Source organism: Hemitrygon akajei, chromosome 4, assembly GCF_048418815.1.
Source record: "Hemitrygon akajei chromosome 4, sHemAka1.3, whole genome shotgun sequence".
In the NCBI taxonomy this organism is placed as follows: domain Eukaryota; kingdom Metazoa; phylum Chordata; class Chondrichthyes; order Myliobatiformes; family Dasyatidae; genus Hemitrygon; species Hemitrygon akajei.
The window spans coordinates 144,120,407-144,373,045 of record NC_133127.1 but is presented as its reverse complement, the minus strand read 5'-3'; the positions used below and the strand labels follow the sequence as shown (position 1 = coordinate 144,373,045).

General features: G+C 41.5%; 4 protein-coding genes across 5 annotated transcripts in view; 3 read left to right on the top strand and 1 right to left on the bottom strand.

Moving 5' to 3' along the window:
* The first annotated feature begins 11,505 nt into the window (after positions 1 to 11,505).
* On the top strand, positions 11,506 to 57,056 carry creg2 (cellular repressor of E1A-stimulated genes 2). The gene is made up of 4 exons (XM_073043504.1): positions 11,506 to 12,052; positions 41,490 to 41,659; positions 53,049 to 53,162; positions 56,864 to 57,056. Exons 1-4 carry the CDS (start codon positions 11,582 to 11,584, stop codon positions 57,012 to 57,014), a joined length of 906 nt encoding a protein of 301 aa, XP_072899605.1. The 5' UTR covers positions 11,506 to 11,581; the 3' UTR covers positions 57,015 to 57,056.
* A 7,637-nt stretch (positions 57,057 to 64,693) lies between these two features.
* LOC140726731 (E3 ubiquitin-protein ligase RNF149-like) lies at positions 64,694 to 119,520 on the top strand. Its single transcript, XM_073043503.1, has 8 exons — positions 64,694 to 65,281; positions 66,973 to 67,229; positions 96,900 to 97,150; positions 107,661 to 107,744; positions 112,517 to 112,599; positions 113,779 to 113,875; positions 114,357 to 114,549; positions 116,832 to 119,520. Exons 1-8 carry the CDS (start codon positions 64,914 to 64,916, stop codon positions 116,900 to 116,902), a joined length of 1,404 nt encoding a protein of 467 aa, XP_072899604.1. The 5' UTR covers positions 64,694 to 64,913; the 3' UTR covers positions 116,903 to 119,520.
* A 4,914-nt stretch (positions 119,521 to 124,434) lies between these two features.
* On the bottom strand, positions 124,435 to 141,331 carry cnot11 (CCR4-NOT transcription complex, subunit 11). The gene is made up of 7 exons (XM_073043502.1): positions 140,883 to 141,331; positions 137,486 to 137,650; positions 136,552 to 136,704; positions 135,419 to 135,621; positions 126,917 to 127,119; positions 126,328 to 126,424; positions 124,435 to 125,090 (listed from the first exon to the last, which is right to left on the bottom strand). Exons 1-7 carry the CDS (start codon positions 141,199 to 141,201, stop codon positions 124,893 to 124,895), a joined length of 1,338 nt encoding a protein of 445 aa, XP_072899603.1. The 5' UTR covers positions 141,202 to 141,331; the 3' UTR covers positions 124,435 to 124,892.
* A 49,976-nt stretch (positions 141,332 to 191,307) lies between these two features.
* The window catches only part of LOC140726723 (TBC1 domain family member 8-like), a 104,916-nt gene continuing 43,584 nt past the window's right edge, over positions 191,308 to 252,639 (top strand). Inside the window, exons 1-6 of one of the 2 annotated variants that reach the window (XM_073043491.1) lie at positions 191,308 to 191,633; positions 231,108 to 231,218; positions 232,095 to 232,213; positions 234,160 to 234,388; positions 241,689 to 241,929; positions 251,473 to 251,680. In XM_073043491.1, the coding sequence (XP_072899592.1) occupies positions 191,507 to 191,633; positions 231,108 to 231,218; positions 232,095 to 232,213; positions 234,160 to 234,388; positions 241,689 to 241,929; positions 251,473 to 251,680 (1,035 nt within the window). In that variant the 5' untranslated portion in view covers positions 191,308 to 191,506. The remainder of the gene's footprint in view (positions 191,634 to 231,107; positions 231,219 to 232,094; positions 232,214 to 234,159; positions 234,389 to 241,688; positions 241,930 to 251,472; positions 251,681 to 252,639) is intronic. The other variant, XM_073043492.1, reaches the window with a different exon arrangement.

Sequence of the window (252,639 nt, the reverse complement as noted above, 5' to 3'; positions counted from 1 at the left end):
AACTACTTCATTCTCCCTTCTGTACATTTTAGATCATCCAAGTAACCTGCTTCTTTTGTCCCAACAATGTCAGATCCCTATTCAGGAATTGCCTTTGTCGTATTGACCGACACAGGAACATACGTAGTCCCTGTGTAGGTCAATATCTCAAGCTTTGAAACTATCATTCCTGTTTTGAAATCCTTACATGGACTCAATCCTTTATAATCTTCTCCCCCATTAGTATCCTCTATCTGTGTTCTGCCAAACTGGATTCATGATCATTCCTAAATGTAATTAGTCTAATGGAAAACTTAATCTGTTTCCAAGCTTCTAACCTCTAGAATATCCTTCCTGGAGTTTTTCCTCTCTTCCCTTCCTTTTATTTGTATGTCGAAGCTAACAACTTCAGTAAAGCTTTTGGCCAGTTACCCTAATATTTCCACAAGTGCTGTTAGAAACCACTGGGTTTTTTTTAAATAATGCTTTTATAAGATATGTACTTTTTAAACACACTCATATATTTTTTACATTCACTGGCAGTAAGCAGTGTAGCAGTTTTCTCATTTTTCATCAGTTAAGTATCAGCACATTACCCACAAGATGTAATTAATTTAATTAAGCAGCATATTAATTAATACATCACTATCAAGGAATTTTCTTTATCTCACCTATAAAAGTAATAGATTTTTCAGAAGTGCCATCCTTTATTGTTTTATTCCTTTGTCTCGCACCCTTTAGCATTAATTTCCCTCTTTTCTCAGCTCGTTTATTTGTATTTGTATGCTTGTTTGTACTCTGAAATAAACTAAAATCTTGGAATTAAGACTGCTCGTCATTCTTGACTCCTGGAGGAACCCTAATCATCAGAAATTAAACAGAGATGCAACAGTGCCTTTATTTTAGATTTGATTGACCTCACCCAGAATTGTAGGATTCTTTTAATATTAAATACACTACATGTATTAAAAACATTTAATTGTTGCTTGATCTTTGAATTGTATCTTTGCATTAATTTTTGATTTGTACTTGTCACATTTCTGTATTTTTGATTGGCTTTCCACAGAAAGAAGGGCATTTTTAAGTTGTGTGCTTGAAAACAATGTGTCCACAAGTCCAAACAGTTGTTAATAATAAATCTAGATATGGATAGTGCTCCCCAACAATATGTGGTAAGTTAGTTAATTCTGTAAATGTTGTTCTGTTTCTCGCTCCACTGCTATTCACTGACCCACTAACTATAGGATAGATTGAACAAAAAACACAAATGGCAGGTTTAGACAACATTCTTTCATCCCTGAGTTATTGTGCAACCAAGCGTTGGACAACGCAAATTAACTACCTTTAAAAATGATGCTCAGACTACAAAGAACTGTGGTAGAGACTTATTTGTGTAAAGAGTTGGACTTGCCATCTGATTCACTTTGATAACCTATCCTGTGAAGCATATTATATTTTTGTTATGTGTGTGGACATATTGTGATCGTGTTGGACAAGGCAGTCATGTGATGTGCCTGCTTTGTAATACTGAAGAAACACACAGTCCAAGGGGGAAAAAATTGAAGGTAAAGGCTGGAAAGAGTATCCTTTGTGGCTTGTTTTTATTCACATTTTCTATGTAGAAGTGATTGATTTAACCTGGACGAGGTTGTGGTACTGGCCACTTACAGATGAAATCACAGCAGTCAGGAAACTGGCCCAGACACTTTCGCGCACAGCTGATGCATTTCCAGTATCAATTGTGCAGCTAATCATATCACAGCGAATGCCCCATACATTCTCCCCACACCTTCCCAGCATAAATTGAAGTGTTTAAGTGCAATCGATGGCTTTTGTTGAGCATTCACACAGCACAAAGTGCAACTTTATTTCATTATTGTCCATTCTAAAAGAACACCCTGCAGAATTTGAGAGAACCACCCACAGCAGGCTGCTCAAACTCCTTCCAAAATTCATAAAAATGCTAATATGTAATTTGTACATTAAAACAACTCTGAAGGCTTTTCTTTCGTCTTTTTCTTTTTTTTTCTTTTCCGGCCGATTGAGTGTTCCTTCTGTGTTACAAAGCAAACACACTGCATGACCTTGCTGTTCAACAGGATGGCAATGCGTCCACACACACGGATACAAAACACAAAGAAAGTAATCACAAGAGAGGCCCTCAAAGTGATCCAGACTGTCAATCCAACTCTTTACACAAGTATGTCTGTACCATTGCTTTTAACAGTCTGCGCATCAGGCTTCAAAGTAAATTTATTATCAAAGTACATATATGGCAATTCTAGACAACGTTTCTCACCCTTTCCATGCCTCCTTGGCTGAACAGAGGAGCACTTTTAGTAATAGACTAAGACAACTGTGTTGCTCCAAAGAGTGCTATGTGAGGTCACTCTTACCCTCGGCCATTAGGCTCTATAATGAGTCAACCTGTAGCTGGGGAAGTGGTGACCCCCTCCTGTTAGACTGCTTGAGGTAACTTACTTTTTATTCTTTTTACTTCTCTTATAATATTTTTATATCTGTGCATTCGTAATACTACTGTGACACTGTAATTTACTATGGGATCGGTACAGTATCTATGTATTTCTATCTATGTCACCAGATACAACCCAGAGATTCATTTTCTTGCTGGCATACTCAGTAAATCCATAGTAAATTGAATTTCTGACTCCTCGCTGTTCCAGTCACTGACCTCTCCATCGTTCCTTCCTAGCTTCAGGCTGTGACCTCTAGCTACATGGAAGTAGTCAGACCATGCGATTTCCATCTGTATTTTCAGAAAAGTCTCCAAGTGAAACAGAACACGTTGTGTGATGAAAGAGTTGCCAATGCTTAGGTTGCGGGTTTTGGTCTCCTTGCCCCCATACTACCTCCTGCAACATCTTGCAGTAGAGCCTCAGACCTCCTCACTGCCCCCGCGCTTACTCAGGTCTTTCTGGTCTACTCTCCGGACCTCGGATACTCCTTTCGAATTACCCATAAAAGCAGTGAATCATGGAAATCATCAACAGGTTAGGCAGCGTGTGGACTGAGAAACATAGTTACCGTTTCAGGTTGATTGCCTTACATCCCTCCATTAGTGAAATTATTGCACTTTCAACCTGATATAAATAAAAACAAACCGATAGTTTTACCGCATGTATATTAAAGAACAAATACTGTTTACTTGCAATCCTGTTTCTGGTTACAGTAGAATTTGATACCAAACAACAGTAAGAGATGAATGTTTTTTTTTTGCATGAAATACAGAGAATTATAATGTAGTTTTATGTGCCTTATGGAATAATTCACCTGAAATGCTTTTGCAATCATATCTATCTTGGAAATTCAATAACAGGTTTACTCAGAGAATTTTCCATTATAAGATAACTGTCTGTTGTTAATTATAATCACTGCATCAGACTGAGTCTTGCTGCTATAAGGCCATGCATGGATTACATGTTGTTGTTGCTGTTCCTTTTCATGCCTTGTGGCGCATTGGGTGCCATTTTTGCCGTTTCCGTCGCATTTGACTTTTTTTATTAGGCCAAGTTGCTAGCTCGACACTCAACCCAGCACAGATGGAAAGCGGGCAAGGAAATGGTCAGATTCAAATTTGGGACCACTACACCACCGGCCAGCATGGATCGCATGATTCCAAAAAACGACAATGTGAAGTTCTCACTGAACAAGTGAGTAACTTTCAGGTGATGTACGTTAAGATGATTGCTGGTCAGCTACTCTGTAACACAAATGAGAATTCTCGATAAGGAAATTATTATCATTAGCAGCAGAGAGACAACAGAGAATTTGACCATTACCTAAAAGCAGCAGTTGGGGAAATTCAAGACTTTGTGATAGATTATGTTTAAGGGTTTCGTGCATCAAAATAGGTTACAATTTTGGAACAGCTTACATTTTCTTGACCCTGAGTCAGAAGGTTGTAAGTTCAAGTACTGCACAAAATGTTGCTGCTAGACATATTTTTTCACTAACGTCTGAGCAATATATCAATATCACTGTGGAGTACCAGAGGATGTTGAGATACAGTTTAAGTGTGTTTTTAGTTTTACCAGGAAGCTATCTTCTAGTAGCTTAATGCAGAGTGTTGTGTAGATCTGTGGCCTAACCTTTAAAGGACTTTGCAATGCAGAGCTTCATACTCTGAGTGAGAAACAGTGGAGATAATTGATGTCCTGGGCTGTGCAGAATTTTGTTATGAAAAGAATATTTGAATTATCATGAGTGTGGCTGAGGGGAAGTTCTGAAAGAAATAGCTACGATACATGGCCTGCAAGCAGTGTGTTTTGCACCAAAGGAAACATTTTCTGTGCAGAACCAGAGAAAGTAGCCATGGTGAACTAATTTTTAAAATATGATTTATAACATATATAGTCATATGAACGCAGTCAAGGATTTCAATATACAGTACTTGCAACAGTATTTCAAACCACAATTTATCTAAATTTGATTTTTACTTCATCTGTTTCTGAAGTAATTCTTCTCCAAACACCAAACCACCGATGTGACCACCTGCCAATAATCTTTCTGTTTGAGATGGAAATGAATGTTAACTTATTAATAATGGGCCTGAAAAACCCTTCAACTTGCTGCAGCACTGCAAGTGAAGTGGACCAAGGGTTTTGTTCTGCTTTCTTTACTGCATTTGACATTGCTGAGGAATTTGGGCAATCAAATTTATATTTTACCATGAATCAGGGGAGAGCTGGCACACTGCATTCATAGTTGGCTTGATGGGAGAAAGCAGAGGGTGATGGTAGAAAGTCATTTCTTGGATAGGAGGCCCATCACTAGTGATATGTCCCAGTGGTCAATGCCAGCTTATTATTGTTTGTCATCTATGTAAATGATTTGGATAAGTTTGCAGATGACACTGAACAGTGGAGAAGGATATCAAAGATTACAGGGGAGTCATAAGTAGGCAGGGTGATTTAGAGGGCCTTTTGGCACATGGCCTTCAGCATTCATGGCCTTGAATATGAAAGTTGGGAAGTAATGATGCAGTTGGACAAGACGTTGGTGAGGCCACAATTGGAGTATTGTGTTCACCCTGCTATAGGAAAGATTGCATTTACAGTAATTGGAAAGAGTGCAGAAAAGATTTAAATGCATATTGCTAAATGGGACAAGCTTGGTGGGCATCTTGGTTTGCATGGACCTGTTTGCCTTCTGTATGACTCTATGAGAGCCCACTCTATATATTTTCTCAGCTGGAAGTTGGATTGTGTTGATGCTCATTTTTATATGCAATATAATTAATTTTTTTAAAAATCAGTTTTCAGTAGAAAATATGAATTTTCAGGCATTCATGAGGTCTGTGTCCTGCATCCCTGATTCTTTGTACATGCAACGTGCTAATTCATAGAACAACTCAAACTTGCTTGATAGGCTGATGGCTCGTCATTCATGTAGAGAGAGGCTTTCACAAATCTTGCGAGGGATTTTTTTGAAGTAGTTAAAAGGGTCCTGTCTCTATAGGCACTTCCATGTGCCCTCCATCTTTAACCCCAATTCCAGCCAATGACTCTGGCCCAATGCCTCCACAACATGGCATCTTTACCTATTCCAGTACCCAGCCCCTGCTGATTCTCAGCCGTTGATCTTCCTTCCCACTCTATTTTCCTCAACATCACGTTCGACATGTGACTACGCCCACACCTATCTGATTTTCTTTATCTGTAAGACCACCTTGCATGCATTGCGTTTGGATGTCAAAAAATATATTTTTCAAGAGTGTACCCTCAAGAATCTATCAACATCTGCCTGAAATACACCAAACGAGCTGGCCTCCACAGCCCCCTGTGGCAGCAAACAGAAAGGTTGCTGGGCCACTGCACACTTCCCCAGCCAACCACCTGTGGTAAACTATGTATACCTGTCTGGACCTGTCTGGACACACCCCTCTGCTGACTGCTCCTGTGGCTCCTCCCACAGACCCCTGTATAAAGGTGATTGGAGCACTGCTCCTCCCTCAGTCTTCGAGATGTCGTGCTCCCTTTTGCTGTTAATAAATGCCTGTCGTTCTCTTCCAGTCTCCGAGAGTTATTGATGGTGCATCAATTTTATTGATGAACCTGCCGTACTCCCTTGAGGAAATCAGGACAATGACCAGGGACTGCCAAGACTGCGCTGAGTGCAAACTGCACTTCTACCGTCCTGAAAAGGCACAACTTATCAAGGCTACCCGCCCCTTTGAGCAACTGAATGTCGACTTCAAGGGCCCCCTTCCCTCCACCGACCGCAATGTGTACTTTCTTAACATAATCGACGAGTACTCGCGGTTCCCCTTTGCCATCCTCAACCCGATACCACTGCCACGTCCGTCATAAAAGCCCTGCGCCAGCTCTTCACTCTGTTCAGATATCCCTGCTATATCCACAGTGACAGAGGGTCCTCGTTTATGAGTGACGAGCTGCGCCAATACCAGCTGGCTAGGGGTATTGTTACTAGTCGGACCACGAGCTATAATCCCCAGGGGAATGGACAGGTGGAGAGGGAGAATGCCACGGTGTGGAAGGCCACACTCTTAGTCCTTAAGTCAAAGGGATTGCCAGTCTCTCGCTGGCAGGAGGTCCTCCCCGAGGCACTCCACTCCATCCGCTCCCTGTTATGTACGTCCACCAATGCCACCCCTCAAGAGCGCCTCTTTTCTTTTCCCAGGAAGTCTGCCACTGGGACCACCCTACCAGCTTGGCTGACGTCCCCAGGGCCAGTGCTGCTCCGGAAACATGCGAGGAGCAATAAATACTCCCCGCTGGTCGAGAGGGTTCACCTACTTCATGCAAACCCACATTACGCCTACGTGGTCTTACCTGATGGGCAGGAGGACACGGTCTCCGTCCGCGACCTGGCGCCCGCAGGAGCACCAGACCCCTACCCCGAACACTCCACAGTGACTATAAACCCTGTACCCGCCGACAGATATACCCACGAGACACCGTGCACACCAAGCCCTACACAGACTCCTCACGACACTCCCATGCCGGGCACCACGCACACGCACGAGGGGTTACTGATGCCTAACGGGCTGACACTCAGGTCAGGCTGGAGCCAACACAACCACTGTCACCGGTGCAATCACCACCGGTGCTACGTAGATCGCAGTGACAGACTCGACCGCCTGATAGACTTGACCTGTAAATATACTTGTAAGAAACTTCACCCTGTGGGGACTCTCTTTTAAAACAAAGGAGGGGTGAATGTGGTAAACTATGTGTATACCTGTCTGGACACGCCCCTCTGCTGACTGCTCCTGTGGCTCCTCCCACAGACCCCTGTATAAAGGTGATTGGGGCACTGCTCCTCCCTCAGTCTTCGAGATGTTGTGCTCCCTTTTGCTGTTAATAAAAGTCTATCGTTCACTTCCAGTCTCCGAGAGTTATTGATGGTGCATCACCACCAGAACAGACAGCTTCAATTTCTTTGCAAGTGGAACTAAAAATAATTAAAGTGCAAAACTTAATATCAAGTCCAATCTTCCTCAATTTTTATTGACATTAATTAAGGAAAGTAGGTTAATTGATCACGTGTGTAATTCAGTGGCACAGCTCATTGATCTAGAAGGGCCTATTACCATACTGAGTCTCCAAATAAATAAAGTTGCAATTTCAGAACTATAAACAAATTCAATGCCATCAACAACATTTTGTCCGTTTTCCTTTTGTATATTTTGTGTGCTGCAACAGATCCAGTTTACTGTCTATAATAAACTTCAAAACATATACATGGTTTTAATATCTGCTATGGTTTATGGAATGGATAATGTGTAAGCTGAAAATCATTTGTTGAGAAGCACTTACTTTCACCTCAGAAAACAAAAAGCAGATAAAAATTAGCAGCTTCTTATTACAGGTTTTGATAGTTTATTAGCTTTAATGGATAGTGCAGGAGCAATTAGAGTTTACATCCAGTGTGCATCATTTTGTAATTCAGGATAATTATTTAGACCATCAGTCTATAAGACATAGGAGCATAATTAGGCTATTCAGCCCATTGAGTCTGCTCTGTCATTTCATCATGGCTGATCTATTTCCCTTTCTACCCTATTCTCCTGCCTTCTCTCCATAAGTTTCTTGCCCTGAATTATCAAGAATCTATCAACCTCCACCTTAAATAGACCCAATGAGCTGGTCTTCACAGTCACCTGTAGGAACAAATTCCACAGAATCACCACCCCCTAGCTAAAGAAATTCCTCATCATTTTTCTGTTCCAGTTGGATGTCCTGCTATTCAACAGTTGTGCCCTCTGGACCTAGACTCCCCCCAATATAGGAAACTCCACATCCACTCTATTTAGGCCTTTCAACATTTGATCCCACCTCATTCTTCTAAATTCTAGCAAGTACAGGCCCGGAGCCATCAAATGTTCCTCATGTGTTAAGCCTTTCATTCCTGGAATCATTTTTGTGAACCTCCTTTGAACCCTCTCTAATGTCAACACATTCTTTCTTTGATAAAGGACACAAAATTGCTCACAATACTCCAAGTGAGGCTACAGTGACACTTTATAAAGCCTCAACATTATATCCTTGCTTTTATATTCTAGTCCTCTCAAAACGAATGCTAACATTTCATTTTCCTTCCTCAGCACTGACACAACCTGCAAGTTAACCTTCAGGGAACCCTGCAAGAAGGCTCCCAAGTCCCCTTGCACCATGGATTTATAAATATTTGCCCCATTTAAAAAATAGTCCTTATATAAATAAGCCTTTTTTTCATTCCACCGAAGTGCATGACCATATACTTTCCAACACTGTATTCTGTCACTTCTTCGCCCATTCTCCGAATCTGTCTAAATCCTTCTGCAGCTCTCTACTTCCTCAACAGAATCTACTCCTCCACCTATCTTCGCATTGTCTGCAAACGTGGCCACAAAGTCATCAATTCCACCATCCAAATCATTGACATACAATATAAAAAGGACTGACCCCTATGGATCACCACAAGTCAACAACAGGCAATCAGAAAAGGCTCTCTTCATTCCCACTCTTTGCTTCCTGCCAAACCGGCAATACTCTATCCATGCTAGTATCTTTCCTGAAATACCATGGGCTCTTATCTCATGTGCAACACTTTGTCAAAGGCCCTCTGAAAATCCAAGTACATAACATCCACCAATTCTCCTCTGTATATCCTGATTGTTATTTCTTCTAACAGATTTGTCAGGCAAGATTTTCCCTTAAGGAAGCCATGCCTTTAGAATATTCCTCTTCTTTGGGATGTATCTATCCTGTGCTTTCCGAATTGCTCCCAGTAACTCCAGCCATTGCTACTCTGCCATCATCCTAGCTAGAGTCTCCTTCCAACCAACTTTGGCCAACTCCTCGCTCATGCCTCTGTAATTCCCTTTACACTACTGTAATACGGATACATTTGATTTTAGCTTCTCCCTCTCAAATTGCAGGGTGAATTCTATCAAATTATGATCACTGCCTCTAAAAGGTTCCTTTACTTTAAACTCCCAATTCAGAATAGTGGATCCCCTCGTGTGTTCAACCACAAGCAGCTCTAAAAAAAGCCACCTCATAAGTATTCTGCAAATTCTCTCTCAGGATCCAAAATCAGCACCAACCTGATTTTCCCAATCTATCTGCATATTGAAATCCCCCATGACGATCATAACATTGCCCTTTTGAAATGCTTTTTCTATCTCCCATTGTAATTTGTAGCCCACATCTTGGCTACTGTATATAACTCCCATCAGGGTCTTTTTAACCTTGCAATTTCTTAACTCTACTCACAAGGATTCCACATCTTCCAATCCTATGTCACTTCTTTCTAAGGATTTGATTTCATTTTTTACACCATCCCCATGCCTACCTCCTGTCCTTTTGATACATTAAGCTCCTAACCATAATTTGCTCAGTGTTTCCCACAACGTCATACCTGCCAATCTCTACATGCACTACAAGCTCACCTACCTTATTCTGTATACTGTGTGCATTGAAATTGAACACCTTCATTCCTGTATTCATCATGCTTTTCGACTTTGTACCCCCGTTACACAGCGACACATCCCACTGACTGCAATTTTACCCTATCATCTGCCTGTCCTTCATAACAGTCTCACTACACACTGCCTCTGCTCGTATACCAACTGCTCCATCCTTCACCCTATCACCTCAGTTCCCACCCCTCTGCCAAATTAGTTTAAACCATCCCCAGCAGTTCTAGCAAACAGATATCAGATAAACCATTGCCCCTATTCTATTCCTTTAGTGATGCTTTATACTGATCTCTTAAATTTGTTTTAGTCCCTTATATCTGAGCATGAGGGTGTAAATGTTGCATGGTTTGCCACCAATTCCATTAATTTATTTTTCAATTAGCTTGGTCCAAGATTGTAGTGCTACACAAATATCTTCAATCTTGTAGATTTCCTTTCATTTTTCAGTGTCACTTTTGATATTTCTCCCCAAGATTTGGAGTTACGCCTGCTTACAGTGGATTGTAATGATTACTAACTCACAGTACACCAAAGTCATCCTGGCACACTGCCAGCAATATCTGAATAGACCATACTCTGATGATTCTTTTATTGTCACTTTTGAATTTTCTTGTCCTTAGGACAAGACGTATCATGAAATTGTTAGCTCCCAGTTATATTCAGCTTGTAACCATGTCTCTATGGTTACGTTATCCTTTTTTAAGCTCACCGTTTTACCTCACTTCTTATGCAATCCATTCCACTCTCTCATACAGTGGGACAAAGAGTAACTTCCTCTGCAATCTCCACCTTGATCGATTTTGCTCTTATAATCTTGCTATCCAACAGTGGTATAAATCTTCTCCATAGAAAATGAGAAAGCTATCAAGCTGTATCAGTTTTTCACATCACCAAACTAAGATGATAATTGATACAGCTAACTTATAATTTTGAACAAAATTAGTCAGGAAAGCTATTTAGATAATATGCTATTTTGTTGATCAATTGTTTATTTACCTTCATACAGGACAGAAATAGAGTAATACTCGTCAATGTGAGCCTTGTGGCACAGACAAATTTATAGCATTTAATGCATTGGAAACAGACCATATGGATAGTAGCACCTTCAGATCTTAACCAATCTTGGCAACAATCATTTTAACATGAAGAACATTAAGTATAAGATTATGCGAGACATAGACAGAGTGGACAAGTTAATATCAAATAGTAAACATAAGAGACACTGTGTATGCAGACCCCCCCCCCACCCCGCCTTTTATTCTGGCATCTTCCCCCCTTCCTTTTCAGTCCTGTAGAAGGGTCTCGGTCCAAAATGTCAACTGTTCATTAACATTGAAGCTGACTGACCTGCTTAAGTTCCTGTAGCATTTTGTGTGTGTTACTCTTGATATCAGATGGAATGTTTGCCAATGAATGTAACAGAAAAAGAAAAAAGTTGGCGAGAACTTTTTCCATTACAAAAATTCTCTAATTGTATTTCTTTCCGGTTTTGAGCCGCTGACAACGTTAAGACTCCAGGCTGGAATAAAGGAGAGTGCGCCTCTCATTCGCCACCAGATGGTGGTGCTTTCAAGTGGAGCGGTTCTGGAAGAAGCGGTAGTGTACTGTATTTTTTTTGGTGTTTACTGAGGGGCTGTTTACCAGCAGACGGGAGCCATGGCCGTATGGCATCTGTTTACAATGGTCTTGCTAGCTTGGATGGTGCACCGCAGCCGCTGCTACGTGATCGTCAACTCCGTGTCCTGGGCTGTCACGAACCAGGAGGAGACGGTGTCCACCGAGGACGAGGAGGAGGAGGAGGGGGAGGTCCTGCCCAACCGCCTGTTCCAGAGCAGCAGCAACGGCGGCAGCATCTGGAAAGCCCCCTACCCCGCCGCGGTCTACCAGCCGCAGCCACAGCAGCAGGGTGACAGCGGAGAGCCCAGAACCGTGGCAAAACTGCAGAGTCACAAAGAAGCGCACGGCTTCCCCTCCAGGATGTTCTCCTACCGCAGAGATGCGCTGAGTGTGAAGGGGTTCGGACAGACACCCTCCGAGTCGCCTCATCGGCGGAGAGCACGGGTCGCACGCCACCTGCTTCAGTCCAGTAACTGGGGCTTCCTGGCCACCCTCTCCAGCCTGGAAAAGGTAGAGGCAGCTCCCCGTTCCCCTCGCACCCTTTCATGCCGAACAGATACAGGTACATTGCGTTGCTTTTCAAAGTTATTTGACAATGCTGATAGACACAGCCACGACCACGCTGCGGCAGAGTTCGATAACTTTGAAAGATTATTCCCCTTGAATGATACAAAATGCAGATAGTTTGAGTATTGTACCCAGCTTGAAATAAAAACTACAGGTTTCTAACACTGTGCAGTTCCCAGCAGATTTCTGCACGGTTGGAAGAATTGTTTTAGCAATGTTGTTAAGTGTGGAGGAATGAATCATATCAATGAGAGGCAGATACAGAGCCAATCATCTATCTCTAGTACAACTGCTGTATATTATGTTAGTAAAAAGGTGCAAGTACTCACGGGGGAGAGAGATTTCAGCACCTTGTTTCAGGGAAAAAACATTTCCACATACAGATAGTTTGGTGTATAGGAAAGACTATTGGCCATCTCATTTGTTTAATTTGTGGAGTAATGGTTTTCATAAACAGAATAAGGCCAAGTACAACGTTAGCCTGTATAACATTCAATGCAGCCTTTAAACATGCATTTCAGACAAATTGGTCCAATCCTACTAATGTATAACCTCTTGGTTCCAAGAACATTTTCATCCTCAGTAACAGTGGGGTCCAATATTTGTGTTCTGAAGATCAGGCTGAAACATTCAACCAGAACTGAGCCATCTCAGATCCCCATCATCACAAGTTGATCTTCAGTCAACTTTAGCTCATTCCACACAACTCTGAGAAAGCAGTCCTGACACTACAGTGTACATCAAAGACCATGGGACCAGACAACATCCTGGCTGTCATACTGAAAATTTGTATCTATGAATTAGCTTTGCTCTGGCCAAGTTGTTCCAGTACCATCACAACACTGGCTTCTCTGACAATGTGGAAAATTGCCCAGGCTCGATCTGTTTCCAAAAAGCAAGACAGTTCCAATCCAACTAGTTATCACCCAATCAACATTAACAAAGTTATGAGAGTTATCACTAATAGTGCTGTGAAGCAGTGCTTATACACCAAGTAACTGCTCAATCATGCCCTTTCTGGGTATTGCCAGGGCTCACCCAGACCGCAAGCCTTGATCTACACATAAACTATTGATCTGAATTCCAGAGTTGATATGAGAATGACTAACTTTGACATCCAGGCAATGTTTGACTATGGTAAAACAGAAGTCAAGGGGCATCAGAAAGAAAGTAGTACAGTAATTGGAGTCATAGTTCGCACAAGGGAAGATGATGTGGTTGTTAGAGGTCATCATCCCAGTCCAATATATCACAGCAGGAACTTCTCATAACAATGTCCTCGTCCCAACCATCTTCAACTGCATCATCAATTATCTTCCTTTAGTCATATGGGCAGAAATGTATATGTTTGATAACAATTGCAAAATATTTAATTCCATTTGCAGCAGCTCAACAAATGAATAGGTCTCTGCCTGCATACATCAAGATGAGACAACATTTATGAATAAGTCCACAACTGTCTACAACAAATGAGTCTTATCACTTACTCATGGCATTTAGTGGCATTACACTGCTGAGTCATTTATCATGAACATCCCAAGAGTAACCACTTACCAGAAACTCAAATTGGGCCAGTAAAACTTGAGCAGGCAGAAGCTTGGCACATTGTAGTGAGGATCTCACCTCCTACTGACCCAAACCCTATGCACTATCTACATGTCATGAATCAGAAGTTTGATGGAATCATCTCCACTTGCCTTGTTGAGAGGGAGGCTCACAGTTGGTCAGGGTTGACCATGGATGTTATGCCCCAGCTGTCTGCATGATGCACAAGCCAGGGCAGTATGATATGGAGAGCAATGAACAGACTCCCTCTCTCCACCCAGCTGATGAATCCAAATGAACAGTGGAGACTGATAGAGTTTGGCACCAGCAGGAGTTTCCAGTCAGCATTGAACTCAACATGGACTGCCTTAGGGACTCCAGCTTTTGATTTTTCTTGGAGTTTGCTCCCAAACCCTTCTCCCTGATTGGGGTTAACCGCAGGGCAGCAAAGGGATCTGAGTTTTCCTTCTCCTAGATGAACTACCAACCACGGCTGACGAGCCCATTCTGCCCAAAGCAACTGGATTTCAGGTATCAGTAACCCGTCTTTTCCTTTCATTTGTCAGTAGAAATGGTTCCGCCTGGCTTAGTAGCTAAGCCACACGTGAAGGCCAGGAGCTGGACTTGGCCTTCAGAGACTATTTGATGCAATTGGGAGCATTTAATAGTTAGTGGGAGCTTATCCCCAGTACCACCCCGGCTATAACAACCTTGAGGAATTCTGTTGAGAACACCGGCAAAAATGCATAAAACTCAATGCCATTCTTAGACAAGTGAGCCTGCCTGAGTAGCTCCCCATCCATCATCAGAATCATTAATTCCCCCCTCTACCATTGCACAGTAACTGCAACTTGTGTCAATTGAAAACTCTGACAACATCTCCCAAATTCTTGACCTCTATCATCATAGATGGCAGGACCTCTTAACACATCACCACCTGCAGATTCTCCTGTAAAACACTCCATCTTGCATTGGAAATATATGGCCAATCCTTCACTGAGACTTGACATAAATTCTGTTATTCTTCACCTAAAAGCAATATAGAATTATCTCTTCCTTACCTATCTCCTATGGTCCACTTTTCTGTCCTATCAGATTAATTCCTCTCCAGTGTTTTACCTTTCCTTCCCACCAGGTTTCACTTATCACCTTCTAGCTATCCTCCTTCCTCTCCCCCCACCTTTTCACTCTGGCATCTTCCCCCTTTCCAGTCCTGAAGAAAAGCGTCAGCCCAAAATGTCGACGTTTTTTTCATTTCCTTGGATGCTGCCTGACCTGCTGAGTTCGTCCAGCATTTTGTGTGTGTTACCTCATTTGAAGTCTACATAATTTCAAAAATCTCCCACCTCCTTCTCAATTGCTGGCCAATAATGTCCACCTTTTATTTATCCATTATTCATAAATAATCTCAGAAGCCAACAGTCTCATCCCAAGAATTAACTGAAGGAATCTATGCTGCACTAATTTCAAGACAAGTTTCTTAGCTAGAGACTGAAATTGAACAGAGTATTCCAAGTACAATTTCACTAAATCCTTGTATCATTATATCAAAGTGTTTTGTTCTCCAACTTCTTTGAAGAAGAGTCTACATACCATTAAAACCCTAAGTGTTTTGTGACCCACAACACCCAACATTTAACAGTTATTGTTACTTAAGAAATATTTTGTTCTTCTGTTCATTCTACTAAAGCGAGTAACCTTGTATTTTGTCATATTTTATTCCATCTAGCTCTTGCAGACTCCTTTAGCTGGTCCAAGGCCATTTGATAACCTTCACATCAGAATTTCTACCTAGTTTTATATCATCAACAATCTGAGATATATTATCATTTGCCTTTTATTTAAGTCCTTGATTGTAAGTAGCTGAAGACTATTCCCTGTGCCACTCTAGAAACAACTTGCCAACTTAATAAAGAAACAAATTATTCTGACATTATGTTGTCAATTAACCATTCTTCTATCCATTATGATAGCTAACAAACATTCATGTCATTATTGATCAAATATGTCTTACAAGCTACATACACCGTATCTCTGTTAATTATCATAAATAGTTTTTAGATTTGTAATAGGTAATTTGCCTTTCATAAAACTACTTTAATTCTGCTTAATTGTAGTGCGGATTTGTTAAATGCTGTATAGAAAAGTTCTTAAAAATGGAATATAGCATGTATATGGAAACTGATGACAAAGTAATTGGCCTGTACTTCCATTTTTCTCTGTCCATTCATAAGACCATAAGGTATGGGAGCAGAATTAGGCCATTTGGCCCATTGAGCCTGCTCTCCCATTTCATCATAGCTGACCCATTTTTCCTCTCAGCCTCAATCTTCTGCCTTCTTTCTGTATCCCTTCGTGCCCTGACCAATCAAGAGTCTGTCAACCTCTGCCTTAAATATAAATAAGGACTTGGCCTTTTCAGCTGCCTGTTGCAAAGAATTCCACAGAGTCACCACGCTCTGGCTAAATAAATTCCTCCACATTTCTGTTCTAAAAGGATTCCTCTATGTTCTTAACCTCTGTCCTCTGGTCTTAGACTCTCCCACCATAGGAAACATCTTCTCCACATCAGCTGTATCAAAACCTTTCACCATTCAATAGGTTTCAGTGAGGTCACCCCATATTCTTCTGAATTCCAGTGAATACAGACCTAGAGACATCAAATGCTCTTCATTAGACAAGCCGTTCAAACCTGGAATTCTTTTCGTGAACCTCCTTTGAACCCTCTCCAGTTTCAGCACATCCTTTCTAAGACTGGAGAGAGTCTGGAGGAGGTTCACAAGGATGATTCTAGGAATCCTTGTTACCATATGAGGAGATTTGGCAGCTTTGGGCCTATATTCACTGGAATTTAGAAGAGGGGATCTCATTGAAACCTAACAAATGATGAAAGCACTAGATAAGATGTTTCCAATAGTAGTGGTGTCCTGAACTAGAGGGTACAGACACAAGATTGAGGGGCGACCTTTTAAAACTGAAGTAAGGAGGAAATTTTTAGCTAGAGAGTAGTGAAACTGTGGAAAGCTTTGCTGCAGACAGCTGTGAAGGCCAAGTCCATGGGAATATTTAAAGTGAAAGTTGATAGTTTCCTGATCGGTCAGGGCATCAAAGGATATGGCAAGAAGGCAGGTGTATGGGGTTGAGTGGGATTCAGGATCAGCCATGATGGAATGCTGGAGCAGAATCGAAAGGGCTGAGTGGCCTAATTCTGCTCCTATGTCTTAACGTTTTACAAGGTGTCCATTGTTTGCATCCTGCCAGTCAGCCACTGCTTTATCCATGCTGGAATCTTTCCTGTAATACCATGGGCTCATAGCTTCTTAAGTAGTCTCATGTGTGGCACCTTGTCAAAGGCCTTCTGAAAATCCAAGTACACAATGTCCATTGATTATTCTTTGTCTCTCCTGCTTGTTTTTTCTTCAAAGAATTCCAACAGATTTGCCAGACAAGATTTTTCCTTGAGGAAATTATTCTGACTACAGCCTGTTTTATCATGTGCCTCCAAGTATCCCCAAATCACATCCTTAACAATTGACTCCAACATCTTCCCAACCACCGAGGTCAGACTAACCAACCTATAATTTCCTTTCTTCTGTCTCTCTCTCTTCTTAAAGAGTGGACTGGCATTTACAAATTTCCAGTCTTTTGGAACCATTCCAGAATTTTGTAATTCTTGAAAGATCATTACTAATGCCTCCATAATCTCTTTAGCCACCTCTTTCAGAAACCTGAGCTGTACACCATCTGGTCCAGGTGGCTTATCTACCTTCAGACCTTTCAGTTTCCTAAGAACTTTCACCCTAGTAATGGTAACTTCATGCCTCCTGACACCTGGAACTTCTACCACTCTCCTCATGTCTTCCACAGTGAAGACTGATCCAAAATACTTATTCAGTTCATCTGCCATTTCCTCATCCCCCATTACTACCTCTTCAGCATCATTTTTCAGCTGTTTGTTATCAACTCTTGCCTCATTTTTACACTTCTTGTATCTGAAGAAACATCTGGTATCCTCTTTAATATTATTGGCTAGCTTACTTTCGTATTCCATCTTTACCTTCTTAATTACTTTTTTAGTTGTCTTCTGTTAGTATTTAAAAGCTTTCCAATCTGCTAACTTCCCACTAACTTTTGCTCTATTATATGCCCTTGCTTTGGCTTTTATGTTGGCTTTGACTTCTCCAGGTAGCCACGTTTATGTCATCTTGCCTTTAGAATACTTCTTCCTCTATGTGATGTAAATATCCTGTGCCTTCCGAATTCCTTCCAGAAATTCCGGCTGTTGCTGTCTGCCATCATCCTTGCCAGTGTTCTTTTCCAATCGGTTGTGGCCAACTCCTGTGTTGTGCCTCTATAATTCCCTTTACTGCACTGTAATACTGATACTCTGACTTTAGCTTCTCCTCCTCAAATTTCAGGGTGAATCAATCATATAATGATCACTTTCCCCTAAGGGTTCTTTTGCCTTAAGCTCTCTAATCAATTCCAGTTCATCGCACAACACCCATTCCATAATAGCTGATCCCCTTGTGGGCCCAACCATGAGATGCTCTGAAAAGCCATCTTGTAGGCATTCTAGAAATTCCCCCTCTTGGGATCCAGCACCAACCTAATTTTCCCAATCGATCTGAGTATTGAAATCCCCCGTAACTATTGTAGCATTCCCCTTTCGCTAGGCATTTTCTATCCTCCATTGTAATTTGTAGCCAACATCTTTACTACTGTTTGGCGATCTATATATAACTCCCATTAGGGTCTTTTTACCCTTGGAGTTCTTTAGCTCTATCCACAGTGGTTCAGTAACTTCTGATCCTATGTCATCACTTTCTAATGATCTGATTTAATTTTTACCAACAGAGCAATGCCACCCCCTCTGCCTTCTTGTCTGCCCTTATGATACAATGTGTATCCTTGGACATTAAGCTCCCAGCTATAGTCTTCTTTCAGCCATGTCAATGATGCATACATGCCAATCTCTAACTGTTTCACAAGTTCATCTACCGTATTCCATACACTGCGCACATTCAAATATAACACCTTCAGTCCTGTATTCACCTTTTCGATTTTGTCCACCTTTTACATTGCAACTCATCCTGTTGACTGTAATTTTGCCCTATCATCAGCTTCTCCTTGCTAGGAGTCTCACTATGACCTGCATCTGTTTGTAAACCAACTACCTCATCCTCAGCAGTATCACTCTGCTTCCCATTCCCCTGCCCAATTTTTTTAAACCCTCCCAAACAACCCTTGCAAACTGCCTGCAAGGATAGTGGACTGTCTTGGATTCAGGTGTACCTATCCTTTTTGTACAGGTCATACCTTCCGTAGCAGAGATCCCAAAGATCCATAAATCTGAATCCCTGCAGCATCCACTCATTCATCTGCCAAATCATCCTATTATACCCTCAATGGCGCTTTGCAAGGGCAGCAATCCAGAGATTACTACCCCAGAGATCTTGCTTTTCAGGTTTCTACTGGGCACCCTAAAATCTCTCTCTTTAGAACCTCCTCACCTTGTCTACCTATGTCATTGGCTCCAATATGTACCAAGACTTCTAGCTGCTCACCCTTGCCCTTGAAAATGCCATGAACATGATCAGAGACATCCCTGATCCTGGCACCAAGGAGGCAACGTACCATCTGGTTGTCTCTATCGCGCCTACAGAACCTTGTCTCTGTTCCTCTGAATATGGAAACTCCTATCATCACTGCAGTCCTCTTCACCTCTCTGCTCTTCTGAGCCACAGCGCCAGACTCAGTGACTGAGACCCAGTCACAATGGCTCCCCTTGGTAGGCCATCCCTCTCAGTAGTGTCTAAAGTTGTGTACTTATTATTAAGGGGAATGGCCACAGGTGTACTCTGCATTGGCTGTACATTTCCCCTCCTTCTCCTGACAGTCACCCAGTTACCTGTCTCCTGCAACCTAAGGGTGATTATCTCCCTGTTGCTCCTGTCTATCACCTCCTCATTTTCCTGTAGGAGTCGAAGGTCATTAAGCTGTAGCTCCAGCTCCAGTTCCTTAATATAGTACATTCTCTCAGGAGCTGCAACTCTGTGCACCTGGTGCAGATCTGTTTATGTGGGAGACCTCCAGTCTCCCAGACTTCCCACATCCCACACACAGTGCAAAATACTGTCCCTAGAGCCATTCTCCCTAATCTACTCTGCCCTAACAGGTGAGGAATGAACAAGTAAGGACAGGAAGAGGGAGAGAGAGAGAGTAACTTACAAGACACTTTATCTCCCCCAAGCATGATGAGCCACAGCCATTCTAAACACCGGCACACTCCAAAACAATGGCTGCTCCACTTGCATTTGAATTATTTTTATTGGCCCTTTCTCATGAATCTCTCTTGCTGACTGTTCGCTCCTCAACTCAGAGAAATTGCAGTGAAACTCTGCCTTCAAAATCACGATTGCCCTCCTGAATAAATGGTATTTCTTTTGACACACCCCTTACATGGATTGTCCAACTCAGAGAAAACTGGCGTGAAGATTTGCTTTTAAATCTTGATCGCGGACCTGACTGAAAGGTAATTCTTTTCATGAGGGTACTCATGAAGTAGCAGAGAGAGTTACAGAAGGTAGTTCTATTCGTGAGTAGTAGGGTTACATTTACTAACTTCCAATCACTGGGAAGATTATAGAAAATGAAGAACTCTGATGCAATGTTACTAACACATTCACTTTCCAAGTAGGCATCTTCATTGGAACATCAGGTCAGATCCATAGATTTGTTGGATTTTAATCCTTTTAATTTGCTCAGGACATTTTCTTTAGTAGCTTTAGTTACTTCAAATTCTTCACTATCACTATCAGAATGGTCATAGTGTCGCTAAACTGGAGTGGTACTACCAAATGAAGGGAGAGATGTACCCATGATACATTAGGCAGGGTCCACCAATCTCTGTAATTTCTTCATTCTTGCGCTTTGGAAGTGCTGCACCTGACCATCCCAGTCAGGATATTTTCAGCAGCATATTGGTTGCATTTTTTTAGAGTGTTCAGTTTCCATAACCTCCTGAGGAAGTAAAGGCCCTGGTGGACCCTTCTTGTAATCACATCTATGTGCTGGGCCCAGGAGAAGTCATCTAGTAAGTTAACACCCAAAAATTTAAAGCTGCTGACTCCCTCCATCACTAATCCCCTGATATCGACTGGCAAATGTTCAACCCCCCCCCCCCCGCCCCTCCCCTACCTAAAGTCAACTGTTTGCTCTTTAGTTTTGCTGATGTTAAACGAGAAGCTGTTGTTGTTGCAGGACCACTCAAACAGGTGACTTTGTTGCTCCTGTACTCATTGCCACCTGTGATTCACTCCGGCAACAAATAATGTCATCAGCAATTGTAAAGATAACTTTGCATTTATGCTTGCCACACAGTCCAGTGTGTATAGAGAATAGAGCAGGGGGCTAAGGATGCGGCCTTAAGGTGCACCTGTGTCAGTAGAGAAGAGATTTTGTTACCATTCTTCACTGACTGAGGTTTGCCAATGAGAAACTGAAGTATGAAGTTGCAGACAGAAGTCCAGGTCTTGAAGTTTGATGATGAGATTGGATGGGATCATTGTGTTGAGCTGTAGTCGATGAACAGGTTCATCTGATGTCTGAGTTCCTGTTGGCCTGATAGTCCCGAGCAGAGTGAAGAGCGAGAGGAATCACGTGTGCTCTTGACCCGTTGTGTGGTGGGCAAACTGGAGTGGACCAAGGCCACCTCTGAGGCAAGAATTGATTCATTCGATAACTAACCTCTTGAAGCACTTCATTATAATTCATTACCTGATGGTAGTCATCCAGGCAAGTCACCATGCTCTGCTTGGTTGCCTGCCACTTCAGACATTTTTGTGCATTTTGCATTGTGCATACCAACTATTAGTTTGGTATTTTAAATGATTTCTTTATCTCCTACTATAGATGACCTTAAAAGGCCATAAATTATAGGAGTAGAATTATGCCATTTGGCCCATGGGATATGCTCCCCCATTTCATCATGGCTGATCCGTTTTCCCTCTCAGCACCAATCTCCTGCCTTCTCCCTGTATCCCTTCATACATTTGGGCTACCCACTACCCATCAAGAATCTATCAACCGTCCGCCTTAAATATATGTAAAGACATGGCTTCCATAGCCACCTATGGCACAAATTCCCAGATTCACCACTCTCTAGCTAAAGAAATTCCTCCTCACCTATGTTCTAAAAGAACACCCCTCTATTCTGAGGCTGTGTCCTCAGGTTCTAGACTCTCCCACCATAGGAAACATCCTCCCCATCTCCACTCTATCGAGGCCTTTCAACGTTCGGTAGGTTTCAATGAGGTCACCCCTCATTCTTCTGAATTTTAGTGAATACAGGCCCAGAGCCATCAAATGCTTTTCATATATTAAACCAATCCTGGAATCTTTTTAGTGAATGTCCTTTGAACCCTCTCCAGTGTCAGCATATTCTTTCTAAGATGAGAGGCCCAAAACTGCTGACAATACTCCAAGTGAGGCCTCACCAGTGCTTTATGAATACTCCACATTACATCCTTGTTTTTATATTCGAGTCCTCTTGAGATGGATGCTAACATCGCATTTGCCTTCCTCACCACTACTCAACTTGCAAATTAACCTTACGAAAAGAAAAGCTTACAAACGGTTCAGAGAGCTAAGTAATGTTAGAGATCCAGAAGATTATAAGGCTAACAGGAAGGAGCTTAAGAAGGAAATAAGGAGAGCCAGAAGGGGCCATGAAAAAGCCTTGGACTTTTCTCCTTGTAGCGACGGAAGATGAGAGGTGACCTGATAAAGGTGTATAAGATGATGAGAGGCATTAATTGTGTGGATAGTCAGAGGCTTTTTCCCAGGGCTGAAATGGTTGCCAGAAGAGGACACAGGTTTAAGGTGCTGGGGAGCAGGTACAGAGGAGATGTCAGGGGTAAGTTCTTTACTAAGAGAGTGGTGTGTGCATGGAATGGGCTGCCAGCAACGGTGGTGAAGGCGGATACGATAGGGTCTTTTAAGAGACTTTTGGATAGGTACATGGAGCTTAGAAAAATAGAGGGCTGTGGGTAAGCCTAGTAATTTCTAAGGTAGGGACATGTTTGGCACAACTTTGTGGGCCGAAGGGCCTGTATTGTGCTGCAATTTCTATGTTTCTGAGTTTAGGGAATGCTGCACAAAGACCCTTTGTACCTCAGAGTTTTGAATTTACTCACCATTTAGAAAATAGTCTACCCTTTTATTTCTTCTGCCAAATTGCATGTCATACACTTCCTGACACTTTATTCTGTCTGCCAGCTCTTTGTCCATTTTCCCAATCTGTCTCAGTCCTTCTGTAGCCTCTCTAATTTCTCACAACTACCTTCCCTCCATCCATCTATCTTTGTACCGTCCATAAACTTTGTAACAAAGCTGTCAATTCTGTCATTCAAGTCATTGACCTATAACATAAAAATAATCGGTCCCAACACAGACCCCTTGTGGAACACTACTAGTCACCGGAAGCCAATCAGAAAAGGCTCCCTTTATTCCCACTCTTTGCCTCCAACCAATCAGACTCTGTTTTATCAATGTTAGTATCTTTCCCTTAATACCATGGGCTTGTTAAACAGCCTCATGTGTGGTACCTTATCGAAGGCCTTCTGAAAATCCAAGTAAACATCATCCACCAATTCTCCTTTGTGTATCCTGCTTATTATTTCTTCACAGAATTTCAACAGATTTGTCAGGTAAGATTTTCCCTTGAGGAAACCATGCTGACTATGGCCTATTTTGTCATCTTCCCAACCACTGAGGTCAAACTAACTGGCATACCATACCAGCCACTTTCTCTAACTGCCTGTACAATATGGACATTAAGTTCCCAGCTATAATCGTATCTCAGCCATGATTCAATGATGCCTACAACACCATACATGCCAATCTGTAACTGTGCTACAGCACCTCATCCTATTGACTGCTGTTCTATCCTGCCATCACTTCTCCTTGCTAGGAGTCTCACTACACACTGCCTCATCTTCAGCACTAACACTCTGCTTCCCATCTCCCTGCCAAATCTGTTTAAACCCTCCCGAACAACTCTAGCAAACCTACCCACGGGATATTGAACCCTCCCAGGTTCAGGTGTAACCTGACCCTTTTGTACGGGTTGTAACTTCCCCAGAAATGACCTAATGATCCATAAATCTGAACCACTGCCCCCTGCACCAGTTCCTCAGCTACACATTCACCTGCCATATTATCCTATTCTTACCCTCACTGGCACGTGGCACAGGCAGCAATCCAGAGATTACTACCCTCGAGATCCTGTTTCTCAGCCTTCTACCTAGCTCACTAAAATCTCTTCTCAGGACTTCCTCACCTTGTCTACCTACGTCATTGGTTATCTTCCACTTTACCCACTTTTAATCTTAATTCACTTCTCCGATAGGTATTTTTGATTGCTCAATGCTTGTTCTAAAATGCTGACCAACTCAAATGTACCAGGTTTCTTGGCAAAGATGGATATTGTTTTCTGATTCGCTTTTTAAATTCATTATTATATTTTTCTGTGCTTTGTGTCTCTCCATGGTGAAGGTCAGTCCAGACTTTACGACCTATGGTAATTGGTACACGCCATTGAAAAGGAGCACCCAGAGGTGGTGGTCTCCGTGAACGACTCCTTTTCCAACACTCACTGTTGCTTCAGTTCACAAGAATGTGCTGAATATGAAATTATGATCACACAGCAAAGCAGGCGAGAAAAGGATAGTTTACAACAAATGTTTTAATCATTTAAAAGGCCACTAACTGAGGATAGGAATATAAATATATAATTTAGGTAGATGCTGAAATATAAATCAGCAATGAATGAAACTGAGCTTCAAAATCCATTATTTTTATGTGGGTGGATTGTAAGTAGTGGTGTTGGTTTACTCAGTAGTAATTATGGATAATATTCCATTAACTGCTCACTTAAAGTATCAAAGCATTAGATTTTCATGATACTTTACAGTGAAATAAATTCTTAAATAGCTTAAGTCCACATCAGCTCAAGTGCTTTCTCTTGATTCTGTTGGAGATGACTTTCACAGTCCATCTATGCAGGAGAACTAACTTATAGATTGTGATTTCTGCATTGAACTATGTTTCTCAGTAAATACTGAGTTACCATCTGCTTAGTGATACAATCAGGACAAATACAAGGAGTTTTTGCCCATATAACAGTGCAAAATTCTGAGCTAGTGTACACTCAATGCAGAAAGTTGGGTACACAAGTCTAAGTTGGAGGTCCAGAGGAAGGTAAAAAGATACAATCAATAGAGCTGTACCTCCTGGGACCCAGCTTCAATTCTGAACTCCTCTATGTTCCCTCTGGGTGCTACTGCACCCCTAGAGTACTGTATGTGGGATTGTATGTTAACCTATAAGTTGCCTATAGTGTGTAAGTGAGAGGTAAAATTTGAAGGTAGCTAACGGGAACATGTGGAGACTAGACAAAGGAAAAAATGTAGGGGGGATTGGAACCCTTTGTGAGTTGGCATTGACTCGTTGGGCTGGAATGCCTTCTATCTACGTCGTAAGGAAATAGGGAGATATAAATGGAGAAGGCATCTTTCAGGTAAGATGTGCAACTAAGAGTTCACTGGCTGTCTTTGGTGCACGTATATTTAAGATCCATAATACACAAAAGTTCAACCCATGTTGAAGTTTTAAATTAGAGCATGGGTCTTATCCCTGGCATGCTTGTGAATATTCATCTGCAAGCAACAAGTAAGAAGGTAAGAACTGACTTGTCATCATAGTCTCTTTGTTGTTTGTGGAAGCTTGCTGTGTTTTTTTTAGCTGCCATTAGTAACTACATCTTAAAGTACTTTAGAACGTGCTAAAGTGGTAAAAGGAGTAGTTTGGACAAGACATTGCTGAATAAACCAAGCTGCTCAAGGGCCAGTCATTTGGTGTAGGGCCACAAGGAGGCACACAGGAGCGACAAAGCAAATCATTCTTTTCATGGGGAGTGTGAATAGAATGCTCGGTGCTTTGAACTCACAATGTGGAGTATCACAGCCATAAACGTACGTTCCATTACTTTGTGGTGGATCACCATGATATGTATAATAAATAATAATAATATGTAAACGAGGGCAATCAGATCTAATAAAACAGATTTCCAGCTTCATGCATATATTAGTCCCTAATAGTGCCTTGAAAAATATATCTTTTGAGTAGTTGGCAAACATTAAAATTAATGTATTGAGTAGCAGACAAACATTAAAATTGTAAAAGCATATTTAACAAAAAAGTCCTGATGTTTTACAGTGAAATGTGATGTTGTACTCTCCCCGTGACACTTGAATTGATTGCTGCTGCAAAGACTCGATGGGTGCTTTTATGGGCAGTGTTTATGTTTCAAGTTAAACATTACACAGAATAGAGCATGGTCTGTCCAGTTACATCTGAATTCATGATTAGGTGTTTGTTCAACCCTGGTTGCTATTTATTTTATTATGACCTTGAGCAGTTACCAGTGTGGTATATGATTAGGATAACAGTGGGATGTATTGTTTAGACATCTTAGAGACAACAATTTGAAGTTCATGCAGACTAAAACAATCCTTTAAAGAAATTTTTGATTTTAAGCATCCCTTCATGAAATATTGTAATTATTCCTTTAGATTTTTACCCTTCATTCCCAGTGTCACATACAGCTGGCAAACATCCATTTGAAATCAGATGCTATAAATAGCTTGTCAACAGTATGTCATTGTTTAAATTGATTCATGGCAGGTTAGCTGAGTCATTGAAAATAAATTTAACTGTCAAGTTGACCAAGTGAGTTTCACTTTACAGGACAAGTGGCTTGGAGCGAAAGTGGGAGAGTTTAAAAGAGTTGGGCCTAGGGGCTTGCTTGTGAATTTCACTTTATGAGACACAGGATGGAATGAGAGCAGTAGATTTTAAAAGAGGTAGTCTTGGGGCTTGCTTGTTGGTTTCACTTCTTCATTCTTTTAAATTCCAATGGACAGTGGCATAACCAACTCAAGCTTCTCTCATGTGATGACTTTTAGCAAAGGAAGCAAACTAATGGACCTGCTCTGCATTTCCTCCAATATCTTCAAGTCATTATCCAATCTTCTTTTGAAGTTCCTGCATTTGCCACCCAATCTATTCCAAATCCTGACCTCTCCCTTTGGAAAAACATGGTTCTTATGTCACCTGTTGTTCTTACACAAATTATTTTAAATCTGCTTCCTTCGCTCTCATTTCATGCCATCCCCCATAACTTGGGGAAGGGAAGGAAAAAATTGAACAATTGTTTTTTTTTGTTCTATTCATTCAGTCAGAGAGAAAATTCCTTCCAGTTATTAAAAGACAGGTACAGGTGTCCCCTGTTTTTTGAATGTTCGCTTTACGACACCTCACTGTTACGAACGACTTACATTAGTTACCTGTTTTCGCTAACAAAAAGTGTTTACATTGTTCCGATAAAAAGCAGCACGCAAAAAAGGCAGCGCACGATAAAAGGCAGCGCGCGTAAAAATTCCAGGGGATAAGAGTTCCAGGGAATCCCCTGGAACTGCATTCTAGCTGCCCTTGCTTAAACACGTGCTTATGCGCATCTGTGTTTATTTTGTGCATCCGTTAGCAAGATGAGTTCTAAGGTATCGAAAAAGCCTAAAAGAGTTCATAAGGGTGTTACACTTAGCATAAAACTAGACATAATTAAGTGTTTCGATCGTGGTGAATGAAGTAAGGACAAAGTGAGTTTGGTTTGTGGAGGTTGGTGAAGATGATGTTGAAGAGGTTTTGGCATCCCACGACCAAGAACTGATAGATGAAGAGCTGATGAAGAGGAAAGGATAACAATCAAAACCGAACACAGTAGCGAACGAACCGAAAGTGAAGTCGTCCAGGAACTGAACGGGAAGCAATTGTGTGAGATTTTTGTTGCGATTGACAATGCTGCAATGATTGCAGAAAAGTACGACTTTAATTTTGTAAGGGTATGTAGGTTTAGGGCATATTTGCAGGATGGTTTGAGTGCTTACAAGGAACTGTATGATAGAAAAATGCACGAGGTTAAGCAGTCAAGCATAATGTCGTTTTTCAAGCCTTCCACATTAGCCACAGCAGACGATGAACCTCGACCTTCGACATCGAGGCAGGCAGACATAGAAGACGTTAGTGACCTGCCTGCCCTGATGGAAACAGACGACGATGAGATGACACCCCAGTGTCCCACCACCCTAACCTCTGACAACTCAGCCTAACACACCATCATCAGCGTGGTCGCTGTCTTCCCGATTCAGTAAGTGATACTACACTGTACATACATTATTTCTACTTTATATAGGCTGTGTATTTTTATGTGTTATTTGGTATGATTTGGCAGCTTCGTAGTTTAAAGGTTACTGGAAAGAGTGTTTCTGCCGGGAGTGCTTGCGCCGTGTGTTTCTGCTGAGAGCGCTTCATTTGCGTGAGATTTTTGCACGGTGGACAGCGCTGCAATGATTGCAGAAAAGTATTCCTACTTTATATAGGCTGTGTATTTATCATATCAGTCCTGCTTTTACTATATGTTACTGTTATTTTAGGTTTTATGTGTTATTTGGCATGATTTGATAGGTTAATTTTTGGGTCAGCGAATGCTCACAAATTTTTCCCATATAAATTAATGGTAATTGCTTCTTCACTTTACGACGTTCCAGCTTACGAAACATTTCATTGGAACGCTGTACCTTTGGATAGTGGGGAAAACCTGTATTCCTACTTCACAACCTGTAGACAGGCAGTTCAAAGAATGACCTACACAATGTCACCTTGGTACTCTCTTCTCTCTTGATCAGTAAATTTGCTGCTGACGCAAAATAAAGAGTTGGATTTGATTGTGAGAAAGGTTATCCTAGATTACAGGAAGATCTTGATCAATTAAGGTAATGGGTCAAGGAGTGATGGTTGGGCACTGCTGAGTGTATTGGAACAGAGGGACCTGCATTGTTAGTTGAAAGCAATATCACAGTAGACAGGGTGGCGACAAAGGTATTTAGCATATTGGCATTCATCGGTCAGGGCATCAAGTATAGGAGTCGGGCATTACGTTGCAATTGTATAAGCCGTTGGTGACGCCACACTTGCAGTACTGTGTACAATTTTTTGTTGCTCTGTTGTAAGAAGGATGTGGTTAAACTGGTAAGAGTGCAGATAAGACTTACAAGGATGTTACTAGGACCTGCATTATAGGGAGAATTCGGCCAGGCTAGGTTTTGTTCGTTGAAGCATAGGAATATGAGAGTCGACCTTACACAGTTTTATAAAATCATGAGGTGGCATAGTTAAGGTAGCGGTCTTTTCATGGTAGGGGAGGGCATAGATTTAGGGTGGGGGGAAACAATTAAAAGGGCCCTGAGGGGCAACATTTTCCAGACAGTGGTGAATATATGGAACAAGCTGCCAAAAGAAGTGGTTGAGCCAGGTATAGTAGCATCATTTAAGAAGCATTTGGATAGGTACATGCTGGAGTGCAGGTTAGAGGGATATGGCGGGAACATGGGAAATTAGGACTAGATGAGAGGGCACCATGGTTGGTATGGACTCACGCACAAGGGCCTTTATCTGTGCTATACAATGATTGACGTCTATTATGTAACGGAGGTATTAAAATACTTGACAGTACCAAGAGCATTGTATGTCTGAACATTTAGTCAAAGCCTTGATATGCTGAACAAGTCCACATGTAGAAAGGAGCACTACCATTACCATGTTTGCAGAAAATGATGGCATTTTCTGCAAAATTATACCTTAGAGCACAAAATAATGATGCACAGCTCACTGGCACCATACAAAAGAAATGCTTTAAAAGGTCACATTAAGAAGCGCTGTCTGATGACTAACTCAGAGTTGTTAAATTTTACCAACAGGAGATTCAATGTCTGAGAAAATAGGGTTGATCCCCTAGGAATATAAAGGAAATCGTCTCCAATACAAACTTAAAAATAAGAGAAAATCTGCAGATGCTGAAAATCCAAGCAACACACACAAAATGCTGGAGGAACTCAGCAGGTCAGTCAGCATCTATGGGAACGAAGAAACAGTCAGTGTTTTGGGCCAAGACCTTCAACAGGACTGGAGAAAAAAAGATGAGGAGTTGGAGTTAAAAGGTGGGGAGAGAAGTACAAGGTGATAGGTGAAACTGGGAGGGGGAGAGATGGGAAGTTGGTGAAAGAGATACGGGGCTGGGGAAGGGGGAATCTGATAGCAGAGGACAGAAGGCCATGGAAGAAAGAAAAGGGGGAGGAGCACCAAAGGGAGGTGATGGGCAGGTGAGGTAAGATGAGAGAGGGGAAAGGGGATGGGGAATAGTGAAGGAAGGCAGGGGGCATTACCAGAAGTTCGAGAAATAGATGTTCATGCCATCAGGTTGGAGGCTACCCAGACGGAATATAAGGTGTTATTCCTCCAGTCTGAGTACGGCCTCATCGTGACAGTGCAGGAGGCCGTGTACTGACATGTCGGAATAGGAATGGGAAGTGGAATTAAAATGAGTGGCCACTGGGAGATCCCGCTTTTTCTGGCAGACAAGCTTGTGGGTGATACAAGCTTGGTCTGTTTTCAAAGTCGGAATGTATTACAACTCTTTCCTGATAACCACCGTATCCTGTAGGCTGGATGTTCACTTCTCTATTCTTTGTTTTTGTAAATATAAATTGCAGTTCCATTCCTCATTTTCCTATTTTCCCAGTTTCGTTGGGCCTGACTTCTTTCTTTATAAATTGCTTTGCGAGTGTTTTTACAGATCTGTATCCTGGCAAGAGATAGGGAGGTATTCCTGGTGATTTCAGGAGAGGATGGGAACCAGGACGGGAAAAGCTAAGTTATTCCTGCTTTTCCATGCCCACAACGATAACCTTAAAAAGATGAATTGTGTTAGCTGGCCGTTGTTCCAAATCACAACAGTTGACTTGGTTGTGGTTAGTTAACAACACTGAGCACCAATTTTGCAAACGCATAGGAGACACAAGAGAAATCTTGAGCAAGACATAATCTTCTATATGGCCCGTGCACCAAAGAGCATTTGTGGAAGCAAGGGGATAGTCGCTATTTTAAAGCAACACACACAAAATGCTGGAGGAACTCAGTAGGTCAGGCAGCATCTATGGAAATGAATAAACAGTTGATGCTTCGCGCCGAGACCCTTCATCAGGATGGGAAAGGAAAGGGGAAGATGCCAGAATAAGAAGGTGGGGGGAAGGGGAAGGAGGACAAGCTAGAAGGTGATAGGTGAAGTCAGGTAGGTTGGGGAAGAGGGATGAAGCAAGAAGCTGGGAGGTGATAGGAAGAAAAGGTAAAGGCCTGGAGAAAAAGAAATATGATAGGAGAGGAGAGGACCATGGGAGAAAGGGAAGGAGAATGGGACCAGAGGAGGTGATAGGCAGGTGAGTTAAAGAGATAAGAGGCCAGAATGGGGAATAGAAGAAGAGGGAAGAGAGAGGGGGAAAATTGATGTTCATGCTATCAGATTGGAGGCTACCTAGATGAAATATGAGGTGTTGCTCCTCCAACATAAGAGCAGACTCCTCATGGCTGAAGAGGAGGCCATTTATCGACATGTCAGAATGGGAAAGGGGATAGGAATTAAAATGGTTGGCCACAGGGAGATCCTGCTTTGTGAGGATGGAGCGGTGGTGCTCGACAAATCGGTCCCTCAGTCTACGTCAGGTCTCAGTAATGTAGAGGAGGCCACATCGGTAACACCAGATGCAGTAGACAGCCCCAGCAGATTTGCAGGTGAAGTGATGATTGGACACTTGGTGAAAGGAGAGAATGGGCAATGTCACCCACTCCTAAAAATATCCACCGAGAAGCATAAGAGCACAATTCCAGGGAGGGATTGGCCTCTGCGGAAAGTGGAGAGTTGGAGGGGGGGGAGGTAAAGATGTGTTTGGTGGTAGGATCCCACTGAAGATGGCGAAACTTGCAGAGAATAGTGTGCTGTCAATGTTTTAGGTTGGTCCTGTCGATTATTCAATGGCCTCCCCAGGTGCTGCTTGACCCACTAATTTCCTCCAGCGGTGTGTTTTTCTCATTTGTGTGTGAAGTCCTCGGGTGTGTATGAAGTTCCCGGGTGTGTATGAAGTTCCCAGGTGTGTATGGAGTTCTGAGGTGTGTATGGAGTTCTCGGGTGTTTACGGAGTTCTCGGGTGTTTACAAAGTTCTCGGGTGTGTACGAAGTTCTCTGGTGTTTACGGAGTTCTCGGGTGTGTACGAAGTTCTCGGGTGTGTATGAAGCTCTCAGGTGTGTATGAAGTTCTCAGGTGTGTATGAAGCTCTCAGGTGTGTATGAAGTTCTCGGGTGATGACTTCGCATGCTTCCTGAAACGTGAAAATAGAAGTGGGAATTGTCAATATGTGGGATTAAAATCAGGGCTCCTGATACATGGTGGCCTCTTTTTAATTCCCTTTTTCCTGAAGCTTTGTTGCCTTACCCTCACTTATAAGCTTTAGACAGAGTGACCAATTGGAGTCATGTAGGTTTTGAAAAAGCTATTTAATTTTTTTAATTATTTGTTTGCAAGGCGCCGTCCTGAGCAGAAGCATGTTTAAAGCAATTGCTTGGAATCTTTAGAAAGCACTGTTGTGTGGCCACGCTCCTTGTCAGACTGTGTTAGCAAAGAATTCCAGTGTAGATCAGTGATAAATGGTTAATCAAAATTGACATAACAAAACACACAAAATGCTGGTGGAACACAGCAGGCCAGGCAGCATCCATTGACATGTCCAAGTTCCCCTCTTGGACATGTCAACTTCAATTAGCCATTTAGCTATGATCTTCACTGCTTCATCATTACACTGGAATCCTTTGCTGACACCAGATTTTGTGCTTACAGCTCTGAAATGGCTGAACTGTGGTATCTATCATGATAGGGATCACAGTTTTGATACATCTGAATAAGAAACCAAGCAAAGATTTAAACTGTCCCTTACCCCCACTTTTTGCCCATATGATCCATGATCATACGGATATCACTGTGATATTTTGATTGTTAGATTGTTTATTTTTGCCTCTAATCACTATTACTGGCACATAACTTTGTTTTAGTGGCAGTGGAAGGAAGACCAATTAGTCACATTCTGTTTTTGGCACAATAATGTTGTGGGACTGTACAGGAGGACATTGTACGACTTGGCATGCTTTTGTACAATGCCCTGCTCTGATAAACCAGCATTGGATTGTTCAAAAATCCTGATGGTCAAGCAACTGGCTCACTCATCAGTGCAGAACGTGAGCCAGGAGCCCCAAGCATAATTCACTTACTGAATTCACAAGGCATGAACTCCATTCAAAGGTTCTGCTTCAAGAAGGTCCTTGTGCACCTCATGTTGAACCAGGCTTGGTCTCCAAGGTTAATGGTAAACAAGGACTGTGCTATGGAGATAAATGCTTATAGCGACATTAAACTTAACCACTAATAACGATACATACTTCTGTGATGATACTGGATTTGCTGACTGCAAAGTTCTAAAATCAAATGATGTTAAGCTCTATCCAATATAAATAACCACAAGTACCCTCACTAAAGGGAGATTGTACTGTAACTATCCAATCTTCAAAGACTAGCTCACTTCCCTGTTTATTCTCCATGGCAAGTTTAGCTACTATTTGAGTGGTGGGTCCCCTTCCCATTACTACCGAGGAGAAGATACTTCCAGCTAACAAAGTAAACACAGTTCATTTTATTTCAGTGATACACGATTAAATTCAAACCATATTCTTACAACACATTTTAAAAGTCACAGAGGATTTCTACCTTATAAAAGACTAACAGATTACAAACCATTTCGAACACACAAAGGATTTCCAAATCACAGCTACATTTTCTATAAACTAAAAGAACATGCCAATGATGTAGACAAACCAATCGTTTGTCACAGAAATCAAAGGCAGAGGAATGTTGTGTAGTTCACCCATGTTTCTTTCATGCTTCTTGATGTTCCTCAACCACTCCTAATAAGCCTGTGCTGCTGTCGACATTTATACAGTGTCTTTGCCACTTGGGTAACTTCACGCATATATGATACTGTTTCAAGTACCTTTTAACATAAACGGTCTAAAAACTTCATGGAGGCAGGGTTCCCAGGCACCCACAATTAATGCTGTGAAGATGACTCCATGGGTACAGAAATATAACTTATTAATACATCAGTTATTGATGTGTAAATGACTGTTGCTTCCTTGAATTAAACAACCTAGCCAGCGTTGTCTTTTGAAACAAGTCAAATTAAGTAACCCATTGTCTAATACTGTACTTCAATTCTTCAGCAATAGGACAGGTGCTGTGAGCCAGCAAGTATATTATGTACGGTGCTTCTGTTTGCAAAGCTGTTCGTTTCAACTTCAAGCTGATTACTGTCTTCTATTTACATTAAGAACTGGTTGGTTTATCAGAGTTTTAACATACAGCAAGCCAAGTTGTACAAATCCCTGCTGTACAATACCACAGAATTATAGAATCCAAAACAAAATGATCAAATTGGCCTCCTTTCCATTGTCTCTTAAACTAAGTTATGAGTGGAGCTGAATTTTAATTGAGAAACATCAAATTACTCAAAGCCATTGCTAAACCTACAGCCTTAAATGCTTCATGTGCACCATGACTGACTATTGGATTTTTAAATCTTTTCTGTAACATTTTTGCATTTGACCATAAAATTATAAGATATAGGAGCAGAATTAGGCAATTTGGCCCATCAAGTCTGCTTTACATTTGCTGATTTATTTTCCCTCTCAACTCTATTCCCCTATCTTCTCCCCATAACCTTCTTGTCCTCACTAATAAAGAAACTATCAAACTCCGCTTTAAACGTACCAAATTAATTCTGCAGATTCACCCCCTTATGGCTAAAGACATTTCTCTTCACCTCTTTTCTAAAAGGACACACCTCTTTTCTGAGGCTGTGCCCTCTGGTCCTCGACTCTCCCACTATTGAAAACATCCTCTCCATGCCTCCCATATTCTTCTAAACCCCAGCATGTATGGGCCAAGAGCATCAATCCTTTCATTCCCAGGATAATTTTCATGAACCTCCTCTGGACCCTCTCAAACACCAGCACATCCTTCCTTAGATATGGGGCCCAAAACCTTTCTCAATATTCCAAATGTGGTCTCATCAATGCATAATAAAACCTCAGCATTATATCCTTGTTTTTATATTTTAGTACTCTCAAAATGAACGCTAACATTGCATTTGCCTTCCTTACCACCAGATCAGCCGCAAGTTAATCTCTAGGGAATCCTGCATTAGGACTCCCAAGTCCCTTTGCACATCTGATTTCTGATTAGAAAATTGACTGTGCCTTTATTCCTTCTGTCAAAGTGCATGTCCACTCACTTCTTTACCCTGTTTTCCATCTGCCACTTCTTTGCCCATCTCCAATCTGTCCAAGCCCTTCTGCAGACTACCTTCTTTGTCAACACTACCACCTGTCTTTGTAGCACCAACTAACGTAGACACAAAGCCATCAATTCCTTCATCCAGATCATTAACATGTAAAGAGAAAAGTGGCAGGCCCAACTTCGAGCCCTGCAGAACACCACGAGTCACTGGCAGCCAACCAGAAAAGACTCCCTTTATTCACATTCTTTGCCTTCTGCTCGTCAGCCAATCTTCTATCTTGTAAAACCATGGGCCCTTAGCTTGTGAAGTAGCCTCACATGTGGCACCTTGTCAAATGCCTTCTGAAAATACAAGTACTTGTTGACTTATGAACTGCGAATCATAATTAGCTTATTTCTGTGGCTTGGCTCTGGAGAGAGCCATATGTTCTGTCCGGCTCAGTAACCACCTAAAGCTCTTGTTATTGGTACAAGGAAATGAAATGTTCACTCGTATCCTCTCACAATCTGTTCATAGTTGAAATTTGGAGTCAGTTTTAAAACCTTGATTATAATCTAGAGGTATGTATTCTGCAACGGTTGATTAGTTAAGCTCAGCCTAGACACCAATCAAAGTACAGCTGCAAAACATTGAGGTAGGTATTACTAGAGCAGAATTGCATATCAATATACCCAATTATGGTATTTTGCTCCAAATTTTCACCATTGCTGCTGTCCTGATTTGACGAGTTGTTTGACATGTATGTGGAGCGGGAGATGTCGGAATGAGTTCCTTGTGAACTTTAGACACCAGTTTTAAAAGGAGAGTGGGGCTTGTCAAGACTTGTCTGCAGAGTGGGAGATTGCTTGGGTTATTATTAACTTAGCAAGGACCAATAAAAACAAGTTGGGTTTTAAGTGGAGCGACCATTGTGGAAGTGGCCATTGTTAGAGTGGGCCAGGGATAGAGCAGAAGGCTTTGACTTAACCAGCTTCGGCGAGAGCAGGCAGAGGCAAGGGAGCTGAGTCATTTAGAATCATTTATTTGATTGTAGAACTTAAACATAAGCTAGAGACAAAGGTATAACAAGCTCAGCATGCAGAGGCTGAGTAAGTGACATAGGTGAGTGTGAAGTTCAAAGGTTTCAGAAGAAGGCACAGGTAAGAACAGGTAACTGTTTTTTTGTTGTCTGTAGACAACAATAGTCCCTAATTCAGTGTAGGCAGGGTGGTCATTAAGGCAGTGCAATATTCCTCCTGTATGACGTGGGTACCCTGATATCTCCCTGATGACTACATCTGTGGGAAGTGCACCCAACTTCAGCTCCTGATTGTACAGGTCAAGGAATTGGATTGAAGTGTTGCAGGAAGGCAGGGTTTCAGGTTCTTGGAGCTTTAGAATCTCTTTTGGAACAAGGATGACCTGTGCAAGAGAGATGGATTGTACCTAAATTGGTGAAGAAGCAATATCCTGGCTGGAAACCACCTCAGGGAGGTTTAAACTAGTTTTGCAGGGGAATGGGAACCGGGGCACCAGAGAATCTTGCTGAGTACCAGGACAGGAAGTGGAGGGATGGAGAGAAAAGTAGATATCAGAGCCAGTAAAAAAGTAATAGATACGATGGGATGGATGGTTTGAAGTGTGTGTATTTTAATGCTGTGAGTATTATGGGTAAAGATGATGAGCTTAGAGCATGGATCACTACATGGAATTGTCACGTTCTGGCCATTATAGAAAGTTGGTTGAGAGAGGGACAGGATTGGGTGCTTAATGTGCCAGGGTTTCAGTGTTTCAAAAAAGATAGAGAGGGAGGTTAAAGTGGAGGGGGGAAGTTGCACTATTATTCAGGGACAGTATCACAGCTGCACTTAGAGGGGACATAATAGTGGACTCATCCACTGAGTTTATGTGAATAGAACTCAAAAATAGGAAGGGTGCAATCACTCTGATGGGGTTGTATTACAGAACCCCCAATAGCCACCGTGATATTGAGGAACAGGTATGCAGGCCGATTAAGGAAAGTTGTAAAAACAATAAGGCTATTGTCATGGGGAATTCAACTTCCCTAAAATAAACTGAGACCTTCTTAGTGCAAGAGGTTTAGATGGGGCAGAATTTGTTAGGTGCATCTAATTTCTAAAATAAATATGTAGATAGTCCATCAAGAGGAGTGGTGTTGGGTAATCAGCCTGGCCGGGTAACAGACTTTTCACTGGGTGAGCAGTTAGGGAACAGTGACCACTACTCCTTAACTTTTAAGATAGTTGTAGATAGGCATAAGCATGGACCTTGGAGCAGAGCAAATTACGAGAGCATTCAGCAGGAACAAGGTAGAGTTAATTGGGAACAGCTGTTTTTGGACAGGTCTACATCCGACAAGTGGAGGGTGTGTGAAAGACCAGCTGCACAGAATTCAGGACAGGTACAGAACTGTGCAAAATACTCAAGCACATAAATACAGCTTGGGTGCCTAAGACTTTTGAATTACTGTAGTAATTTACTGTATTGCATTGTAATGCTGCTGCAAAAGAAAAACAAATGTGAGTGATGATAAACCTGACTCTGATATGGGTCTCTTGTGGAGTGAGAGTGGGAAGGGGCAAGGAGAGGGGAATCGTGTTTGGGAAAGGGGAAGGGAGATGGGAGAGAGAGGAAAGCACCAGAGAGACATTCTGTAATGATCAATAAACCAATTGTTTGGAACCAAGACCTTGCTTGGTGTGCCAGGACTGGGTGTGTTTGCACCTGTGCCACCTCCCCACCCCTGGCACTCCTTCACCACCTGTCCCACACCCCTCCTGCGGCACAGCCCCCTCGCCATTCTCAACAACCTTTGCTGCCACCAGAATTACAAACTTGCTCTCCACTCCACGTTGGCAAATACAGGCAGTCCTCGGGTTACGAACGTCCGACTTACGGACAACTTGAACTTACGAATGGACTGCCACAAAACCTATTATATTAAAAATTTGTCGGCTTGAGGAAGGAGAACGCCGTCCGCCATTTAAAATCAGATCATGTTGCCGTTAACACTGTGCTGAGTGTGTAACTTTGTATTTGGCTTAAATTTTTCTTAGCAAGATTCACCCTGACCCCCTTTTTCTAGTCAGCACCACCCCCACTTGTCCCATTTAACCTGTCTCAATGCAGGTGGACTGTAGGATCCGGGGGAGCTCAGGACCTGCCGCCCACGGCTGCTGCCCACGATGTTTCTGTTCCATTGACAGATGTGGTAAACGAGTTAAAATTATGGATCAATAATTCCCATCTTGTGTTTATTTCACTCTCCGCACAATTATATTTACTATGTGTGTGTAACCATGCCTCAAAAGCGTAAATCCACTGCAAGTGCTTGTGATGCATCAAAGAAAAAGAGAACGATCACAATTGAAAACAATTGGTTTAATTATTGAAATATATATGTTTCTTAAGTGTTTTACATGCATAGAAAGGTAAAATATATACCATATACTAAGACAAACGTTTGACTAACTGACACTAAATAAGACCGGATGTACCTGTTCTCACTTACGTACAAATCTGACTTAAAGACAGACTTAGGAACGGATCTCGTTCGTAACCTGGGGACTGCCTGTACAATTGAGTTCAAAAGTCATGAAGTTATGTTGCAGCTTTATAAAACTCTAGTAGGGCCGCATCTAGAATATTGCAATCTGTTCTGGTTATCCCAACATAGGAAGAATGTTGAGACTTTAGAGAGGCTGCAGAAGAGGGTTACCAGGCTGTTGCTGAGCTTAGAGGGCATATACTACAATGAGAGGTTGTAGAAACCTGGGCTGTTTTCTCTGGAGCAGTGGAAGCTGAGGGGTGAACTGACTGAAATTTATAAGAATGTGAGAGGCATAGTAATCTAGTAACCTAGGCTGAAGCGTCTGTTCCTATGCTGTACGATTCTGTGTGTTATGCTCTCAGGAAGGACAGCAAAAGCAGGATTTTTCTTTTTGGGAATATTACATCCTGGTGAGATTTTGCTTGTAAACTGCATTACTCAAACACATTTTCCAACCCGAATTCAATCTAAGTTCCTTTTCAATACTCCACTTCACACTCAATTTTCTCGATTCCCATACCAACCAGGAGCAAAATGCACAGGGTTTGTAGGGAGGTGTGGGGTTTAGTAATTACAGGAATCACTAATAACACACAATTAATAGAGCCTCTGTTTCCTTGAAGCTTTGGAAGAGCAGTGCTTTTGTGGGCTGAGAACATCATCCCAGATGGTGTGCGGTAGAAGCTAAATGGTGCTGGCTGCAGAGTTCTGTTGTCTTATCTGGCTGGTTTTCAGTTACTGGTGGTGAGTAAATGAATTTTGACAGTACTGAACACATCCACTATGCCACTTTTTCCTACTTGGAAATCACTCCATTCAATAATCTAAGAAAAGTGATTGCAGTCCAAAGTCTGCATGGCGACTTTGTAAACTTCTTCCAGGACCAGAGTGCAGGCATAACCGGCTGTTGTGAGAGTTTAGCCAACATGCTCCAGGAAGTGACTGATTCTCTGTTATGTTGCAGAATATTATTGCTATGTCAGATGATGCAAAACAAGGTTGCCCATGATGCCTGTATACCTTTAGTTAAGTTCAAGGTTCATTTATTAGTAAAGTATGTGTGCAGTGTACAATTCTGAAATTCTTCTCCTCTAGATAGCCAAAAAACAAAGAAAATCATGGAGGCCAGTTCAAAGAGCAAACCCACCATGCCCCCCCCCCACAAAAACAAAACAGCAAGATGTTCATCAAATCTCCAAACTCCCCCCACAGAAAACACGATAAGAACATCAGCCCCCAAATCCTCCTTCTCCACACAAAAAATGAACAAAAACACAACAAGAACATTGACCTCCAATCTCCCTGCCCCTGCACATAAAAAAATGAGGAAGAACTGCCAAAAAACACAGAATATAAAAACCATAAGACTGAAAAAGTCCGTTGTCCAAATCCATAAACACAGAATCTTGGTAACGTCATCGAAAGAACAAGGCCTACCCCTGGGTCACAGGGAGTTACCCCAAAGCGATAGGCCACTCACAGGCTCCTTCTCTGGCAATGATCAAAGGGCAGGTAGTCAATGCCGATTGCAAGTCTTGCAGTAGCTGGTTTACCACCAACAAAACAAATAGCTTCACTTCCTTACACAGGTTTGATCTGAATCTCAGTTTTACTTGTTTGGTACGAATGGAATACGCAACTGCTTTCTCCAAGAGACTGTCTTGCTCTGTCTTCTTCATTTTGTTCTACCTTCTTCAGCTGCTGCCTGACCTGCTGAGTGTTTCTACCTTCCTCTCAGTTACTTTCTTTAGGATTTGTCAGCTGCACTAGACACCTGCAGAAAAGAAGTGAAACAACAAGGCTTGGGCCGGAATTAGGAGACAGACGTACAGTATTTTGCAAAGTGAAGTAGTCAAGTTACGTAGCTGAATCTGTTCTTCTGATTAATCTAAGCATTACATAATTGTCAGAAATTCTGTTCTGTACTGCTTTTAGCTGCAAATGGATATTCCTGTCAATTCATGTAGGACCATACGTTTCCTCTGCTTGCTGGATGTAAATGGTTTCCCAACTGCTTCTCCTTTTATCTTGGACTTACCCTGCTTATTATTTTATTTGCTATCTTGACCTAAAATAGGTGAAAGTGAAAGGAAAATGTTGCCATGGGCTCATATAGAGCCTGTAAGTAAGATATTTAGTGTATGTGTGCGGTAAGAACAACAATTGGTGCAATTGCTCTATGGTGTGATGAAGAATGTGTTGGAGAGAAGGAAGTTGTAAAAGTGCCTGGGGTCTGCTGAAAAGCTGCTCTTTAACACCAACATTGCAAGTTAAGTGATTATTTTTATAGCTCATGTTCTGGAATCTATTTTGCATGGCAGATCTTCAAATCAAGAATCAACTTTATTCACCATATAAATGTATATATATTAGGAATTTGCTGGGATGTTTTAGCATGATGTGCAACAAAAATAACATTTAATGATTATAAGAATAAAGGATTATATAAAAAATAAAGTTAGAATTAAAGTACAGATATGTACATTCCACAAATGTAAAAAGGATTAATAAAAGTGATTTAAAATGTTTTCAAAGCAATGCGCTGCCTGACGTAATGTATAGAGGGGGCTGGGGTGGAAAACTAGAATGGTTCATCAGGTTAACTGCCTGAGGGGAGAAACTTTTAAGATGGTGTGAAGTTTTTGTTTTAATAGCCCTATAGCGCTTTCCTGAAGGGAGATTTTGGAAAAGGTCATCTCTGTTCCAAAAATACTATGTCATGAAATATTCTCAACAGCTTCCAATGGTTTTCCCTAAATCTCCATGAAGTGTTTTTTTCTATTAATGACATAGATGCAAGTTGCTATTGGTTATTTGTACTGGCGACCTACTGCATCAGGTGACAGGAACCTAACCAGAATGGTTGTTGCAGTGTTGACTTAAGAATAAATCTTTTCTCTGAATATAACACAGATGAAAATTTATTTCCAGATCAAAGGTCTGCCTTTTGGAAACATTTTTTTGATTAGCGATGGCTCCGCAGACAACAGTACTGGTATTCCATTCTTCTACGTCACTCAAGCAGACAGAACAGTTGCAGATCTGACGAATAATCCCAGTGCTTCTCTGACGTTGTCAGAAACTGAGCCAAATTACTGCAGGTATGTCCAACTCTTCCCCTGCTGAACAGATAAATTTCTATCTTAAGCTAATTAGATAAACTTGCCTTTCTCTGTATAAATCACAATTAAAGCATATCTATTCAGGGAAGAGAGTGAATTAACTTCCTACGACTTTTTGAGGGCCACAGCCAGAGCAAAACTGGAATGGTAATGAATGCAACTCAGTTACATTTTCAAAAGGCTTCAGAAGAAGAGAACCTGAAACCAAACTAATTTATTGTCTAAGTGATTCCAGTCAAGAAACTGTTCTGGTTGACTCTTAACTGCTTTCAGTTTTATTTGATGAAACAGAGTTGGGAAGTAAGTGACAGCATTCTCACAGACTTAGAGTGAGTTTAATAATTAAAATGTTGTTGTGGTTGCTGTGCAATTGTTTCCAATGTCTCTTCAGCTAGTATCAAGCAAGTTGGTTCAACTTGTCAGAGGAAGCCTGCAGTTAAACCAACTGGTTCTGGAGAGATTACAGTTAGAGTTCTGGATAATATTTTAATGCTAGCTGCTATGTGGGAGGGAGGGTCTGGGTGTGAGGGGTGAATCTTTCCCAGTGTCACTATCACCTGGGGTCATGCAGACCTGTAAATGGCAATTGCAGGCTCATTATGTTACTCCGACGTTTCTCATAAATGGTGGTCAAGTTCCTCAATAGATATAATTTTAAGGTAAAGCTGAGCAAAATGTTTGTCACTCTCCTAGTACAGGAAGTGTGGAAGCCTAATTAGTGGACTTTAAAAACACAGACATCCTTAAGGGAGATTTTTATGCTACTTGGAATTCCACCAGATTCCTCACCACTGGCCCACGGTTCGTCTCCTAGCCCAACCTGGAGGTCAGCTCGGCATGAGGGCTTCTTAAACACATCATGAACACAGAATAGTCTGGTTCGTCACATACAGTAGCAAAATACAAGATTCTCTGCTACCCACCCCAATCACTATCTTTTAATACAGCTCAGAGCTGGAACTAATTTAAATTTGCTTTTGAATTTTAAACAGCATGTTTTGAAGGATTTGCACTTACTCCCTCTTTCTTATTGAGAAATTAATCAAAGACTTTGTTTCACAATTCACCCCAGCAATGATGTTATCCTCCCCCCCCCCCATTGTTTGCCATCGAACTGCGTGGCCCCATTAATGACTTAAGGAGAGAAATTAAATCAACAGGGTATGACCCCTAATAAATAGCACACTGTATGAATTAAAAGAATATGGTTGAGATATTATTATATTATGAATTGCCATTGGTTCTTCTGTAAAATTTATTGCCTCACACACACCCCAACAGCCCCATTTCAGTGGAATCCTGAGGCCTATATCACCGCTCACCCAGCAGGAATACTGAATGTTTTCTAGTAAGTGGCAGTGTATATGAGTCCTGATGAGGGTTCTTAGCCTGAAATGTTGGCTGTTTAATCCTCTCCATAGATGTTGTTTGACTTGCTTGAGTGTGTTGCTCAAGATTTCTAGCATCAGTGTGTTGGAATGTATCTTTAAGGATCGTGACTTATTAAATAAGGATGTATCAATTTTGGTATTTTTGATGATGTCTGATCAATCTTCTACCGGAAGTTTAGCACCCGCACAGCAACCTTGTAATGGTGTGCATTCTCCTAAATGTCAAATAGCAAACTGGATACTAATTTCAGAAAGATGTTTTATTTTTAGTTTCATTTGGCAGGGATTTGGTAAGACAGTAATTTGTAAAACAGAACCCTGCATATTCTAGTTAAAGTATACAATATATCAGAATCGGTACATTCTCCTTTATGGTGCCTTTAACGTTTAAATATGTATTCATGGCTCTTCACAGATTATTTACAGTGGGTAGGGGGCAAAGGTCAGTCAGGAAGTGGAGGAGAGGGGAGAGCAGATCCCTGAGAACTGAAAACAGGCCAAACCATGGGGAGCACGTGAAGCCAGTCAGTGCAGTATCCAGAGATAGAGAACTGATGACATTGACGTAGTTAAACACATTGGATACAATTAAGATGTTGTTCTGTGAGCTAAGGTCCATCCATAGTATAAAACTGGTGGCAGTTAAGTTGTGAGAAACTTCAAAGGAATATAGATCAGCTGAGTGAATGGGAGCAGACACGAAAAATAGAAGATTATTTAGAAAAATGTGACATCATTCACATTGGTAGTAAAAATTGGAATGGCCTTTAACATTGAAATATATATCCTTGTCACTTCACAGGTTATTTTCAAACACTGAGAGTAGCTGGAGATCAGATGGACCTGGCTGTTGTACAGTTTTGATTGTATGGGTACAGCAAGCAGTCAGGAAGGCAAATGGCACAATGGCCATCTTTTTCGCAAGAGGACTTGAAAACTAGAGTGAAGCTATCTTCCTGAAGTGGCCACTTTATTAGGTGCACCTGCTCATTAATGCAACTATCTAATCAGCCAATCACGTGGCAACAACTCAATGCATAAAAGCACGCAGACATGGCCAAGGGGTTCAGTTGCTCAGACCAAACTTCAGAATGGGGAAGAAAGGTGATCTAAGTGACTTTGACTGTGAAATGATTGTTGGTACCAGATGGGGTCGGTTGAGTATCTCAGAAACTGCTGATCTCCTGGAATTTTCATACACAGCAGTCTCTAGAGTTTACAGAGAATGGTGTGAAAAACAAAAAAACATGCGGTTCTGTGGGCAAAACTGCCTTGTTAATGAGTGGTCAGACTGGTTCAAACCGACAGTGTGGTGGTAGTCAATAGGTTATTCCTCTGCCACTCAGTTAGCCACTCCCACATGGGAGGAGTTCACGTATTGTACAAGCAATATTATCAATAAGGTTGAGTTGAATAGCTTGCATGGTGCCATGCTGGTGTGCTCTGCACTCTCTCTTAATATCAGGAGTGGTTGGTCGTCAGTGAACTCGGGCTACAGACCAAAGGTGGTCCCCAACAACAAAAAAATTACAATAAGAATGTTCTTGTTTGTATACGTCTATGAAAAATATCCAAAGTCTTATCAAGCTAAACTGCCTATGCAATTGTATGCACTGCTAGGCAACACTTTCAAGCTACACCCAAAAGTGGATGCATTGTTACTTCCTGTGGGCCACTAGGCTGGGGAAGTACACAGACACAGACACAGCAGAGAGTCAATCAAACTCTCATGGAAAAGAAAGAAAAGCAGACTTGTGTAGTCCAAATCAATAAAATAATAAATAAACAAACAAACAGGTAAATGAAGCGATTACCTGCAGTGTCTATGTCTACTTACCTAATAAACCCCCTGAGACATTTGATTTCAGTCCAGGGGACTTTGAGAGATGGCTCACATGCTTTAAGAGATTTAGGGTTGCAAACAATCTCAGTCAGGCTTTAGAAGAGCATCAAGTAAGCACACTGATATACTGCATGGGTGACAAAGCCGAAGACATCATGGGTGGATTAGGACTGAGAGATGCTCAGAAGAGGGAGTACAAAACAGTGCAGGACAAATTCCAAGAAAATTTCACGGGAAAGCAAAAGGTAATGTATGAGAGGGCAAAGTTTTGCTTGGGGCTCTAGACTCAAATGGACAAGGCTGGTGTTGCTATGGTTCAGTTGCTAAGTGAGGCAGTGACATTGGGGCAGATGTCACAACCATCGTTGAATGTCTGTTCACAAAACTGTTGAAGAAAACAGGCATTGCGCTAAACCCAACAAAGAAAGTACTCATGGGGCCAGGGAAACATAAGCTCAGTGTGAAAGGAATGTTTACTACTTCCTCCCATAAAAATGAGCAACAGTTAAAAGAGGATGCCAATGTTGTTCAGAATATTTTATGACCACTACTGGGATGACATGCCATTGAGAAGCTGAACCTCTTTGCAAGATTGGATTTGCTAAACAATGTTCAGTGGTAGAAGAAGTACCTGGAGTTGTTCACAGGCCTGGGGGTTACTGAAAGAAGAGTATCCTATCCAGCTGAGGCCACAAGTGATGCCCTATTGTTTGACCACAGCCAGGCTTATACCAGTCCCATTGATGAGCAAAGTCAAAGTTGAACTTGAGAGAATTGAGGCATTTGACTTCATAACTGAGGTGAATGATGTATGGGCATTGTTTCTGTTCCCAAGCCAAATGACACAGTGAGAATCTGTATCAATCTAACAAAATTGAATAACGCAGTAAGCTGGGAGATGTCAATCCTGCCCTCTGTTGAGCACAAATTGGGTATACTGGGTGGAGCAAAGTTCTTCACCAAACTAGATGCAGACTCGAGTTCTGTCAGATCAATTTAACACCTGAGTCACAGAAGCTCATTACCCCTTTTCATGCCATGTGAATGCTATGCCTTCAAAAGAGTCCCTTTTGTCATCTTATCTGCCCCTCCCTAAACTCTTTCAGGTGAGGATGAACCAAATTTTGGAGGGACTGGAAGGAGTAGTCTGCCACGTTGATGATATACTCATCTTCGGAGCCTCAAGTGAGGAACATAACAAAAGAGTGAAAACTGCCTTGGAGAAGCTGAAGCAGGCTGAACACAAAGAAATGTGAATTTGCAAGGTTGGAGGTAAAGTTCTTGGGCCACCAACTGTCCTCAGAGTGCAACCAGATTCAGATAAACTGGCTGGAGTTAAGAACGTGGAACAATCTACGAATGTATCAAAGATCTGCTCTGTGCTTGGCATGGTAAACCAGCTGGGAAGGTTCATTCCAGATTTAGCCGAGAAAACAAAGCCATTATGTGCCCTGCTTTCTCAGAGAAATGTATGGATCTGGGACGCACCACGGGAGAAATCGGTCTCACGGCTTAAAGCAGAACTTATCTCACCACCAACATTGGTATTCTTCGATCCAAACAAAGCAACCAAGGCCTCAGCAAATGCCTGTTTCATTGGCTCATGCAGAACAGCAGTGGTGTATGGAAACCAGTGGCGTTTGCATCAAGAGTACTGACTCACTGAACAGCATTACGCCCAAATTGAAAAGGAAACATTTCCCCGGCAAATTTTTCACAACACCAGACACTCTGTTGAGGATGCTATGCAAAAGTGAGTGGACGGAAGCTGACTCCGCTGTCATGGAAGATCTAACATCTACTTAGCTCAGGTATGTGAAAGCTGGCCTGCATCACAGAGTAAACTGGATAAAATTCTCACTGAGTTGAGAAGTCTGCAGCAAGGTCATGCAGTACTGTGAATGTGGATGGGCAGCCGTTCGAAAGGGAACTCATGAACTCATGGCTTGATAGAGATACACTCACCACTCTTGATGGTTTGCTGCTAAAGGGCTCCAATCTCATCATTCCTGCTTCTATGCACGCTAAAATCCTGAGTCAAATCCACCAAGGACATCGAGGCATCGAAAAATGCCGCTTAGAAGCAAGGCAATCCATATGGTGGCCAGGTCTGAGCACATAGTTGGAGATTATGTAAGACAATGTGAAGCATGCAGGAAACTGTACAAAAATCGTGCTGAACCTCTCTGTCCCACAGAATTCCCAGATTTTCCATGGCAAGTTGCAGGCACAGACATTTTCAAGCTGATTGAGACACCACCACGTGTGAAAGTGAAGAGCATGCATGATCTCAGACACAGAGCAAAATCTTTGTTGCCGCTCAGGAGTGGTGAAGCTGTTTGGGTTTCAGACCAATTCACCAACGGAGCAATAGTCCAGCAGCATGCACCATGATCGTTTGTGATCAGAGCATCACAAAGTGAAATCGGGCAGAACAGGTGTGTGCTTATCAGCCCTCAAAGTCCACAAAAGGTAGAGGAAGAAATACAGTGATCTTTATGACAAGGCTCATTGATTTGAGGTGGACGTGTCTGTTCATCTCCATCTTCTCCAGAACTCTCAGGAACCTATACCAGCTATGGCTGTGTGGTGAACTACATATACCTGTCTGGACACGCCCCCTGATGACTGCTCCTGTGGCTCCTCCCACAGACCCCGGTATAAAGGTGATGGAGGTCTGAGCCCGGCCTCTCAGTCTCCAGGATGTAGTATGGTGGTCACTCACTGCTGGTTCCTTCTTCCAGTCAATAAAAGCCGATACCTCGCTTTTATGTCTCAGAGTGAGTTATTGATGGTGCATCAGGCTGTTCATCTGTCCCATCACAGGGATATACTCCATCGCCTAATAGTTTAGGGCAAGTGACTAAAGAGACAGAATAATCCTCTCACTTTGCTGGAGTGTTCAGATAATCTACCCTGACCTCCATTAGATTTAGTGTCTTTTAAAAAGAGTTCAAATGTTGAAAACATTTCATGAAATTAGAATGTTCTTAAAAAAAGGAGGAAAACAAAGAGAGAGACGGACCGTTAAAAACAAAGGGAAAAACAGTTACAATGTTGGCAATTCTTTTTTATGTTCATGTAAGGGGCATAGTTACGTGCTATTGGTAAAGTGAACCAAATCACTCAGATTTAGTGACCATAATTTCAATGCAGTTCTATAGACAGGAAGTTCATACCTAGTTCTTTTTTCCAAGGAGGGGAGATGCAGTGGTAGTTAGTAGTGTTATTCCAATGCTACTCCCACATGGGAGGAGTTCACATATTGTACAAACAGCACTATCAATAAAGTTGAGTCGAATAGCCTGCATGGTGCTATGCTGGTGTGTGTTCTGCACTCCCAAAATATCGACGGAAAGGTGACGTTTACTCAAATAACCATGTGTCACAACAGTGGTGTACAGAAGAGCATCTGAGGACACACAGCACATCAAACCCTGAAGTGGGTGGGTTATGGCTGTGAGTTCCACTCCTGTACCTGTTAAATTGGTCACTGAGTAAATGTGCCTGGTGAGATCACATCAGAAATATTGTGTTTAGAATTGTTCTCACTGGCTAAAGATAGACTTAGATAGATAGATAGATACTTTATTCATCCCCATGGGGAAATTCAACTTTTTTTTCCAATGTCCCATACACTTGTTGTAGCAAAACTAATTACATACAATACTTAACTCAGTAAAAAAAATATGATATGCATCTAAATCACCGTCTCAAAAAGCATTAATAATAGCTTTTAAAAAAGTTCTTAAGTCCTGGCGGTAGAATTGTAAAGCCTAATGGCATTGGGGAGTATTGACCTCTTCATCCTGTCTGAGGAGCATTGCATCGATAGTAACCTGTCACTGAAACTGCTTCTCTGTCTCTGGATGGTGCTATGTAGAGGATGTTCAGAGTTATCCATAATTGACCGTAGCCTACTCAGCGCCCTTCGCTCAGCTACCGATGTTAAACTCTCCAGTACTTTGCCCACGACAGAGCCCGCCTTCCTTACCAGCTTATTAAGACGTGAGGCGTCCCTCTTCTTAATGCTTCCTCCCCAACACGCCACCACAAAGAAGAGGGCGCTCTCCACAACTGACCTATAGAACATCTTCAGCATCTCGCTACAGACATTGAGTGACGCCAACCTTCTTAGGAAGTACATTCGACTCTGTGCCTTCCTGCACAAGGCATCTGTGTTGGCAGTCCAGTCAAGCTTCTCGTCTAACTGTACTCCCAGATACTTGTAGGTCTTAACCTGCTCCACACGTTCTCCATTAATGATCACTGGCTCCATATGGGGCCTAGATCTCCTAAAGTCCACCACCATCTCCTTGGTCTTGGTGATATTGAGCCGCAGGTAGTTTGAGTTGCACCATATCACAAAGTCCTGTATCAGTTTCCTATACTCCTCCTCCTGTCCATTCCTGACACACCCCACTATGGCCGTGTCATCAGCGAACTTCTGCATATGGCAGGACTCTGAGTTATATTGGAAGTCTGATGTGTACAGGGTGAACAGGACCGGAGAGAGTACGGTTCCCTGCGGCGCCCCTGTGCTGCTGACCACCGTGTCAGACCTACAGTCTCCCAACCGCACATACTGAGGTCTATCTGTCAAGTAGTCCACTATCCAATCCACACAATTCTACTCCCATCTCCGTTAGTTTGTGCCTTAAGATCTTGGGCTGGATGGTGTTAAAGGCACTAGAGAAGTCAAGGAATGTAATCCTCACAGCACAACTGACCCCCTCTAGGTGAGAGAGTGATTTGTGCAGCAAATACGTGATAGCATCCTCCACTCCCACCTTCTCCTTATATGCAAACTGAAGAGGATCCTGGGCGTGCCTGGTTTGTGGCCTCAGATTCTGTATTATCAGCCGCTCCATGGTCTTCATCACGTGTGACGTCAAGGCAACAGGTCTGAAGTCATTCAACTCCTTTGGTTGTGGTTTCTTCGGTACCGGGACAATACAGGATGTCTTCCACTGTCTGGGTACTCTTCTCTGCTCCAGGCTCATGTTGAAGATGCGCTGTAGTGGTTCTCCCAGCTCAGTAGCACAGGCCCTCAGTAATCGTGGGGAAACTCCATCCGGTCCCCGCCTTGCTGGTACAGATCTTCCTCAGTTGACCTTCCACCTATCAGAATCAGGTTTATTATTGTTGCCTTATATGAGGTGAAATTTGTTGTTTTATGCCAGCAGTACAATTCAAAGACATAAAATTACTATAGATTTCAGAATAAATAAACAGTGCAAAAAGGAGGAATCATGAGGAATAACAGAGGAAGTGCAACATGGTTTACTAGATTAATATTGGCATTAATTTATTATTGTCACATCTTGTACCAAGATATAGTGAAAAGCTTGTCCTGCATACTGACCGTACAGCTTAGTACATTGAACTAAATAAGGTAGAATAGTAACTATGCAGAATAACGTGTAAAAGCTACCAAAAATGTGCATTGTAGGTAAATGATAAAGAGTAATATCATAGCGAGGTAGATTGTGAGGCCAAGCGTCTTATTTTATCACACAAGAGGTCCATTCAAGAGCTGCTGGCCGGGCATTTGGATGCCCTTTGTCACCCATCCATGTTGCTGGACTTCGAATGTGGAGAGGAGGCCTAACTTGTTATTCTTCCATATCCGTGTCCCTAAACCCTAACCTGACCTCTAGCTAATCTACATCACTGTTTTGAAATCTTAACATGACCCCTAACTCGCCTCTATCTCCCCAAAACCACTCCTACAAATTTAACAAAACAAATAAGTCTGAGCCACAATTTCAAGAGACTGCAGCTTAGCACCATCTTGAATTCAGTGTGTCCTCTCTGTGATCAACTGTGACATTTCCCATTATCTCAAGTGTAGCCCCTCCACATCTTCACCCCCTCCCTTTCTATCATGTCTAAAACAACAAAATCTAGGAATGCTGGCCTCATGCAACCATGTCTCTGTAATGACAACAACATTGTAATTCTGTGTACTAATCCAAGCTCTTAAGTTCATTCTCCTTATCCATTATACTCCTTGTGTTGAAATAGACACATTTCACCCTCTTAGTCCCACCATCTATCTTTGTTTGCCCATTGCTGTGCCTCCATTCAGTCTTACTTGTCATGCCATCTTTCTTGTCCTCAACTTCACCACCTATTGCCCTCTCTGTGGTTCTCATCCACTTATTTGCCACTTTAGCAAATCTCCCAGCAAGGATATTGGTTCCCTTCCAGTTCAGATTGCAAACCATCTTGTTTGTACAGGTTCCACCTCCCTTGAAAGAGCCCCAGTGATCCAGAAAACTGAAGCTCTCCCTTCTGTACCAGTTCGTTTGCCAAGTATCAAACTGCACTATTTCTCACCCCGCAAGCAGTGGCATGGGTAATAATCCTGAGATTACAGTGATGGAAATCCGGCTTTTTAACTACCCACCCAGCTCCCTAAAATCCCTTGCAGGATCTCATCTCTGCTCATACCTATGTCATCGGTAACCTGTATTTTAGAGCTACAGCTCGGTGCCCAACGAGTCTGCACTGCCCTATCACAGCCATGTGACCAATTAACCTAAACCCTGCACATCTTTGCAATAGAACAGTACTGAACAGGAACAAGGCCTTTGGCCCACAAAATTGAACCAGCTAAAAAGTAAATCGAAAAACCCCAAAAACTAATCCCTCCTACCTACACACTGCCCATATTCCCCCATCTTCCTCATATTTATGTGCCCGTCTAAACATCTCTTCAAAACCTGTAATGTATTTGTCTCTGCCATCATACCAGGGAACTGGACCAGCCAGACGAAATCCATATGGTCACGGGAGAGAACATACAAACTCCCTGTAGACTCCGGCAGGAATTGAACCCGGGTCACTTGTGCTGTAATACTATTAACACTATCCGCCATACTACCATGTCAGCCCATTTGGACCGCTACCATTGGCTACTCACCCTTCCCTCTTAGAAAGTCCGATAGCGGTTGCGAGACATCCTTGACCGAGGCACCAGGGAGGCAACATTCCATCATGGAGTCATGATTACACACAGAGAAACCTACCTGCATCTCTTACTATCGAGTCCCCTATCGCTATCACTCTGCCAGAGCTCATCCTCCCCTTCTTTGCCTCATAGCTGGGCATGGTGCCACTAACCCAGCTACTGCTGCTGGCCTCTGATGTATCATCTCCCCCAACAACCTCCAAAGGGATGTGCCTGTTACTGAAGGGATTGCCCACACTGACTGTTTATTCCCTTGTTGCTCACCTATTAGTAGTCTACACCGGAGGTGTGATTTCTCACGATCACAATGCTCATCAATGATACCCTCAGCCTCCCAGATGATCCTGAATACATCCACCTGCACCTCCAGGACATTGACCTGGTCCGTCAACACTTCCTACAGATCTGGTTGTCAGGGAGACCATGAGCTGCTTTGACTTCCAATATCTCTCAGGAGAAGCATTCCACTGCTATTTTGTCAACTTTACCTAGGTCAAAGTTCAGATCAACAGGAAAATTAAAAACTAACCGATTCTTACCTTCTGCCCCTCTTTGACGAAGGTTCAGCTCCCCACTCTTACACTTCTCCCAATGGCTACTCCAAAGTGAACGATTTGACAATATTTCAAGGAGCAATATAGTGAACGTCAAAGGTTTGGAGCTGCAAATCTTTCATATTCTGAGGTTGCTGATGTTTATCTCTCCAAACAATTCCATTGCAAGGCGGCTGAGGCATCCTGGAGGATGAATGGCAATAGACTCTGAGCTGGAAGAAAACCAGCAGAACAGATCAAAAGCAATCCCAGATTCTGAAAAAAATCCAAGCTCATTGTGTTGCTTATGAAATACTTATGTGTTTTTAAAATAAAAAATGCCTGGATTACCTAGAATTCACTGAAACGGCTGAAGAGAAAAATGCAGGAAATCTAACTACTGTCAGGCTGGGTCTCCCATCAAAAAATAGAATTTGGACCATATATGAATTGGCATTTCTTTTGAAGACAATCAGGAATTCAGTATCTCTGGATCCATAATGCATCCGAATGATAATCTCATGAAGCAAAATGAGTTAGTCCCACACCGAATGTGTTAATCTTGGTTAATCTGCTAGTTATATTTTTCTTATATATTCTTTTCTATATCTTTATCTGTGCATAGACAAAATGCCATTAACAGCGAGGATCCGAGATGTAGCAAGCTGACTGTTACAGGCCAAATGGTGACTGTGTCCTCTGACGAAACTGAATTTGCAAAACAAGCCCTCTTTTCAAGGTTTGTCATTTAATCATACTGACCACTATAATTTATCTGTAAATTAATGTCTCTGACATGAACTTCATGCAATTAGGAAGTCAGAGTAATATGAATTGCACGTCTTCAAAGTCAGAATGTTTCAGCATTATTATATACTACTAAGAATAATTCAAAACTGATTCTGATGTGCCTTCTATGAAACATCTGTTCTGATACTTTTACACATCATGCCAGCTGAGTTAGTTTCTTTAAAAATTACAAATAAGTAAATGGCATGACTTGGTTTCTTCAGACAGAAAATCTTTCATGAGCCAAACTTTGTTGAATCTTAACACTTGATCTAGATCACAGTTCCATCTAGTTACTATTATAATCTATTAATTGGGAGAGATTTTTAAATATTGTTTTTCCATGATGGAAATGTCTGTTATATCAGTTTCATAATACAGCTGGGTCTTTTCCCAGGTGGAAGCTAAAAGGAATTAGACCATCAGACATAGGAGCAGAATTAGGCTATTTGGCCCATCGAGTCTGCTCCACCATTCAATCAGGGCTCCAATCACTAACAAGAGAAAATCTGCAGATGCTGGAAATGCAAGTAAAAATCAGGGCTGTTTTGTTTAACCTCATTCTCCTGCATTCTCCATGTAACTCTTAATCCCTTTACTAATCAAGAGCCTATCAATATTGGCTTTAAATACATGCAATGGCTTGGCCTTTACCACTCTCTGTGGCAATAATTCCACAGATTCACCACCCACCGGCTGAAGAAATTACTCCTCATCTCAATTTTAAAGGAAAAATCTCTTTATTCTTAGGCTGTGCCTTCGGATCCTAGATGCCCGCACTAATGGAAGAATCCTCTCCACATCCAGTCTCTCAAGGCCTTTTAGTATTTTAATGAAATCCCCCTCATTGTTCTAAACTCTTTCAAGTCAGGCTCATCAACCACTCCTCATATATTAAGTCTTTCATTCCTGTGATCATTCATCTTCAAATTTTACTTATTCTTCAATGTAGGTAAAATTCCTAATAAACTCTTCCAGCCTTACTGCTGATAGCAATGCTGATAAATATCATTGTATATGATTCCCTCGGGTTTGTGAGAAGAGGTTGAGGAATGTCTGTAGCAACATGGATGATAACAAAATTATATCAGAATCCTGAAACCAGTCTAGGATATGTAATACTCATTTTGCCTAGCGGCTTAATATAGGGGGTGATACTTAAAGAAATCTCTTTTGGGTGGATGCTGTGTGATGTATCCCCCTGTTACAAATGAGTACCCCGAAATAACAAACAGTACACAATATGTGATTAAACAATTAAGCTTTATAGCTCTTACTTTGACTATATGGTTAGTAGAGTAACAAAATATAAAAGAAAAAGGGCCCCAAATCTTATTAAACAGTCTGTGCACAAAGTTGGAGCTCACTCAGTAGTCCTTCTTCTACCATTGGTCTCCTCCGAGCGTTGCCGACCTTCGGACCCCCGCTCCGAGTCCACCCCATCCGGGAGTCTAACAAATCTCTCTATTCGCGTCTTCTCTCTTCATCTCTCTCTCTCCATCTCTGGCAAAAGCCCGCGAAATCAACTGCTTCCAGGATCACAAGACAGGGCAAGAAAATCCTGATTGGCTAACATGTGTCCACAGTCCTGTTATCTCCAGCCATAACCCAAACATTGCTGCTACAGAGAAACTGTTACTGCAGCAGTGAACATTACAAAAAAACCATTACATTAGCAGTGCACCCTTACAGCATGTTATAGATACAAATTTCCCTGGGTTCATTTGGATTTTGGCAGAACTCAATAGGGATAACCGAGTTCTGCTACATACACTATTGGGGCAAATATTTTATTTTTCTACCTGCCAATTTAAAAAAAAAAATCAACATTGAGTTAAAAATCCCTCCTGATGAAGAGAGTACTTGGCCATGAAAGGATGGTGACTGAAACCTGAAGTTGGGGCCTGAGTTAGGGATGGAATGAAAGCAGTGATGAATAAAATGGGCAATAATAATTAAGGGCATGTCCTAAGGAGATTCATAAAGGCAGGGATTGAAATGATAAGGAAGAAAATTACATTGGATGGAAACCCCAGTGAGGACTGCAAAAGTAAGTGAAAGAATGCAGACAAGAAAAAACACATGGTGTTGATGGAAGAAAATATTTATTACTATCAAGGGCAGCATTGATTGTCCATCCCTAATTTCCCTTGTGAAACATTGTGCTAAGGTGCTTAATTGAATCTGTAATGCTGGTTCCAAACTTCTTAGTCAAAGGAAACATCCTCACTGTATCTACTCTTTATTGCCTTCTAACAATTTTGTAAGTTTCATTGAGGTCACCTCTCATTCTTCTGAACGCTGGAGGACTCAGCCTGTTGGATCACTTCTCATTTGTCAGGACTGCCATTCCAGGAACTAGTCTGTTGAATTTTGTTGCACTCCGTTGAGAGCAAGTATGTCCCTTTTTAGGCAAGAAGACCAAAACTATAATCAGAACTCCAGGTGTGTTCTCACCAAGGCTCATTACAATTACAGAAAATGACTTGTTTCTGTATAGCACAAAGTTTGTCCGGGCTATTCCCAGGTAATGAACAATGTGTTTTACAGATGTCCGTAAGTTGATTTTGTCCAGGAACCAAAAAATACACAAAGATTACTCAATATGGTAGCTATACATCCGTGGTGTTTGTAATGAAAGGCATCAAAAGCATGTTTGACTGGTAAGAAAGAATATTACTAAAAATGGAGAGGGACAGGAAGCTAGTTTTTCCATTCGTTGGAATTAATGTGTGTACAGACATTGGACTTTTCAATATATTATGGGAACTCATTCATATAAACAGATGTCCATCAGTCAGACCTTCTAAATCCAGGAATAGAATGTATGTGAAAACCATTTTTAATAGTCTCATCCCCTGTTTTGCCCTTCTGTTCAATACTGCCTTCCTACAACAGATAACAACAAACTCCTATGGACTTTTATAGAACATAGAATAGTACAGCACATTACAGGCCCTTCGGCCCACAATGTTGTGCCGACCCTCAAACCCTGCCTCCCATATAACCCCCCAACTTAAATTCCTCCATATACCTGTCTAGTAGTCTCTTAAATTTCACTAGTGTATCTGCCTCCACCACTGACACAGGCAGTGCATTCCATGCACCAACCACTCTCTGAGTGAAAAACCTTCCTATAATATCCCCCTTGAACTTTCCTCCCCTTACCTTAAAGCCATGTCCTCTTGTACTGAGCAGTGCTACCCTGGGGAAGAGGCGCTGGCTGTCCACTCTGTCTTGTCCTATGGGATTTTACTTCTTGCTAAACCTCAAGGTCCTCCCCCTTCTCTGTGTTTTGACCCTTTCTGACATTGCTGCCTCAACCTAACATAAATTTGAGATATTACTTTCTATTTAATAAGCACTATAGAAGTATAAGGGCCCAGAAATATTTTTTTCATTGTTAGTTTATTCTCTATTTTCATTGTTCATAAAGTCCATGGGGAGTTTTGCTATCTGATTAAGAGCAAAACTGCAATTAACAACATGGTAAATTTAATCAACGAAGGCATCCTCTGAAGAAGTTTTGTTTTGGCAGATCTGCAAATACAATTATAAAATGTTTTAAACATAAGTAAAACTATGTATAAAAGCACAGTTGTACAGATGAACTTGGTATTTGTTGAAACATTTAACTGTTTGTACCAACAGACATCCAGTGATGAAGAAGTGGTCTCAAGAACATAATTGGTTCTTTATGAAAATGAATATTCAACAAGTATGGCTCCAGAACTGGTTTGGAGGGGTTATCATAATCCCAGTAGAAGATTATTTCAAAGCCAACCCAATGAGGATTGAATAGGTTTTAAAAGAGCACACAGAAGAGAATAAAATATTGTTTACAGTTTTTTGTGGGTATCCATTTTGTATCTTCAGGGTGGAAATCCTCTATTTCATTGTGGGCAAACTGGTTGGGTATCGAAGGAACAAGATATTTATTACTTTCAAGGGCAGCATTGATTGTCCATCCCTAATTTCCCTTTTGAAAATAGTAATGAACCTTCTTAAACCCCTGTGTAGTTCAGGTGGTAAAGGTACTACCATGGTCGTGTTGTTCAGAAATTCTGGGAACTGGGAGGAGATACAGCATCTTTGCATCTTCTCCTTGTAGTATTCATTGCTTACTCCGTTACTAATTGCATTGAAGTGCTGTCATATGCTGCAAAGAATGGGTAACTACATCTCAATTCTGTAGTTGATTTAGTCCATAAACCAAAAAATACACAAAAATTGTGTTAAGATGCTTTTAAGATGCTTTGAAAGTGCTTGCACAAAAAGATTGTGGTTTGGAACTTCTCATTATTTTAACAAAATCCTGCGAACTCCTATGGGATTTCAAGTTTGCTTTTCTGCCTTGAGATTAACCCATGACAGCATGCAGCTTCCAGAATTTAATTACAGAATACTATGGCTTGAGTTATTTATTCCGCATTAGTATATATTAGCTTGAAATATTTCAAATTTCAGGGAAATACATTAGTTTGTTGTAGCATTTTATGATTGTTTGTTATCAAATGACATGGATTTTGATATAATATTGTTACAGAATGGTATTTGATCCCAGCAATGTATTTACATGTCATATGTTGAAAAGCTATGATGTGTAGAACAGGTACAGACAAGAGAGTGTTTTGTAATGAGCTTGGTATTTGTTGAAACATATTAAGGTTTGTGCAAGCAGACATCCAGTGATGAAGAAGTGGCCTCCAGCGGTTTCTGTGTACTGCGTGGCCATGGTATGAAGCCCTCGCCTAAAATCATTTCAAATGTGCAGGGTGCTTTTGACTCAACTACCTTTTGGGTACAGCTGCTATGTTGAATAATCTGTGGTGATTCACATAATTTGTAATGGAACAAAATGTTGTACATTGGCATCTTACGTACAAAACTTTTCATGCAAAAACTTGCCCTATTTGATTTCTTGGAATATTTAAAAAGCACATGAAAGGCTTTCTGGGACTAAATAATGGTTAAAACATTATGAAATGAGTTGATTTCTTTTCCCTGTGTTTGTTAATAGTTAACTAAACCATATAAGTTAATTATTAATTATTATTGACATTTTCAAGTTACAACAGTGGAAGTTCATGAGAATGTTGCAGAGTCTTTTGTCTGTGGATCGATGACTCATTCTTCTGTGCTATGACTCTGTCTCTCCACCTAGAAGATTCTTTTTCAAAACCTCACCCTTTGACAAGCCACTTCCAGCCACGTTGCCTTCCAATTCCTTCATGTCTCTATGTAACACTTTAAAAGTTTTTATTTGATTAAAGGCACTGTAAAAATACATTGTTATAGCTCCTGTTGATACAGTTAGTATTGAAAAATTTAAAACTTTAAAGCACTTTCTTTAGAGATACAACTTGAAATGTTTGGCGATTTCCAAAGAGTAGATTCTTACGTGAATTTTAGTGAGAAATGAATGTTACGTACACATGAAATATGTTAGTGAAATGTTGCTAGGTGTTTATAAAACCAAATGGACTATATGGGCTACATTAACATATCTGAATCATTAAAAAAGGATATTGCCATCAATTAGTCATTGTAGACAGTAATTGATCTACTAATGAACTTAGTGGCAAAATAACCCAGAATATTATTGATTATGTGGCTAAGAAAGAGCTGTTTTTTAACGCATATTTATTGTACACTCCTCTATCCCCAAATATGGGGAAGCAATGTTTCTATCATCATTCTTAATACATAGCCTATATTTCTCAAACCCAGTTTCCCCACCCAGAACATAATGATCTAAATGCTCCCACTATAGGGATAGGGATTGAGAAATTAGTTTCATTGATACAAGTGGAAAGAACCAATGCACGACTATCTGTTACTTTTCATGGTCTCTCAGATTTTCAATGCACACTCCCAGAGTTCTACTTTTGTTACTTAACACTACCAATGGTATCCAATGCTTTCTTGTATTAACACTGTTCCTTTGAGTGGCATTGCTAGAGATCCAATTACCAGTACAGGCAAAGAAAAATTTCATGACACAACCAACCAGCTAAAGGCTACAGAAGAAACAAATGCTTCAACGTAGAAACATTATCTCTAAATTCATGGTGTTTCAAGAACACTGCATCTCCTGATACTGGGGGTTCAGCTAATTGCACTACTGTGCCACTGTGAAACAACAACAAAATACTTCAAGAGGACACTATGTAATTACTTGTTCTTAAACCAAATACAGTATATAACAAAAGGAGAAATTGTCCTTATCAGTTATGAATTCATGACTGAGTAAAAGTTAATTTCCTCTTACCCAACAGTCATTGCTTTCTTGTATAGAGATTTCAAGTCAAGTCAAGTCAGGTCACTTTTATTGTCATTTCGACCATAACTGCTGGTACAGTACACAGTAAAAACGAGACAACATTTTTCAGGACCATGGTGTTACATGACACAGTACATAAAGTAGACCGAACTACGTAAAAAAACAACACAGAGAAAGGTACGCTAGACTACAGACCTACACTGGACTGCATAAAGTGCACAAAACAGTGCAGGCATTACAATAAATAATAAACAGGACAATAGGGCAAAGTGTCAGTCCAGGCTTCGGGTATTGAGGAGTCTGATAGCTTGGGGGAAGAAACTGTTACATAGTCTGGTCATGAGAGCCCGAATGCTTTGGAGCCTTTTCCCAGATGGCAGGAGGGAGAAGAGATTGTATGAGGGGTGCATGGGGTCCTTCATAATCCTGTTTCCTTTGCGGATGGAGTGTGTAGTGTAAATGTCCGTGATGGCGGGAAGAGAGACCCCGATAATCTTCTCAGCTGACCTCACTATCCGCTGCAGGGTCTTGCGATCCGAGATTTCCGAACCAGGCAGTGATGCAGCTGCTCAGGATGCTCTCAATACAACCCCTGTAGAATGTAGATTTGGGTGGAAAACAATTATGAGTTAGTAGAGCACATGTAAAGCAGAATAAAAATGCAACTTAAGAAATGTTAAACTCAATAAATAAAAAAAGACACTAGTAGTGATTTCTTCATTTGAATAGAAGACAAAGAATTTAAAAATATATATACTTTCAGTTACTGGCCAAGTGCTAATTAACACATAGTTGTAATTTGGGAAATAGGGAGCCATTTATCAAACTTGCTCTATCAGGTGAGCATTCTGTAGTTGTAAAAGATACCACAGAAATTCAGATTTTTTCCTCAAAATCCTTTGCCTTTATAAAAGCACTGAAGTATTCTTTACTATTTTGAAAGCATTGCCAAACTGATTCTTCACTTGCTGCATTCACTGGAAAACAAAAACCTCGATAGCAAACTTATCATGGAAATCTGAAAAAAATATGAATTGTCCAAACACAAGATGATGAAGGGTCTTAGCCCGAAACGCTGACAGTTTCTCTTTTTCATAGATGCTACCTGGCCTGCTGAGTTCCTCCCAACATTTTTGTGTGTTAATCTAAGTCTTCTGACAAAGAGAGTGAGTGAAATTGTAAATAGTAAATTGTGATTTCATAGTTTCTCTCCTTTAAAGATGAGAATAGTTAAGATAGGGAATTAAGAGAGCAGGGTAATTAAACAAATAATAATGTCTATTCTTAAAGAAGATTCTTATAAAACCTCCAAGTACTGGAGAACCAAGAGACCAAGAAAAAATGACAATGACAAGATAAAATAAAAGACTGTAGAATCAGTTGAAAGAAACTTTACCTTTAAGAACTTAATGAGCCTGAACATTTTTAAAGTATCAAAGATCTGATGATTTACATCCCGGAGGTGTACGATGGAATTAGTGGATATGTTTGTGGTTGTGTTCCAATGCTCTATAGATTATGGAATCGTTTGTGCAAATTGATAGTAATGTGTATGATGCCATTATTTTAAAAAATAAGGGAAACTGAACATTTTTCAGAAGTAGGAAAGTGAAAGAAGAGGAAAAATCCTTTCCATTACTTCTTTGGAACCACATAGGCTTTCATAATTGTAACAAAAACTGCAGATGTTGTAAATCTGAGAAAAATAGGAAATATTGGGACCATTTAGCACACAGGCAACACCCACGAGGAGAGACAGAGTTGATATTTCCAATTAAGGACCCTTCATCAGAGTTGAAAAAGCAAACATGTTTTAATTTAAAAGCAATGGAGGTCTGGAAAGGGAATGTCAACCAAAATTGTCAAAATAGTAAACCAGTGGTTAGGGGCAGAAAATATTTTCAAAGATCTTTAAACAGAAAGGTACAGCCACTTCTGTACAGAGGAAAAAAAGAGGGTCATTAACTGAATTGTTTAAAATTAAGTCATCCCATGGGCTGTAATATGTAAGACAGAGGATAAGGATCTGTTCCTCAAACACGGGGCACTTTTAGAATCCGATGGGAGGCTGAGGACAGAGAGGTCAGAGTAAAAGGGGAACTAAGAATTAACATGATGGGAATGGTTATGGTTGGTGTCACAAATATTTAATGCCCATCACAACTGATCTTGAGAAACGATACTGCCATCTCAGTCAGTTGCAGTTCTTCGAGTAAAGGGTAAACTGAAGAGTCACATAAAAAATTAATGCCAACTCTTTTTAGTAAGGGCCATTTAGTGCTCAGTTTATTCTTGTAGGAACATGCATGACTTATTCAATTTTAATCACTCCTTCAGTAAAGGAAGCATGTTTGGACAGGGAAGACTTTTGAGTTCATGAATTTTTACTCCATGGCAACTTTGCAGTCCAATTCCAGGGTTGGGGAAAATTATAATAGCAATTTTGTCATTGGGTTGATCTTGTTTGTGAAAAAAGATAACTTAATTGCAGTGTCTTGGTTCCATGCCTGTTCTTTTAAAATAAGGAGAAGGGGATTGCGATTTTTCATAAAGTGCTGGATGGAATTTTGGCGATTTCAGAGTCAGTGTTGCTCTCTCAGAAGTCGTTATATTTCTTTCAGTGTATACTTAATGTACTTGTCTCATGCCATTTTGTCAGTTGTGTTTGCAAGTTTGTGAAACACTGTTACAAGCTGCTGCAGTGCATGTTGAAGGTGGTGCACAAAACAGCCATGGAGAGAATAAATATTTAGGGCAATAGCTGCAGTTCTGTAGGAGTTCTTCCCTTTACAGATACTGCCTGACCTGCTGAGTATCTCTCTTTAGCATCCTCTGTTTTGTTTAAGGTTTTGACCACTGGCTATTTTTAACTCTTAGAAATCTGCCTTCCTTACCCAATCTGTCTGACACGTGATGAATAGTCACAAACCCAAAACGTTGACTGTTTTTCGTTTTACAGATGCCAACCAACCTGCTGAGCTTTTCCAGCATTGTCTGTTTCTACATGATACTCCAGGCCCAGCAGTACAAATTGATTCTTCATTGGAACAAAAGATAAACTACTAGAGGAACTCAGGTGGTCAGGCAGAATCTGTGGAGGTAAAGGGATGGTCCATATTTTGGACTTGGAGATTGAGAATAGGAGGGAGATGATGGTGTGAGATAGAGGCTAGTATGTAATAAGTGGAAACAGGTAAGAGGGGTGGGGGGCACATGGAAACAAGTATGAAAGGAAGAGTGGTTAAAAATGGTTGAACCAAGTGAGAAAAAGCTCATGTGAATAGGCATATGGATGATGGAAGATGGAACCAGCGGGAGAAGGTTGCAAGTCCAGGTTATAAACGAGGAGGGATGGAAGAGGTCAGCAAATGGAGAAAGAATTTTGGTGGACTGGTGGGTGTGGGAATGGAGTACAGAGGATGTGAGTTACCTGAAATTGGTAAATGTAGTGGTATGCCATTGGGTTGTAGGCTACCCAAGCAAATTTGAGTTGTTTTTAATCTAGTTTGTGTTTGCTCCCACCCTGGCAGTGGAGAAGGCCAAGGACAGACAGGTTGAGGGATGAGAATGGATGAGCAAACCACAGGGTCATGGAGAGAGCAGTCCCTGTGGAAAGCAGAAGGTTGGGTGGACAGGGAAGAGGGGCAAATGTGGCTGACAGTGGGGTCCCTTTGTTTCCACAGGTGCTGTTTGATCTGTTGAATTCTTCCAGCAGTTCATTTTCACATCAGAATCTGCAGTCTTGCATGTCTCCTGATTCCTCACTGCCTCATTAATACAGGAGCAATTACAGATCTACAATAGATCTTCTTATTGCCAATTGCATCCACATCTGATGAATAAACAATTTTAAAAACTGTCATTGCACCCAATGCCGTTAAACAGAATAATTCAGTCAGTGTGTATTGAATAAAATACTTCAAGAATTTCTGTCCCAGTACATTAGAATGATTTCACATTCCTATTGATGTATACAAGGTATATAAAACATGTTGGAAATTGAAATAAAATATGACCACAAGAAGAGACTATTTGATTAGGGTAAATTGAACAATGGTTATTTCGCAGAAATTGCTAAAATTTAAAGTCTTTAAAGTAAGACCAGTATTCAAGAAAATCATATCAATGGCAAATAGGAGTACTTTAATATAGAGCACGGTATTGAAAGTGAGACATAAATTCAGAATGAATGCAAATGATCCCTGTTGATCCTTTCTCCCCACCCCCTCCCCAATCAGACACTCACAGCAAGGAATTTTGTCATAGTTAATGGGAAAACATTCAATGTAAAAGCAAGGAATATTCTTGTTTAAAAGGCAAATGCCAATCAGAGAAATGACTGAATAGGATTCCCGGGATCAACAGTACTGTATTTTTTTTTCATAGGTTACCAGTTAAAACCTTGTCTTTCTGTCCCAATAAGTTATCACAAACTGTCACATATTAGAGTTAATATAAAATATCACTGATGTCAAGTTATTCTTCATATAAAGTCTTAAATAACAAGTTTAGGTACTAATGGATAAAGTTTTCGTTAGGTATTATTATTTCTTTCCAAAGGGACACCAATAAAGAAATATGCACACAATTCCTCTGCCATGCAATCAACTTTGACATCAGTTACATTCCCTCACCTCAGATCAGAAAATTGTGCAAGCCATAATCATTGCTGTCATTGCACTAATTTGTTGTAAGTTGTATTACAATTCACGTCACTCCATCACATTTAATTATGAGCTTTTCACCATGTAGGAGTAATTCAGGTTTAGCCATCGTGACTTCTTGCGGTCTGTCCCAGATCTCAGATGGGCGGATACTGTATCTAACCTAGCAAGTGGAGGTCTGCCAGTTTTCCAAAGGAAAACGTGAAATCATCTGCTGTCGGCTTTGTACGTTCCATTAATTAATTTACACATCACAATTCCTAATCAGGAACGTGTCATCTTAAGGAAATGTGACTTTATTTCGTTGTTCCTCGAACTGGCCGCAAACCTGCTGTACAGTAAAATGAACTTCTTCAAATACTTAGTGATGTCATTTGTCTGTGCCCTGATTGCGTCTCGTTCTTACATCCTCATTGTGAAGGACTGGCCGCGCTATTTTAGATCGTGACGGCGTTCTTCTGATTATAAAAGGAACATGATATATTTCTGAATATTTCTTCCTTTATTCGTTTTGAGGACAGTGGGAAGAGCAATATCGCAGGCATGTGTTTCCTGACTAGTCTGAGAGCACAGGTTAGAGTTAACTTCTGGAGTCTCGTAGCACTTGGTTTCGGTACCTCCCATCGAGTGTCACCCCCCATCTGTTACTGACGTCAGGTCAGCGAGTGTCAACATCAACAGGCAGACAAATTGGAACAGGAAGAGTCAGCAGAAAGGAGAGGGGTTGCGACGAGCCAACCGACGAAAGTGGTGCATGCAGAGCGGGGACGCACGGACACCCTCGCAAACGGATCTATTGGGACGTAATGTAGTCGGACTCGTGTGTGCACACACACACACACACACACACCAGCACTTGTGCTCACACACGCGGGGCGGTTGTGCAGAGTCGCTCGGGCCCAGCTCGCTCTCTCCTCGGGGGGCTCGATTCACTTCTGCTGCCGCTGCGGGGAGGGAAGCGACGATGCGACGGCGGGCGGCCACCCTGTCCCCGTGGCTGATGCTGCTACTCCTGAGGCCCGCGCTGGGCGCCAAAGTCGAGTGGTTCACGGCCTTCGTCAGCACGGCTTACCTGGACCCCGACACCAACGTGACCGTATCGGCCAGCAGCGAGAGCGGCAGGTAGTGGCGGGGGGTCGGGGAGCTGGAGGGGGAGTGACACCCTGGAGGGGGAGTGACACCGGGTACGGGGAGAGTGACACCGGGTACGGGGAGCTGGAGGGGGAGTGACACCCTGGAGGGGGAGTGACACCGGGTACGGGGAGCTGGAGGGGGGAGTGACACCGGGTACGGGGAGCTGGAGGGGGAGTGACACCGGGTACGGGGAGCTGGAGGGGGGAGTGACACCCTGGAGGGGGGAGTGACACCCTGGAGGGGGAGTGACACCGGGTACGGGGAGCTGGAGGGGGGAGTGACACCGGGTACGGGGAGCTGGAGGGGGGGGAGTGACACCGGGTACGGGGAGCTGGAGGGGGGGGGAGTGACACCGGGTACGGGGAGCTGGAGGGGGGGAGTGACACCCTGGAGGGGGAGTGACACCGGGTACGGGGAGCTGGAGGGGGGAGTGACACCGGGTACGGGGAGCTGGAGGGGGGGGGGAGTGACACCGGGTACGGGGAGCTGGAGGGGGGGGAGTGACACCGGGTACGGGGAGCTGGAGGGGGAGTGACACCGGGTACGGGGAGCTGGAGGGGGGAGTGACACCGGGTACGGGGAGCTGGAGGGGGTGTGACACCCTGGAGAGGGAGTGACACCGGGTACGGGGAGCTGGAGGGGGAGTGACACCGGGTACGGGGAGAGTGACACCGGGTACGGGGAGCTGGAGGGGGAGTGACACCGGGTACGGGCAGCTGGAGGGGGGAGTGACACCGGGTACGGGGAGCTGGAGGGGGAGTGACACCCTGGAGAGGGAGTGACACCGGGTACGGGGAGCTGGAGAGAGGGAGTGACACCGGGTACGGGGAGCTGGAGGGGGGAGTGACACCGGGTACGGGGAGCTGGAATAGAGTCGGGGAAGGACACGGGGTGCTGGAGGAGGGAAGAGAGTCGGGGAAGGGACACCGGGGAGCTGAGAGAGGAGAACGACACGAGATGAGGGAGGAGGGGGGAGTGTCACCGGGATATGGGAGTCTGGAATAGAGTCAGGGAGGAGATACCGGGGGTCTTGAGAAGGGGATATGAGAATGACACGGGGTGAGGAAGTTGTTGGAAGAAGGGGAGTAACACCGGGGTGTGGGAAGCTGGAATAGAGTCGGGGAAGAGACATGGGGTCTGGAAAAGGAGAGAGTGGAATGACACGCTGGAGGGGGTGGGGAAGTGATACCAGATCGATGTTAGGGTGTTGAGGATACTTGGAGTGTAAACAAAGAGGGAAAAGGCTGGCATTGACATTTCAGGGGAAGATCAGTATGTAATGGGGAGATTTTCGGAGGGGGGAGTCAAGGTCATTTTGGGCTAATTTACCTGGACCTGTTCTTAAGTGCCAATGAGATAGAGGGCTTTTGTGAAAGAGGAAGTTGTCTGAACTTTAGGATTTAAAAAAAAGGGAATGTGGGAGCACAGCATAAAGCTGGATTGGGAAGAAGGTGTAAGAGAGGAAAGGGAATGGGGAGATAAGTGGCAGGTTTAGGCAGAATTGTGAGGGTAGAAAATTGAGAAGGTGATATGAGAATCTGAGAATTGTGTGGATTGATGTTGAAAAAATGGGAGATAGATTTTAAGAGGAACTAATTAATTTTCAATTAAGATGAAAATGACATCGAATTAAAGCAGCTTTGAGAGGTATTTGAAGAATGTTATACTTGTTCTTCTAGGTACGGTGACAGTTCTCCCAAGGATAGTGTTCAGGGAGTGATTGGGATTCCCAGGAACAATAGGGACCAGCTGGGATGTGATGCCAACACAGAATATTTTATCCCAAGAACAGGGGAACCCTGGATAGCTCTGGTGGCCAGAGGAAACTGTACATTCAAGGAAAAGATTTTAAATGCTGCAAAAAAAATGGCATCTGCTGTTGTGATTTATAATTTTCTTGGGACTGGGAATACAACCGTCACCATGAACCACATTGGTAAGTTCTGGCATGCAGAATCATATGTGGAAATGGTAAGGTATAAATGACTAATTATGATTTAAATTACAGATTAGTTCATTTATAAATCAGAAGCATATTATTACTGTTCATGCCATGCTGTGGATTTGTTACCAAAGCAATTTAGGTAATTGAACATCATGTTGCTATTGGAAATGATTTACTTTTGCTGGTAGCATGAGTAATTACATGGCAGCTACTGGAACTGTTAAAGCCTAATAATTAGGCTGTTGAAAATTGCTAGAATATTCATCACTGATGTTGAATAGGTGTAAACTGTTTGTATGATTTGCAGATCTTTTGTTCTATTTAAGCATCAGATGTTTTTTAACAAAAGTGCATGGGATCCAAAGTCCAAAATCCAAAGCTTGTTTAGATTCAGAATTGGCTTAGTCAGTGAAATCAGCAGGTAGTAGTCAATGGATTTATTCAAGCTGGAGGCCCATGAATTATGCTGTTCCACAGGGATCTCTATTGTTTGTGACTACGTATATATAAATGACCTGGATGGAAATATAGGTGGATGTAAATTTACAGACAATACAAAGATTGGTGGGATTGTGATAGTGTATAAGATTGCCAAAGGATACAGTGGGATATAGATCAGTTGCAGATATGGGTGCAGAAATGGCAGATGGAGCTTAATCTGGCCAAAATGTGAGGTGTTACACTTTGTTATTTTATATTGGATTTCCCAGTATGCTGTTAATGGCATGACCCTTAACAGTGTTGATGTACAGAGGGATATTGTTGTCCAAGTTCTTTGGTCTCTGAAAGTGGCTGCACAGGTTGGAAATAGCAAAGAAGATTTATGGCAGATTATTAGTCAAGGCAATGAGTTCAAGAGCCAGGAAATCGTGTTGGAGCTTTACAGAACTCTAGTTAAGCTACATTTGGAGTATTCCATTCAATTCTTGTCACTATTATAGGATGGATTTGGAGAGGGCACAGAAGAGGCTCATGAGGATGCAAGCTGGATTAAAAGGCATGTGCATTTTTGTGTCTTTCCAGAAAGACTGGAAAACTTGGGTTGTTTTCAAGTTCAATTTTAATTGCCATTCAACCATACACATGAATAATCAGCCAAACGAAACACCATTCCTCTTGGGGCTAAGATGCTAAACACAGCACCAACAGTCTCACACAGCACATATAATTGTGATGGCAGAAAAACATACTTACAAAAATATATAGTAATATAACCCAAGTCTGTGGATATCATGGCCTGTAGATTGAAGGTGCTTGGATGTTGTTCTGCAGCCAGGATTCTGCAAGAGCAGCCCATGGCAGTACTTCATGTCATGTAGTGCAGCCACAGATGGATGCAGTCCAACTTGTCCCCCACCAAGATAGCACTGGAGAGCAGCACCGAGAGGGACCAGCGCAGAATCCAGCGGCACCCAGCTAACTCCAGCATCTCCTTCCCGGGTGGGTGCAACAGGAGACTCCGAGGCATGAGTGAGGTCTGGTTCACACCACAACCAGAGCCCACACAGAATTGGACTCCTTGTATTGTATATTACCGGTTTCCAACTGGGTCTTGTGATCACAACAGTAGTGTCCAAGACAACCACCTTTGCTGTCAGTTGGATCGCGCACCGCTTTTGTGCATTGCCTCTAATGCCTTCTCCCCTGGGTGGCAGGAGCAAGCTGAAACACTTTGTACAACAAGTGCAGCTCTGCTACTTTCCAGCAACTCGCTAGTGGCGTAGGCCTGCAGTACTTGATGTTCTTGCTGACTAACAGTGTCCATTGATCATGAATAAGGCCTAAAGGATGAACAGTTGCACCTTTGGTTGGAGCCAGAGAGGTGTACCAGAAGCCAGTGTCTGTGGAGCTGCAGAGGTTATGAGAGACTTCAGAAGAGTCGTCAGCTGGTCTCTTTTTCCCAGGATTGAAATGACTAATATTGAAGGGCACGTATTTAAGGTGAGGGAAGTAAGTTCAAAAAAATTGTGTGGGGCAAGTTTTTTTTACTGAGAGCAATGGGTGACTGGAATCCACTACCAGAAGTGATGTTGGAGACAAATAAATAGAGGCGTTTGTGAGGCTCTTAAATAGGCACATGAATGTACAGAGAATGAAAATGTGGACTTTGTGTAGACAGTAAGGGTTAACTTAGTTAGGCATTTAATTACTAGTTAATTAGTTTTGCCACAGCATCATGGAAGGCCTGTTCCTGTGCTGTACTGTTCTATGTTCTATATTTTCCTTAAATTAAAAAAGGAACATTTTACTTTGGGGAAAATTAATTGATTCATGATATTTTGTAGCTTGTGGAGTGTACTTAAAATACTTTAAACTTTGTTCTGATGTTGGTTTCAATGGGTGGCAGAGTGGGACAGCTTCACCACAGGTTCGATCCCACACTCGGTACCATCTGTGTGGATTTTGCATGTTCTCTCTGTGACCACATTAGTTTCCCCAAGGCTTTCCAATTCTTTCTTTGTCCTAAAAGCATGCTGGAGAGTTTTTGGGTAATGGGGTAATTTGGGTAAGAGTAATGGGAGAATCGGGGAGGGAGCAAGCAGTGCGGGAGTCAATGAACATGTAACAGGGAAATAAGTGGGAATGCTCTGAAAGCTAGCATAGACTTGATGAGATGAATGGCATTCTCCTATGTTATAAGAAAAAAATGGAACCAACTTATTTTTTTTAAACACAAAGTACACTGCAGATGCTGGGGTTGCACGTGTTTTTTTAACTGTAAATCGTTTCCAAATAATCACTGTTTGTTGTGGTGTCTAATAAAAAGTAAGGAAACAAATAAAATTTGAATATATAGAATTACAAGCTACCTTTTGACTTGAATTGAGAATTGCAAGAAAGCAATGAAGATTGCATGAAAACAAAATGGGTGTTATGGGCAGGAGTCCAGGTCAAATACTATGAATTATTTCTTAGTCTTAATTTCTGAATAGGTGTAGTACAGTTTTTTTTATGAAATACCGGGGTACTATTCAGTACTTTTAGTTTTTAATTTTTGTTTAGAATCAGGTTTATTATCACTGACATTTGTGGTGAAATTTGTTGTTTGCACTACAGTGCAATTCATTATTATAAGTTACAATAAGAATATGTGTAAAATATATATACTGCAGAAATAGTGATGCAGTCTTTATGGGCTAAAGGATCTCTCCAAATTTTGATGGCGGCGAGGAAGAAGCTGTCCCAGAACCATTGAGTATGAGTTTTCAGGCACCTATGCCTCCTCCCTGATGGTAGTCATGAGCAGAGGGCATGTTCTGGGTGGTGAGGGTTTTTAATGATGGATGCCACCTTCTTGAGGCATCACCATTTGAAGCTGTTTTGAATGGTGGGGAAGCTTGTGCCCATGATGAAGTTGGCTGAGTTTTCAACCTTTTGTAGCTTTAACTGATCCTGTGCATTGGTGCCTCCATACCGGACAGTGATGCAACCAATCAGTATGCTCTCCATGACGCATCTGTAGAAAGTTGCTGAAGTCTTTGGTGACAAATGAAATCTCCTCAAGCTCCTAAGTAAATGTAGCCGTTGTCATGCTTTCATTATAATTGCTTCTATATGATGGGCCCAGGATAGATCTTCAGAGATTTTGACACCCAGGAATTTTAAGCTGCTCACCCTTTCCACTGCAGATCCCTCGATGAAACTGCTATGTGTTCTCCCAAATTCCCTTTCCTGGAGTCCACGATCTAGCCTTTGCATTTGCTGATTAGGTGCAAGGTGGTTGTTACAACATCATTCGACCAGCTGATTTATCTCACTCCCATGCATCTGCTCGTCACCATTTGAGATTCTGCCAAAAGCAGTTGTGTCATCATTGAATTTGTAGATACTGTTTGAGCTGTGCCTAGCCACAAAGTCATGAGTATAAAGAGAGTAGAGCAGTTGGCTAATCACGCATCCTTGAGCTGAGCCTGTTTTGATTGTCCGTGAGGAGGAGATACTATTTCTGATCTGTATTGACTGCGGTCTCACAATGCGCAAGTCAAGGATCCAGTTGCAGAGGATGGTACAGAGGCCCAGGTTTTGATGTTAATGCCACTGGGCGATGGTTATTGAGGTATATCACCACTCTGTACCTTGCACACCAGAGTAATTGCTGTCTTTTTGAAGCAGATGTCCTGGAACATACCAGTAAATTGGTTGGTTCAGGTTTTCAGTGCCGTGCCAGGTACACAATCAAGGTTCACCCTCTTGAAAAGTGTTCTGACATCGGCTTCTGGGACAGATATCTCAGGGTCACCAGATACTGCAGCGATTCATACAGATACAGTTTTATTCTCCCTTTCAAAATGTGCATAAAAGGTGGTCAGCTCTTCAGGGAGTGAAACAACATCACAGCATTTATGATGTTAGGTTTCACAGTTTTATTTACCAAAATGATTTTGAATAAGATCTCAGAGATAATTGCTTTATTCAGGTTAAGTTTCTATTGTGTGTAAAAACAGATGCAATGTGTGATAGTCTGTTTAAATATGAGGAAAAAAATGATAATTTATGATGTACTAGTTGAGGTTTTGACTTGGGTTCCAATAAACTTGGAGAAACAAAAGGTAATGTTCTATGTTTGAAATTTAATTCATGGAAGACCAGTTTTGAAAATGACTAATTAATTTGTTGCTAATTTGATCTGTGGGTTATATCAGAGAGTTTGCTGTTGCTTGTATCCCTGAACAAAGAGTGAAATGTAGTGGCACTTCCTTTTGCCATTTTTGTTACCTAAAGAACTGTACTGTAACTTCCAAGAGCAACAATGTGAGGATGCTACTACAGTATTGTGCAATTAGCCGGCTGGTGGTGTAGTGGCATCAGCACCAGACTTTGAGATGAATGATCATGAGTTTGAGTCCTGCTGGCTCCTTGCACACTTTCCATCTGTGTTGGGTTCAAGCATAAACTCAGCTTTGTAAAAAAAAAAAAGTCAAATGTGATGGAAATTATTGTAATTAGTGTATGAGATCAAAGTATTGGGGCATTGTTGTGAGAAATGAGCTCAATTATGAGGCTATAGGATTGGCATAAGTGATATTTGATTAACTAGCCATCATCCCAAATTCTGTTGTTTATGGGCTGTTACGCAACCCCAGCATACCTTTCACAGAAAAGAAGAAAGAAAAATAACCAAAGAAAAACATTATAGAAAAGAATATTACTGAGAGCATTGGTCGAAGACAGGAAAATATTCAGGCAACAGATAATTACTGTACATTTATATGGCATTTTAATGTGATAAAACATCATAAAGTGCTTCACAAAACGTGATTCTAAGCTGATTGGGAGATATAAGGTTGTATAAGTAAAAGCATAGCCAAGGGGTTAACTTTGAAAGTGGTGAGTATAGCCTAGTCCATCACAGGCAAAGCCCTCTCTACTATTCATATATTTATATGGAATACTGCCACAAGAAAGCAACTTTCGCCATAAAAAAAACAGTCCAGGCCATGCTTTCTTCTTGCTACCACCATTGAGCAGAAGGTACAGGCCCACTACTGTCAGGGTCATGAGCAGTTGAACAGAAGGTACAGGCCCACTACCAACAGGGTCGTGAACAGTTGAACAGAAGGTATAGGCCCACTACTGTCAGGGTCATGAACAGTTGAACAGAAGGTATAGACCCACTACCATTGGGCTCTGGATAACTAAATTCACCACTACACTACACTGATTCCACAACTTACAGACTCGATTTCAAGAACTCCTTACAGCTTATGTTCTCAGTATTGTTTACTTGAACAGTTTGCCTTCGTTTGCTCATTGGTTGTTTGCCAGTCTCTAAATATAATTTTGTTATATCTATTGTATTTCTTTTTTCCTGTAAACATCTGCAAGAAATTGAATCTCAAGGTAGTATATGATAAAATATATGTACTTTAATAATAAACTTACTTTGAACTTCGACCTTGAAGAATGTTTAGCGAGGAGGGTGAAGGTAGAGAATTCAAGAGGTAAGGGAGAGATTTTCAGTGCAAAGTGATTAAGGAATCCAGTAAAATAGTTGAGATATATAAATAAAAATTTGTCAAACTCTGTTGCATGAATTTGCATCTTCAAGTGACTAGCAGTACCTCACTGGAAACAAAGATATGAATAGCTACTAATCCTTTATTTGGCGAATTTCTTTGTTTGAGTGAATTTTTCATTCATATGCTAGGAAAATGCTTGCGTTTCTTAAATTTGTGGAATTAGATCTTTAATATGTTCCTGGATTTATGAAGTTTTAATTAACCAATTTTTGCTATAATGCTGTGAACTATTTGGAGTGCTTGGCTTTTATTTAGTTATCTATTTTTCATGATAGTAAATGCTCTCTACCCATAGTAATGCATTTGCAAGAAATATCACCTTATGAAAAATCTTCCAGGAATACAACTGTTTTGTAAATCAAACACTCCAAAGGATAGGTGAGAATATGTTTGGCATCTTGTTTAAAGAAAAAGATTAGTTTTATTTGTCACATGTACATCGAAACATCCAAGCATACAAAACCTTCTGCATCAGCAACCAACACAGTCCCTGGGTGTGCTGGGGGTAATCTGCAAGTGTCGCCCTGCTCCCTGTGTCAATATAGCACAGACACAACAGCCTTTACTAACCCATGTGTCTTTGGAATGTACGTCTTCCCAGAGGAAGCCCATGCAGTCAGTGGGAGAATGGGAAGGAAGGCATCTCTTGCAGTTGATCTGTATCTGGTACAATATTGGCCCCATTACATTGCCATAATTTATACTTTCAAGTCCAAGTACTGTATCAGAATTGATCTTAAACCTCTTGGGGTGTAGAGAGCACAGGATGGGAGACCTGTGACTAAACATGTCTTAACATCTGATAAAGCAAGCAGAGGGTTAGTTTATTTCTGGATAGGATGTGCATGTTGTAAGTCAGAAAAATGAAATGTTGGAATACACAGCAAAGTAACAAATTCAGGTATAAAATAACTTTCATCTTTAAAACAAAGTGTTTCACAGGTAATGAAGAACCTTTCCAAATGCAAATGTTGTTGTGATCTAAGGAATGCATCAGCCAATCTGCACACAACAAAGCTGCCCAAATTGCAGTATGATCATCAGATAAATTAGGTTTTTTTGGTAGTGCTTATTGTGAGACAAAGGAGTCCAGGATACTAAAATACCACACACACTCGGGTATCTCATTATACAGAGTAGTACCATTGGTACATTTTGCAGTTATGTGAGCTGACAAAGTGCCTCAGTATTTTTTCAATTTAAGCTTTCTTTTAACTGCAGCCTTTTAAGTACTGCTTTGGAATGTTCACTTGGATTTAAAAGGATGTTTATTGATAAGCAAAGGCAATCAATATATTTATTTTTCCTCATGATCTTGTATAACTTGGAATATAATGTTTCTTATAAGAACATTTGGCATAATGGATTCTGTTTTTTTTTTAAAGAAGGCTTTTGAGGTATTTTTTCCCCATTGGGTAGTCAAGCCAAACAGCTAAATCATTTCACACCAGCAGATCACACACGCTAACTTCATAAAGATGCATTCCACAATTACACATTTACCTAGTAACATTTGATCTTCAGTACTTATTCCTCTACATTTTATAACATTGACCTTCAGTTTCTAGAGGTGTTTATCACTTCAGAATCAGGTTTAATATCACTGGTATATATCGAGAAATTTGTTGTTTCGTAGCAGCAGTACATTGCAATGCCTAATAATAAAGATAGCTATAAGTTGCTGTGTGTGTGTGTGTATACACACACACACACACACACACACACACACACACACACACACACACACACACACACACACACACACACACACACACACACACACACACACACACACACACACACACATATATATATATAATCTGTATTTGTCTACATGAAGTGGTTTGTAAATTTGGTGGGAGTAAAGAATGTTGGGAATGGCGAGGGTGGAGCATCGCTGGATGGGTGTGGGACAGGTGGTGGAGAAATGCCAGGGGCAGAGGGTGGCGCGATTACAGATTCCAAGTAATGTAATTTGGTTCCAAACAATCTTTACAGAGTGTCTCTCTGGTGCTTCCTGTTCCCTCCCCTGTCCCTTCCCCTTATCCCAACCATGATACCCCTTTCCCTGTCTCCTTCCCACTCTCAGTCCACAATAGTGACCCATATCAGAATTGGGTTTATCATCACACACGTGTGCCATGAAATTTGCTTTTTTGCAGCAGTAGTATAGTACAATACGTAAAATTGCTAAGGTACTATGCAAAAGTCTTGGGCACCCTAACTATATACTGTAAATGCGTCTTTGCCTTTCTCCACAGTAGTGTGTGTGCATATGTGAGTGGGGGAAAAAAAAGAAAGGTGGCTGAGGAGAGGACAGACAGGTCAATATGGGAATGGAAAGGGGGATTAAAATAGCTTGCAACCAGGAGCTCCAGATGGTCATTGTGGACAAAGCACAGATGCTCCTCAAAGCAATCGCCTCGTGTACACTTGACATGAAACCTGGAACGTTGTTAATTGTGGAAAGGAGCCCAGGAAGTGTAAATATGGCAAAGACACATTAATGGGCATCTTGATGCCTAAAAAGTGAATTATTTTAAAGAATGTTAATAAGGGGCAAATGGACCTTTTGATCATTGAGGATAGATTATATTCACCACATGGCCCACTTGCTTGATTGCTAGCATAAGCTTAAAGGACCCTCAGTAGACAGTTGTACTCATTATAGTGGCACGGAGCTGATCTAATGCCCTGTCAGTGTGATCTAAAGCTGATGTAAGGGCATGCTACCAATTGTGGGGAAAATAAGGGCAGGAATCTGGTCCTCTTGCTCAAGCAAATTTGCTTTCAATCCATCATATTTCCATAGTGCACTGTTCCATCAGATGATAAGATTCAGTGTTTCTACACTATCAATGGGGTTTTAAAAGAAGAATGTCAGAAATAATATGAACACAGTTTCATCTGTAAGTTTTTTTTAATCCATTTTTTCTTAAGGTTAAATGTTTTTGATGAAGCCTCTGATTGCTTAGTAGGCTTTGTTGTGAGTTTCTGCTGACCAGCTTTATTTGGTGAATTGCTTGTAATCAATAGCTCTTTGAAATTTTTTTATAAATGGACTTTATGCATTGTGTGTGTATATACTTAGTTCACATGGAATGTGATCTTCTCTTTGTGTATTTAAAATCCATTTGACATTTTGTTGCCTAATAATAATCCAAATATCCAAATCATTACTTTAACTCTACTCAGCATCAATGTTTATATCATCTCATTAATAAAGTAGCTTGTGTTCTTCTTACACAATAACTGATAGTAGGAGAATTGGTGGAGGGGAGGAGGGTGGGAATTCACTGAATCGTAAGGACTTTAATGTATTTTAAAGACTGATAATTGATCCAGATGGTTTGAAGCTCTTTATGCTGACAGAAGAGCTATCGAGATATAGATGAATGGGAAGCTAAACTTGGATGCCATAGAGGGAAAAGGTAGAAAATTAGGATCCAAACTATTTTTTTTCAAGCTTTGTGGAGTGCTTAACGTCAAACAGATTTAGAGTCCTGAGATTTGTTTTCTTGCTGGCATTCACAGTAAATTCAAAGAAACACAATAGAATCAATGAAAAATCGCCCACAATAATATGGAACCAAGCAACAACATACCAATTACAGTGGGCAAAAGTGGTAAATTTCCTCACATGAAGGGCACTAGTGAACTAGAGCATCATTACAACAATCTAGTTTTTTTATATTGAATTCAAATTTCCTTGAGCTTTGGTTTCTGATTTGTTATTTCAGACTCTAGCTTAGTCATGCAATATTTTAAGAACTGCCCCATACCCAAAGTATCCATGATTAAGTAATGTATTTTAATGTCAATGTTGAAATAGAAAAGTATCTTATGATTTCTGGATGTTATCGATTAATATGTTCATGATGAAAAATTATTGGGTAGCTACTGAAACGTGAAATCTTTTATAGTGTTTATGGCAATATTTTGAAGATGGTTCAGATCTAGAGTGCTATTTTGATCATCTCAAGTATTGGCCCAGTAGAATAAAAGCAGAACAAAAATGTTTTGTTACTGTGATGGAAGTAAGTGTAGACATGCACCAGAGCTTTTTGCTCTTTGTAATGTATTTTTAATTAGGAGTCCATTGACTCCATTGTTTATGTACTAGTCAAGATCTACAACCAAGCAGTTTATTTTATAACAGCCAGTTTATTTAGTGAGCAAAAAGCACATCAGACAATATCAATTTTTCTGGTTTCACTTTAGTTTATAAAAAAAAGCTTCCCCAAACTAGTACAAGTCGAGTTCATGTCAAAACATCAAGCAGAAGCTCTCAATAAAAAGGTCAGTGATTTTTTCGCCCTCCCAGAAGCATGCAGTGGGTGGAGGTTAATTACAAAATACAAATGATATGGGTAAAATTAACTCACATCATTTCCACTTGAGATGTATTTAATGTGGAATTTATCTGATCATTTATATTCCTGCTGGGAATAATTATGTCACTATGAGCAAGCCTTTCTGTTTTGCTGCCTATTGCTTTGTCTTTCTCCAACCTGTCTTTGCTTTTACTATTTTAAAGGGTTTCCAGAAATAGCAGCTGCTTTTGAAAGGGACCCAGCAAATCAATTCCAATTTTGTCAGAAATGGCTAAGGTTTTAGAAGTAACAGATTTTGGACAGAGGAAATGGGGTAGTATGAAGAAAGAAAAGAATGAAACAGCAGTTCTGGTGAAATTGGGAGCAGGTGGGATTAAATGTTTTTTTAAAAAACCCTCTCCTGCTCAACTATATAATTAAAACAAGCCCAGGAGACGATCTTAACCTTAATCACCAATGGCATCATGTGATTTTTTTTTGGATTAGGAACAGATCTAGCTCTCACTTGAAGGAATTCAATTGTTCATCCAAACTGGAAACTTGTTTTGCAGGTTCTTGGTTCTCTGTGAAAGAAGACCCTGGTAACACCTAGTCTAATTCTGCCATTTCATAGGTGTAAATATGATTTCTGATTCTTTCCAACCACTTCAATTAAAACATTTAATTTACAAAAACAGAATCTTACCCCCATCATTAATTTTCTAAACTTGATCAGATCATTCCTAAAGCTGTGCTTCTCTCAAACCTGCATGTATAAATGATTTAAAATTAGGAAGTGCTCTTTTGGCAACAAGCATGGAGGAACTTGGGCTGAGTAGCATCTGTGGGAGGAAAGAAATTGTATCAGAAATGATCTTGTGGTCATGAACACATTCTGAGGCCTGACAATTTTTGTACTTCCCTAAATCAATGCAGTTTATCATAATGAATTATTCTACAAATACATTACAGAACCATATTTGCTGTAGTCAAGGCACTGTCATGACATCATGTATTTGAATGCTCATCTCATCTATAAACACTATATATTGCTTGCAGCTGACCTTGCAATATAAAGTCCTGATCTTAACACTTGCCTCTTCTACCTTCATAACTGTAAGTCAGTCTAGGAAAATAATTTCCCATGTTGGATTTTGGTTTTGGTACTTTGAATTGCTGTCTTTCTAATGAAATGCAGAGTTCCTCCCCACACCTTGTTTGGCAACCTTGCCATTTCTTTAGCATTTGTCTGTTTTATGAGGCTGAGTTCCTTGATGCTCAACCCAGCACGGATGGAAAGCATGCAAGAAGCCAGCTTGATTTGAACCTGCAAACTCTTGTTCCAATGAAATAATGAGAGGGGGAGATTACAAAAAACTCCTGATAGCTATGATTATTAACAGAACACAAGCAAAATACCATGGATACTGGAAATCTGAAAGAAAAAGAAACATAAAATTCACGAAATACCTGAAAATGTGGTATTTTGCTTTATTTATATTTCCAGATTTGTCTGCCGAGTAAATTTCTGAAATGGCCGAATAAAACTTTCTAGATGGATTATTTTGGCTTAAGTATATATGAGGTATTGTTTTGAGTTCAGAATAACTTTGAGTCTGAGAAACAGGAAGCTAATAGAGGGGTGGGGGGAAGGGAAATGGAAAAAAGTTTCAAAAGAACAAAACTGGAATAAAAAGCAAAACAAATCTAAATGAATCATTGTAAGAGGAAATGATAAAAATATTACTCTGTGTGGGTAAATGGTGTCTTTTTTTACAGTTTGTGTACAGAGTGAATATTAAAAATATACTATTGCAAGAAAAAGTTTGCGTACCCTTTGCAATTACCTAGTTTTCTGCATTCATTACTCGTACTTGCTTCACTCACCAGGGTACTCTCTGCAGTTGCCTGATGAGGTAACCATAGCCTTTGGCCAGGAGCAGATTCTATTTGACCCTTAACCACTACACTCTCCAGTTGGGGGTCAGCAGTAGTGGCCAAGTCACTGCCCATCTGCTCCTGACTTACAGCTCACTTCCTCTCTCCTGTTTCCTATCCAGCAAGAGGCTCTTTCTGCTTCCTCCCCCATCCTGCGAGCTGCTTGGTTCTTGCTCTTTTCATCAAGGCCCAGCACAGACAGCAACCTCCATGACCTTGCTGGGAACCCTCTACAGATGATCTCCATGGGAAATGGCCACATCTGCCATCCTTTGCCCTGCACTCCAGTACTTCAGGGTCTTCCTCCAGGGCTGGATTAAACTAGTAGCATGTGCTATGGGCCTCACATTTTTGAGGGCCCCGCCCACACTAAATGCTTGCAAGCTGCAGTCTGGTGAAATCGGCATCTCACCATATTCTCACGGCTGTTAGAGTGAGTTTTGGGTAGACGATTCATTTACACTTAAATAAATGACTTCAGCCATCAGTCTTCTGTTCTTTGACAAAGTACTGTGGATTGAGTTCATAACAGTGCATTTCCTAAAAGCTGTGGACCCAGTTTCATTTGGAACAATGCATCTCTGGCACCTCTGAGACAAGAATGCTAAGTTTACAGGTAGTTGCAAAGAAGCCGTATCTGCACGTAACATACCAAATAATGTATTATGGATTTTACCTTGCATTCCTAAAGGCAATGAATGCCAGTTTAGGCATACTGGTGTCGGTAAATTGAATGTAATCAAAAGATGTTAAAACTTCAAGGAATTGTCTATAGCTATGAACTGTCCTTTGTGTTTAGCAATTAATATCAAACTGCAATCACAAGGCGGTTAGACCTGTTCTACCAGGGGTCTCTGCCTGCTGTAACCTTTTTTTATCAGATAAAGAAACTGCCTTGTACCTACCGGTAACGCAACACTCTGTAATTTCATCCACACCACAACAACGACGATCTGGCAATGCTGTTGTTTTCATGTAGATAGCAATGAGCAATAGAGCCAGAGATATTGGGCATCATTATGCTTCTGGAAGTGCAAAACGTAAAGGGAAGGAGGAAAAAGAAAGAAGAGACCAACTTGTGATATCAAAAACATGTAAACTGACAGAATATTTTGATGTTCATGGAGATGGTGATGGTGCTACAACGGCTGAAGCTGGAAATATAGGAACAACTGGTACTAGTGCGGCAGAAGGCATGATACAGCAACAGCCAGCATCCATTGAAAGCGAGAGAACAAGTGAAAAGAACAAGTACTCTAGTGATATTGGTGAATGGCCAAACAATCTAGATGATTCTGATCGTGAATATTGGATAGCCAATGGAAGTGATGAATGTCAACATGCTGAGAGTGACTTCCTCTTCATCCATGCGATTGTATGACAATGTAAAGAAACCTCGGCACTGTCAGAAATCTTATTTTACATATGTTCATAAACCTACAAACAAGCAACATGCAAGAAATTGGTTATGCTATTCAGAAAGCAAAGGAAGCCTATTCTGTTTCCATGACTGGAAAAATGCAAGCAATCTATTACGTCGACATGAACAAAGTTCCTCACATAGACAAGCTTTAATTTCACTGTCGATGCGCAGAAACAAAGCTAAACGTGTCAATTCCCACCTTGTGAAAGAATTGGAGACTGAACAAAAGTATTGGCGCATACTTCTAGAGTGAATAATTGAAGTTGTAAAGTTTTTAGCAGAACAAGGCCTTTCATTTCACGGTACTGATGAAACTGCTGGCTCTCCTCATAATGGAAATTACTTGGGGTTATTAGAATTACTGGCCAAGTTTGACCCTTTTCTGGCAGAGCATATAAATGCTCATGCAAACCAAGGAAGGGGGCATAAATCATACCTATCTAAAACAGCATGCGAGGAATTCATCGATCAGATTGGATCCAGCATACTGGATCACATTATCGGTGAAATGAAGAAATACAAGTATTATTCTGTTTCATTGGATTCTACTCCAGATATATCTAACGTGAACCAGCTGACTTTGACTGGTGAGCTATGTTTTGCCATCTGGGCAAGTTGAAAGATTTGTGAAGTTTTTGGAAATGGAAGGTCATAATGCTGAACAGCTTGCTCAAAGTTTACTTGACTTTTTAAAGGAAAATGTCATTGATATAAAAGACTGCCGTGGTCAAAGTTATGACAATGCCGGCAACATGAGTGGCAAGTATAGTGGCTTACAAGCAGGAATTAAAGGGCTGAATGAGTTTGTGGATTACATTCCATGTTTTGCACATTCACTAAATTTGGTTGGAAAATGTGCTGCTGAATGTTGTCAAGAAGCATTAACTTCCTTGCAATTTGTAGGAAGCTTGTCCACATTTTTTTTTCTGCTTCTGCTTATCGGTGGGATCTCCTTTCTGCTGCATTATCTGATGGTGGTGCTCATTTGCCCATTGTGAAAAGAATGTCAGATACCAGTGGTCAGCTCGTGCAGATGCAACAAAAACACTTCTACACAGCTTTTCTGCAATAAAACAAGTCTTGGATGACATTTCAAATAACAATGATCAGAAGGCAGCGTGTCAACAACAGGCTCGTGGACTACTTTCAATCATGATGAAGTTGGAAACAGGAATAATGGTCACATTGTGGGATCAAGTATTACAGTGTTTTCAAATGACCAGTGCTTCTTTGCAATCTTCTGGCCAAGACTTGAACACAGCTTGCATGGATATATTCAAGCTATGCCGTCTACTTTTACAGATGTTGAGCAAAAAGCCAAGGATCTGGCTAAGTGTGAAGATGATCAACAGCAAACTCGAAGAAAGCACAAGCAAAATCGCGCTTATGATGATCTGAGTGGTTCCAGCACTCTTGATCCACTTGTTGAATCTCAAACGCCTACTCAGAAGTTTAAAAGCTGAACATGTCTTGCCATTATTGACAGCTTGCTTTCTGCCCTGTCAAAAAGGCAGAAAGCTTATCTAGAAGTGAATGGTGTTTTTGGATTCCTTCAGCAGTTACAGTCGTTTACACCTGAAGAGATCATAGAGGTAATCAAATCTTATTAAATCATATCTGGAAGAAAGTCTTAATGAAGAATGAACTGTGGAAAACTGATCTTGCTTCTCGTATTGGCACCAAACAAGACCTTGTAGAGTTACAGTTGTACCGTTTGATAACTGACAATTCTTTGGAGTCATGTTTTCCAAATGTAGGAAATGCCTTGTGCATCTATTTGTCACTCATGGTTACCAGCTGCAGTGGAGGACGCTCATTTTCAAAACTGAAAAGGATTAAAAATGAACTAAGGAGCACCATGGGTCAAAACAGATTGAAAAATCTCACTCTAATGAGCATCAAATGTGAACTTCTGCGTGAAATAGACATTTCCAGTATCATCAACAAATTGGCTCATGCTATATATAGAAAATCTAACTTTTAAATTGTAGTTTTGTTACTTTTGACATTTGAAATTTGATACCTACATGTAAGTAATACTACCACTGAAGTGTCAGACACTTGTCGTATTATTTGGCTGTATAGCAACTGAAAAAATTGAATTACTTTACTATGCAAGTAAATAATTTGTGTTAATACTTATGTGCATTTAAAAAATTTAGGGCCCCTTTATAACATATGCTACAGGCCCCACACTAGTTTAATCCGACTCTGCCTTCCTCTCGTGAGCCTCCTCACATCCTTCCTCACAAGGTACTGTGAGAACCAGGATGATTTTTTTTGTCTACGGTGGACCGAATCTGATGATATCTGATTGAAGTGCAGTTTGCACTACCTCTGCGAACTGCAGCTTCCACCCTACATCAACCCTCATCTCCAATGATTTGGCAATTTGCAGCAGATTGGATTCAGGCCTCTTTGATTTAACTGGTGTGTCTGGCCCTCTCCTTGATGAAAGTGACTGCCTTGTTTGTGTCTCTGCGAGCTGGTCCCTCTTTACACCTCTCCGCTTCACTGTGTCAGCTGTTTTGCATCCAGACATAGTGTGCCAGTGAACCCAGTTGACCACAAAGTTAGGGTCTTCACTCAGGCCCCATGTATGCAGCTGTGATGGTATAGGGAGAGTGTTATACACGGACCGCAGAAGGAAAGAAATGCGGAAGGGATCCAGTCACCAAAGCCATGCCCAAGTGATCCCAATTTGTTCAGGCACCGTGACCACGACACCACTGCCTTCGATAACCACTTTTCATCTTCGCGGTTCCGTACCTCTGCCTGGATCATGTCACACCTACTCCTTGCACTTGCACTCCCCCGTCGTTGGAAGTGTGCTGAGCTGAGGCCTTGCCATCCCAGGCATGGATTACCAATGATGTCTCTCAATTGCAGGGAGCTCACTGCCTGATCTATGGCTGAGTTGGCGGCCTACTTACATCCCGATCTGCTTGGTTTATTAGCTTGTCATCAGTGTTAACACAACTATACACTTTGCCTTTTGATAGATAGATAGATAGATACTTTATTCATCCCCATGGGGAAATTCAACTTTTTTCCAATGTCCCATACACTTGTTGTAGCAAAACTAATTACATACAATACTTAACTCAGTAAAAAATATGATATGCATCTAAATCACTATCTCAAAAAGCATTAATAATAGCTTTTAAAAAGTTCTTAAGTCCTGGCGGTTGAATTGTAAAGCCTAATGGCATTGGGGAGTATTGACATCTTCATCCTGTCTGAGGAGCATTGCATCGATAGTAACCTGTCGCTGAAACTGCTTCTCTGTCTCTGGATGGTGCTATGTAGAGGATGTTCAGAGTTATCCATAATTGACCGTAGCCTACTCAGCGCCCTTCGCTCAGCTACCGATGTTAAACTCTCCAGTACTTTGCCTACGACAGAGCCCGCCTTCCTTACCAGCTTATTAAGACGTGAGGCGTCCCTCTTCTTAATGAACTCCTCCATTATCGATGACAAGAGCAACTGTAGCTGGCCTGATCTTGTATAGAACCCCACTGAAGAAAAGGTTGGTTGGGGGGGGGGGGGGGGAAGGGAAGAATCCCCAGCCACCTCAGCAGGTGCTTGTTGACTTTCCTCTTAATGCCTTCTACCTAGTGGCCCACGGGTTAGAAAACCAACACTTTGTATTCCATCTGGGTCACCTCCAACCTGATGACATGAACATCAATTTCTCAAACTTCTGGTAATGGCCCCTTTCCCCACCCACTTCACCATTTCCCATCTCCTCTCCTATTAGATTCTCCCTTCTCCAGCCCTGTATTTCTTTCACCAGTCAACTTCCCAGCTCTTTACTTCACCCCTCCCTGGTTTCACCCATCACCTTGTGTTTCTCCCTCCCCTCCCCCCAACCTTTTAACTCTGCTCCTCATCTTTTTTTCTCCTGTCCTGCTGAAGGGTCTCGGCCCAAAATGTCAACTATAATCTTTTCCATAGATGCTGCCTGGCCTACTGAGTTTCTCCAGCAATTAGTGTGGATTTACCAGGGAGTTCACTTTTGTCGATCTTCAGTCTGCTTTACAGTGTCAGTGATGTTGACACTGTCCGTTATTGTTACCTTAAACCACTTTCCAAGACACTTCACTGGGTTGTCCTCTATGGATGGAATGACTTCTCCCTGTAATTGAAGGCAGAACTTGCTAGTAGCCTTGCCCTTTTTGATCACCGTGCATCTGCACTTCCTGGCGTTGAAGGTCATTCTACCCCAGGTGGCTACATTGTCCAGGGTTTCCAAAACCCATCCTGCTTGGACATGGGTTACAGTGGTTACTGAGATGTCATCCAAGAATCCCCATATTGCAGGTTATCAGATCCCAGGCTCCAATGCTGGGTCTCGAGTTATGTCTGCTGCTGCTGATGGGAGGAGGTTCATACCCGTGACAAACAAGATGGTACAGCTGGTTGGAGTCCCTTCTTGCCACCTGGTTATTAAGTGGGCTGAAGTGAAGCTCAGCTCAGGTGGCTGGTGATCATATCTTGCGTTACTGGCGGCATATGGTAGTGGTCTAGGTCAACCTGGATGAGAACATGTGGAATTGATCCGTAAGCGTTGGCTAGGTCTAACTAGATGACTGTTGTTGCCTTTCTTCTGCCTGGCCTCAGGATCAATTGGCAGATTATTGAGGTGTGTTCAAGGCACCCAGAAAAACCCGGGATGCCGCCTTTCTGGATGGGTGTGTTGATATAGTGGTTCTCCATTAAGTAAGAGGTTAACCTTTTTGCAAACACCTGGAAGAATATCTTGCACTCCGTGCTTAGGAGGGAGTTTGTTCTAAACTGGGTGATTGTGGAGGAATCTTCTTCCTTGGGAACAAAGCATCCTTCAGCCATTTTCCAGCTTGGTGGAATTGAGCCTTTGGTCCAAATCTTCCTCATTCCACAAACTCCGGAGGAGTTTTGGGCATTTCTTACACACCTTGTTGGGTACACTACTTGGTCCTGGGGCAGCAGATTACTTTGCTCTCTTGATGATATCCTGGGCCTCCTGCTACGTTCAGCTCAGTTTCTGGGATTCTTGGTTGGGGGACTTTTGGATTGAATTCTAGTCTTTGATTCCTACAGGGATCGCTGTGCAATTCCTGTGGAATTTCTTCCACCTTCTGCTTTGAGCTGGTTAGGGTGGCTGATTTTCGCTGGCTGAGAAGAGCCCTGATGAACCTGACTGGGTTTTTAACAATTGCGATTCTCCTTTCACAACTACTCCACCCTCCCAAGCTGCCAATGCTGTTCCTGCAGTTTGCTGGTTAGATCTTTGGCACCACCTTTTTTGTCAGGTGAACTGTTTTTGAATTGTTTGTTCGGAGTTTTTATTTTACTTCTCAGGTGGTGAATCTTCCTTTCCCTCCTGTTCGGTTGCTGTGACAGTCTAAGATTCCCTTTCTTCTCTGCTGAGCCAAATCACTCTTCCGCAAATTTTCTTGTAGACAAGTCCTGCCAATGGTGCTTCCAAAATGCAGTCCAGGTTGTCATCAGACTGCTTTCAAGATACATTGTCTGATGATCTAGGCCATCTGATCCTCTTTCCTTGATAAATGGATTTGGGAGTCGGAGGAAGAACTCACTTGGCCTCTCTTCTTTGGCGCTGGGGCAGCTCAGGTGCAGAGAATCTTCATCTCTGCGGGGGGGGGGGGGGGCTTCCTGGCTGGAGCTCTCCATCGTCTCATCGGATCCTGAGTCTGTGTGTTGCATTGGAGTCGCCTTCGTTTCACAGCTGGAGCTACTTTGGTTTATCTTGAGACCTGTATCTTGCAGATTTTGCTGCAATGGCACTTTGCAATGAATGCCTCCCCAGTCAGTGTTGTTTTTCTTGAGCCTTCTCATTGTTGTATTTCCAGTCCTGGCTGTTGCCATTATGTCTGTCCTATTGAGTCTGTCATCTTCCCCCCCTGCCCAGGAGACTCTGAGGCTATTGTGTATTTAGTTCATCCATAGCTTGTATGCTGCACACAGGTTGCTAGTCTTGTGTGTCTGTGCCAGTCTTTCCTGGAGGTCTGCTGTCTTACCAGTATCGCTGGTCTTTCTCAGTTGCCATCCAGTCTTTCCTGGAAGTCACTGGCAAACCAGAAAAACCAGATCTTCATCTAAGTCGCAACAATAGACAAACACAATCCGCCTAAACTAATAACACACAATTGTACTTCTTCTCGTCAATACTGAGTACACCATTTAAACAATCACAGACTAAGTTCAAAAAAGTATGTGAACCTCTGGGGTAATGCCTTCTACAAAAGCTATTTTGAGTTGGGTGTTCCAATCAATGAATGCTGAAGAAGGTGAAAAAGAACCCAAGGGTAACAGCAAAAGACCTGCATAAATCTTTAGAATTTGCTAAAGTCTCTGTTCATGTGTTCACTGTAAGGAAAGCACTGAACAAGAATGGTGTTCATGAAAGTACACCACGGAAGGAACCACTGCTGTCCAAAAAAAAATCATTGCTGCACATCTCAAGTTTATAAAAGACTACCTGGATGTTCCACAATGCTTCCAGGAAAATGTTCTGTGAACAAATGAAATAAAAGTTGAAATGCCCTCCACTATGTTTGGAGGAAAAAGGGCTCTGCAAACCAACATCAAAACCTCATCCCAGTTGTGAAGTATGGTGGAAGGACCATCATGGATTGGGGCTGCTTTTCTGCCTCAGGGCCTGAACAGCTTGCAATATTTGAGGGAATAATGAAGTCAAAAATGTATCAAGACATTTTACACAAGAATGTCAGGGTAGCAGTCCATCACCTGAAGCCTAATAGAAGCTGGATAATGCAATAAGACAATGATCCCCAAAACACACAAGTGGTTTCTAAACAATAGAATGGTTTAGAAAAAAGAAAATTTGTATTTTGGATTGGCCAAGTCAGAGTCCAGACCTTAACCCCAATGAGATGCTGTGGCATGATTTGAAGAGGGGTATTCATGCAAAGTATCCCAGAAATATTGATGAACTGAAACAGTTTTGCAAGGAGGAATGGTCTAAACTTCCTCCTCGCTGTCCGATCAGCAGCTACAAGAAACATTTGGTGGATGTTATTGCTGCTAAAGAAGGTTCTACCAATATTAAGTACAAGGGTTCACATACTCTTTCCAGCCTGGACTGTGAATAATTAAACAATGTTTTCAATAAAGACATGAAAAGTACAATTGTGTGTTATTAGCTTAGTTAGATTGTGTTTGTCTATTATTGTGACTTGGATGAAAATCAGACATTTTATGAGTAAGTAATGCAGAAAACCACGTGATTGCAAAGGGTTCATGAACTTTTTCTTGCAACTGTAGAATATTGTATATTGCTTAGGTTTTTTTTGTCCATTGAATGTGAAGTAAGATCTTCATTTTGTGTATATAACTAGGTTTGTTCAAGCATTATATAGTCAGTCATTTTACTCAACTCTTGCCGTACTTTGCAAGTCACTTAGTCCATGAAAACGCCAAATTGATTTGGTAAAGCAGCTTTAATATAGAAAGTGGCACCAGGTGTCTCATTAGAGTGATACCAATTGAATTTTTTTGTTAATACATACTGACTCACAGAATGAGGTAATAATACGTTATCAATGGGGAGGTGGGCAGGGGGGATGGGGTCAAAGAAACATCCTGAAGAAAGAAAGTGGTTGAGCAAAAGTAAATAATTGCTGTAGTTGGAGATTGTGAAAATGCAGGAACACAGATCTCAAAGGCTGGCAGGATGTTGGCAAGATCGACAAAGGATGAGGCAGAAGGACTGAAAATAAAGATGAAAATTTAGAACTTAAGCTGTTATCAAACATGAAAGTTCAAAGCTGAACACTGCTTCAATATTTGCGGCAGTTAGAACAAAGAAAAATTGGGAGATCGAACTCAATAGCATTGGTGAGCATGTGCAGCCTGATACAAGACCACAAGACATAGGAGCAGAATTAGGCCCATCATCATTCAACCATGGTTGATCCTTTTTCTCCCCCTCCACAGCCCCGTTCCCCAGCCTTTTCCTGCAATATTTGATGCCGTGTCCAGTCAAGAACCTTTCAAGCTCTACCTTAAATATACTCAATGACCTGGCCTCCTCAGCTCCCTGTGGTAAGGAATTCCACAAATTCACTACCCTCTGGCTAAAACAATTTCTCTGCATCTCTGTTTTAAATGGACGCCCCTCTATCCTGAGGCTGTGCCCTCTTGTCCTAGACTCCCCCACCATGGGAAACATCCTTTTCACATCTACCACGTCTAAGTCTTTCAACATTCGAAAGGTTTCAATGAGATCCTCCCTCATCCTTCTAAATCTCAGCATGTACAGACCCAGAGCTATCAGATGTTCCTCTTATGATAACCCTTTCATTCCCAGAATCATCCTTGTGAACCTCCTCTGAACCCTCTCCAATACCGGCACTTCTTTTCTCAGATGAGGAGCCTAAAGCTGTTCACTATACTCAAGGTGAGGCCTCACCAATGCCTGATTAAAGCCTCAGCATCACATCCCTGCTCTTGTATTCTAAACCTCTTGATTTGAATGCTGCCATTGCATTTGCCTTCCTCAACACTGACTCTGCCTGCAAGTTAACCTTTAGGGTGCTCTGCACAAGGTCTCACAAGTTCCTTTGCATCTCAAATTTTTGGATTTTCTCCCTGTTTAGAAAATAGTCCACACATTTGTTTCTTCTACTAAAGTGCATGATCATGCATTTTCCAACGTTGTGTTTCATTTGCCACTTTCTTGCCCATTCTGCTAATTTGTCTAAGTTCTTCTGCAGCTTACCTGTTTACTCAATACTACCTGACCTGTTTACTCAATATTACCTGTCCCTCCACCAATCTTCATATGATCTGCAAACTTGGCAACAAAGCTCTCTCTTCCATCATCTACATCATCTATACCGCATGAAATGATGTGATCCCAATACCCCCCCTCTGCAGAACACCACTAGTCACTAACAGCCAAACAGAAAAGGACCTTTTTACTTCCACTCACTGCCCCCTACAAACTAGCCAATGCTCTAACCATGCCAATAACTTTCCTGTAATACCATGGGCTCTTAATTTGGTGAGCAGCCTCATGTGTGGCACCTTGTCAAAGGCCCTTTGAAAGTCCAAATAAAAAACATTCACTGCATCCCCTTTATCTATCCTACCTGTAACCTCCTCAAAGAATTCCAGCAGGTCCGTCAGGCAAGATTTTCCCTTAAGGAAACCATGCTGACTTTGTCCTATCTTGTCCTGTGTCACCAAGTACTTCATAACCTCATCCTTAACAATTGACTCCAACGTCTTCCCACCACTGAGGTCAGGCTAACTGGTCTATCATTTCCTTTCTACTGCCTTCCTCCTTTCTTAAAAGTGGAGTAACATTTGCAATTTTCCAGTCCTCTGGCACCACCCCAGAGTCCAATGACTTTTGAAAGATCATTAATGCTTCCACACTCTCTATAGCTACTTCTTTCGGAACCCTCGGGTGCAGTCCTTCTGGCTGGGGTGACTTATTTACCCTTTAGGCTTTCAGCTTTTTGAGCATCTTCTCCCTTGTAATAGCTTCAACATCTGGCACACTGCTGGTGTCTTTCATAGTGAAGACCAATGCAAAATACGTGTTTAGTTCATCTGCCATCTCCTTGTCTCCCTGTTATTATTTTTCTGCCCACATTTTCTAGTTGTTCTATTTCCACTCTCATCTCCCTTTTATTTTTTTACCTACTTGATAAAGCTTTTACTATCCACTTTGCCGTTGTTTGCCAGCTTGCTTTCATATTTCATCTTTTCCCTCCTAATGACTCTTTAAGTTGTTCTCTGTAAGTTTTTAAAAGCTTCCGAAGCCTCTGTCTTCCCACTAATTTTTGCTTTGTTGTAGGCTCTCTCTTTTGCTTTTACATTGGCTTTAACTTCCTTTGTCAGCCACAGTTGTACTGTTTTGCCATTTGAGTATTCCTTTGTTTTTGGAATACCTCTATCCTGCAACTTCCTCATTTTTCCCAGAAACTCATGCCATTGTTGCTCTAATCACTGCCAGCATCTCCTTCCAATTTACTTTGGCCAACTCCTCTCTCTTTTCACTGTAATTTATATTCTCCACTGAAGTACTCCCATGTCAAGATTTTACTTTCTCTACTTACACCCAATCCAGTATAATTGATCCCCTAGTATTCTCAATGACAAACTGCTCTAAAAAGCCATCTTGTAGGTATTCAACAAACCCACACTCTTGAGATCTATAACCAACCTGATTTTTCCCAATTGATGTGCATGTTGAAATCTCCCATGACTATCATAACATTGTTTTTTTGGCATGCCTTTTCTATTTCCCATTGTAATCTGTGGTTCACATCCCAGCTTCTGTTGGAAGGCCTGTGTATAACTGCCATCAGGGTCCTTTTGCCCTTGCAGTTTCTTAACTCAACCCACAAGGTTTTAGATGATGTTCTCAAAGAGGTAGTGTGCAGAAGGGAAAGAGAAGAGGATCAGTGTATTTCTTAGGGTTCTCAAGGTAACAGTGTGAGAATCAAGAAAACCCAATGCACTTATTTGATGGCTGTGTGCAATCAATACAAGGCACTTTCATCCAGCTGAATGACGTGAAAGGTTTGGAGGTTGATGGTGCACTTAACCTTTTGACCAAGGTCAAGAAGAATGAAAATGATTAAAATAGTGATCTTACTCTGGTAAGGACTATTTCAAAGTTGTGATAGGACTATATAGCTGATTATAGTTTATCAAAGTGCAATCTGAGAAGTAGGTATGTTCATAGATTTGGAGTATAGAGTGAAGATGGAGATTGAGCAGCAGTTTGCATGATTTAAGATGGACAAATGGGACAAGGTGTAGATGTCATTTAACAACATCAACTAAAATGGATCAGGAAAGAAAGTTGTATGACTAAAGAATTAGTTGGAATAAAATATTTGAGTAGAGTAGTTTCTCTTGGTGAAAGCCGGACATGAAATGGAGTCCAGAAGTTTTGCTTTGAATTAGTAATCTTGCAGAAATTGTGGAATGGGTTTTGCCTACGAGAAAGAATGTAAAACAAAAGATTGGTAAATATTTCTGCAGTGTAAATGACAGTTCAGATCAATGCCTTTTCCTTTCAATTCTGAACACTGCCTCTTTTCTGTGAAGAAGTAAGACTTCTAAAGTATTTTGCAAAGAAACGAAATGAAGTTTCCTGGATTCTCCTTGTATTATAAATAAATAGAAAAATAGGCATCCATTAGTCTCGTGAGATCATGGATTTGCGCCTTGGAAGGTTTCCAGGGCGCAGGCCTGTGCAGGGTTGTATGGGAGACCGGCAGTTGCCCAAGCTGCAAGCCTTCCCCTCTCTACGCTACCGATGTCGGTTAAGGGAAGGGCACTAGGACCCAAGCAGCTTGGCACCGGTGTCGTCGCAGAGCAATGTGTTATTAAGTGCCTTGCTCAAGGACACAAACACACTGCCTCAGCTGAGGCTCGAACCAGTGACCTTCAGATTACTAGCCCAATGCCTTATCCACTAGGCCATGTGCCAACACTTTGTATTATAAAATCCTTATTATGCTACATTGTAACATTTTTATTGCCTTGCTATTGGTTGACAAGTATGCTGTGTTACAGTTTCTTTTATTGGTAACTTTAGAATGAGCGTTAGGCCATCCTGATGAGAGATGGAGAAATGAATGTTCATGTTGGTCTTTTTCTGAACTTTTTGTAGTGTTGTTAACCCATACAATTCAGGCTGAAAGTTGTGTATATGCACGTTTGCTAAGTTGAAGTTGAGAGAATAGTGGAAAGAGCAGGTGGATATCAGGATATCTGCAGAGTGCACCTTGTATCTGCCCTCAATAGTAGCCATTGTGTACAACTGAATGCATTATTGCTCATAAAGGCAGTTAATGTTAGTTCAATACAAACTTATTAAAATTTATGGTGGATTAGGCATAGTCAAGTTCCTTTGTTTGCTGCAAGAAAGCAATGCTATTGTAGCCAAGTAAATAAAGTCTGGTATGTTTGAAAATGATTTCCTGGACTTTGATTTGATATATTTTTGAACATTGAAATTGAGTTTACTTATTAATTTTGCTTCATATTGGTTTTCTCATTATTTGTTATGAGTCTAAATTCTTATTTAAGGCCCCTGATCTAGCCAAACTAAAACAAAAATGGCCAAAACAAAAATACGCCTTTTAATGTAGCAAGACATTCAGATTGATTACCAAAAAGATTGGACAGAGAGTGTTGTTTAAGACATAGAAAGAGGAAAAGAGAGAAAAGAGACTAGATTGTATGTGACTATAAGGACCACATTATTCGAGTACCTAGAAGCTGGATGTAAATACTACCACTATCTAATTGACTTTCCAGAAACTTGGATAAATTCTGGGGAACCTGAGCTTGACTAGTTACCAACCTGAAGCCCATAAATTGCAATTGAAATAAAAGCATTTTGTATCATTTGAAAATGTCCAGAATCTAGGACTATCCCCTTGAAGTGTGGTGTTATTTTCCAGGTCTATCCTGTAAGAGGTGATCTTCCTCCTTGTGGACTAATATCCTGGAGAATGGAAAACTAATCCTTTCATGCACAAAAACTTGTGGTCTTGGGCCAACTCAGTTCCATATATTGAGTTTCTGTTGAAACAGCCTTCCTATCAGGATATACAAAGAATATAGACTTCAGTGTCATATCTGTTCTTTGACATCCTTGGAAACAGTCCAGAGTGTCATTGCAGGTTCTGTAGTTAAGATTAGTCTTCTGCTGGGAAACTGACTTTATTCTGGCCCACTTCCTGCTCTATCATTTCACTCCCTCTGCATTGAATCAGTCCTTGCATATATGTTTCTTTAACACTGAAATTCAGACAGAATAAAAGGTAATAATACAGTGTGGTAGTAAGAAAAATAACAATTGATTTAAGAAAATTGAACTCCTAAAAGCCAAGCAGGATCGGGCTTCAATGACTACGATGCATTTATTCTCTGTTATTTCTAATCTTAATTATCATAGTTCACCAGAGGGATTATTTTTATTCTTTCTATGATTCAACCTGCCCATTGTCATCTTCATTAATATTCAGCTGCACTGTTATTCTGCTGGATTAGCTGAAAATAAGGCAGAAGTGCTTTGTAGGAATGCTATGACGACTATATGGGTATACGCTCAGTAAACTGCACATCTTATTCAATCTTGTCATCACCTCGCAGTCTTTTGATGTTGGCAACTTTCAAAATCTGATTTAATTTGCTGTTCACCCTAGTCAACTGAGTAGCAAAGGGTTTTAAAGTTCAACAGGCTAGTTATTGCATTGAAAAACTGGGTCTGATAAATTATGATCTGCCAAGGTAATGACCCACTTATCTACTGTATGTTTCAAAAGCTGACTCGGAGTCACAGTGCAATGCAGCTTGGACACAGAGTCTTTGGCACAATGAGAACATGCTGCCCTTCCAGCTAATCCCATTTTCTTCTGTTCAGCCCACATCCCTCCATATCACAATGCTCCATTTGCCTGTCCAGTCCATCTTAAATGATACTATTACACCTGCCTCAACCACTTCTTCTGGCAGCTCATTCCGTATTCTCACAATCCTTTGAGTTTAAAAAGTCCCACTGGTCCCTTATAATTCTTTCCCCTCTCACCATAAAACTATGTCCCCTAGTTAAGGACTCCCCTACCCTTATCTGTGCCTCTCAAAATTTTAAACATTTCTGTAAGGTTGCCCCGAATTCTCCTATGTTTCAAGGAATAAAGACTTAATATGGCATATTATTCAAGCCCTCTAGTCCTGGCAACACCCTTGTATATCTTTTCTGCACTGCTTTCAGTTTAACCATCTCTTACCTAAAACTCCTCACAGTACTTCAAGTGTCGCCTCGCCAATGGCTTGTACAACTGTAATGCACGTTCCCTACTCCTATATTCAGTGCTTGACTGATGAAGGCTAGAGTACTAAACACCTCTTTTGCCACCCTTTCTTCCGATGATGCCACTTGCAATGAACCATGCACTTGTACTCCGAGGGGATCCTCTTGTTTTATTACATTGCATGGTGCCTCTCCATTCGTTATAGAAGTCCTTTGCTGGTTTGACTTTCCGAATGCATGACCTCACATTTATCTCACTAAAATCAACTCGACCCACTTCCCTAACTTATCAAGATTCTCCGGTCCTGTTCACCCTGTACACATCAGACTTCCAATATAACTCGGAGTCCTGCCATGTGCAGAAGTTCGCTGATGACACGGCCATAGTGGGGTGTGTCAGGAATGGACAGGAGGAGGAGTATAGGAAACTGATACAGGACTTTGTGATATGGTGCAACTCAAACTACCTGCGTCTCAATATCACCAAGACCAAGGAGATGGTGGTGGACTTTAGGAGATCTAGGCCTCATATGGAGCCAGTGATCATTAATGGAGAATGTGTGGAGCAGGTTAAGACCTACAAGTATCTGGGAGTACAGTTAGACGAGAAGCTAGACTGGACTGCCAACACAGATGCCTTGTGCAGGAAGGCACAGAGTCGACTGTACTTCCTAAGAAGGTTGGCGTCATTCAATGTCTGTAGTGAGATGCTGAAGATGTTCTATAGGTCAGTTGTGGAGAGCGCCCTCTTCTTTGTGGTGGCGTGTTGGGGAGGAAGCATTAAGAAGAGGGACGCCTCACGTCTTAATAAGCTGGTAAGGAAGGCGGGCTCTGTCGTGGGCAAAGTACTGGAGAGTTTAACATTGGTAGCTGAGCGAAGGGCGCTGAGTAGGCTACGGTCAATTATGGATAACTCTGAACATCCTCTACATAGCACCATCCAGAGACAGAGAAGCAGTTTCAGCGACAGGTTACTATCGATACAATGCTCCTCAGACAGGATGAAGAGGTCAATACTCCCCAATGCCATTAGGCTTTACAATTCTACCGCCAGGACTTAAGAACTTTTTAAAAGCTATTATTAATGCTTTTTGAGATAGTGATTTAGATGCATATCATATTTTTTACTGAGTTAAGTATTGTATGTAATTAGTTTTGCTACAACAAGTGTATGGGACATTGGAAAAAAAGTTGAATTTCCCCATGGGGATGAATAAAGTATCTATCTATCTATCTATCTATCTATCTTATAATCTATGATAACCTTGCATCATTGTTAACAACACCTCCTAGTTTTTTGTCATCTGCAAGTTTACTGATTAAGCCTAGGGCATTTGCATCCAAATCATTTATATAAATGATGAATAATGCTATTTTTAACTTGTGTAGCTATTATTTTTAAAAGATGAGGTATATTAGTCCCTAAGGACTGTTGTACTGTTTTATCAGGGTATCTCTGATGTGTTTTATTGAATTTAATGCGGCACTATTATGTAATCTTGGAGTCAAAGATTACACTGGGTTGTTTCTGTAAATTGCAGCTCTTCCCATTGGTGCTTCTTTTAGGTAGCTTGTTCCAGAATGCTATGTGTTGAATTATTAAAACCTTGTATATTTGGCATTGTTGCAAAGTCACATTCCCCCCACCCCACCACCTTTTTGGTTCATGTGCATCGTCCTCCCCTGTGCATATGCATTAAGACTGCCACAAAGTGATAATTATTCTTCTGTGACTGTTCTTCCAGTTCTGAAATCATTGCTGCATTTCAGCTACATTCCTGGCAATGTTCATCCATTATAGATGTTCTGAAACTTCCTACTTTCAGTTCCTGCAATGCAGTTGTCCTGTTATAGTTGGTGGTTATACACAGCCAGATAAGTATGCAAGGGAATAGCTCTAGTTAATTGTGATGGTAAGAATCTTTGGGTGGAGTCCCATCTCCAAGCCATGATGTTATTTTGGCCATATTATTCATAACATAAATTTGTCATGTTATTAAACATGTCAGCTTTGATTTAAAAAAAACATTTAATGTTAATGTCTTATCTCTCTTCTCATCTAAGGTTCATTCTGTTGAGCTGTCCTCTTTTGTCTTTCTCATGCATTTGAATAGTGTTTGTCATCAATATTTATTCTGTTTTCTTTATTTTCAGGAACTAGAAATATTGTTGCTATCATGATCGGCAATTCAAAGGGTTTGGAAATACTGGAATTAGTCCATCGAGGTATCCCAGTGATAATGTCCATCTCTGTCGGTTCCCGCCATGTAGAGGAGTGGATGAATTCTCAATCCGTTGTGTTTGTTATTATTGCTTTCATAACAATGATGATCATCTCCTTAGCCTGGCTCATCTTCTACTATATTCAGAGATTTCTGTATGCAGGATCATCCTTTTCAAGCCAGGTAAATTTTCATGGGTTACAACTAAAAGTGCTTTAAAAGACTTTGTTAATTCACAAAAATATTGAACTTTTGGTTTCATATCTGTTTAAGTACAATGTGTGGGTAGTGGTATTTCTGGTGGTTATTGCTCTGTTCTCAGGTTTTTATTTTAATGCTGACAAAGTTACTGCACTGTCTTTTGTAGATAGTGCACATTGCATTGGTGATAGAGGGGATCAGTATTCAGCACTGGGTCCAATCAACTGAATAATTGTATTGTTGTTTATTCATTTTCTAAGAATCGGAGTTGAATTCATCCATGGTCCAACATACTATCCTTAAAAAAAACTTGCGTGACTTGGGAGGTGAGAAGCTTGCTACAGGATAAACAGCCACTGATGTGCTTTTGTTACCACAGCTTTTACATATCTGGTCACTCAAGTTTCTGGTCAGTGGTGATCCCTCAGTGTTAAAGGTAGAAGTTTGATAGTAAAGCATTTGAATGTTGAGAGGAGGTGATTAGACTTTTTTTTTTAGAAATGTTCGTTGTGACATAGGAATGAAATTCAGCACTTGCCAACACAGACCTGAATGTTGTCAAGGTCTTGTCCTATGTGGGCCTGGCTACTTCATTATCAAAGAAATGTAAATGGAATTAAACTTTTTATCTTTATCTGATAATCAGTTTTTTGTTGATAATTCTAGATTAAATCTAAAAAGATTCCTTTCCTTTTTGCTCTCATAAAGCACAGAAGGTGAATGAACTGCATTCGAGTCTGTTGATGTCATCATGCACCTGCCAAATGCTGTGCACATGTTGTTTTTGACAGCTCCGTCTAATTCTTGATCTATTTTTAGCTCTAGCATGGCTCCTTGTAAATCTACTTCTGACATGCAAATACAGTGATAAAAAATTAACTTTGGAACTCTTTCATGTATTAATGTCACTGTAAAATATTGAATGCCTTGAAATATTTATCCAAACTGCAGTGATTGAGAAAGAACTTAAAATTGAAATTTTGTTAAATAGGTTGCTGTTAAAGTCTTCTGATTTTGATGCAAGTAAATGATGTTGAAACAGGTTGATTTCAGATTATTTAAAAATACCTTGAAAAGAATTAGTAAAAATTATCAAATGGTTGAATAGCACAGTTGTCAATTGAATGAGACAACTGGTATCTTCAAAATTAATCCAGAAGTGAAATGCTGCAGATACTGGAAATCTAAAACAAAAATAGAAAATCCTGTGGATATTTGGCAGATCATCAGTGTCTCTGGAGTGTTAAAAGTTGTGTTATTTCTGAAATGTTCTGAAAGATGATAGACTGAAAATGTTAACGCTGAATCTCTCATGGATGCCGTCTGATCTGTTGACCGCTGCTATGTTATTTTTGTAGAAGTGTACTACAACGTGAGGACATGCTTTGAAAGAAAACTAGGGTTGAGAGAAAAGCCTAAGCTTTTAAAGTTTAGGCACCAGTTCGGAAATGATGTTGGAGAGTTCAGTCTTGCATTCTTCTAGGCTGACTAGCTAATCAGCTTGGAATTCCCATTCAAGCAGAGGATTGACTTTCCCTTTCATGCAAAAATAGCAAGGTATTGGGAAGAAGTGAAGTAAAATTAGATAGTACCATCCTTCTGGCACAAACTGAAAACAGAAAATTATAGTATTATCACTTTTCTCCATTTAGTCAATAGACAATAGGTGCAGAAGTAGACCATTCGGCCCTTCAAGCCTGCACCGCCATTTTGAGATCATGGCTGATCATCTACTATCAATACCCGGTTCCTGCCTTGTCCCCATATCCCTTGATTCCCCTATCCATAAGATACCTATCTAGCTCCTTCTTGAAAGCATCCAGAGAATTGGCCTCCACTGCCTTCCGAGGCAGTGCATTCCAGACCCCCACAACTCTCTGGGAGAAGTTTTTCCTTAACTGTGTCCTAAATGACCTACCCCTTATTCTCAAACCATGCCCTCTGGTACTGGACTCTCCCAGCATCTGGAACATATTTCCTGCCTCTATCTTGTCCAATCCCTTAATAATCTTATATTTTGCAATCCGATCCCCTCTCAATCTCCTTAATTCCAGCGTGTACAAGCCCAGTCTCTCTAACCTCTCTGTGTAAGACGGTCCTGACATCCCAGGAATTAACCTCGTGAATCCACGTTGCACTTCCTCTACAGCCAGGATGTCCTTTCTTAACCCTGGAGACCAAAACTGTACACAATACTCCAGGTGTGGTCTCACCAGGGCCCTGTACAAATGCAAGAGGATTTCCTTGCTCTGGTACTCAATTCCCTTTGTAATAAAGACCAACATTCCATTAGCCTTCTTCACTGCCTGCTGCACTTGCTCATTCACCTTCAGTGACTGATGAACAAGGACTCCTAGATCTCTTTGTATTTCTCCCTTACCTAACTTTACACCATTCAGATAATAATCTGCCTTCCTGTTCTTACTCCCAAAGTGGATAACCTCACACTTATTCACATTAAACATCACCTGCCAAGTATCTGCCCACTCACCCAGCCTATCCAAGTCACCCTGAATTCTCCTAACATCCTCATCACATGTCACACTGCCACCCAGCTTAGTATCATCAGCAAACTTGCTGATGTTATTCTCAATGCCTTCATCTAAATTGTTGACGTAAATCGTAAACAGCTGTGGTCTCAATACCGAGCCCTGTGGCACCCCACTAGTCACCACCTGCCATTCCGAGAAACACCCATTCACCACTACCCTTTGCTTTCTATCTGCCAACCAGTTTTCTATCCATGTCAACGTCTTCCCCCCCAATGCCATGAGCTTTGATTTTACCCACCAATCTCCTATGTGGGACCTTATCAAATGCCTTCTGAAAATCGAGGTACACTACATCCACTGGATCTCCCTTGTCTAACTTCCTGGTTACATCCTCGAAAATTGACAATAATTGACAATTATTGATGCGGCTCCGCATCTCCTCCATTTCCCGTGCATCTGCACTCACCACATCTTTCCACCACCTTAATAGTGATAGAGTTACCCTTGCCCTTACTACTATACCATCAGCCTCCACATCCAACACATCATCCTCTGCAACTTTCACCATCTCCAAAAGTATCCTACCACTAAACATATCTTTACCTCCCTTCCCCCCCCCCCCCATTTCCTCTTTCTGCAGGGATTGCTCCCTCCCCACTAATCTCCCTCCTGGCACTTATCCCCACAAGGTGCCTAAGTGCTACACCTGTCCATATAGTTCCTTTCTCACCTGCATTCAGGGCCTTAAACAGTCCTTCCAAGTGAAGCAGCACTTCACCTGCTGGGGTTGTCTATTGTGTCTGGTGCTCTCGATGCGGCCTCCTCTACATTAGTGAGACCCATCGTAAATTGGGGGGAAACGCTTCAACGAGCACCTCCACACCACAAACGGGACTTCCCAGTGGCCAAACATTTTAATTACAATTCCCATTCCTATTCCAACATTTTGATCTATGGCCTCCTCTTGTGCCAAGATGAGGACACCCTCCGGGTGGAGGAGCAATACTTTATATACCGTCTGGGTCCTCTATAACCTGATGGCATTGTTACGAACCCCGTAACTGGGCTACTTACCAGCAAAGATAGAGATGTCCGTTGGCGTCTGATGATACTATTTTTAACAGTATTTATTAGTAAAAATACACAAAAATAATATCAATGCAAATATACAGATAATATACATCGTCAATACTAAACCTAAAAGTGCGGGGATAATAATAATCAATAAGAAACAAGCTCTATCGTTGTCTAGGGGATAATGAATTGTCCGATGGAAATCTAAAGTTCGCTTTAGTTCACACAGGCTGCAGCCGTTTGTTCGTCGCTGTGTTGTAATTGTTGGAGAGAGGGAGAGAAAGAGAAAAACTTGCCAACTTTCCTTTATGATTTCAATCCGTCAGGTGTCTCGTTGTCATGGCCGTTCGAGTGTGCCCTCTCCTTTAGCTAAACCGTTCTTCCGTGATGAGCCCGCCACTCAGGCAAGGGAAGGCGCACATGAGCTCCCACCGGCTTTCACTATAAAACACTGTCACTGGATTTCTAGCGTTTCTCCTGGTGCGTCTAAAGGGGTTGTTCCCCAGACCCCTCTTTTATCCTCACTCATGGGGTCTCAGATGTCAATCAGGTTGGGATGATGCAATCCCTCAACCAGACCACTCTGGTTGTCCCCTGAGGGGTTTCAATGAATAGTACAGTACTCAATACACAATTCCTTCTCCAAGAGACAATGGCAGTAATCAGTGGTTCCGTTCTGTTTATGTCAGGAGACGTTCCACCTGGTTGTGTATTCTGTGTGTCTCTCTCTCTCTCATTTCCTGGGTCTCAGACCCGAAATAATAGCGATCTTGCGATTCTCAAAAAGGAGGGGGCGACTTTGTACCCTTCGGCCCCTCAGAGTTGCTCCACCTTCGTAACACCCCCATCCTTCTAAGGATTTTTGCCACAGGTAAAAATTAACTAATACAGAGTCTTACAGAATTTCAGAATCTAACACAATACAAAAAGAGTTTTTTTTTCACTACAGAGTAATACAGTTATACATTCAATTCAGCATCTAAACAGTTAGCGATTACTTTGTCACTTCCTTTAATATCTTAATATCTTGTACCTTAATAAATTCCTGTAGCATCAGACTCCGATTTAATAACCACTTATTTTTATTCCTTTTCTTCAGCAAACAAAACTAAAGAGTTGTGATCTTAGCTTATGTGTATATTACAAAAGTTTATGCAAATACTAATCTTTATTTTACTTTCAAACTTAACAGTCAATCTTCCATGGTGTTGTCTTTATTATTTACATGCTTTGTCAAAATCCCTTAAAACCAGGTCCTGTTATTTAAAGTGGCATCCCATCAACCCTCGCCCCTTTTCCAGTTAACTCCCACGTGGTTAGCTTGCGTACCAATGTGGAATAGACTTTTGCATGCTCCTTTCATAGGAGTTATTTTATCAACAATATTTTCCAAACTTAGCCCATTGGCTGAACTTCCACACAATTCTTTATTTTTAAGCAAGTCGTTAGTTTCATCTTCAGGACCCTTCATTCTATTAGTTTTCAATTTAATATCTGCAAGCGATCCCTCTTTGTCCAAACAACATTTCAAATTCTGCCTCTTCACAGCACACTCTTGAATAACAATAGCGCGGGGGGCACCTTTACATTCCAAATCAACCTGTAATTGATTCGCAGGCACCGTGTTAACAAGCCATTGTCCCTTCAGCCTGGTTACTGCTTCTGACACCAATCCAGACTTTAAATTTTCTTCATTCAATTCAGGAACTACACTTTTCCCTTTCCCTTCAATAATAATATCCACATCACCACCTTTTATCTCCTCACTAACTTTTGACACACCTTCGAACACAAACAACTGGGAATTCTCACTTCCCACTATTACCAAGGTTAACCCTTTCTTCACTGAACCAAGTCCATCTGACCCACAAGGACTGCATTCCTTTTTAACTGAATCAAATACCTCAGACTTTTCCTGATTTTCATTACTAGGTTCAGTACCATGTGCATCCACATCTTGAACACACTCAGACGGGACATCTGCCTCTTCCAGGCTTTCAATACCCGTCCCCTTTTCAAATTCTAAGTTCCCCTGATCCTCCCAGTTACTCTCTGGGCAACTCCCTTCCGGAGTAAACTCAACCCGGCGGGCTGAAACAACCTCATCTGCCAACCCAGCAGACTTCTTCATGGTAATGGCATCCTTTTCATCTAGGACTGCCCTCATTTCATTATCGGGAACACCTTTGAAATTTTCAACTTCTTCAAACAGTTCTGTCAAGCCGGACAGATCATCCATGTCCAACCCTGGACCTTCTAACAGCCTTATCTGTTTCTCATTTTTATTCCGTGCCTCTATAAATTTCCTCCTGGCTAAGGGTAGGTCTACCTCCTCTCCCTTACTCTCTTTCACCTCCCTATTCTCCGTTTTACCATCCTCTAACCCCTCTTGGTACAGGGTCGGTAAAAACGTCTCAGCCAAATCGATACTGGCCTGAATTAAACTGGTCTCTTTCTCAGCTGCCTTTCTCGACATGCTGCGAGTGGTCGCGCATGCGGGATAGATCTTGGAACCTAGGGGCGGGTCCTCAACACTTACAGGCTGGCTCGTCAGCTCCATGGCCGACCAAACTTCACCACCAGCTAAATCGTTACCCAGAAGGATGTCTACGTCAGTTCTCGGAAATTCTGATCACACCCCTATTTCAACTGGTCCAGATACCAGCTCGCAATTTATAATGATCCTATGCAAAGGCACAGCTTCTATCCCTTTTCCTATGCCTCTCAAAGCTACCTCTCCAGTCTTGGGACCAAAATCTAGTACCGTACTGCGAATCAATGACAGCTCAACTCCAGTGTCTCTCCAGATCCGCACTGGAACTGGTGTTTCTTCCTCTTTCACAGACACGGTCCCTTCTGAAATAAATTTCTCACGCCCCTCTCGTATTCTACCTACCTGGGGCTTTCTCATTGATTTACTGATCAACACAATACATTCTGTAGGGACTGCTGCTTTCCCTTTTCCTGTCTCCTTCCTCGGAGCAAAGCACTTAGATGCAATATGACCCACCTTTCCACAATTAAAACAGGTCAAGCCAGGACCCCTCCTGCCGTCTTGCCTTTCTTCCTCCTCATTTTTACCACTAGCTCCCGGCTGAATTTCTGCCTCAGCCGGCGGGCTTTCTCTACCGTTCCCACGGTCTTTCTGGTAACTCTTATTCGAGGAAAACTTTGTCTTGTGGGTTAGGGCATATTCATCTGCAAACCTAGCAAATTCGGATACGGACTTATTCAGCTTCTCGTTCAAATACATCCAGATATCATCCGAAACACAACCTTTAAATTCCTGAATCAGAATTAACTCCCTGAGATGCCGAAAATCCTCTTCCACTATTTCTGCTGCACACCAGCGATCTAAGAGCACACCCTTCTCATAGGCAAACTCTGCATACGTCTGATTCCACACTTTCTTTAAATTTCTGAACTTTTGTCTCTAGGCCTCAAGTACCAATTCATAGGTCCGAAGAATGGCCTCTTTTACTTCCTCATAATTCTCAGACTCCTCCTCCTCCATAGACAACGCCGCATATGCCCGTTGTGCCTTCCCTTTTAACACACTTTGTAACAACGCCACCCACTGATCTCTGGGCCACTTCTGACTCACTGCCACCTTTTCAAAATGCAAGAAATAACTATCAACATCCGTCTCCTCGAACGGAGGTACTAACCTAAACTCCCTACTAACATTAAATCTCTCCTCTCGGTCTGGCCCTTGAGCTCTTCGCTCTTTCCTTAAGTTCTCCGGGTCCAGCTCATGTTGCCTCTGTTCCTCCTTCTCCTCATACTCCCTCTCCTTTTCATTTCTTTCCTTCTCTTTTTCGGCTCTTTCCTTCTCCTTTTCAGCTGCTTCCAGCTGTTTTAACTTAATTTCATGCTCCATCTGCTTTTCAGCTCTTTCCTGCTCCTTTTCAGCTCTTTCCTTCTCCCTTTTCACCTCTAACTCCTTTAGCTGGATCTCATACTCCCTTTTCCTCTGTTCCGCATCCAGCCTCAATTTCTCCAACTCTAACTGAGCCGTCCCACTAGCTGGTACCTTTTCAGGGATATTTTCCAATACCTCAGCCGAAAACACATTCTTCACAATATAATTCTGAGTTATGGTCCTCCGCACCTCCCGCTTTTTCATTGACAACCTCACCTCTGCAAGGTTTAGTCCTTTCGCAATATTTATCAAGTCTGACTTTGTGGCAGCCTCTAGCGCCTCCGGAGTCGGGTTTTTTATAAATTCGTCTACGTCCATCTTTGTTGGTTTCCCGTCTGGTTACCTGCGCAACCAGATCCAAGTTTGGACTTAAAAGCCCGATTTACTGGCCCTCTAATTTGGTATCAAATCTCGAGACGAGGCCTCACGTTGTTACGAACCCCGTAACTGGGTTACTTACCAGCAAAGATAGAGACGTCCGTTGGAGTCTGATGATACTATTTTTAACAGTATTTATTAGTAAAAATACACAAAAATAATATCAATGCAAATATACAGATAATATATGTCGTCAATACTAAACCTAAAAGTGCGGGGATAATAATAATCAATAAGAAACAAGCTCTATCCTTGTCTAGGGGATAATGAATTGTCCGATGGAAATCTAAAGTTCGCTTTAGTTCACACAGGCTGCAGCCGTTTGTTCGTCGCTGTGTTGTAATTGTTGGAGAGAGGGAGAGAAACTTGCCAGCTTTCCTTTATGATTTCAATCCGTCAGGTGTCTCGTTGTCGTGGCCGTTCGAGTGTGCCCTCTCCTTTAGCTAAACCGTTCTTCCGTGATGAGCCCGCCACTCAGGCAAGGGAAGGCGCACACGAGCTCCCACCGGCTTTCACTATAAAACACTGTCACTGGATTTCTAGCGTTTCTCCTGGTGCATCTAAAGGGGTGTTCCCCAGACCCCTCTTTTATCCTCACTCAGGGGGTCTCAGATGTCAATCAGGTTGGGATGATGCAATCCCTCAACCAGACCACTCTGGTTGTCCCCTGAGGGGTTTCAATGAATAGTACAGTACTCAGTACACAATTCCTTCTCCAAGAGACAATGGCAGTAATCAGTGGTTCCGTTCCACTTATGTCAGGAGACATTCCACCTGGTTGTGTATTCTGTGTCTCTCTCTCTCATTTCCTGGGTCCCAGACCCGAATTAATAGCGATCTTGCAATTCTCAAAAAGGAGGGGGCGACTTTGTACCCTTCGGCCCCTCAGAGTTGCTCCACCTTCATAACAGCATGAACATCAATTTCTCCTTCCAGTGAAGAAATTCCACCTTCTCCCCCCCCCCGCCTCCTTTATTTCCCACTCTGACCTTTTACTTCTTCTCACCAGCTTATTACTTTGTATCCTCCTTCTTACCTTTTCCTATGGTTCTCTCCTATCAGATTCCTTCTTCTCCAGCCCTTGGCCTTTCCCACCCACCTGGCTTCACCCTCACCCCCACCTGTTCATTCTGCCATCTTCCCCCTTCCTTCTCAGAACTGAAGAAGGGTCTCAGGCCTAAATGTGGACTATCTATTAATTTCCGTAGATGCTGCCCAAGCTGCTGAGTTCCTCCAGCATTTTTTTTCGTGTGTGTTGCTTTGGATTTCCAGTATCTGCAGACTTTCTCATGTTTGGGTAGTTCCTCCAAATGTATTCTTAATACTCTTTTCTCCAGCCCCACAATGAAACCCGTTCATGGATTTGGTTACCTTAGTGACTGATGCATGTGGGCCAGTTTCTTTTGTGAATTGGTCCTATAAAAGACATTAGGTGGGCTTTGTAACCTAGCGTCCATTTCAGTTGTAAGTGTTGCATTTCTAATGCAGTTTTTTTGTGCTTATCTTTTTTTGAAAACTCATGAAATAGATTAAGCAATTTATAACAACACACACAAAATGCTGGTGGAACACAGCAGGCCAGGCAGCATCTATAAGGAGAAGCACTGTCGACATTTCGGGCTGAGACCCTTTGTCAGGACTAACTGAAAGGAAAGATAGTAAGAGATTTGAAAGTAGTGGGGGGAAGGGGAAATCCAAAATGATAGGAGAAGACCGGAGGGGGTGGGATGAAGCTAAGAGCTGGAAAGGTGATTGGCAAAAGTGATACAGAGCTGGAGAAGGGAAAGGATCATGGGACGGGAGGCCTTGGGAGAAAGAAAGGGGAGGGGTGGGGGAAGCACCAGAGGGAGATGGAGAACAGGCAAACAACTAAATATGTCAGGGATGGAATAAGAAGGGGAGGAGGGGCATTAACGGAAGTTAGAGAAGTCAATGTTCATGCCATCAGGTTGGAGGCTACCCAGCCGGTATATAAGGTGTTGTTCCTCCAACCTGAGTGTGGCTTCATCTTGACAGTAGAGGAGGCCATGGATAGACATATCAGAATGGGAATGAGACGTGGAATTAAAATGTGTGGCCACTGAGAGATCCTGCTTTCTCTGGCGGACAGAGCGTAGATGTTCAGTGAAATGGTCTCCCAGTCTGCATCGGGTCTCACCAAGATATAAAAGGCCACACCAGGAGCACCGGACACAGTATACCACACCAGCCGACTCACAGGTGAAGTGTCGCCTCACCTGGAAGGATTGTCTGGGGCCCTGAATGGTGGTGAGAGAGGAAGCATAAGGGCAGGTGTAGCACTTGCTCCGAAATTTATAAACCAAGATTAACGTAGTTGGGCTGTGGTACATAATTTAAAATAGTATTCGACTTAATACTTCCTGTTCTTTTTAAAAGTAACTCCATACCAGCAGGATGGTCATAAACCTAATAAGAGCATTAGCCAGAGAATGCTGAGAAATGTTAACCTATCCATCTGGTACCAATATTTGGGCTTTTCAATTACCTGAAACATGATTTGTGCAAAACCTGCTTAATGTGGTTATGCATTAAGGAAATATGACCATTGCTCTGGTAACATCAACATGAAGATGAGTTTTAAATATCAATTTTAATCATGTTTCAGAACAAGAAGAATAAGAATAGCAGGAAAGAGGCCAGGAAGGCTATCAATAAACTTCAGCTTCATACTGTCAGACATGGAGATCGGGTAAGCCGTGTTGGAGAGTTTAACTTAACTGCTTGCAGGTCATAAGCCCCTCCCGTGGTGTAGGGTTCTGCTAATAAAAATGATCTTTCTGTTCATCTCAGTTTCTTTCATCTGATAATATTGAAACATGGAGATACTTAATTTTAAACTCACTATTTCCTGTACTGCATTTGATTGTTTTCTATGCTACATATCTTGTGTAGCTTTGTAGATAGGGAACTTATCTCCTAATGATACAATCTAATATTTTAAGAGAAGTGTGTCTTATTGCAATCCATCGCCTTGAAGCCAAATATTCTTACTCATCATGTCATCTTTGCAGCTTCTGTTGAGCTAAATCCCAACCTTTCTGAAATCACTTGTGTCCTCCTCTGCAAAACTGTTATTTTCTCTTGCATAGCAATTCTTCATAGCATACATCTTCAGTTATTTCAAGAATATCTAGGAATGCAAAGGTGGCTTTTCTTCATAATGTACTGTATTAAGCCACCCTCCAACAATCGGAGCCAAAAACTTTTTTATTGTTGTTTAACAAAGACCGATTTGACTGTACCTATTATTTCCACTCCCTTTGACACTGGGCCAAATCTTTTAAAATATTCCCTGTTAACTTAAATCATATTCAGCCCTATTTCTTACTCTCTAATTCACAATTTTCATAACATTTATCACCTGTTTACTTGAATATATTCTAAACAGATTATTAACATGTGTAATGAAAATTGGTATTTTAAACTGTGGTATTCTTCATACCCTAATCCTGTAAAATGTGGTGTTGCCATCCCTTCTGTCAATGAAACAAAATACCCTTTAAACTTGATTGTGTGTTTTCTCTGCACTCCCTCATTCTTCCCTTGACCATATTGATGCATCCCGTGTGTCTTTCCCTCAATCTTGTGTTTAAATCCCTCTAATCCAGATGTCCTTCTCAAAAATAAGTTACTTTCTTTGAAAGTGGCTGTGACAAACTGTATTGCCTACCTGCATCCTTCACTACAGTTGATGACTCAGTTGTCCCTAAAGGCTCCTTTATAGTCTAGGTGTGCTTCACATTATTTACTGAGCGTTAGCCAGAGAATAGCCTACAATAGCTTTTTATTTCCAATTTTGCCATTGCCATTAGAATCCCTGAAGCATCTTTTTCCCCATCTTTTTCATCAATCACAAGGTCCCAAGATCGGGATCCACACTCGGCTCTGTTTTCACCACCACCTCCTTGAACAATACCGTTATTCCACAAATCCACTGAAACACTTGCTGTTTTCCTTTGCACAGATGTGACCCTGAACCTGCTGAGTGATTCCAGCATTTTATTTTCTTATTTTTGATTTCCACCATCTGCAGTTGGTTTTCATCAACCCCATTAGCAATTGTAAAGAAATTTCTTGCAACTAAGGCTACGTCCACACTACGCCAGATAAATCAGTAACCAAAGCTTTTTCACTTTGTTTTTACCCTCTGTCCACACTAAAATGGCGTTTTCGTCCCCCGAAACTGGAGCTTTCCAGAAACGCTTTCCAGGGTGGTACTTTTGAAGATGCTCCTTGGGCAGAACAGTGTGGAACTGGTAACCGGAGACTTCTGAAAACACTGTCAGACGGCAGCGTGCTATTTCATTATTTTCTTGAACGCAACCTAATAATTTCAGAACAGACGGCAACGAGACTGAAGCCAGAAGAGTTAGAAATGTACTCACCAAATACTTTGACCCATAACTTACTGAATAAATAAGTATACTATACTCACTTTACCCTGTTTTCTGTCCATGCTCGTATGAAGGTGGTTTACCTATTTATGCAAGTATTTCTCTGACAATAGATGTGTAACAGCCTAATGTAACATTGTATGGAAATACAAGATAACACTGATGCAGACATGTTTTATACATTTAACAAGGTGCTTTATTAATGCAACAGAGTCAGTCAGTTTTTCAAATGTTCGTCGTCAGCCGGGTCAATCTGTCCATGAACTCCCTGTCGGTTGCCTCCATATGCTCCAGTATATGTTTTTTTTTTACTTTTAAGTTCACCTGTGCGAAAGCCAACAGCTTTCCGTCATTTTAAGTTTTTCTAGTCTGTAACTACACAAACGCACACTTTTACGGCAAGATTCCACACCAAACATGTCGCTTGTTTTCGGTAGATGTGTCCTGCGCATGCGCAGTAGGAGGAGATTCGCGTTTCAATGTAGACAGAGATATTTTTAAAATGCATAGTGTGGATGCCTATCCTTTTTACGCGAAATCGGCGTTTTCAAAATTATCCAGTCTAGTGTGGATGTAGTTTAAGTACAAGGATCTGGAAGCCATTGTCTCAGTTTGCTCTGCTTGCTCTCCAATGATCATTCTATCCAATCTAATTGTCTGATCTGATTTGCATTTGAATTTAATTCTTTGTATTGTTAATAGCATTGCTCGATGCACCACCACCGTCGCCGATTCAGATTACCTGTTCCTTTAAACCTCCTCCATGCTTTTACTACTCCTAAAATTGACTCTTCCATTATTCTGTTAGCCTACGTAAGTATATCCTTCCAAAACTGTAGCCCCTGTAATCTGTTTCAAGTCTTCATTTCCAATCAGACTTGTGTACTTTGACCTACAATTGCTCCCACTCCAGCAATTGCCTTGGTTTTAAAATCCTTTTTCTTCTTTCTCACTAACATTTGATCCACACATTCAAGATGATTTGCATGTCACTGCACTCCTTCATTTCTGAATTTTCAACAAGATTTAATCATTCTGCCATTAGCAGCTGTGCTTAAAACTCACAACTCTATCTTGATTTTTTTAAAGGAAAACACCGTCTTTAATACCTTCCTTTCTATTCAAGCCTTTGATCAATTTATCTGCTATCTTTTATTGTGACTAAAAGTTGGATCTTTGATAATTCTCCTAGGTGCCTTTTGGATGTTTCCTTACATATAATGACTATAAAAAGTTTTCACCCCCCCCCCCCCCCCCCCGGAAGTTTTCATGTTTTATTGTTTTACATCATTGAATCACAGTGTATTTAATTTGGGGTTTTTTGATGCTGATCAACAGAAAAAGACTATTCCTTGTCACAGTGAAAACAGATCTCTACAAAGTGATGTAAATTAATTACAAATATAAAACAAAAAGTAATTGATTGCATAAGTATTCATCATCTTTATTATGACACACCAAATCATCACTGGTGCAGCCAATTGGTGTCAGAAGTCATATAATTAGTTAAATAGGGATCACTGTAAAGTCAAGTTGTTTCAATTGATTGTAGTAAAAATACACCTGTGTCTGGAAGGTCTGGTGAGTCAGTATACTTGCAAAATCTATACGATGAAGATGAAAGAACACTCTTAAGTAACTCTGCAAAAAGTTTATTGAAAAACGCAAGTCAGGAAATTTCCAAGTCGCTGAATATCCCTTGGAATACGGTTAAGTCAATCATCAAGAAATGGAAAGAATATGGCACAGCTGTAAACTTGCCTGAGCAGGGAGGCCACCAAGTGACCTGTGACAATTTTGGAGGAGTTACAAGCTTCAGTGGCTGAGATGGGAGAAACTGCACATATGCATGGGTGCTTCACCAGTCGCAGCTTTATAGGAGAGTGGCAAAGAGAAAGCCACAGTTGAAATAAAATCTCCCATGAAATCTTGGCTGAAGTTTGCTAAAAGGCATGTGTGAGGCTCTGAAGTCAGCTGGAAGAAGGTGCTATGGTCTAATGAAACCAAAATTGAGATTTTTTTTGGCCATCAGACCAAATGCTATGTTTGGCGTATGCCTGTCATCAAAAACAAACCATCCGAACTGGGGAGCATGGGGGTATCTGCATCATGCTGTGGGGATGCTTCACTGCAGCAGGCCCTGGAAAGCTTGTGAAGGTAGAGGGTAAAATGAATGCAGACAATACAGGAAGATCCTGGAGGAAACCTAATGCAGTCTGTAAGAGAACTGCAACTTGGAGATGTATTGTCCAGCAAGACAATGACCCCAAACATAAAGCCAAAGCTGCACAAGAATGGCTTAAAAACAAAGTTAATTTCCTGGAGAGGACAAGTCAGAGTCCAGACCTCAATCCAATTGATAATTTGTGATTGGATTTGAAAAGGGTTGTTCACTGTGAGTGAACAACACAGTGATTTCCTGTGTAATCTGACAGAGCTTGAGCAGTTTTGTAAAGAAGAATGGGGAAAAATTGCAGTGTCCCGATGTGCAAAGCTGATAAAGATCTATCCACACAGACTCAAGGCTATAAATTGCTGCCAAAGGTGCATCAACTAAATACTGACTTGAAGGGGGTGAGTAATTATGCAATCAATTATTTTGTTTTTAATAATAGTAATAAATGTATACCAATCTGTAGAAATGTGTTTTCATTTTGACACAAAAGAGTCTTTTCTGTTAATCAGTGTCAAAAAAGCAAAATTAAATCCACTGTGATTCAACGTTGTAAAACAAAAAAAACATGAAATCTTTCTGGAAGGTGGGGGGGGGGTGTGAATACTTTTTACAGGCACTGTATAAAGTACCAAACAAAAGCATACTTCTGAATCAGTCTAGTGCAAACATTTGGCTAAATCTGTCATATAAAACTAAATAATCACAGTCCACAGAAGCATACCAGTAAATTAAACTTGTAGTGTTTTGAGTACATGATTTACAAAATATAATTTGTTTTTGTTTTTTCAACACTTTATTTGATATTACTTTAGTGAGTGTAGCTCATCTCCATGCCAAAATTGCTAATTAAGATTGTGGCTTTATCTAACTTTACACTTTAAACCCGGTTAGGAAATTGATTTGGATGTTGAAGGCTGTGCTGTGTGCATTGAAGTGTACCGATCCCGAGATGTTGTACGAATTCTCCCGTGCAAGTATGAACCTTTTGTGTTAAGTATTTTAACCTGAAAGGACATGTGAAAGAATATTATTTTCATTAATGAAGATAACATTTATATAAACTTTTTAAAGAGAGATACAAGAATTTTGGAATATTTTCTTGAGAGTCTTTAAATTTGATAATAAATAAAAGTTTATTAAATAAAAAGTGAGGAAATGGATGATTGTTGAGCTACCCTGATAACCTTGATGTTATAGTCTTCATCTTCATTGTGACAATGAGGGCAATGTAAGCATGCCTTCATATCTCAGATTGGAAATCTGTGCATTCATCACACAAACCATTTTCCACTGGCAGTTATGGATCCGGCTTTAGAAATTGTTTCATTGTACCATCGAAAAGGCACGCGCGATGGTACCTCACCATTTGCTTGCATGAGTGCACCTCAAATAACTCAAAGCTTAGAACTTCATCCCCTATCCTAAAGGTTTATTTCTTCCAGCATTGGTACATTGTGACCATAGTGTGCATGACCTGCAAAGTGCATCAACACCACACAAATTGTGACCTATACTACAAAGGTCAAAGTCAGCAGATGCATGGAAACACTGTCTTCTTCCAGTGTTTCTCCATGTTGCTTGTCATCATGGCAAATGATGGAATGTAGTGGTAACCTCTTGTTACTTAGTGTTGTGGAGGAAGTTTGTCCATTCTGCAAGTTGTGGTTACAAGTTGTATAATGCTATCATTATCAATGACATGTTTCTGAAAAGCCATTCTAAAGTTTTTAAGCTTTTCATAACAACTTGTAAAATAGGTCAGGAATGGAAAAAGTCAATAAGATTAATGCTCTGGCCAGGAAAAGAAATTGTTCATTTCTTTTGCCTATTGCTTAGAAAAATATAATGTGAATCCTGATTTGTTCAATCAAGTTCTACAAAGAAATTTGCAAGCCATACCTAATGTCACAAGTGTAACTATTTTAACATTTCACATCCATCTATAGGAGCATTGTCAGAATAGAAATAGTAAATTCTTAGATGATTAGATTTTGTATTATCCCTTTCTTTATGGATGAAAATAACAGTATTTGAATTCACATAATAATTATAAATCAATTCCAAAGAAAACGACAGGAAAACTGGCAGGCTGGGTTTTGTGATCAGTTTTAGCACTTACTACACTCAATTCATGAATTTGTACCTATTTTTAGGCATGTATTCCATCGAATGTGCATTGATCCGTGGCTTCTTGAGCACCGTACCTGCCCAATGTGCAAACTCGATGTCATTAAAGCACTGGGCTTAATGGTAAGTGTTGAAAACATAATTGGATAGAGCAATTAGTTATTCATTTGATGCAAAATTGTATGAGTAATTAACAAAATAAGTATGATGTCTTTAAGTATAAACTTCCGGCTCATATTTCTGAGTCAAAAAGTTCAGGCTTAAACCTCACACCAGAGGTTGAGTTCATAAATCTAGGCTGACATTTAAGCACTCCACTGAGGAGGTGCTGCACTGGAAAAAAAGTTTGATCAGTTTTATGAGATGGTGAATATGATACAAGATCAACACCTAAAGTAGCTGTGAAGGAATTCTTCAGCACAGAGCTGAGTGGTGCAATCTTGATTTGCTCTGGATTTTCCTCTTTTCAGTATCTACCTCTCCATCTTCCTCTATTTAATCTTCATTAACACCTATCTCTTGGATCATCATTTCGATCAGAGATGTAATTGGAAGAAAAATGGTTTTTTTTTATTGCTGACTACATTGGTTACTTCTGTGCTAGATGGATACATGTGAAAATGTTGAAGTAGTTGTACCAGAGTCAAGACCTGACAACATCCCAGTTGGCAATCCAAGTGCTTCTTTACAAGAAGACACAGGAGCTGAAACAAGTGCGTTCTCTGGCTCTCCAACTTTTGAATCTTTACAGCATGATGATAGATTAATGGAAGAGGATGAAGCTGTAGCCTTAATTGGTATGTATATTTATTCAAAACTGTCTGGGTATAATACAGTTATTCCTCAAGAAGACTGTCATAGGTTACATAAAATTAAAAGCAAATAGAGATGCAGAAGTAGAGGTGGACCTGGATGATAGATAGGCTGTTGGTTGCTTGTTGTTAACTAAAGCTTGTAATGGATATCATAAACAAGAAAGAATCTGCAGATGCTGGAAATCCAAACAACACACACAAAATGCTGGAGTAACTCAGCAAGCCAGGCAGCATCTATGGAAAAGAGTACACTCGACATTTCGGGCCGAGACCCTTCAGTAGGACTGGTAATGGATATAGTAGCATTATTGCACGACTGAGAGCCACTTGAGAATCAGTGTCATTGGCAATGCATAATAGATTGTGTTTCAACAATTTTTAGTTTGCTGTAGGTCATTGAGAGGTCAAAAAAACTAGATGTTTGTTGACTTTTTGAATTATCCAATGAAAAGGGGAAGTAGGAACTTGACTGCGATGCATGGACATTTCATACAATATAGAAAACCATCCTTAATATATATTTCACAGATCTATGAAATTCATCCTTATCCCACACATCATTTAAATTTCATCAAAATAACTTTTAATGAAATTTCTTCATCTATTTGACTAAATACAGCATAAAAGCTTGTTGCTTAAAGCCTACAAAGTTTTAGATGCATAGATAGAATTAGGTTAAAAGGTAGAAAATTGAGCAAATCTTATTTGTTGGGTGCATTTCAGTCTGCAGGAAAATAATAGTAATGTCAGGTACAATCTTTGATTTTCTCCTATTGTGCCCTACCGACTGCCCACCATTCATCCACAGAACACGGAAGTTGTTTATCAAAGTTAATTATTTTTTAAGAGGGTGTAGATTAAGGAGGTGAGTATCTGTTCAAATAAAATAGGAAAAATGGAAACATTATTTGTAATTTTAATTAGGTCAGTTCCCATTAGGTACTTCAACAAGATGAAGTAACACAAATGAAAGGAGTACTTGAAAATAATTTTTTTAAGATGTGGGGAAACTCAGGATTAGTGTTTTCTAAAAGCTAGAATTATTTTGTTTCTATTACTCTTTCCAGTAATTGCCAAACTAACTTTCTTGAGATGATCTTCCATTTGTGTGTTCTAGAAACTGAGACTTCATTCTGTAGTAGTTCCTATATCAAATTGGATAATTTTAAAATCTGAAGCAATAAGTAAGACCAGAATTCAATCCCTATCTACAAATTGTAATCCAAGAAGCCTTCGCAAATTATATAAAACTGAAAGCATATGAAGCTGATGAAGAAGCAGGGATGGAAGTGGATGATGGAATTCAACCACTATGTCCAAACCACAAGCCAAGAATTCTCCAGCTTTAATTGGATGAGTGCAAATCCAACTGCTTCTGAAGTTCAGTACCATCCTGGACAGAATAGCCTGCTTGATTGTTACCCAACCCACCATAATGCACTTGACTGCACTATGTACCACCTGCAAAATGCACTGTGATTATTTGCTAAGCTACTTTGATAGCATCCACTAAACCTCTGACCTCTGCACTTGGGAATATGACCACATGCAGGTTCACACGATTTGCTCAGCATCCTGACTTAGAATTTTGTCACAGTTTATTTGTTACTGGATGGCCTGGAAGTTCAGCAGTTAATGTTACTGCCTTTCTAGTACAAAAATAAATGTGTACATTCAGTATCTGACTAATGCAGGAACAAGCATGCCACTCGGTTATTGTAGCTGCCTGGTAGGAAAAATAGGTTCATTTCTGAATAAAGTGTAAACAACGAAGTCATAGAAACTGAGTAAAATGTGTGAAATTATCTGTGTCCAATATAAAAATATGCCTCACAACTCTCCATCCAGGTTCCAGTTTTCCATTCTAGATGCCATTGGAAGTCTTTTACTTAGCCACAGCAAAGGGACAATTTCATGTGATGCTTGAAATATAAAATTGTAAAGGTTCAATGCTTCATACTGCTATTAAAATTCCCACAGTTTTTTTTAGCAGTTCCATCAGGGGTGAGGGTGTTAATTTTAGTGCAAGATACTATAAGATGGGTGGTTGTGAACTGGCAGCATGTGAGGCCATAGTAGGTTTTTACTGCAGCAAAACCATGTATGTATTTACATAAATACTGGTACATGTAACATGTACAGAAAATATCCTTCCCATGTTGTTACGAAGACATAATAGGTATGCTTGCTGAATGTGGATTCCAATATGATGATTTTTAAGACAAAATTTTGCTTAAAACTTTCACTTTTCCTTTGGTTTCTAGAAGGAAGTTTAGAAAATCAAATAAATAGTGACAATTCACCCTGTCCTATTGGATGTCCAGATTCCAGATGAATACTTCTGAAGGAAGTAAATTGGACAATGGCAAAGACCTGCAGCATGAGAACCCATTGTGGTTCTCGAAAAAGAAATGAAAATATTGTATACAGTTTGGTGTGTACACAAAATATTAGGTCATATATTTTAATTAATCGCTTTGCAGTTCTAACTGGTTAAAATAACCTCAGCTGTATAGACAAAAAATGGATAATTCTTAAGAGGTGGTGAAATATGTTGATATGGTAATACATGAGACCCCTGCTTATTCTCAGCAAGATTCCTATTCTTCCACTATTTAGTAGAGAAGGGACTTGGATATCCCTTTGGCAATCTTATTGTTTGTGATGCTGGAATATAGAACCTTAAATCACTGGTTTTACATGTGTCTATTTTGTCTTTATTTTCTCTACTTTGGTTAGAAAGGTACTGTTGTAAATATGCTTATTAATTAGCACATATTCAATGAATTTATATTGCCAATTTGTCAGGTATGAATGTTTGGAGAGTTATTTGTAGGCAGTTGTCGGATTGTGATTGTCAATGATCCTTACTGGAGTAGTAATATACAATATACATATTTCAGCACATTAATGTACTTGTTTGTCCTTTTACCTTTTGTAGTATTTTGATAGATTCACTAAGTAGCCATTCCATTTTAAGGATATTGTGTGCTACTTTAATTGTGACTGTAGCTATGAATTCTTTATTAAAGTGCACTAAAAAGATTGAATAATAAACCAAGTATTTGTTTAAACATTTAATTATCACAACCATTGCAAAAGACATCAAATGTAATTGGATTAAAATGTTTTGGAGATGCCCAACGTTGTGTTGAATTACCTGTACTTTAGAACTTCTACAGATCTATCGGTAAAGTTTTCCATAAAACAATTATAACAAAATGAATTAACCTCTGTGTTATGAAACAATGATGCAGCTTTATCAACCTGTTTAAGTACAGAATTTGAAATTCGTGATAACTTACTGTTAGATCTTGTACTTCTACTTTGTGTTAATGTAACAGAGCAATAAAATTATGTGCCTTATGCCAACAAATAAGTATAATCTGCAAAATATGATTCTTAAATTCTTCATGAACTGTGGTTTTGCTTAGTAATTTGCAAAACTGCATTATTACTTTCAGTGAAAAGTGTCAAGTAATTTCAAATGAATTCTACCAAAATTCCTTTTTGCTATTTTGTGCAATATTAACAGTATATAATGATATAAGACTGTGCACTACAAAGGAACATAGTGAAGGAAGGGAAAGGGATGTCCAATTAAACTGCATTTGCTTCAATGTAAGGATGAAGAGCTCAGTGTGGAGTGGCTCTGAAGACTGTGATGTTATAGCCATAACAGAAACATGGCTGGAAAAAAGTGCAGGACTGACAGCTCAGTTTTCCAGAATACAGATGCAACAGGCATGACAAAGGTGTAGGAAAGTGAGGAAGGGTGTTTCCTTTTTAATAAGGAAGGACTTAACAGTAATAATTAGAGGTGACATTCTTGGAAGATAGTCTATTGAGGTCATATTGAGGAACTTAGAAACAAGAAGGGGGTAGGGTCATTCTAATGCGACTGTAACATAGATCCCGCCCCAACCCTTATAGTCAGTGGGAACTTGAGGAGCAGGTATGCTTGTAGTTGTAAGAATAATTGGGTTGTATTAGTGAGAGATTTTAACTTCCCTGGACTACCCAGTGTTAAGGGCTTAGATGGAGTGGCATTTGTGAAATGTGCGCAGGAAATTTTCTTGATTTAATATAAAGAGGACATGGATGAAAGAAAAGTTGAGGTTTATGTGGGAGGGAAAGTTTACATTGACCTTGGAGTAGGTTAAGAGATCAGCACAACATTGTGGGCTGAAGGCCTGTACTGTTGTGTGTTCTATCTGCTAAAATTTGACTTAGAAGGGTGCAATAGTGGACTTCCTCTTAGGGAGTGAGATAGGGCAAGTTACAGAATTGGCAGTCAGGGTGTACTTTGGCTCTAGTGACCATAATTCTATTAGCTTTAGGATACTTATGGAAAAAATAGGACAAGTCCGCAGGATTGTGTCCTAAACTGGAGTAGGGCTTATTTTGACAGAATTGAAAGTGAGCCAGTTTGAAGGGAAAGGAATGAGTAAGCTTTTAAGAATGTGATATTAAGAGTCCATGAATAACATGTTCCTGTTAGGTGAAGGGTCAGCTGGCAAGTTTAGGGAACCCTGGCTCATGAGGGGTACTGAGGCTCCAATTAAGAAAAAGAAGGAAGCATATATTGGGTTTAAAAGGTCAGGGACAAATGAACATCTTGATAAATATATAAAAAAGGAAACACTTTAAGAGGGAAATCAGAGGACAAAGAGAGGGTATGAGATGGATCTGGCAGGTAAGAAAAAGAAAAATTCCAAGGTGATTTGTTGTGAGAAGTTTAGCATAAAGCTACATGCCTGGAACTCATTTAGTGGAATTTGCTTCAGTCTGCCATTTTATTAGTGACTGCCTAGCTGGCTGCAGTTTAAGATGTTACTTGTAAAAGTTCTAAGGTCAAAGTGACTGAAAATAACCATGGGATTCTTCAAGGTTTTGGAGACCAGGCCATTAGTGAAATTGTATGCATGCAATAAACATGTTTTGAACTATGTATTTTTATTGTATTTTTTCCTGATTTACAAATTTCTAGTCAATAAGTGCAAGTGTAAATTCCAGCATAGCTTTTCATTTTCCTATTGTACCCTCCATTGGTTACATAAGCAATTTAGAATGTGGGTTCCATCATTCTTGATGTTGGGGTTAGCCTACAAAGAGAGATCGAGTTGCCAGAGGCTATACATGCTGAAATTGAGAAGAATGAGAGGGGTTCTTAAACATATTTATCCTTTTTATTGTAAGATAGAGGCAGGTAAATTGTTTCCACTGGGTGAATAGATTTAGAATGGAGATAAGCTGTTTCTTCCCCCACAGTAGTGAGTCTGTGGAATTCTCTGCCAAGAGAAGCAGTAGAGGCACCTCACTAAATATATTTTGCATGGTAGGGGAATTGAGGGTTATGGGTGGGGAAAAATAGGGGATAGAGCTGAGTCCATGAATAGCAGAGCAGCCTCAATGGGCCAGATGGTCTCCTCCTCCTAACTGTTGTTATATGGTGTGCATTTGGAAAAGTAATAAGAAACAGACAGTATCAGATAAGAAATACACAAATATAAAACTCATCACTGTTAGAAAATAATGAGATGAATCTGAGTGAGTGTTGTATTCCTCATGGTACCCGAGGACAAAATATTTAAACCAACATTACAACTTTAGTGCAACTATACATTAAGGCTGAAAAAATCTCCCGCTGTATAGAACAGGCTACTTTCAGTCCACACGTGAAAATTATGATTATGAAGAAAGAAGTCCAGAAGGAGAAAACACTCTCTTTACTTGGACTACTTGGAACTATATACATGTTGTTAAGGTTGTTGCTCCTCAATTAATGCTGCTGAAAGAGATTATAATTCATTCTTGTTTGTAGATTCTTGATATAATGGAATGCAGTGTTCAATTTAGCAATGAACTACAAATTTGGGAACAGCTTATCATTTACAGTAAATATTTTCTTGCAAAGGTGGGAATTCAAAATAATTGGACCTGAATTTTGACTTCCTATAACTTCAATTTAATTCCTTTTTGTTATAATCAAAATTAGAGTGAAAACTCATCAGACCTTCTGTATTATAATGTAGTATCCTGATGCATTTATTGAAAAAGTTACTCAAATAATACTATAAAGAATACAGACTTAATTGACAATGTGGCACAGGTATTTCAGCTAAATGTCCACTAGCAGTTGTATGTTTCCCAGGTATAGTTGCAGCAAAAGTAACTTTATACATTGTTGTAAACAACAGGTGTACTTTGAGAAAGAGTGGAAAAGATAAACGTTGACAATTTTTTCCATTGCTTAACTGGTCTTGATTCTATGGTTAGATCATCTTTGATAAGAATCTAATCTGGTTTAGGATCACTCTTTAATTGCATGGAATATTCTAACTGGTCACTGGTTCTATAGGATCAGGATCAGTAGAGGTCTTTTTGTTGAAGAAATATTTGTTCCAGCATCACTGTTCCCTATTGAGTAACAGCATTTAACTTCCCACTTCATATCTTCATCTCGATTTGTCTGCTGACAATAAATATGATGTTCACCAAAAAATGTAGGTATTTCATCCATTTTCCTTCACCAAAGAAAAAACTTGTTCCAATTACCACTCAATATATTTACAATTTATCAAAATTGTTTCTAGCAACTGTATTTGAATTTCACTTAAAAATTTGTTGAACATCCCCAATGATGTTAGATGTTATTTTGATATTTCAGCAATTATTTTTCAGGTTGACTTTTAGCATTTGCTGTTCAGTCAATGTACGCACAGGAGCAGTTTTTGGTATTGACCCAGGCTTTTGCTTTTAAAAAAGGGGCCTTAATGGATCTAGTAAATTATTAACATTCCTGTGAGATTTAGCAGTGTTTTTGTGGGTTCATTACATTGTCATCGTCTTCCTTAGCTATCTCCTGTATCACATGGTAGTCTCTCCACTGCTTGGGCCAGTTCCGTTTCTGCCATTTGCTTCTGCAAATGTGTATTAAAGCTAAGTTCTCATATCCAATAAAGCATTATCCTAGTTTGAAGGAAGGCTTACTTAATAGTATCACATTATTTTAAAAGCGTTCCTGTAGCATATTGCTCCTAGCCTCAAATGATCTATGCCTCTAAATGTTCAAACATCATTCAACCAAGTATCTTTGGATATTCTTTAGCTAGTGTCTTAATATTGCTCAACTGTCACTTTGAAGGGGGTTTTCAACCATTTTCTCTACCAACCTAGCTTCAAGGTGAAAAAACAGGCATGCCGCTTCAGTGTACCGTCCATTAGATAGTAATAGTTAATGATAGTGATCATCTCTAGATTTCTTTTCATCTCAGCAGCAATGATCTTGGGATCTGAATGTTACTATTCTATGCTCCATGACATCAGAAATTTTCAAAGTTTTGGAAAAATCATTTTGTGTAGCCCACAATTTCTTTGACCTCAAGGACCAGAGGTTATAGGCTGTGTTCCTACTCCTCTCTCTTTGGATGCCACTGGTGAAGCCAACTTTGTTTATCAAGACTTGCCATTGAGCCACAATTGAATTGCTGTACTCCAAGTAGAAATGCTGCAAGGTTATTCTCATAATGTTCGGTAGACCTTTGATTCAAAACTTTGTGGCAATGTATTTCCACAGCAGCGATCGATTTAGAGGGTAGCTTGAACACACTGCTCATCTTCATTATTGCTGAGGGTGCTAAGGCAGCTTAGCAAATTGCTGTGGAAGAGCTTGCGGGTGGTATGCAGTGCAGTTATGGTTCATTAATGATGGTGGCTATGCTGCAGAAGAGTGCTGTATTGTGCATGAAGCTACAGCCACTAGATAAAATGAATAGTATTTCAATCATACTGCCGTAGGCAGAGAAAAAGTTATTGAAAATATGGACAATAAACTCTTTGAAAATAGTGAATAATTTTAACTGTGGATTTAATCAGGTACTCTACATGATCATTAATTACTATTGCCAAAATAACAGAAGTTACAAATGCAGGAAATCCAAAAGAAAAAAAAGCACTGGATATACTGTACTCAATAGGACAGGCCACGTCTATGGGAAAAGAAACAAGTCAACTCTTCAAGTAGAAGACTCTTCAGCAGAACTGGGGTAGAGACAAGATTGTTAAAATGCAGAGAGGATGAGAGGAGGAGGATGTTTTTGATGGAAGAGCAAGGTGATCATGGGGATATGCTGCAAAAAAAGGATATTTGATCAATGAATGAATGCGAGCTGCAGAGTGAGAACAAAAGATAAACAAGGTTAGAAAAAAAAGGGTATAGCCAACTGGCCATGTCAATTCCCAGAGACAAAAACAGGAAAAAAACTGAGCTGATGTCACAGATGGGTGATAAATGCAGACAAAAATAGAGTTAACTGAAATAGTTGAACTCAGTATCAAGTCCAGAAGGCAGCATTTTCGCAAGATGAAAGATGAGGTGTTTGTTCCTCAGTGCTGTTTTGGACCACCTTCTAATGGTACAGAATAGGGAAGTCTGAAACTAGAGGGCATAACTTTAAAGTGAAATGGGAAAGATTTAAAGGGGACCTGAGAAATAACTTTTTCCAGATGGTAATATGTGGTACAAGCTTTCAGAGGAGGATGTGGATAGATAGTTGCAATATTTAAAATACATTTTAAAGGGTACATAGAAATTAGACAAAAGGTTTAGACCATAAGACATATGACCAGAATGAGGCCAATAAGCCCACTGAGTCTGCTGTCCCACTCTATCATGGTTGATTTATTATCTCTCTCAACCCCATTTGACCTTCTCCCTATAACCTTTGGCAAGTACCACATCAAGAACCTATCAACCTCCATTTTAAATATACCCAATGACTTGGCCTCAACAGCCATCCACAGATTCATCACCCTCTGGCTAAAGAAATTCCTCATTTCTGTTCTAAATGGACATCCTTCTATTCTGTGGCTGTGCCCTCTGATCCTAGACTCCCCCTCTAAGGGAAATATCATCTCCATCTTGGCCTTACAATATTCAAGTCCAGGCCCAGATGTGCCAAATGCTTCTCACGTCATTCCCAGGATCATTCTCGTGAACCTCCTCTTGATCCTCTCCGATGCCGTTACATCCTTTCTTAGAGAAGGGACCAAGAATCGCCCAGAATACTGGAGCCTTATAAATCCACCAGCCTGAGGACTTGTGACCAGATGTCTTATGAGTGCAGCTCTACCACACAGTCCATCTGTGAGGCATTTCCTCTAACACTCAAGTCTCATAGATTAGAAAAGGGTTAAGGAAGAGAGTATATCAGGGTAAGGGATGGAATTTTGAGGATGGGAGAAAGATGTAGTAGTTCAGGGGAATAATGGGTTAAAGCTCAGTGACTTATTGAAGGTGGAGTAAAGGCCAAGGGATTAATTTAAGGAGCTGCTCATGGCAGAAAAAAATCAATATGGGTGAATTTTACTCTGCATGTCAAAATTTTGGATCGTTATTTACAGATTCTGTAAAGGTGAAATTTATTATCCAAATTACCATAACGTTGGGGGGGGGGGGGGGTATGAGTGAGAGGGTTGCCTGTGTTGTTTTAATCCTAGGCTATTCAGACAACTAAATCTCATGATATTCATTATCTGTGGGATAAGTGGATGAAAACAACCCCTCAAATGCTTTGTCCAAGTCCTTTCACTAAGAGGCACACCACCATCAAGCCAGTTAGGCAACTTACCCTTTTAAGTGATGCCCAGATCCTAATGAATTAAAATACAATTGTAATGTTTCCAAAAATCACTCTTAAGTATGATTTTCACTTTCCTATGTCAGGTAACTGGTGTGAATGCTATTGTTGGCAACCCAGCTTTTGGGTGAAATTTCTACGAGAACATAAGCATTTCATCAGGGTGCCCTGAAAATTAGATTAGTAATTTCCATCTCTCAACAAAAATATCAACAACTAAAGTATATGGTGCTTCAATTTACAGCATTTTAATTTAAATAAAACTTTTATAATCAATATGAAGTTTCAAATTTCAAGTTCACTCTCTATTACTTTAATACATTGTGAGCTTTCAGTCATTTGATGAATGTGATAACTTGCATCGTGTTTATACATATGGTGTTAAGAAATAAACTAGTATTCTTTTAAAGAAAATACATCCCACCCCAAATGATACAGAAGTCAGCAAAGTGATGTTCATTGCTATATATCTCTAGCCTACCAAAATATGTTTAGGATGTTAATCAGTATCAGTTTGTATACTTGTATAACAAGAAAATAAATCGGGTCCCATTTGGGCAAATTTGCTGCCTTAGAAAGCCTTATGGTTTTGAAACAAAATTAGTTATTTTTCCAGTGGTGCACCGAAATCACAGAAATATTTCTAAATGTATTCCCGTCTTAAGTTGTGAATATTGCCTTCCTTTATTTTGATGATTTTGCTTCCGGAGGATTTTCTCCAGTATCCAGTGTTTTCAGTAACCTAAATAGGCCTGCTGCTTCTCGTATTCGGCTAAACTCAATGCAGAAGGCCTGCACTTCAATGAACAAGTCCTGGACGTTGATTATCTTGTTTCTGATTAAAGACTGGAGGAAGACACATACAAGGCGCACCAAGCGATTCTAAAAGATAAAAGAATTTGTTTATACATGATGCAACAGTGGTGTATAGTTTATCACATAGATTACTTTTCACCACAGAGTTACGCATGCCTAATACAATTAATCTGATTTTCTTTATTACACAAAATTACAAATGATAAATTATCTTTAAACTTAAAGATCCAAATATTTGTCATCTACATCAGAATTTGCATAAAATGCTGTTAACCCATCATGTTGACCCAAACACAATATCCTGCCTTAAGTCATACTCTAGTTTTCAAATATAGCCACAGAGTCATCCCATGAGGTTTCTCTGGCCTTATTGGTGCATCTCTGTGCTTCTTAATTTAGGTCATCTGAATATTTTGATTGCTCCATCTTTAGTAGTTGTCTAAGATGTACCTGTACAAAGGTACTCATTTGTGTCCTAATATTTTTCCACTGGGGTAAAATTTACAGCACATGACAAACTGAAGTGCATACGATATTAAACTATATTTGGGAAATAGAATTGATCAATAATGGAGCTGGAAGAGTCACTTTAAAGATGCAATAGGTTCATAAAAAAATGTTATATTCAAATCAACAAGCAAGATTCTGAACCCCAGGTACAGCATGTAGTCTGGAGAGATTAGAACTAACTTGTGCCCTAGTCACAGCATAAGGGACCAGCCAATTAAACAACAAAAGGAAAACTTTCAACAAAAAAAGATTGGAATTCCCTGCCTGGGAACAATACACATGCTTTAATGTTTAGCATATTCAAGTTATGAAAGGCAGATGTTTGAAAATCTAGAGATTAGAGCTCTCTGTCTAGGTCAAGGGTCTGTACGGCCTACTTCTGCTACTTTTTATATTCAGATCTTGATGCTTTACATAATTCTACAAAGAAAAGAATTCCAAAATATTGATTTTTGTGTTGGTCGGGGGGGGGGGGGGCTTCAGAAAAGAATAAAAGATCAGAAAAGGATTAAAGGTATAAAGTTAATCCATAAATAACTCAAAAAACCCACTAATCATGCATACTGCAAGTAGAACCTACCAGTTTCAGTCCTAGGCAAACTACTCAAAGGGGAAGAAGCAGAAATTATTCTATTTCATATCTGCTGTGGTATGCCCCAAAGCCAGCCAACCCTGCTGTTACATGTCTAACAAAGTATCTGTTCTCAAATAATACCCAAGAATATAAATACAATTTACATTAATGGCAACTAATTACAAAAAAAGTCAATAATACATAGACAAGTTTATTTACCTGCATGTATTTATCCTTAATTTGCTCACAAGTGGAGATACAGTTTGAAATATACAGATGAATAAATTCTGGAGGAAGATCAACAGCTGTGGTTAACCTAAAAAGCAAGCAAGAAGAGTAATCAGTTTCAAAACCAGAAAATTATATCATGAGTAACTAATTTTCATCAAACCCCCCCCAGCTATCTACTGACCTGTACATGAGCATGTGTGATATCAAGTAAGGAAAGACCAGATTTAAGTTAAGTTGAAAGTCAAACCTGGCCACAGAGTTTGACAGTAAAACAAACTAGAATTTAAATATTTTTCATGTTGACAGATGAGTTAAATCTTAAAAGCAATAGTCATTTTAAATATCAAACTTCCAGCATCACATGAATTACTTCTGCGAATGTCAAATGAAGGCTTAATGGGAACAGAGTAATCAACAGAACATTTGTAAAATAAACCTCTTACTGTACAAGATGCCAGTCAATATACTCAAGTTTGCACATTCTGAGGAATGTAAAGGGTAGTTCCCTCACTTATGTGCAAAGTTCCTGAGCAGGGCAATGCTAACATTGATGGGAAAAACAAAGCACAGAACTCACCTATTTACAACTTCCATCGAATGAAGAGACATATCCATATTTACAAGTACAGAGAAATATTCTGTAATCTGGCTTGATTGCATTAGCTTCAATAACATTTCTATTGCCACCAAAGGGTTATTTTCTACCAGATCAGGCAGCTTGACAGGAGTCAGTCCAATATGGTAAACTAGCTTTGGATCTTTTTCTAATTCACCAAGGAGCTAGAACAATAGAAAAAAGACTTCTTGTTACTTAGAAGCAGTATTGATGTGTGCCAGTCTGCAGAGATGTCAAATGATAAATCTGTTAATAACTACAATTAGAACTAACATTAATGCATACAGAAATGATTTTTCAGCAGTTCTCAAATGAATAAATCAGTTAACCACATATAGAAAATGGAAGAAAACATTCTCAATGTAAACTTCAGATTTTTCCACAAGTAGCTTATTGCAATTATTCTGAAAATTGTTCTGGTTCATTTTGTATAAACCCAAGAAGCTATATTGAAATTATTTAAAATAATTTCTTAAAATATAATACACAGTATTGTAAACTGACAGTTCAAACAAGTGCTAGAAATTGTACATGCATATTGAATGTATACATATATATTATTGTAATCCCTTTTCTGATCTCCTCATCTATAACACTCTCTCTCTCTCTATCTCTCTCACACACACACATACACACTCTTTCTCCCCCAGTACTAGTAACTGCCTTCAGCTACCTAGGTGTGAAACCCAGAGGTCCTTCCTAAAACCTTCCAACCTTCTCTAGTCTTCAAGATGTTAAGACATGCGTTTTTGACAAAAACATTTTGGTCATCTATACAAACGAGCAATCATGGCAAATTTAACTGGTTCTGTGAAATGCAATGGGACAATTTACTGCAATTTACTAGCTATAAAATGCAAGTTGTTTTCATACACAAAACTACAGAAATGATTGGCGAGGTAAAGATGAATTCATTTATCTTCCCTTTCTCCCCTATGATGTTTTCCCAACCTCCCCTGACCCATAACTCAGCATTACACAGTCTCTGTAATTTCAATCCAAGATGCACATCTAATTCCACATTGTTGTCCACTTCCCTTAATGCTTTAATATTCCACTTTGCAAACAGTTATACCTGTTACAAAAATCCATTAAAATTCCTTGAATGGTTTAAAGACAATTATGCACTCTAACCACTTGGAATAAAATCATTGTTTTTCAGTCCATTAAGTAATTATTAGTCAAATTGTCTACTTCTTAAACATCCAATCACCTACCATTACATACTCTTCAAAAATTTTGAAGGCTGAAGAACAGGACCTCAAGGGTGGCGTTCTCAGGATTGCTGCCAGTGCTATGTGATAGTGATGGTAAGAATTGGAAGAGATGGCAGTTGCTGAGGAGTTGGTGCAGGGGGCAGGATTTTAGAGTTTTAGACCATTGGGATCTCTTCTGGGGAAGGTGGGACCTGTACAGATTGGATGGGTTGCACCTGAACTCGAGGGGAAGCAATACCCTTGCAGGTAGGTTTGCTAGCATGGTTCGGGAGGGTTTAAACTAATTTGCAAGAGGGATGGGACCCGGAGCGATACAGCAGTGGAAGAAGTGCATGGAGTAAAGCCAGATCTAATATATAGAGAGGATTTGAGGAAAGAGAAGCAGAATAAAGGGTGTAAAGATAGTAAGGTTGAAGGGCTAAAGTGCATGTACTTCAATGCAAGAAGCATCAGGAACAAAGGTGATGAACTGAGAACTTGGATACATACATGGAATTATGATGTAGTGGCCATTACAGACTTGGCTGACACTAGGGCAGGAATGCATTCTCAATATTCCTGGATTTCAGTGTTTTAAAAGGGATAGAGGGGGGTAAGGGGAGGAAGGGTGGCATTACTGGTCAGGGATACTATTACAGCTACAGAAAGGGTGGGTAATGTCGCAGGATCCTCTTTTGAGTCAGTATGGGTGGAAGTTAGGAACAGGAAGGGAGCAGTTACTCTACTGGGAGTATTCTATAAGCCCCCTAGTAGCAGCAGAGCTACCGAGGAGCAGATTGGGAGGCAGATTTTGGAAAGGTGCATTAAATAACAGAGTTGTTATCATGGGGGACTTTAACTTCACTAATACAGATTGGCACCTGATTAGTTCCAATGGTTTAGATGGGGCAGAGTTTGTTAAGTGTGTCCAGGACAGATTCCTGTCACAGTATGTTGACAGGCTGACTAGGGGGAATGCCTTACTAGATCTAGTATTAGATAACGAACCGGGTCAGGTCACAGATCTGTCAGTGGATGAGCACCTGGGGGACAGTGACCACCGCTCCCTGGCCTTTAGCATTATCATGGAAAAGGATAGAATCAGAGAGGAGAGGAAAATTTTTAATTGGGGAAAGGCAAATTATGAGGCTGTAAGGCTAGAACTTGCGGATGTGAACTGGGATGATGTTTTTGCAGGGAAATGTACTATGGACATGTGGTCGATGTTTAGGGATCTCTTGTAGGATGTTAGGGATAAATTTGTCCCAGTGAGGAAGATAAAGAATGGTAGGGTGAAGGAACCATGGGTGACAAGTTAGGTGGAAAATCTAGTCAGGTGGAAGAAGGCAGCATACATGAGGTTTAGGAAGCAAGGATCAGATGGGTCTATTGAGGAATATAGGGTAGCAAGAAAAGAGCTTAAGAAGGGGCTGAGGAGAGCAAGATGGGGGCACGAGAAGGCCTTGGTGAATAGGTTAAAGGAAAACCTCAAGGCATTCTTCAATTATGTGAAGAACAAAAGATAACAGGAATGAAGGAGGATCGATTAGAGATAAAGGTGGGAAGATGTGCCTGGAGGCTGTGGAAGTGAGTGAGGTCCTCAATGAATACTTCTCTTCGGTATTCACTAATGAGAGGGAACTTGATGACGGTGAGGACAATATGAGTGAGGTTGATGTTCTGGAGCCTGTTGATATTAAGGGCGAGGAGGTGTTGGAGTTGTTAAAATACATTAGGACAGATAAATCCCAGGGGCCTAACGGAATATTCCCAAGGCTGCTCCACGAGGCAAGGGAAGAGATTGCTGAACCTCTGGCTAGGATCTTCATGTCCTCATTGTCTATGGGAATGCTACCGGAGGATTGGAGGGAGGCGAATGTTGTCCCCTTGTTCAAAAAAGGTAGTAGGGATAGTCCAGGTAATTATAGACCAGTGAGCCTTACGCCTGTGGTGGGAAAGCTGTTGGAAAAGATTCTTAGAGATAGGATCTATGGGCATTTAGAGTATCATGTTCTGATCAGGGACAGTCAGTATGGCTTTGTGAAGGGCAGATCATGTCTAACAAGTCTGATAGAGTTCTTTGAGGTGAACAGGCATATAGATGAGGGTAGTGCAGTGGATGTGAGCTACATGGATTTTAGTAAGGCATGTGACAAGGTTCCAGACAGTAGGCTTATTCAGAAAGTCAGAATGCATGGGATCCAGGGAAGTTTGGTCAGGTGGATTCAGAATTGGCTTGCCTGCAGAAAGCAGAGGGTCGTGGTGGAGGGAGTACATTCGGATTGGAGGGTTGTGACTAGCGGTGTCCCACAAGGATCGGCTCTGGGACCTTTACTTTTTGTGATTTTTATTAATGACCTGGATGTGGGGGTAGAAGGGTGGGTTGGCAAGTTTGCAGATGACACAAAGGTTGGTGGTGTTGTGGATAGTGTAGAGGATTGTCGAAGATCGTAGAAAGACATTGATAGGATGCAGAAGTGGGCTGAGAAGTGGCAGATGGAGTTCAACTTGCAGAAGTGTGATGTGGTACACTTTGGAAGGACAAACTCCAAGGCAGAGTACAAAGTAAATGGCAAGATACTTGGTAGTGTGGAGGAGCAGAGGGATCTGGGGGTACATGTCCACAGATCCCTGAAAGTTGCCTCACAGGTAGATAGGGTTGTTAAGAAAGCTTATGGGGTGTTAGCTTTCATAAGTCGAGGGATAGAGTTTAAGAGTTGCGAGGTAATGATGCAGCTCTATAAAACTCTGGTTAGGCCACACTTGGAGTACTGTGTCCTGTTCTAGTCGCCTCACTATAGGAAGGATGTGGAAGCATTGGAAAGGGTACAGAGGAGATTTACCAGGATGCTGCCTGGTTTAGAGAGTATGCGTTATGATCAGAGATTAAGGGAGCTAGGGCTTTACTCTTTGGAGAGAAGGAGGATGAGAGGAGACATTATAGAGGTATACAAGATATTAAGAGGAATAGATAGAGTGGACAGCCAACGCCTCTTCCCCAGGGCATCACTGCTCAATACAAGAGGACATGGCTTTAAGGTAAGGGGTGAGAAGTTGAAGGGGGATATTAGGGGAAGGTTTTTTACTCAGAGAGTGGTTGGTGCGTGGAATACACTGCTGGAGTCAGTGGTGGAGGCAGATACACAAGTGAAATTTAGGAGACTACTAGACAGGTATATGGAGGGATTTAAGGTGGGGGGTTACATGGGAGGCAGGGTTTAAGGGTCGGCACAACATTGTGGCCGAAGGACCTGTACTGTGCTGTACTATTCCATGTTCTATGAATTTTTTGGGTCAATTTAATGAATCTTAACTTGTGTTTAAATATTCTACGCCCCCAGATACAAACAGTGTGGAATTCAATTTTCCAGTCTTTCTACGTTTAATGATACCATTTCAAACAAAGGTCACTTTGCATTTTTATTTCCTATTGATTGTTATTATTTACTGGTTATAGCTTTCAATCCTTCAGTTTCCAAATCTAGATTAACAGCAGCTCAAGGAAACACCATCTGTAACATTCCAATGGGAAACCGTTCTCTTTATTCCTATTGTTTTCCTTCATCCTTCAAATATCTTAGTACAAATGTGGCATTTTCCAAATCACTAGTCTCTACTGTGATATCCTAACAGGTGATTTTCAAAAAACACTGCCTTTATCCTTAAAAATTTAATAATGATTAGCCCTGTAAATTCATCTCGCATAACCTGATACTGACTAGTCCTAATTAACCAGTGTGATTTTTCTTCTGCATTTGGAATCCTACTAGGTTTGAGACACACATGGTTTATCACTGCCCATCACTTTCTGCCTTTTCTTTACTGTTTATATGCCACTCTCCATTTCTTTGAACTGTATTAATATTCTTAGACAGCTGGATAATTTTTAGAACATTTAGAGCCAGAGGAAGCAGATGTATATTTCTAGTGCAGGAACTTCCTTATTTTTCACTTCAACAACTGGAGGAAATCTGGCAGCCAACAGATTTTCAGCTTCCACACTTGTCATTCTGAGCCCAGCAAAATAAAAACTACTTCATCCACCTGCCTAGTTTACACTCCACAGCATCATACAGAGGCAGAGTGGAAAAATACACAGACATGGACTGTTCCGATCAGTCTGGTTTGTGCAAATCTGTGAAAATCCACATACATTATTCTCCTCTATCCTCCTTGAAACCTCCTCCAAACTTTCAAACCAGTTAGTAAGACACAATTATCATAAAAAAAAGCTGGTAATCATTAATCTGTGTCATTTAAAATGAAGACTGGCAAGGGCCATTTATAATTTTTCCCAATAATTTTCCTATCTAACACATTAGGCCAACTGGCTCTATAAATTGTCTATTTATTCCATTCTTCCACATTAACAGCTTTCAGTCTCCTATTTAGAATTCAGAAGGTTCCAGACCTGAAACGTTAGCAGTTTCTCTTTCTACAGATGCTGCCTCACTTGCCAAATTTTTAAATCTGCAATCTTTGTTTTTATTTCAGATTTCCAGTACCCACAGCTTCATTTACTTTTTTTGAAGCTAGCAATTTACAAGCTATCAATTATTGTAAACCATATTGTTGTTCTCTCACTGCTTAATATACACAATATTCCTCTCTTTTTCTACGTTCAAAGTCTACATTACTATCCTCTTCATCAAGAACGGTACAAAGTATTCATTTAGAATCAATCTGACTTTTGCCCACACTTTAGCTTCTCAGTTTCCGAACAAAACACAATTCTGTTAGTCTCTTGAATGATATTTAAAACAGCTTTAGGTTTGCCTTGATTTGACTTGCCAATATATTTTCCATGTACTTCCTTTTTTTTTATTAATTTCACCCCTACACTTTCAATATTCTTCCAGGTATTCTATATTGATGAGCTCTTGCTATCAGACCCATTTACCTTTTTTTTGCCTTATCCTATCCAACATGCTACCAGACATGCAGAAAGGTTCAGATCTGGGAACTCCAGGCTTTTTCTTACTGGTAATATTTAAACCTCTATCCCTCAAATATTATCTTTGTTTTTATACTAACATCTTACAGTAGCTATTCTCACTCCATTTTTGCCAAGTTATCTGTCAGTCTGGAAAAAGTGGATGTACCTCAATAAAAAACCGACTCCTGGTCCATCTGTCCTTTCCCAAAGCCATGTTAGATCAAGCTCTATTACAGTTCCTACCAATGGCCCTTCCAGGTGCAACTCCTTTAGTTTAGAACGGCCCCTTCTCTTGCCGAAATTGTGACTATGGGTTTTAAAGGTGCTGCCAACTCTGACTTTCAGTTTGCAGGATTGTTGAAATCATCTACCACTTCCCTAATGTTTTAAAATCTGCCTATACACTTCTCATTTTTCTCTAAAACTGTTTAGATGACAGAGTCTAATCTTCATTTATTCCCAACAGTATGATTGCTTTTTTGCTCCCCTCAGCTCAACTGCGTTGGGCTTCATGTTGATTTATTTTTAAGCACATAATCCTTACTACGTTGTTATTATGTTGCTATAACTGATAAAATGACTATTTTAAAATCTTGCCTTAAACCTTGTAACCAGAAACCATCCCTAACCTTTTAAGCCACGTTTCATTGATAGCCATATCTCTCTACATGACTGGATGTGCAATCAGCCCATCTACTTTCTTATTTCCATCAATGCCCTTAAATGAAGTCTACTCCACTAAGCAGAATCTTTTTTCCAGATATTGTTTCCTCCAGCTAATTCCCTTTATAGAAAGTATAAAAACATTTTAGTAATTTCATGACAACAAACGTCTCATTCCCTGGATTTCCTCTCAATCTTCATACAGAGAACTGCCACGTATGATACTCCAAACTAAAGAAACATTTCCTGAATCAAGATTAACGTCAGGACATGCACAATATTTTCATATACTTTAAAATCTGGAACAGAAATTTTTACTGGAGATGCATCAGTCTGTAGTGTCAATGTTTTCTTATTACTGTTATTCCATTTGCAGCAAGTCTCGCCCCTTACTTAGTATTCATTCCCTGGTGTTATTTTTATTTACAGAGCCAGCAACTTTCCAAGGATAAAGAGGTGAGGCATGCTCATGACTCCGATACCTTAAATCTTTTACAACCCAAAACCTCTGCAGAATAATCAATGTTATCATGTGAGAATTATATCTCACGTATGCACAAAGAAAGCTCTAACAGCAATGCATAACAGCTAGAGGGTAGGACATAAAGATATCAACACTCTTTGAAATAGTGTCTGAGATCTTTTAAACACAATCAAGAGAATGAGGAGATTGAAGATATTCTTTCTCCTATGCATCCCTCCATCCTTTCTAACTTGCTAACTATTTTTTCTTTTACCCATTCTAACAAAGGGTCTTCGATTCCTGAATGTTTTTATTTAAGATTCTGAGCATCTGCAAAATTTTGATTTCCCAAGAGCAAGAGGACTTGTCTGAAATATGGCACATCTAAGAGTGTATGAAGCCTCAGTACTTCGATGGTGGACCTAGTGCTTTGTGCTCCAGATGACAGAGAATTATTATATAAAACCACTTGAGTCAGAAATACAAGCAATAAATGCTAAGCTATTACTGACCAGCAGGTGGGGGTGGGTTAGCAGGCAGAAGAGCACACAATGGCCCTAACCTTTTTTTTACTCCTACAAAGATCGGTTCATTCCTACAGATTCTATTCCTAGTCCTGTTTTTCTACTTTCATAATACTTTGTACGTCTCCCAGTTACCAGTTCTGTGCTTTTTGTATACTGTTTTCCCTTTAAATGTGTGCCCCTTCATTCTAATTCACAATAAACACCATCTATTGATGTTACTAATTTAACTGATCTTCTATGGACAGTCTCCTTCCCATCCCACTGGAGGCTGATTTTTCTAGATATTGAAGCTTAGGAGTTATTTCACACTTTCAAGAATATTTAACTCAAACATACCATAATCCATTTGGACAAATGATCACATTTCCTCAAGCAATATACAAAACTAGCCCGTAGCTAATTCTAATTTGGTCTGGTTTTTTTGTTGATGCAGGGATATATCATTACAGGCAACTAATCTAACCACAAGAAATTCACTACCTTTCATCTACTTACCCCAATACAAGATTTAAACCTCTATTAAAATGGCTATCTTTCCCACCTTTCTTATAACGTACCATCTTGTCATTAGAGTTGTCTCTTATTGGTAAAGGTTCACCATATGGCACTGGCAGTCAGAATATTGGTTATGGGTTTTACCAAAAGTCCAAATGATCCAGCTGCTTTATTTGTAATTACCTGTGTTTGTTGCTGTGCAGATAATGGACTCTTGAAAGCCTTTGCCATGATCCGCTTAATTTCCACCCCAGTGCTGTTTTTAACACACATGGTTTTATCCCATTGGATTGTATGGTCAGGTTCTGTTGGGTTTAGCCAAGCTAACTCATCTTCACATACATGAAGTGGAGGAGCAGGCCGAATAAACTCTGGCCGAAAGTGACCTTCACACAGGAAAAAACAACCATGATTATTTTTACTATTCCACTGAAACAAAAAAAATGATAAGAAAAGTCCATTACTCTGGAATTTCTTGGGAATTGCCTATAATTTGTGTAAAACTCTAGCACATCCTATATAACTCTAAGGAATTTCATAATTGTATTGAATTTCCAATTATTCCAGTAACTACTCCCTTATTGTTGAATAATATTTATGAGCCAGAGAAATGCAAACTATCTTTTAATATAAGACAACAATCCATTTACTTGGCAAACACGAGGAAATCTGCAGATGTTGTAAATTCAAGCAACACACACAAAATGCTGGTGGAACGCAGCAGGTCAGGCAGCATCTATAGGGAGAAGCACTGTCAACGTTTCGGGCCGAGACACTTTGTCAGGACTAGATAGTAATCCACTTACTTTCCTGAACAACTTCTATGAAAGCATTGTGACTCCCTACTTTAATGGAAAGGACCAGCAAATTAACAGCTTAATCCACGATAGTCTACAATCTGGAAGATAATGCCAAATACTCTTTATGTCCCAATTTTCCTCAGTAAATGTGAGTAAAATCCCCAGAGATCAAGCAATTCAGAATATAAACACCTAGGCGGCAAATCACTTTGGACACACCAAATAAGTGGTCATTTGCATGGAAATAAAGCCAAACCACTGTTTTGCTTTCATCCCTTGTGCTGCATCTGCCAGGCAGACGAGATGACATCAACTCTTATGATGGTGTCATTTTTAAATTATGGCTAATTTCGTCCCACACCAAACTGCATATTCTTCAGAGCTAATTAACTTCCCATAACAAAAGCTAATAAAAGAAATTAATTGAAAGTTCTGGACCAACTTGAACTTACATTTTATGAATGAAACTCAAATACTCTAAAGTCTTTCCTTGTATGTCAATTTAAAAGCACCTACTTTCTATTGGTGGTCTTGGTCCACTCACTAAAGCCTCTATGATTTGAGTTGCTACAGAACTGTCGAAACCAGAGTTAGAGGAGTCAGGATCAGGATCCGGAAGAATGCTTGGAAAACTGGCTTTGCTCTGTGTAGGTAATTCAGACTGACGCTCTGCAGGATAAATAAAAGATTACACTCAAAAATGTACAAACGATGATTCAGAAGTCATCCTGGTCAGCTTTTAAGCACAGGACTCACTTTGCAAAGGCTGCAGTATTGAAAAGCTGTTCCTATTGGGCAATTCTTCTTTTACACACATAATTCATAGATAACAACCCTCTGTTTCATTTTTCTAGAAGCATTGTCCTTGCTGGGAAATACTGCAGTAGTTCCTGCTATTCTTTAAACAGTTTTCATAAGTGAATTGGCTTTGTTTATAATATAATGGACTGTCGACTGTAAACCCAGTCATATGCCCTGCCTCCATAATATTTGACAATGTTATATCAGCATTTTCTACTCTTCATAAGACATACAGAATTTATCGTCCTCAAAAGCTATTTGTTGTTTCAGTTAGGAATTCATGGTGCCCTTAGCATCTAGATATGACAACCAGTTGTTCTGAAATTTCAATTTTGTTGAGCAGCTAAATGAGCAAAGACAAATTAAAAGAGTAAAGCAAGATCTGAACAATTCTAGTCAGAAGTAAGTGTGCTTCTTTTCATATTGCTACTGTGTCTTGGAATGTATTCAAAATAATTCATTATATTGAAGGTGTATATATCAGCTACAACAATTTTACCATATAACTGCAGTCTACCTTTTCTTAGTTGCAAAAAATGTGTGCACTGATGAGGCAACAATAAAATTCAGTGTTTGGACTTTGCAAGATCTGCAAGTGATTGAAGAGCAACTGCAGCTTCATTAAAGAGTATACAACAATTTCACTCACCAGCTAAGGCCAGTTGCAAACCACTGATGTCAACAGACTGAGGCATGTTACCAACATCCATACATGCAATCTGACGGGGAGTCTTCTTAAACAGTTCCCTTGGAGGAGCCAGCATTAACTGAGATAGGAAAAACTTCTCCGGAGGTGTAATAGGTGGCAAAAATCCTGTCAAACAAAACAAAGGCTCAGTTTGAACTTACTACACAGACACTATTACACATTAGTATGTCTGCAAATCATGAAACATTCAAGTATTACAAACTCAAGTTCTGAAAGGACTATATATGGACCTTACAATTTATTTGCATGCTTAAGGATTCTAACTGCCCACAGGAATTTTCATGCCATACAATGCTCCCTAAATTAATGCATTTTGTCTCACTTTTCTAAAGTATCTTTGATTCTTCAATGAAAATCAATATGAAGCAGCTTAGCCTCTACTTTAACTGTAACTACCACTTTCACGTTCTCAGTCTGTGATGAAGACTGGCTTACTTTCTGCATTTTAAGGGACAGAGTTATCTCACAATGTATACAACCACCCCATGCTGAAGCCCTCCAGCTCCCCCCCCCCAAAGAACTTAGATCTATATTATAGCAAGTACAAAAGAGCTCAGACAAGAGACCCCACAGTAAACTTAAGGGCTATTGCAAGCCAACATCCCAGCATCTCTCTCTCATCCAGTAGCCATTATATAAATGTAATTTGTTTTCCAAAGAGGAATCTATTCATTTGACACCCAAGGAAAAAAATAGGTTTCCAAAAATAAAACATTCTTAATTTTTTGGACATGAATTTGAATTGCTTATTGGATCTCACATAACTTTAAACTGCAGATTGAAAATACAGTAAAACGCCAATAATAACACTGGCATTCTCTGAACATCAGTGGTACCAGAGTGGCAGATTTTCCAGGCTATAGTTTACTTCTATTAACTGACCAACACACTTTAACTTCTTTTATTTTGTGGTACTGTAATATAACACATTTTCTAGTAAACTCAGTAAGTTCAAAGGTAGAAAAGAAACAGGTCCAAGTAAGTTGGAAGTTGGTGATGAAGTTGATGAAATTGATGAGATTTGCATGACCAATGTAGGAAGCAGCACAAATGCAGCCATCAGTATAGCAGAGATGTGTGTGTTACTGGTGTACGTTTGAAACATGGGTACTTCCACATAGTCCATGATAAGGAAGGCACAGCTGGGGCCAATGTAAGTGCCCACGGCCACACCTTTGGTCTGGAGACAGTAAAAGGACCCAAAACTGAAGTTAAGGGTGAGTCCCTGTTCTGCCAGACAGAGATGGTGGTGGAGAGGAACTGGTTGGGTCTGTTATCAAGAAAGAATTGGAGAGCCTTGAGGCCTTCCCAATAGGGGAGGCAAGTATATAAGGACTAGACATCCATTGTAAACATAAAGTAGTCAGAACTGTGGAAGTGAGTTGTTGAAGTGGTGTAGAACAGGTGGTAGGTGGAAAGGGACAAAATGGTGTTGATGTGAGTACAGTCGGCCCTCCTTATCCGTGAGGGATTGGTTCCGGGACCCCTTGCGGATACCAAAATTCACAGATGCTCAAGTCCCTTATTCAACCTGTCTCAATGCAGTGGATTTTAGGACCCAGCGGAACCCCAGACCTTATTTAACTTGTCTCAGTGGACATTAAGACCAGGTGCCAGAGCTCTGAATGCAGAGTGTTTCTGTTCACAAAAATAATCACGATCACGATTGAAAATAAAGTGGATCCTGATCCACGATAACCCACGCACATCCTCCCGTATACTTTAAGTCATCTCTAGATTACTTATAAAACCTAATACAATGTAAATGCTATGTAAAATAGTTGTTATACTGCATTGTTTAGGGAATAATGACAAGAAAAAAAGTCTGTACATGCTCGAACAACAAGTGCTGGAAGAGCACTTCTGGGTTTTTGCCATTCGTGGTTGGTTGAATTCGCGGATAAGGAGGGTCGACTGTACTCAAGTCCAGTAGAGCAGGAGATGGTGAAAAAAATGGGCCTCCGAGGGTGTGGATACCGTCGCGGTCAAAAACCTTGTGGGACAATGGGGTTGGAGGCTGCATAGGGCAGATCTCTGCAGATTAGTTTGGTGATGGTGCAGCTTACAGTGGTCCTGGTTCTGGGGTAAGTACAAGGAGCTATTGGAGAGCTGCCACCTGGCCTCAACAAAGTAGAGGTCAGTCTGTCAAACTATAACAGCACTGCTCATCAGTGGGTTTGATGGTGAGATTGGGATTAGTGCAGAGAGAGTGGAGGGCAGTGCATTTAGAGGGGTGAAGTCAGAATATGTGAATGTCACATAGACAGGTGAAAAGACCAGACCAGGCAGAAGGCCAGAGTGGGATAAACAAGTGGGACAAATGAGCTTAAAGTGAGAGAAGGGGTTATCAGCGGAGGGTGGGTACTCCTTGCCAAAGACATCATCTCAGAGACTGAGGCAATGGAAGGAGAGCTGAGCTGAAGTAGAACTCATCGCGGTATGGGCACAGGGGAACTCAATTAAGGTCCTGCTGAGCACAGACTGTTTGGCCTCAGAGGCGAAGGTTGAAAGGGACAGTGAAAGCAGGGCTTGGATTGGAGCTGGAGCTGGTGGTTAGAGCTGGGTTCAGGGACACTGGTGTAGATGGAAGAAGCTCAGAACAGTAGCTGGGGGTTGAGGCATAAGAGGTCAGGGCGGGTGGGAAATGGATGTGCAAGAGACGTAGGACTCAGCAGTGACATGAGAGGCAGCTGCAGCCAGGTCAGGAACTGGAAGCAGTGGGGTTCATGCGTGGTAGCCACTAGTTACTTGGCCAAACAAGAATATTCTGTCACCCTTCACCTTTCCCAGACAGCACACTGCACCTCCTTTCGCCCTCTTGTTGGTCCGAGAGGACAACCTCAGCCCTCCCAGCACATTGGGCAACTTCAACTTCTGTAATTGCTCTACCTTTGACAACTCCCATCTCCACCTACTTCCTTAGTCTGTTCACATCATCCATCTCCGCTCCCAACTCCCATTCTTCTCCCCCAAACAGGGACCATCCATCTCTCTTTTGTCCCTTCCCCCTCCCAGCACGCATCTACCCTCCCTTCTTCAATCTGCCTCCTTCTGTCTCCCCAAACAACTGACAACCATCGCTTTCCTCTCTCGTATACCTCCTTCTCCACTATCTTCTAACTCTTCTTCCACCCCCTTCCTCCTACTCCCCTCGTTTCCTCCAGACCGGGCAGCATCAGTTTTCCGCCTCCTTTTCTGGCCAGGCGCATAGCTCCAGAGCCCCAGCACTAGCTCTGGATTTCATCGGGTAAGGACCCAAGCTACTTTGTGTAAACGACGGCCTGGAGACTGCGTCCGGCCTGCAAAGTGGAAAGTGTGGGTGGTGATGCCCGCTTACCGAGCAACGGCCTGTCCTGCTCCTCGGCCGTCGGGCCCGCGTTCAGCAAGTGCGCGAACACGGCGGCGAACGGGTTGGCGGCCAGTGGCTCGGTGCGATACATCTCCCAGAGAAGGTAGAGGGCGGTGAGGCGCTGCTGTGGACTGGGCAACAGGTCGGGCTGCTGCAACAACATAACGAGCGTGGAGCCGAGGCGGAAGTGGTCATGTTTGCCGAAGTAATGGTGGAAGGCGGTGGACAGGCCCTCGAAGGTGTTGCTCGTCGCCTCCTCGCAGATAATGCCGATCAGGTTACTCAGCTCCTTGGGGGCCAGCGTCATGATCACCAAAGGCAGGGAACCCCGCCGCCTTCACCGGCCCAAAGCATCAAACATCCGAGTCAATTCACCGGCGGGCGAGCGGTCCGCAGGAACTGCCGCAAACCACCCGCTCTGCGCGGCACTGTCGCAAAGCGCGTCCTTGGTGATCTGCGGCGGCGCGCTTCGCGTGGGCGCGCAGTGCCTTGGCTCGAGTGCGCGCGCTCGGAAGACGAGTTTTTCCCCGCTGGTTGCAGAGCTGACACTTGGGGCGAGTTAGACTGCAGGAAGTGAAATAAGTGTCATATATAGAACCTAAATAAAATCTCGGTGAGTCAGACAGCATCTGTGGAGAGGGAAGCAATGTCTCTGTCCATTGAGTTTTCCCCCCAGCATTTTATAAGTTTTTTCAAACTTCCAGCATCTAGTTTTGTTTTCTATTTAAATACCTCTTCATTAAAATGCAATGAACACAATTGAGGAGGGAGTGGATGGGGTAAGGACACCGAGAGACCAAACTCTGCTGCATTGCAAGGTTTGGCCTCTTTCAGTCTCCAGCTGCAAACTAACCCATCCTCAAGACCATTGGTTGTCACAGGAGTACCCCTATCCTTGCTTTTTCATTGAGGTGTAATGTGCAGGAAAAAAAACCTGAAAAGCTTTGGTAGCATTTTTATTCTTAACCATAAGACCTTAATACATAGGAGCAGAATTAGGCTATTCAGCCCATCAAGTCTGCTCCACCATTCCATCATGGTTGATCCCACTCAACCCCATACACCTGTCTTCTCACCATATCCTTTGATGCCCTGACCAATCAGGAAATGATCAATTTCCACCTTAAATATACCCATGGACTTGGCCTCCACTAGAGTCTGTAACAGAGTATTCCACAGATTTACTATTCTCTGGCTAAAAGAAATTTCTCCTTACCCCTGTTCTAAAGGCTGGCCCCTCAATTTCGAGGCTGTGACTTTTAGTTCTGGTTACCCCCACCACAGGAACCATCCTCTCCACAGCCATCTTATCGAGCCCTTTCAGCATTTGGTAGGTTTCAATGAGATCCCCCCCCCCCCCCCACCGCATTCTTCTAAATTCCAGTGAGCGCAGGCTCTAAGCTGCCAAAAACTGCTCATAAGTTAACCCTTTCATTCCCAGAATCATCCTCATGAACCTCCACTGGACTCTCTCCAATGATGACACATCCTTTCTGAGGTATGGGACCAAAACTGTTGACAATACTCCCAAGTGCAGCCTGACTAGTGTCTTATAGAGGCTCAGCATTACCTCCTTGCTTTTATATTCTATTCCTCTTGAAATAAATGCCAACATTGCATTTGCCTTCTTTACCACAGACTCAACCTGTAAATTAACCTTTTGGGAGTCTTTCACTAGGACTCCTAAGTCCCTCTGCACCTCTGATGTTTGAACCTTCTCCCCATTTAGATAATAGACCACACTATATTCCATCTGTCACTTTTTTGCCCATTCTTGTCCTGCTGTAATTGTATTTCTTCCTCAGCACTACCTACCCATCCACCTATCTTCATATCATCCGCAAACCTTCCCTACAATCCTAAGGATGGAATCATTGTTATTTCAAGATTTAAGTATTCCTTAGTATAGAGGTGATGATGCAACACCCACAAAATGTTGGGGGAACTCAGCAGGCCAGGCAGGTTCTACGGAAAAAAGTACGGTTGACATTTTGGGCTGAGACCCTTCTGCAGGACTGGAGAAAAAACGCTGAGGAGTAGATTTGAAAGGTGAGGGAAGGGAAGAGAGAAACACTAAGTGATAGGTGAAACCTGGAGCAGGAGGGATGAAGTAAAGAACTGCGAAGTTGATTGGTGAAAAAGACAGAAGGCCATGGAAGAAAGAAAAAGGGGGGAGGAGTACCAGTGGGAGGTGATGGGCGGGCAAGGAGATAAGGTGAGGGAGGGAAAATGGGATGGGAAATGGTGAGGGAGGTGGGGTGGGGGCATTATCAGAAAAAGAAAACATAGAAAATAGGTGCAGGAGTAGGCCATTCGGCCCTTCGAGCCTGCACCGCTGAGAAATTTGAGAAATCAATATTCATGCCATTAGGTTGGAGGCTACCCAAATGGAATATAAGGTGTTGTTCCTCCAACCTAAGTGTGGCCTCATCATGACAGTGGAGGAGGCCATGGATGAACATATCGGAATGGGAATGGGACGTGGAATTAAAATGGGTGGCGACTGGGAGATCCCGCTTGTTCTGGTGGACGGAGCGTAGATGCTCGACGAAGTGGTCTCCCAATCTATGTCGGGTCTCACCGATATACAGGAGTCCACACCGTGAGCACTGGATATAGTAGATGATCTTTAGTTAACTAGATAGTATGGGCGAGGCTAGGGTTTAAGAAATGTAAGCTGGCGTGCAACCACGGCAGGTTTCAGAAACATAAGCTAACATAGGCTGGAGTGCGGTTTTCTGGAATGTGGACACATACAAAGCTGGGGTCAGAAGAGCAGTGGGAATCAGAATCAGGTTTGTTATCACCGACGAATGTTGTGAAATTTGTGGTTTTGCAGCAGGATAGAGCAAGACATAAAAATCACTTTTAAGTTACAAAATAAGTAAATAGTGTAAAAGAGGAATACCAAAGTAGTGTTCATGAGTTCATGGACTGTTCGGGAAAATGATGTTGGAAAAGAAGAAGCTGTCCCTAAAATATTGAGTGTAGGTCTTCAGGTTCCTGTACCTCCTGTCGGATGGTAGTAACGAGAAGAGGGTATGCTTTGGATGGTGGAGATCTTTCATGATGAATGCTGAATTCTTGAAGCACCGTCACTGGAAGGTTCCTTGATGGGTGCTGAAGGCTGTGTCTGTGATGGAGCTGGCTGAGTCTCTAACCCTCAGCAGCCTTTTCCAATGCTGCACTTTGGAATCAAAATAAGAATCGGGTTTAATATCACTGGCATGTGTTGTGGAATTTGTTGTTTTGCTGCTGCTGTACATAATAGTAAAAAGCATATAAATTACAATAAGAAATATATATAGATACAGTGGATTCTGGTTAATTGGGACACATCTGGGCCAGTACATTTTGAGCCAATTGAACAGCTGCCCCAATTACCGTAGATTCCGGATTTTAAGCCGCTACTTTTTTCCCACATTTTGAACAGCTTTGAACTTTGCGGCCAATAATCCGAAGCGGCTAATGCATGATTTTTTTCATGCCGCCTCGTAAACATTTTGCCTCATAACAGTAGACCAATAAAATTGATGAGTAGTTCACAGAGGTCCAATGAAATTGTACGATAAATCAAGCGCACTTTCACAATTAAATTATTGTAAATCAGTCATTTGTACTCACCCTCATCAACATGGAAAACACTCGAAGCATTGTGCTGCCTACTTAGTTTAAACTATATTTGTTTTCTGTACTACATCGCGGGATGCTATGACGTCACACCCGGTTTCGCGGTGTCTTGTGGGAAAATGCCGGTTTGCGATGAAACGGGACGGAGGGAGGGAGCGCATTACGCGAGCGGCTTTGGATCTGAGCGAAAACGCTGCTTTTAAGTTAAAGGTGATCAATAACTTTTCCTGGTAGGCTGCAATATATATATTTTTTTACCAGTCGTTAGGAGATATTGGAATGTTGTTCAGTAAAGAAGTATACGCAACGTATATTTAAAAGTAGCCGTGTACGGGCACGGTTCGAAAAAAAGCATTTGCAATATGTATTTGTTTTTGTTACCATATGGATTTAATTAAAAGTTAAAAAAATCCTCACGTGTAATATCTTTCTGTGTAAATATCTCATATTACAACGTGGGACACCTGCGGCCGAAAATCCGGTGCGGCCTAAAATCCGGTGCGGCCTAAAATCCGATGCGGCCTTTACAATTAAAAAATTGATTTTATTTCTAAAATTAGAGCCAGCGGCTTTTAATCAGGTGCGCTCTGTAGTCCGGAATCTACGGTAGCTGAAATTTCATGGAAATAATTATAAAGGTATTAAAAAAGACAACCTACAGTGGCATGCCAAAGTTTGGACACTCTTGGTCAAAATTTCTGTTACTGTGAATAGTTAAGTGAGTAGAAGATGAACTGATCTCCAAAAGTCATAAAGTTAAAGATGAAACATTCTTTTCAACATTTTAAGCAAGATTAGTGGATTATTTTTGTTTTGTACAATTTTAGAGTGGAAAAAAGGAGCACCACGCAAAAGTTTGGGCACCCCAAGAGATTTGATCTCTCAGATAATGTTTACCGAGGTCTCAGACCTTAATTAGTTTGTTCAGGCTATGGCTTTTTCACAGTCATCATTAGGAAAGGCCAGGTGATGAAAATTTCAAAGCTTTATAAACACCCTGACCCCTCAAACTTTATCCCAACAATCAGCAGCCATGGGCTCCTCTAAACAGCAGCCTAGCACTTTGAAAATTAAAACAAATGATGCCCACAAAGCAGGAGAAGGCTATAAGAAGATAGCAAAGCATTTTCAGGTAGCCATTTCCTCAGTTTGTAATGTAATTAAGAAATAGTAGTTAACGGGAATGGTGAAGGTCAAGTTGAGATCTGAAAGGCCAAGAAAACTTTCCGAGAGAACTGCTCGTAGGATTGCTAGAAAGGCAAATCAAAACCCCTGTTTGACTGCTAAAGACCTTCAGGAAGATTTAGCAGACTCTGGAATGGTGGTGCACTGTTCTACTGTGCAGCGACACCTGCACAAATATGACCTTCATGGAAGAGTCATGAGAAGAAAACCTTTCTTGCATCCTCACCACAAAATGCATCGTCAGAAGTTTGCAAAGGAACATCTAAACAAGCCTGATGCATTTCAGAAACAAGTCCTATGGACTGATTAAGATAAAATAAAACTTCTTGGCCGCAATGAGCAAAGGTATGTTTGGAGAAAAAAAGGGTGCAGAATTTCATGAAAAGAAAACCTCTCCAACTGTTAAGCACGGAGGTGGATCAATCATGCTTTGGGCTTGTGTTGCAGCCAGTGGCATAGGGAACATTTCATTGGTAGAGGGAAGAATGAATTCAATTAAATACCAGCAAATTCTGGAAGCAAACATCACACCGTCTGTAAAAAAGCTGAAGATGAAAAGAGGATGGCTTCTACAACAGGATAATGATCCTAAATACACCTCAAAATCCACAATGGACTACCTCAAGAGGTGGAAGCTGAATGTTTTGCCATGGCCATCACAGTCCCCTGACCTAAACATCATCGAAAATCTGTGGATGGACCTCAAAAGAGCAGTGCGTGCAAGACAGCCCAAGAATCTCACAGAACTAGAAGCCTTTTGCAAGGAAGAATGGGTGAAAATCCCCAAAACAAGAATTTAAAGACTCTTAGCTGACTACAGAAAGCATTTACAAGCTCTGATACTTGCCAAAGGGGGTGTTACTAAGTACTGACCATGCAGGGTGCCCAAACTTTTGCTTCAGGCCCTTTTCCTTTTTTGTTATTTTGAAACTGTAAAAGATGGAAATAAAAAAGTGATCTTGCTTAAAATATTAAAGAAATGTGTCATCTTTAACTTTATGCCTTTTGGAAATCAGGTCATCTTTTACTCGCTTAGCTATTCACAGTTACAGAAATTTTGAGCAGGTGTGCCCAAACCTTTGCATGCCACTGTATGTAACAAATTATGTATTTAAATAAAATACAGGCTAAATTAGAACACTACCAAAATTACTACAGTACTATAAAACTGTGTATTAGCTCCTAATAGTTATCAATGGAGGAATTAATTCAGTGTGCGCTGATATATTCTTCTGATGAACAAAATCAGTGCAGACATCTAGTGTGGATAGTGGACCGCCTTCAAACCATGTTTTTGATGGTTGCAACCTCCAAATCTTCCTTTTAATTGTAACATTCAAGATGATTGCTGATAACTTCAATTCTTTGTAGTTCCCAACTTGTTGATGCAGTGAAATAGTTTGATTTTCACTCCAGGCCATTTCTGGCATCTCCAAGCCTGAATGCTTCAACCTGCAGTGAGCAAAACAGTTCTGAATTGTCCTACTGTTTATTATCCACCAACTATCAGTGACTAAAATCACTGCTTTTTGAATACAAATACAAGTAACGCTATTTAAAAAAAACTATTTGCTCTCAGCACAGTGCATTGTCTAACAGCCACATGACATGCATGTGACTGATGCTAGTTAGAAAATGTCTGGCAACAGTTGCCTGTCCCAATTAGGCAGCACAGTGTCACAAATAAACAAAGGGAATCCCGGCTATTTTCTCGATTAACTGGAATCCACTGTATACAAAAAATTAAATTAAATAAGTCATGCAAAAAGAGAGCAATAAAAGGAAACAAATGGTGAGGTCATTCATTGTCCGTTCAGAAATCTAATGGCAGAGGGAAGAAGCTGTTACTAAAACATTGAATGTGTATCTTCAGGCTCCTGCACCTCCCTCCTTGGTAGCAGCAGTGAGAAGAGGACACGTCCTGGGTGAGGGGGGTCCTCATTGATGGATGCTGCCTTTTTGAGGCATTGACTTCTGAAGATGCCCTTGAAGCTGGGGAGGCTAGTGCCCATGATGGAGATGGCTGAGATTACAACTTCTGCAGCTTTTTCCCAACCCTTCCATACCAGATGGTGATGCAACCAGTAAGAGTGCTCTCCATGGTACGTCTGTAGAAATTTGCAAGAGTCTTTGGTGAAATACCAATTTTCCTCAAACTCCTAATGAAATATATATTAGCTGCAGTCATGCCTTCTTTGTAGTTGCATCAATATGTTGGGCCCAGGATATTCAGGGATGGTGACATCCAGGAACTAGAAACTGCTCACCCTTTCCACTGCTGATCCCTCTATGAGAGCTGATGTGTGTTCCGTCGACTTCCCCTTCCTGGAGCCCACAATCAATTCCTTGGTGCAAGGTTGTTTCGACACCACTCAACCAGCTGATCTATCTCACTCCTGTACGCCTTATCATCATCAACTGAAATTCTGCCAACAGTGGTATGTCATTGGCAAATCTATGAATGGCATTTGTGCTGTGCCTAGCTACACAGTCGTGTGTGTAGAGAGGGTAGAGCAATGAGGTAAGCAGGCATCCTGGAGGTGTGCCAGTATTGATTGCCAGTGAGAACAAGATGTTAGTTCTGATACACACTGACTGCAGTGTCCCGATAAGGAAGTCAAGGATCCAGTTGCAGAGGGAGATACCGAGGCCCAAGTTTTAGGGCTTATTGATTAATATCGAGGGTACGATTGTGTTGAAGCTTCATACCAGGCAGTGATGCAACCAGTCAGAATGTTCTCCACCATACATATGTAGAAATTTGCAAAGGTCTATGGTGGCATGCCAGATCTCCTCAAATTCCTAATGACATAGATCCGCTGGTGTGCCTTCTTTGTGATTTCATAGCTGTGTTGGGCCTGTTGGCCAGAAAGAACGACAGTCTACAAATCAGTGAATTCAAATGAATCAAGGACAGCGGAAGCAGACAGACTAATTGTCTTTGTTCTTGCCACATGCTTGGGGATGGATGCTGCCATTTTGTGAAGACACTCTATTCTCCATTTTGTGAGCTTGACATGTTGGGCTTGATCAATGTTTTAAAGAAGACACAATGATTCTTCAGGTAATCTGCTGGACTGGAGATCATTTTCAAATAAGAAGTTATTTGTGAAATGTTCTTTGGTTGGCTGTAACATAGAAGTTTGTGAATGTTGGGGTTGATGCCTGCCTGAAGTAATTCAAGCTCTTTGCTGATTGAGAACAATGAGCCATAAATTATCGACTGTCACTTGATGGGAAGAAGGCAATAAATGATTGCTGGCTTGGAGCAGAGCCAATAACAAGGTGTTAAAAGACAGACACGTGACCTGTGGCCAATGACACAGGAATGGAATATTTGAATTGATACGGAATGGATATAAAAGTTGATGCTTCATGTGTGCTGGTAGCAGTAACTTTGAATAATAACTATCGCAGATACAAGCGTAAGCAACCCTGTGTGAAACATGTGGTGAGTGAATCGGGACAACAAGGAACGCCTGGCCAGTGTAAACTCCCTTGCCCAGGTAATACCTTTGCTATTCTTCGACTATTCAGGAGAGTTGGGGACACCTAGTGAATGTGCACACAAGGTATTTAGTGTATGAATTCACATACTTAATAGTTTAAACAATAAAGATACTTGTCAGTAAATACAGATCTCTCTGTGCCTTACTAATCATCATTGTAAGTAGTAAGTATTTTTTTCAACAGGCCCATGGTAGATCCTCTGAGATGTTAATGCCAAGGAACGTAAAACTGCTTATTCTTTCTACCACTGACCCTTCAATGAGAACGAGAGTGTGTTCTCTTCACTTACCCTTCCTGCAGTCCACAATCAATTCCTTGGCCTTGCTGATGTTGAGTGTAAGCTGTTGTTGTAACACCACTCAACTAGCTGATCTGCTTCACTCCTGTATGCCTCCTTGTTGCCATCTGAAATTCTGCCAACAACATTGATGGCAGAACAGAACTTTGGCTAGTGTGCAGGAGGACTTGTGGGGTTTGGAACTTCAGCCGAGTTTCAGGTAATCAGGCCTGTCTGCTGCTGGGATCCAGGGTGGGAAACATGGTAGGGTGTGTGTCCTTTGGGGGCCTGCCTAATCCTGATTGTTGAAAGTCACTTCCATTGTGATTGGTTAATTTAGAAGCTCAGCTGCTTTGCCCATTGGATAACTACTTAGAACATAGAATAGTTGTGGTGAACTACATATACCTGTCTGGACACGCCCCTCTGCTGACTGCTCCTGTGGCTCCTCCCACAGACCCCGGTATAAAGGCGATTGAGGCCTGAGCCCTGCCCTCAGTCTCCAGGATGTAGTATGGTGGTCAACTACTGCTTGTTCTTTCTTCCAGTCAATAAAAGCCGATATCTTGCCTCACGTCTCAGAGAGTTATTGATGGTGCATCAATAGTACAGCACATTACAGGCCCTTCGGCTCACAATGTTGTGCCAACCCTCAAACCCTGTCTCCCATATGACCCCCCACCTTAAATTCCTCCATATACCTGTCTAGTAGTCTCTTAAACTTCACTAGTGTGTCTGCCTCCACCACTGACTCAGGCAGTGCATTCCATGCACCAACCACTCTCTGAGTGAAAAACCTTTCTCTAATATCCCCCTTGAACTTCCCTCCCCTTACCTTAAAGCCATGTTCTCTTGTACTGAACAGTGGTGCCCTGGGGAAGAGGCGTTGGCTGTCCACTCTGTCTATTCTTCTCAATATCTTGTACACCTCTATCATGTATACTTGGTGTCCAGTTACAAATATCCTGGGGATATAAAATAACATATGGAAGGGGCTTGCTCTCCTCTTACCTCGTTTAAGGCAATGATTGAGAAGGTATTCTTTGGTGAACTTTGAAACTTGTTTGTGAATGTACCTATGTTAAGTATTCAGCTTTGTAGTGTCTGAAACTTGGGGAACATGAGTGTTTGGTTCAATTTTTACTGTTTGTAAATTAATGACTAATATACCTACCGGCAGGGAGTGCTTTCTATATCAATTGCCAGACCCACGAATCTCATTCAACATTACGTCTGCCGTTGCGAGCGAGGCCTGGCTATTTCAGCAGAAATGCAATTCTTTAAGAGGTTATTTAATAGAGCGTAACCTCCATTTTGAGAGATGCAGAGTCCCATGGTGGAGAGATAGTAGTGCGGGCTTTGGAAGTCTCACTGATTTACGGGTTGCTGGTACATTTTTAGATTTCGCCGGGGTTGAAATGGGACAGCACATTGTTTCTATACTTAAATCGCTAGGTATTCCCAGAAGAAGAAAAGATAGCCAGCAGGATGCTCCCTGGCTGTTTGCGACAATTGTAAGACATCAGTATAAATGGACAGTGAGTCTGAAGAATGAATAGGAAGATACCAGCCAGCGCTGTATTACTCTGGGCGAAACACTTTTGATGGCTCGGAGTAGGTCTACGAAGTTAGAAAACACATGTATACAGATAGCCTGTCATCTAACAAAAGCCCAGAATTCATAGGCGGCTCAAAGAGCCATTTGGGAACCTGGTCCCGTTGAGGTTCGAGCCATGTTGAGACGGGGCGATTATCTTACTGTGGGGCTGGGAGATGGGGACGTCTGGCTGGATGATGAAAATGAGGGAGAGGGAGTAGTGTGGACCCCTCTCCCTGGTGTGTCTGAAACAATATGGGCCAGGTCAGTGACTACATGTCCCCACACCCACCGTGTGGGGCATTGGCCTGTAGCTTCTTCTACTCAGGAAGAGGAGGCTCAGGAATGTGCTGGGGATGGTGCAATAGACAACTTCGACACAACAGAGCTAAGGAATTAGCGACTTTAGGGGATAGGCACATGCAAAAAGCTGGGGAGGCTTTGGCTATGTGGTTACTGAGGTTATGGGGTGAGGGGGGGTGTATCAGAGTGAGCCTACCTAATAGAGAGATGGGTGCCTATCGTCCCAACATGTGATAATAATGCCCTGAGAACACTTGCTTGCTTCCTTGGAGCATAAAGAATCACTACGGAATCAGTAACGACAGCTGTTCACCATAGGTATCCCACTCTTTGCTGAATGGAATTTAAAACCCCAAGCGGAATGGAGCACGGTAGAGGAGGAGCTCTTACCACCGCGATAGTGGGATCCCGCAAGAGAGTGTTGAATTAACTGGTGGGACATGTGGTTACAGTGCGGTTTTCCTAATAAAGGGGGTAGTGCTGTCTTTAATAGCACTAGCTATTGGCCATCTGTAGAAGAGGGTGCGCGTAGCCAGGTATGGAAGTTAGATAAATGGGGGGGGGGGGGAGTAGGGGATCCCACATTTCCCATAAAGAAATGTTTTTACCAGTGTTTAAAGCTGGGGTTCTGCAGAAGCAGGTAAATAGGGTTCCTACCCCACCCACTATGCAATGTAGAAATACTGTCAGGAGGAGCAAAATGGGGTGGGGGGGGGGGAAGAAGGGTAATTTTTAAGTCCTCTGCAGATGAGGGTTCCTTTTGTCCTCTGGCAGGTTCCTCGCATTCCATCAGGGTTCCCTGTAAAGTAGTGGTCACAAACCTTTTTAAGCCCAAGATCCCCTACCTCAGCCTGAGTGAAAGGCAAGATCAACCCCAGATCGATTAGTTACACGCATGCGCACCGGGGCAGAAAAGACCGGAAGTAAAACCCCGCAACCCAGAAGTAGAAATAATGTATAAACACCAGGGGTACCCACCCTTCTTTGCACCACGGACCGGTTTAATATTGACAATATTCTTGTGGGCCGGCTGACGGGGGTGGGTGTTAAAAACGACGGGAATACAGTGATACTTGAAGCAGGTTCCTTATGTCCAGTCTATTCTGCAATTTAGTTTTCACGGCTCTCAGCACTTAGCTTCTGTCCTGCTTGCTCACTTTTTTTCCGCTCACAAAACTCAATGGGTTTGTCTTTAAATGTAGGGTGCTTGGACTCAGGGTACCAGAGCAGTTTTGAGGGCTTTGTTGCCTCATTAGATAGCCTCTGGGCCTCAACTCAACTCCAGCTTCCCACCCGCCTGCCGCCAGATGTTCCTGTGCCGGGGCCGTGGTGGTCACAGTCTGGACAGAGCGACCGACCGAGCAAGGGGTGTGAAAGGGCGCCGGCCCGCCACCCCCTTGTAGGATCTATCAGCGGACAAAAGTTTGCTTCAGTAGATCGCAGCAAGGTAGCAGCTCTGCTACTTACGAAACCTTGAGCCCGAATTAGGTCGTCTGCAAATATTTTAGCACCGGGTTCACCACGAACATTCAGCGTGCTAAACAGGTTTAGAGGTGGCGCCCATCTGTCCGCATCCAGGCCAGTAGCAAAAGCACTTCTTGCCGGCTGCACAAGGCGGCCAGTTACCCGAGGCCAACCAGTGATCCCTGGCGCGAGGGTGTCACTGCATTTAGGTGTCTGATGACCTAGCGTGCGTTCAACTTCAACAGTGGGCGTGACAGGGAATGAGGAAAGGTGCAGCTGACTCATATCGTTTCCTTGTGGCCCGGTGGTTGGGGACCACTGAAGTACACTGTGTAGTGCGGGGTGGGGTGGGGGGAAGCTACATGCACGCGCACTGGGCAGAAAGAACGGAACTAAAACCCTGCAACCCGGAAACAATCTCTCAACAGTATTTCTGTATTTATTTTTCATTTTTTTCAGGATCTACTGGGAAAGTCTCAAAGACCGACCAGTCGATCACAATCGACGGGTTGGCGACCACTACTGTAAAGGATATCGGCTAACGATCGCCAGCAGTGGGAATCATGGGGCAATTAGTACATTCACTCTTCGTTGTTGTAGGGAGGGGAGTCATTCGACCTGCATCCTTCTTCTCTGCAAATCTATAAATTTGCTGACAATACAACCATTGTTGGTAGAATCTCAGGTGGTGATGAGAGGGTGTACAGGAGTGAAATATGCCAACTAGTGGAGTGGTGCCACAGCAAAAACCTTGCACTCCACGTCAGTAAGACGAAAGAGCTGATTGTGGACTTCAGGAAGGGTAAGATGAAGGAACACATACCAATCCTCATAGAGGGATCAGAAGTGGAGAGAGTGAGTAGCTTCAATTTCTTGGGTGTCAAGATCTCTGAGGATCTAACTTGGTCCCAACAGATCAATGCAGTTATAAAGATGGCAAGACAGCAGCTATACTTCATTAGGAGTTTGAGGAGATTTGGCATGTCAACAAATACACTCAAAGACTTCTATAGTTGTATCGTGGACAGCATTCTGACAGGCTGCATCTGTTGCAAGGATGAGGCTGAGGACGAACCCAAGTGCAGGACACAGCCGCGGAGGCAGAGTCGTGAGGCGTTAGCACCGTCACAAACGGGGAACTGGTATCCGGGAGAGTCTTCACATGGAGACAAGTTTTACGTAGAGTATCCAGGAAATGATACAGAGCTTAGAACTGACAGTCCTAAGGAATCAGGAAATAAGGTTTACTCACATTAGAGTCAACCAATGAACTGGCAAAGCATGGCTGTGACGCCCGAGTTTTATCCTATGTTCGCTAATGGGAACCAGATGTGCTGGAATTAGCAGAACTGGGAATGATTGGAAATCAGACGAGGGGATTAAGGCCCAATTAAGGAGGTAATAACAAGATGGGGAATTGCCAGACAGGACCATGAGAACATCACTGTATGGTATGGTACGGTACGGTACGGTATGGTATGGGAGGGGGGGGGGCTATTGCACAGGACTGAAAGAATCTGCAGAAGGTTGTAAATCTAGTCAGCTCCATCTTGAACACTAGCCTACAAAGTAACCAGGACATCTTTAGGGAGCGGTGTCTCAGAAAGGCAGCGTCCATTATTAAGGACCTCCAACACCCAGGGCATGCCGTTTCCCACTGTTACCATCAGGTAGGAGATACAGAAGCCTGAAGGCACACACTCAGCAATTCAGGAACAGCTTCTTCCCCTCTGCTATCTGATTCCTAAATGGACTTTGAAGCTTTGAACACTACCTCACTTTTTTTTAATGTAGAGTATTTCTGTTTTTGCACTTTTAAGAAATTTATTCAATATACGTATGTCATGGTCCCGTCTCGCTACCCCCCATCTCGCTCCTATCTCCTTGATTATGCCTTAATTCCAGACATTAGATTCCCAATTGCTGCTAGTTCACTTAATTACAGCACACCTGGTTTCCATCAGAGACTATAGGATAAGAATCCTGGCATCACAACCACGGGTCACCAGTTCGTTGGTCGCTTCCCGTGTGTTAACCTCGTTTCCCGGCCACTTAGGACCGTTAGTTCTAAGCTCTGCTCCATTCTCTAGATATTCTATGAATACCTCATCTCCAAGCCAAGACTCCCCAGGTTATCTGTTCTACGCTTGCGACTGTGCTAGCACTTCTCGACTCTGTCTCCGTGCTTGTGTCCTGAACTTGGGTTTGTCCCCTGTCACTCCTTGCAACAATGTAATTGATTTACTTGTTTATTTATTATTATTATTATTATGTTTTATTTTATTTATTATTTTTTCTCTCTGCTAGATTATGTATTATATTGTACTGCTGCTGCTATGTTAATAAATTTCACATCACATGCCAGTGATAATAAACCTGATTCTGATTCTGAATGATTTGAATGCAGAGAAGTGTGAGGTGTAGCCACGTGCATCAGTTTGCGTGCGTGCGTGTGTGTGTGAGAGACAACTTTGCTTTTAAGAGACTCTGCGAATGTGTTGTTCCCGCCCAGTCGCTTTTGCCTTATCAGTTTTTCTCTGTTAAGTGTTGTTTTTCTGTGAGAAATTAATTGTCTATTTTAAGTTTTTGCAGTTCCATAGAAAGTTTTAAAGAAGACGAATACAGCCCAGGCTTTGTGATTTGTGTTTAATTTGTTACTTGTTTCCCAATATAATTGGTTTAGGGATGACTCATTTTTCATAGTGACCATATGAGATGTGAGTTGAAATTTGGGCACCTTTATATGAGATGGCTACATTTCAGAGGGAATTGAGCATTTGGGGAGCAACTCTTGTAGTTCTATTGTTTTTGTGTTTTATAAATATCCAGTGACTAATCAGGAACGAGTGCAATTGTATCTCCCTGTACTACAGAATGGCAAAGTGGTGAATGGTAATTTGTGGTGGGAGATCCTGTTATACATTCCTATGGATGGCGTTTGAATTTGCACACTGGACTAACGGGTCAGATTGCTGAATCTGTATGAAGACTCCCTACTACTTCACAGAAGGGATGCCACATATATCGACCCCTGATATCACTGATAGCTGAAACAAGAGGCGGTCATTGTTAAAACCGTCCACTCTTGGTCCGACCAATTGGCCTCCGTGCTGCAGGACTGCTTTGATGATGCAGAATGGAATGTCTTCCAGGGTGAGAATGTCTTGGAGTTCACGGATGGAGTCATGTGCTTCATCCGGAAGTGCATTGACGATGCTGTCCCCCAGAAATTGGTCAGGGTCTTCCCGAACCAGAAACCCTGGATCAATAGTTCCGTGTGAGCAGCACTTACTGCGTGACATAGAGTTTACATCGCCAGCAATCAGCAGGAGCTCAAGAGAAGCAGCTACGATATGCGCAAAGCTACCAAGGCTGTGAAACAACAATACCGGGACAAGATTGAGTCAAGATTCACAACGAATGGCACACAGGACTTGTGGCAAGGGCTGCATACCTTCGCAGGCTTCAAAGCCAAACGTCATGGTGCCGCCAACATCGCGGCCTCTCCCAGATGAGCTCAATCGCTTTTACGCTCAGTTCAATGTTACTAACTCTGAGCCTCTGAGGAAATCCATCGCTACAACCTGCAACCTGATCATCTCTAAGGCTAAGGTATGCAGGTGTTTCTAACAAGTGGACAGTCGCAAGGCTGCAGGACCGGATGACATCCCAGGGCGGGTACTCAGGATGTGCGCAGCACAACTGGCAGGTGTGTTCACAGACATATTTAATCTCTCCCTCTCCCAGTGTAGAGTGCCTGCCTGCTTCAAAACGTCCACCATTGTTCCTGTACCTCAAAAGACTTCTCCATGGATTGTCACCTTGTCGTGCTGGAGAAGCCTGAGATCCTGAGAGCGATGCTGTCTGGAGCTATACTCCTGGTAGGGTCACCCATGGCAGTAAGGTCGAGGGTGAGGTCCCTGACAAAGAACAATCCAACCAAGACCTCACTGGTGGAACAGGCAGATGAAGTTACTTGGAACTTAATGGCTGTGAAGGCGGATGAAGGCTGCAACAAATCCATCAGCTCCAATCGTCGTGGTTTCCATGCCATTGGAATCAGTTGGTTGATTTGTGAAGTATCGTGTGCTTCTTGGTGTGCAACATCAAGTACACGTTAAACAATACACGCACAGGCATCTTCAAGTCTTTCGGCGATCGGGGGAGGGCGACGGGAGCAGGCAACGTGATGGCTGGAAGCTCCTAGTCAAGAAAGTGGTGAATACTTGATTCAGTCGCTCAACTTTTGGACGGAAGCTGGAAAGTTGTTTGGCAGCAGTATTCGCGTCTGAGCAGCCCTATTTAGGATCCACTCTGCTCACCCTGAACTGGGAGGGGGCTAGAAAAGGTGCCCTAAAAATAAAAGTAATCTGCTTCACCCCATCCTGTCTGGAAAGCCAAGTCCAGAGGGATCACCATCATGCGGTCGAAAAACATCGAGAAGTGAAACTATGAAATCTGGAACCTGGAATATACGGACTCTGATGGATAACCCAAACTCAGACCGACCAGAGAGGAGAACTGCCTTTGTTGCCCGGGAACTCCAAAAATTCAACTTTGACATTGTTGCTCTGAGTGAGACCCGCAGAGCTGGAGAAGGGCAACTAAAGGAAGAGCACGGCCAATACACGTTTTTCTGGAAAGGACTTTATCCTGAACAACTGAGAATCCATGGAGTAGGTTTTGCCCTCCGAAACAGCCTACTTCAGAAGCTGACAGAGCAACCACTGGGAATCAACAAACGCCTCATGACTCGGTGAATTCAGCTCATCAAGAACCAACATACCACCATCATCAGTGCCTATGCTTCAACTGTGGATGCTGAAGATGAAATAAAGATGAACTTCTACGCCCAACTTGACGATGTCCTTTCCTCTGTTCCCAGCAATGACAATACCATTCTCTTGGGAGACTTCAATGCCAGAGTCAGGAAAGATAATAGGCTCTGAACTGGAATAATAAGCAAGGAAGGAGTTGGCAAGGTCAACGCCAATGGAACACTCCTCCTCACCAAATGTGCTGAACACAACCTGGTGATTACAAACGCCCTATTTTGCCAGAAAAACAGGCACAAAGTCTCCTGGCAGCATCCACGCTCCAAACACTGGCATCTCATCGACTACATCATCGTACGATCTCGGGACCAACAAGATGTACTGATAACAAGAGCTGTTACTGGTGCCGATGAGTGCTGTTCAGCCCATCAACTCATCTCGTCCACCATGAGAATAAAGATTTGGCCCAAAAGAAAATACCAAGATCAGAACACTATTAAGAAATTCAATGTTGACATCCTTCAAGACATCAACCATGTACAGAAGTTCCAACAAAATCTTCAAGAACAACTGCCTCAACAAATCCTACCATCTGTAGAAGATCACTGGAATCAATTGAAGAACACTATCATCACCTCCTGCAAAGAAACAATTGGGTTCACGACAAAAAAAACATCAGGATCACTTCGATGATAACAACAAACTACTCCAACAACAACTCATCGATGAAAAGAGTAAACTTTCATCACCTTACAAAATGAGCAATAATTGGCTGCCAAAAGGAAACGCTATCAGGAATGCAAGGCTGCAGTCCAGAAGAGCACCTGAAACCTGAAAAACCAATGGTGGAGGAAGAAAGCTCAGGAAATCCAACAACTAGCAAACGCCAACGACACTCGAAGCTTTTTCAACGCAACTAAAGCTATTTTTGACCCGTCCACTCACGGTCAAGCCCCTCTCAAAAGCAAAGATGGTTCAACCATCCTGAAGAGCAATGCTGACATCAATTCTAGATGGAGGGAGCACTTTGAAGATCTTCAAAATCAGACCATCTCATTTGACAGAAATGTGATTAACAACATTCCAAAGCAGCCCGTTGACGACTCCCTAAGCAAAATACCAACACCTGAAGAAGTCAAAGAAGCCATCAAAACCTTGAAAAACAACAAGGCCGCTGGACTACAAATTCATTACCAACTGCGTCATCTTCTCATCAAGATCTGTATAAATGAAGACGTACCAGCAGACTTTAAAGACTCAGCAATCGTTACCATCTACAAAAGGAAAGGCAATCGATCTGAATGCAGAAACTATCGTGGAACTTCCCTGTTAGCAACAGCAGGAAAGATCCTCACCCGCATCATGAACAACCGGCTCAAGCCTTTAGCTGAGAAGATCCTTCCAGAGACACAAACCGGTTTTAGACCATCACGTGGAGCAATCGACATGACCTTCACAATGTGACGACTACAAGAAAAATGTGAACAACTTCAACCTTTGTACATGGCATTCATCGTCCTCACCAAAGCCTTTGACTCGGTATCAAGGGAACTCCAATGGGATGTCCTATCCACCTATGGATGCCCTGAAAAGTACATTTGAATCCTGAGACTCCTCCACGATGGCATGCTTGCTACAGTCATGGTCAGGAACAATAAATGTGAGCCTTTTCAAGTCAGATCAGGAGTAAAACAGGGATGCGTGATTGCCCCAACTTTGTTCACCATCTTCATTGTGACAATCATCCACATCATCAAGGACAACCTACCCCCAGGAATCGAAATTGTCTACAGAACAGATGGCAGACTTTTCAATCCTTCCCATCCCAAGTCCAAAAACAAGACATCCACGAGTTCCCTCATCGAGTTCCAATATGCAGATGACAACAGTGTTGCAACTCTCTCAGAAAACCACCTACAACAGATTCTGACTGCCTTCAACCATGCATACACGAAACTTGGACATACCATCAATTCCAGGAAGACTCAGATCATCTACCAACCGTCACCAACTGAGACAAATCGGATAGAACCAACAATTCAACTTAGCGAAACAACCCTGGAAAACGTGGACCACTTTCTGTATCTTGGAAGTCACCTCTCCTCCAATGTCAACCTTAATGACAAGATCCAACATCATCTTAAATGCACTGGAACAGCTTTTGGACATCTCTGAACAAGACTCTTTCATGATCGTGACATCCGAACAGACACCAAAATGTTAGTGTACAAAGCAGTGGTGATAAGCTGAGGTAGGAAGTCTTATGTGCATCTGGATGACAAATGGAGTATGTATTTTCCTTACCATGATTAAACAGGGACTTGAGTTCTTTTTAGGCTTCATCAGTGAGATTTCTAAACTGTCTCCTGTAATTGAATAAAAATGTACTGTGGAGGTTCCCTCGTTCTCTCCTGATCTCCTTCTTTGTTAGCTTAAGGGACATCATCACATCTTTTCTTTCTCTGTCCATGCTATCAAGCTCACATTCAAATGCCTTCGCTTATGCGTGTATGTTTTCATGCAATTTACAGAATGAAGTTGTATTCAATTGTTTCCACTGAAGATGTCTTTGTCTTCAATCTCTCAGCCTATTACAGCTGTTACGTACCCCCTAACTGGGTTGTCAAACCAGCAGAAATGGAACACTCGTTGGAGTCTGTAATTACTAGAAACTAATAAAGTTTATTAGTAAATTAAGTAATACAGTACACTAAATGCAAGGATATAAATGTAACAGGTTAGCAATTATAATATACACATATACACAGAAATATAGGAATAGGAATTAGCCAAGCTTTATCGAAGTCTAGGGGTAAATGATCAGTCTTCAAGTGAAGCAGAGTTCAGTTCAGTTTAGTGTAGTTCGAGGTAGTTGTTGTGGTACTGTTGCGGAGAGAGAGAGAGAGTGAGATATACAGCTGAAGCTTCAGGCAAACCTTCCATTGTCTTCTTGTCCCGTTGTGGTCACCGACTGTGACCCCTCCATTCCAGATGCGACCATTCTTCCGTGGTGAACCCGTCACCCAGCCAAGGGTGGACGCACAACAGGTCCCCACTGGTCGTACCTTTACACCCTGTGAGCCTCTGGCCGATTCCCGCGAATCGGTCCTCCAAACTCGCACCAACATGTGGGGGCACAATGCTCTCTTCAGGGTCTTGTGGCATGTCTCTTGTGTCTTAGCAAACCCTCTATTTTATTCCCCCCCCCCATGGGGTATTACCTGTCCATCAAACTTCACCACTTACTTTCATCTCAGCAGGAGTGTTACCGAGCAGTTCATGTTCAAAGCGAAATGTCGGTGGCAGTATCAGTGCAGACACCAAAATACTGAATTATGTGTCTCTCTCTCGTTATCTCTCTCTCATTAGCATTTTGAATGGCTCTGCCTTATCTCTCTCTTATTAGCAGCATCCGTTCTACAGCTCTGCTTGGCTTCACACATAACACAGCAAACACTGGATTCTGGTGTTATTTCAATTAATCTTTTACTTACTGAATCTGCTTTGACACACCTCATAAATGCCCCTCTGTCCAGGAGTTTCTGCATAAAAACCCCCTTCCCCATGGCTACACACATTTCATCAGTTTTCTTTGATGTTGTTCTGCTAGTTCCTCCTTCTCTCCCAGCATCTGAGCTTATCGTTGAATCCAAACTGAAAAAAATTGTTCCAAAGTTATGTTTCTGTAAATGTATTTACCAAAGAATAATCATGTACTAACAGAATATGTAATAACAACACACACAAAATGCTGGTGGAACACAGCAGGCCAGGCAGCATCTATAGGGAGAAGCACTGTCGACGTTTCGGGCCGAGACACTTCATCAAGACTAACTGAAAGGAAAGATAGTAAGAGATTTGGAAGTGTAATATGTAATATTCTGGTTTATGACCTCCAAACTACAAACGTTTGTAGATTATCAGTTTCAGAATGTCTATCTCAGAAATCAATAACATGTAGATTTTTGAATAAAATCTTCCATCTTGAAACAGTTGTAACCAAAAAGTTCCCATTGATTTATTTCTCTTATAGTAGCCACAAATATTCAATTTATTAACAACTCAATGGATGGTGCATAATTTGTTTTATCTAGTCACAAGCAAAACTCTTGTATATTCCCTTTGAGATGCACTTTTACTTCACTTTGATGCAAACAATACTCCTTCTTTGCAACCACATTAACTGAAACCCGCCTTAGGGCACAAGCATGTAAAGAAGACTCGGACTTCTGATCTGAAGATTGCCATCTGTTGTCAAATGCTCCCCATTATTTTTCTGTCCCCTTTGATGTCCATTCTCACAATATTCAGAAATATACTGAAACCAGATTCATATATCTGAATCTCTGGCCTTTGTTAGTTATTTCAATGTCACAAGGAAATTAGAGACACCCTGGCTCCGTGTTCATGTCTTTTACTCTGCCACTGTGACAGCAAAGTCCATCATTCATAATTGTTCCAGTTTGATGACATTTCAGAATGAGAACACTTGCAAATGGGAGAAGTGAGTCAAAGAAGCAGAGATTGTTTTGATTAGATAAAGTATAAAGATGCTTCAGTTAGCAGTTTGGGACAAGATGCCATCAGTTTAATGTTCACAAAGAAACATGGACAACCTTTTCTAGAGCATTGTTTGATCATGGAAAATTTATTCAGGAATAACTTATGTTGACAATTTCATTTCCTGCAATGATGCTGCTTGACCTGCTGAGTTCCTCGGGCAGGTTACTACTTCCATTTTTAGTTAGCATTTATAAAACATTTAACAGTTTTAAATGAATGTTGGATTGTACAGTATGTGTATTATTAACAGACAAGAAGGGATATCAAAGTATATATTTTTAAATATGCATGAAAATTAAGATCCATTACATTTTTAAATTTTTATATGAGAAAAGTAAAGTGCATGTATATTTTTCTGGATAAAAAATTAGCTAATGAGTAATAATATCTGACATAGCACTACAAATTCACTCTGACCTCAAACCAAGAGGAGGTTTGACAATTTGAAGGCAATTTACAACAAAACTACTTTATACATGTTCAAATTCATTCAAGTGATGTTCTTGATTGAAAGCCACCTGTGGAGAAATGTTGAACAACTGATGACTTCAAGATTTCTACACGCACTGAAACCCTAAGTTGGTATTACTTTTTCAGTCAGTGCCAAAAGAATGGGGCCAGCATATTATCTTGTCACTAATAAACCTGGTACACAACTCATATGCATGCTGCTTTTTTTCACGTGGCCCTCAGTCCGAATTTTTTTTCCCCTATTACATAGGACATGGATGTAAGTTCACACATATATGAAGGGTGATTGATACGTTCGTGGCCTAAGGTAAAAGGAGTCAATTTTAGAAAACCTAGCACATTTATTTTTCAACATAGTCCCCTCCTACATTTATACACTTAGTCCAGCGGTCGTGGAGCATACGGATCCCTTCTTTGTAGAAGTGGTCCACAGCAGGGATGATTGATAAGTTCGTGGCCTAAGGGAGAAGGAGTTGAGTTATTAACTTCAAACTTTCTGCATTATCACTCAAAGAGTTTAACTGCACGTGCATGTAACGAGAGCATCTTGGACCTCCAGGTGGTCCATAGCAGGGGTGATTGATAAGTTTGTAAGGGTAGAAGGAGATGAGTTATACAGCTCTCGTTACATGCACATGCAGGTCAACTCTTTGGGTGAAAATGCAGAAAGCTTGAAGTTAATAACTCATGTCCTTCTACTGTAGGCCACAAACTTATCAATCACCCCTGCTGTGGACCACTTCTGGAGGTCCAAGACACCGATTTCTACAAAGAAGGGATCTGTATGCTCCATGACCACTGGACTAAGGCCACAAACTTATCAATCATGCCTCTACATTCCAAACTGAAAAGGGGTGTTAAATGCACATCAGCATCTGAGGCATCATAAATGTTATTGACTGCATTACAGGAAATAAATTTGAGAATAGCAGAGAACCAATGTAGTTACATTCATAGAATCTAGAGTAGTGGTCACCAACCTTTTTAAGACCAAGATCCCCTACGTCGGCCTTAGTGAAAGGCAAGATTGACCCTACTAAATCGGTTAGTCACACGCATGTGCACCAGGCAGAAAAGACCGAAAGTGAAACCCCACAACCCGGAAGTAGAAATAATGTATGTACACCAGGGGTCACCACCCTTTTTTGCACTGCGGACCAGTTTAATACTGACAGTATTCTTGCGGACTGGCTGCTGGGGGGGGAGGAGGTGGGGAGTGTTAAACACAACGGGAATACAGCGATACTTGAAGCAGGTTCCTTATGTCCAGTCTATTCCGAAATTTAGTTTACGTGGCTATCAGCGCTTAGCTTCTGTCCCGCTTGCTCACGTTTTTTTGCTCAAAAAACTCAACGGGTTTGTCTTTAAGCGCAGGGTGCTTGGACTCAAAGTACCGAAGCAGTTTTGAGGGTTTCATTGCCTCATTAGACAGCCTCCAGGCCCGAACTCCAGCCTCCTGCCCGCCTGTCGCCAGACGCCTTGGCCAGGTGCGGCTGGTCATGGGTGGGGTGAGAGGACAAGGTCAGGGCTGGAGGGCCGTGCACCAGGGCCGTGGCGGTCACAGTCCGGAGAGACCGAGCGACTGAGCGGGGAGTGTGACAGGGCGTGTGCCTGCCCCACTTGTAGGATCTATCAGCCGACAAAAGTTTGGCTCGAGGGATAACTTTCAGTAGATCGCATGGAGATAGCTGCTCTGCTACTTACGAAACCCTGAGCCCAAATTAGGTCGTCTGTGAATATTTTAGCACCGGGTTCCCCATGAACATTCGGTGTGGTAAACAGGTTTAGAGGCGGTGCCCATCCAGGCCAGTAGCAATGGCACTTCCCGCCAGCTGCCTGAGGCCAACCAGATATCACGGTGTTTAGGCGGCTGATGACCTCGCATGCGTTCAAGTTCAACAGTGGGCGTAACAGGGAATGAGGAAAGGTGCAGCTGACTCATATCGTTTCATATCGCCAAATCATATCGGTTCCTCGCGGCCCGGTGGTTGCGGACCACTGAAGTACACTGTGTAGTGCGAGGCGGGGGAGTTACACATATGCGAACGGGGCGGAAAGAACGGAACTAAAACTCCACAACCCGGAAACAATCTCTCAACAGTATTTGTGTATTTATTTTTCTTTTTTTTGGGGATCTACTGGGAAAGTCTCAAAGATCGACCAGTCGATCGCGATCGACGGGTTGGTGACCACTAATCTAGAGCATGGAAACAGGCCCTTTTGGCCATCTGGTCCATGCCAACCAAGATTCCCATCTAAGCTAGTCCCATTTGCCCCATACCCTCTAAACCATTCCAATTCATGTACCAGGGCAAGTGCTTTCTAAGGCTTCTGCTTGAAAAATTACATCTATTTGACTCTAGAGCCTAATTGAAAGCAAGATTTGCTGCCTTCTTCAAGACTAAAGTTTAACATTCGTTTTTCTTTCCTCCTCAATGTGAAGCTTTCAGTTGGTAATCTCAATAGACCTATTATTCAGTGGTTTCATTTAATATCAGAGAATTTATACAATATGCATACTGAAATTATTACTCTTCACAGACATCCATGAAAACAGAAGAGTATCCCAAAAAATGAGTGACAGTTGGAACCCTAAAATTCCCCTTTCTTCCCTCCCCCCCCAGCACAATCAGCAACCCTCCCCTCCTCCTCCACCACTTACTTCAGCAAAAGCCATTAGCACCTAGCAAGCAATAGCAAAGCCCCCAAGAAAGAGCAAAACAACTTGCTGATCATGGTGTTAAAGTCTAACAGAACCCATCCACCTTGAGAAGGAAAAGGAGACATTAAAGGCAGAAATTAAGCCGGTTTTGCAGAGGAGCTCAAAGAAGTTGCTCCCTAGCACCATCAAGCCACTCTCTTGAGCAAGTACAGGTATGTATAAAATGTGCCATGCGGTACAGTAGTCCTTCCGATTCGAAGAAGACACGCTGTTGTTCATCTGTGGACACGGAGGTGGCTCTGCAGTCCCAGTCTGGAAGCGCAGAGTCTAGCACAGTAGGGGCACTGGAAGTCCGTTGTAATAATTGTGGCTGCTGTTCTGTGACGCCGCTCATGGTTTTCCATCAGTTTCTGGCAGCGCCTGAATTCAGAACTGGTGTAGGCTTCATAGCCAGCAGGTTCTGTCAGCAGCCGCAGCTTCTAGTTCCCTTGGCTGGATGTCACAGTAGCTTAGGGTTTCCTTCACAGAGTCTTTGTAGCGCTTGCGTGGATGACCTTGAGGTCTCTCTCTGGTCTCCAGTTCACATGGTGGTCGTCCATTCTGATGATGTGTTCCACCCACCGCATCTGGACCCTGATGATCAGGGACTCCACGTGATCCAAGACCTCCAGATTGGAGACACGGTCTTGCCAACGAATGGAGCGGAAGGCGTGCATGGGAAACTTCTCCCGTTGTTTGATGTGTTGTCGGTACAGAGTGCAGGTCTCACATCCATGTAGGAGAGAAGGGATGACCACAGTTCTGCAGACTTACAGCTTTGTGGGGATGCAGATGTTGTGTTGATTGAGCACTCTGGTACGCAGCCTCCCCAGAGCCTTGCTGATCCTGGAGTCCATTTCTTTGTCCAAAGACCCATCACTCGAGACAATAGACAATAGACAGCAGGAGCAGGAGTAGGCCATTCGGCCCTTCTAGCCAGCACCGCCATTCACTGTGATCATGGCTGATCATACACAATCAGTACCCTGTTCCTGCCCTCTCCCCATATCCCTTGACCCCACTATCTATAAGAGCTCTATCTAACTCTCTCTTGAAAGCATCCAGAGACTTGGCCTCCACTGCCTTCTGGGGCAGAGCATTCCACGTATCCACCACTCTCTGGGTGAAAAAGTTTTTCCGCATCTCTGTTCTAAATGGCCTACCCCTTATTCTTAAACTGTGGCCTCTAGTTCTGGACTCACCCATCAGTGGGAACATACTTCCTGCCTCCAGTGTGTCCAATCCCTTAATAATCTTATATGTTTCAATCAGATCCCCTCTCAGCCTTCTAAATTCCAGTGTAATTTTTGGAGATGATACTTTCGAAGTATTTGAAGCTGTTTACGTTTGTCAGCTGGGTGTCGTCACAGTGGATCTTGGCTCTATGGGGTTGGTGTTTGGCACGGGCTGGTGAAGTACTTCAGTCTTGTTCAGGCTGATAGGCCAAAGGGCGTAGCAGCATCTGAGAATTCGTTCAGCATCAACTGTAGATCACTGTCTTTGTGCACCAGGAGCACAGTCATCAGCAAAGAAGGATTTTTGAATGACTGTATGGAGGCACTTCGTCCCTGCGTTCAAGCGACGAAGGTCAAAGAGAGAGCCATCCAATCGGTACCTGATGTACACTCCCTCCTTCAGACCTTGGACAGCACCTGACAACATGCATGTGAAGAACCGATTGAACAGGACTGGGGCCAGTACACAGCCCTGCTTCACCCCATTGGACATGGCAAATGCAGCTGACGTATCACCACTACAAAGGACCTGTCCTATCATTCCGTCCTGGAGCAGCCGAATCATCTTCACTAATTTCCTCGGGCATCCGTAACGTCCCAGAATGATCCAGAGAGCCTCCCTGTTTACAGTGTCAAATGCCTTTGTCAGGTCAATGAAGACAGAGTAAAGAGGCTTGTTCTGCTTGACGTACTTCTCCTGGACTTGCCTCATGGCAAATATCATGTCTACAGTACTCCGTTCTGGCCAAAAGCCATGCTGCGCCTCCGGGTGGTTCCTTTCCGAGACAGTGACAAGTCTGTTCAGGAGAATGCAGGCAAAAATCTTGCCTGTGATGGACAGCAGTGAGATACCCCTATAGTTTCCGCAGTCTGATTTGCTTCCCTTGTTTTTGTAGAGAGCCACAATGAGGGCATTGCGGAGGTTCTCAGGCATCTCCTCTGTGATCCAGATGTCTTCCAGGATGTCTTGGAAGGCCTGTAAGGCGTTCAGGCCTAATGCTTTGTAGATCTCGGCAGGAATGCTTTATTTGAGTTCATCTGCGATATCACTTTCTTGATCTCACCAGTAGAGGGCGGCAGGTCTAGGTCGTCCAGGACTGGCTGCAGAGGGATCTGCTGTAAGACATCGGGATCAACTGTGGACGGCCTATTGAATAGGTTGAAAAAGTGTTCAGCCCAGCGGTTTTTCAGTCCTTCCTGGTCTTTGATCAGGCTCGCCCTGTCAGATGACAGCAAGGGGGAGCATCCTGATTTAGAAGGACCATAAACTGACTTTATGGCGCTGAAGAACTCTCTGGTGGCATGCAGGTCTGCATAGCGTTCCACCTGCTCACCCTTTCTCTGCCACCACTCGTCCTGCATCTCTCGCAGTTCCGCCTGTACTCTGGACTGCAGGTGTTTAAACTTGTCTTTCTTTGAGACAGATGACGGGTCACTCTACCAGTCTGCATAGGCCTTGTTCTTGGCCTGAAGGGCTGCTGAGATGGTCTCATGGTTTTCATCAAACCAGTCTTGATGCACTCGGGTTCTCAGTCCGAGTACAGTTGTTGCAGCCTGTGTGCTAACATCTTTGAACCCCATCCACTTTTCAGAACAGGTTCCCACAAGTGGTGAATTGCTGGAGAGTTTTTCATTAAGTACATCTTAAAAACATTGGATTCGACCTGGGTCTTATAGTCTGCCAATGTTGAATGACACTCGGACAGTCTTTGGTTGCTTATGATGCAAAGGGGCTACGTGCAGGTTGAGGACCGACCGAACCAGCCTGTGATCTGTCCAGCACTCAGTACCTCGCATGGCCTGGGTGACGATGACGTCTTGAAGGTCACGCTGGCGTATTATGACATAGTCGAGTAGGTGCCAATGTTTGGACCTGGGATGCATCCAGATTGTTTTGTACTTGTTTACAAGTCTGAACATCGTGCAATAACAAACTTGAATAACACTCTACCATCATTGCTTAGGACCTTAAAGTGACATTGCTCTGAGTCAAACATAAGTGATAAATGATTCAAAGACCAATTAAGTGGGTACACTTTATTCTAGAAGGGCAAAGCAGAAAAGAAATGCTGTTTTCACAGAGTACAGAAAATATCCAAAGATATATTAAAAGCCTTGAGAAGTGTTCTATATTCACACTCTTGTATATACAAATCTCAGGACTATGACAGTTCAAAGTAGAAAAGTAACACTTGGGATTGTATTGAGACTTTCGAATCCTTGCATCGGTAGCACCCAGAAGCCCTGTGTAAATGGTGAAGGACCCACATCATCTCAAAATATGTTCACCTAGCCATTCACGCTGTGAAACAGTCCATAGTTCCACATTCAGTCTCATCAAACTGGAGTGGAAGCAAGTCATCCTTCATTCTAACCTATGTTCTCAGAATATAATGCAACTTTAAATAAAATGTGATAAATCAACCAGCAGAGGGCAACAGTGAACTGTTGAGGGACGGACTGTGACCTTGAAAGTGGGAACTGTGAAACTGTTTTTAGATTACTACCATGTTGCAGTACTGCAGTAGTAGTAATGGCAAATATAAATGTTCCTTTGCATGGACAGCCCTTTCCCCATGGGTCTCTGAACTTCAACAGAATTGCTACTTTCTCTGATGGATAAAACAAATTGAACCTGCTCACATTGCAATGTTTAAGTTGCACATAGTGGCAGTGCTCTCAGAGGGAGGATTGGATAGTTTATTGATTAAACTTATTGATCGCAGCAGTGTAAGAGATATTGATTGTATGGTAGATAAATAATTTATGTATAATTTCCCTCACTAACTGCAGTTTACTGGAGAATAATTTCTAAGATGAAGAAGAAACTTCGAGTGCTGATATTGAGGGAAAGGAAAATAAAATTCACCGCACAAAGCTAGAAGCATCTTTCAGCTAATTAATCCTTTACTGACTTAAGTTTTGGTATGTTCTGATACCAAAGTTTGAATTGGCAAAGTTCAAAGCAAATTTATTAGTGAAGTACATATATGTCATTATATATAACCCTGAGATTCATTTTCTTGCAGGCATACTCAATAAATACAATAACCATAATAAAATTGATGAAAGACTGCACCAATAAGACAGACAACCAGTATGCAAAATACAACAAACACAAAAGACAGCAAATACAAAAAAGAAAAAAATAATAACAAATAAATAAGCAATAGATATCGAGAACATGAGATGTTGAGTCTTTGGGAGCAGTTCATGATGGGACAAGTGAAGCTGAGTGCAGTTGCCCTCTCTGGTTCAGTAGTATCTGTTCCTGAACCTGGTGACATGAGTCCTGAGGCTCCTGCACCTTCTTCCTGATGGCAGCAGCGAGAAGAAAGCATAACCTGGGTGGTGGGGTTCCCTGATGACGGATGCTGCTTTCCTGCGACAACGGTCCGTGTAGATGTGCTCAGTGCTGGGGAGATCTTTACCTGTCATAGACTGGGCTGTGCCAACTGCTTTTCGCAGGATTTTCAAGTTTATTGGTGTTTCCATATCAGGCTGTGATGCAGCTAGTCAATATACTTCCCACTACACATCTATAGAGGTTTGTCAGTCTTAGATGCCGTGCTGAATTTTCGCAAGAAGGAAAGGTGCTACGTGCTTTCTTCATAATTGCACTTAGGTGCTGGGTCTAGGAAAGGTCCTCTGAAATGATAACACAGAGGGATTTAAAGTTGCTTACCCTGTCCACCTCTGATCACTCCTTGAGGATTGGCTCATGGACCTCTGGTTTCCTCCTCCTGAAGTGAACAATCAGCTCCTTTGACTTCTTGACATTGAGTGAGAGGTTATTGTTGTGGCACCACTCAGCCAGATTTTCAATCTCCCCCAACCATGCTGAATTAGTCACCATCTTTGACTCAGCCTACAACAGTGGAGATGTCTGCAAACTTGAATATGGCATTGGAGCTGTGCTTAGCCACACAGTCATAAGTGTAAAATGAGTAGAGCAGGGGCTAAGCACACGGCCTTGTGGTGCACCTGTGCTATTGAAGATTGCGGAAGAGATATTGTTGCCAAACCAGACTAACTGGGGTCTGCAAGTGAGGGAACTGAGGATCCAAATTGCACAGAGGTATTGAGGTTTAGGTCTTGAAGCTTATTAATTAGTTATGAGGGGATGATAATATTGAATTCCAAGCTTTAGTCAATAAAGAGCATCCTGATGTATGTATCTTTGCTGTCCAGATATTCCAGGTGTAAGTGAAGAGCCAATATATAGCATCTGCTGTGGAACTGTTGTGCCAGTAGGCATGTTGGAGCAGATCCAAGTTCTTCTCAGGCAGGTGTTGATATGTTTCATCACCAACCTTTCAAAGCACTTCATCGCTGTGGATGTAAATGCTACTGTAGATAATCATTGAGGCAGGTCACCACATTCTTAGGCACTACTCATACTCTTGATTGTCAACTGAATACAATTTCCCAGGCAAGAGGATTCATAATTAAATTTGCCTTGGATAGGATAACTCGTGGCTCATTTGGATTTTCAATTTCAGCCTCAGCTTAGCAACAGTAGAAGCAAATAGTGTATGAGTTTCAAAGAGTAAAACAATTGTCATGAGTCAGACCTAAAATGTTGGCATTTCAACTGCTAACAGAGCCTTTGAAAACAACCTCTGGATTAACAATATGGCTACTTTTGTTTAGTAATAAATGTCTTGTGAAATCTCTAGTTTAACTACACACTCAATACCTTCCTTACAGAAACACCATGCCTTGTACTGCAGATCTTAGTGGATACGTTGATGTGAGGTTTTGCATGGTGTGAGACTAATGACCACAACTGCACTCAAGGAGCAGATAAAGAGCAATGCCTTTGTCCTGTGGGAGGTTAACCACTATTTGCAGGGAGGGGCAGGGTGTTTGAATCTGCCAGAAACCACCTGTTGACTCTGTGATAAAGTATCAGTTCTTTATGAGTATTTCTGTCTGTCCGGATAATGAACCCATATCAGCGCCTTGACTATTAACTCCTGCTTTTTTGTCTTCAGAATAGGCAGCATGGTCTGGTTTTCAAGCCTTTGCCAATGTGAAAGTTGATATATATGAAATTTTCTAACTCATGAAAATTCATGAAAGTACAGCAATACAAATTTTCAAAGCAGAACACTGTGGGTTCATATGCTTTCAGAAAGTGGAAAATATGGGAATAGACACAAAGTAAGTTAACTTTGCTTGGGGAAAAGTAATTCAAATCATCTGAATTCAGAACTTGTGTTATTTCACTGTTACTTTTCCCAGTACTTTTATAGAAAATGGACTAACTGGTAAACTAGATTATAAAACTGCCAAAGAACTAGAATCATTCACAGTTCAAAGCAAATTTATTATCAAAGTTCAACTGTACTTGTCACCATATACGACCCTGAGATTTGTTTTCTTGTGGGCATACTCAGTAAATACAATAACCAGAATAGAATCAATGAAAGACCACACCAACAAGACAACCAGTGTGGAAAAGACAACAAACTGTGCAAATACAAAAAGAAAGAAAACAAAAGGAGAAAATAATAAATAACTAATAAATATCGAGAACATGAGATGAAGCGTCCTTGAAAGTAAGTCCATAGGTTGTGGCATCAGTTCAGTTATGGGGCGAGTAAAGTTTAGTGAAGTTATCCCCTCGGATTCCACAGCCTGAAAGTTGAGGGGTAATAACCATTTGTGAAGCTGGTGGTATGAGTTCTGAGACTCCGGTACCTTCTTCCTGATGACAGCAGTGAAAAGAGAACATGACCTGCGTGGTGGGGGTCCCTGATGATGGATGCTGCTTTCCTGCGACAATGTTTCGTGCAGTTGTGATCAATGCTGGCGAGGGCTTTACTCTTAATTGACTGGGTCATATCCACTACTTTTTATAGGACTTTCCATTCAAAGGCAATGGTGTTTCCATATCAGGCTGTGATGCAGCCAGTCAATATAATCTCCACCGCACGTTGTGAGAAGTTTGACAAAGTTTTAGATGTCATGCCGAATCTTCAGAAACTCCTTAGGAAGTAGAGGTGCTGCCGTGCTTTCTTCATAATTGCACTTACGTGCTTGGCCCAGGACAGGTCTTCTGAAATGAAAACACCGATATTTAAAGTTACTGACCCTCTCCACCTCTGATCTCCCATTGCGGACTGGCTCATCGACCTCTGCTTTCTTTCTCCTGAAGTCAATAATCAACTCTTTGATCTTGTTGACATTGGGTAAGAGGTGGTTGTTGTGGCACCACACAGCCAGATTTTCAGTCTCCCTCCTATATGCTGATTCACTGCCACCTTTGATTCAGCCCACAACAGTGGCGTTGTCAGCAAAATTAAATATGGCATTGGAGCTGTGCTTAGGCTCACAGTCATAGGTGTAAAGTGAGTAGGGCAGGGGGCTAAGCACACAGTCTTGTGGTGCCTGAGATTGTGCTGGTGGAGTTGTTGCTGCCAACCAGAACTGACAGGGGTCTGCAAGTGATGAAATCAAGAATCCAATTGCACAAGGAGGTATTGAGGACAAGGTCTTGAAGCTTATTGATTAGTTTTGAAGGAATGGTGATAATGAATGCCGAGCTTTAGTCAATAAAGAGCATCCTGATGTACGTATCTTTGCTGTCCAGATGTTCCACGGTTGAGTGAAGTGCCAATGAAGTGGCATCTGCTGTGGACTTGTTGTGTCAGTAGGCAAATTGGAGCAGATCCAGGTTGCTTCTCAGCCAGGATTTGATATGTTTCATCACCTACCAATCAAAACACTTCATCACTGTGGATGTAAGTGCCACTGGACAATAGTCATTGAAGCAGGTTACCAGGTTCTTCTTAGACAGTGGCATAATTGAAGACAGCAGATGCTGGAATGAAGCAACGTGGAGCAAATCTGCAGGCCAGGCAGCATCATTGTAGGAAAATGAAAATTCTCAACCAAATGGATTTGGACAAGATAATTGTAAGAAGCCACATATCTAAGTTGATTATAACAGAATTGATAAAAATTCATTTAAACTGTTCAGCAGGGAAATGAAAGGCATTTGAATGTGGACATCCATTTCACTATCTTAGTGCCATGATTTTCCATCCATTAAAGAAACATAACGGATTACGCCCCAATTCATTTTTAATATGTTATGGTTTGCAAAATAGTTGGAAACATCTCCGGCAATAAAACAATTTTCAAATGGTTGAGGTAGAATCGGAGGCATTTTCTGCAAGCACAAGCCCACCTGGGGATTTCCTGACGCTGCTCAGCTTCACAAACTGAGACAGCTGTTTTCCAAAGTAGTAATGTTTTTCACCTCTTTTTTTTCAAGATTTTCTGCTTGCATTTTTGAGCTCATCCTTTATTTGAAGCAGCATCAATGAGAATATTGGGACTTGCTACATGGAAATGATTTTCTTTTCAAGGAGATATACTGCTGAAGAATAAGCTCGTCTTTGAGAAGCTAAGTACAGAATCCATTTGGTCAGAGTTGAGCAGAAAGAAGCTATTACACTATTGTGGGACTTAAATAGGCCATTGAACATGAGCAGGATATATATATATAGATGTAGATAGATATATGGAGATGTATATCTGCAGAAGGGAGTTGAGCTGGTTCCGGTGACTGACATGAACCAAGTGGACTAAGAATAAATGAGAGAACACTTAGGCAGTAGAGTTCATTGGACTAAACGGAGAGGGGTGGAGAAATCTGAGGTAAAACTTCATTTTGAAGGGCAGTTAACTTCAATGAGATGAGAAGCAATTTGGGCAGGATAAACTGGAAGCAAATATTGATAGATGAAATCTGAATGTAACACTGTACAGCTTTTAAAAATGAACCATTTATCTGTTTTCTGTTGTATTTCAAGCACAGTGTGGGTATATTCACAATAGTGTCCGGGGGGGGGGGGGGGGGGAGTGGGGAGCAAAGGAACCAAATCCAGAGACCCTTAGAAATCACAGGAAATAACGAGGATGGAATGAAAAGAGGGAGGACGTTGCATTTCAGGTGAATAACTGTAAAGAGAAGCCGATTGAGTACAGTAAATTGAAAGGGAAGATGAAAAGGAAAATAAAAAAGAAGGTATAGGAAGAGAATGATAACTAAAATAAAAAGGAAGTCAAAAGTTGTCTGTCAACACTTAAAAAGTAAGTGGATACTAAGATGAGAGTGTGGCTGACATGTATAAAGAAAACGATCTATCCATTAAGGCAAAAGGCATAGATGGAATACTAAATGATGCTTCCTATCAGTCTTTACCAATAAAGAGGATGCTGCTAAGATCTTAACTGACCGTGGAGATAATTAACAGGGTGAAAACAGATAAAGAGGAGATAATTGAAGAGCAGGCTATACTTAAAAATAAACAAGTCTTGTGGTCTGGAAGGGATGCATTCTAGATGGCTGGGAGAAATAGTTGTGGTGGTTGTAGAAGGCGTTACCTTCATCTTCCAATGACCAAGAACATAGTAATAGATGACTAAAATATATAGATGGGCTGACAGAATGGGCAGACTAAACAATGCAAGGAGGTGTAATGTGCTTTGGCAGAAAGGATAGGGAAGACAATATGGACTAAAGGAATAGAAGTTTCAGGGTGCATAAATTCTTGGAAGTGGCAGGACGTGATGAGAGTGAATAATACATCTAGGATCTTGAAAATGATGGGACAGTACAAAAGCGGAAAAATTGCATTGAAATATTGCATACACCTTGGGTTGATTCACTTTAAGAAACTGATGCCTAAGAAAAGATGCAGAACAGCCACAGTTTTCTTAGAACAGAGAGGACTGAATACAGGTTTAGGATGTCTACAAGACCATGACTGGTTTAGAAGGGAGGTATTTCCATTAGTGGATCTGAGAGCAGATTTAAAATGTTGGCTAAAAAAGGCAATGCAATCTTTTGTTTATATGTAGGGAGTTGTGATCAGGAACTCACTATCCATACATGTGATAGAAACAGGGTTTTGAAAGGGAATTAGATAAGAAAATGAAAGGGATTAATTTGGAGAGCAATTTGAATTTGAATTTATTTAAATCTTACATCTATCTCAGAGCTTGAAGAGGTAAAAATCTTTGCGTTATGACTCTATGGCAATGTACAGATGTGTGAATTTATGTCTAATGGCTTGTAAAATGCTGTCCCATAGCCTGTTGGTCCTGGCTTTAACATTGTGGTACCATTTTCTAGACGGAAGCAGCTGAAACAGCTTATGCTTGGGGTGATTAGTGTCCCCGGTGATCTTCCAGGCCTTCTTTACTTATCTGTTGCTGTAAGATATCCTCAGTGCAGGGAGGTTCACGTCCACAGACACGCTAGGCTGTCCATACCACTCTCTGTAATGCCTATCGATCAAGGTTGGTGCAGTTCCCGTACCAGGCAGTGATACAGCCTGTCAGGATGCTCTCAATGGTGCCCCTGTACAAAGTCTTGAGGATCTGGGGACTCATGCCTAACTTCTTCAGTCACCTGAGGTGGAAGGGACACTGTTGTGCTTTCTATGCTGCACAGTCAGTGTGTATAGTTCAGGTGAGATCTTCCGTGATGTATATACTGAGGAACTTGAAACTACTCACCCTCTCAACTGCAGTTCCATTGATGTTGATCGGGCTGAGCCTGTCTCCGTTCCTCCTGTAGTCCACGATCAGCTCTTTTGTTTTTTGGACATTGAGGGAGAGGTTGTTCTCCTGGCACCACTGTGTCAGGGTGTCGGCCTCTCCTCTGTAGGCTGCTAGAAATAAGGCCGATCAAAGTCGAGTCACCTGCGAATTTGATCAGCAGATTGGAGCTGTGTGTGGCAGCACAGCTGTGGGTGCAAAAGGAATAGAGGAGGGGATTCACAACCCCTGGGGGGGCACCTGTGTTGAGGGGCAGAGGGGAATAGGTGAGGGAGCCCATCTTTACCACCTGTCGGTGATCTGATAGGAAGTTCAGGAATGAGCAGGAAAAGGACTGATAAGATTGCTCTACTACAAGCCAAAGAGAAGCTTCAAACGAAAAAAAACCACAGGCTGGAAATCTGAAATAAAGCAGAAAAATATTCAGCAGATCTGACAGCACCTGTGATAAGAAAAACAAGAGTTAATGTTTCAGCTTGAATACCCTTTGTCAGAGCTGAGGGGCTAAATGGCTTTCATCTGTGCTGTAACAATCCATGCTTTTATGTTTCTGACTTGAAACTTTCAGCTTTTATATTTGGTTTAGTCCAGGATAGTTTTTAGTTATTATCATTATGTGACAAAATCAGATACGTTCAACTATTTTTAAAAGTAGACAAATGCATCAACTTTCAATTTTCATAGGAAGTTGCAACTAAATTGCAAATGTGAATAAGTAGTATTTTCATACTGAATATCCTCTATTGCCACCACCAAGATTTTACCATTAATCCTTTCCCAGACTTATCTAATCACACCACTGACCAGTATATTTGACTACTTATCCACAGAAAAACATAACAATTGTGCAGTTGGTGACCATCATCCAGTTGCACTTACATCCATAGTGATGAAATGTTTTGAGAGGCTGGTGATGAAACTTATCAGCTCCTGCCTGAGAGGTGACTTGGATCCACTCCAATTTGCCTACCAGAGTGACAGATCATCAGCAGATGCCATCTCATTGGCTCCTCACACAACCCTGGAATATCTGGATGCCAAAGATGTTCTTTACCAATTACAGCTCAGCATTTAAAGCCATCATTCCCTTAAAGCTAATCAATAAGCTCCAAGACCTTGGCTTGTGCAATTGCACCCTGGATTTCCTCACTTGCAGATCCCAGTCGGTTTGGATTGGCTAAAACATCTCTTCCACGGTCTCCATTGGCACAGGTGCACCATAGGGCTGTGTGCTTAGACCCCCACTCTGCTCACTTTACACCTATGACTGTGTGGTTAAGTACAGCTCCAACACCAGATTCAGGTTTGCTAATGACACCACTATTGTGGGCCATATCAAAGATGGTGGTGGATCAGCCCACAGGAGGGAAATTGAAAATCTGGCTGAGTGGTTTCATAACAAGTAATCTCTCACACAATGTCAGCAAAACCAAGGAGCTGATTATAGACTTCAGGAGAGGAAAACCAGGGTCCATGAGCCATTCCTCATCGGAGGATCAGTGGAGGAGAGGGTCAGCACCTTTAAATCCTGGGTATTACTATTTCAGATGACCTGTTCTGGACTCAGCATGTAAATGCAATTGCAAAGAAAGCACGACAAAGCCTCTACTTCCTTAGGAGTCTGCAGATATTGAGCATGACATCAAAAACTTAGACAAATTTATATAGATGTGTAGCGGAGAGTTTGACTGGCTGCATTACAGCCTGATATGGAAACACCAATGCTTTTGAATGGAAAATCCTACAAAAGGTAACGGATTCGGCCCAGTACATCATGGGTAAAGCCCTCCCAACCACATCTACATGAAATGCTGTTGTAGGAAAGCAGCATCCATCATCAGAGATCCTCACCATCCAGGTCAGGTTCTTTTCTCACTGCCACCATCAGGAAGAAGGTACAAGAGCCTCAGGACTCACACCAGTAGGTTCAAGATCAGATACTACCCCTCAACCATCAGGCTCTTGAACAAAAGGGGGTAACTACACTCACTTGCCCATCCATTGAGATGTTCCCACAACCAATGATCTCACCTCAAGGACTCTTTATCTTGTTGTTTCATGCTGTTATTTATTGCTATTTATTTATATTTGCTTTTGCACAGTTTGTTGTCTTCTGCACTCTACTCGATCTTTCATTGATCCTGCTATAGTTACTGTTCCATAGATTTTCTGAGTAAGTCCACAGAAGAATGAATCTCAGGCTTGTATGGAGTGACATATATGTACTCTGATAATAAAATTTAATTTGAACTTTGAACTTTGAATGATCAAGATATGCATTTATAAATGTCACATTCTTAAATCAAAATACATAATTGACATCAAAATAAAAGTTTACTATAAAAAAAACAAAAATCTCATCTTATGTGGGCTTTAGAGTGCTTATTGTTATCAGCAAAAACACAAAAAAAATCAAAGTCTATGTAAATTTGACATTATTCCACTCCAGCAATAAACTTTAATCATTTGAACTTCAAATAATATGCACAGTTCTTCCAGTTCATTAAATGCTTCATGCTCTTTTCATCATCAATTTTAAAGGGCAGAAAATGGGGAACGCTGCAAACTTTTGCAGTGATCCCATTCTTTGCTAATTGCACTAGAAGAAGAAATGTGAAATGTGACCCTTGGAGAGTTTGCATCCAATGTAAATATAACAATCATAGAAAAGGTACACATACTAAGATGCCAGAAAAGTTCCCTGTAAAAAAGTAATACTGTCTTAACTTTGTACAAAACAGAGTACAAAAAGTGCGTGCTTAAGAGTAATAATGAAACAATATTATTCGATGGAGCAAAGAAGCAAATAAGTTTCTAACTGAGTAAAAAAATAGAAGTGATTCTGTTTTTGTAGTAGTTTCTGTACGGTAAAAGCCATTACACAAAAATCACAAAATATAGACCTTGTTGATAGTCACACTCTTGTGGGAAGAGAGATGATGGGCTTCAGGTCTTCTTCATTTTCATTTTATCACTGACATCAAGATGCAGATTTTTTTAGAACTATTGACAATCTCAATCTTAACGTCTCAATTACATTTTTTGAATGAAAACTCTCAGCCATGTAGTAGCTACAAACATTTTTATTTTGGATAATGTTTCGTTATAAGAGAGAGGTTAAAATACCCAGAGAAAGTGTTTGTTTCATGTGTTTTTATGGGTTTTTAAAAAATCCATCAAATTAACAACAAAAATAAGGATTATATACAAACAATAATCAGGAAATTTAATGTAAAATAAGACAAGTATGTCAATGGATTTTCAGGGTGCTATTTGGTTTTCGATTCTGATCAACTTTAATGGAGACAAATGCAAAGTTTTATACTTGGAAAGGACCAACCAGGGTAGGTCTTACACAGTGAATGGTAGGGCACTGAGGACTGTGGTAGAACAAAGGGATCTGGGAATACAGGTCCATAATTCATTGAAAGCGGTGTCACAAGTAGATAGGGACATAAAGAAAGCTTTTGGAGCATTGGCTTTCATAAATCAAAGTATTGAGTACAGGAGATGGGTTGTTATGTTGAAGTTGTATAAGACATTGGTGAGGCCTAATTTAGAGTATTGTATGCAGTTTTGGTCTTCTGCCTACAGGAGCACTGAGAAAATTTACAAGGATGTTGCCAGGTCTGGGGGATCCTAGTCATAAGGAAAAATTGAATAGGTTAGGACTTCATTCCTTGGAAGGTAGAAGATTGAGAGGAGATTTGATGGAGGCCTACAGAATTATGATGGGTATACATGAGGTAAGCGCAAGCAGGCTTTTTCCACTGAGGTTGGGAGGGACTACAAAAAGAGGTTGTGGATTAGGGTGAAAGGTGAAAAGTTTAAGGGAAACAGAAGGGTGTTGTGGAATGGGCTGCCAGCATAAAGGCTGATTTATGTTTGTGTGTCGCATCTACGCCGTAGGGCAACGTGCACCTCCCCAAAAAAGTAACTCATGCGTCGCGGTGATGTAGACCGCAACAGTTGTGATTGGTCCGCTTGGTAGCATCGCATTTCCTACTATGCATTTCCGGTTGCTTCTTCTCCGCCATGTCTGTACACTGATGCAAAATAGATAAACCAAATCATCAAATCTACTTGCTGACATGCGAAAATGTTTGAAATGCATTTTCTCGTCCATGTCTCTTCTGAAGAAACTCAACACAGTGGCATAGAAACCCCACCACCAACTAGCGTTGTAGTGCACACCCACGCATGCTCGCTATGGCGTAGAGCTACGCAGAAGTGAAAATCAGGGTTACAGCGTAGGCTATGGCGCAGCCCGTACCCATAAATATAAACCAGCCTTAAGTTGTGCATGCAAGCTTGATTTCAACGTTTAAGAGAAGTTTGGATAGGTACATGGATGACAGGGGTATGCAGGGCCATAGTCCTGGTGCTGGTCATTGGGAGTGGGCAGCTTAAATGGTTTGGCAACGGACTAAATGGGCCAAGAGGCCTGCACTATTCTGTGACTCTATCACTCTAACTTGACCAGTTATGCTTCCTTGCTAGGCAAGCTCCCTGCTGCATCAATCTCAAACTTTCTTTTTTGTTTCTCTAAACACATTTGTTGAGTTCATGAGAATCATTTCTTTTCTCTTCCCATTAAACTGAAGATCACCCAGCTGCCTTTCTAGTCCATTTGCTTACTGACCTTATACAAGATTTGTACCCGTCAGGCATTGAATTCTCTTGTCAGTACTACTCGTCACTTCAAAAGTCCTCCCCAGCCCTCCCTGAACTTGTGATTGCTGCTCTATGCTCTCCTAAATACTCCATTGCTTTATCGCTTATTAATTGTATTCTTGTTTTGTCTCAGATTTGCTGTTGAAAATACTTATTATTTCTTCTAGAAAACTGAAATGGCCAGAATTAAATCGTGCTAATTCTTGTTCCCCATTTCCTGCTTTTGTGGGAGTGTCCTCCCTTGGTTGCACATTCAGATAAAAGGAAGTTCATATCTATAATATGTGTCCTTATATCCCATTGCTTAACCCCAAATCAATTATTGTTCCTCACCTCTTGATAACTCACGCATGTGTTTCCACTGACAATGTAATTCACAAGGATTTGGTCAACATTCACATCTACTCTGGAGACACTCAGCTCCACCTCACCATCGCCAGTCTGGATCACTGCCCAGATAATCTTAGATAAGATGAAAACTCCTCTGATCAAACACATCGCCTCAGCCCCTCTGCTGCTAAATCTCATCTATGATTTGACACCTTCTTACTTAAAGCTTCTAATTTCCTTCTGACTGTTCTCTGAATCTCTGCCCTCCTCAAACTTCAATACGAGGAAACTGCTTTTCTTCTATCTAGTATTGTCCCACTTATTCTTGTCCTTGCTTCCAGTCAGAAACCCTCTAATACACGATTTCCAAAATGATGTATGTGCTTTAATAACCTCCATCTATGAATCCACTTAGCCTTCAATCCTGCTCCTTTGACTGTCTGTGCATTGTCCCTCCACCAACGGTAGTCTTCAACCAGTTCCCGTTAATGTACTCCTTGCACCCAACTCTTTAACCAAGCCTTTCAAATGTCTGCTTCAGCCTGGGATCCTTTTTTTAACATTACATTTCTCTTCATAAACCTTGTGGTGTAAATGCTTATTGTTATGGTTCCCAGTGGAAGAATGGAATGAGTAAACTTAACCTAAAATGAAATAAAGAGTAGTGAACTTGCCAGTTCCTCCATTCTGTTATCACTTTTCCTTTGTATATCTCAAAGTGCTGATGTGGTGAAATGATCTACTGGATATGGATGGCATGCATGAAGTTTTAAATGGTAGCTCAGTACGTGTGACTATAACAAACCAATTTACCAGTTCTACCTTGGAGGGAAGAAAAGTCCTATGAATAGAAAGACATGACCACCACGAGAGGAAATAGGGTTGTTAAAGATATGAAACTGTCAGTAAAATTCACTGTATTGGTTAAGTAAGGCCATAAAGGTAGGAATAAATGAACAACAGACTTCAAAAGTCAATTATATTGCTTTGTTTATTACAGTATTGTTGGTCAAGACATGTTTACTTAATCTGTAGTGCAGGAGGGAACTTTCATTTGGCTGAAACACGAGGAGTTAGGGTGTAAAGTTATAGCACTTAGTCATTGACTGAAAGATACTAGAATGGTAATACCCTGCAAAGGTTTCATTTGGTCCACTCTGTCACTGCAGTTCTGTACTACTTCAGGTTCTGCACGTTGAATTTGTTCATTTAGCCCACAGATTCATCAATAATTTCATTAATTTTGCAAAAGGCTTTTGAAAGCTAGGCAGACATGCTCCAGGAAATGCAATAGTTGTAAGAATCCCAGAAGTACTGAAGCATCAGTAAGAATGAATTACATTACCTGTCAGGCCTGCATAGAGAGGCGCCTCTCAGTCTCCCGGCAGCCAACAGGAGGCATCTGCCACTCATTCCCAATTCATCACCTGCAGCCCATTTAAACCCAGCTCTCACCCACAGTCCTTGTTCACTCATATGAATCAGCCCGCCTCAACCAGTTGCTCTTAGCCTTCAGTTGCCTTGTCATGTTAAGTATCTGTTCTCACTTGTTTTGTGGCCCCCTCATGGCTTGTTATTTTGCAGTTTATCAGTAAGGGATCTTTCACTGCTAAGTTGTCTCCACTGCTCTGCTTTAGAGTCAAGCCTCCTCTACGTTTCCTGACAGGATGAGTGAACTGGCGATTGACCCAGCTCGCCTAAAGGAAGTTGTCCGTTGACATGAGCACACCACCCATAAGCAGCAGGAAACCACTGACCATCTACTGGTGTGAGGTTGCTGTATCAACACAGCAACCCGACGCCAGTCAAACTTCTCCCCGAGTCCCGGATTCTGGTACCCGAACATTTTGGCGGATCCCCCAACCCTATGCCACAGGTTCCAGTCCCAGTGCATCTTTTACGTCGAGCTGTAGCCACCTGTGTTCTATGGACTGAGCCAAGCTTACCTTCATCATCTCTCTTGACTGGGCGAGCTCTGACTTGGGCCACCGCAAACTGGGACAGTATAACCAGCATTTGCAATAAGTATGAGGACTCATCTCTGAGGTGTGCCAGGTTTTCGACCATGCGGGAAGTGGAAGGAGGCCGCAGAGCAGATACTTCATCTGTGTGAAGGCTCATGCTCGGTTTTGGAGTACACTGTTGAACTGAGGACCCCCACACCGCCGTGCAGCTGGGATGTGGAAGTGCTGCTGGTCCATTACCATCACGGCCTCTTGGCCTGCCTCATCACTCTGGCCCTCTCACCGACAAGTGTCTAATGGAACAACTGCTAGAACCCCAGTTCCACTCCCTGAACCATTGCATGCTGCTGAACTTCCAGAGCCCATGCAGTTAGGGAGAGCTCCCTTAGCACCCTCCAGAGCGTGAGCTTCGATGGAGAAACAACTTGTGCATTTACTACACCAGCCAATCACCCACGCGTCAAATGTCCACTGCGTCCGAAAAACAACATCACCAGGGAGAGACGAGGGGCCTTCTATCTGGTAAGCTTCCCCTGGCCCCTCATTCCACTACCATAGCCCAATTCACTTTCCCTGAACTCCTCTACACCCCAATGGCTCCATGCTCTCAGGACGTTCTGGTTGATTCCAGCGCAGCAGGCAACTTTCTTGACCGGACTTTGAGTTCAGCTTGTGCTCCCTATCGAGCCTATCTCTCACCTTTTCTACATTACGGCCATTGACAAACATCCCTTGGCATCTGGGATGGTCAGAGTGTACACTCAGCCTACATACACGAGCATTGGGAAGTAGCGTGGGAGTCTATTCAAATCCTCCTTATTGACTCAGCCAACTCTCCTCTCATCTTGGGTTAACCCTGGTTCTCCAAACATGACCCTCACTGTACTTAGTCATCCAGTGCCCTGCTGAGATGGCGATCTGCCTGCCAGACCACCGGCCTGCAACCTCACATGCTGCCTGGCCAGCTGAGTTCCTCCAGTGTGTATTTCCTGCAATCTCAGTTGACTTCATCCCGTAAATTCATGGAGAGAGAGGAAACCCTTACCCTTATCAAAATTCCGTAGGAGTACCACAATTTAGCCATTGCCTTCAGTAAAAGGGAAGCTAGCACCTTCCGCCTCATAGACCACATGATTGTGCAATCAACCTCCTAGGCACCACCCATCCTTGAGTTTGTCCGCTCTCCTTCTCCCCTCCTGAGACTCAACCATGAATGACTACATCAACGAGGTGCTATAGCACAGCTTCGTTTGACCATCCCATTCCCCAGCCAGTGCAGGATTTTTTTGTCAGAAAAAAGTATGGGAGGGGGATAGTTTTCAACCCAACATTGACTACTATGGACTCAACAAAATTACCATTAAAAACTGCTACATTTTTCCCCCTTTATAGTTAGGGAATTCGAAGCACTCCTCAGGGTCCAGATCTTCACCAAACTGGATCTGCGGACCGTGTACAACCTGATCTGCATCTGCTGGGGGGATGAGTGTAAAACAGCATTCATAACACCTATGCCCACTACAAACACTTGGTGATGCCTTTTGGACTTTACTACAGTCCAGCTGTTTTCCAAGCCTCCATTAACTAAAAAATTCCGAGACATGCTACACATGTTGTCTACCTCGACGACATTCTCATCTTCTCCAAGGACCTCCAAGTCTGCATCTGTCACGTCCGTTCAGTTCTTCAGTGTCTCCTTGAAAACCATCTGTACTGCAAGATCGAGAAATGCCAGTTCAACACCCCAGCCACTTCCTTTTTGGTTTACATCCTTACACCCCAAGGCGCAACCACAGACCTAGGGCAAGTGAATGCTGTCATTGAATGGCCTGGCTGCAGTGCTTCTTTGGCTTCTCCAACTGCTGCTGGCATTTCATCAGGAACTACTTCCAAATCGCAGTTCCTCTCATCTCCCTCACAGATAACCTGGTCTGCTGCCACAGATCACACTTTTGAGGAGCTCAGGAGATGTTTCACCACTGCTCCCATTACCTGCCATCCAAACCCCTCCAGACATGGATGACGGGCCCATCCTCTCCCAGCGAGGATTGGATGGGAAGACATACCCTTGTGCTTTCTTCTCATGCAAGCTCAACTCTACGCGGCGCTGCTATGGAGTAGGATTCAAAACAATTCGCCATTAAATAGGTCTTGGAGGGATGGAGAGGTTGGCTGATGGGGAACACCAAGCCCTTCCTGATCTGGACTAACCACCAGAACCTCGTACCAACCAGGCTCCATGAACACTAAGGCAGATGCCCTGTCTCAACAGTTCGACCCAGCTGAAATGGAGAGTGACCCTCAACCCATCTGTCCATCTTCCTTGCTGATCCTCGCCCCGATTGTCTAGCATCTTGAGAACCAGATCTGCCAGGCCCTACAGCACCAGCCTGCTCTTGACCAATGCACCTGGCAGCTGCATGTACAGTATGTGGCCAGGGCCATGCGCTCTGAGGCAATCCAGTGGGCCCACTCCCTCGATGCCTGTGGTCCCTCATTGCCATTGATATCATCGTGAGTTTGCCACCTTCCAATGAAGCCATGGCGATCATGACAGCGATGGACTGATTCTCCAAGGCAGCCCACTTCATTGCCCTCCCTAAACTTCTGCCACTCACTGAGGTGCAGACCTAGTTCTCCAACATGTAGTTCGCCTCCACAGTTTCCATCAGGATATTGTGTCGGACCAGGACCCACAATTTGTCTCCCATTTCTGCTAAGCCTTCCGCTTCCTCCTCCGCACCTCAGTGAGCTTGACCTCTGGCTATCATCCGCAGACCAACAGTCAGTCAGAAAGAGCTAATCAGAAAATGGCGAAGTTTGGCCAGGCAGCATCTACAGGGAGAAGCACTGTCGACGTTTTGGGCTGAGACCATTCGTCAGGACTAACCGAAAGGAAAGATAGTAAGAGATTTGAAAGTAATGGGGGGAGGGGGAAATGCGAAATGATAGGAGAAGACCGGAGGGGGTGGGATGAAGCTAAGAGCTGGAAAGGTGATTGGCAAAAGTGATACAGAGCTGGAGAAGGGAAAGGATCATGGGACGGGAGGCCTCGGGAGAAAGAAAGGGGGAGGGAGCACCAGAGGGAGATGGAAGAAGTATCTGCTCTGAGCACATCTACTCTGCCACAGGTGTGACACCTTTGAAGTACTTCATGACTACCTACCCTCATTGTTCCCCACAGAGGAGCCAATGGCATGGACCTGTGTGCCAGGACCCTGTCAGAATGCTTGGAAGAGGGCATGGAGGGCCATACTGACTACCAACTGTGCCTACTGCCACCAGGCCAACCGCCGGTGCCACCCAGCCGGATTATTCTGGCCTGGAGACTGGGTCTGGCTGTCCACCCAAGATCTGCCCCTGCGCACTGACTCCCGCAAGCTCTCTCCCCGATTCGTTGGTTCCTTCAAGATCACCCATCGCATCAACCCAGTCACTTAGTATCTGCGGCTGCCGCCATCCCTCAGGTAGCTCCGGAACCTCGGATGGTGGAAGGTGGTCCAGGGAACAGGGTTCGCTGGCTGATGGATTCACGTTGCTGTGGACCGGGTGTGTAGTATCTGGTTGACTTGGAGAAGAGGTCTTGGTTGTTGTGCAGTTTCATCTTGGTTCCATTGCTCATCGAGGAGCTCCACCAGACCCATCCGGATCGTCCTGGGACAAAGGCTGCCAGCATAGGAGGGGGTGGGGGTCCTGTCAGGCCTGCACAGGCAGGCACCTCCCCTGCCATCTGTTAACTGGAGTCACCTGCCGCTTGTTTCCAATTCATCACCTGCGGCCTATTTAAACCCAACTCTCATTCACAATCCTTGTTCACTCATATGAACCAGCCAACCTCAACCAGATGCTTCTAGTCTTAAGTTACCTTGTCGTGTTAAGTACCTGTTCTCTCTTGTAAGTTTTCACTTGTAGTACAATGGCTTCTCTGTAATGTTCCACTGCTGAGGTAATGGTTTCTCTGTAGCAGCAATGTTTGGGTTATGATTGGAGATAACTGGGCATGTTAGCCAATGAGTGGGATGTTGTTCTTTCTTGTGTGTCTGGGAGCAGGGATTTTGCGGTCTTTAGTCAGGGAGTTGGCGCGTGGCCTAGTGGATAAGGCATTAGACTAGTAATCTGAAGGTCACTGGCTCAAGCCTCAGCTGAGGCAGCATGCTTGTGTCCTTGAGCAAGGCACTTAACAACACATTGCTCTGCGACACCGTTGCCAAGCTGCTTGGGTCCTAGTGCCCTTCCCTTGACCAACATCGGTGGCGTGGAGAGGGGAAGGCTTGCAGCCTGGGCAAATGCTGGTCTCCCATACAACCTCCCATACAGTCTCCCATACTGCCTGCACCCTGGAAACCTTCCAAGGGGCAAATCCATGGTCTCACAAGACTAACGGATGCCTGTAGTCAGGGAGCAATGAAGAGAGAGGATGCAAATGGAGGGAGTTGGTAGGCCTCAGATGTAGTGTGGGTCCGAAGGTCAGCAACGATTGGAGGAGGTCGATGGTGGATGAACAGCCTTATCAGTGAGCTCCAACATTGGGCATTAGATTGTTTCATGAGAATGGGTCCTTTTTCTTTACTAACCATACAGTCAGGTTAAGAATTATAAAGCTCAACTCGTTTAATCGCATATTGTGTACTGTTTGTTATTTCGTGGCACTGATTTGTAACAGTGGACACATCATGCAGTGTCCACCCAAATGACATTTCTTAAGTTTGGCCGAGCCGGGGTGGGGGGGGGGGGGGTTCTATTATCCCCGATATTAAGCCGCTAGCTGAAGCGAGAGTTACACCTGTTTTGTGCCCCCTCATGGCTTGTTATTTTGCAGCTCATGAGTAAAGGGTCATATAATGGTCTCCGCTGCACTGCTTTAGAGTTGAGCGATTGGCCCAGCAGAGTTTGGTCGCCTAAAGGAAGTTGTCCATTGACATGAGCACACGATCCAGAAGGAGCAGGAAACCATTGAACATCTACTCGACACTTTCTTTCAACTCTCCGTCCCGATACAGCAACCCCACACTTCCTGACAGTGCCAAGTCAAAACGAAGGATTTTGCGCAGAGTTACACAGTGGATAAATACCGACATTTACGAAGGTAGTACCTAGCCTATACCAAACAAAGTCCCATGGCTAATTCCCCAGTCTGGGTGTTGTCAGCAGTTCACAAATAGGGCAAACACATGGCATTCAACATTAAGTTTACTATTCCATACCAGCAAATTTGATTTCTAGCTTTTACTTGATTGGATGAAAAGACATCGCTCTGAAATGTTAACTCTCTCTGTCCCTGCAGATGTTGCTTCATCCGCTGACTATTTTTAGTATATTTTGTTTTGTGAATCACTATTCAGTTTTCAATGATACATATGAATAGATGTTAGACAAGAATGATATTACGCTTGGCCCTAATGTTTCTTGTTAATAACTGGCCTGTGATTATTCACTTTTGAGATTCTTGTGAATAATGGCACTTGAGATAGGAGATAAAAACTGGTTTGGATGGAATTGTTTCTGGTGAAGTATAAAGAAGAAAATGGCATACTCACCATATAAAAATTGTTGAATAGAAAAGTGAAATATTTCAATATGAAGATAAGTGTCTATCAGAGATCTTGACATCAATATCTTTTAGGTTGATGGTGGACCTAATAACGAATCAGTGCAAAGAGAGCACTGGATTCAGATGAAGAAAACAGTAAAGCTATGATACTTAAGGGAGTAACTTAGGCCAACTTCTAAAGCAAAACCTGGCCACATCTGGACAGAAATCCTGTCCTAGATGCTGAATCATATAATATCTTCACAATATGGGCGGCAAATTGACAGTTAGTAGAATTGTTGCCCTAGTGGTATCTGTGAAGGTTTGACATTTCCCCCCCATGATCGGGTGCGGTTCCTCCAGATGGTTATTAAACACCTTAAGTTACCTGAGTGTGTGAGTGAGTGGTAGAATCTGAGGTTATCGATGAGAAGGTTCAATTATTAGTAGAAATGTCTGTCTAGAACTGGCTGGTTGAAGGACCTGTTTTCATTTGTATCTGTATTTCCCCTGCACCTTCTATGTAAGCATTGGAGTATAGACTGAATGCCCAAATATACACCCATCTGCTTGTTGACCCCTGCTTTGACACAAGAAAAACAAGAGACTGCAGAAGTTGGAAATCTGGAGCAATAATCCAACTATCTCTTTGACCCCGCCCCCCCCCCCTCCACCCCATCATCAAGGGACACATTAGGACAAAATCTGCTAGGATGGGGAACAGCTTCTTCCCCCTGACCGTAAGACTACGAAACCCCCTGCCACCACCCAGGTCTCATCACGTATGAAGCACCAGTAACAGTTTGCTTTTAAGTTATATCATATATGCATCTTATTACTTTGTGGGTGATTTATATGTACTGTGTAGTGCACCTTGGTCCAGAGGTACATTGTTTCATTTGGTGGTATACATGTGTACTGCTGAACGACAATAAAGCAAATTTGAATATGAAATTTCATATAATAGTCTGGCAGCATCTACAGAAGGAATGGACAACTGACATTCTGGGCCGAGATCCTTCACCAGGACTGATGAAGAGTCTTGGACTGAAACATCGACTAGGATCTCAGTGAGGATGGATGACTGGCACTTGGCATGAGTTGGGAAAGCAGCAGCACAGTTTTGGATGACCTCACGTTTAAGGAAGATGAAAAAAGGGAGGTCAGCCAGGAGCAACCCAGTCTAGTTACTGTTAGAGGTGGAAATAGGTTGACATAGATTTATAGTACAAGGTTCACCTCAGATTTAAGCATGACCCCAACCCTGCATCAGTTTGATTCAATTTCAGACAGCTATCAAGCAATCAGGCATGGAATCGGTGGCAAGGAAACAGTTGTTATGAGGCAGTCGAATTGCATACCAGCAGCGATATTTATAGCAGAGCAGGTATTGTGAACAGACTATCATTTCTGTAATCTAAATTACTTTGAATCTCTTCATTATCCTTTTGAGGAATTCCTGTTGATATCAGAATGGGAGGGGTGGGGAGCTAAAGATAACTTGCATACCTACCTACCTACCTACCTACCATAACAACAGGAGGCCATTCCCAGAACACCAGACCCGTTTTCTACTGCTGCAATTCAATTTATTCCATGTCTGCCTAAACTCTCTTTTGATTCCTTTACCACTTATCTTTACTAAGCAATAATTCACAGTAGCCAGTGAACCTACCAGGATACTGGAATATGGGAGAAAATAAAGCAGCAGAAACCTACAGGGGGAGGCAATGGCCACCCAGCCCGGGACCTTTGAGGAAACAGCTCTTGCACCACCGTGACACCAGTTGCAGCCGGAGCCTGAGGAATCTGTGGTAGCAGTGAGCAAAACAAAATCTAGAAAAATTATCTTCAAATTACCCTAACTAAATTTTACACATGGTATATATTTGATGTTGCCAAACAATTTGTAGCTCTCTTGTCATACGGATGTTATTTGTGCCTGATGTACATAAGAGAATCGTAGAGGAAAATAAAGATAATCCCTTGAGACCATCGCTCGTCACATAACCGTCTGGGTAACGTCTTACCATGTTAGTGCATTGTCACTTGCTATCAAAACTGCCCCTTACTCAGAGAGGGAACAAAACTATCAAAGTGGCACACCATCCTGATTCGGAATTTTATCTTTGTTCCTTGATGTGTGGAATTCTTCCACCCCTCCCATTCCGCCAGCTGCACCTTACAAATGACTTATGAAGGACTGCAACAACTGGGGAAGGCAGTTCACTACCAACTAGTAGATAACAGGGTATGAACAATAACGTCTCAACTTACCCGATGCCTGTATTAAAAACAAAATCCAAGTTCATATACCACAACTATCGGGCATACCCCATTACATAATGAGAAATAATAAAAGAAAATTTCCTTCTAATTTGAAAATTAAATCATGTTCGTATATTATTTACTTTTATGAACAGGAAATTCAGGAACAGGGGTGCCAAACACGTTTTTTACACTTCATCGTGAGACGCGATGCATTAATTTATGAATGTATTACTGAATTTTCATTTATCCATCGGGATAAATTATTACTTCACCAAGCAGTGGAAATAAGCGCTCAGAAGGTCTGAATGGTTGCAAATTTTGAGGTGGGACTTCCTCTGTTGGAGCCGGAAGACTCGAAGTCGCGTGAAATCCGGAAATTAGAGGTGAAATACTAGCTCAGAGAGTGAGCCCCGGGGAGGTGCACCGTGAGGCTGGGTTCAGGTGGAACGCAGAAGGGTTTGCTTGCTGTGTGTACTATCGAGCTGCTGCATTTACACGGCGAAGACAACAAAAGCTGTTTATATCATTTTCTCATGTCCGTACGGGGTTCATCATGTGGCTGAAGCCTGAAGAAGTATTGCTGAAAAATGCTCTGAAGCTCTGGGTGACGGAGAAATCCAATTCTTACTTCATTTTGCAGCGCAGGAGGAGACAGGGAGACAGCGGTGGAAAACTCTCCGGTGAGAGAAAGGGAGAGGGAAAGCAGTCCTCTCTTGAAACTGATTTCTCTGTATAATTGTGCCGATGTTTATATCGAGGTTGAGTGCGAGGTAAATGGCAATGATTATCTGACTTGGTTGGCAGCGAGCCTTATTGTGCTTTGTTTGATAACAATTATGCGTTTGTTGAACTACACAGGTGGCTTATCTGGGCTAAATATAAATTCTTATTTTATCTTAATTCGGTTTCTAAGTAACAACTAAATTATCGCGGGCATTTTCGAGTGCCGTGCAGAGCTGCGAAACGTACGGCGATTTTAGAGGTGAGTGTAGCTGTGTTTTGTGTTCGAGTGATATGATAAGAGTACCACCTGGCACCGAAAAGCTCCGTTTGAATACCATCCAGGTCCGCTGTTCACCTGGCCGACCAAAGCGCCGGCGTTTTCCTTCATTGCCGTGTCGCTTTACATTGGGATTGGGATTGGGGGTGGGGGGTGGACCGGCAGATTTTAAATTCCATCTTTTTGTCTGTTAAACCCTATTTAAACATAACAATGATCTACAATGGACGATGACTTCGTGTAAAGGTGAATTAATTTATTTGTGGTAGTCGTCACAGAATTGCAATTCGTATGGTGTGGTGGCTTTACTAAATGCATCCAACCCTGCAACTCTTAACGCGGGGGTTTCCTGTATTGCAGCTATAAACTTGAATTATTGTGATCATGAAACTGGACTGAATTTATTTTATTCTATTATTATTATTATTGCCCTTGGTTTCTGCATTTACATTAGGTCAAGGGTACAATTATTATGCACTTTGATTTAAAATATCTGGTGTAGGTAGCAGCAGAAATTCTGAACGTAGAATATTGAAAATGGTAGTTTTAAATTGAACATTACCATTGATGAGCAATTCATCCCTGCAGTGTACATCATTGTAAGGTTAAAGGTGTTTGAGCTGTGCAGGAACAAATGGCAGATATTTGGGTAGGATACAGAGTGGTGTTTGGATATTATTTGGTCTGGTTTATGTGTGAGTTAGAAATCTTGTCCTCTGGTAACTTTCCAGTTTAAGTGAGGTCAAAGTGTTTGCTGAGACTGGAAAAGGTGCGCAAGGTCTTGTCTGTGTGTTGGATGGGAAAGGAAAAAAATGGGTGGGGAAAGATAATCCACCTTTGATTCTCTAATCCTAAATTTTCAATAAGGCTTTGATCTTTGACTTGTTATAGTCCCAATAATCCAATCTGTTTTACAACTCTACTCATCTATCACAATACAGTGGGACCCGGGCCTGGCCTGTCAAGGTATCCACCACCTTCACGATTAAAACTTTAACCAGTCAGAGCAATGGCAAAAGTTTCATCCTTACAAAGTGCCAGCCTCCCTACGGATCCTTGCTCATTGTTTCTGCAGGTTTATTTGTGAATTTTGCTAATCACCTCCTCCAAAAAGTGGCTCTAATAAAATGCACAAACACTATTGTGTATGTCTATAACCATGTATTGCCACTGCCACCTCCTCCTCCTCCTCCTCATAACCACAAATTCTGGAGTAATGTCAGTCTCCAGTTTTCCATCTGAGTAGGTGTGCTCTTGCCTTCCCAGATGAAGAATATCCTGCATAAATACCACCAGAGTTGCATAAGGAAGAGTCCTTGTTCCATCCCAGTTCTTAACTAGGTGCTGTCCTTAAACATCTAGTGCCTGGTGTCCTTCCACTGCTGTAATCCCACACCAGTTCTACTACACAGTCACTTTGATCTCTTCACTCAGTTTTAAATCGCAATTGCGGATTATTTTACATTACCTCAGGTTAAAGATTGGCTTTTGAGTTCTCATTGTTGCCACCACAAAATTATTCCCTTGTTTTCTTAGCAGACCGCTTCTTCCACTACCTGAGTTCATAGCTTTGACATTCTATTTGACTTTATGCTTCCTATCTGCCACTGTGCCCAATCTGTTCCAGCTTTAGACCCCTTCTTTATTTCATCTGTTTCTGAAACCCTTATTCTTGTCCACATTCCCTCCACTCTCCTAGTTGGCTTACCTTCATCCTCCCTCTTTTGACTTGGAAGTGCTGACGGAGCTTGCTGAATTAATTGATTGCTTGGCAGAAATATTTGTTTTATTCCCCTCCTTGAGCTTCATCCCATAACACCATGGGCTTGAGTGTCCCTTCAGGTGCCATGTTATGGAATTTCAGTCCTCCACCTCTTTTTGCCTCTTAAAACAGACCTAGTGATCACGCACTACATGTATTGCATTATAAAAGGAGCTGTGAATGTACTTTGTCTTTGGATGCAAGACCAGTGTAAATTTATAAATTACAGAAATGCCCTTTAAGCAGCAAGGTTGTAGCCAGATCTGTTTTGGAGAAAGATAACAGGGTTTTTGCTTGGGGACAAGAAAAGTTTAGACACTATTAGAATCCGGAAGATATGGTAATATTGTGTGAAAGTGGGTCTGGGTCAAACGTTCAGCCATGATCTTATTGAATGAAAGCAGTTAGGATGTGGCCTTCTAGATCTGATTCCTGAGTTTGGTAATACCGGTTATGGGACTGGATTTTGCCTGCTGTCCACTGCACTCTGTACGTCTCCAGGGTAGGGTACAAAATCTTGCAGCTGGAGTTTTATAATGCTTTGTGCTCACAGCTGAACTGGTTTGTTTTAGAAGTCTTTGGAATTTCTCCATTTGAAGCTGGACCTTGGTGTTGTGAATATTTCCCGTGTTTTTTGGTAATTCGGTAGCAGATGTGTTGAGCCGAATTGAGTTTACTTGGTAATGACAGCTCACTGGAATGATCCTCCCTTTTCTTTGCAACGTTCCAGCAAATTATGCAAATGCTGTTCTCATAAATTATATTTACTTGCACTGCTTGCTTGCATTCAGAACAAGGTTCCCGCTGATCAGGTGTCTTTTTGACTGAAGCAATATGTATTGAGATTCTTCATTGAATTAGTCCTGAAAGAAGCAAGCTCGTTTTAATGATTCCGGTGGGATGTTACATTTCACTATAGTTCTCTGATTGGGCAGCAACACATTTGTCATCTAGGAGATGTATTCTTATCATCACTTTACATTTAGCTATCTCTTTAAAAAGGCCATCTGTTAAATTTTGTGATGTTTGAAGACAACTTGATTCCTTAAACACCCTCGTTAAAACAGTCAATTTTGTTTTTCTTCTGTCAAATTCATTCTGCTTATGGGAATACATTTCTTCAACAATGTTAGCAACACACACAAAAAGCTGGAGGAACTCAGCAGGCCAGGCAGCATCTATGGAAAAAGTACAGCTGACGTTTCGGGCTGAAACCCTTAGGCAGGTCTTCAACAGTGCTGCACCGGCGGTGTGCTTCTACTTGCTAATTTTTCGCTTCTCTTCCTAGTAAAATGTCATGTGGGGCACTTGCACTCGTGATTTCTAGCCTAGGTCTCGTGAAGCTTTCATCCCCAAAACAAAATCAGTTTTTCAATACTGTTAATTTTCCTGTTTATATTTTCATTTTTCTAAGATATTTGTGGAGATCAGGTTGCACAGTAACTGATGACACAAATCTTGTCAGAGTTCTAAACAGCTGAGTTGCCTTTATTGTAAAGCAGAAACAATTTCAGACAATATTAAGTGAAATATTTTTGTAAATGTATGTTTTTTTTTGGATTGTGTGCATCCCTGGCACACATGACATTGGAATAACTCATGCCATGGTTACCTTGTTGAAGTTGATGATTTGATCTAGAAGTAAACAGGAACACAATTTTTACTATGGTTAAATCCAATTTTCTGAGGGTTTTTTTTTTGGGATTACACGGTGCTGAATGAAGTGTTGCATGATCCATTTTTTAAAAGGCAATATAATAAGTAAAATGAGGAGATCTGCTGTGTCACCAAAAACTCTTGAGAAATTTCTATAAATGTGAGCAACCTGACTGGTTACATCACAACCCAATGCACAGGATCGGGAGGGTTGTAGACTCTACCATCTCCATTATGGGTACAGAACCTCCCCACCCAAGTGGCCATCTTCAAGAGGTACTGCCACAAAGGTAGCATCCATTACTATGGACCCTTGCCATGCTGGACATGCTCTCTTCTCAGTACTATCACCAGGAAGGAAGAACAGGAGACTGATGACCCGGACTTAATGATTTGGAAGCAGCTTCCTGCCCGCCGCTATCAGACGTCTGAACCGTCTATGAACACTGTCATCTTATTCCTTTGCACTATTTATGTCTGCTCTGTAATGCTGTCACAAAGCAACAAATTTCACATGTCAGTAATAAATCTGATTATGAAATGTGTCATCAGATTAAGCTTGCAATTTCTCCCTTCTCTCCACAAGTAATCACAGTACCTTATCAGAAAGCAAATTTATATTTTCCCTTCTTCACTTTGCCATTTGAATACAATGGTATTGAATTGAAAGTAGTTACTATTAATAGTATTATTAATATTTTGATCTTCTTGTCTGTCACTTGCCCTAGAACTCTGAAAACAAGTGTGCAAAGATCTTTTTGTCACACCCTTTTTGTTTTAAAATGACTAGATTTTTTGGCAGTATTATGAAGGATATACCAGTACACTCTTTGCAAGACCAGCTTTTTCTTTAAATCTGCACAGTAGAGTTACATACTTTCCATTTTTCCTACCAGAGTCAGTTTCTGTCATATGACTATAAATCACATTTGGTTCAGGGAATTTAACCTTTTCCAAGTCCTTAAGCAGAGTTTGAGCATCTAATCTAGGGTGACATTTCAGTACGATATATAGAGTTCAGCATTGTTCCAAGTGTTGTCATTGGATGAAATGTATTGTCACTTTCTATTCCGAAGTCTCTGCAGGTTTTTTTTTGTTCTAGGTCAATTTTTGTATTTTCTTTTCCCCACCCACTTGAATCATCATCACCCAGCACCTACCTCATCTCCACAATTCTGTTGGCTTTTGAGTTGAATTCCACCCCTCGACTTGAACTTCCAGTAAGATGGCGGCTTGCTTGGATGCAGCAGCTTCTATGGGGCCAACCCAAGGGGTTATTGGCCTCTTTTTAAAAAAATAAATAAATAAATTACGATCGCAGGACTCAGCTGGACATTAGAGCTTAAAGTACAGTTGGCCCTCCTTATCCGCAGGTTCTGCATGCGCGGATTCAGTCAACTGCAGATCGGAAAAACCCGGAAGTTCTCTCTCCAGCACTCGTTGTTTGAGCATGTACAGACTTTTTTTTCTTGTCATTATTCCCTAAACAATACAGTATAACAACTATTTACATAGTATTTACATTGTATTGGGTATTATAAGTAATCTAGAGATGATTTAAAAATACAGGCAGTCCCCGGGTTATGAACGAGTTCCATTCCTGAGTCCATCTTTAAGTCGGATTTGAAGTTGGAACAGTACATCTGGTATTATTTGGTTAAATGTTTGTCTTAGTATATAGTATACATTTTACCTTTCTATGCATATAAAACACTGAAAAAACGTGAATGTATTTCAATAATTAAACCACTGCGTTGCTTAGTAATAATTCTAGCTTTCATCGGGGCAGGGCCTTTCACATTCTCCATTAAAATTGTTCCGATCATTGACCAACTGTAGCCTAACGCTTTCCAATGACCGATAGCGTTTAACCTTTTTCCGATCGCTTTATTACTTCCATTTTATTTTCAATTATGATCGTTTTCCATCAACAGAACAGAAACGCTGCTGATTCAGAGCTGTGCCTGATCCTAAAGTCCACCGCACTGAGACAGGTTAAATAAAGTCTGGGGTTCCGCTGGGTCCTGAAGCCCACCGCATTGGTCAGGCTAAATAAGGGACTTGAGCATCCGCGTTTTTTGGTATCCGCGGGGGGGTCCCAGAACCAATCCCCCACGGATAAGGAGGGCTGACTGTACTGTAGCTCCATCCCTTCAGTGAATTGGTCGTTGCCGGAGAAACGGAAGGAGGTGGACTCGGCGCAGTCGTGCTGCTGCCTGCATCAGAGAGGCGTCAGAGGAGTCAGTGTGTGAAGGCAGCGTGTAGTCACAGCGAGTGGTCGTCATTCATGTGATAACAAGATCCTGTTGAACATTGTTGACGTGGAATGCTGCAAGTTCAGTTCACTGATTTATTGCTGGGTGGCGTGGGAGCTGCGTGGTCTCAGTTGTAGTGAGTACTGGGCCTCAGCTGTGGAGTCGCCCGTTTACAGCTGCCCAGGAGAGCCGGAGGTTTCGGAGTTGGTGCTGCCTCCCACCCTGTGTTCGCTCAGCAGAAGACTGCTATAACATTCATTGACTTCGGAACTTGGGCAGCTTTTGTGTGTGACAGTATTTTACTGCTGTCTTGTGTGTGCTGTATGTGGCTTGTGCTGTGTATGACTTGGTACTGTGTTTTAGTTTTGCACCTTGGCCCTGGAGTAACACTGTTATGTTTGACTATATTGATGGGTATTCTTGTATGGTTGAATGACAATTGAACTTGAAACTTACATTTTGTAACTTCAAATCACAAAAAGGAATAGAAAGGAAAACAAAGGATTGTGTGTATATAACTTTGTTTTTACTTTGGCAAGGTGCACACATCACGTGATGACGTATGCCATTTGTGTACTTTTACATATAACTTGTAAGTGAATTATTTAAACAAAGAATGCTTAATAAACAACATTTACAATATTACTCAATATTACTGAAATATTTAAATACACAACACTCTCCCCTGCTTAGCTATAAACTCCAATTCGATATAGAATGCACCTCAACTTGTACATATATAGACATCCGCAGCATAGGAAATTTTAAATTGTCCCATTCAGGCCTAAAGATTTAATTGCTGTGGAGGCTTTCTGAATCTTGTTGGATTACATCTTTCCTGACAAGGAAGATCACTCTGCTTAGTAGGTGAGACTTGGGGCTGTGAAAACAACCTCAGGTTCTGGGACCTCCTCTGTGGTGGTTGTAGGAGTTGACTCTGGGATTGTAGGAAGTGGTTCTGATAGCTCTGGGATCTTCCCCCCCCCCCCCCTTCCCCCTCCCCCCCTCACATTATTTCCCTTCATTACTTCTCTCGCTCACATTCTTTTTCTCTTTCTCTTCTCTCATTATTCAAATTAACTTCTTGTCTGTCTCTGTTCTCAAGAGATGAGGTCTCATTTATCCTCTTCCATTATGTCATCCTCTTTTTTTCCTCCCTCTTGGTTTTTCTTCTTTCTAGGATGTGCATCATGATCTTCAGAAGGTGCATTTAGTTCATGAGAATATTCTCTTATTAGTCCTTCTATTGCTTCCTTTACAATCAGAACTCTCCTCTTGGTTTCCTCCATCCTCAACATCACCTGATAAATCCTCTGTTTTCGTACCTCCATTGACTCCTCTCTTTCTGGCCTTCCGTTCATCCATCTGGGCTCTAGTCTTTGCATCTACTTTTACAAGCAGCTTTTTCTCTCCCACGTGAAGTTCATGCAGTAGCCTTAATGTAAGTAGAGTTGATTTAGGTTCTTTAAACTCACAGAAGCCGAATACTTGCAACTTTTCCAGAGCTCCTTTAAACTCTCTCTTTCAGCTTAAAACCAAGCCACATTTTGCAAGCAACTGCCTAATTAACATTTGTGAAGCTGTCTCAGATAGGTTACCTACAAACACGGTTGTAGTTGGGCTACCGCTTTTGTTACTTTCCCGAATCCTCTGAGTAGCATCATCCTTCCTTGATCCAATGAGCGTTCCAACCAGAGGCACAGAGATTGGGATCAGCACCCGTTTGTCCTCCGTTGGTCAGTGGTTCCTGGTGTACAGCATGGGGACAGTTGTGGCATCATCCGGTATCTTTCTTAATTCACTTTCCGTTGACCCAGTTACAGGGATGTGCCCTGCAAATGGCGGATGGATCTCCAATCAAACTGTAGTTGTCTTGGCCACTTGCATCCCAACAGTGCTGGTCCTCATGCTTTTATCACTTGCAAGGCAAATGTGGCTTGTTGGCTGTTGCATTTCACTGATACAAATGTCATTTCCATTAAAGGAGTTATCTTTTCTCTGGTGTACATTCCTAGTTGACTACCTGCAGGCTTCAGTACAGTACCTTTGAAATACCATTCAAAGTCATTTTGTGAAATGATGGACACAGCTGAACCAGTGTCCAATTCCATTTTAATTAATTTGCCATTCACTTCTAGTGTTAGCCATGTTGCTTGACTGTTGGTTTTTATATTGTAACTCTCAAAGTTACTCACTCCTGTGTCATCATCATTATCAGATTTGTCATCAACAGCATGTAGATTAGTGCTCTTTTTGAAACTGCAACTTTATCTTTTTCTGTTCCTTGTGCATTCTGTTTATTTTTGTCTGCCCGGCATGCTCTTAGTATGTGTCCTACTTTGTTAGATTTTCTGCAAGTTTTATCTTTGTACCTCCATTGGTCTAGTGTATATGAGCCCCTGCCACAATGGTAATGCATTGTGTTTAGCCATGCCAGTTTCTGTTTAGACATTGTAATTTTTTTGTGTTCACTTTCATTCCCGACAGCAACTAAATTGTGCCTCTGTATGCAGTTTCCATTGATACTGTGATTTTAACTGCTTTTTTAAATGTAAGCTGTGTTTCAGTTAGGAGCTGTTTTTGTTTTTTTTAAAAATGCTTTCTTGTAAGATTCCACAAACTAAATAATCCGTCAGTGCATTATTAAGCCCGTTACTGAACTGACAATGCTCAGACAATCTCTTCAATTCAGCCATAAATGCTGAAATGGACTTCCCTTCCTTGTGACTCCACTTATGGAACCTAAAGTGTTGTGCAATCAACAATGGTTTCAGTTCTAAATATTCCTGCATTACTTTCACAACATAAGTAAAGCTGATTTTCGGTTGGTTTGGTTGGAGCATTTAAATACCTAAGCAAACTATGCCTGTAACCCCAGTGCACTCAGCAAAACTGGCATTTGTTTCTTATTGGCTATTTCATTTGCTTTAAATACAGAACAGATTGAGCAGTTTATAATATACGGTTATCTGCTGTGTAATCAAATGGGTCAATCTTTCCAATGTAGCCAGCCATTTCTGCTTTTATCACACAGCATCCACTGTGAATTTGTCCATTTTATTTTAACTCGGCCATCTCTGTCCATCACCAAGGAAGCATGTGACGCACTCGGCTGTTTCTCGCTGAGCTTTATTTTTAACTCTAACATCCAGCAACACTTCAGCAGATAAGTAGCCATCTCATGTTTGTTTAAAACTTCCTCGTCTCCCCTGTCATGTTTTCTAGCTCCAAAACATAAAAGCTAATTGAAAGGAAAACAGAAGAGGCAGGAATGCAAGTCTAACTTTGTTTTTTACTTTAAGCGAAGCGAGCTCGTGTCAGATGGTGGTGAGACGATGTATGCCATTTACATATAATTTGTAATGAATTATTTAAACAATGAATACTCAATCAACAACATGCTTACAATATTCAAATATTACTGAAATATTCATCCGCAACAGAAACCGCCTCTGTACTCATCGTTTTGTCCAAGTGTTCAGTCGTATACCCTTTACTCCCACCTCAGATGCTTTGTGTCTTTCTTCAATTTTTAAAAGTTATTTCTTCCCTCTTCCCTCTTCCCTCTTACATGTCCATGTCCTGATACATGTCCAACACTTAAGCCTTGCAAAATGTTGGGCCGATTGAATTTGGCTATTAATATGAATGATTAAAGTGTCCTTGACTTTGTTCTAGATCTTTGTGCTCATTTAATGAGGTAAAGTTTCAAGGTAAATTTATTATGTAAGTATGTATACAGTATACAACCCTGACACGCATCCTCGTGTAGGCAGCCACGAAACAAAGAAACACCATCAAACCTGTTTGAAAATAACATCAAATGCCCAGTGTGCGACTAAAAGAATAAATCATGCAGACAGGAAGCTAGCAAGTAACACACACAGTATCAAACATCAAACTGCAGAGATTGGAAAGCGATCCAGGAGTGACAGCCACTGAGTCGGTTCAGTTTCAGTGCTACATTGCTGACTACAGGCCACAGAGACAGTTCTGCGCCGAAGCATCTCGATCAAATTGTGCAGTTAGCGCTAAAGAGGAATCGAGCGTATGGAACATGAACCGCAGAGCCCTCCAAAAAATGAGCGCAGCCAGTGCTGAGATTATTAAACATCAAACAGAAAAGCCTCCCCCAAAAACGCCCCACAGCCACGAGCTGTGATTGAACTTTGCAGCCCAAGGCTCCGGCGCCTCTCTCTGGCAGCAGCAAGAGGGTAACCGGTCAATCGCAGGTAGACGGCGCCCAACACTCACTTGCCTTCTGCTCTCCTCCTCGCCGATTTGAATCTTGCTCAACATTTTAATCAGAGAGAAGCAATGGAGTTGACCATGGGTTTGCATCCTGCCAATAAGAAACGACGGCCGCATATTCCCCTCTCAACCTCACCGTATTCCCCATGGAAATCACAGACTGCAATCGATCGCAGTCCAGGGGAAGGCGCATATTTAAAAGAAGGAAAAAGTATTAGCTTCGTCAGCTATCTGCAGGGTGTTGCGGTGGGTCACTGGCTCCATCTTTAACAAAATTACACTTTTAATTGCTAGTTTTCTGAGTCTCTTAAATGAATGGTTGGTTATTCCCTCTGTGCCTTGTTTTGTTGGGTTCTCTTAAGGATCATTCATCACATGAGTTCAAAATGTAAGGAAGTAATTCCCAAAAATGGCAAGGGAATTGTAATTGTCTTTAGTGGTAGTTCACTGTCCTGTTTGTTCTCCAGCAAATGACAGTAACTTCTGAGGGCCATGAATAAATAACTCAATTCTGATGCTTTGTTACATATGAAAACATTTGCTAATTTTCTTTTGAAAACAGTGCAAGGTTGGCTTGCTTCCTTACAATAATGCCAATGACAAAGGACTAAAACTTTGATTCTAAAGTGGAGGGAATTGCAGCTGATTTTTTTTTGTATTTAACAGCATTATTTACTTAAAATAGTTCCCTCATTAGTTCTGAAGACCCAACAATGGGTGCAAGTAAGGAATTTTGATTAATTTATCTGCTTGTTGGTGTATTTTTTCTGTAACAGAAATGTTGCTATCTTGCTGCAAGTCCACAGATGAGTAAAGGAACCAAAATGTGCTAATAAAAAAGCTGCAGAAAACCGTTACTTGGCAACCAAGGCTTCTTGGTGGCTTACAAAGATTTGGTTGCTAATTGTGGCTCTGTCAGAGGAATAAGTTTTGGATGTGAATTTCAACTGTGGTTTGGCTAATGGTGACAGAGTTATGCTAGATATGAAGTAATTCACTGACATCACTCTTGCCTCATAGTCACAAAGTCTTGGAAACTTCTGGAAACCTTAAACAAAAAGAAATTATCTTAATGGTGAGTGCAGCACCGTATGACTTCTGCACTGTCGGATGGACTGAGGTTCACACAAGTGTAAGAGAAAAGAACTTTGGTACTTTTTGAGGAAGCGCAAGAAAATTATTTCTGTTCTGTGCCATGTCCTTTTTCTTTCCACAAAAATAAACTGTGAAACCTTGTTGTTTTGGTTTCTACTTCACTGCTGCTTGTGTGTTCAAATTGATGACACTGTTTTCTAAAACTTTTATAAATTCAAACAAAAATTAACTTGTAAAAATGGTTTGAGATGCCCTGAAAGGAAAATGGAAGATACTTAATGCAAGATTTCTATTGAATGTCAGCTGAAGAGAAGAATATTGTTGGCAACTGGCAACGCAAAATGTTTGTGTTGATCTACCGTTCAAAATATTTGCCATGATTTTTTTTTTCCATTGGTCGAACTCCAGCACCTTGATATAGGTAGCTTTACACTATATCAATTGACAATAGGCAGATTGCAGGTCGTTGTTCAAAAGTAAATAGGTTGTGGTGGTGGGAGATGTTAATGTTTCTGATATTGACTCCAATTGCCGTAATGTGAGGGGGCTTGGATGGGAAGAAATTTATAAAATACATCCAGTAGGGTTTTCTGAAGCTGTATCTGGAGTCTATTATGGAGGGGTGATGCACTTGACCCAGCTCTAGGGAATGAGCACAGGCAAGTGATTGAAGTGGGAGCCTAACTGGAATGGGCAGCCGGAGGAGAGAATGGAGGCAGGTGCTATTGTGATGTTTTACAGGTGTTTGTGGAAAGGTGTGGAGGGATAGAGGTCTTGCGTGGGCAAATAGGGTTAGAATAAATAGCTATCGTGGCTGGGCTGAAAGGAGTTGTGTTCTGTGCTCTGGTTTTGTGATGTGTTTTCTGTGACAGGATTATTCTGAGCAGACGGTGGTCAGTGACAAACTGTGTGACCCTCTCTTCAGTAGGTGAATGGACTACATAGGGCTACATTAAGTTTGGAGTCTTACAGTGGTGCTGTTTGCATGCATGTTAACTGCATCTTGTCATCTTGCTCCAGGTTATAAACAGGATGACCGTGGTTGATGTAATTTCAGTCACTGTGTCCAAATAAATGGCTGCAAAGGGCCGGCTTGGTCAGGGTTCAAGTAGGCATTTCCTAGCCCCTTGTAGTCAATCAGATGGATACAGAAACTTGGATCTAGCAGGCTGAATTTTGGACTGTGGATTGGCTATTTCTGGACAATCCCTTATGGGAGGGATTCTAGGCTGGAACATCACAAGTGAAAATGCTCACTGTCTGTCTTGTTTTTCCCCTTCCAATGGAGAGGGAAATGACTGAGACATTAAATCTTATAGTAATTTATTAGTGTTATTTTGGGCAGCTGCTTCAAGGCACACAGCAGTTTCCTTACACCGACCGACCAGCTGACATAACTCTGACTGTTAAAGAGATACACTTCCATTTTGACTGAAGAGTGGATTGCCTTTGTTTTGAGTGTTAAGAAGTGAGATGACCTTGGCAAGATCACTTGAATTCTTCAGAATTATCCACATTGCAAATCTCAAAATGATAGTCAGTTCATAAGGAAAGGAATAATCAGTTCATGAGGATGCAGTTTGAATTTATGAACAGCTTTCACTTCACTAAACTCGATAACGTTTGCAGTCTGGACTGTTTCTAAATTTACTGGGTGCTTGAGAGTTTATTGGAACAACTTCTGTGGTTAGATATTTGGGACGGGCATGTTGAATTGTCACTTGCATGGGAGTTCGATAGCAGTTTGTAGCATCTCCATGTGTCCAAGCATGCAAATGTAAAAAATGATATTGTGAGTGTTTGGTTCTTCAAAGATGTGCAAAACTATCTTAACTGGCTCTGTCCAAATATTCCTCAAGCTGTGAATATTGGTAGTAAAACTATTGAATATTCGGGGTATTTACTGTATCTGTGATCACTTTCACTACAGCAAGCCATTTCAAGCCTAAGAATATATTCTTACAGGGCAACAATATGCAAAATACTGTTCCCGGATGGCATCCCTTTTAATAAACTGAGGAATGACTGTACGTTGAACAGTGCAGTTCCTGTATTTGACTCCAAAGATACCAACTTGCCAGGAAAAAGTTGAGGCTTAACAGAGCAATGATTTAAATAACAGTTCTGACACTGGAAACTTTTTTTTTAATATTGTGGAATTTCATTACTTTGTTCTGAAACTATTGGTGAATTTAAATATTAAACACTTCTATAGTTCTGTCGATTATATAGTCCTTCTATAGTCCTGACGAAGGGTCTCGGCCCGAAAAGTCAACAGTGCTTCTCCTTGTAGATGCTGCCTGGCCTGCTGCGTTCCACCAGCATTTTGTTTGTGTGTTGTCTATAGTTCTGTCTCTCTTGCTTTGTACCCAAATCTTGGATTTGTTTTGCTTTCTGTTCCCGATTTGATATTCGTTATGTGAACATACTTCCTGGTTCAATCTGAACATCGCTCACTGAGATTTTTTTTTGTTTTTGGGTCTGATTTGATTAGGATCTTGTCAACATTTATTCAGGGATGGTTGTCCTGTGCGGGTGATTGCACTTGCTGTGTGGCCGTACAAGACGGACCAGTATAATAAAAGCAAATGGGAAGTCAATGGATAAATGTTAGTCATTTGAATGCCACAGACTAAAATCTTGGATACTATTTTGTCGTTAGATTCAGTTTTGTTTTGAGAATTTGTGTAGATGCAGTAACAATGCACTTCTCATTTTCTTAGTATTCAACCCTTTGGCTGTTGTTGCTGGAACAATGATAGTCATCTGGCAGAAAGTCTGTATTCTGTACTGAACCAGCTCTGTGCAGAAGTGTTTGCTTTATATTTTTCTGAAAACTTGATGATAAGTGATTATGCTTAAATTCTTGACCTGTTCTGTGCATTTTTGTAAAATGTGATGTCCATGAGTCATGATTTAAAGAAGTCTCAAATCGAGGAATCACATTTTCCCCAGCTGGCATTTTCTCTAAACATAGTACACTTCGGAATTAGCAATAATTGGCTATAATTTGTGATCTTAAGGATTTGGAAGATAATTTGAAGACAAGTATCAGGGAAAAGATTTATTCAGTATGAATTTGCACTGTCCTGTAATTTAAAAATGAAATGATGCCTAATGTGAGTAAGCTAACCAAAGGAAGTGTTGAGTGACTTGTAATTCTATATTGACTGCAGTTTATTTTGTTTTACAGTTTGTATTAATGAAATGAAAGATTTCCAACAAGCCACTGTCCCTGTTCTGGTTTTGGACCCTGATGAACTTAGTGCAAAATAGGCAGAGGTTCAGTAACTTTTTCTTAACAGAAACATTTTATAATGAAGGTTTAAGCAACACACACAAAATGCTGGTGGAACGCAGCAGGCCAGGCAGCATCTATAGGGAGAAGCGCTGTTGATGTTTTGGGCTGAGACCCTTCATTAGGACTCGACCTGAAACGTCGACAGTGCTTCTCCCTATAGATGCTGCCTGGCCTGCTGCGTTCCACCAACATTTTGTGTGTGTTGCTTGAATTTCCAGCATCTGCAGATTTCCTCGTGTTTGCTTTTACAATGAAGGTTTGATCATTTTGCTACCAGAGGAAGGACCCATAATTTGACTTCATTTATCTATTTTCACATTAAATCTCAGAAGTATATGGACCTAAAGTTCTAAATTTTCCTGCTTTTTCTTCAAAGTTTTTTTTGGTGGGGGAGGGTGGAAACATTTCCACAATTTTTGCATTCACTGAGGAAATTGTGTAAAAGGATGTAGTGCTTTCCCAGCTATTAAGACAAATAAATTCTTCTTGGCTTTCCAGCCAGGTACAGGTATCAAATATAACTGTTTTGATGACAAACTCTCCTATCTCTCCCATCTTCATCAGGGATGATGCTTGGGCATGTCTGATCTGGTGGTATTTATACCCCTGTCATCTGTTTCCCCCCCCCCCCCCCCCCCCCCCCCCGGTTTGGTTAGTCTTTATCCAATCAGTTTTCTGCTGTCCCATCTTGTTTACAGTTGAATTCCAGTTCTAACTTGGAGCAAGACCTTCATCTTTGTTAAAGTTCTTTTGCTCTAGCTTTATTTCAGTGGCTTCCTTCATTGGCACGGCACAGTAGTTCTGCGCCATCAAAGTCATCCTATGGCTATTGTAAATGCAGTGTTCTGCCTCCAGGTACACCTCCTGTACTTGATGCAAGTTTCCACTGTACATCCTGTCTGGCCGAGCTCCGCTGCTCTGCATTCATGGAATATTGTAAACGCCAGCCGGCCTGGGTGCCACGTCAGCTTTGAGCTGCATAAGCCATGATTAGAGCTTCTCTACAGGTTTGTGGATGGTATTAAACTCTTTTTTCAGGATCCTTCTGAAAATACAAGTAATCCACATCCACTGACTGTCCTTTGTCTATCCTGCCTGGTATTTCTTCAAAGAATTCTAAAAGATTTGTCAGTCTCCCTAAAGGAAACCATATTGACTTTGGCCTATTTTATCACATGCCTTCGAGTACCCCAGACATCATTAATAATGGGCTCCAGCATCTTCCCAACCACTGAAATCAGGGTAAATGACCTATATATCCTTTATTCTACCTCCCTCCCTTCTTAAAGATCGGAGTGACATTTACAATTATCCAATGCTCTGGAAACATTCCAGAATGCAGTGATTTTTGAAATATCTTCATGAATACCTCCACATCTCTTCAGCTACCTCTTTCAGAAACCTGGGATGTGTTCCATCTGGTCCAGGTGACTTGTCAACCTTCAGACCTTTTAGCTTCCAGAGCACCTTCTCCTTAGTAATGGCAACTACACTCCAGACACATGACACTCTGGAATTTCTGTCACACTGCTAAGGTTTCCCATTGTGAAGGTTGATGCGAAATGCTCATTGTTTGTCTGCCATTTCTCTGTCCCCATTGCTATCTCTTCAGTGTCATTTACCTGATATCCATTCTCGCCTCCATTTTTTATATATCTGGAAAAAAATAACTTCTAGTATCTTGTATTATTGGCTAGCTTACCTTCACATTTCATCTCTTTTTTTCTCTTTACAGTTTTTAAAAGCTTCCCAATCCTCTAACTTCCCACTAATTTTTGCCATATTATGTGCTCCCTCTTTTGCCTTTATGCTGTCTTTGACTTCCCTTGTCAGTTATAGTTGCCTCACCCTCCCGTTAGAATACTGCTTTATCTTTGGGAAAGGACCCTCGTGTTTAGTTGATCCTGTGCCTTCCCAATTTCTTCCAGAAATTCCAGCCATTGCTGCTCTGCTGTCATCCCTGCTGCTGTTCACTTCCAACTGACCTTTGCAAGCTCCTTTCTCACGCCTCTCTAATTCACCTCACTTCACTGTGATACTGATGCAGCTGATTTAGCTTCTCCCTCTCAGACTGCAGGGTGAATTCTGTCATATCATGATCACTGCCTTCTTAAGTTCCCTAATCAAAGCTGGTTCAATTGGACAATGCCGAATCCAGAATTGTCTTTCCCCTAGTGGGCTCAATAACAAGCTGCTCTAAAAATACATCTTTGGATGCCTTTGGATCTGGCACTAATCTGATTTTCTCAAGCTAGCTGCATTTTGAAATACTCCATGACTGTTATACCATTGCTCTTTTTACTTGCCTTTTCTATCTCTCATTGTAATTTCAATCCCAACATCCTAGCTATAGACAGGTCCTATCAGGGCCTTCTTTACCCTTGCAGTTTCTTAACTCTATCCACAAGGATTCTACACCTTTCAATCCTATGTCACCGCTTCTAAGAATTTGATTTCATTTTTCTTTACCAACAGAGCCACCTCACCCCCTTTTTCAATGCAATGTGCATCCTTGGATATTAAGCTCCCAACTGTGACCTTCTTCCAGCCATGACTCAGTGATGCCCCCCCCCCCACAATGTCATACTTGCCAACTCTAACTGCGCTGCAAGATTATCTACCTTATCCCATACACTGCTTGCATTCAAATATATCACCTTTAGTCCTGTATTCATCATCAGTTTCCAGTTTACTTCCATGTTACATTTCAACTCATGCCCGACTTCAATTTTGCCCTATCATCTGCCTGTCCTTCCATATCAGCTCCTGCTTTAGGAGTGACTTGGGTCTGCTCCAATCTGCCTATTGTCACAACAGGTCACAGCAGATGCCATTTCATTGGCTCCCCACTCAGTTCTGGAGCATCTCGATAGTGAGGTGCATACATCAGGATTCTCTTCGTTGAGTACCCCTCAGCATTTAACACTATAATCCCCTCAAAACCAATCAATGAGCTCAATACCTGCTTGTGTAACTGGATCCTTTATTTCCTCACTTGCAGACCCCAGTCAGTATGGATTAGTAAAAAAAATTTCCAGAATCATCATCAGCACAGGTGCACCAGGCTGTGAGCTTAGCCCCCTGCTCCCCTCGCATTATACATACTTGTGACTGTGATGCTAAGTACAGCTTCAATGCCATAATTAAGTTTGCTGATGACACCACTGTTGTTGGCCAAATCAAGGGTGATGATGAATTGGCATATAGGAGGGAGATTGAATATTTGGTTGAATGGTGCCATAACACCCCTTACTCAACATGAACAAAGACAAAGGACAGATTACTGACTACAGGAGCAAGATATTCAGGTCCATGAGTCATTTCTTATTAGGGGTTTGGAGGTGGTTAGTGTCAGTAACTTAAAATTCTTGGGCATTACTATATCAGAGGATCTATCCTGAGACGAGCACGTAAGTGTCATTTCAAAAAGTACAGCAACACCTCTACTTTCTTAGAAGCTTACGCAGATTTGTCATGCCATCTAAAACTTTGCCAAACTTTTGTAGATACACAGTGGAGTCTGTCCTGACTGGTTACATCACAGACTTGTATGGAAACACCACTGCTCAAGAATGGAAAAGCCAACAAAAAGTAGTAGATATTTCCAGATCATCACGGAGCCAAGATGGTGGCGCGACGCAGCTTGCAGCGGCCACTCCGGAGCTGATATGTTATTTGTTAAGCGGGGTGCTGTGCGCAATCCTAATCTGATGAAAAATGGACGTGGGAGCACGGAGGAACATGTGGAAATCTCCAGGAAGGCCCTCTTTGTTGCTGCTGTGAGGTCTGGGTCTCTGCTAAAAAGAGCAGGCCCCCAGTCCTCGGGGTGGTCGCGTTGCCGGTGGCCATTGGCGGGGGCGTCTTAATATGCTCGGCAGAGGATGGTGCTCGGAGAAGCTGTGCCGGAGGAGATGGTTGGAGGCTCGGAGGTTCGACGGACTCGGAGTCCACTGCTGTGGGGTCGCTTTCAGTGTGTGCTGTGTCTGCGAGGCTGGGTTCGACGGAGCTTTCATTGTGTGCTGCGTCTGCGAGGCTGAGTCGGGCGGCGCCTTGGAAGTCCATAGCGGGGGTATTCCCTTCTGCCACCGGCGTGGGATGGTGAGTCTGTCAGGAGCCTGAGGACTTGTGAAAACTGGTGGTTTCTTTCGAACTTAGTCTTTTAACATATTTGGACTATTTTTACTGTGCCCATGGTCTTTTTTTTTAATCAATTATGCTATTGTTTACACTGTTGTAACTATGTGGTTTTGTGCAGGTCTTGTAGCTTTAGATTTTGGTCTTGTTTTGTCTGGTGGATTTGGAGCTCCTTTCCGGGGAATGCGCTAAGACGGTAGCGCGATATTAATACGCAGCAGCCTCTCCGGACTCTGGATTGGGGATTGCCAAACGTTATGTGGATTTTCTGGTGTAGTCTGTTTTGTCATGTGCTTTTGTGATATCATTCTGGAGGAACATTGTCTCATTTTTTAACTGCATTGCATTTGTGGTTTCTAAATGACAATAATCTGAATCTTAAAAAGCCCATCCCACCATTGGGCAATTCTACAAAGAGCCTTGCCTCAAGAAAGAGGAGTTCATCATCAAGGATCCCCACCATACACGCCATGTTCTCTTCTCACTGCTATCATATGGAGGAAGCTACAGGAGCCTTGGGTCCCATAGCTCCAGGTTCAGGAACAGTTTTACTTTTCAAGCATCAGGCTCTGAATCAGCGTGGATATTTTCACTCACCATAACTCTGAAATAATCTTTGAACACAACTAATGGACTCACTTTCAAGGACTCTACAACTCGTGTTCTGAATATTTGTTTTGTTTCATTTTTGGATTTGTATAGTCCTTTGCACATTTGTTGCTTGTCAATCTTTGTGTATTTTTTAACTGATTCTATTTTACTACTTGTTATTTACTGTGAATTCCTGAAACAAAATGAATCTCGGGGTCATATTTGGTGCCATACTCTATATGTACTTTGAGTTTACTTTGTATATTTCTTCCTTTTATTTGTTCTCCAAAGTGTAGCACCTCATATTTGCCGGGATTGAACTCCCATCTGCCACTTTTCTACCTTTATCTGTAACTGGCGTATATCTCTTTGTATGTGGGATACTCTTTTATACTGTTTGCAACTCCACCAATCTTAGTGTCCTCTGTAAATTTGCTAATCCACATGTCTACATTTTCACCCAAATTGTCGTTGTATATCACAAATAACTGATTCTTGTGGAACACCACTAGTCATGGATCTCCAGCCAGAATAGCAGCCTTCCATCCCTCTGCATCCCATCTTCAAAAACAATAGCTGAGAAAAGCCTGTTAATTATAGACCAATGAAGTCAACAAGGACAGGGAGCATTGAAGATGGCAGTGTAAAACTATAACGTGGTTAGGAAGGCATCTGGGGTTCTGGTTTTCATTAATTGGACTATTAAATACAAAAGCAAGGAAATTATACACCAACTTTATAAATCATTGGTTCGCCCTCAACCGGAGAACTGCGTGCAGTTCTGGGTGCCACTGTGGAGGAAGGATAATGTGATGCCAGAGGATGCAAAGAGACCTCACCAGAATGTTGCTTGTTCCATTCCAGTTCTGTGGAGATACTTCAATCTTTTTTTCTGGAGTCAAGGGAGCTAAGAGGGGGCATGATGGAGCTATAATCCATTTGAGTAGTCACTGATAGTATAGACTGCAGGACATTCTCCCCCATAATCAGGTGTAGGCAAGACAGGAAGATGTAGATTCTCGGTAAATGGTCATATGTGCAGCCCTTTCCCACCTTGAGGGTGGGAAGTACCTGGTATGCTCCACCTAAGAATGGTGGAAGTGGAGTTATTGACTGTATGTTAAAAAAAATCTCTAGATGGGCATTTGAATCGCTTGGCACAGAGGGGTATGGATCAAATGCTGGGAGATAGTATAAGTGAGGATGTGTACCTACTGATGTAGATATGAGAGCCAAGTGATCTGTTTCCATGTTGTAGGTCTCCATGACTCAATTTATGTGAGTAATGTAACCAGATTCAATTTATAAGTGGAAACCCCATTTTCAATCTAATGAGTGTTCTTGATACTGATTATATAATAGGTTTCACTGTGTGTATCATAAACTCGTGTTTCACTACAATGACTTGTGCAGATGATCAGTCAAGTTCAAAACCAAACTTAAGTTTTTTTTCCTTTGGGTGAATCTTCATTGTATCTCCAAGTTAATATACCTTGTTATGAAGTTTGACTGTATTTTAGTACTGTTCACATGGATTTATTATAATATTACTTCCTTGTTTAATTTTGTATTTCAAACTTCTTAAGGCCAACTTTCAAGTAATTTTTTTTTCAGTACCTGTTGCATTTTGCCCACCAAAAAACACCACTAGTCTCACCATTTAAGATTCCACTTTTCTTTTTGTTGTTGCATGGGTAGCTTCACTTGTTTTTTCAGCCTGCTGCCTTTGTTTAAATCAGTCACTTAGTCAACTCTCTGTTCCCAAGTACAAAACCTGCTGTACTTTCTAGCTGAAATCTTTGGATAAGTAACTCATTAAATACCCTGGTGAGCACCACTTGTCACAGATTGCCAAAAGGAGAATGAACTTTTTCCATCCATAAATTCTTGTCTCTTTATTTATAGGCCTTTCTGGTTGCATTCGCTTTCATTGTAGCCAGGTCTCTACCGATCTTATTTACTCCTAAAAATCCATTTACGGAATGTACGTAATGAAGTGGCCACTGCTTGCATGTTTATTGTCTGCTACTATAGCCCATCCACTGCAAGGTTTGATGTGTTGTACATTCAGAGATGCTATTCTGCACACCACTATGTGTTGTAACGTGTGGTTATTTGAGTTACTGTCGCCTTCCAGCCAGCTTGAACCAGTCTGAGTCAAAGTTACTTAGGTCACATTTCTTCCCCATTCTGATGTTTTGCCAGATTGGCTACTGAGCCTCTTGGTCATGCCTACGTGCTTTTATGCATGAGGTTGCTGCCACATGATTGGGTGATTAGTTATTTGCATTCACAGGCTGGTGTACCTAATAAAATGGCCACTTAGTGTATATATGTGTGATTCTTAAGAGCATATTGAAAGTCTTTAATATATTATGCCAGACAATGCTGTTTATTATTTATGGTTGTGTTCAGTCATTGATTTTATGTGGCCTGAAGGAAAGGTACTTGTAACAACACCAAAGGAACTTGAATGACGAGTCTGGGCGAGGGACAGGAGGCAGAGATCCTGTTGGGCAAACTTCATGAATAATACAAAGCTAAGTTGAGGGACAGGTACTGGTAAAGGCTGATTTATACTTGTGCCTCGCATCGACGCCGTAGGTAATGCGTACCCTATGCCGTACCCTACACCTCTCCAGAGAAGTTACTCTCATGTTGTGGCTACGCAGACCGCAACAACTGTGGTCCACTTGGTAGCATTGCATTTCCAGTTGCTTCTTCTCCGCCATGTCTGTAGGCTGTGCGTACACCGATGCGAAATAGATGAACCAAATTGTCAAATCTACCTGCCGAGATGTGAAAATGTTTGGAATGCATTTCCTCGTCCATGTCTCTCGTGAAGAAATTCAATGCAGTGGCATAGAAACCCCACCGCTAACCAGCGTTTTGGCACACACCAGCGCATGCTCGCTACGGCGTAGAGCGACACAGAGATGAAAATCAGGGTTACGACTAGCCCTATGCACAAGTATAAATCAGCCTTAAGAAAGCAGCAACTCTACGGAAGGACTTGGAACAGATTAGAAGAGTGGGCAAACAAGTGTTGGGAAATGTATGGCCATGCACTTTGGTGAAAGGAACAAAGGCGTAGACTATTTCTAAATGGGGAACAAATTCAGAAATCAGAGGTGCAAAGAGACTTGAGGGTCCTAGTATAGGATTCCCTAAAGGTTAACTTTTTCAAGTTGAGCCAGTAAGGAAGACAAATGCAATGTTAGCCTTCATTTTGAGAGGACTAGAACATTAAAAGCAAGGATGTAATGATGTAATGCTGAAGTTCTATACAGCATTGGTCAGATCACATTTGGAGTATTGTGGGCAGATTTGAGCTCAGTATCTGAAGAAAAATATGCTGGCATTAGAAATGGTCCCGAGGAGATTTACAACAATGTCCAAAGTAACATTTATTATTAAATACAAGCATGAAATACTATAACAGAGTCCTTAAATGAGTGTAGCTATCCTCTTTTGTTCAAGAGCCTAAGTGGTTGAGGGGTAGTAACTGTTCTTGAACCTGGTGGTGTGAGTCTTGAGGCACCTGTACCTTCTACCTGATGGCAGCAGTGAGAAAAGAGCACGGCAGGGGTGGTGAGGATCTTTGATGGATGCTGTTTTTCTGTGGCAATGTTTCATGTAAATGTGCTCAAAAATTGGGATGGTTTTTCCTGTGACATGCTGGGCTGAATCCATTATCTTTTGCAGGATTTCCCGTTCAAAGGCATTGATGTTCCCATGCCAGGCGGTAATGCAGCCAATTGCCACACTTTCCACCACACATCTGTAGAAGTTTGCCGAGGTTTTCAATGACATGCGAAACCTCTGCAGACTCCTGAGGAAGTAGAGCTGATGTCTTGCTTTCTTCACAATAATATTGATATGATAGGTCCAGGACAGGTCCTCTGAGATAATAACACCCAGGAATTTAAAGTTACCAACCCTGTCCACCTCTGATCCTCTGATTACTGGCTTATGGACCTCTGGTTTCCCTCTCCTGAAGTCTACAATCAGTTCCTTGGTTTTCCTGACATTGAGTAAGAGGTTGTTATTACACCACTCAGCCAAGTTTCCCTCCTGTATGCTGATTCATCACCCGATTTGATATGGCCCCCAACAGTGGTGTCATCAACAAACCTGTATATGGTGTTAGAGCTGTACTTAGCCACACAGTCATAGGGGCAAATCGACTGGAGCAGGGGGCTAAGTACACATCCCTACAACGTTCCTGTGCTGATGGAGATTGCGGGGGAAATGTTTTTGTCAGTCCAAGCTGACTGGGGTCTACAAGTGAGGAAATCCAGGATCCAATTGCACAAGGCTGTATTGAGGCCCAGTTCTTGGAGTTTACTGATAGTTTTGAGGGGATGATGGTGTTAAATGCCAAGCTGTAATCAATAAAGAGCATCCTGATGTATGCACCTCTGTCCAGATGTTCCAGACTTTGGTGAAGAGCTAACGTGATGGCATCCGCTGTAGACCTGTTGTTTCAGGAGGCGAATTGGAGCAGATCCAAGTTGCCTTTCAGACAGGGGCTGATGTGCTTCAACACCAGCCTCTCCAAACACAATCACCGTGGATCCAAGTGCCACTGGGCAATAGTTATTTAGACAGGTTACCATACTTTTCTTGGGCACTGGTACGATTGAAGCCTGCTTGAAGCAGGTGGGTACCACAGACCGGCGGAGCGAGAGATTGAAGATATCTGTGAATACACCAGCCAGTTGGTTGGCACAAGTCTTCAGTATTCAGCCAGGTGGTCCATCTGGACTGGATGCTTTCCTTGGATTCACTCTCTTGAAGGCAGCCTGCACATCATCTTCAGATATCGAGACCAAAGGATCATCAGGAGACAAGGGGGTGCGCAATGATTCCTCCCTGTTCTGGCGGTCAAAGCAAGCATAAGAGGCATCAAGCTCATCTGGAAGCGCAACTCTGCTGTCCCCATGTCGCAAGATTTAGCTTTGTAGGAGGTTATGGCATTCAAACCTTGCCATAGCAGTCCAGCATCCCTCACTGATTCCAGTCTAGTTCTGGGAATAAAAGGGTTAATGTGTGAGGAATGTTTTGATGGCTCTGGGCCTGTACTTGCTGCAGTTCAGAAGAATGGGGTGGGGGTGTTCTCATTGAAACCTACCGAATATTGAAAGGCTTGGATAGAATGGGCATGCAGAGGATGCTTCAATAATGGGAGTCTAGGAACAGAGGGCACAGCTTCACAAAGGCAGAACATCTCTTTAAATGTTCATAAAAAGTTCATTTATTATCAAAGCATGTATCCATATACAACTCTGAAATTTGGCTTCTCCAGATAGTCACGAAACAAAGAACTCGAAAGTCATTCGGAGAGAAACATCAGACGCACTGCCCTACAAAAAAAAACAGTATCCTGATCATCAAACTCCTCCCCCACACAAAACAGCACAAGAACATCAACCCCCAAAAAACAACCCCTCCCTGCAGAAAAAACTAACAGAACATCAACCAACAAACGCCCTCCCCTTACACAGCAAAATGGAAAAAGAGCGGGTGATTTATTTTTTTAAAACACAATATGAAACTGTAAGTCTGAAACAGTCCATAAACACAGAACCATACCATTGTCTGATCATCGACATTCATCAGAAGTGAGGGACACCACATGAGGCAGAGAGCCCTACCCTTCTGCTATAGTGAGCCCCACAGTGAAAGGCCGCTCACAGATTCCTTCTCCAGCAGTGATCAAAGCGCAGGCAGTCGGTGCTGAAGCTCTTGCTCGTCTTTGCCTTGATGTTTGTCTTTCTGTCTTCCTTGATGCTTTAAGTGGTGAAACAGTCAAATATCTGCTCACGCCCGTCTGGAAGTTTCTTTGCATTGACATCATCCGAGTACGCGCTTGATTCCTGGAATCATCTTGGAGCCAGCAAACCGCTGGATCACTCAAACGATCTCCAAGCTGTAAATTGCAGGCTCTGACAGTCCCAGAAACATAGCCTTAGCTATCTGGGAGATGTTGACCGATAGAGCATTGCATGCTGGCGCCATCTTGACCGGGTAAACAGTCAGTAGAACAGAGATGAAGAATTTCTTTAGCCTGAATCTGATAAATAGGTGGAATTCATTGCTGCAGATAGTTATGGAGACCAAGTCATTGATTACATTGAAAGCAGAGGTTGATAGGGCGTCAAAGGTTAAGTGGAGAAGGAAGGTGAATGGAGTTGTGAGGGAAAATAAATCAGCCATGATTGAATGGTGAAGATGACCATGTGGCCCTTAACGGCCTAATTCTACTCCTTTGTCTTGTGGTTAGATTCTCTAAGTAGGTGAGGGGTTCAGAAGTGGGTATGTGAAATGTTCGAAAGCAATGTGTGATTAGGCAGCTATTCGTCCTGTATGTAGACTGTGTCGAGTTGCTCATTAAGGCAAACGACGGTATCGAGCTGGCGAAGGACACACAGCGGGATAGCATGACAATGCGCTGCAAGGGGAAGGCAGCATTACTGCCAATGTTGAGCAGTCGTCACTTCTTCCTGACCGTGAATTGTGGAGTAAAACGTGGTTGTAAGTAACCATCCTTCAGGTCCACACCATGTAGCAAGAAATAGACCAACTTTTCTCTGTATGGTTCCTAGCAAACTGCTTTCTGTATGTAGGTAGTAAATAATATGAATTCTTCACTTCAGCAGCCTTGAAGTTGCCTCATGAGAAAGATTTCCTTTGTCATGTTCCCTCTCCTTCCCTCCCCACGCTCTCTAACTTTTTTTAAAAAACAAACTAGTTTTTGTTTTCTTCCCAATTTTGCAAATGGCTCTTTGTCTTGAAATTTAACTCTATTTCTCTTTCTATAGAAGCTACCTGACCTCTTGAGTATTTCCTGTATTTTCATTTTTATTTTGACTCTCAGAATATGCTAATAAGGTTGGTAATATAAATGAGTTCTTTCTTGTTCCTGACCTGATTGTGGAGTTTTTTGAATTGTTACCTGGGCGAAAATGTGTTTCAGCTTGCTTCTGTTCTCTTGTTACTTTGTGTTAAATTCTTTTACCAAATGGCAGTGCCTGGATGTTGGCATTCTCTGGAATTATTAGTGTAAACATTTTTCATTGAAACACTTCCCTTTTTGGTTCCTAGTCTAAGTTACTCTCTCCTTTGGGGGGTGGGGGGGGGGGGGGGAAGACCTGGCTTTGATGTGAACTGGCCTAATTGAAAATGACATTTTGACCAATGTGAAAAAGTTGAAGGATAATGTTTTTGCCCCCATCCCTCAAACTACCTCAAAAGTTGTAAACTTTGCCCACAGACAAGGTTTTGAGTTTATTCTCTGGCACTTTGCGTAGAATTTTCACAACGTAGATGAAGTAAGAGATGTATTTGATTTTGACTAGGGGTTCCCAACCTGGGGTCTATGGACACCTTGGTTATCCATAACTTCCAAGATATGTTTATTGCACAATAGCCATTTAAAAATTATGTATTTCCAATAATCGCATAATTTGAAATTACAATGAAATTAAAATTCATTTCATACTAATCTGTTTATAAGTAAATTTTAAATTTGAAGATTGGAAACTTTGCTTATTAGTACTCTGTAAAAGTTTGATTTTAACATTTAAAAAAAAAACTCAGAATTGCCTCCAAAAAAAGAACAATTGGTACAAATTCCCAGTGGCAATTAATCCTGGTGGTTTGGTCAACTGCTAGAGCAATGATTTTATTTTTTTTTAGAAAGGAAATAACCAAGAGATTTTTAACTTCCCAAATTCAGCCTTACAGTTTGGGAGAAACAATTGAAATGCAGCTCGAGAAGCTGGGAGAATGATGGAGGATTTATTGGACTCCTGTTATAATATCTATTTTGAATAAGTATTTTTTCTTTTATTAAACCTTGGTCATTTTATCTGATATTTTCAACATTTTAGTTTAGCTTTTCACAAATTCTACTCCTTCCAAATATTCTACAACTGGTATGAAGAAAAATGCAATGTATTTTGAAGTATTTCATACCCAAACATGCACGTTTGGCCTCTAGTAATGTGACCAATCCCACAAAAGTCATTTGGAGATTGTGAATGCGACAGTAGTTATTTTAAATTTGTGCATGGTGTTAGAAGTGTCCTGAACTGGTTAACATTTTTCCCATGATTCTGTAAGAGTGGATGTGTGCATGGGCAAGTCTTAACCAAGAGCAGACACCATTTTGGTTTGTATTGGGACAACTGAACAATTGATCCTTCTAAGGCAATTCCTTATTCTCTCCATCTCCCACCAGATTCTGATGGTCCCTTTGACTGTCTTCCATGGGGTAGCACGGTAGCGTGATGGATGGTACACCACTTTACAGTACCAGTGACCAGGTTCAATTCCTGCCACTGCCTGTAAGGTGTTTATACACTCTCCATGTGACTTCCATATTCCAAAGACTTACCAGCTGGTAAGTTAATTGGTCATTGTAAATTGTTCTGTGATTAGTCTAGGTGCGGCGTGGCTGGAAAGGCCTACATTCTGCACTGTAACGCAATAAATTAATACTGCCCAACACCTCCTTATCTTCATTCTGTGATTGATTACGAACCCATGTGAAATTCTGTACAAGCTTCTGCTTTATAGAGTTCAGGGGAAAGAATGATTCAGACTCTGATAATTCATAAGATCCAAGATGCCATGTGATATTTGAAATTCTATACTTATCTTTATATATGGAAGTGAAGGTTAAATTAAACTCAACTTCAAAATCCTCGACCTGAGGACTTTGCAAGGCATACTGCCAGAGAATTTAATCAGTAGTGATTATCACATATCTTATAAATGGAATGCAAATAAATTGGATGGATTGTTTTCACGAGATGGAGTTGCATGATTTTCTTTTATTAAAATCCAAACTAAATTATCTTCACAATTAGGAAAATCTAAATTGCTGTTTATGGAGGGGAGGGATTTAAATCTGACTTTGTCATGACTCTTCAAGTTGTTTGAGAATTGTAACTCTTCTACAAAGCTGAATGATTAACACCTTTTCTGAAGTAATTCTGGACGCAATTGGCACTCTTTGCTTCTTAGAACTGCATGTTCTCCGTTTGTATTCCCTTTTGGATATCAGAAGAACATTTATTTACCACACATAATTTCTTGTAAATGTGAGTTTGTTGCTGTTTTACCTGAGTAAAACCATTTGACTGGTGCTATCACTGACCTGTTTGTTACTGAAATGTTTTCAATTAAAATCTCTTTTGAATGCAAGTCGTTAAAGCACTTTGCTCCATGAATCGTGGAACACGGCCCTTTTATAGATGCTGAAAGAAAACTTGCCAGGTGTTCGGTGATTTAGTTAATACATTATGTCAAGTGAAATACATGGCTGTATTTTGATTGTAAAGTGTAGTATGAAAACCCAGTAAAAGGCAAAATCTAATTTCCTCACCAGCCATTTTGTGTCATCTGTTAGACATTTTTGAAATTGGAAATGGTTTATTAATGTCACATATATGGAGGAGAGCGAAATGTTTTTCTCCAAACTGAGCATGACAGCAAGGGTACCTTTATGATGCAGCCATTGACTGAAGTGTGGACAGAAGTTACTGAGACTAATGGAAAATCAAAGGCTAAATGTCTACACATACCATAATTCAAACAGAAATGTGGGAAATTTTGAAAAATGTATTTGAAACTTGAATTTAAAGTTCCTGTACTATTTCAATTGTGGCTTTTACTGGAAATGCACCTCTGCCACAAACAGATCTGGTATCTGCTATTGGAATGATATTAAATACTTGTGTATGATTGACAAGGGAGACTGCAGATGTTGGAAATCTAGAGCACACACAAGATGCTGGAGGATCTCAGCAACTTAGGCAGCATCTATGGAGGGAATTGGCTAGTCAACATTTTGGGTCAAGACCCCATATCAGGACTGGAATGAAAGAAAAGAGACAATCGGTATAAAAGGGTGGGGGGGGGGGAGGGTGTTGTATGTTGTGTAGCAAGATATGGCAGGAGATAGGTGGATCCCGGTAAAGGGGGAAGGTAGGCGGATGAGGAGTGGAAACTGGGAGGCAGTAGGTGGAAATGACAAAGGGCTGAAGAAGATGATCTTTGATAGGAGAGGATAATGGTCCACGGGGAAAAAAAAGGAAAGAGACGAGGAAGGTGTGGGTGATGGGCAAGTGAAGAGGGCAGGGAGGGGAAAAAGAAGGGTTATTGGGGGTGGAGAGGGAAAAAAAGCAAATGTGGGATAGAGTTGAGTGATTACTGGAAGTTGGGGAAAAAATTGATGTTTGTGCCATCAGTTTGGTGTCTAGTGTATTTAATATTTAACTGAGTAATACTGTAAATATATTGTTTGACTTAAGCGTTGTTTACATAATTCATTTACACAAGTATGTGGCTAGCATACGTCATTAATCTGCACATCATATGTGAACACCTCATTAAAGAGAAACTAAATAGACCGGCATCTCCCCGGCTCCTGTGTCTGTCTTTAGAATAGTTTCTGTGGTCACACAACATAACAAAGGCGACGACGAAGTTTTAAAATAAACCTGAGATGACTACCTACCTGTTGAAGCGCAGCTTGTTTTTTCTTTGGAAGGAGACAGATGGTCGAGTAAAAGAGAGGCAGGATTGGATGAACTTCACAGTGAGTACAGGGTGTGATAATATAAATAAGTAAGAAAACAAAACTGCTGGCTACATTGGAAAGATAGATTCACTTGATTGCACAATAGACAGCTGGATCATGTATCCTGAACACTGAGCAGTATTTTAAAGCAAATGGAATGGCTGATAAGTAACGAGTGCCAGTTTTAGTATAGCAGGTGGAAATGCATGCAGCTTGCTTAGAAGTTTAATTGCTCCAACCAAAGCAGCCGAAATGAGCTTTGCTGATATTGTGAATGTGACGCAGGAACATTTAAAACAGAAACCTTTGCTTTTGTCAAAGATGACCTGGGACTCAGGATGGCAGACGTTTACAGAATTCCCTGTGAATGCAGAGCTGCGTGTATCGGCCAGACAGGACGTACGGCGGAAACCCGCGTCAAGGAGCATCTGTTTCATTTACCCAGAGAAATCAGCAGTAGCAGAACATTGCATTTGCAATGGCCATGGGATTGACTTTGACACAAAACTACAGTGCCACGCCATTGACTTTTGGGACCGCCTGGGGATGGAAGCCTTTGAAATAAAACTAGAGGGAAAGAATTTTAACAAAGGCGAAGGTCTCTCACTAAGTGAGAACTGGAATTCAATTGCAAACAAGGTGGGACAGTGGAAACCTGTTGGATGAGGACTAGCTATCATGAGGGTCAGATGACGGGACTATAAATACCACCGGACTAGACATGCCCTGGCACCAAACCTGGTGAAGATGGCAGTTTGTCATTGAAATATCAGTTAAAGCCAATATTTGTACCTGCTGGAAGCCCCAGAAGAGTTCAAAACCTTTGATTGTACAATACTTTAGCTTTCATAGCGAGATAATAAGGAAGGGCTTATAGCTCATTTCAGTGTTCATGGGCGAATTGATGAGATTGGGCATTTTCAGTTCAGTGATGGGATTGCATAGTTTATGGAATCTTATAAGAAAGCATTAAAAAGTGGCTCCTAACTGAAAGACAACTTGTATTTTAAAAGGTCAGTTGAAATTGCTGTATCAATGGAAACAGCAGCCAGATATGCAATTGAGTGGCAGTCAAGAATAGAAGTGAACATGAAGAAAAATGCAACATTTAAACAAAAACTTGCCTGGCTGAATAAATTATGTCCCAGTTGTGGCAGGGGCTCACGTACACCAGACCAATGCAAGTTTAAAGGCGAAACTTTAGAAAATGCAACTAAGTAGGACACATACAAAGAGCATGTTGGACAGGCAAAAATAAATGAATTGCACAGGAAAGAGAAAAGATTTTTTTTTAAAGTCAAGTTGCATTTTCCGAATGGGCCCTAACCTGCATGCTGTTGATGAGAAATTTGATAATGAGAGTGACACAGGACTGGGTAGCATTGAGATTTAGTCTGAAGACTAACTAAAGAGTATTATGGCTTGCACAGAGGTGAACAGCAAATTAATTAAAATAGAATTGGACAGTGGCTCGGTTGTTTCAGTCATTCTGCAAAACAAATGGCATTTCAAAGATACTGAACTGAAGTCTCCAGATATTGAACTAAGAACTTGCACTGGACAAATGTTAACTCTTGTGGGAATGACATTCGTAACAGTGAAATGCAATAACCAACAAACCACATTGGGCTTGTATGTGGTTTAAAAATGGGAGAGCCAGCATTGTGGGGACGTGATTGCCTGAGACAACTGCAACTTGATTGAAGATCCATCCTCCATTTGTGTGCCACATTCCCTGCAATTAAGAGTCAACTGAATTAAGAGAATTGAGAAAGGTACTGGATGGTGCCACAGCAGTTTCAAAGATGGAACTAGAAAACTCAAAACATATCAAGGGTAAAATGGTGTCAAATTAAAATGCCACATCCAAGTTTTAAAAAGCCATTTGGGTATTTATATCATCCGTAATAAAGTAGCCAGTAAGCTAAATCGCATGAAGGCTGATGGAATTCTTTTCCTAGGTTTTGTGGAGCCCATGGGCAATGCCTGAGGCCCCAGTAGATCTGTCAGGATCCTGGTGATTTGAATGTCACCATCAACCCAGTAATGAAAGTAGACCAATACCCTCTGCCAAGGATTGAGGATATATTTGCAAACCTTTCTAGAGGGAAACACTTCTGTAAAATGGACTTAGCTGAGGTCTACCTACAGATGGAGATTGAAGAAGAGTCCAAAGTGTTTCTCACCATAAACATTCACAAAATGTTTTATCACAATAGTAGGCTTGTTTATGGAGTAGCACCTGCGCTCCCACTCTTGCAGAAAGCTCTGGACCAGGTGATGCAAAGCTGCCCAGCTATTCAGAGTTAACTGAATGACGTTCCTTGTCACCCTCACCAGTAACAGTGATATCTCTAAAATCTCGAGGCATTGTTCAAAAGCTTAGAAGATGATGTGCTCAGAGCAGGATGCAACAAGTGTGACTTCTGTAAACCAAGCATCACTTGCTGTGGTCACACCATTGACACACAAGAATTGCTCAAGTGTCCTGAGGAAAATTCAAGCAGTGGTGGTTGTCCCAAAGCCAAAGAATACTGGATTCACAGTTGAAGGACTACCTCATTTGGAAGTACTGTTTAGGGCCCTGAATGCTAGTAAGGGAGGATGTGTAAGAGCAAGGTGTAAGACTTGGCGCTGTTGCAGGGATAAGTGTCTGTAGAGGGGAGGGATGAGCAGATGAGGGAGTCTCATAGCGAGCAATCCTTCTAGAAAGTTGGGAAGGGAGGGGAAGCTGTGTCTGAGATGGCGAAATTTGTGGAGAATGTTTTGGATGCAGAGGCTCGGGTGGTAGGTGAGGAGGAGGAGAACCCTATCCTGGTTATGTCTCTGGAGGATGCAGGGTGAGGGACGACAATCAGGAAATGGAGATGCTAGTGAGGGCTACATTGATGACAGTGGGGGGGGGGGAACGACCCTGTTTTCTGAGAAAAAGAGCATCTCTGATATCCTCAAATGAAAAGCCACAACAGGAGATCAGGTGTTGTGGCAGCGGATCTAAGAGAAGGCACGACCTCCTTGTGAGTAACAGGGTGGGAAGAGATGTCTTTTCCTTCTAATGTTTCGGCCTTTTTTCTTTCTCTTTGCACAAACGAGAAAATCTGCAGATGCTGGAAATTCAAGCAACACACACAAAATGCTGGAGGAACTCAGCAGGCCAGGCGGTACCTGTGTGGGGGGGAAAAAAAAGTACAGTTGACATTTCGAGCTGAGACCCTTCCCAGTCCTGCTGAAGCGTCTCAGCCCGAAACGTCGACTGACTTTAGTTCTATGATTACTCTTTCAGCATTTGTTTTTCTTGGCTTTGCACTATAATTACTTAAACTTGTTTTTTTTTAATCCAGGAGATGTGTACTTTTCTAGTGTTTATTGCCAGTGTGACTTCATTGTTCCTTGACAGCAGTCAACCAATCACGGGTTTAAAAAAAATTAAAGTCACTTAAACAAAGTTTTTAAAAAAAATCTTAATTTGTTGAATCAGATGTCACAGCATTCAGGTAAAATGCCCAAGTTTTTGTTTAACCTAAATCAAAATAATTACTGATGTTTATTTGTTCATGATATTTGAGATTCTGGAGGCAAGATCGGGATGATAACAGAGCAGTTAATTCGATGCCCTTTGCTCTAGAACCCAGGCTAAGATGTGACTTGAATACTGATTCTGTCTCTCCATGGCCAAGTCTCCACATGGTGAATCTCCTATTCTTTTTCCTGCTGGGAAATGGTCCCTTTTGGTGTGGGTGAGTGGCAAAAGGGCCAGAGGAGAGTTGGAGAGAGAATAATCAGTAAGGGAGATGAGGGAGAGGATTGGGACTCCCCGAGTCATGTATGGATTACATTCTTGAGAACCGCCTATAAACCAATTTCCTTTTCCACAAGTTGGAAATGAACAATATCGCACTGAGGGGAAAACAAATTGGCAACAGAAGTAACCGAGGTTCACACATTTACGGCCATTTGCCACAAGGTATGGTCTTAAAAGATCCAGAGCTTCGGAAGGAGGAGCAAGATTCTGTCATTTTTAATCAAACCACAGCTTAAACAAGTGATGCTTGCCTGTACAGACATTTAGAGCACAAATTATTCAATGTTATTTTAACCTTTGAAGATTTTATAATCTCCATGATTAACAAGTTTTTCTCTTGAGATGTTGCTTATTTGTGTATATTTGAAATTCTACAGGAGAATTTGTGTGAAGTCAGAGTTTCTGAAACCCAGCAATCCCCCGTGATAGGATTTCTCTGCTTGGTCCAAATGAGCTGAAGGTTGCCTTCTGTGCTTTAATAAGCATTGGGAAATGACTCCTAGTGGACTTTCATTTCTCTAAACTCAGATTCCCTAAAACAAACGTTAGGTGTGGTTTCACCTGAATTGTGGGCAGTATTCAGTGACTATATTTGAAGCTCCCACTGAGACAAAGGATCTGAATTTCTATTCAAAACTGCCATAAAGAGAAGTTAATTTCTGCCCCACCCACATAACCTACTTTGAACTGTTTCAGCAATTTCATGTTAAGGATTATGTGTGTCTGTGTCAGGAAGATGATGAGTAAAGTGGATGACAAATCCAAGGTGTCAAATAACATTGAAACCAATTTTGTCTTTTGTTTAAACAGCAGTTTCCCAAATCATTAATATAAATTTTAAAGTTCTGAAGCAGGTGTAATATTTGCTATTGTTAAAATGATATCTAAATATCCATATGGTTTTAAGGGCCAGATTCCTGCTACAGTATTTGACTGAGAACAGCCCAACACTGTTTTTGTTTGCATTTTCCTGCCACTGTCACTAATATCATAAATATTGTTGAATAATTTTATGAAACATTTTGAGTGTGAGACATGTTTATGCACATTAAATATTTAAGATGTCTGAAGAATCCATAGATAAATTAGTTTATAATGAATGTTCTGGTGGCCAGTCTTGCAAAAGGCTCTTTTTGACTTCAGTTTGTTGCAGTGTACATTGCTTACAGTTGCATGGTTAAAAATAACAATCTAGATTTAATAATCCAGACGAGAGGTTTTCCGGGAATAAGACAATTGCTTGTTCATTATATTAATTAGGTTTGCTGAATAAGAAACTATTCAATCAGTTTTCTTGTAAGCAGACTGTCATAAAATGGCAGTCTGTGCTAAAGAATGAGAGAACAAATAGATCTGTTCATGGAATTGTTTCTTTTTCTACCCCTTCAGTGTCTACATTGGATTGTTCTTTCACTGATCATCAGTCTGATAGTTCGACTGAGCGTGTGACAGGATATTGATCAGGAGTGGGAACCCAATCTATTTTTTTGGCTCTTCTTAGCCTCCCTTTTTGTTCATTCAGCCAAATTTTTGTGGATAACGGAGAACACTTTAAAGTGCCGTCATTATTATGATGTAGGAAATGCAGCAGCCAAATTGCACATAACAAGCACCCACAAGCAGTAATTAAGGTACAGTTCATATGTTCATTTGAGAAGTACAAGATCCCATTGCATTTACTTCATCTCTCCTACTGACTAAAATAATAGACTTGAACTAACAAGTAGATATTAAATCTATTGAGAGAAATTAAACTGGAACAGCGAAGTGTATTTATTAGGTTACAATGCTTTACTTAGCTTGTAACCGCCATTTCAAAGAAACTGTTTTAGAGCTCTTTAGATTTTGGAAGCACTGATGTTTGGAACAAGCAGTTGAGGTGAGGAATTTTCAGTGGGACTGAGCACTGTGACTCATTAAATATATCAGGAGTATAAATATGTCGTCTTAAACTACCATCTACATTTTGTTTGTTTCTAAGCCTGAGTGCATCTTTAACTAATACTAACAGAAATGTGCCAACTTAGCTAAAACATTCCTCTAAAGAAAGTAAGTCATTTCTATATTTTTAGATTCAAAGCCATTTTAGGCATAGCACAATACATTACTTTAACCAATGTGATATCAAAAGTGTTATCAAAAACAATGGTGAAAATTCAGCATTTATTAATTACCAGAGATGAAAGAGCTGTAGATATGTAGGATTTTTCGTGCTGGAAAAGATGAGTAGTAATACGATTTTAAAATCATTCAAGTTTATGGTGATTTAGGAATTACATTTACTTGGTGAATTTGGTAACAGGCATGAATATAATTAAGCTGGCGGTCAGAAGTGTTACGTACTTCGTGGGTATCTTGTGATTGCCTCATGACCATGATGTAATTGAGTAGCTGGTGAGTGTGATGTCATGGTCTTGTAATGGTGGGGTGATGTATTTTCCTGCCAGTGTGAGGTCACGTGATGACCTGTTCTCAACAGCTATAAAACAGGGAAATTCTGCTGTGACGCAGGAGTTTTTGTTGGGACATCGTTTAAGTCATTCCTTTACTCCGTTATGCTGCGTATTTGGTTTCATGACAGTTTTGTTTTAAAGTGGAGTTTTAATTCTTACTGTAAGGTACATTGTCGTTGTGCCGGCAGTTTTGAAAATCACTGCCAGTTATGTTTGTATCTTCGATTTAATTTTAAAGTCTAAGTATTGGAGAGTGAAGATTTACTGAAGTACGGAAACCCGAAGTATCGAGTAAAGTTGGTGTCTTTGGCGGTTTAATACAGGGTTGACCTTATTGGATCTTTGTTCCGGAAATAGTAACCTGCATCTGAGGTAGCCCCTGCATTGTAAGAACAGAAAGGGTTGGGCATAGTGTTTTTTGCCAAGGAAAAGGTCAGTTCCTTCAAGCCATTTTTTTTTCTTCATCACGAATCCTTCGGGCAAGGCATATTTCAGCTGGGATCAGCAGTTACGTCACGTTGTCAAGGAATTTGTTATTTCAGGAAAGTCTCCTAATTGACTGTATAAATCATTTGGACTTTCGCATTTATCGCTTTAAGAACTGTTGGAGTTGCCGTATAGCAGGTAACCTCTGGTTAAGTTAGTTGTTTGTTTACTTTTCATTTTTATTGAACAGAGTTTAAATAAATGTTTGTTTATTTCAAAAATACCTGTCTCAGTTCTATATTCATTGTTGCCGTATAGTAACAGAAGAAAAACTGTGGCTATTAGAATGTAAATCCCTTTCCAGAGACTGGGACCCAAAGAGCATCTTCATTCAGATAATACCCTTGCTAGTTTGAAGTTCTCTCAAAGGTTTTGTAAATTTTATAAATTTGAATGGAGGGAGGAATACGGTTATAAGTAGGAAGTGGGGAATCCCTTATTTGGTAGGCAATGCAGTTGAAATACTGGTGCACACTTAACGTTACAAACAGCCTGTATCTGTGCTGTAATTCTATGCATTAGTGCATTTTGTGAAAAATAAAATAAAGGCTGTACTTCTAGCAGCTCTGGAATAATGGATGGAAATATGGTTGCTGAAGATTGAACTGTTGACTGCAGAAACAGACAGACACCTAAGAAGGATTATGCAGGTTGGAGAATCATGAAGCCCCTCTTTGATTTGGTAATGCATTGGCGGGCAAACATTCAGAGTGTTAAGCAATGGTTCGCTCTCCAAAGTAGAAACTGGGATTTTGGTAGTTGTCTGTTAAATCATGAGCATTTTGGCTGTGATCATATTGAAGTAGTTACTGCAGAGGGAAACCTTAGTCTGGGTAAATCCACTTTCAGAACAGATATAGAAGCAGGAGTGGATTATTCAACCACTTGCACCTGATCTGCTACTTAAGATCTTTATTGATGGGAAAATGTCCCTTAGTTTTCATTAATACTTAATAACCTATCTAATTGCCAAGTTGTGTGTTTTTTTTTAGTTGAATTGCTTGGCCCAATAATTATCACTTGAAAGTATTGCTGAAGTCTTTTCGGTACAACTTAGGGGCAACTTCTCTCTAACAACCAACTTCTCTCATCAAGAAAATGGTAACAGTCTGGAGCACAGCTTTCAATTACTTTGTTTGGGACCATGTTCATTGGATTACTTTGAAATAATCAGTCCCGAGTGATGGCCCAGACTTCAACACGGATATGATTATAAATGATACAATGTCTATAAGCAGTCTTTTACTGTGGCCTCAACATGGCAAACTCTTGAATTGAGCTAGTCACAAAAGATTTCAGATCCCCGTGATCCACTAAAAGACAGCACATGTAAATTGCATGTATGCATCTGTACTTGTAATAAATTTTCAGACTCTGCCTTGTCTCCTTGATATTTTGGAAATTTTTAAATATTTTCAATCCAGTGATTGGATCCAGTTTTTCCATGGGGAAGAAAGCCAGATATCTTCAGTAGTTTTCCCCATTTTAGGAACTGCTTGTTTGATTTCATCACTCTTGCAGCTATTACAGTTCAGGGTGTGAATCAATCAAACAGAAATATGTTTTCAAAGTTCAGTACAGACTAAAACATTGTCTCATGAGATCTTCTGCATGTATTCCAAGCTAACTTGTGAGAAAGGAAATACAAGCACAGCTTCATACTAGAAGCCTTGGTTTTTTTTTATATGCCAATGACTTGGTTGAGAAAGTTGGAAGAAATCCTGATTTGTGATCTTGGTTTTGCTTCCACTTGCCCACTCATACTGCCTTTGACAGCCTTGCAATATTGATATCTGCTGGTTCCTACTTGTGCACTGATACCTTTAATACTTTTTGGTGGCATTTCCTTCCTGGTTGACTGTCTGAAGTGTGTGTGTGCGTGTGCGTGTGCGCACGTACCTACGTACACACAACGAACCAACCGTCCTCCTGCTGGCCAGGACAGTCATGTGCTATGTAGCACAACTCAATAACTGCGGGTACACCCTTAACAGCAAAACTCCAAAAAACAAGCACCCTGGGGCTTTTGGACTGGCACTTTCCCCCTATCTGTGGGATATTTCTCCTATTAATGCACCAATACACTTTTTATTTCTTTAGATGTTTCCTAGTGGTATAAAACATTTTCTAGAAAATCAGGTGTATTTAGAAGGAGCACTAGAGAAAAAAGAATTTGCCAAACCATCAGCACCTGTATGTGGTAGCACAGCAGATTGTCGGAGTTTTGCTGTAGTGTTCTTGAACTTTATCCATTACCGCTTTTTATTTTGGGAAAGATACTGTACGAAAGAATTGAGATAGGGCAATATCTGGTTCGACTGCACCTGCAGTACTTTAAGCCTACATGATGAATTATATCCTAAAGCCCTCGTTCACATTAGTAATCGGAAGGAATTACTTTAGGTGTTTATCCTTTTTGTTAAATTGAGGGCGCAAAGTAATAAAATTCTGACTTTAAACATATAAAGAGACTGCTTTATGAAAGCACTGTCCTTTTGCAAATGTTCTTGGTTTGTGTTAGCATCTGTTATCTAGTTATTTTGGTGTGCAATGAAAGAAAACGTGATTATCCAACATGTGCAGTGTGAGCAAAGACACAGCATGCTTTCCGCTAATCCTGCTGAATGAGTCAAGTGGCATTGTCAGAATATTCAAAGCCCATGTTGTGTCATTTTACCTATTTTGGAATTCTGACTCTGACGGAGCAAGAATAGTTTCTTTTTGGTTTGAGAGATAGCTTGAGATTATTACTTTAACATGTATCTATATCTTCTAAGGTCTCCTGGTGGGCGCATTAGATGCTGTGCTTGACTCCAACGCCCGTGTTGCACCATTCCGCATTTTGCATCAGATGCCAGGATCTCAAGTGTACTGGGTCATTGCTTGTGGTACGTAAGACCTGTGAAAATTGCTCGCAAACTTGTGCAGAAAATGTTATGTTACAATATGAAGTATGTAAGGGTCGTGTCAATTTGTGATGGTGATTTGTGAATACCATCCCTGAAGCTCTGTTAAATCTGATTATGGCTCCGATTCTCCTTCAAGGGATGCCTTTCTTGATTTTGTGTCCCAAAAATGTGGGAACTCTGACTCCAACTGATCCCAACCCCTCCTTTCAAACTGACATTCTTTACAATGAATTATTTAAATGTTCCCATTTAGCCCAGTGGAAATAGCGTCCGCTGTGTTCGCTTGAAGTTTGTGACCTTTTTTGGAATATATTGTAAATATGTTGTTAAAAGTTGATTTTGTATTTGGCAATTACTGTCACTGGGAATGAAGATGTAGTATTATACATACGTTCATGTATGAGCGAAGTTATGTATAGGCTCATGTCTCCTACCCAATAAAGCAATAATCTTGTAGTGGATACCCAGATTTCATTGCTGAGAAACTGTACACTAATTGGGATGCTCATCCATAAAGTAACAAAAACTTTATCTGTCAACTGCATTTACTTGTCCTTTTCTTTTCCTGGGATCCCCAGGCCAGATGCCAGCTATCAGCTTTGTCTGACCCAAAGAGATAATTAACGTGAGCATAGACATTCTGGTGATAAAACAAAGCCCACTGGAAGAAAGTTTGAACAAAATATTTTGTACAAACTTTGTATCTACATATCCAGATCAGAAGTCAATGTGTTCTTTATATTTCACTCAATTTTGAAATGTTAAAGGGGAAAAGATACCCCATTAAATTGTCACCACTGAACATAAAAGATCAAGATATAAGATATTCTTTTGTTTTGCACAATTCTTTAAAAGGAGCGACAGTGGAAGAAATTCATCAACATTGGGAATGGCTGGAACAGAATCTTCTGCACACTCTTTCAGTATTTGACAACAAAGATGATGTTATCAGCTTTGTTCACGGTAAAGTAAAGGTAAGAATAATCCAAAAAGGTTGTGAACAATTGCATCATTTGAATAAACTGTAGGAGGTCCTGTGGAGGGGGAGGTAGCAACTACATTTTCCATTGTGCAGTATGCAAAATGTAAAAGACTGCCCTAATTTTTTGGTCTACAATAATTGTTCAGGGCCCTATTTTTAAACAGCACACAAAGAAGAATAATTTATTCACTGTAAAGTTAGGAGTAAAAAGGCATTTAATGGAAAGCAATTGAGAATCATTTAGATAATTAGCATTTTCACTGGCACTATTTTAGGTAGCATGGGAAATCCTGTTTTCCCAACGTGAAGGGGATGATCAGTTAGTCACTTAGGAGTATTTGCGGAAATGTGTAACAGTTTTGTTTGGATTATTTTTTTAGTTTAAATGGGATTCTTGGGATTAATACAAGAACCTTCTAAAATGGCGTACTTTACGTTGCATGGTACCTTCTAAAAGTCACCGAACGCTATCATGAAAGTGTGCAGGAAAAATAAAGGTCCCATGTTGTTACCGCTCTAGATAAAGAAGCTGTTTTGGCTCAGGCAAGCAGATCTATTCGTTGGAGCTCCTACAAGTAGTGAGACCCTTCCTCAAGATGAGGCTGTTAGTGTTGGGGCTTGGCTGTTTACAAAAAGTTAATCTTGAAACTCGTAGTATACTCATCAACTAAAAATCAATTGAAATAATTAAAATAAACTTGAGTAATAACAACACACTGAGTTGCTTTTTTTTGCTCAACAGCTCATTCACTCAAATTGGGGTTGCTGTTCTTGAAACAAGTATAGCCCTGTACCCGCTTGGGTAGATTTTTTTTATACTTTGAGAGCTGAGAACGCTGCTGCTCTGGTGTACTACATAAGGAACCTAACAGAGCAGGCAGGCAGCGTTGCTGCCAGTTTCTACAAGTATTAACAATGCATCTCAGGACTTCTGAGTACCAAACCCACCGCTGAGCTGGGGTTGAGAAACCTAATCAATGTTGTGACTCGTATTGGACAAAGTTGCCACCTAGTACTTCAGCATTACCTCTTTTTGTGAGTTTTGAGGTGGAGGTTTGCAGCTAAAACAGGCCAAGAGTTTCGACTTGGGTATCGGCCAAACTGGATGAAACTAAATTAAGTTGCGCTAAAATACTTGCAGAATTTTAAAAACGTGTGAATTGTACTATATGCTTAAGTGTTCATGTATTTTGTATGTTTTTTTTCAATATGAAGCCCATTATTCCAAACTTGTTCCTGTCCATTTTCCATTCTGATCACAAATAATTCAGCCACTCGTCTATTGAGCTTTCTGGCTGCTCTGAGTTTGGATAACTTTAAGCGTTGTTCAGCCATAATATTGAATAGTAATGATGGCAATCTCTAAAACTGGCAGCACATCTAGCAAATCTTAATTGCTTCTCATTCAAAACCCCACAGGCCAATTCATTTAGAACATATAATTACAATTTCAATTAAATGCAAAATGGTATTATTTACCAAAAACCCATTTCTTTGTATCCCTTGACTTTTGTGCATTGATTTTGAGCATATATGAAATATTTTATGTAATTGTATTAAGCACTGTCTCTACGCATATAGCTACTGATTTGATCAAATGTCTATGCTAGAGAATTTTAGTTGTGACATTGCAGTATTTAATAACTGTAATGAGAAACAAAACAATTACAGCAGCTGTAACATTTTAAACAATGAAAATGCTGGAAAAGCTCAGTAGACCTGGCAGTATCTCTGTGGAGAGATTTTTCTTGACTCTTTCCACAGTGCTGCCTGCCCTGAGTATCACCAGGACATTTCCTGTTTTGCTAAATATAAATCACTTCATTATACTGAAATATGAATTGTTCAATGCCCATTGACTGAGCACCAGAATAACAGTGAAGTGGAAAGCTATACATTTTGCTGTTCCAAAGTAAGTTTGTAAATCTATTTGATCAGGGGCTTATAGCAGAAGAAACCAGGAGCAAGCTGGCAGAACAAGAGGAGGACCCTGAGAAGTTCCGTGAGGCTCTGGTAAAATTTGAGACGAGGTTTAATTTCCCAGACCTGGAGAAACTGGTGACCTATTACTCGTGTTGTTGCTGGAAAGGGCGGGTTCCACGACAAGGCTGGATTTACCTCAGCATCAACCATCTCTGTTTCTATTCATTTCTACTCGGTAAAGAAGGTAAGAGCATAACACAACCGAGAGGAAGTTGACCATAGGGGGAAAGTTTCCGGCTTCCTTTGGCGTGTACTGTGCCAGAAAATAAGGGTACACTTGATAGCAAGATTAAAATTCTATTGCATTATATAGTGATTGATCTCAAAATTTATCATCCATCAAGTACCTCTTTTGTTTCACTGCATCTTCAAGCAAATATTATTCCAGTAATGTCACACAATCTCCAAGCAGATTTCTGTATTTGATGTCTAGGGAATGTGAAAAATTGTCATTGAAAATCTTGTTTGATCAGTTGTTTGTCTTGTGAAGAAATTCCTTTTGGGGGTGTGGGGGGGGGGGGGAAGAAACGGGACTGATTTTTCATTTCATTTGAGAACTAGGAAACTTGTGTAATCAGTGTTTTGATTGCAAATCTGAATTGCAAAATAATCTGATCAAAAATTTTATCTCTTAATATTCAGTTTAGTTGTAAAAGTTATGATTGAGAAGCTGAACTCATAGCAATGGAAAATTAAACTTAATTCCATTTTCAAAATTGTTCAAAGTAAATTTATTATCAAAGTATGTTTATGTCGCCGTATAGTACCACAAGATCTATATTACTGGGAGCATTCACAGTAAATACAAAGAAATACAGTAGAATCAGCCACCCAAGAGAGAGGCGTCCGAGGTGGTGCACTCCACCAGAGGTGGTGTGGCGTAGCGTATAAGCTGGAGTTGGTGCTGCCCCCCAGTGTTCACTCAGCAGAAGACAACTGCAGACTGCTGCAACATTCATGGAGTCAGGGTCTTGTGTGTGACTCTATTGTACTGATGTCTTGTATGTTCCTTCTTTGCTCTTTCCACAATCTTCTGTTTTCCTTCTGCTGTATGTGACTGCAGGTGCCGTGTTTTGCACTTTGGCCCCAGAATATTGCTGTTGTGTTTGGCTGTATTCGTGTATGGTTGAATGACAATTAAACTTGAATTATGGAGTGCACAAAGGAAATAGGGGGTGAAAGAGGAGCCTTTTCTGAGGTCTGTCGAGGAAGAAGCTGGAAGTGGGGAAAAGAGGGAGCATTGGGGGCCCTTTGAGTAAGGGATCAGCATGAAGGTGGGGACTGTAGGGCTTAGGGAGGAGGTTGATTAGTGGATGAGGGAGGTGATATTTAATTTTGGCTAATTGGTAGGTGAATGAAGTGGTTTGAAGAGTGCTATTGGGAGCTAGAATATCCTATACATATTTTCCCAAAAGGTACATGCCTGCCTTAGTTTGCTGTGAGCCAATACACTGTTTGCAATTGACCAGTGTCATTTGTTTCCTCTTTTAAGCAATACCCATGAAATCTTTTGAGAGGCTGCTACACAGGATCTAGTCTTTCCCGTGGCAGCAGGGTTTTGAGCTGTGCTGCTTTCCCACAGAGCCTTTCCAGTGGCTTCACTCCAGCAAGTACCCTCTTCGGCTTCCTGACTCCCAGTACTAAGTAGGATGGTCTCCTTTGTTGTGCTGGAAAGGAGATCATGCACTAAAGAAAATGACACAGGAGATTCACAATGCCTTGCGTGGAACACTGGTGCCATTAAAGAAGGGGAAATGATACAGAATACTTCCTCCAGTCAAAACATGGGTGTGATGTGAGAATGGAACAAAAATTGTAGCTAGCTGCAAAAGAGGTTAATTTTCTAAATTTGGAAGGCTATAGCATATGTGTTGAGGATTAAATGTTGTAAAATTAAATGGCAAGCATTTATTCTAAACACCTTGCTAATTTAACAGCACGTTTACATGGCATGTACCAATATTTTTGCATTCATTGTTAACCTGACAGGAAATGGCTTACAATAATGGTTTGAGAAGAGACTGATTTAGTGACATTGGTGTGTTTTATATTACAAGAGTCTGGGGAATACTGATCATGAGCCAAGATAATTTGTCACCCATTCTTTGTGGGGAATGTTGTTAAGTATGCTGTTAATGTGCTTGGCACTTTAAATTCTAGGTGTACAAAAGAAATTATATTTCCCCCTTTATACTGGGATTGCAGGAGCCGTTGCAGGAATGTACTTTCAGTTCTAAACAATATAGTGTATGAGAGGTGTATTAAATGGCAATCATTTTGAAAATCTGTGTGCAGTGAATAATTTCTTCCTAAAGAAATCAGTCAATTTTCTGCTTGAAATTAATGTTGAATAATTAATAATCCATGCGTGACTCGTCTTTATAAAAATCATCACCTATGGTTTGCAGGTGTGAAGTAAACATCTGCCTCATTCCAATTTTGGTACTTCTGAATTTTTTTTCTGATATCATGGCAAAGTCGTTGTATCTGTTTTGGGGGCATTGTTGTGTTGTAAATCCACTCTACCTTAGGTTGTGCCTTTTTGCTAAGTAGCCCTTTGCTTCTGGAATGACACCCTCGAAGGGAAGAGGTTTCTTTAATCCACCTGGTTTGCCCTTTGAGAGCTGACTGAGGCTACGTCCACACTAGACTGGATAAGTCCGTAACCGAGGCTTTTTCTCTTCCTTTTGGCCCTCTGTTCACACTGAAATGGCATTTTCCTCCCCTGAAAATAGAGCTTTTCTAAGGCTACGTCCAAACTAGACTGGATAATTTTGAAAACGCCAGTTTCACGTAAAAACGATAGGCGTCCACACCAAATGTTTTTGAAAATTCCTCCGTCCACATTAAAACGGGTATTTGGGCGAATCTCCTCCTACTGGGCATGCACAAGACACATCTACAGAAAGCAAATGACATGTTTGGAGTTGAATCTCACTGTGAAAGTCGCGTTTGTGCAGTTACAGACTAGAAAAACTTGAAAGGAAATTGCCAAACGACGGACAGCTGTTGGCTCTCACACAGGAGGACTTAAAACTAAAAAAAACCTGGGGATCTCAGTTGGAGGTCATCTGGGGGATCTTGACTGGAGGGTGCTGCATAGAGCAGTGCCCGGCAATAAGTTCTTTAGTTTACACGTGGATCTCCCACTCACATGTCATTTCTGTGGGCTGGAGGAGACCGTGTACCACATGTACCTGGAGTGTGCGAGGCTGCAGCCCCACCCTATTTATATATGGTCATCCAGTAAGGAGGGGGGCATGGAGGGATGAGGATGTCCTTGTTAACTTGCTCCTGGGGCTGCCGAAAACAGCCATCCGAGGGTCTTGGAAGCGGGTGGCAGGAGGATCTGCCTGGGCAGACTGCCTGGCAATGTTTAGAGGGTATGTTCGTTCTCAGGTAAATATTGAACAGGAACACGCGCGGTCCACGGTGACCTTGGAGGCACCATTGGGCTCCACGGGGTGTAAATGCCATCATTGATAGAGATGGGAACATTTTGGTTTGACGTGTATTGTCTATTTGTAGTGAAGTAATTGTGTTAGTCACCGTTTTGTATATATTGTATAGCACTGATATTTGTAATAAAGGAATTTTGTTTTAAAAAAAACGGATACTGGAGCGTATGGAGGGAACCGTCGGGGAGTTCACGGACAGATTGACCCGGCTGACGACGAACATTGAAAAACTGACTAACTCTGTTGCATTAATAAAGCACCTTGTTAAATGTATAAAACATGTCTGCATCAGTGTTACCTTGTATCTCCATACAATGTTACATTAGGCTGTTACACATCTATTGTCAGAGAAGTACTTGCATAAATAGGTAAACCACCTTCATATGAGCAAGGACAGAAAACAGGGCAAAGTGAGTATACTTATTTATTCAGTAAGTTATGGGTCCAAGTATTTAGTGAGTACATTTCTAACTCTTCTGGCTTCAGTCACATTGCTGCCTGTTGTGAAATTGTTAGATTGTGTGTGTGTGGGGGGGGGGGGGGGGGGGTTGCATTCAAGAAAACAGTGAAATGCCACGCTGTCGCCACTCTCTGTTCCGACACGTCATGACAGCATTTTTAGAAATCTCCGGTTACCCCCGTCAACACTACTCTGCCCAATTGGCATTTTCAAATATACACGCTGGAGGGCGTTTTAGAAAAGCTCCATTTTCGGGGGAGGAAAACGCCATTTCAATGTGGACAGAGGGTCAAAACGAAGAGAAAAATCTTCAGTTACAGATTTATCCGGTTTAGTGTGGACGTTGCCTGAAACACCCTCCGGAGTGTGTAAATTTGAAAACGCTGCTTGGGCGGAGCAGTCGTGGACGGGGTTACCGGAGATTTATAGAAATGCTGTCATGATGTGCCGGAACAACCGAACAATTTCAGAACAGACGGCAACGAGACTGAAGCCAGAAGAGTTAGAAATGTACTCACCAAATACTTTGACCCATAACTTACTGAATAAATAAGTATACTCACTTTGCCCTGTTTTCTGTCCTTGCTTATATGAAGGTGGTTTACCTATTTATGCAAGTATTTCTCTGACAATAGATTTGTAACAGCTTAATGTAACATTGTATGGAAATGTTTTATACATTTAATAAGGTGTTTTATTAATGCAACAGTGTTAATCAGTTTTTCAATGTTCGTCGTCAGCCAGGTCAATCTGTCTGTGAACTCCCTGTCAGTTGCCTCCATACACTCCAGTATTTGTTGTTTTTTTTTTTCAGTTTTAGTCCCTCCTGTGTGAGAGCCAACAGCTGTCCGTCATTTGGCAATTTCCTCAAGTCTTTCTAGTCTGCACAAACATGGACTTCCACAGTGAGATTCAACTCCAAACATGTCACTTGTTTTCTGTAGATGTGTCCTGCACATGCCCAGTAAGAGGAGATTCACCCAAATATCCATTTTAATGTGGACAGAGGTATTTTCAAAAACGCTTGGTGTGGACGCCCATCGTTTTTACACAAAACCGGCGTTTTCAACATTATCTGGTCTAGTATACACATAGCCTGAGATTTAAACCAGCCAGCTCCTTTATAAATTTTGTATTTTCGGCTTCTGACAGGAAACCAACACTATCTTGTAGTGTTTGGCTGACTTAGGCCCCTTTACAAGACTTCGGATGGAATATGCAGTTATATTGACAAGACATATTTATGCATTAATTTCCACTCAACAAGTCTTCAACAAATTAATGAAATTTAATTGGTTGCAATTCTTGTGTTGGTTCAGTTCATAAAGTTTACAAAGGTCAAAATTATGGGTTGCATTTCCATGGTAGAATTTGGTGTGTAGCAATATAGGTGTCCCTGAGCTGGGCCAACCAATACTTTTTTGGGTCTGAAGACTTTTTTTGGCCAAGTCAACACCAGAACCAAGTGGCAAGGTCCTAAGCAGCGACTCTGCTTTAAATGCTGCAGTTGGATGTCGTGAAGGATCGTATCTCCACCTGGGAAATCTTTTTGGACATCAAAGCCCCACTGCCCCTTCTCAACCACCCCCCCCCCCCCCCACCACTCGCATCCATCCATCCAGCCAGGCCTGGCTGTGTCAGCTGTCAAAGCTTTTTGATTCTTTTGAACGTCTGACATGTTTCACTACCCTTTAATATATTAAAAAAATTTTAAAAGGCGTAACCAACAAAACACATCAAAGTAGCATGAGTGGTCTCACTCAGTATGAAATGGCATGATCACCATTTCCTCTTCAAAACCCGCATCCTGGACCAAAACATCCATTGGTGGGGCCTTAAACGTGAAAGAGTGTGACCAAGCTGTAGTGTTTAGTGTCATTTCCAGTACACAAGTGTAAAGGAGAACAAAATAATTGTTACTCCAAATCTAATACAGCACAAAAAGACACAGTAAGAAAAAGTACACAATAAAAAAAATGCAATAAATATAAATGCACAAGTTAACTTGTATACATTGATTGTATGTCCATAAAGTGACACAAGGCACAGGAGTGTTTGTGCATAAGGTGTCTGATGGGAAATGACAATGGGTTAGGGGTGTGGAGGGGTGGGTTAGTGGGTGGAGGTGTTGATCAGCCTCACTGCTTGGGGAAAGTAACTGTTTTTGAGTTTGGTGGTCCTATTGTGGATGTTACGTAGCCTCATCCCTGATGGGACAAACAGTCCACGAGCAGGGTGAATGTGATCCTTCATGAGGTAACTGGCCCATTCCCGGAACCTCTCTGTATAGATGTCGTTGATGGCATGTAGGTTAGTGTTGGTAATGGGCTGGGCAGTTTTGACTACCCATGGTAGAGTCTTCCTGTCTGCTGGCAGTTTAGTTTCCATTTCATGCAATGATGAAGCATGTTAGGATACCATCTACTGCACATCTGTAAAATGACTTGAATAAAGTTGTGCATAGGTAGTCAACTCTCTTCAGCCTCCTCAGAAAGTAGAGACGTTGGTGAGCTTTCAGGACTGTGTAGAATATTTTCTGAGACCATGAGAGGTTGTGTGAGATGTGCATTCCCAGGAGTGTGAAACTGCTCACAGCTTCCACTGGTACTGCCGATGTAAAGAGGGGTGTGAGTGAAGTCGGGAACCATCTCCTTTGCCTTGTGACATTGAGGAAGAGGTTATTTGCCTGGCACCAGGCCTCGAGCTCTTCCACCTCCTCTCTGTCAGCTGTCTCATCATTGTTGGTGATGAGTCCTGCCACCATTGTATCATCAGCAAACTTGACAATGTGATTACTCTGGTGTTTGGCCGTGCAGTCAGTCACGTGTGAGCAGAGCATACAGCACTGTGCCCTGTGGGAAGAGTGGTTCTACAACCTGACTATCTGGGGTTCGTTGCTTGGGAAGTCCTACACCCAGTTGCACTGTGGGGCATTTAGTATGAGGAATAGGAGTTTGTTGACAAAGGCTGTGGAACAATGATGTTGAATGCTGAAATGAAATCTAGAAACAGCATTCTAGCACAGGTGCCCTTATTTTCTAGGTGTCTCATGGCCAGGTGCATGGCAGATGCTGTGGTGGTTCTGTTGGTAAGCATCTTGGTGAGTGTCCAGTGTGGCAGGAATAGATTTTTGATGTGTGCCATTACCAGCCATTCAAAGCACTTCATGATGGTTCGGTTGGTGCCACCAGGTGGCAGTCGTTCGGTTCTGAAGGAACAAACAAACAATGGAAATAATTATAGTGCCAGGAAGGAAAGATGCAATGGAAGGATTTGAATTAGAATAGAAATTTTAATTTGGAAGTTCTGGTGATCAAGGTATTTTGGAGTTGGGTTGGATGTGTACTTTAGTATTTTGGTTGAACTGAAGAGTCTTGAAGAAGGTGGTTGATGTTTTCTTTCCATTATTTGGCTGAAGTTAAGGTTTCCTCATGAAGTAACACATCACAAATTCACCAGTGCTTTTAGTTTCTACTGTGATAGATGCTAGGAAATAAGTTTGCTGTTTTGTCTTTTAAAAGTGGCTTGAAAGCTACAATCCTGAATTTTATGCTTTGTTATTTCAGTGAAACTTATTATCCCCTGGGCTGATGTGAAGAAGCTAGAAAGATCCTCAAACACCCTTATCACAGAAATAATCCGAGTGACCACCCAGAGTAAAGAGCGTGACTTCTCCATGTTCCTCAACATAGACGAAACCTTCAGGCTTATGGAACAGCTGGCAGATGTGACTATTCGAAGGCTGCTGGACAATGAGGCATTTGAAATGGACCCATCGCTGCGAGAACCTACACAGATTACAAAAAGGCAAGGAAAGATACGGCTTGATTTTTAACTGACTGGAAAATGTATCTGTGTTTTGGTTTTGAAGTACAGTACGAAAAATGGACAATTTTTAACAATTGCCTCCTGCTTGATTTTTTTTTCTTAATTTAAGATCACACACGTTTGCATTAATTTCCATTCATTGAATAATTGTAAAAGTTCTTGCTTCCTCTTTTGCCGGTGAGACAGTCCTGGAAGCACCAAATGAACCTAATGTGTCGATTTGTGTATTTTCTAGGATATTAGCATTATTGCCCATTCCTAATTGTCCTTGAACCACTGCAGTCCTTTTTCACATTGTGCTGTTGAGTTAGGAGTTCCAGGATTGGTGCTAGGTGACCATGAACAACTAGCAGTATATTTCCAAATCAGAATAGTGAGCAATATCGAGGAGGTCCTGAAGGTGTCTGTGTTCCCATGTGCCTGCTGCTCTTGTACTAGAGATTGCAGACTGGGACATTATCAATGTAACATACTGTACTGTATTATTTTAGGATGGTACATGTGTAGCCACAATGCTGAAAGTACATTTATTATCAAAGTATGTATACTATATACAACCTTGAGATTTGTCTCTTGTCTTGACAGGCAGCCACAAAATAAGCACAATAGAAGCTACTTTTTAAAAAAGACTGTTAAACGCCCAAATGTGCAGAACCAAAAAAAAACCAGATCATGCAAACAATAAAAGTTAGCAGTCAGAACTGAAGTTGAGGAAAGTGAGTCCACAGGCACGAAGCTAGCATCCAACTCAGGAGGCCATTAATTTCGGGCCACAGCCTCAGTTCAGCGCAGAGACGAGTAAACCCCGCAGAGCAGCAAGTTGAACAGGCTAGTGATGACAAGTGAATGTTTAGGTGATTATCCGGGTGCTGCTTAAGGAGGTTCCTTTGTCCTGGGCTGTCCTGCTTCATGAGTGTTGATGCAGCTATGTTTACCAGGGCTGGTGAAGAATACTTCATCACATACCTGACATAGACCATGGAGATGATGGAGTGAACTTAGTGTATCAGAGTGAGTCATTTCATGTATACAAATGTACAGGAGAACAAAATAATTGTTACTTCAGATCTGGTGCAGCATCAAAAGAACACAGTAAGATAAAGAACACAATAATAAAAAAAATCACAATAACTATAAGTACACTTGGCCCTCCTTATCTGCGAGGGATTGGTTCCGGGACCCCTCGCGGATAGCAAAAAACGCGGATGCTCAAGTCCCTTATTCAACCTGTCTTAATGCAGTGGTCCTTAGGACCCAGTGGAACCCCAGACCTTATTTAACCTGTCTCAGTGCGGTGGACATTAGGACCCAGTGGCGTAGCTCTGAATCTGCAGTGTTTCTTTTCACGAAAATAATCACGATCATGATTGAAAATAAAGTGGAAATAATAAAACAATTGGAAAGAGGTGAAATGCCATTGGTCATTGGAAAAGCGTTAGGCTACGTCGGTCAACGATCGGAACAATTTTAATGGAGCATGTGAAAGGCCCTTCCCCAACAAAAGCTATAATTATTACTAAGCAATGCAGTGGTTTAATTATTGGGTTTTGGGGTTTTGGGCTTTTGATCCTCTTGGCGCTGAAACATATGTTTGTTAAGCGTTTTATATGCATAGAAAGGTAAAATATATACTATACACTAAGACAAACGTTTGACTAACTGACGCTAAATAATACCGGATGTACCTGTTCCGACTTACTTAGTAAGAGAACTTATGAATTTTTTCAATCCCGATCCACGGTAACCCACGCACATCCTCCCGTATACTTTAAATCATCTCTAGTTTACTTATACCTAATACAATGTAAATGCTCTGTAAAATAGTTGTTATACTGTATTGTTTAGGGAATAATGACAAGAAAAGAAGTCTGTACATGCTCGAACAACAAGCGCTGGAAGAGCTCTTCTGGGTTTTCTCGATTCATGGTTGGTTGCAGAACTTGCAGATAAGGAGGGCCGACTATACATAAGATATCTTGTGTACATAATGTGATGCTAGGTACAAGAGTATATCTCCATGAACATAAGGTGACTCCAACAGGAAATTATAAAGTTGGTGGGGGGGGGTCCCACCTTCAACTTGTTCTTCTAACCACAGTATTTATATGGTGGTTCCGACCTTGAGTAGATGGTCAATGGTGAACCCCAGGCTACTGGTGTTGGGATGACTTGGCAATGTTAATGCCACTGAATATCAAGGCAGGTGGTTCAGCTCTTACTGGGGATGGTTATTACCAAACACCGATGGCATGATTGTTGAACGACACATAATCAGCCAATACTTGAATGTAGTTCACATCTTGCAGGGACTGCTTTATTTACTGAGCAGTTGCAAATAGAATTGGACTTTCTGTAATAAGTGGCAAGCATCTGACTCTGTGCTGGAAGGAAAGATGTTCATGAAGTACTCGAAAATGGCTAGTCCTCCTACGAAAAGATGTGTTGGCATTGGAGAGGTTTTAGAGGAGGTTCACAAGGGTGATTCCAGGAATGAAAGGGTTATCATATGAGGAACGTTTGATAACTCTGGGTCTGTAATTGCTGGAATTTAGAAAGATGGGGGTGGGGGAAGCCTCATTGTAATCTTTCGAACGTTCAAAGGCCGAGACAGAGTAGAGGTGGAAAGGATGTTTCCCATGGTGCCTGTGTCTAGGACAAAAGGACTCAGCCTCAGGATAGAGGGGTGTCCATTTAAAACAGATGTGGGGAAATTTCTTCAGCCAGAGGGTGGTGAATTTGTGGAATTTGTTGCCACGTGCAGCTGTGGAGGCCAGGTTGTTGGGTGTATTTAAGGCAGAGATTGATATGTTCTTGATTGGACATGGTGTCAAAGGTTATGGGGAGTGGGACTGAGGAAGGGAGAAAAGAATCAACCATGATTGAATGGTGGAGCAGTGTTGATGGGCCAAATGGCCTAATTCTGCTCCTATGTCTTATGGTCTTATAGTTAGGCTGAGGCCATGGCCCTAAGGAGCTCTTGTAGTGAGGTCCTAGAACTGGGCTAATTGGCTATTAGCGACCACAATATGTTAAGTATTTTCCCTGTGATCTGCATTGACTTCAGTTTTACCAAGGCTCCCTGGTCCTGCCAAATGCTGCCTTAATATCACTCACTGCCTTTCTGGGATTCAGCTTTTGCTCAGTATTTGGACTGAAGCTATGATGAGATCTGGAATGGAGTGATCCGGGCAAAGCCCAAGCTGGGGATGGGTGAACAGATTATTGGGGAGTAAGTGCTGTTTGATGAGACCTGATCACCCTGACCAAGAGTTCAGCAAGTCATAAATGTGTTGGGTCATGGGCATTGTCCATCTTTTATTGCCTTTGTGAAAGTGTTAGGAGCATCAAGACATGCTTATCTGTTTGAGGAAGCAATAGGTGAATGAAATAATGTATATGGAATATGGAACTTTTTAACTAGTATTCATTGCAGCATCATAACTGATGTATCTTCAAAGTTGACCCTGCAAGGCATATTCCTAGTTTTTTTTTTATCCCCAGTTATTTTTAGTATTGGAAGAAGCTTCTCTTTCTCAAGGTGAGAATTATGCTTGGTGTGGGCTAGTCACTCTTCTGCAATGAATCGTGCTTCTGTAAGACATCATCTTTGGTCTTGGAGACCATTGGCTTTTTTAAAATGAGGATTAATTACTCGGTGATTTACTGCACTGAATTCCTTGCTGCCAGATACCCTTCCCCACCAGCTCAGGTTGATGACCATTATTGTGGGTGATCATGCCTACGTGGATAGATCATTCTTACTTGGAGACAGTGGCGATGAGACATGTGCCCTGATGAAGAGTCTCGGCCCAAGATGCCAGCTGTTCACTTACCATCCCAGACAGTGCCTGACTTGCTCCAGCTCCTTTGTGTGTTACTTTTGTCGTGTCTCCAGTCTACAGGACCTGCAATTAATTTTTCCTCTCATGAAGTGATAATTTGGAAAGTGAAGGTCATCTGTTGCAAGTCTCCTGAATGTGTGCAAGAAAATGAATCTCAGGGTAGCATAAGGTGGCATCAATGTACTTTGCCAATAAGCTTATTTTGACTTTGAATGTGTGTATGCTACAGGTTTAAATGTACTTGTAATTTATTGCTTGGCTTACAAAGCAGTTTTGGTCAAAATGAGTTGTTCCCAATGATAGCCAATTGGGTTCCTTGAAATGAACACGAGATTGGATAAAAGTTATTGTAGATAGTTTGGAAGAAGGGCTTATTAGCTATTATGAAGCCTCTGCTTTTCTCAGTGGGATATTGTGCAATGCAAAGCAGCGGAAAACATTGCTAGGTCGCAAATGAAGGGTGTTAGCGAACAGCCACTAAGCATGAACCACTTCAGGAAAGAGGAAGAGACCTCAGTATCTGTTTGGATGAAACATTGAGGTGTTAGTGAATCAGATAGACTCCCATGCACCAGAAAACCACCAGGATTGCCATTTACCAAGAGGTTGCTATAGTAGTCTCCCAGCAGTGAGGAAACACTGAAATGGAACAAGAAATTTCATGAGATGAGTAAAGGTGCTGGAACCTGGAACAAAACACAATAAGCTGGAGGAACTCGGTGGGTCAGGCAGCATTTATGGAAGGAAATGTTTGATTTTTATTTTATTTAAAGATACAGCATCAAGTAGGCCCTGTGGCCCTTTGAGTTTCTTTGCCTGGCAACTCCAGTTTAACCCTAAAACAATCATGGGACAATTTACAAAGACAACTTAACCTACCCGGTACGTCTTTGGACTGTGGGAGGAAATGGAGCATCCAGGGATAGCTTGCACGTTCTACGGGGGGGGGGGGGGGTGCACCCAGACTCCTTGCAGATGATTCCGGAATACAACAGCTGTAATAGCAGTGTGCTACCATGGAGCCCACCGTTTTCAGGCAAGACCCTTTATATGGACTGGATTGCGTAGTCCTTCAAAGTGAGCTTTAGAACATTAGAAATGCTGCATGTTCCTTATGGCATCTACTCTGATAAACTTTCACTTAAGTTAATCTTAAGATCCTTAAGAGGTCAAGTCTGCTCAGGTGTTAATGAAGAGCTCTTTCTTGTCCTCCACGTAGGCAATGGCAAGGATAAAGGGTGACCATCCCTTTGGGAGGCATCTTTTATATTTACAGTGCCTGATCCACAATGAGGAGACCACATGGGACCACCAAGCCCCAAAACGTTTGAGGATGATTATATAGTCCTTTGCATTGAGATCACTATCTCCCTGTGATTTCATGAATCCTTCATTAGCATCTATACTGCTGCATCAACATAAAGGAACTTTGGCCACAGCTTGTAAGTGCAATCATCTTCCTTTTGCCTTTAGAGATTATTTAGAGAAGCCACTTCTCAGTTAAGGAGCAGGAGGGGACCTATACTGCTTGACAAGAACCCTTATCTTGTAGATACAGGGCAATGTTTTATGAGGTGCAGCCATCTTTGGCAGTGACTGGGATTATGGGACAAACTGCATGTACGGGCTCTGGGAGGAGATTGTGTAGGTCCTGCCGAAGGGTTTTTGCCCGAGACGTCGACTATACTTCTTTCCATAGATGCTGCCTGGCCTGTTGAATTCCTCTAGCATTTTGTGTGTGTTGCTTGGATTTCCAGCATCTGCATATTTTCTCTTGTTTCTGATTGTGTAGGGCCAGTAGGTTGTGATCTTTGACCCAAGAGGTCATGAACACTTCTTTGCTGGATATCGGCAACAATCCCATCACAGGGCACATAGTGATTCAGTTGATGGCTTATGTGGAGGCTTGGGTGAGGACCACAGGGTCCTGATGCCTGCATGCAGACGCGCACTGATCTAGCTAAAGGCTCTCTCTCTCTCTCTGCCGCACAGCAGCAAATTGAACCACAGAAGGAAACGTAACTGCCTTCAGGGAGCACTTTGTTTCCCTGTTGGAACAGAGATGAGGTTTGTCAACTGACTGCTGCTGTCAGTGAATGTGGAGTTGTGATCCACAGAAAAGGGTAATAAAAAGATACCGCTGATGAGCATCTCAGGCTACATCCACACTACGCCGGATAAATCCGTAACCGAAGCTTTTTCTCCTCGTTTTTACCCTCTATCCACACTAAAATGGCGTTTTCATCCCCTGAAACCAGAGCTTTTCAAAAATGCTTTCCAAGGTGGATATTTTTGAAAATGCAGCTCGGGCAGATCAGTGTGGCTGGCGGAACAGGAGACTTCTGAAAACGCTATCAGATGGCAGCATGCTATTTCATTATTTTCTTGAACGCAACCTAATAATTTCAGAACAGACGGCGACGAGACTGAAGCCAGAAGAGTTAGGAATGTACTCACCAAATACTTTGACCCATAACTTACTGAATAAATAAGTATACTCACTTTGCCCTGTTTTCTGTCCTTGCTTATATGAAGGTGGTTTACCTATTTATGCAAGTACTTCTCTGACAATAGATGTGTAACAGCCTAATGTAACATTGTATGGAAATACAAGATAACACTGATGCAGACATGTTTTACACATTTAACAAGGTGCTTTATTAATGCAACAGAGTTAGTCAGTTTTTCAATGTTCGTCGTCAGCCGGGTCAATCTGTCCGTGAACTCCCTGTCGGTTGCCTCCGTACGCTTCAGTATTTGTTATTTTTTTCACTTTTAAGTTCTCCTGCACGAGAGCCAACAGCTGTCTATCATTTTATTTTTTCTAGTCTGTAACTACACAAACGCACACTTTTATGGTGAGATTTGACACCAAACATGTCGCTTGTTTTCAGTAGATGTGTCCTGCACATGCACAGGAGGAGGAGATTCGCCGAAATCTCCGTTTCAGTGTGGATAGAGATATTTCCAAAGACACATAGTGTGGACGCCTATCGTTTTTACGCGAAACCGAAGTTCTCAAAATTATCCGGTCTAGTGTGGATGTAGCCTCACTCTCCATAGAGGTGCAACCTGTGCACAGATTCTTTTCCTGCAGTTGCAGAGAGAGACCTTAAGCAGGTCACTCTTACTGGAGCAGAGTTGGGAACCTGTCTCTCTGTCTCTCTCTCTCCTCTGTGAGGATCCCTGCCACCTCCCACACATCATAACACCACATCTTCAGTGTGGGCTGATTCCTGTTCAGATTGTGGTGCTGCGATTTTCAGAAGGCCTTTGACAATATGCCACACATGAGGCTGAATAACAAGTTAAGACCCCATAGTATTACAGGAAAGGTACTGGCATGGATAGATCGTTAGTTGATCGGCAGGAGACAGAGTGGGAATAAAGGGAGCCTTTTCTGATTGCTGGTGATGAGTGATGGCCCACAGGGGCCTGTTTTGGGACAGCTTTTTACATTATACGTCAATGATCTGGAGGGCAGAGTTGAAGGCTTTGTGGCCAAGTTTGCGGATGATACGATGATTGTGGAGGAGCAGGTAGTTTTGAGGAAGCAGCGAGGCTACAGAAGAACTTGGATGGATTAGGCGAAAGGACAAAGAAATAGCAGATAGAATACAATGTTAGGAAGTATATGGTCATGCACTTTGGTAGAAGAAATAAATACGTAGACTAGATAGATAATTTTTTGACCCCAAAATGAATTACAGGGTCGCAGTAGCATAATAAGTGCACAGATGTACAATATACAAATATTAGAAGAGAAGTAAGAAAGAATTAAAAATAAGTTGCCTCAAACAGTCTAACAGGAGGGGGTCATCACTTCCCCGGCTGTAGGCTTGACTTGTATTGGAGCCTGATGGCCGAGGGTAACAATGACCTCATTAGCGCTCTTTGGAGCAGGACAATTGTCTCAGTCTATTACTAAAAGTGCTCCTCTGTTCAGCCAAGATGGGTGCGAAACCTGGTCCAGAATTGCTAGGATTTTCCATAGGGTCCTTTGTTCTACCACAGCCTTCAGTTGTGCCCAGTTGGACTTATAAATAGAGAGAAAACTCAGAAATCTGAGGTACAAAGGGAATTGGAGTCCTTGTGCAGGATTCCCTAAGGGTTAATGTGCAGGTCGAGTCGGTGGTGAGGAAGGCAAATGCAATGTTAGCATTAATTTTGAAAGAACTGTAACATAAAAGCAAGGATATAATTTTGAAACTTTATATTTATAAGGCACTGGTAAGGCTTCCCTTGGAGTTTTGTGACCAATTTTGGGTTCCTTATCTAAAAAAGGATGTGCTAACATTGACAAGGGGCTCAAAGGAAGTTTGCGGAAATGATTCTGGAATTGAAAGACTTATGTGAGGAGTGTTTGATGGCTCTGGGCCTCTACTCATGGGAATTCAGAAGAATGAGGGTGAGAGGGATCTCGGTGAAATCCATCAAATGTTGAAAGTGGATGTGGAGAGGATTTCCTATTGTGGGAGAGTCTAAGACCAGAGGGCACAGCCTCAGAATAGAGCGGCATCCTTTTAGAACGGAGATGAGGAATTTCTTTAGCCAGAGAGTGGTGAATTTGTGGAATTCTTTGCCACAGGCAGCTGTGGAGGCCAAATCATTATGTATATTTAAAACAGAGGTTGATAGATTCTTGATTGGTCAAGGTGTGAAGGGATACAGGGTGAAGGCAGGAGACTGGGGCTGAGAGGGAAAATGGATCAGCCATGATGAAATTGCGGAGCAGACTCGATGGGCCAAATGGCCTAATTCTGCTCCTATATCTTATGGTCTTATTATGCGATGAGCTCACTACAGAGTGAAAACAGGAGTGGCTACATACCTGTTGGAGAGTCACATCATTGGACCATACAATTCTCCGTCGGGCTGCTTGGTGTGAAAGTTTGGGCTGTTTCTTGCATCTGGCTATAAATGATTCTATGCACAAGCATTGTTAAAGAGTATTGATACTACCGTGGCAATTGCTGTAGTCCACATTGTGATAAAAGCACTTGCTATTAGTTTAAACACACTCTGAACTTTTCAAAGGTGCTTAACCAGTTCTGCAAAAAAAATTTGAATCTGCCAGTACAGTTTTCTGATGTCTGAAGGATGTCCCTCTTAAATGTAGACAAATGTATAAAGACCATATTTATAAGGGCTAAAATAGTCGTTGTTTTAAAGCTACTTTTTGCAGATTGCTGGAGGCCAAGTTTTCTTGACCTGCTACTGCTCCCCATTATTCTATTGGCTGTTCAGATGGGCAGTGCTAAAGTGCCTCAAGAGTTTCTGGGATAATAAGCAATTTTAAACCAGGAGTTTTGCTCTTGATAGCAGTGCTGCGCCCTCTCCTGGTCAAGTGCATGTATGCCAGTTTGTCCACAGATGGATAGACCCTGCTGTTAAATGGCCTGCTAATGTAACATTGGCTCTAATGAGGAAGGTGTTGACTATTTAGAATTGAAGTAGTTGTAGATCACAATCTAAATTTTGGAAATCTAAATTGTTAATGCATCAAAAATATCCATCTGCAGCTTAAAACTGCTCAATTTAGATGAAGCTACTTCAACCTGATAAAGTTAACTCTTTTGTTTTACTCACATGCTCTCTGACGTGCTGAGTATGTCCAGCACTTCCTGTTTTTGGTCCTTTTAAACTGACGTGTAACTGCTTTGTGCTTCCATTACCCTAGGGATCTTGAAGGTAGGATCCAGAATGAGTATTTCCGGGCTTGTTTCAGGCTTCCACGGGCGGAAAAGTTGGACAAGATAGTGGACTGTTTCCTGTGGACACCTTATAATCAGTGCCATACTGCTGGGAAGCTGTATACTTCTGAAAATTACATCTGCTTTGCCAGCAAGGAGGAAGGCAGCTGCAATGTAATCATTCCACTTCAAGAGGTATAGTACCCCCTGTCCAAGCACTGAACACCTGGGTGCCGTAGTCAGCCTTTAGGATCGCTTACTGTCGTTTCCAGAGCACAGCTGCAAAAGGAGACCAAAATAATTGTTACTCAGGATCTGATGAAGCAAAAAAAACCCCACAAAAGATAAAGAACAATAATTAAAACATGCAATAAAAATAAATACATTAGGCAGCTTGTATATGTAGATTGTATATCTATAAAGTGACGCTAGGCACAGGAGTATCTTGTACATAAGGGGACCTGACAGGAAACAATAAGGTTATGATGGTTGGGGGTGTGGAGGTCGCAGATTATATACTTTAGTGAACCTTTTTGGTAGGTCTGTTAAAGATGTGTTGTTTAATTAAATATCAACAGTTATTTTAATTCCTGAATGCAAATCAATATGATCCCTCATTACAACTTCGTTCTTTGAGATATAAATCCTTTTTTGTTCCATAAGCTGAAATATTTATAAGACCGTAAGGTATAGAGGCAGAATTAGGCCATTTGGCTCATTGAGTCTTCTCTGCGATTTCATCATCACCATCACACTTTTCCCCTCGGCCTCAATCCCCTGCCTTCTTCCCAAATCCCTTCATGCCCTGACCAATCAAGAGTCTATTCACCGTTGCCTTAAATATGCATAAGCACTTCGCCTCCACAGCTGCCTATGCAAAGAATTCCACAAATGTACCACTCCCTGGATAAAGAAATTCCTCTTCATTTCCATTCTAAAACGACACCCCTTTATTCTAAGGCTGTGTCCTCTGGTCCTGGACTCTCCCACCATTGGAAACATCCTCTCGACATCCAGTCTATCAAGCCTTTCACCATTCTTGGGTTTCAATGAGGTCTACCCTCATTCTTCTAATTCCAGTGAATACAGGCCCGGAGCCATCAAATTCTCTTCAGATTAAAAGGGCCTGTTTACATGTAGCACCTAGTGGTATG

What these genes read in the sequence shown, in the direction of transcription:
- LOC140726731 (XM_073043503.1), top strand. Translation starts at nt 64,914, where the DNA reads ATGCAGAGCGGGGACGCACGGACACCCTCGCAAACGGATCTATTGGGA. An exon ending in GCCAGCAGCGAGAGCGGCAG is followed by an intron (nt 65,282 to 66,972) that starts GTAGTGGCGGGG and finishes TTGTTCTTCTAG; the next exon opens with GTACGGTGACAGTTCTCCCA. An exon ending in CTGTCAGACATGGAGATCGG is followed by an intron (nt 107,745 to 112,516) that starts GTAAGCCGTGTT and finishes AAACCCGGTTAG; the next exon opens with GAAATTGATTTGGATGTTGA.
- cnot11 (XM_073043502.1), bottom strand. Translation starts at nt 141,201, where the DNA reads ATGACGCTGGCCCCCAAGGAGCTGAGTAACCTGATCGGCATTATCTGC. An exon ending in GCAGGACAGGCCGTTGCTCG is followed by an intron (nt 137,651 to 140,882) that starts GTAAGCGGGCAT and finishes TTTGTTTGACAG; the next exon opens with GATTTTTGCCACCTATTACA. An exon ending in TCGATGGAAGTTGTAAATAG is followed by an intron (nt 126,425 to 126,916) that starts GTGAGTTCTGTG and finishes CTTGCTTTTTAG; the next exon opens with GTTAACCACAGCTGTTGATC.
- creg2 (XM_073043504.1), top strand. Translation starts at nt 11,582, where the DNA reads ATGGCCGTATGGCATCTGTTTACAATGGTCTTGCTAGCTTGGATGGTG. An exon ending in ACTGAGCCAAATTACTGCAG is followed by an intron (nt 41,660 to 53,048) that starts GTATGTCCAACT and finishes ATCTGTGCATAG; the next exon opens with ACAAAATGCCATTAACAGCG. An exon ending in AAACAAGCCCTCTTTTCAAG is followed by an intron (nt 53,163 to 56,863) that starts GTTTGTCATTTA and finishes TTGTACCAACAG; the next exon opens with ACATCCAGTGATGAAGAAGT.